At 54.2% G+C, this 281994-nt stretch overlaps 3 protein-coding genes and 2 long non-coding RNA genes across 14 annotated transcripts; 3 read left to right on the forward strand and 2 right to left on the reverse strand.

Annotated features, from left to right (window-relative positions):
• The first annotated feature begins 5031 nt into the window (after nucleotides 1-5031).
• Nucleotides 5032-11697, forward strand: ADI1 (acireductone dioxygenase 1). Of its 3 annotated transcripts, none has more exons than XM_025282371.3 (4): nucleotides 5032-5262; nucleotides 7079-7198; nucleotides 9884-10133; nucleotides 11059-11697. In XM_025282371.3, the coding sequence occupies exons 1-4, from the start codon at nucleotides 5143-5145 to the stop codon at nucleotides 11307-11309; spliced, it is 741 nt and encodes a 246-aa protein (XP_025138156.2). In that variant the 5' UTR covers nucleotides 5032-5142; the 3' UTR covers nucleotides 11310-11697. The 3 variants fall into 3 exon arrangements, with proteins under 3 accessions (XP_025138156.2, XP_025138158.1, XP_025138157.2); XM_025282373.3 differs by having other exon boundaries at nucleotides 5040-5262; nucleotides 9884-10063; XM_025282372.3 differs by lacking the exon at nucleotides 5032-5262 and adding an exon at nucleotides 6039-6979.
• A 9093-nt stretch (nucleotides 11698-20790) lies between these two features.
• Nucleotides 20791-57507, reverse strand: TRAPPC12 (trafficking protein particle complex subunit 12). Of its 2 annotated transcripts, XM_044940552.2 has the most exons (13): nucleotides 57378-57481; nucleotides 56552-56694; nucleotides 49381-50595; nucleotides 43536-43652; nucleotides 39431-39544; nucleotides 38025-38163; nucleotides 30256-30368; nucleotides 27073-27145; nucleotides 26312-26385; nucleotides 24612-24710; nucleotides 23221-23321; nucleotides 22529-22616; nucleotides 20791-22418 (listed from the first exon to the last, which is right to left on the reverse strand). In XM_044940552.2, the coding sequence occupies exons 3-13, from the start codon at nucleotides 50587-50589 to the stop codon at nucleotides 22176-22178; spliced, it is 2370 nt and encodes a 789-aa protein (XP_044796487.2). In that variant the 5' UTR covers nucleotides 50590-50595; nucleotides 56552-56694; nucleotides 57378-57481; the 3' UTR covers nucleotides 20791-22175. The 2 variants fall into 2 exon arrangements, with proteins under 2 accessions (XP_044796487.2, XP_006054223.4); XM_006054161.4 differs by lacking the exon at nucleotides 56552-56694 and having other exon boundaries at nucleotides 57378-57507.
• A 3801-nt stretch (nucleotides 57508-61308) lies between these two features.
• EIPR1 (EARP complex and GARP complex interacting protein 1) lies at nucleotides 61309-129708 on the forward strand. Of its 7 annotated transcripts, none has more exons than XM_006054162.4 (9): nucleotides 61309-61486; nucleotides 68766-68849; nucleotides 76078-76210; nucleotides 105597-105753; nucleotides 115267-115366; nucleotides 122304-122440; nucleotides 124839-125006; nucleotides 126398-126565; nucleotides 129263-129708. In XM_006054162.4, the coding sequence occupies exons 1-9, from the start codon at nucleotides 61445-61447 to the stop codon at nucleotides 129435-129437; spliced, it is 1164 nt and encodes a 387-aa protein (XP_006054224.1). In that variant the 5' UTR covers nucleotides 61309-61444; the 3' UTR covers nucleotides 129438-129708. The 7 variants fall into 7 exon arrangements, with proteins under 7 accessions (XP_006054224.1, XP_025138159.1, XP_044796489.1 ...); XM_044940554.2 differs by lacking the exon at nucleotides 61309-61486 and adding an exon at nucleotides 71636-71711 and having other exon boundaries at nucleotides 68824-68849; XM_025282374.3 differs by lacking the exons at nucleotides 61309-61486; nucleotides 76078-76210.
• Nucleotides 129709-131011: 1303 nt separating this feature from the next.
• Nucleotides 131012-133015, reverse strand: LOC123332975. Its single transcript, XR_006550203.2, has 3 exons — nucleotides 132871-133015; nucleotides 132492-132650; nucleotides 131012-131258 (listed from the first exon to the last, which is right to left on the reverse strand). It is a non-coding gene; the product is annotated as an uncharacterized LOC123332975 (long non-coding RNA).
• Nucleotides 133016-138919: 5904 nt separating this feature from the next.
• On the forward strand, nucleotides 138920-156008 carry LOC123332976. The gene is made up of 2 exons (XR_006550204.2): nucleotides 138920-143173; nucleotides 154905-156008. It is a non-coding gene; the product is annotated as an uncharacterized LOC123332976 (long non-coding RNA).
• Nucleotides 156009-281994: the final 125986 nt, after the last annotated feature.

A 281994-nucleotide genomic window follows, 5' to 3' on the forward strand; every position in this document is an offset into this window, starting at 1 on the left:
AGTCCAAGGGACTCTCAAGAGTCTTCTCCAACACCACAGTTAAAAAGCATCAATTCTTTGGCACTCAGCTTTCTTCACAGTCCAACGCTCACATCCATACATGACCACTGGAAAAACCATAGCCTTGACTAGACGGACCTTTGTTGGCAAAGTAATGTCTCTGCTTTTGAATATGCTGTCTAGGTTGGTCATAACTTTCCTTCCAAGGAGTAAGCGTCTTTTAATTTCATGGCTGCAATCACCATCTGCAGTGATTTTGGAGCCCCCCAAAATAAAGTCTGACACTGTTTCCACTCTTTCCCCATCTATTTGCCACGAAGTGATGGGACCAGATGCCATGATCTTAGTTTTCTGAATGTTGAGCTTTAAGCCAACTTTTCCCACTCTCCTCTTTCACTTTCATCAAGAGGCTTTTTAGTTCCTCTTCACTGTCTGCCATAAGGGTGGTGTCATCTGCATATCTGAGGTTATTGATATTTCTCCCGGCAACCTTGATTCCAGCTTGTGCTTCTTCCAGCCCAGAGTTTCTCATGATGTACTCTGCATATAAGTTAAATAAGCAGGGTGACAATATACAGCCTTAACGTCCTCCTTTTTCTATTTGGAATCAGTCTGTTGTTCCATGTCCAGTTCTAACTGTTGCTTCCTGACCTGCATATAGGTTTCTCAAGAGGCAGGTCAGGTGGTCTGGTATTCCCATCTCTTGAAGAATTTGCCACAGCTTATTGTGATCCACACAAAGGCTTTGGCATAGTCAATAAAGCAGAAATAGATGTTTTTCTGGAACTCTCTTGCTTTCTCAACGATCCAGCGGATGTTTGTTAGATAGGTCACAAATAAACATTAATATCAGGTATTTAATACTGAATATTTCCCAGTTCATATGAACCTGGAACTTATTGTTTAATTTAGAATTATTTGATTTGTAAGCACTTACTTTTCTTTAAGCTAATTAAATAGAGCTCATTTACAAATTAACCTCAAAAATATTACCCAGAGACAAAGACATACCAAGACATATATAGACATACACAACGCAAGATCTAGCTTCATTTTCTAAGCTTAGTCATGAATTAGATATTACAATATAAAATTTACTAGTTTATAAAAAACAGTTCTAATAAATAAAACTTTTAAAGGCTTTCCCCCATTTTTCCTCAGTCTCAGGAGTAAGAGATGGTCTAGATAAGTGTTCCTGAGAGCCCTAGTCTCAAGGCACAGGGAAAGAAAAGCAAGTTCTAGCAGAATGGTGGCAGGTCTAAACCAAATGGTGGCCAGACAAAGCAAAATGGCCATCAAAAATCATAACACAGAATGCAGAGTTAAAACACACACACACACAGACCCGGCAGTCCTCATCATACAGTCCCTTAAATACAAGAATACAGTCTCTCAGAAAATCTTCTATTAAAAACAGAGAACTTCAGATCCAAGTACTAACAGAGTAAATGAAAATACCTCAGGTCTTCAAAGATTTCAAAGGGAGGAAAGGAGCCAGCTTGAAAGAAGAAGGGGAAGGAGGAGGGAGAGGTGGGGCGAAAGGGGTGGCCTTACAGACATCTCCTGACACCTGCAGATACCCAGGTGTTATGGGACTTTACCCTGGGCCTCCAGAGAAGGGAGGACTGAACTCGGCCCTACCAGAAACCAAGCCAGAACCGAACCAGAATTCGAGTTCTCTGCAAAGAGGAGGTGATCAGTCTCTAATCCTCATCTCAGGCTGAGGCCCTTCCACCAGATTCCTGCGTCCAGGACCAGGGGACTAGAAAAAAGGGGAAGGATAGGAAGGGTTAAGGAGAGAAAAGAGAGCAGGAAGGGGATAGAGATCAATAAAGTCTCTTGTTTCTTTCCGGTCAGGGCACTCTGGCCAGTTGTCTGCATCAGGAGGAGACCAGGGACTAAAGGGTCCCAGTTGTGGCCACTGGGTCTGGTCCATTGGCAGGCAAGCTGGCCACTGAGTACCCCGAGTGGTCAGGATGTCACGGGCAGCAAAGAAAATTCCCTGCCAGAATCACCATTTGTTGCAGGAAGGGGGACCCCTTCCAGGGCCCGAAACTGGGCTCTTCTCTAACACTCAGAAATGAATTGTCCGAGGAGACACATGTGCTGACGAAGCAAGAGATTTTATTGGGAAATGGCACCCGGGTGGAGAGAGGTAGGGTCAGGGAACCCAGGAGGACCACTCTGCCACGTGGCTCACAGTCTCAGGTTTATGGTGAAGGGATTAGTTTCCAGCTTGTCTTTAGCCAATCATTCTGACTCAGAGTCCCTCCTGATGGTGCACGCCTTGTTCAGCCAAGATGGATGCCAGTGAGAAGGATTCTGGGAGGTGGTCAGACATGTGGTGTCTCCTTCTGACCTTTTCTGAACTCTTCCGGTTGGTGGTGGCTTATTAGTTCCGTGTCCCTTACCATGACCTCCTGCTGTAAAACAGCTCGTGCAAATGGTTACTACGGTGCCTGGCTGGGGGGGCAGATTCAGTCAGTGTGCGTCCCCGAACACGTGCAGAGAGAAGGAGGGCTTCTAAGCTCCCAGAAGGCTTGAATATAGGGGACCTCCAACCATTTACCATCCCATTTGAGTAAGTTAGTGAGATCTGATAAAATATTGAAATCAGAAGTCCTGAACTCAGGCCAGCGGTTTTAGTTATCCAATTTGTATTGAGGCCAAATTTGAGTACAAAGTGACTCGAGTTTATGAACCTTGAGATCGGTCAAGAGTAGAGGTTTGAGGTTTTGTTTTACACAGGCCAAGGGACAGTCCCATGGGATGGATTGGCTTGCTGCTGCTAAGTTGCTTCAGTCATGTCCGACTCTGTGCGACCCCACAGATGGCAGCCCACCAGGGTTGCCCATCCCTGGGATTCTCCAGGCAAGAACACTGGAGTGGGTTGCCATTTCCTTCTCCAATGCATGAAAGTGAAAAGTGAAAGTGGAGTCGCTCAGTCGTGTCTGACTCTTAGCGACCCCATGGACTGCAGCCTACCAGGCTCCTCCGTCCATGGGATTTTCCAGGCAAGAGTACTGGAGTGGGGTGCCAGTGCCTTCTCTGGATTGGCTTGACCCCATAGCAAATGGCTAACGACTGTCTGGTCGAGAGAAAAGGTCGCCACCTAATCTTTTGACCGGGCAAATGGAGAGAGAGAGAGAGACTTTTAAGGAGGGAGGGGCGTGGATTGGCTTGACCCCATAGCAAATGGCTAACGACTGTCTGGTCGAGAGAAAAGGTCGCCACCTAATCTTTTGACCGGGCAAATGGAGAGAGAGAGAGAGACTTTTAAGGAGGGAGGGGCGTCCCCCAAGTACCCTCCCAGAGGGCCTTTGGGCTGGAGGGTTCCCTGGGAATGCAGAAAGGATGATAGTCTATGGCGCCCTAGAATACTGTCCAAGCTTCCCTGGGCTACTGGGTCAGGTGAGAATTCGTGGTGGGTGGAGGGAGGTAGAATGGCAAAAGGCCTCTGTCCTGGAGTTGGTTGGTCTTGCTAAAAAGAGAGTATAGAGAAAAGAGGAAGAGAGAGAGAGGCCAATATTCCTTGGGGTTCGTGGAAACCAATAAAGACCTTACCCAGGGCTTGTACTGCTCATGAAGGCACAGGGCGTCCTCCCGAGGAGGTATTGAAAGCCTGGGCGGGAAAGTGAGCACGGCAGGTTTCTTCGCTCCAAAGAGCTGGCCATGGAGAATGAGTCTGAGAAGGAACCTCAACCTCCTGGGTTTTGGCACCAAAAAATGTAGGGTAAGGGAGTTAGAGAAGCTGAGGTTCAGAGAAAGAAGGAGACTGGCACTTTACAGGAACAGACCACCTTTAATGAGGCGAGAAGGGGCAGCAGTCAGATCAGTGGGCTGCTGTGCCAAGAAGAGAGTAGGTATATACAGAAAACATATATTGCGGAGATACATTGTTTTGAGGGGGTCTGTTTTTCCTCAAGATTATTTTTTATTAGTTAGCTTTCAACAATTGGGGCAAGGAATTCCTGAGACCTGCTGGAGACTGGGATCGGCTGGGAGCTGAACGTAATCAATCTTAATGTCCATTGCTTTCTTTAGGGGAGAAGGTTCTTGAAAGCTGAGTGCTGAAGAATTGATGCCTCTGAACTGTGGTGTTGGAGAATACTCTTGACAGTCCCTTGGATTGCAAGGAGATCCAACCAGGCCATCCTAAAGGAGATCAGTCCTGGGTGTTCATTGGAAGGACTGATGCTGAAGCTGAAACTCCAATACTTTGGCCACCTGATGCAAAGAGCTGACTCATTTGAAAAGACCCTGATGCTAGGAAAGACTGAGGGCAGGAGAAGGGGACTACAGAGGACGAGATGACCGACTCAGTGGACATGAGTTTGAGCAAGCTCTGGAGGTTGGTGAAGGACAGGGAGGCCTGGTGTGCTGCGGTCCGTGAAGATACAGAGTCAGACATGACTGAGCCACTGAACTGAACAAACTGAACGAATGGTGGGGAGTTTTAACCGGGTAGCCTTTCCCTTTTCCGGGGGATCTTCTCAACCCAGGGATCGAACTCAGGTCTCCTGCATTACAGGTGGATTCTTTGCCAGATGAACCACAAGGGAAGCCCAACTGGAGTTTCAGCTGGAGGCTATTTTGAGCCCTGTAGCTTTCCTTCATGTAACCCGAAGCAATGGCACCCCACTCGTACTCTTGCCTGGAAAATCCCACGGACAGAGGAGCCTGGTGGGCTGCAGTCCATGGGGTCGCGAAGAGTTGGACACGACTGAGCGACTTCACTTTCACTTTTCACTTTCACACATTGGAGAAGGAAATGACAACCCACTCCAGTGTTCTTGCCTGGAGAATCCCAGGGACGGGGGAGCCTGGTGGGCTGCCTTCTCCGGGGTCGCACAGAGTCGGACACGACTGACGCGACTTAGCAGCAGCAGCTGCAGCTTTCTTTCAGGGACACCGCCTCGGGCCAGGAGCCCGCCCGCCGGCGGGAAGGAGGCGCTCCGCCCCGGGCTTCCAGGCGCGCCCGCCCGCCCTCCCGGGGAGGGGAAAGGAGGGAGGAGGAAAGGAGGAGGCCCGGGTGAGGGGAGGAGGAGGGAGGGGAGGAGGAGGGGCGCCCGCGTGCGTCCAGGCTCAGGCCAGGCTCACTCCTGCCTACCCCGGCCCAGGCCCCGCACTCAGTCCCCGGCCATGGTGGAGGCCTGGTACATGGACGAGGCGGCCGACGACCCGCGGCTGCCGCACCGCGCCGAGCCCGCGCGCCCTGTCGGCCTGGAGCAGCTGCGCCGGCTCGGGGTCCTTTACTGGAAGGTACGCGGAGCCCGCGCGGCGGCACAAGCGCCCCTCCGGCCCCGCGCGCCCTGCCTTCCGGCCAGTGGGCCTGCGGAGCCCGGGCCCGTGCTCAGTGCGCACGCTCGGCGCGGCCGGGCCGGCCCCCGGGCCTCCACCGCGGGGCGCGCCGCGTGCTCGGTGCCGGGATCGGGGATCGGGGATCCGGGATGGGGGGCGCGGGGGAGGGCAGAGGGGTCGGAGTGAGAGCGGGGCCCCGGGCCCGCGGGTCCCCGCCGCCCTAGTGGGAGGCCGGGGCCCTGTAGGCGCGGGCCTGTCCCCAGGGGCCCTGGCGGGGCGGCGGGAGGGCGGTTGGGGTCCCTTAAGTGTCCCGTGTGCGTCTCCCTGGTGTGGGGGACGGGTCGACAGGAGGCGCCGCCTGTTCAGACTCCTGCCCTTTGGTCTCGCTGTCCACGGGACAGTTTTGGAGCAAGAGTGGACACTGGCCAAGCTCTGAAAGTGTCCGGGGATAAAGTAAGGCTGTGTTTTCAGCTCCTTTGCCAGGTCGAGTCGGGCTCCTCCTGGCTCCTGGTTCTCCTGTGGATGGGAAGACCCAGAACTGTCAGAATTAAAGTTGTTGAGTTGCTCAGTCGTGCCCGACCCTGCGACCCCATGGACTGCAGCACGCCAGTCCTCCCTGTCCATCACCAACTCCCGGAGTTTACCCAGACTTATGGCCATCCAGTCGGTGAGGCCATCCAACCATCTCATCCTCTGTCGTCCCCTTCTCCTCCCGCCTTCAGTCTTCCCCAGCATCAGGGTCTTTTCCAGGGAGTCGCCCGTAGACTTGTTTACTCTGCTTCCAGTGCCCTGGGCCTTTTTGTACTTTATAATGACCTGATCTGGAGCAGGACGATAGCTGGGCATGTTCACCTGTTGTGTCTCAGTGACGCCGTAGGGAGTGGGAAGCTCTCACCCGGATGTGAAGGTGCACTGTGGGGGTCTGCTCACTTGGGGAGTGGTCATTTAGAAATTCATGTCTCTGGCTTCCTTGGTGGCTCAGTGGTAGAGGCTGCCTGCTGACACAGGAGACACAGGCTGGCTGGGAAGCGCTCACGTGTCTGGGGCAAGGATGCCACAACTGTCGAGCCGGAGCTCTGTAGTCGGGGAGCTGCAGCTACTGAGCCCATGTGCCGGCCGCTGCAGCTCCACGAAGCCTGCACACAGCAGTGAAGACCGAGCACAGCCAGAAATGCATAAATAAAATTTTAAAGAAAGAAAAGGCAGCTGAGGCCAGAAGGTAGAAAGCCTCTTGTCTGCCTGAGGAACTTGGGTTTTATTTGTGGGCTCAGAGGGCCTCAGGTGTTTTGGCTCGGGGAAACAAAGTAAGCATAGAGTTGCCATAGAGACAAAGGTCAGGCAGACTTGCAGAGTGGACAGGAGGCAGAGGAACAGGACGCAGCGGTGGCGGGGAGGCGCCCGTTAGAGGCGTGAGGCGATCGGAGCTTCCCCGACTCCTGGTGGTGGGACTGGAAGCGTGAAGTTTCAGTAGAATCTCCCTGGAAGTGCTGTTGGAGAGAAGGGAGGCGGAAATTCAACACAACTGCACTGCTTTTAGCCTTTAGGGAAAGCATGCCAAGAAATAGGGAAAGGAGGGGAAGAAAGGTGACTTTAGGATTGACAAAGGACCAAATGATATTAATGCAGTATATGTGGAATATAATTATACTGGAGATCCAGAATGCGGACACAGAACTAGGTAATAAATTCAGAGTATAATCATATTGGAGATCCAGAAAGAGACTGTTTCGGTGTGTTCACGTGACCTCCTGTTTGTTGCTTGTTTAAACTCTTTTAGCTGGATGCAGACAAATACGAGAACGATCCAGAATTAGAGAAGATCCGAAAAGAGAGAAACTACTCCTGGATGGACATCATAACCATATGCAAAGACAAACTACCGAATTATGAGGAAAAGGTAAGGGAACTCTATATTATTTGAAAAGGGGAATTATTAAAATTATTCACTATTAATAAATGCAGGAGAAGACAATGGCACCCCATTCCAGCACTCTTGCCTGGAAATTCCATGGATGGAGGCACCTGGTGGGCTACAGTCCACGGGGTTGCAAAGAGTCGGATATGACTGAGCGACTTCACTTCCTTTCTTTCTATAGTTCCTTTCGGAGAAGGAAATGGCAACCCATTCCAGTGTTCTTGCCTGGAGAATCCCATGGACGGAGGGCCTGATGGGCTGCAGTCTATGGGGTTGCAAAGAGTTGGACATGACTTAGCAACTAACACACACACACACATTAATAAATGCAAGCCTTTCCTTCTTTTTAAATGTCTTTCATTTTGGTTTATATGAGAGGCATGCTGGCCTTAGAATAAGCTGAAAAGTATTCCGTCCTTTTCCGTTTTTTGGAAGAGTATGTCTAGAATGGTTTTACTTTTTTCTTAAGTGTTTGGCAGATTAACCAATGAAGCCATGTGGTTTGTTTGTTTGTTTGTTTAGTCGCTAAGTCATGTGTCCGACTCTTGTGACCCTATGGACTGTAGCCCACCAGGCTCCTCTGTCCATGGGACTTCCCAGACAAGAAGACTGGAGTGGATTACCATTTCCTTCTCCAGGGTATCTTCCCGACTCAGGGATCAAACCCTTGTCTCCGTGTCATTACCACCTTCTCGAACGGCTTTTCTCCTGAAATAAAACCCTGTCCCTAATACCAGCTTATCTTTTGTTCTCGTAAAACATACTTCTTTACTATCTGATTATCTCACGGTTGTCTTAGGTTAACACGTTTTGGGCAGGAATCCTGCGGAAGGGGTGCTGCGTCTGCTCAGGGCACCCTGCCCGGAGGCCTGTGCCCGGGGTGGGGTGGGGGTCCCAGTGCCCATGATGCAAAACTTGGCTGAACTGGTGCCCATCAGGGTTCTGTGTTGGGACCGGATACCTCTTCCCGCTCTAAGGAAGGGGTCTGTGGAGAGTGACTTTCTGCCTGTGACTTTCTGCTTGGTGTCAAACTTGGACTTGGTGTGAGTGAATCTTGCTGACCCCGGCCTGAGTCAGTTACCCTGTCCCTGTGGCCATCATCTTCCTGTACTGATTTGGCCTGCTTCTCTCCCATTGATGCCCATCAGTACATGCGTGCAGATTCTTGGTTTCCTCATGGGCCCGTGTCCATTCTTGCCGCGATCCACCTTGATGTTCAGATTGGTCCAGACTCGGCGGGGGGCGGGGGGGCGGGCCCTCTCTGTGGTCCTGCCACGTCCCCACCGTGCTCCCAGCACCTCCGTGCTCCCTGGCTCAGGGTGTTCGTGCCCCTCGGGGCTCCCTCGGCCTATCCTTGGGTCTCTCTCCTCCCGCACATACCACAGTGCCCAGTGGTGGCTGCATCCACCCAGTTAGGGTCAGCAGGCCTGTCCGTGGAGTTCCAGGTGAGTTGTGGTCCTGTCTTACTGAGGGTGTAGTCAGAGAACTATGTTCAAAAGCACTTAGGTGAGTTTTCTCTTCCTCCTGTGGTTGTGAGCATATGGCTTGATTCCAGATTTAAGGTCCCCCCTCCCCCGGCCCCCAAGCTTGTTTTATTTTTATTTATGACTCTGTAATATGTAAAGTGAAAAAAGTGAAAGTGAGTCGCACAGTCGTGTCCGGCTCTCTGCAAGCCCATGGACTGTAGCCCGCCAGGCTCCTCTGTCCTTGGAATTCCCCAGGCAGGAGTCCTGGAGTGGGCTGCCATAGCCAGGTTTAGACTCTACCAGAAGGCCCCTCGGCTCCCCTTGGCCCGCGCCTCGCCGTGCTGTCGGAGCCCGAGGGCCTGTTGACTCGACCAGCCTGCTCTGCTCCCGCCTTCCGGGCGTCTCCCGTGTTCCTCAGTGACAAACAGCACGGCAGGGCGCGGCGCGCGCAGCACGGCAGGGCGCGGCGCGCGCAGCACGGCAGGGCGCGGCGCGCGCAGCACGGCAGGGCGCGGCGCGCGCAGCACGGCAGGGCGCGGCGCGCGCAGCACGGCAGGGCGCGGCGCGCGCAGCACGGCAGGGCGCGGCGCGCGCAGCACGGCAGGGCGCGGCGCGCGCAGCACGGCAGGGCGCGGCGCGCGCGCATGTCTTTCCGTGCTGTTGGAGGTGTATCTTCAGGGTAGATTCCTACACAGGCGGCGGGTCAGTGCGTGTCCAGCTGCAGGGCAGGGACCTGTCCCCATGGCCTCGCCCGCCCGAGAGGCTGCTGTTCTCACTGGAAGCGGGGATTTTCCAAACGTCTGTGGATTGTCCAGAAGGGTGGAAGCATGATGTGAGGAGAGCTTTGAAACCCTCTGGGACAGCAGGCAAGAGGTGGGGAATCTTAAGAAGGTCAGTTAAAGAGAAAGGTGAAGGTTCGTGGGTGTTTACTGGAGAATGCTTCCAACGTTTGTGCACATTCAAGCATTTTTATTGTGAAACGTTAGAGAATGGAGCCCTGAAAGACACAGGCCAGGTTGGGATGAGGGGGAGGTGTTTACTGAGCGCCTTCCTTAGATGCACAGGCGGCTCCTGCTCTGCCGAGGTGACCACGTGCCTTCGCATCTCGTGGGGGCGGGCCAGGTGGTCCGCGCTGGGCAGGGGTGGTTCCGGCCACCTCACCCCGGGGGGCCCCCAGCTCACAGAGCCTCCCCACCCCCAGATCAAGATGTTCTTTGAGGAGCACTTACACCTGGACGAGGAGATCCGCTACATCCTGGACGGCAGTGGGTACTTTGACGTGCGGGACCAGGAGGACCGATGGATCCGGATCTCCATGGAGAAGGGGGACATGATCACCCTGCCCGCCGGCATCTACCACCGCTTCACGCTGGACGAGAAGGTGGGCTCACGGCTGCTCTGCCGCAGTGTGGTCTGCGCGCCTGTCGGACGCTCAGCCCCGGCAGTGCCAGGCAAGGACGCTGCCCCAGTGAGCGGCCGGGGGTTCGCGGGGGCTGGGGGTCTGCAGGGGCGCACGGGAGCCCATACCCCCAAGGCACATGCCCAGGCCAACGGGAGGCGCCCCTCCAGGGGTCCCTGCTCCTTCGTCATTCGAGGGCATGTCCGTTGGGCCTCAGCCGTTGGGTGCTGGAGCCATGGACATGGTCACAGAAGCAGGAGAAGGGTGGTCTGGGGCTCCCTCTGTGGGCCTGGGACTGACCTGAGACTCACGGGCGTGCTCAGCTTAAAGCTCAGGACTCGGAGAGGATATGCGAGGGAAGGTCGCCCCACTCCTGGCCCCAGCGTCTCTCCCTGAAGGTGGCCATGATCAGGTCCTCAAAAGTCTTCTTGGAGAGACGGCTCGCTTGGTAGGCGAATGTGAGTCGTGCACAGGAGCCAGCCGACTCTGTCTGGGGGTGGCGCCCCTCTTTTCTGCTCGCTGAGCTCTGGGACTGTTTCCTGTTGGCATATAGAGAACCCCGGCCTGTGCTCAGCTGCCTGCTCGCCACTGGGACACACTCTGGTTTACTGCGTTGAGTGGTGACCCCAAGAGACGGGTCCGCCAGCTCTCTCCAGTTCTCTGCTGTCGTAAACAGCTCCGGGAGAAAGAACCTCACGCGTTTGCCATCGTGGCCTGCTGAGAGTTCCCCTGTAGGACACACCCCCGGACGTGCACCCTGGCTGGACAGGGGTGTGGGTTTCAAACCGTGCTGCGGGAGGGGCCCGCGTGCAAGGCAGTGTGTCTGTCGAGAGCATGGGCCCGACGCTGCCCTGCGGCTGCCTGAGCACGGGCCCTCCTGCCTTTCAGAGGAATGTGCATGAGAACGGGGGTGAGCAGCACGGAGCGTGACCTCATGGCTGCGTACCCAGCGCCGCTCTGTCTCTGTGTCTCCCCAGAACTACGTGAAGGCCATGCGGCTGTTCGTGGGATACCCCGTGTGGACGCCATACAACCGGCCGTCGGACCACCTCGAGGCCCGGTTGCAATACCTGGAGTTCCTGGCGCAGTCGGCCTAGCGGCCCCTCATGAGGCAGCACGGAGTCGGTCCCTTTCTCCGGCTTCCATGCTGCAGGCGCAAGGCTGGGGAGCCTCCTCTGCAAGCTTGTCAGATCAGAACACTGTATTTTTTGATCAGAACACGTTTTAATGGACGGAGCCATGGAGCTGGTTGTACGTGCAATCAGCTGGAAATTTGGGCAGGTGATTCACTTCTCTGATTCGGGGTCAGGGGTCAGTGGCCCCGCACTAGCTCGCGCCTTCAGCTCTGACCAGTGAGTTTCATCTCCCCAGATCCAGCCACTTACTGCCTGATTCTCGGGCTTTAAACAGGCTCCAGGCGATTCCATGCCTGCCCTGTGCAGACGTGTGACAGTGGGTGACAGGGCGGTGGAGAGGTCACCCACTTTTCTCCCAAAACACAGGGGTGCTGAGGGGGAAGCTGGCATGTTGGGGGACACGCACTCGCTTACGCCACTTTCTTGCTCAAAATAAAAGTAGCTGCCTGGATGCTCTGCTGGCAGCTTGGAGTTGCCTTATATCCTGGTACTTGTGGCTCCTTCAGGTCGCCCCCTCTGCCTCCGTTGTCTGACGTGTGTACATGTGCGCCCCCTCTGCCTCCGTTGTCTGACGTGTGTACATGTGCCCAGTTATGTCTGTGTTTCCGGGTCAGCGCTGTTCCACGTGCGATTTCTAGGTTAAACTCGTACAGTAAACGTCTTCTACAATCAAGCCTTTGAATTTTAACAAGAATTGGTACATCGTTTGTATTTTTAATCAACAGTTTTGAGATACAATTATGTCTCATTTGTTACAATCATAGAAAAACCCTGAATTAGCCTCAGATGTGAAGGGCAGTTTGCTTTGGGTATTCTTTTAAACTGGATTAAAAATCTTTATGTGAAACGGATATGTCATCGCTTCCATGTTGGTTTTGGCACATGTCCACGCACGGAGGGACCCCAGGCCTCGCCGTGTGGGTGAACGCTGGACTTAGGGTCAAGCTGTGTGCCGGCCACACGGGGGTAACACCGTCAGCCCCCAGGGTCGGGCGCTGCCCCTCCTCCTTCTTGCCGAGACAGGGCTCAGGAGATGAGAGGGAACCTCGGAGCAGGGGTGGCTCCTCCTGTGGGCACCGTCAGTCATACAGAGGGTGGTGGTTTACAGATTTGCAGTTGTCAGGGGCTCCCAGGAGCACACGTCTGGGAGCTGAGCTGTCTGTGTGGACCTAGGAGCACTGCTTGTTGAGTAAGACACGTCTCAACATGTTACTTGACAGACGTGTCCTCCCTTTAAAGGTGTGCAGCACTTGGGGGGTGGCACGTGGCTCACGAAACTAGACAGCATATTAAAGCCAGAGAAATCACTTGGCCTGCAAAGGTCCGTATTGTCAAGGCTATGGTTTCTCCAGTGGTCATGTATGGATGTGGGAGTTGGACCATAAAGAAAGCTGAGTGCCGAAGAATTGATGCTTTTGAACTGTGGTGGTGGAGAAGACTCTTGAGAGTCCCTTGGACTGCAAGAAGATCAAACCAGTAAATCCTAAAGGAAATCAGTCCTAAATATTCATTGGAAGGACTGATGCTAAAGCTGAAACTCCAATACTTTGGCCACCTGATGTGAAGAGCTGATTCATTTGAAAAGACCCTGATGCTGGGAAAGATTGAGGACAGAAGGAGAAGGGGATGACAGGATGGTTAGATGGCATCACCAACTCAATGGTCATGAGTTTGAGTAAACTCCAGGAGTTGGTGATGGACAGGGAGGCCTGGTGTGCTGCAGTCCATGGGGTCGCAGAGTGGGACACGACTGAGCGACTAAGCACAGCACAGTAAGGAGGTGAAGTTAACAGCAGAAACGCAAGCCAAAGGCAGTGGGGGTGCCCCACCAGCAATGTTATTTGCTCTTTTGCAGGAAATCGGGAGCAGAGCCCGACCTCACAGACCTCAGACACACCTGGGGCCGTGAGCATCACTGTTCCTCCAGGCCCAGCTCCTTGAGGGGGTGGGGTTGGGGGGGTTGGATGCTGAGGGGAGCTGCTGTGCCATGCTTAGTTGCTCAGTCGTGTCTGACTCTTTGCGACCCCGTGGACTGTAACCCGCCAGGCTCCTCTGTCCATAGGATTCTCCAGTCAAGAATACTGGAGTGGGTTGCCGTGCCCTCTTCCAGACGATCTTCCCAATCCAGGGATCGAACCCCAGTCTCCCACATTGCAGGCGGATTCTTTACCATGTAAGCCACCAGGGAAGTCCAAGAAGACTGGAGTGGGTAGCCTATCCCTTCTCCGGGGAATCTTCCTGACCCAAGAATCGAACTGGGGGCTCCTTCATTTTCAGGTGGGTTCTTCACCAGCTGAGCCACCAGGGAAACTCTGCTGGGGTGGAGGGGAGGGGGGGGTGGGGGTGGGGCACATCTCAGGAGGCTGAGCACAGGGGGTCTGCCTCCTCCCCCGGACACCCTGATGTTGCTTCTCCCAGGAGCTCAGGCCAAACAGGCTGGCAGGAGGGCATCTAGGTGACCCTGGAGCCCTAACCCTCTGGCCTCATTCTCTGGTCCTTATGGAGGGGACTTGGTGTAGCCGGGTTTGGGGGCTTGTTCCTCACACCGCTCCCTGCCCAGCTCTGGTCTCCCAAAGCTGGGGGCTTTCGTGTCTGCCAAGGGGGCCGAGGACACACAGCCTCGGAAGAGGGGCGCTGGGTGTCTACCTGCTGGAGGGCCAGCGTGCAGGATGTGACCCCCCTCCCCCCGCAAGGTTCTAGACTCCGGCTTCCTTCCAGGGCGAGAGGCCGGCCCATTGCTTTGCTCGGGGAACCTGTCTCCCTGGCTCTGAGATGTCCGCGGCAGCCTTGGGGTCGGCGGGCCGGTTCTGGGAAGGCCCCTCCTGGCTGCGTCCTCACTCAGCGCGGGGCGGGAGCGGCAGCCCCGCTGGGTCCTCCTGAGACCACCACCCGGGGTGGTGGAGGGGGGGCCGTGAGCCGGGCCCCGCAGACAGGAAGCTGACTCCGCAGGTGGACAAGGCGGCCGGGACTGCTGGGCTGGGCGATCGGCGCTCCTGATTAGAGACCACAGGCAGCGCCGCCCGGGCATCATCACCAGCGCCAGTGCTGTGGGTGCAGGTGTGGGGGGAGTGTGTGTGTGTGCATGCACGTGTGTGTGTGAGGGGGAAGTGTGTGTGTGCGCACGTGCAGTGTGTGCGCACGTGCAGTGTGTGCATACGTGTGTGTGCGGGGGAAGTGTGTGTGCGCGTGCACATGTGCAGTGTGTGTGTGCATGCATGTACAGTGTGTGTGTACGTGTGTGCGGGGGAAGTGTGTGCATGCGTGTGCATGCATGTGCAGTGTGTGTGGGGGAAGTTTGTGTGTGTGCGCATGTGCAGTGTGCGCGTGCATGTGCGCACATGTACAGTGTGTGTGTACGTGTGTGTGCGGGGGAAGTGTGTGCATGCATGTGCACGCATGTGCAGTGTGTGCGGGGGAAGTTTGTGTGTGTGCGCATGTGCAGTGTGTGCACGTGTGTGCATGGGGGATGTGTGTGTGTGTGCCGGGGTCCAGCCCCGGCTGATCCAGGGTAGTCGAAGGAGAGACAGCGTAGGCGAGGATCAGGAAACAACTGCTTAATTAAACATTAATTAAGGATATAAAGAGTAATAGAATGAGGATAGCTCAGTAGGAAAATTCAGTGGAGAAAAGAGGCTGAGTAGCTTGGTTTACGCGGGAGACCAATAAAACTTCAAGACAAGAAGTTTGCACCACTTATGTAGGCCGCAGGCGTCCTTCCGTTCTCCCGAAGGAGAGGAGACACTGAGGCCTCCCCGGTCGGATCTTAGAAGCCCAGGCATAATTAGCAAGCATGGCGGGTTCCGCGCTCCAGATGGAGACTCAGCCAGAATTTGAGAGAGACAGCGACATGGGGAGACCAAGTTTCGGTGAACAAGGCCCGCACTTTATTTTCCAAAGTAGTTTTTATACCTTAAATTGTGCATAGAGGATAATGGGGGAAGGGGTGGAGTCATGCAAGGACAGCAGTTCCTGGTTCTAATCGAAGCCAGGCTTTCAAACTTATCATATGCAAAAGTTCAGGGGATTGACATCATCTTCTGGCCAGGAGGCCTGTTAACATTTTAAGAAACTTATTTTTCTCTAAAGGTGATTATTCCAAAGTCAGGCACCAGCCTCCAAAAAAGCACTGGACAAAGCTGCATTCCTATAGGGCAAAGGTGAGGTGGGCTCAATCAAGAAAAGAATTAACTCAAGGGTCCAAGGTTACAAACATTGAGGTTACTACTTACATTTCTATACACCCATTATATCAATCAATACACTGCCAAGGACACAGTTGGTAAGGAGTATGGAGACTTAGCAGCAAACATTGGCCCAACAAGTGGAAAACCCTTCACCAATACAATTTCTAATCAATCTTTTAACTATTCAAAGGAATCTGTGTTTAGGCAGTTTAGAACATCTCCTGTCTCTCACAGTTGGGAGGCTCTGAACCATCACATGTGGCCGTAAAAACCTATTCAGGCAGGCTAGAGGACTTCCAAAGGAGTTTGTAGGTTGAAACACTGTCACACCCAGGAATTGTTAACTGGAGCTGTAAGCTAACTCTTTTTTCAGAGAGAGGTAGTGGGGGACAGCCCCCATAAAGTCAGAGGTGTAGGTGAGAGCACAAAGCAGAAAGTAGGCAGACTCTGGTTTGGGGGGTAGATGCTCGAGAATTTCCAGGGGGACTCCTGAGGCTCGATCCCGCCTTTGCGTATGCCGAGCCTCCTTCCTCATGACCTTTGCCACGGGCGGACTTCCTCACGCTGGCTCCTGGCAGTGATAGAATTCCAGTTGAGCTATTCCAGATCCTGAAAGATGATGCTGTGGAAAGTGCTGCACTCAATATGCGATATGCCCCCAATATGCAATCTGCTGGCTTCCGGCATGTGTGTGTGTGTGTGTGTGTGTGTGCGTGCACGCGCGTGTGTGTGTGCGTGTGCGCGCGCCCACGCTGCTGATGCAGATGCACAGGAAGTGCGCTGTCACCCCGCTTTTCCAGGTGTTCTCCAGGCTCCGCCTTAGGAGGCCATTTTCCCAAACATGCTCTTAGATGTCCAGGTGGTTGCCGAGTCGGCGGCAACTGAGCCACTGAACTGAACTGAGCTCTTAGATGCGGTGGCGACCGGGAGGAGGAGGACACCCAGGTCGCCCAGGGCCTCTGTGCCCCGCGGCCCCTTCTGGAATGGGGCCTGCCTTTCTAAGGAAGGAGGCCCCCTACTCGGCCCCCATCCTTTGGTTTCCCCTCCTGATTTTTAATGAATGCCTTTTATTTTTCGGGCTTCAAATGCTTGTGTTTGATTTGAGCAGACAGTTCCAAGAAATCCCGGGGCCAGACAGAGTCTCATCTGAAGGATGCAGGAGCCCAGCAGAGGCGCATCAGCGCCGTCCGGGCAGCCTGCTGTCACGCCCGTCTTGGGGCCCGTGCCACCGTTAACTAATCCTGATGGCTGGCTGGTGAGGCGGGTCACTGAGGGGGGCCCACAGGGACACACGGGCAGAGGCACACCCTGGGGGTCCGCGGAGAGCAGAGGCCCCAGGGGGCGTCCGGGAGGACCCTGGAGCGGAGCAAGCCTGTCTCCACCCTCCCGAGTGCTGCCAGCAGCTGTCGGGGGCTGAGTGCCCAACACTGAAGCCTCCCGTCGTTGGCGCCTGGGAACCTGACCTTACTTGGGAATGGGGTCCTTGCAGGTGTGACTGCATACGGCCCTCAGGGAGGTCCTCCTGGGTGGGGGCGGCCCTGAACCCGGGCCCGGGGTCCTTACCGAAGAGGAGGCGGGGGGCAGAGGCCACGTGGGCACCCTGAGGGCCGGGCAGGGCTGTGACCAGAGCCCCCCAAGCCAGCATCACAGAGCCTGGGAGTGCACTGCCGGCCTAGACTGAGGCGCAGACTCGGGGCGTGTCCAGCCGCCTGTCTGTGGGTGTCTGCTGTGGCAGCGTCAGCAGGCTGAGCCCAGCCTGTCCCCCATTTCTCAGGCGAGACCCGAGGCTCCGACTGCTCAGCTCTGCACCCGAGCTCCTGCAGGTCCCCTGGTCCCCGGACGCCCCCACGCAGGTGACCCCAGTCACGTCCTTCCTCGAGAACCCCAAGTGGGAGGCTCCCGACATGGCGAGCCCAACCTGCTCACCAGCCACACGAGGCCGCCCGGCATGTCAGTCATCCAGGGGCGCCTGTGCGGTCTCCTGGCCAGATCTGCTGTCCCCGGACAGGGCTGGGGGAGCCGTCCCCACGTCTTCTTGAAGTGAGTCCTCCCCGCTCCCTCACCCTCCTTGCCCAGCACCCACCAAGTACCCTGCTCTCTGGAATAACTGGGGGTGGGTATGGGGGGAGTTCAACGTGGGGACGGTGCTGAAACCGCAGCAGGTCCTGGGTGAGGGACCCTGAGGTCCGAGATGCTCTGTGATCAGTAACTGGAAAGGTTGGATCCATTTTCTAGGAGGGGGTCATGGACGGGGGGAGGCTGGCATGTACTTTATCTGCTTTATTTATGCGTCTGTTGTGGGTAACAGACTTGTCTGAGGTTCAAGTAGGGCCACATTTGCACATAATTCCCAGCGCCTGAATTGGCCATCTCCTCTCACACGTGAGACCAGCTGAGAAGGCTTGGTCACCAGTAAGCTGGGCTGGATGCAGGCACGGGCTGGGGGTCCTTCCCGCCTGGCCCAGGCCTAGCCCTGGGGGCGGCCTGGGTCTGCCTGCTGGTGAGGAGGTGTGGGGGGGTGGGCGCCGCCCTGACATGTGCTGGGGATGGAGGGGGACGTGAGGAGCCCCCTGCCCTTACCTCCTCTGGAAGGACAGAGGCCCCCTACCCGGGGAGGGGAGGGGATGGCCTGCTCCACCCTTGCTGGGCATGAAGCCCTGCCTGTGAGCAGGCACCCCCGGCCTCCCCCCCGACCGCAGCCTCTTTGCTTGATGCTCTCAGGACCGCTGGCCTCGCTGTCCATGCCAGGCCAGGGTGGCAGAGGGCACCCCTGTCCTTAGACAGCCCCTGGTGCCTGTGCCGCCGGGACAGTCACTCTGAGCCACGAGGCTCCTGCATGTGTTTTTCTCCAGTTGTGCAAATGTGTATCTACCTACAGACGACTTCCCTGGTGGTCCAGTGGTTAAGAATCTGCCCGCCAATGCAGGCAATGAGGCTTCAGTCTCTGCTCAGGGAAGATTCCACACGCAGCAAGGCAGCTAAGCACGCGTGCCACAACTGAAACCTGTGAGCCTAGAGCCCATGCTGGGCAAAAAAAGAGGCGGCCACCACGAGAAGCCCCTGCAACTGCAACTAGAGTAAGAGCACGCGGCAAGGAAGGCCCAGCACGGCCAGGAAACAAATTAAAAACAACAAAAAAAACCCACGAAGAAAATCACGTGTATCTACAGTGTATTTGTTGCTGTTCAGTTGCTCAGTCCTGTCTGACTCTACGACCCCATGGACAGCAGCACGCCAGGCCTCCCTGTCCATCACCAACTCCCGAAGCTTGCTCAAACTCCTGTCCATTGAGTTGGTGATGCCATCCAGCCATCTCATCCTCTGTCGTCCCCTTCTCCTGCCCTCAATCTTTCCCAGCATCAGGGTCTTTTCCAATGACTCAGTTCTTCACATCAGGTGGCCTAAGTATTGGAGCTTCAGCTTCAGCATCAGTCCTTCCAATGAATATTCAGGATTGAATTCCTTTAGGATGGACTGGTTGGATCTCCTTGCAGTCCAAGGGACTCTCAAGAGTCTCCTCCAACACAACAGTTCAAAAGCATAAATTCTTTGATATCAGCTTTCCCTATAGTCCAACTCTCACATTCATATATGACTACTGGAAAAACCATAGCTTTGACTATGGGATATTTTATTGGCAAAGTAATGTCTCTGCTTTTTAACATGCTGTCTAGGTTGGTCATAGCTTTTCTTCTGAGGAGCAAGTGTCTTTTAATTTCATGGCTGTAGTCACCAACTGCAGGGATATTGGAGCCCCCCAAAATAAAATCTGTCACTGTTTCCACTGTTTCCCATCTGTTTGCCATGAAGTGATGGGACCAGATGCCATGATCTTAGTTTTCTGAATGTTGAGTTTTAAGCCAGCTTTTTCACTCTCCTTTCATCAACAGGCTCTTTAGGTCCTCTTCACTTTCTGCCATAAGGGTGGTGTCATCTGCATATCTGAGTTTATTGATATTTCTCCCAGCAATTTTGATTCCAGCTTGTGCTTCATCCACCCTGGCATTTTACATGATGTACTCTGCATATAAGTTAAATAAGCAGGGTGACAATATACAGCCTTGATGTACTCCTTTCCTAATTTGGAACCAGTCTGTTGTTCCATGTCCGGTTCTGACTATTGCTTCTTGATCTGCATAGAGATTTCTCAGGAGGCAGGTCAGGTGGTCTGGTATCCCTATCTCTTGAAGAATCTCCCACAGTTTGTTGTGATCCACACAAAGGCTTTAGTGTAGTCAATGAAGCAGATTTTTTTTGGAACTCTCTCGCTTTTTTGATGATCCAACAGATATTGGCAAATTGATCTCTGGTTCTTCTGCCTTTTCTAAATCCAGCTTGAACATCTGGGAGTTCTGGGTTTGCATACTGTTGAAGCCTGGCTTGGAGAATTTTGAGCATTACTTTGCTAGTGTATGAGATGAGTGCAATTGTGCAGTAGTTTGAGCATTCTTTAGCATTGCCTTTCTTTGGGATTGGAATGAAAACTGACCTTTTCCAGTCCTGTGGCCACTGCTGAGTTTTCCAAATTTGCTGGCATGTTGAGTGCAGCACTTTCACAGCATCATCTTTCAGGATTTGAAATAGCTCAACTGGAATTCCATCACCTCCACTAGCTTTGTTCGTAGTGATGCTTTCTAAGGCCCACTTGACTTCACATTCCAGGATGTCTGGCTCTAGGTGAGTGATCACACCATCGTGATTATCTGGGTCGTGAAGATCTTTTTTATATAGTTCTTCTGTGTATTCTTGCCACCTCTTCTTAATATCTTCTGCTTCTGTTAGGTCCATACCATTTCTGTCCTTTATTGAGCCCATCTTTGCATGAAATGTTCCCTTGGTATCTCTAAGTTTCTTGAAGAGATTGCTAATCTTTCCCATTAGACTAGCAATCAGCAATGCATCTATTTCGTTTTAAACGTGAATGGTGTTTCAGGGCACACGCATCCTAACCTTGACACCTGGAGGCGTGGGCATGCCCACGCCCACACATGCTTGGGTCTCCCCGGTAACCGCTGTGTGCCGCTCCTCAGCTATGGAGCATGGCACACTTTCACCACCTTCTTTAAAGCACTGCCTATTTTTTAAAGGCAAAACATTTACCAGTTTTGGTGACTTTTCCCACTGCTTATAAAAATCACACACACACACACATTATGTAGAAACATAAGCTCAGTCGTAAAAGGGAAAATAAAACTGCGTTTCAGCCCTCCTTCCTGTGACTGTAGTTGGACACCAAGTATCAGTTTTCAGCCTTTTCTATTAACATACGCGTCGTGTAAGCACACCTTTCAGGACTTTTCCAGGTCATTAACTTTTTAAATGATATAGTCTTTCATGAATGCTTCTCAGGAATATGTGGTGATGAATGAAAACACTCTATTATAAAAACTTCTGAGTCAGTTGCCAGTTTATTTTCCAGAAATGCTGCATCATTTTTCTGCTCACACACGTGTGAGCGTTTGTTCCCACGAGGCTCCCTGACAGCTGCGGGGGGTGCGGTGGGGGGTGGGGAGTGCGGCCCCCAGGGGTGTGGCTGTCTCAGCTCGAGTGACAAGCCCCGCAGACAACAGCTTCAGCAACAGACGCTGACCTGTCATGGCTTGGGGGCTGGAGGCCTGGGGCCGGGGCTGCAGGGTGGTCCCTGGGCCTCGCTCCTCGCTGGGTCCTCTCCTGTGCGCCCCTGGGCGCCCACCCTCGGGACTCCATCCCACCTGAACACCTCCTCGGAGGCCCATCTCTGCAGACGGCCATGCTGGGGTTTGGGGAGATTCCGGGAGAGCAGCTTTTGGGGTGCTTCCTGGGTGTGTGATGTGCAGTTGAGGCCTGGATCTGGGATCCGGGGGGCACAGGGTGTGGGTCTCCCTTGGGCTGGGACCCTCCCCCCTGTCCCGGGAGGCAGGCCAACACTACTTGATGCATTTGATTTAGAAACTTAAAGGAAAACAGAGTATAAAGCAGGTAGATCCCAAGTGTTAGTCCAGAGGCTGCAGATGCTTTGGGTGGGGGTGGGGGTGGGGTTCTCCTCCCTGCCTGAGCCGGAGGCGCCCCTCATTCTCTCTGGAGGTATAGGCCCGGTTGTTCTGGCAGCCTCTCCTGTCTCTCCTATTTCACAGGGTAACTAATTTGTTTCGACGACTGCGTTGAGACCGTCTGCCCAGGAGATGCTGCATTTGTGTGTTTACCACAGAAATGACTAGAAATAGAGCTCGGCTCTGCTTTATGCAATACATGTTTATATCAGAATCTTAAGTGAACTCTGTTTTAAGATGTATTAGCAGAGCTGGGAAACTTCAAAAGCCCCTGCCAGAGTTCTTTAATCCAGGTGCGTTAGACACTTTAAAGGCAGGCGTGACCATGTGAACACGAGAGCAGACACTGACCCCAGGGCTGAGAACAGTGACCCCTGTCCTGGCCCCACTGCACACGCAGGCCCGCGTGCTGGAAACGTGCAGGACGAAGAACGGATTTGCTCCCCTGGCACCAGACTCCTCCGAGGGGCTCAGCAGAGGCTGGAAAAGGCCCCGGGGAAGCCGAGTGCAGCTGCAGCTCTGGGGCGGGGGGAGCGGGCCCTCTCCTCCCCATCTATGAATCCCTAGAACGCTCCGGCTCAGGGCGAGAACCGTGTGTTACGGGTCGGCTCTCCCCCGAGGCTGCTGGGAGTGGCCCCGGGACGCCCCCGGCCCCGTGCGTGCGCGCCCCGCATCTGCAGCCCGCCTGATGGAGGCGGCGGCGGGCAGACGCCGGGCGGGAGGCCCGGGGGCGCGCGCGGGGGCGCTAGGCCAGCTTGAGGCACTGCGTGTTGAAGCAGTCGCCCTCCGTGCTGGCCACGGCCTCCAGCAGGGCCTGCTTCTTCTGCAGGCTGCGGGACGACTCCAGCTCATACATGGTGGTCAGGTTGAAGAGCACGCTCTCGTGCAGGTGCTGCCGCGGCTCCCGCTGGGCCATGGCCTCCAGCTGCCGCAGCGAGTCCTTGAGGCGGCCCAGGTACAGCAGGCACACGGCCGCGTTGTTGTTGGCCTGGGGGGCGGGGGCAGGGCTGGGTGGGCGTGTGCAGGCGGCCCAGGCCCCCCAGCCCTGGAGGGTGCCCGACGCCAGCGGACGCACCACCTCTGCCCAGGGCGTCTTACCACTGCATTCGAGGGGTCCACCCTCAGGATCTCTGTGAAGAACCTGTGCGCTTCCGCGAAGTTATTCTGACCGAGGTGAAGGAAAGCTCTGCAAATAAGCGACACGGGAGGGGTGATTCGGAAGTCGGGATGCAGGCGGGTGTGCGGAGGGGACACTGAGGGGACAGCTCCAGGAAGCGGAACCTCGCGGGAGGGCGCAGGGAATGCAGTCCGTAATAACGCCCTATCTTTGTGGGCGGACAGACCATACTAGACTAGCCGTGCTGCAGTTCGTGAGAGAGAGAAACATCAGGTCACTATGCTGTGTAACAGGAACGAATGGTGTTTCAGGTCAAGGACACTCCAAACTAACTCACAGAGAAAGATTCAATTTGTGGTCACCGGGGAAGGAGGGCAGGAATTGGATGAAGGTGGTCCACAGGTACAAACCTCCGTATGAACAGGTACCCGGGGCGCAGCGTACAGCACCGGGAACATCAACACCGCTGTACGTTAGGTGTGAACGCTGAGAGAGTGCGCCCTGTCTTTAATTTTGTATCTGTATGGGATGATGAGTGTTCACTATTTTGTGGGCATCACTTCCCAATGTCCCAATGTATGGAAGTCAAGTCGTTATTGTTCACACCTTAAACCTGCACTCTGCTGCAGGTACAGCTCAGCAAAGCTGGAGAACACAGAAAAGAAATACACACCTGTTCATCAAAACCATGGTTTTGCCCTGCAGTCCATCCAATTTCTGGGTTACTTTCTCTACGTCTTGAAAGTACTTTTCAGCTGTTTTTATGTCTCCAATCTGCTTTGACAAAATGAAGCAGTCAATTCATGTGACGATGTTAGACCTACATCCACACATACAGTTCCCCAATGTCAGGTGGGGACACTGAAGACATACTTACGTGTCAGGCAGGGTGAAACTTTGGTGACCACTTACTAACTGTCATTTTTCATTAAAAAACAAAAGGCAAAAGCCATTCAGGACAGAGCAGGATGTCAACATCTGTCCACGTGTCAGAAAGTGAGTGATTAAGTTATATATAAAAAGGCAATTAAAAAGGCAATATAATAAAAAGTACTGTGATATATCTAGTAAGCAAATAAACAAACCCAAACTAGTTATCTGAAGAAAAAACATGAGATAATAAATGGAAGAACTAGTCAAGGAAAAGAAAGTGTAAGTGAAACAGAATTATAGATGAGAGAGGAGAAACGCCCTCAGGTAAAAAGAAACTGAAGTGATTATGAAAGAGGACGACTTTGCAGAACTCCAAGCAAATACACGTGAACACACGGAGCAGACATGTGATCTGTATTTTGGCACTCTAAACTGCCAAAATTGATCCCAGAAACAGAGAAGAAACCTCTCCCACACATGGAACACTAAAGCTGTTAATAAATTGTCCCACAAGCCCCAGGAGTGTGGCTCAGGCCTCTTTGAGTCAATTATTCATATCTTCCAGCAACAGATAATTCTAGAATTATCTGAGAACAGAGAGAGAAAAAGCAAGCCACTTCTATGAAGACAGAAAACAGATACCAAGTGCTCCTGAGAATAGTGGGCACACACGCACACGCACGCGCACACACACACACACACACACACGTGTACGCATGCACACGCACACACAAACCCAGACCAGCCTCAGCTGCAAAGAGCTGGGGCCCTCCCCTGGAGCGCAGGGTTTTGGAGGCTGCGCCCTGAGTGTTTCGGTGGTGGAAATTGAAGACGCTCCCACACCTGCTTCTCCCCTCCTTCCAGGGAGGAGGGCGCGAGGGGCCCTGGGGGGTCTGGGGCGGGAGAGGAGCCCACGGTGGCCGGCTCCTCGCATCAGCACGTTTCTACAGCAACAGGGCGATGCCTCAGGCACCTGCCTGTGCGCTGCCTGATGGAAATCCACGTACATTCACGTGCAGCAGCTGGCCTCCCCATCACATCGAAGCTGGAGGCTTGATACTCAGTAGTCAAACCAGGACCAAAAAAGAACCCGCCTTCTGACAGCAACAGACATCTGACTTGACACCCTTCCTCGCTTTCTCAGACCCATAGGACGCGCTGAGGTGCAGCCCCCGCGCCCGCCCCTCGCACCTGCAGGAAGATGCGGCCGATGCAGCTCAACACCTGGGGCTCCTGCTCTGGGTGGAACTGGACGACCGCACGGTACGTGTCCACGGCCAGCACGTAGTCCTGCGGGAACACTCAAGAGTCAGGAGATCCTGCTCTGTGTGCACGGCACGCACAGACCTCGTGAGCAGGGGACACGGCACCCGCCAGGAGCGGGGCAGATGGCCCAGCGGGCCCGGCTCTGGGGTCTGGGCGTGGCCGCGGTCCCCAGAGCCCTCCTCTCCCGGGGGTCTGGCTGTGCACTTGGCCTGGGGGTCTTGCTCCCTCCATCTGCTGAGTAGCAACTAGCATTTCACCCGGACCAACTTTTTCCTGCTTATCAGCCCCCGGGGCCTGAGCTTGGACGGCAGGTGGCCTGTCCAGTCTGCGGACACTGTTTGGGGCTCGTGATAACAGCTCGCTATCTCTTGAGCAGTTTTCTCCCGAGCCTCCGTCAGACCCCTCAAGGTACTTCTCTTTCTTTATTCGCCTCCATCTTCACGCAGACCAGGACTGGAGTCACTAGTTTGCTAACTGGGGTGTTAGGTGACCGGGGACGTTCCACAGGAAAACCAGGCGCAGACGCGCCAGCCTAGCACCTTTGAGTGAAGCTCATCCAAGTGAACTGGGCCCCCGGTGCCTGCGGGGAGCCGGCCACACCCGCTGCCCGTGCCCCACGCATGTAAGTGCCCGTGTCCATGAGAGTGTGCAGTGGGCGAGGGCCCTCTCCTCAGGGTGCAGTGGCCCCGGGCCCCTCAGACCTGGACGGGGGCCCCGGGGCGGCTGCAGCACTGGGCTCAGGCGTGCTCCCAGGAGCCCGGCTGCCCGTGACCCGGAGCCCGGCCCAGAGCTGCTCTTGGCCGGAGGCTGTTCCCGGAGACGGTCCTCTGCTGGGTGAGGACTCGCCGCCCTTTCAGGGACTTCAGCTGCACTGAGCTCTCCAGGGAGCGCGCCATCTACTCTGGTCGGGCAGCCGCGGCCTGATGGTGCCGTGAGTGGCCAGGGCGCAGGGCTGGGCAGGGCAGGTGACCCGTCGAGGGGCTGGGGGACATCCAAGCTGTGACTCAGGCCACTCTGCCTGAGAGCATTCCAGGCGGACTTTCAGGGCTGAGGCATACGGACAGACAGCTCATCATTGAAAAGGTAAGCGACCGTCAGGTCACCTGGCAGAACTGATGCCAGAGCCCACTGCCCCCCACCCGCGAGGCTAGCTCGGCACCACGGCCTCACGCTGCTGTCCAAATGGGCTTGCCCAAGGGGGCAGCTGGACACACAAGTGTGCCGAGGCTATGACAGCAAGATGCTTCACTCCTTTTAACTCAAGAATACTCAAGAATTATCTAAAATTTCACATGAACCCTCATTTGTAGTACAGGCACTCCTGAAGCACTGTGTCGGTTCTGTGCTGGGTTCTGAGAGCGCGGATGGCAGGCAGAGTCAGGGCGAGGGGACCCCCTTGGTGAGCACGGGGCCGGGACCCCGAGGAGCATGGAGCGCGAGGACTTCAGGAGCCCCGTTCAGACCCGCTGCAGCACCGAGCGTCAGCGCTGCACTCTGCGGACATTCCACTTAGTAGAAACTGAAGCACGTGGACCCCAGGCATGCCCCTGGCCCCTCTGCTTGCAGGCCGCACAGGGGCCCTTCCCCCCTGAGCGCCCAGGGCCCCCGCCTCCGGGAAACGGTACCTTCATGAGCAGCAGGCAGTTGGCCATGGAGCAGGTCACGCGGCCCAAGCGGGACCGCCACAGCTGCACGGAGGCTGCAAAAGAGGAGGGGTGAATGCCCGGGGACGTGGCCAGCAGCCCAGCCACAGCTGCATGGAGGCTGCAAGAGAGGAGGGGTGAGTGCCCGGGGACGTGGCCAGCAGCCCAGCCACAGACGGATGGAGCCCCCACGTCTGTGGCCCTGCCCAGGCCATGGCTTCCTGTGCAGCTTGGCGCATTCCTTGGGCTGTGCTCTCAACGGCTGCCCAGCCTCAGGGGGACAGAGCCTGACTGGACCAGGAGATGAGCCCGTCGTGTAGCAGGGCCACCCCGGCGGGTTGTGGACGGGCGGGGCTCCCCGCTGTAGGGCTGTGGACAGTCACACAGGGGCGTCAGCACCGCAGCCCTGGTGACAGCAGCCTGCCTGCCCGAGGCCTGGGTGTCCCACCTGCTTATGTGGAAGCATCGGTTCCTAACCCAGCTGCCTCGCCAGGCTCCGAGGGCTGGCTGGGGAGGAGATGTGGGGTGGGAGGGTGGAGAGGCCGGGGCAGAACAGGCCCCAGGAGGACCCTCCTCCTGCTGCCAGGACCAAGGGGCAACCCTGAGGTAAGAACCTCCTAGAAAGGATGCTCGTTCTGGGAGGAAAGCAGTGAGGAGATGCGCGTGGGAGAGGTGAGCGAGACGGACAGAGGCTGAGACCCAGAGCAGGCCTGTGCCGGCCTGTGGACACGTGCGGCACTGACCTTGCCTGTTCTCCTGCGCGATGCTGCTTGTGGTCCCGTCCTCTGCCAGGCCCTGCTCCAGGTTGGCCAGGATCTGCGGGACACGCAAGGACAACAGGAGTGAGTCTGCTTTTGGACGCTCTGCTGAGACGCTCCAGGAGCAGCTGGTTTCTCTGCTGAGGAGGGTCTCCCGGGGACATGAATTGAGCGTCGCCGCTCGGGATGCACGGGGCGGACGGCAGACAGAGTGGTGACCCTCTGGCTTGAGGGTTAGGGTTGACGACTCCCGCAGAGCGCCCAGGGAGCCCGGACGTGTGGAGCGCGCGCCCGCTCTGTCTGGGAAGCTTCGGGTATGGGACACAAGAGGACGATCATTCACTTCTGTGAAAACATCAGTCTCGCTCCTCCAGGACCCCTGAGGCGTGCGGCCTTTACTGATCTATCACTTAAGCTCTGAGCATCTGTCACTTTACACCGGTTTAACTGTTTGGCTAATGTCCTTGAATCGCTTCTTTTGTGACTGTTTCCCTGAAAGAAAGGAAGTTGCTGCCCTGGTGATCTGGGCAAAGGACGGATTCTCATGGAGGGCAGAATGAGGAGAACAAAACTGTTAACAGTGAACACTGTCTGCTGGAGAGAAAAATAAAGACGTGTCAACAGGCGTCTGGGGGAGAGCTCCCGGTTCTGTGATGACGGGCTTCAGGCACGTGCTTTGCGGAGACACCCTCGCTCCGTGGCTCACCCTGCCGTCAGCAACGCCCTCCGCGGCTCACCCCAGAGAGGAAGCTCACCGCCAGCAAAGCAGCTGCTCCAGGCTCTCCCTGGCCTTGTCCGTGTACCCGGGAAGGGCCACTGGACCTCCTCGCCCTCAAGGGTCTGCGCTTCACACCAGGAGGAGGACGACCTGCCATGAACACAAAGGCCTGTCCTACCGTGACTGCTCAGGACACACCTGCGTTTTACAAGTGTAACGGCTGCAAAGATGAGCTAGTTGGTCCAAGCAAGGCCACGTTTTCCAGCTACTCATCAGCCGTCTCCTGACCAGGAACAGAAGTCTTGATGGGCCACTGATCGGGGACAGTGACAAAGCGAGGGCTGGAGGCGCCGAGGAAGGGGAGCGGGGGCCTGGCTCTCCCAGCCCAAGGGCCGTGCAGGCTCCCGCGGGCCCTCCAGGAGCACCAATGGTACGTACGGGTCGGAGGCCGTGAGCCTCTGCCTCCCAGAACCACCCAGGTGGGCTGCACCCAGCTGCGCAGCCTGGGAGGTGCTCGGGGGCAGGTCAGCCCCACCCCGGCTCCAGGCCAGAGCACACAGTTCCCGAAGCAGCTGCAGTACTGAAGTAACAGTGGCTGTGAAAAGTGAGGATGCTGCCTCGAGGTGAGGCGGGAGGACTCAGGACAAAGTGTGGGTCTGGGAGACGGTCCTCCACCCTGCGGGTGGGGCTGGCGTGACCAGAGCTGAGAGGCTGTGCGGAACTGACCACCTTGCCCCCGCCCAGGGTACAGCTTGTCCTGGGTGGGGCAGGCGCCCTCAGCACCATGGACAGCAGCGGAGGGAGGCCCAGGGTCCCGGGAGGCAGGCGCTTGGAGGTTCTGTCCAGGAGAAAACTGTCAGCCTCTCCCGGGCTGCAGGCGGGGACGGGTGGGGACGGTCTAAGGACGGGGTTTATGTACGAAGTGTCCAGTCCTCAGACCCCTGGGCGCAGCCCTGATGACTCAGTAGTGATCCACTGAGTCCACAGAGGGGCTTAGATTCCCCTGGAGCATCCTGGGACCCCCCCAGCCCCACCAGTCTCTTCTAGACTTCTGGAAAAGAGGCTTTTCAAAGTGAGCAGAGGCTTCTTGGAGCTTCCCCAGGCCACTGAAGGAGCATTAAGCACTCCCAGGAGCCAAGCGCCGGTCCGCATCCATCATCTGACCCCATGGCAGCCTGGAGGAGGCCGGGGACATTCCTCCTCCTGACACAAGCCGCTCAAGGCTTCCAAGGGCTAGTCATCCTGCTAGGAAGAGTCTGCTTGGCTCCGAAGTCCCTCCAACCACAGCCTGTGGACACACCCAGTGTCCGTTATACTTTGAAACAATACTCTTCCCAGTCAGCTCAGAGTGAGAAACTTCAGTGACAAGGTAAACCAGCCCTCACTTCCTGCTGGGAACCCAGAGGACCACCCAAAAGCTCCAGAAGCATCCACCAAGAGCAACTGGGGACTGGAGGAGTTCAGCAGGTACAAATAACCCCATTTGCCAATCTGTCAAACGTTGCTGCTCCTAACTGCTCACAGTCACAGCTCTGAAAGCCCCTACCTTCCAAGAGCACTGCGCCTGGGCGAACTGGCAGGGGGCGGGAAAGGGGCCAGAGCCGGGGAGACCCCAAGCCAGACATCTCCGCCCCAGCGCTCAGTGGAGCAGTCTGATCCGCTGACGCCACTCTACGCCTGCCACATAACTGTTGCTTTACAACCAAGAACAAGCCGGGACGCCTGCGGAGCCTCCGCTGCCTGCGGAGCCCCGGCTGCCCGGGACGCCTGCGGAGCCAGGACTACGAATGGCAGCTGTCGTCATGACGCAGTCGTCATGAGTGTAACTTGCTTTCATTCTGCAACATTTCCAGCCATTATCTCCTTAAATCCGGCTCCAGCACCTGTGAGACATGGAACAGGCGCTCGGGGCCTCCGCAGGATGTGAGAGCGGTCGGGAGCCCGGGCACACATTCACAGGTGTGATTTTATATGAGAGGAAACGCTTCCGCTTTTCATTTACTGACTGCACCAGGAAGAAGGGTAGGCCTCGAGCTTTGCCAAAACCCTCCCAGCGCCCCCAGAACAGCTTCAGCAAGAAGAGCAAGTAGCGTGGCCACAGGCAGCTAGGCCACCTGCCTTCCCAGAGGGGCACGCGGAGCTGGGGGTGGGGACAGGGCGCTGTGAGGGCGGGCAGCGGGTGAGCGCTCCACCAGGCGGGCAGGGGGTGAGGGCGGGCAGCGGGTGAGCGCTCCACCAGGCGGGCAGGGGGTGAGGGCGGGCAGCGGGTGCGCGCTCCACCAGGCGGGCAGAGGGTGAGGGCGGGCAGCGGGTGCGCGCTCCACCAGGCGGGCAGGGGGTGAGGGCGGGCAGCGGGTGCGCGCTCCACCAGGCGGGCAGGGGGTAAGGGCGGGCAGCGGGTGAGCGCTCCACCAGGCGGGCAGGGGCGGCCTGGCCGTAGCGGGGCTTACCTTGCTGCAGACGGCCTTCACCCTGTGGAGCCGGTCCAGGGACTCCTGGGGGTTCCCCAGGTACTGCTGAAGCTCCGCGTGCAGGATCCGCATGGAAAAGGGGACCATGGAGCCTGGAAGCAGAGCCAAGGTGGAGTCAGTCTGTCCGCCGCCGCCAAGCACAGCTGGGAACCCGCGGGTATTCCCGAAGCAGGGAGGACGGCGCTTCATTTCCTGGCGAAGTGCACGGTGATGCCAGTTCTCAGACAGGTCCCAGCTCTCGGTGAAGCGCGTGTCCCAGACGATGACCACAGGAGGCTGGCCGCCACCCCCTGCCCACAGCTATGCCCCGAACGTGTGGAGGCTCTCACAGAGTGAGAAAAATGGTAGAGGCCACCACCTGCTCCAGAACAGGATGCTCGTGGACCCTCTGTGAATAGGCCAGTATCTATTTAAGAAATTAAATCAATAAGTAATAACTTTCCAAAACAGAAGGCACCAGGCGCAGACGGTGGCACTGGTGAGTTCTACAGAGCACTGAGGGAGAAGACGCACCAATTCTCTACAGTTTCTTCCGGAAAATAGAAGTGGAGGGGATGCTTCCTAACTTACTCTATGAGGCCAGCATTACCCGCGTATCAAAACCAGATACCATCACAAGAAACGAAAACTACACATCAACACGGCTGATGAACACAGACACAAAAGTCCTCGGCAAAATTAGCAAGTCAAATCCAACTAAATCTAATCTACCAAAAAATTAGTAAGTCAAATCTAACAGTGTATAAGAGAAATTATCCACCATGACCAGGTGGGACTCATTCCAGGTGTGCAAGGCTGGTTCAACATTCAAATATCCATGTAACCCATCATGCCAAACAAGCTAAACGAGAAAAATCACACGATAAACCCAAAGGAACAGAAAAAGCATTTGACCCGTCAATGGGGTCGCAGAGTCGGACACGACTGAAGCGACTTAGCAGCAGCAGCAGCAGCAATATCCATTTATGATGAAAACTCTCAGCAAATGAAGAGTGGAGGAAAATGTTCCCAGTTGGATAAAGAATGTCTAGGAAAACCTACAGCTAATGAACTGTGAGAAACTACACGCTTTTCCTCTACGCGCCCGAGTAACGCAGGGATGTCCCCTTTTCACTGCTCGTACTGAACGTGGCACCGGAGGTCCTCACTAACGCAGACAGAACAGGGAAGCCAAGAGATCGTGCCTGCACGCTGTCTGCCCTGGGCCCTCACGCCGTCGTCTCTCCATGCAGTGTCTTCCGTGGACTCGAGCCCCCACCAGAGCACCTGCCCCAGACTCCCGCAGCCCGGGAGGTGGACAGCGGTGACCCTCCATGTGCCCCCGTGACTTACGTCTGGAGTTGGGACTCTACTCAGACAAGAGTAGAAAAGGTGGGCAAGGGAGAGCCAGCGCTGGCATCCCATAAACACGTCACCCTTTGCCTGTGACTTTCCTGGGGGCCCCGAGACAGCCGGGCTCAGGTGAGAGGCGGCTTCCCCCTTCCTGGGGGACCCGAGACAGCGGGCTCAGGTGGGAGGCGGCTTCCCCCTTCCTGGGGGCCCGAGACAGCTGGGCTCAGGTGGGAGGCAGCTTCCCCCTTCCTGGGGGCCCCGAGATAGTGGGCTCAGGTGGGAGGCGGCTTCCCCCTTCCTGGGGGCCCCGAGATAGTGGGCTCAGGTGGGAGGCGGCTTCCCCCTTCCTGGGGGCCCCGAGATAGTGGGCTCAGGTGGGAGGCGGCTTCCCCCTTCCTGGGGGCCCCGAGACAGCGGGCTCAGGTGGGAGGCGGCTTCCCCCTTCCTGGGGGCCCGAGACAGCCAGGCTCAGGTGGGAGGCGGCTTCCCCCTTCTCTCTTGGCACCTCTGGGCTGGTGCAGCTTCCACATCTCAAAGGACAGAAGCCACAAGGGAAGCACACACAACGTCACGACACACAGGGAAAGTGCCCCTCCCTAGAGAAACACGGCTCGGAGTCGGGACAAGAAAAGGGGCGGCAGGAGAAGCGCCACCGGCTGCGTCCAGCCTGAACAGCGCAGTGGGAGAGCCACCCCTCGGCAGGCTTTGGTGCCAAGCACAAGTGCAGGCGCTGGACGCGCAGACGACGGGACGCGGCCGCCGGCCCCAAGCGAACCCTGCAGGCCCTTCGGTAAAACAGCAGACGCTGCTGTGACATAAGTCAGGCCTTTCCTACTTTAAAGAAATACAAACAAAAGTACCTTTAAACTGGCTCTCTCGGTCCGGCAAACCCGGCCTCGCTGCGTGTGAAGAGTCACCGGGAATCGGTGAAACCCTTCAGGCCAGCGGAGTCCAGCAACACCACCCGTGTGGCGCCGTGCCAGTCAGGGGCCCGTCTCCCCGGCAGGGAGCACGCGCCTTGAAACAGGGCATGTGTCAGAATCTGGAAGGAGACCGACTTGCCGGAAGGTCCCGTGTGTGGTCATGACCCGCCGACTTCTAGCTCGTCGTAAACCCTGTAGAAGCGCTTCCAGGAATCATGTAGGAAGCACTAAGAGCAACCGTTCCTACACCGCTCACGCTCTGGAGTCCCCGCAGGACTGCAGGCCCGCTCGGCCGCCAGCACCACAGCAGGTGCCCGAGGAATCACAGCCTGCCGGGCAGCGGGCCTGGAAGGCAAGAGCAGGGATGCCGGCCTGACCCCAGTGGCCTGCCTCCCTCAGCAGGCGCAAGACTTCCCGGCGTGGATGGGCTGGGCCTCCGGCCACCCACTGGCCCCATGTGCTGGGCAGGCGGCGCCTTCCCTCCAGCGCTCCGGCTACCGGCACGGGACAGGGAGCTGGACACAGCCAGGCGGCTGTGAGGCCCGAGGGGCAGATGCGACAGCATGGTGCCTGACGGACGCCCAGCAGAGCACAGACTCCACGATCAGCAGGCCCAGCTCACCCTCGCAAAGCTGGGCAGGGCCTCTCGCTGTCCAGGCGGCAGGGCCTGCTGCCTGACCGCTGCTCTGGGCTCGCTTCCCTGGACCCTCCCTGGTCTCCCTGACCCCTGGCACCCCAGCTTTCTATGCTCCGACGTGGGGACACAGGTCGGGGACGTCTGTGCCAGGCTGATGGCATAGTATGTCTCACCCGTGCAGATGCTGGAAACAAAGAGGCAGCCCGAGCAAGTCCTAGATAACTCATTACTAAGGGGTCATTCGGTGCTGCCCCCAAGCCCCACGGCAGACGGGGAGTTCCGGACGGCCAGGCGCCCAGCAGCGTCTCGAGCGCTGTATCTGATGCAGGCCGTGGGCACGCACGCGTCTCCCTGTTTCCTGCGTCTGGAGGAGGGCAGAGGCGGCTTCGCCCCGCTGTCCTGATGGAGATGGAGGCCGACCGAAGAGGCCGTGTCTCTGACCGCCTGTTCCAGGAAAAGACTGCAGACGCCTGAGTTCGCAGAAAGGGTGAGCCATGTGAAAGGCAGCAGGACCCAGGACCAGCCTCTTCGGACTGAGGAAGACCCGCCTGAGTTGCCCAACTCAGAAGAGTGCTGGCAGAGGGAGGTGAGCCGGAAACCCGACCGGCACAGAGGACGTTCACTCCGGGGGTGGTTCAGTCGCCTCACGGGAAACAAACGGGGACACCTGGAACGTGCCGAGGGGTTAATTCTCGGCCATCGTGTGAGCTCCCCTGCTCACAAGTGTCTGCATCCAGCCTGGGAACTAGACATGTGCGTTGTGTGATTCTGGAGGGAGAGCAGGCAGGGCCTAGAGAGCAGCGGCGGTTCACCCTTGCGGACGCGGGCGGGAGGGGCTGACAGGGGCCTCGGGGCCGTCAGAGCCGGGTGTGGGGTCACGCGGGCCCAGGGGAGGCGCGAGCTGTCTGCTCATGGCCCCCAGCCAGGGTTTGTACACGCCGCAGCCGAGCACTGCGCAGACGTGAGCAGCCTCTGACCCAACCTGTAGGCCCTGAGGTACAGGGCTGCACCCGCAGTGAGGAGGAGCGGCGATCCAGGGGAGAGGGCCGCAGGAAGGGCTCCCTGGGCCCCGGCCCAGCCTGCTCAGGCCTGGGTCTGTTCAGTGACCGGCATCACTGTTTCATGAGAACAAGGAGAGACTCCGAACAACCAACTAAAAGGCAGCCTGAGTGTGTGGAAACCACAATCCCCTGCAAGGAACTCCATGAAATTGCTACAAGTATCAGAGACATACAGAAGACCACAAAAGTCTTCCTTTCTTGGATGAAAATGAAAAAGGGAAATTTCATGATATTAGCTAGTGATTCATTATGACTTGTTTTGAATACTCTGAATGGGTAAAAACTATGCCCAATATTTAAATAAAACATATTAAAGCTCATTCATAAAAGTTATTTGTTTATATCGTTACAGCTTCTTTTTTACAGCACAGTTTAATGACCTGCTTTGCTTACGTATTGCAAGCTAAAATGAAACGAATGAATCAAAACATCACATTTACGCTTGTTATACCACAAAATGGAAAGAAAAATTGGTAAACATTGAACATACCATTATGGAGGAATGTTAGCACGCTTTAGCTAAAATATACGTATGATTTATGTCTATTTCATAACTTAAATTAGCTGCTTAATGCTGCAGGGCGACCAGCTCCTCTTTATCCTAAGACAACACGCTGCAATTCCAGCCGGGATGGGAAGCCTGCTCAGTCTGCGTACTGATGTCCCGAGAGCTGGGGGTGGGTGGGCAACGCACCGTCCCATGCCTGGGCCCGAGGGCCTGGGTTCTCACTTCACGGGAAGCTGGGTGTCATCTCCGCGAACCTCTGTCCCCGAGGAGAGGGAGCAGTGCCCAAATGGACCTGGTCCAGCACCCTGCCTGGCATCATCAACCAGGACCCCGGGGCTGCTGAGCACTCGGCGTGGTCAGGGCTGGACGTGTTCACTGGCCGCCCTGGAAATACCTCCTTCTCCGTCTCCTATCGTTCTTTTTTTAGGAAAACATGTTTATTTAGCTGTGCCAAGTCTTAGCTGCGGCACATGGGATCCAGCTCCCTAAGCAGGGACTGAACCCATGTCCCCTGTCCTGGGAGCTTGGAGTCTTAGACACTGGGCCATACGGGAAGTCCCAGCTCGTCTCATTCTTAGCCTGCAGTAAATTAAAAGTAGCTGATGTATGAACAGTTGTTTGAACTTACAATTTACGTGGGTCTCAGCAGGAAAAGAAAATCAGCATTTTTACGCAGCTGTGAGTCTTACGGCGCCTGCCTGTGTGCTTGGAGGTCTGACTCTGTTAGTAGCAGACAGACCGGCCGTCAGCATTGGCTGCCCACCCCTGGGCCCAGCACGGGGTCCCGCTCACGGCATGGCTGGGGGCACCCAGGGGCAGTGAGGCTGGCGGGGGCACGCACGCAGGCCAGGCGGGGGCTGACCTGGCCAGAGCTGGGACATGGTGCCAAGAAACTGTTTTTCTTTTTCCTAGGCTGGAGGAAAACAGGGCTGCTCCTTGTCAGAAGCACGGGAGAGTCGTCTCCCGATCATCAAAGCTTTCAGGTGGAATCTTTTGAAGAGAAACGTCCCAAACCTCCCCTGTAGGTGCCTGCTGCGTCTCCACAGAACGCCTCTCCCTGCAAGCAGAGGCCACAGAGCCTGGCGCTCGGGGGGCAGGAGGCTGCCCGCTGTCTTTTCTGGGAGGGACAGACCGCGAAGGCTTGGAAATGTGAACAAGGAAGTTCTGGCACTCACTCCCCAGTGGGGACGCGGCCCCCGACAGCCAGGGGACGCTGGGCCCCTGTGACGCGCACAGAGCTGAGTGCATGGACGTGCCTTATGGAGCAGAGGGGCAGTGGCCTGCTCCCTGGGCTGAGGGGCGTCCCAGTGAGTGTGCGGGGGTCACAGAGAGACCAGGTGGGGGGTCCTGGGGAGAATGTGGGGGGGGGTCACAGAGGGATGAGGTGGGGGCTCTGGGGTGAGTGTGTGGGGGACACTGAGAGATGAGGTGGGGGCTCCCTGGAGGAGTGTGGGGGGGTCATTGGGAGAGGAGGTGGGGGCTCTGGGTGAGTGTAGGGGGTCACTGGGAGAGGAGGTGGGGGCTCTGGGGTGAGTGTGTGGGGGACACTGAGAGATGAGGTGGGGGCTCCCTGGGAGAGTGTAGGGGGGACTCTGAGAGGAGGTAGGGGCTCGCTGGGAGTGTGGGGGGGTCACTGGGAGAGGAGGTGGGGGCTCTGGGGTGAGTGTGTGGGGGACACTGAGAGATGAGGTGGGGGCTCCCTGGGGGAGTGTGGGGGGGACTCTGAGAGATGAGGTGGGGGTCCTGGGATGAGTGTGGGGGGGACTCTGAGAGACGAGGTGGGGGCTCGCTGGGGGAGTGTGGGGGGGACTCTGAGAGGAGGTGGGGGCTCCCTGGGGGAGTGTGGGGGGGACTCTCAGAGAGGAGGTGGGGGTCCCTGGGGTGAGTGTGGGGAGGACTCTGAGAGACAAGGTGGGGGTCCTGGGATGAGTGTGGGGGGGACTCTGAGAGGAGGTGGGGGTCCCTGGGGTGAGTGTGGGGGGGACTCTCAGAGAGGAGGTGGGGATCCCTGGGGTGAGTGTGGGGGGGACTCTGAGAGGAGGTGGGGGCTCCCTGGGGGAGTGTGGGGGGGACTCTCAGAGAGGAGGTGGGGGTCCCTGGGGTGAGTGTGGGGGGGACTCTCAGAGAGGAGGTGGGGGCTCGCTGGGAGAGTGTGGGGGGGACTCTGAGAGAGGAGGTGGGGGTCCCTGGGTGAGTGTGGGGGGGACTCAGAGAGGAGGTGGGGGTCCCTGGGGGAGTGTGGGGGGGACTCAGAGAGGAGGTGGGGGCTCCCTGGGGGAGTGTGGGGGGGACTCTGAGAGAGGAGGTGGGGCTCCCTGGGGGAGTGTGGGGGGGACTCTGAGAGGAGGTGGGGCTCCCTGGGGGAGTGTGGGGGGGACTCAGAGAGGAGGTGGGGCTCCCTGGGGGAGTGTGGGGGGGACTCTGAGAGGAGGTGGGGGTCCCTGGGGGAGTGTGGGGGGGACTCTGAGAGGAGGTGGGGGTCCCTGGGGGAGTGTGGGGGGGACTCTGAGAGGAGGTGGGGGCTCGCTGGGGGAGTGTGGGGGGGACTCTGAGAGGAGGTGGGGGTCCCTGGGGGAGTGTGGGGGGGACTCTGAGAGGAGGTGGGGCCCTGCCCACCCCGTGCAGACACTGTCAGACCTGCCACAGGAGTCACACCGGGTGAGACAAAGCCGGGTGGGCACAGCTCCCACCTACCCCTTAATGACCAGGACCATCCCCTCTGCCTGGGGCCGCACCCCTGAATGTTGCTCACGGGGCTCCTGGCTTTGGTCCCTTCCCCCTTGGTCTTCTGGAGACCTTCTGGACCTGGGGGGCCACTGGGGGGCCGGATGTTTCACTAACGTGGGATGGGGTCTGCTGCCCCTCCTGCATCCACGCTGCCCGGCCGGCGGCCTCATCAGCACCGTGAGCCAGCTTCATCAGGGCGACCGCCGGACGCCTGCCCTGTTCCGGGCTTGAAAGCCTGCCTCCCCTCCTCCTCCACAAGGGTGAAGTTCCCACAGTCAGAAGAGGAGACAGAACTTTAATGCCAGGGGTCTCAAAGTCCCCCACGCTGCAAATCCTCCTCCAAGTCTGGGGAAACTCGGGGCAACACAGACCAGCTCCCATCAGCCCATTACGTGAGTGAGATGGTGACAGAGGAGGAAGCGCCAGGAACTAAGACAGTGCAGCCCCAGTCTCCCCTGCATCCCCACAGAGATGGGGCTGAGCTTCAAGGAGACACAGCGCAGAGAAGCAGCTGAGCCACGAGCCGAGGGGAGCCCACGCCGCCCGCCGCCGCCCCTTACCCCTGCGCCCCGGGTACACGTGCGGGTAGTACTCGTAGTAGAGGTCCGGCTGGTCCAGGTCGCCGAAGGGCTCGAACTCCATGTCGGCATTCTGGAACAGGCCCAGCTTCACCAGCAGCGCCAGCCTCACAAACCAGAGCTGAAAGCACAGAACACGAGGCACACAAACCAGAGCTGAAAGCACAGAACACGAGGCACGCGACGGTTACCCAGAGGCTCCTACACCCCACTGAGTGCTTTAAACGCAGGCACCTCTTTAAATGCAGTTTACTGTCATTTAGGCTGTGCTGAACGGCCTGTAGGACCACCGACCGGCAAAGTCCCCGAGGCTGTTAATGTGATGTCAGAGCTTGATTTCAAACAGATTTAAACAAGGGCTAAACTAACACTTCCTGGGGGCTCATGAGGGAGACTGGGTTCGATCCCTGGGTGGGGAAGATCCCCTGGGGAAGGGAAAGGCCACCCACTCCAGGATTCTGGCCCGGAGAATTCCATGGACTGTGCAGTCCATGGGGTCACAAAGAGTCGGACATGACTGAGTGACTTTCACTCACTTCCCAAATTAACGCTCTTTCTTGGAAATTTGCATAACTACAAGTTTATAAAAATGGGTATAAAAAGAGACGCTCCCTGCCTGAAGGAAAGCATAGTCCAGCTGGGGAGGTGGCGGAGGCGGGGCAGCTGGACCGAGCGGGGGCGGTAGGCGAGGGCACTGGTGCGGGACCTGGACTCTCCACGAGAAGTGGGGAGACCCGGGGCACCTGATGGAGCAGGAAGGGGTGCACAGCCGGCTCCAAGCGGCTGGAACGCAGGGTCCCTTCCGGAAAACGATGGCCGCCAAGTGAGAGGGCAGGACTGGAGACCCTGGCAACTGCAGGGGCCGCGGGGGTGAACCCGAGTCAGCCTTGTCCCACTGATGAGAGAAGTGAGGTTCAAAGAGACCTGGGGCAGGGGGCAGGGGGCTGCCTGGGGCAAGGGAAGGGGGCTGCCTGGGGCAGGCGGTGGGGGACTGCCTGACAGCGGGGCCAGGGGCAGGACTCAGTGGTGCTTTTGGAGCAGCAGTGGAGAGAGCTGCTGGCAGCTGAAGCCACGTCCGCTGAGGACTGCCCTGGTGGCGGGCACGGTCGGGGAGTGCGGCACAGCTGCTGTGCCTGGGGCCTTGGAGTCCCTCCCCTCCCCGGCTGTTGAGGGACCCGGAGAGCCTGGGGGATGGTCTGGCTGGGGAGGGGGCTCCCAGGGACGCCAGCATGAGAGACCGCGGCCGGGGCGGCGGGCTCGAGGACTTGGGCAGCTGCCCCCTCTCCTCGGAGGGCTTTCCTGCTGTTCAGAACCCGCTCTCCACACGTGAACCACTGCAGCCTTCGCTGTCCCCAGGTGACAGTGGCCTGGGGAGGACGCAGCCGTACCTGCAGGGAGTCTGCCGTGTGGCTGGTCGGCAGCCCGCTCTTGCCGTAGCCTTGGCCGTGGGCCGTGAGCAGCCGCCCGCACAGGTCCACCGCCGCCCGCCAGTTCTTGCAGCTCTGTAAGACACGGACGGTCACCATGGGGTCACCATGGGGACGGTTACCATGGGGGCCGCCCTGGGGATGGTCACCCTGGGGTCACAGGGATGGTCACCACAGGGGCCGCCCCAGGGATAGCCACCACGGGGCCGGCCACCCCGGGGATGGTCACCCCGGGGATGGTCACCTAGGGGTCATGGGGACGGCCCCCCTGGGGATGATCACCCCGGGGTCACAGAGATGGTCACCATGGGGACGGCCACCCAGGGGTCATGGGGACGGCCACCCTGGAGATGGTCACCCTGGGGGCAGTCACCCCGGGGACGACCACCATGGGCTTGGTGCTCAGACGCGCAGGCCACACAGGCACCAACCGCAGACGCCCTTCAAGACGAGCCAAAGATAAACCCTTAAAACGTAACCACGGATAGAACCCCAGGAGCAAAACTCTTGTTGGAAAGCCCCGCTCTGCCCCCAAACCCATCAGGCTGTTTCCTGTTTAGCAAGGTAACTCCATCTTGTGAGTTTTCTTAAATTAAACCGCAGTCAATATTTCATTTTAACCTGCCCTGGAAGCGTTTATTTGTGCCTAAGGTCTGCATGTGACTGTCAGTGGTTTAAAACGCTTAACAGGGTTCTGCACTGTCAACACCAAAGACGACCAGCGAGCCGCGCTGACGCATCACGACCTGGGCCGCGTGTCCGCACGCAGCTCCCTGTCGGGACGGGACCCACAGGAGCCCCGCCGAGGCGCTGCAGGGGCGCAGGGACTCGGTCTCAGCTGCTCATCGCTGCCTGAGGGATGCAGGAAGGAGGGCCACCAGGCCGACGGGAGGAGGAACGTCATCAGAGGGACCGTCCGATCCCTGAAGAGGCTGCAGGAGGACGCTTGGTGTGCGGTCCCCAAGGACAGGCACTGCCTGCTGCCCTCAGCGCACAGGCCGGGCCTCGGGGCCGCCCGCGTGCCGGAGCGGGTGAACACTCACCCTGGGCCCTGTTAACCTCAGGTCCAGAGAGGGAGCCGGAAGTTAGCCCGCTGGGTTCTTTTTAAAGGATGCTCTGGGCATTCTGTGCTTACAAAGTGCTTCTAGAACAAGAAGCTGAGGGCGCCTGGAGAGCGGGCCGGGCCTCCGCTGCCGTCAGCAGGAGCTCACGCTTCCTCCTCTGGTGCAGCCAGCACCAGCTCCGTGAGGAGGAGGCCCCTTTCCTCGTCTTCCTGTGTGTGTGTGTGTCTGTGTATCAGTGTGTGTCTCTGTCTCTGCGTGTGTGTATGTCTTTCGTGTCTGTGTCTCTGTGAGTGTGTCAGGGTGTGTTTCTGTGTGTGCATGCACACAAACCCAGCATACCGAGTGCAGCTGGATCAGGAAGCATGCTGGTGTGCCTTACTCCCAGCTCCGGGGTTATGGGCCATATGCCCTAATGCACCCCACCTGACCCCCCGGCCCCAGGCTCCTCAGGGCTCCTCTTGACTCAACAATCAAGGCTTGTCAGTGCTGAATGACGGGCCACCGTCATGGGAGTCATCGCCACCCATTCATCTGCTGAAAGGCAGCTTGCGTGCCTGACTGCTAGGTCGCTTCCGTCGTGTCTGACCCTGCGACCCCATGGACTGTAGCCCAGCAGGCTCCTCTGTCCGTGGGATTCTCCAGGCAACAAGACTAGAGTGGGGTGCCATTCCCTTCTCCAGGGGGTCTTCCCACCCAGAGGCCGACCCTGCGTTTCTTACGGCTCCTGCCCTGGCACGTGGTTCTTCAGCACTACTGCCACCGAAGGCAGCCTGACTGCTTCCCACTTTCGGCCACGGCGACTCGGGTGCTGTGAGATGCGTGTGGAGCCTGTGAGTGTAGGGCCGAGGTGGGGGCGGCGGCTGAGTCAGGCGTCGGGAAGAAGAAACTAACAGGAATATTAACACGTTTGCTTGTTATCTTCAGTCAGGGAAGAAGCCACTTTTTAAAACACTTACGTTAACTAAAAAAGCGAATACTAGGGTAGCAGGTTTCTGCTTCATTTTTAATAATGGTCTGGTTCGAATGACAGAAAACACATCTCAGTACAAAATTTATAGCAAGAGCATAAGGCTTTTCACGTGGTGCATTTTACTATTTTTAATCATTTATTCAGCTCAGTCGCTCAGTCGTGTCTGACTCTTTGCAACCCCATGGACTGCAACACCTCGGGCCTCCCTGTCCGTCACCAGCTCCCGGAGCTTGCTTAAACTCCATGGACTGCAACACCTCGGGCCTCCCTGTCCGTCACCAGCTCCCGGAGCTCAAACCCACGCCCACTGAGTCGGCGATACCATCCAGCCATCTCGTCCTCTGCCGTCCCCTTCTCCTCCTGCCTTCAAGCTTTCCTAGCATCAGGGTCTTTTCCATGTTTGGTGAAAAAATTGTTTTTTAAAGCTAGAATTTAAATATACCGTTCTAATCTTCAAGCACTGTGGAGAAGATCTTATGAAAATCTCTTCATTACTGTATATGACATGCAGAACTCTGATATTAAAGGTAGTTATATATGAGAAAAAAGATCTACATTTCAAAATATTGTTTTAAAACTAGGAAATAAGATAGAGACTCTGTTTGAGAAACTGAACATAACTGAACATTCCAGAACTTCCAGAAGAGGAGAAAAACAGTCCAATAAAAATCATTCAAGTAACCAACAGTATGCACCTAACTTTTCCCGCCTGAGACTCAAAGGCAATCATCAGCGTCACGTGTGACACCAAGGACGAGATTAAAATGTCCCTCTCCACGGGCCGCGACGTTCATTCCCCCAAAAATGGCAATCTTGGAACACTCTGACGTTACTTAGGAAAATGTGTTGAGAAACTTTCCTAGTCTTAAAGACGAATGCGATTGTTTTAGGATGTAGTTAAAATACCAGGGCAAGGTAACGGTCTTTCCTCGAATACACTTCCCGCCTTAAACAGGTCTCCTTGCTAGCACTGTTAATATAATTTCTACCGGCCTCAAGTATTTGCAAAGTGTGAGAAAAATCAAACCAAACTGCATATACTTGACACCAAGAATAACGAAGAGACGTAAAAAGATCGCCTGAGGATTAACGACAACGCCTGTGTGAGGCTTCGTGTGTCCCGTCCGAGCTCACAGTTACAGGTCACGCTTCAAATACAGCCACCTGCTCGTGGCGCTGCCGCACAGCAGGTGCTCAAGGCCACGGAAAGGGAGTGAGAGCGGCCGCCCCCAAGGCAGAAGGGCCATTCCACCAGACGCACACGGCCGTGCACACCGTCACTCCCACACCTGCGGCTCCATGAACAGGGGCCAGTGCACACTTACAGATGAGCTCTCCTCTCTCCCTTTAAAAACTGAGTATCTCCTCATCTTCCCTTCCCACAGCTTCTCATTCATGGGAAGAATTCTAGAATCACTTCAATGAAAGAAACTCAATGAAACATATGATTTACATTTACTAAAAAAAAACCAAAAACCTAAACTTTAATGTGAAAATGTCAGCAAACCACCTGAGCAAGTGTTCACTTGCACTTTTGTAACATCATGAAAGATGCTGTGGGGCAGATGGTTTCCAGCGGCCCACAGGCCCCCGGAAGCACCGCCCGCCAGGGTCAGGGTGCCTGCGATCAGAGTCCCCCCTTCTGCTCCATGACTGTGGCTCAGCCAGGGCGCCTACACTCAGTCTTGTTAATGAATAAAGAAAGGCTTTTGTGTGCGCTTCTGGGGAGTCTGCTAATTTAGTAATAAACCTTCTACACCAAGTGTAGAAAACAGAGTTCTTTCAGAAAATCAATGTATGATTACTTCACTCTAGTTATTTTGATGAAGTATATTTAATAAAAGTATATACTGCCTCAAAGAATTCACATATTGTATGATGCTCTCTGTTGCTCAGGACTGGTTATCTGATCCAACAGAACCCCATCTCTGTGCAAGGGCCAAGGATGAGACACTGAGAGTGACTGGCCTTCGGAAAAACATCACGAAGGGAGGAAGAACTTACACGGAAAATCAAATACACTGTTACTTACAATGAGCTGCTTCAATCCAACAAAAGATTGTTCCACCGAGCTGGCGGTTAGGACTTGTCTCTTTGCTGCAGCTTTTTCACCCAGGAAGCGAAGCATTAAGTCTTTAACTGCATCTCCCTGGAAAGAATATAAGAGAAATATGTCAGGACAATAGAATGCTAATTAAACTCAGCTAAGTGAAACTCACAGCTAACCAAAATTTCTTTTATCTTCCCACTGGTGTATCGAGGCTAAAATGCAGTTATGAGCTGCAACTAACCAGACGCTATAGCGCCCCGATTGCTGGTAAGACTTGTTGTTTAGAGTTGCTTTCTCCTGGAGAGGAGGTGGTAAGTCAGCAGTGGCCGTGGTGTGCTGGAGGGGGCCGGGGCTCGTGGTGTGAGAGGGGACGCTGCCCCTGGGAGGAGCCCAGGCTGGGCGGGCAGGCCTGAGCCTTCTGCCCACAGCCCACACCACAGCCCCCTGGCCTGGGCCTCCGGGGGTCCCCGGGGCTCAGCCAGAGCAGTGAGTGGTGGCCCGGGGCATCGCCATCCCCTAGGGCCGCGTCCCCCCAGCCCAAGCAGGGCCGTCTGTTGGGGGGCAGCTGCACAGGACTCTGCACAGGGGCCCCCGGCCCAGCCTCGGGTTAGCCCCGCCTGCGCCCGGGCTGAGTGACTGTAGAGGGAGCACGGACAGGAGTGACCATCTGTGGCCCAGTGCCCAGGGAGAGACCGGGGAGGGGCAGGGGCGGACCGCTGACACAGACGGTGACAGAGGAGAGCCTGCAGCTCGGGGCGGCCTGCGCCCGCCATGCTGAGGAAACAAGTCAAAGCAGCTCCGCTCAGAGGCAAGGCTCCTCTCCCGCAATCGCCCGCACGGCTGGTGTGTGCCGGGCATGCAGGAAGGCTGCGGCAGGCTCAGCTGCCTCCTGCTGCTGGAGGAGGGGAGGGCACAGCCTGGCAGTGGGGGTCCCGGGCCCTGAGCCTGGATCTCAGAGGCCAAGCTGCACCTCTTCCTCATGCGGGGCAGAGGCCTGGAAGCAGCAGGGTTACGGCTTCTGCCTCCAGAGAATAAGGTGAAATAGTTCAAATGCCCTGGCAGGAGCTGACTGATCCAGGAGGGTAATCAGAGGGCGGAGCAAGGAGGCAGGCGCACGGCTGCACAGAGCTCTGCACACAGGCGCCTCCGAGCAGACAAAGAGCTGCATCCGGGCAGAGGGTCTGCGAACCATGGAAGGGCAGACTCACCCTAAAGCCGCGGAGCCTGGAGGAGCAGTCTGAGTCCTTCGACCTTGCAGCACCCTTGGTAGCCAGCCCACACTGCAGACGCTGCCCGCCCTTTCGGTTCTGCCAGTTAGTTAGCACAGGATGCTCGAGACAGGGGCACCGTGGGGCTGACCAGCACTCACCCTGAAAGCCCACAGACGACAAAACGTCCTGACTTGACGGGCTCCCACCGCTTGGCCGGGGCGGTTCTGATACGGGGGTCCTGGCGCCTTGGCTGCAGACACTCCACGGTCACTGGAGTGAGGCGAGCGGCCCCCTCCTGTGATGTTTGGAGAGCTATCTCCCTGCACCTGGGGGGGACCCACCTAGAACCCCACGGACCCCTTCCGCTCAGCACTCCCTCGGGTGTGCCCAGGGCGGGGCGGTGGCAGACCGCGCGAACGGGAGTCTGTGGCTGGCCCTCTGCGTGCAGAGGATGGGCCGCTTCCCTCCTGCTGCGTGCGGACGGCTTCATTGGCACCTTCGAGGTTTTAGTGGACGATGTCCACGTGGAACATAAAGCGGCTGACTCACGGGGCATGGCCTGTAAGCTCTACCGTCAGGGACGCCCGGTCACGGGCAGCGGTGCTGGAAGGACAGCATCCGGCCACGAGCGGGAAAGCGGTGACGGGGTCTGCCTGCTTCCCGGGTGGGACTCCCGTCACATCCACAGTGTGGGGGCCGGGGGCAGGATCCGGGAGCAGAATCAGACCCGGGCGGAGGAGAGGCTCAGCCTCAGGTGCAGATGTCGGGTTCGCAGAGCCCCCTGCGAGGCCAGAGCACCCCGAGGCCCCTGCTGTCCCCGTCACCCCCTCACAGTTGGCACCGACTTGCTGCCAACTCTGGTCTGTGGAACTGCCCCCCCTCACTGAACGACCTTCATAGAAATACTCTCCAACTTCCATTCTTTCCTGGTTCTAAACGTTTCTGAACGGTCATCTCCCCACCAACTTTGCATCCAGTTCTTCAAGAATGCAGGCTAGCAAGACTCTGAATAGTTAGAAATGCCGACACTCCTCTTTTGAAGCTTCTGCGGTTGGATGCAGAGTTACATGCTCACCTGCGTGGCCTCTACCTTAACTCAGACTGCTCTACGAGGTCACTTCACAAAGAAACAAGGTAACACTTCCCCTCGGCCCATATTTCATTTCTTAAGAAGTGAAAGTGACAGTGAGGTCGCTCAGTCGGGTCCAACTCTTTGTGACCTTGTGGACTGTAGCCCGCCAGGCTCCTCCATCCATGGGATTTTCCAGGCAAGAGTCCTGGAGTGGGGTGCCATTTCCTTCTCCAGGGGATCTTCCTGACCCAGGGATTGAGCATTGCAGGCAGACGCTTTGCTGTCTGAGCCACCAGGGAAGGAATCTTTCATTTGGCACCAACAGGGGAGCAATCTGGAAAAGCCGCCAAGTGTCTCAGAAAAGCTGGTGCAGCGTCGCAACAGCAACAGTGGCGAGGGCAGGAGCGCGCAAACAGGCGAACCCAACACACCCTTGGTTGGCATCTTAAAAGCCTGGTGTGCACAGCGAGTTACCACGCGTGCTGGACCGACCTAACTCCTCTGGAAAATGAACACAGCATTTCTGGCGTAAACCACACACTTTTTCTTTTCTATGAAAAGTTCTTTGAAGAGTAATACACGACTGAAGAGACACAGGTGAAGAACCAACCCGCACACTGGTTCCACGGGAAAGTCAAAGGCCTTTCAGGAACTACTCTGAATTCATATTTCAATCCACCATGAGGTTTCCAAAACAATCACTGTGGACCACAAGAGGGAGGAAGACACCGCTCAAGGACTTAAAGGGAACAGAAAGGACACGCAGCGTCTCCCGGCTGGCCGCAGGGTGCGTTCTATCCCGGCAGCGGGCGCCTGGCCCTGGCTGACCGCCGAATGCCCTGCTTACTCCACGATCAGCCCCATGGAAGCGTCCGAGCTCTGAGGGGCTGTCACAACCCACGCGTCCCACTGGCGGGAACGGCCTCCGAGCTCGAGTCGCCTGGGCTCACCCAGCAGCAAGCATCAGCACGTTGTTTCTTAGCTCAGGAGTGACTGACCTGCTTCCCTGAAGGGCGTCACGGGGCGTTCAGCGCCTCTGGCCCATGAGAGTGCCGCACTCAGCCCAGCCCTTCAGGCGGCCCGAGTGAAGCAGCTCTGCGTGGCCCCAAACAGACCTGAGGAGCCCTGGGCCCGGGACCGCCCCGCGGACCACGGGGTCAAGGCATCAATGCTGACCCACAAACGCCCCTGACATCTGAGCCTGTAACTGGGATTCACTGAGGAGGCCCGGGAAGGCAAATTCACGCCCAATACGTTCTGCTGGAGAGGGCGGGGACGGTGCCTGGCGAGCCCCCAGGGAAGACGCGTCTCGCCAGCAAGTACCCGAAGAGAGCACGCAAGGACGTCCACATCTGCAGGCTCTCGCATCAGCTCCCCACAGAGACCTGGATTGGGAAGATCTGCTGGCGAAGGGATAGGCTACCCACTCCAATATTCTTGGGCTTCCCTTGCAGCTCAGCTGGTAAAGAATCCGCCCTCAATGTAGGAGACCCTGGTTCGATTCCTGGGATGGGAAAATCCCTGGAGAAGGGAAAGGTTACCCACTCCAGTAGTCTGGCCTGGAGAATTCTATGGAGTGTATAGTCCATGGGGTCGCAAAGAGACTCAGAGACTTTCACTCACACTCCCCAGAGAGACAGCTGGGGAGTTTCCAGCAAGGGAGCTGCATGACAGCTCTCTGGAGAAGTTGTAAACTGTGTGATCAGTTTATTATAGCAGCTGAGCTCCCGTAGATGATAAATCCCCTTTCCTCTCCTTTTAGATATGGAAAAATGTGTTTGTGTTACATGCGAATCTGCTTTATATAGAAAGAGTTCTTACCGATTTGGTTAAAAAAAAAATACAGATGGTCTCTCAATAAATTACAAGATATATAAATATGTAATCATAAAACAAATAAATACTATATATTGTAAACAACAACATTAAAAAGCTCAATCTTATCAGTCATCAAAGATGATGACGACTTCTTCTTTGGCTCACCTCTCCAGCAGCCGCGTTGCTTCTCCACAGGATTGGCCTCGCAGGGTCGGGGCCCCAACCCGCGTGGCTTTCTGACCAGGCCGTGGTGGGGGAAGGGGAACGCCTGGCCCGGGAGGAGCCCCTTCAGTTCCCGGAGCGGACAGCGCGGGACACAAGGCACAGACCCTGCAGATCCCACCCAATACGCAGCCGAGCTCACCTCAGGGGGACGTGCGCACACCCATGAAAACGTTACCATGTAAGGCATGCTATGTGCCTTCCTGTACCTGGGCTTTCAAACTTAACAAATTATGAATCTCACTAAGTATTTTATCATAACATTATCTTCATTTTTTCATAATAAATAAAAATACTTATTTGAATATAACATTATTTTTGTGCGTGCATGTGTGCTAAGTCGCTTTAGTCGTGTCCGACTCTTTGTGACCCCATGGATCATAGCCCACCAGGCTCCTCTGTCCATGGGATTTCCCAGGCAAGAATACTGGAGCAGGCTGCCATGCCCTCCTCCGGGGGATCTTCCCAACTCAGGGATTGAACCTTACCTCTGTGTCTCCTGCATTGGCAGGCGGATTCTTTACCACTGGTACCACCGACGAGACCATAACATCATTTTTTCAGTTAAATATGTAAACATTCCACTGAAGAGACGAGATGTGGCGAATGTATTCAACTAGCCTCCTGACAATGGACTCTGAGATGCTTTCAGATTCTTTCCAATTTTAAACCTCACTCTGATGGGCATCCTGAAAGCTGGCTATTCATACATCAGTGAGATTGTTTCCTCATAAGTAACTACTCAGGGTGGGATTTCTGGTCAAAGCACATGCACGTTTGGACACACACTTTAACATTTGAGAAAGTTTGTGCCGAATTATCAGTCCCCTCAGGGCTGCCGAAGCTGGCTGCTTCCTCACATTCTAACAGACACAGAATAATTATAAATACTCAGACAACAGAAAGTGAAAATAACTTCATCTACTTCGATGACTGCTAAGATTGAACTTTTTAATGTTGTTATTTACAATATATAGTATTTATTTATTTTACGATTACATATTTATAATCTTGTGATTTATTGAGAGACCATCTGTATCTTTTTTTAACCAAATCGGTAAGAACTCTTCCAATATAGAGCACATTGTGTGTAACGCAAACACATTTTTCCATATCTAAAAGGAGAGGAAAGGGGATTTATCATCTACGCGAGCTCAGCTGTTATAATAAACCAATCACACAGTTCACAGCTTCTCCAGAGAGCTGTCATGCGGCTCCCTTGCTGGAAACTATTTCTAAGACTCTTTAAGCACCTTAAAGACCTTTGATCAGAGAAATCAACAGGGTTTCAAATTACCTGGTGACATCACAGCAAACACTCTCAAGATGAGAACCTTGGGAACTGCTGAAAACAATCAGTGTTTTTCAAAGCTCGACAGGCCTTTTCCATATGAACATACACGAAACAGAGTCAGATGAGAAGCAAGGACATTGGCCGGGACTTTCCCAGCTCACCGAGCGTGCCCACCGGCCCAACTACGCGCTGAAGGCCCTCTGCCCTCACCTGGATGTTGTCGAACTTGAGGCCAGGCATGGTGAGGTCCTCCTTGTCCACGAACACCGTGCCGTACTGCTGTGTGGCGACCGAGGTCAGCACACTCCTGGTTGCATCCCCGGGGATCCAGGCGTCGCTTCTCCGGTCCATCTCGCTCATGCTCAGGGCAGTGGCAAAGGGGTCCTCGCTGCCAGCGAACACCGCCTGGATCTGTGAGAACGGCTTCGGGGACTGCGAGATCTCCAGAGGAACCGTGGAGACACTCGACCCTGACCTCTGCACCCCTGGGGAGGAGGCAGCTTCCACGGAGCCCGGCGAGCTTCCTCCCACAGGGGTAGCGGCCAGCGAAGACAGGCTTTCCGGAATGGAAGGGCTGGCGTTGGGGTTACTGACGGAGATGAAGGTGGAGGTTGTGAAGGAATCAAAGAAGTCCGAGGCCAAGGAGCTGCTGCCGGTCGGATCGCCAAAGAACTTGCTCAGGCTGGGGCTTGGCTGGACCACCTGGGGTGGGGTCCTGGGGGCAGCCTCGCTGGCGCTGCTGAAGCTGGGGGATTTCACCATCTGGGACTCAAAGCCGTCACGCAGGGCTGGGGGCTGGGCGCCGGGGGGTGGCTGGCTAAAGATGGTGCACACGGGCACCGGCTCGTCCTTGGGGGCTGGCTGCCGGGGTGGCGTGCCGGATGGTGGCCCTGCCGTGGGCACCTGCGCAGCCCCCGGGCCTGGGTCCTCTCCGCCCCTATGTTCAAAAGCAGGCGGGTCTTCCACATTGCTCCGCTCGGGGTCCTCTTTCAACGATGCTCTGCCGTTAGGGGTCATGTCCGAGACGTCCTGAGGCATGTCCCCGCCATCACTCTCACCGCCATCACTGAGAGAGCCCAGCACACCCTCTTCTGCGCCGGGCCCCAGTCTGTGATCGCCGCTGCCCTCGGCGGGGTCCCCCACGTCCTGCAGACACCCCAGGTCACCCGCGTCGTCCTCGCTGTTGTTTGGGGAGTCGGAGATGAGCACGCTCTCCATCAGGGGCTCATCGAGCTTATCCGCGAAATTATTCGAGTCCTCGGACTCGAACTCGTCTCCGCCGAGATCGATGGTTTCCTCGTGGTAAAGAAGCTGCCCCTGGTCTCCCTGAGGCCCCTGCGGAGCGATGCTCTGCGCTGGCCCCTGGGCAGGCGCACTCTGCTCGGGCACGTGCTGGCTGGCACCTTCGGTATTCTCCATGGCCACCTGATACAGACAAAGACACGTCAACCTCAACAGCTTACATCTCGGTTACTATTAGAATGCTTTTGTCTTACTGGAATCATAGATGGCCTTGAACTACATTCCACAGGGCAACGGCAGTAAGAGGAGACTCGTCACTAACCCATTGTTATGTAGACTGGATCCTTACGACAAGAAGCAACGACTTCAGCAACAATTAAAGAACCCCAGGTTAAAGCTATGATAGACTGGATCCTTACGACAAGAAGCAACGACTTCAGCAACAATTAAAGAACCCCAGGTTAAAGCTATGATTTTTCAAAACCTGACTTGTGAAGTAGGCCAAGATTTTTAGAATTGACAGTTTTGGGGAATTTATGGGACATTTACTTATTGATAAGGGAATGCAACCTTTCTCAAACACCCTCTTTCAACAACACAAGAGAAGAATCTACACATGGACATCACCAGATGGTCAATACCGAAATCAGACTGATTACATTCCTTGAAGCCAGAGGTGGAGAAGCTCTATACAGTCAGCAAGAACAAGACCTGGAGCTGACTGTGGCTCAGATCATGAACTCCCTATTGCCAAATTCAGACTTAAATTGAAGAAAGTAGGGAAAACCACTAGACCATTCAGGTATGACCTGAATCAAATCCCTTACTATTATACAGTGGAAGTGAGAAATAGATTCAAGGGACTTGATCTGATAAGAGTGCCTGAAGAACTATGGACAGAGGTTTGTGACACTGTATAGGAGGCAGTGATCAAGACCATCCTCAAGAAAAAGAAATGCAAAAAGGCAAAATGCTTGTCTGAGGAGGCCTTACAAATAGCTGAAAAGAGAAGAGAAGCTAAAGGCAAAGGAGAAAAGCAAAGATATACCCATTTGAATGCAGAGTTCCAAAGAATAGCGAGAGATTAAGAAAGTCTTCCTCAGTGATCAATGCAAAGAAATAGAGGAAAACAATAAAACAGGAAAGACTAGAGATCTCTTCAAGAAAATTAGAGATACCAAGGGCACAATAAAGGACAGAAATGGTAGGGACCTAACAGAGGCAGAAGATATTAAGAAGAGCTGGCAAGAATGCACAGAAGAACTATACAAAATAGATCTTCACGATCCAGATAATCACGATGGTGTGATCACTCACCTTGAGCCAGACATCCTGGAATGTGAAGTTAAGTGGGCCATAGGAAGCATCACTATGAACAAGGCTAGTGGAGGTGATGGAATTCCAGTTGAGCTATTTCAAATCCTAAAAGATGATGTTGTCACAGTGCTACACTCAATACACCAGCAAATTTGGAAAACTCAGCAGTGGCCACAGGAGTGGAAAAGGTCAGTTTTCATTCCAATCCCAAAGAAAGGAAATGCCAAAGAATGCTCAAACTACCGCACGATTGCACTCATCTCACAAGCTAGTAAAGTAATGCTCAAAATTCTCCAAGCCAGGCTTCAGCAGTATGTGAACCACGAACTTCTAGATGTTCAAGATGGATTTAGAAATGGTAGAGAAACCAGAGATCAAATTGCCAACATCCACTGGATCATCAAAAAAGCAAGAACGTTCTAGCAAAACATCTACTTCTTCTTTACTGACTATGCCAAAGCCTTTGACTGTGTGGATCACAACAAACTATGGAAAATTCTTCAAGAGATGGGAAGACCAGACCACCTGACCTGCCTCCTGAGAAATCTCTATGTAGGTCAAGAAGCAACAGAACTGGACATGGAACAACAGACTGGTTCCAAATAGGGAAAGGAGTACATCAAAGCTGTATATTGTCACCCTGCTTATTTAACTTATATGCAGAGTACATCATGCAAAACTCTGGGCTGGAAGAAGCACAAGCTGGAATCAAGATTGCCGGGAGAAATATCAATAACCTCAGATATGCAGATGACACCACCCTTATGGCAGAAAGTGAAGAGGAACTCAAAAGCCTCTTGATGAAAGTGAAAGAGGAGAGTGAAACAGTTGGCTTAAAACTCAACATTCAGAAAATGAAGATCATGGCATCTGATCCCATCACTTCATGGAAAATTGGTAGGGAAACAATGGAAACAGTGAAAGAGTTTATTTTCTTGGACTCCAAAATCACTGCAGATGGCGACTGCAGTCATGAAATTAAAAGATGCATGCTCCTTGGAAGAAAAGCTATGACCAACCTAGAGAGCATATTAAAAGGCAGAGATGTTACTTTGCCAACAAACGTAAGTCTAGTCAAAGCTATGGTTTTTCCAGTAGTCATGTATGGATATGAGAGTTGAACTATAATGAAAGCTGAGCACTGATGAATTGATGCTTTTGAACTGTGGTGTTGGATAAGACTCTTGAGAGTCCCTTGGATGCAAGGAGATCCAACCAGTCCATCCTAAAGCAGATCCTGAGTATTCATTGGAAGGACTGATGCAGAAGCTGAAACTCCAATACTTTGGCCACCTGATGTGAAAAGCTGACTCAACTGAAAAGACCCTGATGCTGGGAAAGAGTGAAGGCGGGAGGAGAAGGGGAGAGAGGATGAGATGGTTGGATGGCATCACCAACTCGATGGACATGAGTCTGAGCAAGCTCCGGGAGTTGGTGATGGACAGGGACACCTGGCGTACTGCAGTCCGGGGGTTCACAAAGAGATGGACACGACTGAGTGACTGAACTGAACTGAGCCTTTCTGAATAGCTCGGCAAAGAATAAAGCTCTCTGACAAGCAATTCCATGTTTACCAACTCACTTAAAATATTTTTTTAAAGAAATGTTTTAAAGAAAACACCATCTGAAAGGAAGCAAGCCAAGTAAAAAGGAACACTCAGTCTGTAACAATACTTTGATTCTCTCCAGTATCTTTGTTTCTATTCCAATCTGACTTTGAAAAGTCAAGTCCACCTCTTTCCTAGTGACACCGTCTACACAGATGATGCCCAACCCAGGGTAAAAATTAAATTGTTTACTGTAATCTCTAAATAAAAGCTACACCTTTGTTAGAAACCATTACCAGAGGTTGAAGAGTTGGGCCGAAAAGTCTTGCAAGTCAGTAATCATTGTCATCTGAGTGCCCCCGTGTCTGAGTCATTACCCTGCACTCCACGCAACGAGAGAGAAAACGAAGTTAACTGCGACACACGTGCCACGGCCTCTGGCCCCGCCGCGAAAGAAAGAGGGATCCAGGTGGAAGCGGGCAGTGGCGAAAGCCCCGCCTCAGTCTTCTGACGTCTTTCCCTAGAAAACCTGAGAAGGTTCTTGTCACTCTCTCTGACTCTTCTGAAGGCAAATTTTCTATAAACCATTTTTATCAAACACTGAGTGCTACAATATTTATAACCTGTAGCTGATATAATACGTCCTAACTCCCTTTTCAGACCTAATATTCTGAGATCTGTACTACTCTTGTTCTTCTTCCATTTTCCAAGTGTATTTCCTCAAACAATATGTTCGATTTTTGCTTTTTACTTCAATTTCTCCTCCACTTTTAACCTTGAGACTCATTCCTGTAAGCAGCATGAAGCTGTGATTCCTGTTTTGATGATGATGCTCTGCTGTGTGATGGTTCCACAACCTAGTATCCATTACTTTTTTTTTTTGGCCCCATCATGCGGCGTGTGGAATCTTAGTTCCCTGACCAGGGAGCGAACCTGTGCCCCATGTATTGGGAGCACAGGGTTTTAACCACTGGACCGCCAGAGGAAGTCCTGATATATCTATTCTTCTTGAGGTGTTACGTTTTTGAATACAAACAGTGCTGCTATGAATATTCCTGTACATGCCTCCTGCTGTATGTGTGAAAGCTCATGGGCGCTTTGTGGAGAGTACAGTTCTTCATCAGGTAACACCAAACTGTTTAACTAAGTGCATGTACCAGTTTACACACCTGGTGGTGGTGTGTGTAAGTAATCTTCCTGTTCAACACAGTCACCTACGCTTGATATTGTTACACTTCTTAATATCAAGGTGTAAAAATTCCTACAAATCAACAGGATTATAAGTGATCCAACAAAAAAGTATCCTGAACAAGGTGAAAGGGATACACATTCACAAGCATGTGTCCTGTGACTTAAACAGCCGTACAATTTGACTTTATTAGGATGATTCCATATTGTACCAATGGTTACAGTAAAATTCAGCACCTTTTTTCAATCTCAAGAGTCCTGGCTGAGCCAAATATGGTCCCATTACTTATGTGTCATGGAGGAAGTCCTGCGCACGGGAAGTCCAAACAAAATACCGCCCTTTTTCCCAAGATTTAAACCCTGGAAACAACTGCCTGTAGATGCCATAACAAAGAAACAGTAGTATACTCAAACTGCGGTGAAAATGAACGAGCTATCCTACAGCGAACGCTTCAATGTCTGCACCTCACAAATCTAATTCTACACACCGAATGGGTAGGAAAATAAACAGTATGATGACTTTCTACCTGAAGTTCAAACAAGAAACTCAAACAATATATTATTTTAGGAATACAAACAGAAAAACAAGGTGATAATAATGCACAGTTGGACTGGGGAGCGGGCTGGAAGAGGCCTCGAGGAAAGGATCGATGGGGGCGGCGCATGGGTCTAAGCCATCGGCAACGCCGGCGCCAGAAGCCAAGTCTGCACTTGACTTTGTGTTTTCCATGTCCGTTACATGCAGCCTTTGCATTTCATACTTTAAAAACTGAAAAACACATGTATCTGTCCTTGATCTGCATGAGATATAAATCTTCGCTTCTCCTGCTACTGATTTAATAAACGCTCACAGGGCACTCGTGGCAAAGTCCACACCTGCCAGTGCAGGGGGCACGAGACACCGGCGTGACCGCTGGGCTGGGGAGACCGCCTGGGGAAGAGTGTGGCAACCCACCTCAGGGTTGTTGCCTGGAGAATCCCACGGACAGAGGAGCCCGGTGGGCTACAGTCCACAGTCGCAGAGTCAGACACGATGGACCAACTAACACACAGCACACATGGAGCCACAGACGTGGTTTTAAGCGGACATCCGGCATCAGGATGCTGGCAAAGAGGTCAGACTTTCTCTTTGTCTGGTTGAGTTCTTTGCACATAAGCTTAATTAATGCCTTAAAATATTTTTAAGTGATTTAAATGCACTAAGAACAATGAAAACTATGCTCTTTAGGCTCCCTTTCTGGACACAAGACTGCAATTACAAATCTTTTACCAGATTGCAATAATGGAAACCATATTTCCATGAAAGAACTGTGCCATGAGGTAGGAATCTAATTAGTATACAATTGGAAAGGCCCCCATGGAGAGAACACTCACCACAGATCAAGCATTTTACATGTATTATCATATTTAAGCCTTAGGACCAACTTACAAGGCATAAGCTCCATCACACAGCAGAGGTCAACTGATTTGCCTGATGCTGTCAACTGATGGAGATGAGATTCCTACACAGGTTTTTCTGCCTCTGCTGTCCTTGTATGGCTGCTGAGACAGGTCAAGACTGAAAGCAGAGGGTAAGGCAGGGAGAGCTTGGAATGACTGCTTGAGGCTTGGGCTCACTACCAAGTGACCTCTGAAAATGACTTAATCCTTTAGTCTCTGCTTCCTCATCTGAAGATTGCGGTCATGAAGATTAAACAGCAAGAGGTGCACATGAACTGGTAACTATCATTTTAATGATAAAGGAGAGTGGTAACAGGCTGTCCTGGAACAGTGAAGATCCTGTTAGGGGTCACAGAACGTGAGGACTGGTGACTGTATTATTCTATTTGCAGCCGTCCTTCCCCCCAGCCCATTACACAGAGAGCTGCACTCACTGCCGTACAGTACAGCCTCCTGAATTTGCAAAAAGAAACAGGTATTTAAATATGATGTTTCCCAGTAGCCATAAGAAGGTGTAAACTGCAAGTCCAAGGAAATTCTTCATTGGGGTTAAACTCTTGTGGACTAGGTGAGAAAAACAGGCACATCTAGAGCACTTCTTTGAACCTTACGCTCTACATGTTTTCAATTCTTCTCAGTATACATACTCCACCAGTCAGCTTTGTCCTGCAAGATGCTCTGGAAAGCGTCAGCCAGCTTTTACATACAGACTGATAGGCCTTTACACAGACCGTCGCGTTCTGTCCTCACGACCCTGAGTCCGCTTGGGCAGGTTACTGTAAACGTCCATCTACAGAAGAGGCCAGGAGGAACGAGTCACTGAGTACTACAGCTGGGCCCCGGGGCGCAGACCCTCCTGAGCTTTCAGCGCCCGGTGTGGGGGCCGCTCCAGGGATGTGGAGCCAACGGCCGCCCCTGCAAAGGGCAGGCACCCAAAGCTCACGCTCCGGACCCTCAGGGTCATGCTGGGCCCGGAGGGAGGCGGGACAGAGACGAGTCCCCGGGCAGGAGAGACCCCCGGGCAGGAGAGACCAAGGAGCAGCGGAGACCTGGGGGGAAGAGACCCCCGGGAGGAGAGACCAAGGAGCAGCGGAGACCTGGCGGGAGAGACCCCTGGGAGGAGAGACCCCCGCGGAGGAGAGACCCCCGCGGAGGAGAGACCCCCGCGGAGGAGAGACCCCCGCGGAGGAGAGACCTCCGCGGAGGAGAGACCTCCGCGGAGGAGAGACCCAGGAGTAGGGGAGACCTGGGTGGAGAGACCCCCTGGGAAGAGAGACCCTCTGGATGCGAGACCTGGGAGGAGAGACTCCAGGGGAGGAGAGACATGGGGGTAGAGACCTCCTGGGAGGAGAGACCCGGGAGCAGACCCTCCCACCCCAGGGGCTGAAGCTGGAGACGGCACTACCCCCTCTCCACAGCCCGGGCCCTGTCCTCATCAGCCCCCTCGCCCCCCGGGGTTGGGGGAAGGGTCACCTGCGGCTGTGACCCGGGTCCGGGAGAAGCCGGAGGAAGCCGGGACGGGACTCGGCGCTTCCGCGGCGTCTGCGCCTGCGCGCGCCTGCTCCCGCGCATGCCCGGTGCAGGAGCCGAAGGCCGGCGCGGTTCCGGTTCCGGCCGTGGTGGGTGGGGCCTGGGGGGGGGGGCGGGAGCGAGGGGGCGGGGCGGAGCGCGTCCCTGCGAACCAGAGGGACGTCGCTAAACCTGTGGCAGAGGGCAGCTGGGAGGGAAACGGCTAAGCGTTTTTTAAGTTCGTGGCCAGTGCATGCTTGAAATACTTACTTTCAGGGCTGTGTCTCTGCGCCTATATGTGTTTTCAACTTTTCTTGTTGAGAGTACATCCGTCTGTGCTACTTGTGCAATCACATTAAGGGTGAAAATGGTAATAATACCACTGATAGCTGGGTGGAATTAACCCAGCAGTATGAAGATCCTGAATGCCTTAGCGCCACAGCGCAATCTCAGGCAAGCGGAGCGGCCGAGGAGGATGCCGCGTCTGTGCTTCTGCATTCTTGACTTCCGATGTCACCCTGGAGATACCCCGGTTCATCACCCAGCCTAAGTGTCAGGCTCGGCGCCCGGAGCTGGAGCACAGCTGAACCAGGCCACGCCCAGCCATCTCCTTCTTATTCTTTAATGATTTAAAATAGTTTTATTTTGACAAATAAAAATCGTTTGTATTTAAGGTGAACAACGTGACGTCCTAATGTATCTAAACACTGTGAGATGGCCACAATGGAGCTAATGCCCTTGTCCATCGCCCCGCTCATTTTTTGTGTTTGTGGTGAGAAGATTTAAAATCTATTCTCTGAAAATCACAAGTATAGGATACATTATTATTAACTATGTCTCCAGAACTTATTAATCTTTTCATTGAAAGTTTGTATTATTTGTTCAATAGCTTCCCTTTCTCCCAACCCTCAGCCTCTGGTAACCACCATTCTACTCTCCTTTACAATGATTTCAACTTTCTTTTTTAGATTCCACCTGTAAATGGAATCATGCTGTATTTGTTTGTCTGTATCTGGCTTATTTCACTTAGCACAATGCCTTCTAGGTTCATTTATGTCATATATAAAAGTTAAAAAATTTCTTCCTTTTAACAGGCTGAATAATATTCCACATATATGAAAAAGCATGTAAAAAAATATTGGCCAGTTTAAAATAGTTTTCCTCCTTAAATAGAATAATTGATTAACCAAATCTTGAGTTACTTTACAGACAGCACTACGCAGGTACAAAAGGGGAGCCCATGTCTCCACAATGACCTTCACGTGAAGAACCTTCAGAAAACTAACACAACTGCCACTGGAGCCCTTCACGAGGCAAGAAGTCCTTCAATAAGGAGAACCTGGCTTCCAGCAGACTGCCTTGAGACTAGACAATCAGTTCCCAAGTTTGAAATTCCCCTAACCCCTTAAATTTCACCCTGAATGTTGGATGGGGGAGACAGATCTGAGACCTGTCTCCCATTTCCTCGCTGGTCAACCTCACAATAAACCTCATTCTTTCCTCAAAAGCCGATGTCACAGTATTGGCCTCTATGATCACTGGGTAGCGATCCCTTGGTTGGTAATGCAGGTGTGCGCGTGTGTACACACACACACACACACATTTTCCATCCAGCTGTGGATGGACACTTTGGTTGTTTCCATATCTTGGCTACTGCAACTAATTCTGCAGTGAGCATGGAGTGCAGGTATCACTTCAAGATAGTGAGTTCATTTAGGCTGGATCACAGAAGTGGGATTTCAGGATGATATGGCAATCTATTTTCAATTTTTCAAGGACCTCCCATACTGTTTTCCACAGTTGATATATCAACTTACATTCTCACCGACAGGGTACAAGGATTCCCTTTTCTCCAATCCTGCCAGTGCTGCTTATCCTTTAACTTTCTGATGACGGCCACTTTATCGTGTGGGGTGGTGGTTCACTGTGGTTGATCTGCACTTCCCTGGTGATTAGTGAGCCTGAGCATCTTTTCATATACCTATCCTGCCGGGGTCCAGCCCCGGAGGATCCAGGGAATTCAAAGCGGGGACTGCGTCGGCGAGGATCAGGAAACAATTGCTTAATTAAACGTTAATTAGGGATATAAAGAGTGGTTAAATAAGGATAGTTCAGTGAAAAAATTTAGTGGAGAAAAGAGGCTGAATAATTCAGCCAGAAAGTGAGAGAAAGAACGACATGGGGAGACCAAGTTTCGGTGAACAAGGCCCGCACTTTATTTTCCAAAGTAGTTTTTATACCTTAAGTTATGCATAGAGGATAATGGGGGAAGGGGTAGAGTCATGCAGTAAGCCAGGCTTTCTTCCTGCAAACTTATCATATGCAAAAGTTTAGGTGATTTGCATCATCTTCTGGCCCGGAGGCCTGTTAACATTTTAAGACCCTTTCTTCAGAAAACTTATTTTTCTCTAAAGGTGATTAGTCAGGGGCCACCCTCCAAAAGCATTAGATAAAGCTGCATTCCTACAGGGCAAAGGTGTGGTGGGCTATAACAAGAAAAAGAATTAACTCAAGAGTCCAAGGTTACAAACATTAAAGCTACTACTTACACCAATTATATTAATCAATACACTGCCAGGGACACAGCAGGTAAGGGATACGGAGACTTAGCAGCAAACATTGGCCCAACAAGTGAAAAACCCTTCACCAATACAATTTCTAATCAATCTTTTAACTGCTCAAAGGAATCTGTATTTAGACAGTTTAGAACATCTCATGCCTTTCACCGTTGGGAGGCTCTGAACAATCACATGTGGCCGGAAAAACCTATTGAGGCAGGCTAGAGGACCTCCAAAGGAGTTTGTAAGTTGAAACACTATCACACCCAGGAACTTTATTAACTGGAGCTGTAAGTTAACTCTTTTTTCTGAGAGGTAGTGGGGGACAGCGCCCCCGTAAAGTCAGAGGTGTAGGTGAGAGCACAAAGCAGAAAGTAGGCAGACTCTGGTTTTGGGGGTAGATGCTCGAGAATGTCCAGGGGGACGCCTGAGGTCGATCCTGCCTTTGCGTATGCCGAGCCTCCTTCCTCATGACTTTTGCCACGAGCGGAGCTCCTGCTCCCGGCACTATCCCAGACCTCCTTACCTGAAACAAAGATTCAGGGGCGATGAGAGGAAAGTGAAATTATCACACTGGTGGAGAACCTGTGCATGGCCCTGGAACCTACGGAACCCAGGGTAGTGAAGAATGTGCACACGGCATTCTGGGGCTACATGCAATGCCACTCCTGTCTGCAAGGGCACTGCCAAACGTCAAGGCGTGCGCTCTGGCCGACTCCTGGACGGAGGCAAACCTCTGCAGCGCTGACAGTTCTTGAAGACTCAAAGACGCCAGAGTCTGTCCACCGGACTCCCTTCAGAGGCAAATAAATGTCAGGCGTCACTTACCACCCCAGCACCGGCAGTGCGACTCCTTGGCCACGCCACGCACAAGGCCGGTCGCCTGCAGACACGAACAAGCCCGGCCTCTGACTCCAAGGCTCCTGGGCTCAGCCCACCCGAGGTTGCCAGCCCAAGCGCATCCCCGAGCCCTCCACTGAACACCTCTGTGCCCCTCAATGTCCCCAAAACGATCAGCGGTCGTCTGTAAAGCCTGAGGTTCCGCCTTGGCTGCTGGGCCGGAGAGGACTTGACAGCGCCTGCAGAGCGCTTCCCGGCGCCCAGCCGTCCCACGACCGCGTCAGAACCCTAGGGGAACCGTAGGAAGGCGGAGCTGGGGAGGTTCCGAACTGCAGCCCGCCCAGCAGGCGCCTCCGGCAGGCCCTCCGCTTCTGGTCCTACCGGGCGCAGAAAGCCCGGAGGTAGCCAAGTGCGCATGCGCAGGAGCTCGGCGCTGCGTCATCGGCGGCGGCCGCCGGCGCCCGGGAGCGCGTTAATGACGCGCCCGGAAAACAGGAAGTGAACCCTACGGGAGCCGCGGTGGCTCAGAAACGGTCGCCGCGCGGCGCCGCCGGGGCTGGGGCGCATGAATGGGAGCGGAGCTGGGGCGCGTCGGCCCAGGGGACCCGCCTTCAGCGAGGGCGCTGCCGCAGCATGGAGGACGACGCGCCCGTGATCTACGGCCTGGAGTTCCAGGTGGGTCCTGGAACGGCCCCGCGGCGCCCGGTGCCGCCGAGGTCACTGCGGGGAGGCCTCGGGGGGCCAAAGGCCGCGGTCATCCAGGGGCCGAGGGCCCGCTAGACGCCCGCGGGGTGCGGCGGTCCGGCCCGCGACCCCTGGCCGTGGGAGCCCCCGCCGCCTGCCTGCCGCCCCCGGCGTTCCTTGTGGCCTGACTCTCACGGCTTGCTTTGCTGTAATTGCTTGTGAACATTTCCGAAAGCCTTGCTGTTCTTGGAGGCAGACGCTGTATCTGTATTACTATTACTGTTGTAACTTGGACACAGTGTTTAAATTTACATTAAAATTTGCCAAGATGCAGGGGGAGTTCTTATGTCCCCTTCACCGAGTTTCCCCTAATGTTGGCGTCTTCCTGTGGTCCGGGCACAGTGACCAAAGTTTCGAAATTAGCTCAGAAATCATCCTGTTACGCTTCCCTGGTGGCTCAGATGGTAAAAGAATCTGCCTGCAATGTGGGAGACCTAGGGTTCGATCCCTGGGATCAGGAAATTCCCCTGGAGAAGGGCATGGCAACCCGCTCCAGTATCTTGCCTGGAAAATCCCATGGACAGAGGAGCTGGCGGGCTCCAGTCCATAGGGTTGCAAAGAGTTGGACACTACTGAGTGACTTTCACTTCAGTTCAGTTCACTTGCTCAGTCGTGTCCGACTCTGCGACCCCATGAACTGCAGCACACCAGGCCTCCCTATCCATCACAAACTCCTAGAGTCCACCCAAAGCCATGTCCATTGAGTCGGTGATACCATCCAACCATCTCATCCTCTGTCGTCCCCTTCTCCTCTTGCCCTCAATCTTACCCAGCATCAGGGTCTTTTCAAGTGACTCAGCTCTTCGCGTCAGGTGGGCCAAAGTATTGGAGTTTCAGCTTCAACATCAGTCCTTCCAGTGAACATCCAGGACTGATCTCCTTTAGGATGGACTGGTTAAATCTCCTTGCAGTCCAAGGGACTCTCAAGAGTCTTCTCCAACACCACAGTTCAAAAGCATCAATTCTTCGACACTCAGCTTTCTTTATAGTCAAACTCTCACATCCATACATGACCACTGGAAAAACCATAGCCTCGACTAAACGGACCTTTGTTGACTAAGTAATGTCTTTGCTTTTTATATGCTGTCTCAGTTGGTCAAAACTTTCCTTCCAAGGAGCAAGCGTTTTTTAATTTCATGGCTGCAGTCACCATCTGCAGTGATTTTGGAGCCCCCAAAATCAAGTCTGACACTGTTTCCAGTGTTTCCCCATCTATTTCGAAGTGATGGGACCAGATGCCATGATGATAGTTTTCTGAATGCTGAGTTTTAAGCCAACTTTTTCATTCTCCTCTTTCACTTTCATCAAGAGGCTCTTTAGTTCCTCTTCACTTTCTGCCATAAGGGTGGTGTCATCTGCATATCTGAGGTTATTGATATTTCTCCCAGCAATTTTGATTCCAGCTTGTGCTTCCTCCAGCCCAGCGTTTCTCATGATGTACTCTGCATATAAGCTAAATAAGCAGGGTGACAATATACAGCCTTGACACATTCCTTTCCTTATTTGGAACCAGTTTGTTTTTCCTTGTCTGGTTTGAACTGTTGCTTCTTGACCTTCATACAGATTCCTCAGGAGGTGGGTAAGGTGGTCTGGTATTCCCATCTCTTGAAGAATTTTCCACAGTTTTGTGATTCACACAGTCAGAGGCTTTGCCAAAGTCAATAAAGCAGAAGTTTTTCTGTAGTTCTCTTGCTTTCTCTGATCCAACAGATGTTGGCAGTTTGATCTCTGGTTCCTCTGCCTTTTCTAAATCCAGCTTGAACATCTGGAAGTTCTCCGTTCACATAGTGCTGAAGCCTGGCTTGGAGAATTTTGAGCGTCACTTTGGTAGCGTGTGAGACGAGTGCGCCTGTGCAGTATTTTGCACATTCTTTGGCATTGCCCTTCTTTGGGATTGGAATGAAGACTGACCTTTTCCAGTCTGGTGAATTTAGCATTCAGTAAATGTTATTCTGATTATTATAATGAAACAGAATTCTTACAGGTGAATTCTGAACAAGTATCTCAGTGCCCTGTGAGTCAGGAACTGTTGGGCTTGACAGCTGGCTCTATCACACAGGGCTTCCCTTGTGGCTCAGCTGGTAAAGAATCCACCTGCAATGTGGGACACCTGGGTTCGATCCCTGGGTTGGGAAGATCCCCTGGAGAAGGGAAAGGCTACCCATTCCAGTATTCTGGCCTGGAGAATTCCATGGACTGTATAGTCTATGGGGTCACAAAGAGTTGGACACGACTGAGCGACTTTCACACACGTGCTCTATCACTCAAGACTGGTGCCTTAGCGGCCAGTTGAGAACAGAGCTGTGTCTTGGGCACTCTGCTTAACATTGCACATGTATTTTGTTTAATTGTGACATCGGTCATATTGTTAGATGTTATTTTTCCTGTGGGTGGAGTCCTCTTAACTAGTAAGGGATGGGGATTCTGGCCTACGTGGGCTTTACGGAGGTGCGCACGTGGGTGCGTGCAGAGGGCGCCTGTGGAAGAGAGGCGCTTCCCTGACCTTGCGCTCCCCAAGTGTGCATCTTCTTCCAACACCTCTTAATAACTTTTCAATCTCTTTAATCCCCCAAATAGCCCAGAGGTTTTGATCTTCAGTATTGGATCTTCGAGGTAACTAAAATGTTGTTTCCTGGGATTTTGGACAAATCAGTGGAGTGGATTCTTGCCTTGGGCCTCAAGTATTTTATCTGAATATCTTTTCTTATCTTAAAAGAAGGAGCTGATTGTTGCACTTCTGTACACAGCTGTTTGGGCCCCAGCTTTCTTGAATCTGAAGAGCAATTACTGCATGTGGGGAAAGAGCAAGTTAGCCAAGATGGTGGTGCTCAGGCTCTCTCGCCCCACGTTTTGTAGCTACGTGGTTCTGTAACAGTAGAGATAACTTATAGCTCTGTGCATCTCAATGTCCCCACCTGGCCACTGCCCTGTCTGTTCTGTAAGCGTGTATAAGCTCCACCTGAAAAGCCCTTGAGGCTGCCTGACGACTGTCCGCTGGTCAGCCCCAAGGGAACACGGCATTTCTGCTGCTGTGGCTTCTGCACCAGTCAGGAGAGAATCAGCATGTCGGCAGTTCTTAGGGCTCCTCGAGTTTTCCTGCAGGCTCCCCCCTGGCACCGTGCCTGCCCTGGGTTCGACTAACAGTGTGCACAGCCAGGAGCAGTGGGACAGCTGATGTAGTCAGCAGGATGAACAGCCAGACGCACGACCCGCCCCAGTGGAGAAAAAGAGAAAGTGCAGCCACAGTGGAGAGTTTAGAGCTGGATCAAGCCTGCCAAACCCATGCCTGCGGAGCCCCGAGGGGCCCCTGGGCCTGCAGACAGCCAGAGGGGACGCTCAGGAGGGCAGGTGAAGTGCAGACAGTACAAGGAGGGCCTGGGCGATGATGGGGAGAGCAGCGCCCTCAGTTTCTGCTCTGGCCCGGGAGGTGCAGGAGCCTCTGGAAGAGGGCGGGCATCTTGCAGCGGCACGCGGGAGGCCTTTCTGAATAGCGCCCCATCCACCTCTTCCGGCTCTTTAACTGCTCCCTGCACGGCGGCAGGCTTGGGAACGTCTAGGGATGGCAGCAGGCAAAGGGGGTGCATGTCTGGGCTGCTGTGCTGGCAGCGGGAGTTGACAGATGAAACTGAAACAGGGCCGCTGCTTTGCTCCTGGAGCAGCAGAGGCAGCTGATGCCAGGGCAGCAGACACTCGGCTTGGGAAGGGCCACAGCAAAAGATGCGGGCAGGCCAGGCAGAAGATTACATGGCGTCCGTGGACCCTCCTTCTCATGCCTTTTACAGGCTGGTCCTTAAATTGGATGGCTCCTGTGCTGAAGAATATGGTAAAGGCTGTGTCCTTACCTTTGGAAACTGGATCCCTCCCTGTGTGGAGGCAACTGTACAGGCTGTGTGCTGTGATGTGCTACTAACCTCTGAATTCTCTCGCAGATTTAGGACAGTGTGAAAGCATTTGGAATCATGTGTGTAGGCTGTGAATGCCACAAGATTCCCTCTTTCAGGGGGAGGGCCCAGCGCCTGTGGGGAGTTAGAAGGTCCTTAATAAAACCTGTCGGAGAAGGCAATGGCACCCCACTCCAGTATTCTTGCCTGGAAACTCCCATGGACGGAGGAGCCTGGTGGGCTGCAGTCCATGGGGTCGCTAAGAGTCGGACATGACTGAGCGACTTCACTTTCACTTTTCACTTTCATGCATTGGAGGAGGAAATGGCAACCCACTCCAGTGTTCTTGCCTGGAGAATCCCAGGGACGGGGGAGCCTGGTGGGCTGCCGTCTATGGGGTTGCACAGAGTCGGACACGACTGAAGCAACTTAGCAGTAGTAGCCCAGCAATAAAACCTGTGGAGGCTTTCCTGCCATCTCACAAGGACAGCCGGTGGACTGGACTTGGCCATGCAGATAAAGTCACTCCACGTGTGCTGGGTGGCCCTTCTAGCCCCATGAGGGCAAGGACTGCAACACAAATTCAGGTGGCAGCTGACATTGAGTTTGCCATGTACTGGGGGCATAACTGTTTGCTGTAGCGTCTACTGCTGTTGCAGAATGTTCTTTCAAGGGTCAGCGTTACTCACCAAGGAAATATCACGAAAATGGACTGTGTGCAGATTTTGAGGCGAGAGACCCTGAGTGGGTAGAATGTGGGGAAGGAGCACATTGGCCAAGAGGGTGGTGGCCAGACGCTGTTGGCCCACGGCCTCTCGCTCTCGCCCCACGATCTGTCAGTGTGGTCCTGTCACAGCTGGGATCACTCACAGCGCTGTGCGTGTGCAGCGCCGTGTACCCCTTCGGCCACGGCCACGTCTGTCTGTAAGCGTGTATAAGCTCCACTGAAAAGGCCTGAAGCTGCGCTCTGTCTGTGTGCGCCGGGTCAGCCCCGAGGGGAGGGGACGCAGCGCGTCCGCTGCTACAGCTGCAGCCCCGGTGCCTGCAGCTCCCAGGCTCCTCGCAGGTTCTCCCAGCTTCCCCGCTCGCTCCTGCCTGCCCTGTTCAGCAAGCAGTGTGGACAGAGAGACAACTGGTGTAATCGGCAGGATGATGCAGCGAGACGTTGACCACTGGCTGAAGGTCATGAGGTCTGGAGGGTAAAATGAGGCACCGCTGTGCCGATGAGAGGCAGAAGCACCGAGTGGAGCGGCCGTTGAAACGAGACAGTGCTGAGCACATCCGCCTTTCTGCAGCACTTTGACTTGTGTTCACGGTTTTCGTTCTTTTTTGTGTGTTTAAAAAATTTTAAACAAGCAGTGCTTTCGAGTCATTTAAGTCAGTTACTGAAAGTCTGGTTAAAATCAGCAGACCCTAAACTTGCCCTTTCCATCTTATCTGGTGAGGATAACCTCTCTCAGCCTTTCCGAAGGCGTTTCTTCTAGTTGACCTGCCCGCTCTTAGCTCCCGGACGTAACCTGTGACTGGACGCCGTGGCGTCTGAGGATTTTCAGCTTTTCCCCTGCTCTCCTGTCTCCAGTCAGACTCCCAGCAGTTAATCACAATCTTTCGCCAAGTCTTTACTCAGGTTTCTCCTGTTTCTAATTGCAGAATGTTTTGTTGACTGCTGATTCAGGTGGGGTTCTCTGCCATGTTTAGCCAGCATTTCAGGATTTTTGCTTGGGAACAGTGTGAGTTTTAGGTTCAGTACCTTATTGTGTGTGTCTTGGCTTCTCCGGTTAACGCCTTGCCCACCAGCGGTGCTCATGCGCCAGGTTTCTCTCCCCGGAGTTTCCACTCCCGTGTCCTGTGTGCTTTTGAGCCGCTGCCTAAGTTCTTGTGTTTCTGTCACCACAGTGAAGAGCAACTGCCCAAGACGGCCGTGGTCAGGCGCCCTCGCCCCCGTTTTTAGGGCTGATACTTTAGGACATAACAGTAATCGTTGTCAGTCCGTCAGTGGATCTGCTGCTTCCAAACCAACACACAGGGACGCTGCCTTTTAACCTGATGAACTGAAGCTCAGGGCCAGCCATCTTACAGTCCATTTCATAGACCTGCTGCATCTTCAGAGGTTGCGTGAGTTCCTAATTCGCGGTTTCTGTCCTTGCACGGCACGGGGTCTGGTTCGTGGTCCCCCCCGCCATGCCGGCTCGGGTTCAGTTGTCTGGGTGGCCTTGCCAAGCCTCTCCAGTCTGTTCTAATCCCTCTCGTTTGAGGAGGTGATTGCTCTCCAGTTTTGTGAGTGTCCCTGTGTCTGATCGTGGGTTCTGGCCCTGCTGTGGCCCTCAGCTTGGCGTCTGCACCTCCTGAAGCCTTTTCCCTTGTCTCCCTCCAGTCCTCCTTGCGGAGCTCCAGTGCTGAGCCCTCCCGCTGTGGGCTCTGCAGGTGGAGGCAGCCCGGCCTGGCCCAGGCCGACAAGTGCTCGCGGCTCCGGGTTTTGCAGCTCTCGTTTACCCCAGGGCAGCCCCCTGCTCTGCCCCACGGAGCTCTGGCCACCTCCTGAGATGCTAGTAGGTCCCCACCCTGCTCTAGTTGGCGCCCTGGTGTGTGGGGGACCCCTGTTCTGGCTGCCCCCTCCGGAGGTTCCCAGCACGGCCCCCTCTTTGCTTGGGGCGTGGCCGCCAGCGTCTTCCTCAGCATCTTCTCTCAGCGCCGACCTTCCCCACCTCGGAGGCTGTGTTCCCTGGGCGCTTTAGGATTGTAGACATCTCCACGTCTCCACGTCTGCTCTTCACGCCCCTTCCTGCCCTTACAGGGCTTCCGGAAGTCTGAGGAGGGAGGGGCGAAGCCCAGGATAGGGTTAGGGTTAGGGAGGACGTGGGCAGGCGGTCAGCCCCTCCCCCAGCTTCCTCCTCTGCCGGACCTTGCAGTTCACGCCTGTGGCAGCTTCCTGAAGCCTTGAAACAAGCTCGGGGTTTTGGATTGAGTTTTTCCAGTTGGCTCTGCAGGAGACTTGGCTCAAACCCCCTGCTTTGCCCTCAGTGGGAGCCATCTTCTGCTCTGTTATTGAAGAATAGTTTGTTCAACCAGTCGATGACTTAAATAATTTTGTTAAAAACGGTTTATATCTTTACTGTTTAATTTTTGTGTCCAATTACAGTTGTTTCCAGATTCGGAAGTGCAGTTTGGTCACAGATCGTACAAGAGACGAGGGCTTCTCCTGCACGTTTCTAAGCTGCCTGGCGGACCCTCTGCCCCAGGGGCTCCCCCAGCAGTGGTGGAGGCGTCGGCTGCCCGCTTGGTCTGTCCGTCCGCCTCCATCCACATGTGCCCTCTCCTTCCCCCTGCAGGCGCGGGCCCTCACGCCTCAGACCGCGGAGACAGACGCCATTCGGTTTTTGGTTGGGACGCAGTCTCTCAAGTATGATAATCAGGTAAGTATTTCTGACAAATGGATACATGTTAATTACCAAGCCTGTTCTTAGTTTTATAGCCATTTTGTTCTTGATTTTTCAAGCAGAACATGAGAATTAATGCCACGCAAACAAAACAGAGCTTTCATTGGGATTTACATAGCCAGCTGCATGTAACAACTGGAGGCGAGGATTTAAACTTACTTTGTGTATCGTTGCAGCCCTTGGGTAGTGTTTTGTGGGTGCATCGGGGTCACCATGCAAGGGGTCGAGGGCACCAGGGTACGTGGTCGGTGTCACCCCTTTGACCCCGGCCAGTGGAGGACTGGTTTGATGGCTCACAGCACTCTCTAGATGAGGCTGGACGAGGCCATAATCCCGTCTCAACATGGAGTCTAGGCCGTCACCGCTGGTCGATCCAGGGAGAGACACAGGGTGTGGCCCGTGTCTCTAGGTTAGGAAGAATGTTGGGTTCTCATGAGGTTGGGTTTTCGGCTTGGCCTCGGCCAGACCTCAGATGTCTGGCCTTGAACAAATGGACCAACCTCGCCGGACTTCATCTTCCTCGTCCTCCAGTGGTGACGAAGCCGTGGACGCAGGTGCAGGGATGTTGCGGAGACTCACCCGCCTCAACCCTGGGGGAGCACACGCGAGGCTGTGCCACGTGGCTCAGCCAGCCTTCGTAACCCTGCCCCCGGGGGGGTGGCGTCAGTAACCCCGCCCCCGGGGGGGGGCATCAGTCACCTTGCGGGACTGTCTGGTGCGGATGGGCGTGGTGAGCCCGCTCCCGTGCAGACGCACGGCTTCGTGTTGGCACGGTCACTGGGAGGTCATTTGGTGATACCTGTCTAGAGCTTCACGTGTAAATGTTCACAGTATTTAACGTGTATTCCATACACTGAAAACGTCAAAAAAGGTTTACACGCAAGGAGCATTATTGGGACGGTACAGAGGATGGGGAGAACCGGGAGGCAGTCACACTGTGCACAGGTTAGGTTGCAAAGTAGGACCTTCCAGTTGTGACGGCAGAGCCACGTGGGTGCCCTGGCTGGGTCTCCTTCCTTTCAGAATGGTGTCACTCACCGCATGCATGGAAGCAGGCTTACGAAAGCTGAGTCTCCTCAGAGCCATCACAGCTGAAAAATCAAGTGATTCTTAGATGTTAAGATCGTATGTAGTGTGTGATCACTAGTGTGTAAAAAAAAAAAAATTGTAATATATACAAATATCAAATCACTCCATTGTATGCCTGAAGCTAATAGAATGTTCTGTCAACTATACCTTTATATAAAAAATGTATATAAAATACAAAATTGCATCTCTGCATAGAATAAAGACTAGAAATAGGTCAAAAGGGCCCACGCCCTGAGCCATGGTTATCTTTGGAATGTGAGTGTGATGTAAGTTGTTTCCTTACAATTTCTGGTTCTCTGAGTGTGTGTTTGTGTTTGTGTTGCTTTTCTCCTGGAAGATGTCAGATGGGACTGATTTACTTATAAAAAGAGTTAGCCGTGGCTGTCCCAGAGGCAAGAGGAGAGTGGCCCCGTGCAGCCTGGGGTGCTGCTGGGGGATGGGGGAGGAAGGCGCCCAGTGCCAGCGGGGACGCACGTGCCTCCTCTGGAAGGAGCAGCGCAGCGTGTGGTGGGGGCGCTGGGGCCCGGGCCCAGAGCCAGTGCACGACCGGCTGTCTTCTCCCCAGCTACTTGCGCTTTAGTTCCACTCAGTTCCGGGCCTGTACCATTCACCTTTTCAGTAGAACATCAGTTTTTATTTTTTTCTGGCCGCATGTGAGTTCGCCAGCCAGGGGTTGAACCACGTGTGTTTTAGATGATGAGCCCTCCTCCCCGAGTGTCCCTGTCCCCTGCCCCGTCCTGCCCTGCTTCCCGCAGCGAGGGCGTCCGGGGGCCTCCCTGTCCCCTGCCCCGTCCTGCTCTGCTTCCTGCAGCGAGGGCGTCCGGGGTCCCGCTCTGTGTCCTCCCCACCCAGCGAGTCGCGAGTGTCTCCGTGTGAGTGCTGTGTGCATCCCCCTCCTGGGAGCGCTCGCAGCTGCCTGCAGCCTCAAGCTGATGAGAGAGAAACGCGGTGACACCTGGTCCTGGCCGGGGACGCTGGGGAAACGGGGGCTGGACAGGTCCCTGGGGGGGTTTGCGGTGGGCAGGTGCCCTGGCCCCATCTTCAAACAGAAGACTTGGCCCTGAGCAGCCGCGTGGTTCCTCCCAGGGGCCCAGCTGGACTGTGGCGAGGTGGCCACTGAGCACCCCCTGTCCACCCCCCCCGTGCGTGCCGTGACTGTGATGCTCGGGCTGCTGAGGTTTGCTGTCCGGGCAGCCCCAGGGCCAAGCCCCCCTGCCCTGCAGCTCTGGCAGTGACAGTGACGTCGCGTGACCCCCCAGCCCACCTGGAAGCCCCCCGCCCCTGCCCAGGCTGGGCCCTTGCTGGGAAGGAGGGCTGCTGGAGGGTCTCTGGCCCCAGGCTTCGCCTTAGGCCATCAGCGCCTCCCCGCAGCTGGCGATTCCCGGGGAAGTGCCCGGTGCTGGACTTCATGCTCTTAATTCAGCTCAGCTCTTTTTCCTGAAAATTTCAGGAGCCGTCACAGTTGCTGGCTTCTCTGTGTCTGATGAGCTGCTTTATTTTCTGTCCCTTTTCTGTTGCCTGGGGCCCTGCCTGTGGTCAGAGCCGGTCAGGCCATCCTGGAGCCTCCTCTGTCGTGGGCTCCCCTTCTCCCGGGGGGAGGTGTTCCTTTGGTTGGGAGCTGGGCTTTTGCAGCGTGGGGGTTTATTTGCTTCTGCACTGGGCTTTCCCTGCAGAGGCCGCCTGCACATTGCTCGTCCCATTGAGGAGCGCCAGGCTGACCACCATGGGGTCTCCATGAAGCCCTTTCAGGTCTGTGCCTCGAACCCACCCCACCCCATCCTCCCATCTCACTCCCAGGAATCGCTCCCCTCTTTGTGGTCTGAGGGCTCTGGTCTCGCCATATTGATCATGTCCTGTGTGTCCTTCTTGAAGCAGTTCTGCTGCGTGTGTTTCTAGCTTATAGGTGTACGTGTGGTCACGAGGAGTGAGCCGGCCGATTGTCCCACTGACCCGCTCGCGCCCCAGCTTTTCCCTGGCCCCTGACCACATGTGCCCTCACTGTGGGCTGAATGCTGTGTCCCCCCCCAAACCCGCACATGGGAGCCACCCGCAACGTGACAGCGGCAGAGGGGGCCCTCTGGAAGGCACTGGGGCCGTGAGGATGGAGCCTCCTAAGGGTAATCTCCTGGCTGGTGGAAGGGTTGAGATGTTATGAGAATCCCCAGAAAGTGACAGAGATATGAAGTGAGCAGGCGCTGCTGCAGAAGGGCCCCCAGTGGCCCTGCTGGGGCGGGGTGGCCCCAGACCTTCAGCTGGGAGCCACGAGGAGCCGTGGGCGCAGCGCCTGGAATCACCGCAGCACGAGCCTGCATGGCTGAGGTGTCACCTTCCCAAGCTGCAGGCTGCACGGCCGGCTTTGGATCTGGATGAGAGGTAGGGTGCGCCGGTGGGGAGGCTGTGGCGTCTGCTGGGGGTGGCTGAGCTGAAGCTTCTCGCCCGGCAGCCTCGCGGAGGGCTGTGGTCAGTGCCAGGAGGACTTCCCATGGGAAGATGCCGATGCTTTACTTTTCCTAGGGGAGAACTTTCGCTTTTTAGTTTCCAGTTTTGCCACTTTTTTTTTTTTTTTTTTTGCCTCTGAATTTTTGAGTTTATGAGTTCAGTGAGAGATGAAACGGACAGGGTGCGTCGGCCTGGGGTCACATGCTCGCTCTCAGGACAGGGGCCGCTTTCTCTGAGCCCTGATTCTGTGAGAACACGAGCGGCCTTGATTAAGAGCACCTTCACAGGCTTCCTAGTAAGTTTGATAGCCCTGGCTCCTAAACCCTTACAGAGTGTTATCTACGCCCTTAGCCCTGCACTGCCAAGTCCAACGTTAAAATTTTAATAATGGTAACTCAAAATATGAGTTTGAGCTTCATTGAAAGTAAAAGTCGCTCAGTCATGTCCGACTCTTTGCAACCTCATGGACTATACAGTCCATGGAATTCTCCAGGCCAGAATACTGGAGTGCATAGCTGTTCCCTTCTCCAGCAGATCTTCCCAACCCAAGGATTGAACCCAGGACTCCCACATTGCAGGTGGATTCTTCACCAGCTGAGCCACCAGGGAAGCCCTTGAGCTCCATTCTGAGCTGTTAACAGCATTTTAAAAGCTCAGCAGGGCCTTGAAGACCGCAAGTAACACTTGCACCCCAGCCGAGCACATGCGTTCCCCCCTCGGAGCCAACAGGAATTGCTCTGTCTTCCTCATCCCTGTCGTCTTTTGCTCTCACCCTAACCACAGTGTTTTCTCCATGATGTAGCTTGTTTTTGTAACCGGCCCGCAACTGCATGTGTCAATGTGTGCTCACTGGACGTGAGCGGCGTAAATGGTGGTGCCCTGGGCATAGGCAGTTGGGTGACAGCCTCTCTCCTGAGATGCGGAGCTGCCTGGTCCTCTGCTGACCTGCTGTGGTGCAGAGCCCAGCGTTCTGGCAGGTGGGCACCCCCTGTGCCCCTACCATGGGGGGTCCACGGCGCATATTCTGGAAGGAGCCTCACTGCTCCAACTTTGTCAGCCCCGGTTTCTTCTCCTGTAACTGTGGCTAGTAATGATAGATTATCTTGTCACCATTGAGCTCTTTTTAGGATTAAAGGAACCAGCATGGTACACATAGCTCAGGTGCCTGCAGCATATCAGTCCCCATTCCTTTGACCCCTGCTTGTCTGCGGTGCTGACGTCCCCTGTCTTGCCCGAGAGTACCTGAGGACAGCGTCTCCGGAGGACGTGTCCCGTGGCCCAGTCCGTGAGCCTGCTGTGGGCGAGGACGTGTGGAAAGAGCCTAGACTCTGAAGTTTAAAGGGCACATTACTAGAGTGTCAGATTAGGAGAGGTGGGCCTGGGGGTGGTGGACTCCTCCACACCCCGCCGTGGAGGGTGGAGGCTGACGTTTCCCTGCTGAGCGCCTAGGAGACCCGCGGAGGGTAGACGCCCTGCCTGCTGGTCCTCACAAGAAAGAGGAGCCTGCCCCAGGCGGGCGCGGGGACTCTGCGGCAGCTGAAGTGCGGCAAGAGGTCAGGCTGGAAGGACGGCTCCCCAGCCAGGAGCCGCCCGTGTGCAGGGGAGGGTGTGCGCGCCCCTGGGTCCACAGCCCCAAAGGAGGACCCGGAAACCGGCGCTCCCGTGCTCCCCACGTGGCGTTCCTGACGGTGCTCCCGGCCGTCAGGACATCAGCTCAGCGCATCCTTTTCTCAGCGCTCACGGATTTTCTGATAAGGAGGAAACGTGTCAGATACTTAGAAAGAAGCTTCTTGCTCACTCTTACAGAAATTGTTCCTGGTTTTGTGTGTTGCCATTTAGTCTGTGTTCCCATGCGACTGTTATAAACTTTATATAGAAGCTGTCCACCCAGAGTATTCCCAAACCCACCGTGAAAGCTACATTGGGCTATGAGTGCTGGAGAAACTGACTGAAAATAGTTTCCAAGATTAAAAACAGTGTTGCTGGTGTTTAATCTCCTCACTGTCCCCGGAGAAGGGTGGCGTCAGCTGGGCCGCGTAGTCCCAGCAATCCCGGGACCTTCGTCCCCGCATGGTCATCGCACTCGGGGACACCGCGGCTCGGGTCGCACAGGCTGTAGGGGGCAGTGGTGGGCTTTGAGTTCTGCCCAGGCCGGCCCTCGAGGGACAGGGGAGCGATTGCATGTGAGAACGTGATACGAGGGAAGCAGCCAAGGACACAGCCAGAGGCCCTGGGCCAGCAAGGGGAGGTGCTTCAGGTGCCATGGAAACGTTTTTTAAAATAGCATTTTAGTGTTTGTTCTGACTGCAAAACAGTGCTTGAAAAAAGTTTAAAAATAAAGCCAAACCACAAAGAGGTAAAGGAAAAGCCTCTATAATTTCATCACCCAAAGGTAACCAGTCACGTTCTGATTCTCTCATTGGGACGTGCTTACTTTTTAGCAAAAAGCGTGTGGAGCATTTGTGCGGCTCTTTTACTGCTTCTTTTTTCCTTTTGTCCCCTGGAGAAGGGATAGGCTGCCCTTTCCAGTATTCTTGGGCTTCCCTGGTGGCTCAGCTGGTAAAGAATCCACCTGCAGTGCAGGAGACCTGGGTTCAATCCCTGGGTTGGGAAGATCCCCTGGAGAAGGGAAAGGCTTCTCTCCGGTATTCTTGCCTGGAGAATCCCATGGACTGTATAGTCCGTGGGGTCGCAAAGAGTCGGACACAACTGAGAGACTTTCCCTTTCCCTTTCCCTCTTGTGTATGTTATGGACCCTTTTCCTGGCACTGAATGGTGTTCAGAGAAGAGTAGCTGGCTTCACAGTGTTGTATTACAGTCGGCTCACCTGAACAGTTCCCCGTTGCTGGGCACATAGGTGGCTTGTGTGTTTCATTATGACAGTCAGTGCCATGGCGAACATTCCTGATTGGATATAGGTCTTTGTGCAGATCCATGATTATCAGTATAAATTGATTTCAAAAACTGTAAATTGTATTTTCCCCAGTGACTTGACTGTTGCTGAGAGAGTGAATGTGAGCATCATTTTCATCCTCCAGAAATTATCCGGAAGAGTGCGGCACCAGCACGTTCAGCTTTTCCTTCAGTGGCTGAAACACGATGCTGTCGTCTCCGCTACATGACCAGAGGTGTCGACGGCTGTCGGCCTTGTTTTTAGGAAGCGTTTTAAGCGGTGCTGACCTGACCTGCAGCACTCTCTCACCCCTTCCGTCCTCCGTTGCTTCCAACATGAGCTGTGTCCACTGCGGAGGGGCCCGGTCGGGGCTAAGCCTGGTCCTCGGCAGGCAGCAGCGCCCTGCTCCGATCAGCCGAGCCGCAGGCCTGGGACGGTCGCGGCGGGCGTCCCCCTCCTGGGGGCTCTGGCCGTGACACCGGCTGTGGCCTGCCTGCGCCACGTGCGGGGCGGGGGTCGGAGCCGTCCCCGTCTCCCCTCTGGAGGGCTGGGCGTGGCGGGGATGGGGTTCTGGGTTCGCAGGCTTAATACTTGGCAGGGATTTCACACTTGTCTTCTGAGAGGCATAGAGTCAGAGGCGCGTGTAGAATGAACGCTGTTAGCGCAGTACGGAACTGGTAAAGGTGTCCAAGGTGCGTTTGGTTCTCCTGTTGGTCTCTGTGGTCTGTGAAGGCGAGTGGGAAGTGTGTGAGCTTCTGACCGGCTCTTTCCTTGTGTCTGTAGATCCACGTCATAGACTTTGACGACGAGAACAACATTATCAATAAAAATGTGCTCCTGCATCAGGCGGGGGAGATCTGGCACATTAGTGCCAGCCCCGCAGACAAAGGCGTGCTGGCCACCTGCTACAACAAGAGTGAGTATCTCTGGGGGTCTGGGTGCCCGCGGACTACTTGTTACAAGAGTGAGTGTCCCTTGGGGTCTGGGTGCCCGCGGACCGCCTGCTTCAGTGAGAGTGCGTCTCCCGGGGGTCTGATTGTCTGGAGGGGTGGGCGTGTGGTCCCTAAGCTGTGCACTCAGGGCAGTGCTGCTTCACAGAGAAGCTCTGACACTGGGTGGATGGAGACTGTCATAAGCGGCTATTACAGTCCAGAGCCCAAGAAAGGAAGCTGGACCCACAGTTGTGCCCTGAGCATTGACCCCGAGGCAGGGGAGGGACGAACCTGAGGGTCTCCACTGGGGGGCAGCCACACTCACCCTCACTCTCCCGCACCCTCAGAGGGCGGTGGGCTTGCGTCTTTCTCACCATCTCTGTGCGTGTGAAACAGCCAGAGGGTGACGGGTCAGGGTCTGGGAGCCACGCCTCTCATTGCGCACGCGGACTGTGGGCTGCGTGCTACGTGCTGCCGTGCCTCCATGGGCTTCCGCCCGACCCGCCGATCACCCTCCAGTCTCTGGGACCCTTTACCGTGTGTACAGCCTACGTCACTACAACCTGCAGGTAGACAGCATCTTGCAGAGTTCTGTTCTGTCTTGGAAAATGATAGCGAATTTGCTGTAGGTTGAAGTAACCTTGACGTTCAGACACTTTCTCCGAGCAAGCCGCCCTCCCACCCATCCAGCGCCCATTGGTGTCACGGGAGGACTGGAGACAGATGCAACGTGTGCCCCCCATGCTATCGATAGGGAACTGATTCTAACTTTAGCTGTCACCTGTGAGTTGGGGAACTATTTCTCAGTGCCCGGGTGCTGGAGGGGGAGCCGTGTTAGTAGTAATTTCTTGGGACCGTCTTCCGTGTGGAGCTTGCTTGGGGCTCCTGGATTCAGGGCACAAAACTGCCAGGGCCAGGCACGGGGTGCTGGGAGTCACAGCATCAACCACGTTCGCTCCTCAGTAATCAAAGTGTCACGTGTCGTGTCCAGTGAGCGTCGTGCTTCCGAAGGGGAAGCAAAGCGCTTGCATCTGCTGACCCCCGGATTCACGGGGTCCTTCAGACAGGTCTCCATGTCTGGCAGGCAGACGCAGGCCGGTCTGTAGGACGGCTCTCTACCTGGCTCGGGCGGCCTGGCGTGGCCTAGGCGGGGCCTCTGTTTAGGGGACGGAGGCTTCTTGTGTCGCCGAAAGTGCTTCACGATCACCCGCCCTTCCCTCCCCGGCCCCCCTCCCTGCAGGTGGCCTCCAGGTCCGGCCACTGTCTCCTGCCAACGGGTTGGCGGGTGTCCCTCCAGAGACGGCCTCCTCTTCCCTCGGCCTGCAGTCGAGCATCCCCCCTGTCCACACTGGACCTGTGGTGGTGATCCGGGCCGCAGCAGCGCCCCAGGCCCGAGCCGGCTCCTCTGAGGGGTGAAGGTGACCCAGGGGGTCCCAGTGCCCTGGCTGGTGCAGCGAGCCACTTCTTAGGCCTGAAACCTTTCGCTTCTCCCCAGTGACCTGCTATGTGGAATGGGTGCGATCATGGGCAGGAAGTGTGGCCTTTTATCACTCCGAGAGGGTGTGTGTGGGCTTCAGGGGCTGGAGTTCCTCCTCCTCCTTGTAAGCACCGACAGGAACCGAACCGCGGTATAACTTAGCTCACCTGCCAATTTCTAGGTCCCCAGCAGGAGCAGAGGCTGTGCCGGCTTTATGGTCTTGTTACTTTTAAAATTGTTTATTGAATTATAGTTGCTTTTCAACGTGTTGGTTTCTGGTGTGCAGCAATGTGATTCAGTTATACATATGTATGTATGTATTCTTTTTCATAATCTTTTCCATTAGGTTTATTACAACAGATACTGAATATATAGTTCCCTGTGCTGCACAGTAGGACCTTGTGTATTTTACACATAGTAGTTTGTGTCTGCTAATTCCAGATTCCTGATTTATCCCTTCCCACCTTTTCCCCTTTGATAGCTATATGTATTTTTTTCTGTGTCTGTGAGTCTATTTCTGTTTTGTAAATAAAAAAATTTGTATCATATTTCAGGTTCCACATATAAGTGATATCATATGATATTTGTCTCTGACTTCCTTCACTTAGTATGATAATCTTCAGGTCCATCCATGTTGCTGCAAATGCCATTATTTCATTCTTTTTTATGGCTGAGTAGTATTCCCTTCAACCCACTCCAGTACTCTTGCCTGGAAAATCCCATGGATGGAGGAGCCTGGTAGGCTGCAGTCCATGGGGTTGTGAACGACTGAGCGACTTCACTTTCACTTTTCACTTTCATGCCTTGGAGAAGGAAATGGCAACCCACTCCAGTGTTCTTGCCTGGAGAATCCCAGGGACAGGGGAGCCTGGTGGGCTGCCGTCTCTGGGGTCGCACAGAGTCAGACACGACTGAAGTGACTTAGCAGCAGCAGTAGCAGCAGTATTTCTTTATGTATACATACCACATCTTCTTTATCCATTTATCTGTCAATGGACATCTGGATTGCTTTCATGTCTTAGCTATTGTAAATAGTGCTGTGATGAACATTGAAGTGCATATATCTTTTCGAATTAAGAGGTTTTTTTTCCCCCCAGATATCTGCTCAGGAGTGGGATTGCTGGATCATATGATAATTCTAGTTTTAGTTTTTTGGGGGACTTCCTCCTTACTGTTCTCCATACTTCTGCACCAATTTACATTCCCACCAACAGTGTAGGAGGGTTCCCTTTTTTCCAGCCCCAGCTGATCCAGGGTATTCGAAGCGGGGACGGCGTCAGCGACCTATTTATTTATTTATTCATCAAAGATATAAAGAATAATAGAATGAGGATAGCTCAGTAGGAAAATTCAGTGGAGAAAAGAGGCTGAGTAGCTTGGTTTACGCGGGAGACCAATAAAACTTCAAGACAAGAAGCTTGCACCACTTACGGAGGCCGCAGGCGTCCCTCCGTTCTCCCGAAGGAGAGGAGACACTGAGGCCTCCCCGGTCGGATCTTAGAAGCCCAGGCATAATTAGTAAGCATGGCGGGTTCCGCGCTCCAGATGGAGACTCAGCCAGAGTGAGAGAGAGAGCGACATGGGGAGACCAGTATTTCGAGAAACTGATCCCAATTCTTTATTTTCCAGAGTTTGTTTTTATACACTGAGATGTTATACAAAAGTCACGTGGGGACAGCAGTCCTGACTTTTATTAAAGTCAGGTGCTTCATACAAATGTATACAGAGGTCTTAGGGGTGTTACATCATCTTCTGGCCAGGGGACCTGCTGACAAATTTAGGACCCTCTCCTTGTGACGGCGGTCAGTCAACACTTATTTCTCCAGGGGTGATTATTCTTAAAACAGACGCCACCCAAATAAAGTTACATTCCTATAGGGTGAGGGTGTAGTGGGTTTTAGTTAAGGAAAGAATTTATTTGGCCTACGGTCTAACGTGATTTATATCAAAGGTTAATACTTATTCTATATATTCATTAATGTGTATAAGGGCAGGGGATGTGGAGACTTAGCAGTAAACATTGGCTCAACAAATGAAAAACCCTTCACCAATACAATTTCTAATCAGCCCACTATACTTACACTAATAGTTTTCTAACTTCTCTAAGGAACCTGTTTTTAGAAGGTTTAAAGCATCTCGTGCCTCTCATGGTTGGGAAGCTGTGAGCAATCACATGTGGCCGGACAAACCTGTCAGGCAGGCTAGAGAACCTTCAGAGGAGTTTGTAGGTTGAAACACTCCTATCACGCCCAGGAATTATTATTAACTGGAGCTCTAAGTTAACTCCTTCTCCGAAAGAGGTGGTGGGGGACAGCCCCCCGTAAAGTCAGAGGTGTAGGGGAGAGCACAAAGTAGTAAAGTAGGCAGGCTCTGGTTATGGGGGTAGATGCTCGAGAATTTCCAGGGGGACTCCTGAGGCTCGATCCTGCCTTTGCGTATGCCGAGCCTCCTTCCTCATGACCTTTGCCATGGGCGGAGTGCCTCATGCCGGCCCCCAACACTCACCCTCTCCAGCATTTATTATATGTAAACTTTTTGACGATGGCCATTCTGACTGGTGTGAGGTGGTACCTCGTAACTTTAATCTGCATTTCTCCAATAATTAGTGATGTTGAGCATCTTTTCATGTGCCTATTGGCCATCTGTCGGAGAAGGCGATGGCACCCCACTCAAGTACTCTTGTCTGGAAAATCCCATGGACAGAGGCTGCATGCAGTCCATGGGGTTGCTAAGAGTCGGACACGACTGAGCGACTTCACTTTCACTTTTCACTTTCATGCATTGGAGAAGGAAATGGCATCCCACTCCAGTGTTCTTGCCTGGAGAATCCCAGGGATGGGGGAGCCTGGTGGACTGCCATCTATGGGATCGCACAGAGTCGGACACGACTGAAGTGACTTAGCAGCAGCAGCAGCACTAGCCATCTGTATGTCTTCTTTGTATAGGCTTCCCAGGTGGTGCTAGTGGTAAAGAACCTGCCCACCAATGCAGGAGACATAAGAGATGTAGGTTCGATCCCTGGGTCTGAGTCAGGAAGATCCCCTGGAGAAGGAAATGGCAACCCACTCCAGTGTTCTTGCCTGGAGAATCCCATGGACAGAGCAACCTGGTGGCCTATAGTCCATGGCGTTGAAAAGAGTTGGACACAACTGAGTGACTGAGCACAGCACACAGCACATGTTTTCTTTGCAGAAATTTCTGTTTAGACCCTCTGCCCATTTCTTGATTGGGTTATTTTCTTGATGTTGAGCTGTATGAGCTGTTTGTATGTTTTGGAGCCAGGCCCTCGTCAGTCGCATATTTGTGAGTATTTCTCTCCACTGTTAGGCTGTGTTTCTGTTTCGTTCATGGTCTCCTTTGTTGTGCAAAAGCTTATAAATTTGATTAGGTCCCATTTATTTATTTTGGCTTCTGTTTCTGCTGCCTTGGGAGACTGTAATGTTCTTGGTTTTAATGGATTTTGCCACGTTTGGTTTATAGACCTGGTTTGGTGAGTGATAACTTGCATGTAAGCTCGTGACAGTCATTAGAGCAGAACCATCCCTGCTTTGTCAGCAGCCACGGGAGTGGCAGCAGCTGGCATGAAGGTTGGTGGCCCTGGACATCAGACGCTGTTTCAACATTTCAAGGAGCGGCTGCTCGTCACGCTCCCATTTTACTGATGAAACCGAGGCATAGGAAGGCTGAACGACTGTCCAGGTTGCGTGTCTGGTGGGGACAGGGTTGGGATTTGGCCCTGGATCCTGTTCCGGGTGGTGCCCTTGACAGCTGACAGTGTCTGTTCGGTCAGAGTCCCACCTGGGGAGGAGGGGGCCTGTTTAGAGCCGGCTGATCCATCTGGGGGCCCCACACTGGCGCAGCACGAGTCTCCGGCTCCAGACACGCACGCTACTCCCATGTTTAAACTCACCATTCTTCTGAGTTTTTCATGTACTTTAGCATGGGATGTGGAAAGAGGGAACGCCTTTCATTCAGGCGGTGGGTGCTCAGCTAGCAGGCGAGAGGTGAGTCTTCTCCCCAGATCCATGTGCCGAGGATGAGCATGTTGAAAAGAAGTCAGAAAGTTCTCTGGGGAGAGCAGTCTCTGGGGAGCCCCCGGGAGCTCTGTGCTGACCCCAGCCCTGCAGATGTGGGGGTCCCCACAGGGCCAGCCCCAGGTGTCCTCTCCACCCCAGACTGAGTACAGCAGGGCAGGAAATGGAAATGGTCTGCACCCCGTTTTAACATGTACAGGTTTTCTGGGCTCTCTTGCTCTGTGGCTAACAGATCCGACGGGCTTCTCACTGGGAGGGCTGTGCGCTGACCAGCGTCACCCAAAGATGACGTTGCCTGGGGCAGGATCCTGGGTGAGGGCCTGCGGTTCCGTGGGTGCCGTGCATGGGGGGTGAGTGTGCTGCGTGATCACTAGGTGTATGTTTCGTCAGCTCCTCTTCCATCTGGGGTTCACGTGGAGGTCCTTCACTGGGGTCACCGTGTCTGGTGAGAAATGGGAAACCAGCCACGTGGAATATTATTTTGGGATCAAGTTACTGTTTTGATCCAATGCTGTTTCTTTCAGGTTGTAGATATGATTAACTCTTACTTGCCAAAAAAACTGTGTTTCTTTGTTGCCTGTTCCCCTGAATGGCTCATCTGTCATTGAGGAGTATAAGGTGGCCCTGGCAAAGAGAACACACCCCTGCTCATCTCCGGCTCACCCGCCACTTGCCTGCCTGCGCAGAGGAAGCAGAGCTTCTGCACGGCCTGGACTGAGGGGTGCCAGGCTGAGGGGTGGCCCATTAGAGGGCCTGGCTGGAGGCCGGCGCCGGGCACATGGGGCATGGTACTCGCCTGGAAGATTCAGGCCGGAGCCCCACCCCACAGCTCATGGTGGGTGCCGGGCAGGTCACACACTGCTGCTGGCTCTTACCAACGCACCATCCCGTTCTGCACGTGAGGAAATGTGGTGACATGACAGCCACCTCTGAATGCTAAGGTGCCAGGCGCGGGCAGTTGATTTACTAGAGGTTCTTCCGGTTTACTGAGATGAATTGGCATGTGACCCTGTGTTCGTTTCCGGTGTACACCGTAACGGTTTGAGTCACACACAGTGAAGCTCTCTCAGCAACCTTCAGATACGCAGTTCAGATGAGATCAGGCGCGTTCATCAAATACACAGTACAGTATTGTCAATTGTGGGCTTTCCAGGTGCCGCAGTGGTAAAGAATCTGCCTACCAGTGTAGGAGATGCAAGAGACACGGGTTTGATTCCTGGGTTGGGAAGATCCCCTGGGTCTTGGGAACAGCTACCCACTCCAGTATTCTTGCCTGGAGAATCCCATGGACAGAGGAGCCTGGTGGGCTGCAGTCCATGGGGTTGCAGAGGAGTCAGACACTCTGATCACCAAGAACAGACACGGTTGAGCGCACAGCACGCGCTGGCACCTGGAGGCGCTGTGCTGTGTATCACATCCCAGGACCCGTTTATCTCATGACTGAAAGTTTGGACTTTCTGACCCCTTTCCCCCAATTCTCCACGCCCCCCAAACCACCTCTGGTGACCACTGCTCCGTTCTCTGTAGCTGTGAGCTCTTTTGTTTTTTTTCTTCTAGGTCTCACATAGACGTGAGTTCATACAGGGTTCGTCTTCATATGGTGCCTCTTAGTGTGGTGCCCTCCAGGCTCACCTGTGTCGTTGCTAATGAAGGTTGCCTCCTTTTTGCACTGAGTAATGGTCCGCTCTGTGTCCACACCATGCCTCCTGTGTCCACTCACCTGGTGATGGGCACTTGGGTGGCTTCCACATCTTGGTGTGGTGATGACCCTGCTGGGAGCATGGGGTGCCCGGTGCCTCGTTTAACCCTGAATTACCGCACTTCCAGCAGGACCTTGCTACGGTGATTCGTCGGTGATTCCAGAGCCCCTGACCCACATCCTTTCAGGCTTCGAGGACATTGTTTCTGGGGCAAGGATTTTGTAAACACTTCTTGTTATAAAGATATTTTCTTCTTGTTGGTTTTTGTCACCAAGAACAGAGACATAACGGTCCCTACTTTTGAGTGATGTTTGTGATAATGCTCAAATCTTGGCGTTTAGAGGCCGATGAGATCAATGATCTTAACACAGGGCCTTGTTCTCTCTTTAGAAATCGATCATATTTTACAGACCCAGTATTTCGTTGCTTGTTCCAAATATCCCACACCCGCTGGGGTTATTCCTCTCGGCACCGAGTTGTGTGAACTGCACCATGTTACCAGAGCCTCTGTTGGCCTTAGTTTTAACTGGAGGATAACTGCTTTACAATATTGTGTTGACTTCTGCCATACAGCATCGTGAGTCAGCCGTAAGTACACATCGTCCCCTCCCTCTTGAACGTCCCCACCCATCCCAGCCCTCTGGGGGTCACAGAGCATCCTGTGTTATACAGCAGCTTCCCATCAGCCATCAGGCCTCTGACTTTTGGCCTCACGCAGGTGAGGAGGGTTCTGCTGCCGGGTTCATCTGCGCCAGGCTCACTGCTTCTGGTTTCCGGTTTTGGGTATGGAGGCCTGGACAGTGCGTTCAGACAGCAAGGCCGCCTGCATCGTGCTTGTGCAGCCGTCTGACGGGAGTTAGATGGGGTTCCACAACATGGGGGAAGTTTTTAATTAGCTTCTTTTCTTGGAGACGGAATCCTGGATTGCTTCTTACACTCCTGACTAACCTCTTTGGATCCCATCTGCCTCGTTTCTCTGTCCTCACTGACTTCCTGTAGCACCTCCAAATTTAGCATCATCTGGAAATTTAATTAATGTGCTGTTTACCGCTCCTTCCAGATTGCAAATGAAGATGTTAACTGAGATGTGGTCCCCCGGGCTGGCCGCTGGACACCTCCTCACGGCTTCATGCTCCCGTCATTTATCAGTGCACCTTGTTTATGGTCCTTTCTCCAGGTTTCAGGCCACGAGGGGGTGCTTAGACAAAGCCCAATTTGAATTAATTTTTCCAGTAAGACTGTAAAAAACCCTGTGCCCGATTCCTCCCTCAACCCCAGCCGTGTCGTTGGCCTTGTTCTTCCCTGCCCCGCTCCCCTCCCCCTGCCCCCCTCTTCCCGGAGATGCAGGCGGGGCCGCCAGCTGCCCTGGCTTTGTGAGGCTGGACCTTCTCAAGGTTGCTCCTTCCACAGTGCTCTGCCCTGCCCACAGTCTCCATCTGCTCCGGTCTGCACGACAGAACCCACAGACGTGCATGAGCAATTGCAGCCTGAGGTCCAGGGGTCCCCCGAGGGCCCTCCCCTCGGCTTCTGCTCCCATGGTCGTCCCTCTGGGCCTGGCTGTGTCCCAAAGCCCTTTTCTCATGTGGATGCGGTCCTTTCGAGTCTGGGCTCCACCCTAATGACCTCATCTGAATCGCCTCTTCAAAGGCCTTGTCCGCCTGTACAGTCACATTCTGAGGTGCTGGGGTGAGGACTTCAGCACGTGAGTTGTGGGTCGGGGGGAAATAGTTCAGTCCTTGAGAGCGGTGGATTTGTGACTCGTTTGTTTATGTGAGAGGTTTGGAAAGAGGTTTGGGGAGGGCTTCTATCCTGGTTAGGTTCTCAGACCCAAAGGTAGTAACCAGCCTCCATCACTCGGTGTGTCCCTGGGTTCCAGAAGTCAGCCCACCCATCCGGTGCGCCTCAAGCCTCCCTGCATGCACTTTGCTGTTGTGTTTTGACTAGAGGTGAGACCTTGAAGGCCTGCCTTCTATTTTGATGACACTGTTTGGGATGTGGGAGGGGGCATGGCCAAGCAGGGCGTGGCCTTGAGCGCTGCCGTGGGGAGGCGTGGCTAGAAGGGAAGGGGGCGTGGCTGGTAAGGGGGGTGACCTTGAGAGCCCGGTGGGGGCGTGGCTGGGGTGGACGTGGCCTTGGAGGGCTGCCGTGGGGAGGCGTGGCTAGGAGGAAAGCCTGGCGGGGGGCATGGCTAGAAGGGGCGGGGCCTTAAGAGTCCAGTGGTGGCGTGGTTGGGTGGGCGTGGCTTGGGCCCGCCCCTTGGCCTGCCTGGGAGGGGCCGGGCGGCGAGCTGGTGGCCTCCGGGAGAAACGCTGTGCTTGAGGGGGTGGGGGGGGCAGGCGCTGTGCATGCATCTGTAGACAGCTGGGCCTGGGCGGTGACTACCATGTGGTCTGGGCCCCCGGCAAGAGCAGGACTTTCCGGGAGGAGGCTGGGGGTTAGGAGCAGCCACTGGAAGGGCAGGCCAGAGTGATGCACCCCAGCCCCCCCGCCCCCAGCCAGGCGGTTTCGGGGTCAGATCTGCAATTTTACGAAATCTCAGAGGGACGAGAGGGGGCGGAGGAGGGGGCCCTGACCCTGAGGACGGTGGGAGACCCCGCTCCTGCTTCAGTCAGTGTATTCGTGTCACTCTGGTCCTGCGACTTGCTAGACTTAAAACCCTGTGAAGATGGTCTTTAAAGAAAGGTGCAAGTATCTGAACATGAGAAAAATCTCTGTGTGCTGGTGAAATTTCAGGAAGACTAACAGGCGCTGCATTTAAAAAAAAAAAGGTGAACTCAAGATGGAGAACACAGGTAAAGCGTGCACACAGGGGCGATGAATTGGGGCTTTTAGAAGCGCCGGGCTCCGCGCCTCCCGCAACCCGGGAAGGCTGGCTGAGTGGCAGCTGGTATTACCAGCAGTGGAATCAATCTCGCGCCCCCGCGCGCGGGGGAGAGCAGCCCACATCAGGACCAGATGAATTTTTCAGCAGCGGAAGGTGAAATGTCAGGAAGACTGTAGATCACGCCGGCACAGGGTCCTCGGGAAATTAGAGCAGTGAAGGGCTGACAGAGCGGCGGCGGTGAAATACTGCTGCCGCGCCTGCCTGCTCCCGCTACAGTGAGCTGAGGACGACGGCCCGGCAGACCAAGGGCCGCTGCATGGTCCTGGGTCCAGCGTCTCTCGGGCCCATGGTCAGGCGCGCAGTTTGGGGGTGGCCCAAGGTCTTGCTGGGACTGGGGAGGGGTGGGAGTGAGAGGAAGCCTGAGGGAGGCTTGGGCCCGCTGATGAAGACCCCAGGGTGAGGGGTGAGGGTCAGATGCACGTGCTTAACTCTTGCTGGCCTCGCCCCCCACTCCTCCTGCCACCTCCCATCTCCTCTCCTGCCCAGGCCCCAGCTTGGGCCTTCAGGTCTCACCTTGACCACTGTAATTTGACTCCTACAACAGATTTTTTTTAAAGCACAGACGCAGGCTCTCATTTGGCTTCACCACCAGCCCAGAGCATCTGGGAGCCTGTCCTGGCCCCCTGTCTTCCCCTGACCTGGAGCACTTAGGGGCCCTCCTGGGCCTGTCTGTGTCTGTGAAGCAGGAAGTGTAACTGTGGGCTTCGGGTACCTGGTAAGGGGCTGTCCCACCTGCCCCGAGTTCTCTGTGGGCTGGCCCCACGCTGCCCTTCTGCTCCCCTGGTTGCTGCACTCTGCCAGTTCTCTGGCTGATTTTCATGCTAATCCCTCCTCCTTAAGCATTCTTCCAGTTGCCTGCCTGTCACAGTCTGCCTGTCCTGAGCCAGCCTGTTCCCTCCACCACCGAGCACCGGGCTGTGTGTGTCGGGAAAGGTGGGGGTGGGAGATGGGGGCTCTGCTAAAGATGGAATGTTCTAGAGTTTCCCTGACCTCCCGGTGCCGTCCAGGTCAGGGGAGCGGACTTCTCTGGAGGTGTGTCTGTACTGATGCTTTCTGTCTTCCCTGATCCTCTCCTGGGTTGCCTCTACTACTGCTGTTCTGTTAAAGACAGCGTGGGTGTCATTAGATGAGAAGGGGGTGTGGGCCCCCTGAAGGCGTCTGTCCTGGACCTGGGCGGGTGGCGGCCGCAGGGGAGCCCCTCCCTCCGCTCTTACCCAGGATGCCCTGCGCTTTTGGAGGCGAGTGTCTTGTTAACGCCTGTTTGCGAGCTGTTTATTGTTGGAGCGTGTGTATGTGTTTAATTCATCCTGCTGCTCTCTCTTAACTGGTGTATCTAGACTATTTATGTTTTAAGTTCAGGGTCTGTTAAGGCTTTCCCGGTGACTCAGTCAGTAAAGAGTCTGCCCGCAGTGGGGGTGACCTGGGTTTGATCCCTGGGTTGGGGGGATCCCCTGGATAAGGAAATGGCAACCAACTCCAGAATTCTTGCCTGGAGAATTCCATGGAGAGAGGAGCCTGGTGGGCTACAGCCTGTGGGGTCACAAAGAGTCGGACGCGACTGAGCGGCTGACTTTCACTTTGAGACTTTGTGTTTAAGTTTTGCATGTGTTGGGCTGCAGCGGCCGTTTTGTTGTCTGTTTTTTGTGTCTTCCCTTCGTTTCTCGTCACTGTCCCTTCCTTACCTTCCTGTGGTTACTTCCACAGTTTGTGAAATCTCATTTATTTATGATGTTTCTGAATATGCTGTTTTGTATCATTTTCTTGGTGTTTGCTCTACATACATGACTTTTCAAGTCTACTTCTAGAGAAGTACAGAAACCTTCTATGTAGGTCTCTCTGCCCTCCTCAGTGAAAAAATATAATTATCTCAAGATTTTCTTAATAGATGTTGACATCAGGTGTGTCGTTTTCAATATACGTATATACTTTTGTTTGTATTGTTTTCGTCTTTTATTTTGCCTTTGGTTAAAAAATAGGAATTTAGTTTCCTAAGTGGTCCTCCCTCTGCACTGTGTTACCAGATGTGCCCCCCGCCCTCTCCCTGCCACGGCCTTGGGCCACTTCAGCCATTCCAGTCAATGTCCTTACCTCTGTGCTTGGAGACGGTACTCATTCCTTACCGAGTTATTGTTAGAAAAACAGGGAAAGCGTGGCAATTCAGAAAGTCTCCATCTTAAACCATAAAACTGTTTCTGCAGGTTGGTTTTGAGTAATGGGGTTTTATGATGATTATTCTTCATTAGTCGGTCTGATGTAATTATATAAGGTTTAAAAACCTTCCATTTGAAATCATGCAGGAGCTGTTTGCCCAGGTCTCACGCTTGTTGGTCGCCTCTTTCAGTTTCTGTGTCAGGTGGTGTGACGGGCGGAGCTCTTCCAGGATTCCCTGGTTTCCCTCACTGGTCTGGAAGTTTCCCTCAAGCCCAGGGCATATCACTCAGAAATCAAGTCAGGGACTTATTTGTGGTGCCTCATCATGTTTTGAATTTTCTTCATGTATTTGGGGGAAATTCCTAGGTTATTAGTCCCGTTTCCCCTCATGGAATTAAATCAAGTTTCCAGTTTCCCTTGCGGCTGGGACACAGCACGTGACCTAGGCTCCTCGGGTCAGATGTGGCCATGCAAGAGGGCGGTGGGGTCGCCAGTGTGGGGCTGCAGAGCTGCCGGCTTTGGGGGTGGGGGGCCGGGGGGCCGCAGTGCCGTGGCCTCCAGGTGGGAGCGGGTCCCCGGCACTGCGGTGGGCCTGCCTGTCAGTGCTGCTCCCGGGCTAGTCCCTGGTGTGTTTCCAGCACTGCCCTCGACGGCCAGACGGGGCCCAGTTCTCGTCACAACTGATGCGCCCTCTCATTCTTCTGTGTCCTAACGTCATCTCCACTTTGAATCGATGGAGGCAGCTTTGTGGATGCAGCTGAGGCTGGAGGGCTGTGCGCTGTGCCAGGAGCTGGGTCACCTCCAGTTACCACCCTGGGTCTGCAGGGGTGACGTGGAGGCCCAGCCTGTTCCCATTCTCACTGGGCTGCCCAGGGTCCCACGTGCCGGCCGCCTGCATGCCGTGTGCCCCTTGCCCTGTTGGGAGGAGACCCCACCCTGCCGGGAGCTCGCGGTTGGGCGGGGAGGACAGGCGCTACCCAGTACCCCCGCAGCGGTGGTGCCTAGGGCAGGGGCTGGTGGGGGTGGTCAGAGATGGGCTGCGGGCCCAGCGCCATCTCTCCTGGTGGTGACCACTCGGCCGAGGCACAGGCCTGCCCCTCCTGGACGTGCCCTCCTCCCTCTTCCTCCATACAGTGCCTGTTGCTGCGCTCGCTCCCTGCGGCCCATCAGTGTGCTGAGAGGCCGCACAGACAAAGCAGGGGACAGAGAGGAGAGCCCGGGGCAGGGAGGAGGGTGGGGTGGCCTGGCGGAGCCGAGGGCCTGGATTCAGAGGAGGGGACCCTCTGAGGGGCGCCTGGGAGACGACGGTTCTCCATTTACCACACACACTGCACTGGCTCCTTCCTGTGAGAGACTTGGAACCAAGCACATCTTCCGGCGCGTTGGTGTCTGTTTCTCCCTGCTGAAGATCAGCTCTCCCTGTCACCTGAGAGGGCAGGGCCGCCCTGCTCCCTGAGCACGGACCGGGCATCAGGCAGGGGCTCCCTCCTCCAGACACCCCACGAGCACCCGTGTCGGATCCGGGGCTGGTCGGGTTCAGGGGAATTGGTTTCTTTGCTGCGGACCCAGAAGTTTCCGAACGCCTAGCTCCAGTGTCCCCCTCCCTTGCCACGCAGATATTCTCTGCAGGGGTTCTTCTCCCCCCTTCCGCTCTGGAGGTTTTGTGCAGCTGTGTGGACTCTGGAGCCCCATGAGAAAGTCCCCTGGGACTCTTCTCTAGCGCACCTAGACATGAACTCTCAAACCAATATAACGTGACCAGAAATACTTTCCGGAGCGTTGGTTTTTAAGCCAACGTGGTTCAGCTGTGTTCGCTTGAGGGCCAGCACGTGCATCGTGAGCCCCCGGGTGAAACAGGCTGCCCCAGCTGGAAGGGGCGAATGCGCCCTCTGACCAGCGGCCTGCTTAGGAGAGTCCCTTGGCCAGCCGTGGATGCAGGCCTGTTCTCCTTGGGGTCTGAGGGCCCCCCTCTGCCTGTGGAGGGTGCGGGCCTGTGGAGGGAGAAGATGTGTTCTCCTCGGGATCTGAGGGCCCACCTCTGCCTGTGGAGGGAGACCACCTCTCTCCATCGAGTCCCCCGTGTGTTGCTAGGAGCCAGGTTGATCCCAGAAGGTGAGCTTAAGAAGGAGGTGATTTATCATCTTCGAGTGGAACCCAGCCGGTGAGGACTGGCTCGTCATCCCCTGACAGTGCTCTCGGGGTGAAGGGGCACGCCCTTGGGGTGAAGGGGCACATGGGCTCTTTCAGGAGCACCAGCCCCGTCACGCGGCTCCACTCACGACCCAACATCTCCCAGAGGGCCCCCTCCTGACACTGTTGCACTGGGGGCTGGGATTTCAGCGCAGGAACTTGGCGGGGGTGCAGACTTTGAGACTGGTAATCTGTTATGACGAAATAGGCATTGCTTCCATCTCTCCCCACTAGAGTCGTCGTCTTGGCAGAAGCTGCCCAAGTGCAGCTGGTGATTTTTAAACCTATTGTCTTAACGGAAGTTACATTGTAAATACTTGGGTAAAACTTTTAAAAATATACCTTTTTTATAGTATTATTTTGACCTATATCATAATGCATTTAGCAAGCAGCTATCTTTCCTAGCTCCCCTTTGAAAGCAGAAAGGTTATAAATGATAAATATTCAGGGCCCAGCAGACTCAGATACAGAGAAGGCATTCAGGTATGTAATGAACTGCGCACTGTTCACATAAGATGCCATCCCATTCTGCCTCTGTGTGAATCCTAATTACAAAAAAATTGAATTCTTGACCTCCAAGTGTCTGTGTGGTGATGCTGGGTATGACCGTGAGCTCTCCCTGAGCTGCGCCCCCCGCCCCAGCCATCCCTGCCGCTGTGGGCACTGGTGCTCATACCCGGCGGGCGCTCAGTCCTCGACGTGGAGACTGGGTTCAGGGCCACCAAGCACCCTCATCGAAGCCGGGGAGTCTCGGGAGCTCAAGAGAAGCTGAAGGTCAGGTCTCTTTTCCGTCCTGACCGGAAAGCGGAGGGCTGGCTCCCCGAGGGTGGAGAGGTTCCCCAGGCCTGGGTGTTTCCCTGTGGAGCCCCTGCTCCTGGCCTGGCCTGTAGCATGAGGGGATGAGACGGGCTTCCTCTGTGTCCCTCTTGTGGCAGGAACAGACACATGTGGTCCGGTGGCCTTTAGCCTGGCTGGTCACAGAAGGACGGGAGACATGGGTGTCCTGCCCCTGTGTCTTGTCCCCTGTCTGTCCCCGCCTTCCCTGGGCCTGCTTCCCCTCACCCCCCATCACCTTCCTCCTGGGCAAACCCTTGGGCCAGATTCAGCACGGACAGCCAAGTGGCAGCCCATGTCTCGAAGCCCAAGTCAGAATTAACACCCTTTAGGAAACACTCCCAGAAGCGTCAGCCGGAGTGGATTGCTGTTACCCTGGCTTAGGGGCAGTTCTCTCTTGATTGTGTTCCGGGTCCCCGGGAACGTCTGACTTTCCAATCGCAGTCTGACCAGCTCCCCCAGTCCCCAATACGTGTTAGTGACAAAAAGCACCTTCACTGTAAGGGCCGTTGCTTTGTATCCTTCTGCGTTTAAAGACGGGTTTTGCGTTTCTGATGTGACGTGATGATGACCACTTGGCTCTGTCCTGGGCCGTTTCTGCCCACCGGCCTGAGTCTAGACCTTGGGGTGGGCACTGGCTCACATGGGCGCGTAAACACAGTCCCTGTGGAGGAGAGTGTCGGGAGGCGCAGCAAGAGAGGCCTGGGCCCTGCGAGGCTGGGCGTGGCCGCGGGGCAGGCTGCTCCATGGCGAGGGGCAGTTTGAGTGCCTGCAGGAGAGGGGACAGTGCGTGTGTGCGCGTGTCAAACGTGTGCACAGATCTGGGAGACTCCCGCTCCAGGGCCTGCTGAGGGCCTGAGCTGGGCAGCGTGCAAGAGTCCAGGGTGTGGGAAGCGGCCGGGCTGCTGTGTGGGCGGGAGGCTGGTGGCCTGGGTTCTGGAGGGCCCAGCAGGCTCGGCTCTCAGGACGGTGGGACACGTGGCAGGCGAGGGAGGCGCACGCATCCGTCCATCCCATGGGTGTTTGTCCAGCTGCTGTTTGCTCTGCATGTCCAGAGCTTGAGGAGAACAGGCCCTCGCAGCCTCCCCTTGTCCGCACCCAGCTGTGGGGCAGAGGCCAGACATGCCAGCCGGGGCCTCTGGTGTGTGTGATGCCCCGTGTCAGGAGCGCCCTGGCCTTGGCCCTGATTGTGGGGGTGGGACGCTGGGGAGCCTGGACGAGGAGCGGTTCGGGTTCAGCGTTGGACAGTGTCCTGCATCCAGCCAGCGGGGGGTGGGACGCTGGAGAGCCTGGACGAGGAGCGGTTCGGGTTCAGCGTTGGACAGTGTCCTGCATCCGGCCAGTGGGGGGTGGGACACTGGGGAGCCTGGACGAGGAGCGGTTCAGGTTCAGCGTTGGACAGTGTCCTGCATCCGGCCAGCGGGGGGTGGGACACTGGGGAGCCTGGACGAGGAGTTGTTCGGGTTCAGCGTTGGACAGTGTCCTGCATCTGGCCAGCGGGGGGTGGGACGCTGGGGAGCCTGGACGAGGAGCGGTTCGGGTTCAGCGTTGGACGGGGAAGCGTGTCCTGCATCCGGCCAGCGGGGGGTGGGACACTGGGGAGCCTGAACGAGGAGCAGTTCGGGTTCAGCGTTGGACAGTGTCCTGCATCCGGCCAGCGGGCTACAGGGAGGTGGGTGCGCTGCTGCTGAAAAGGAGGTGCCGTGGGCATCTCTGCGGGTTGAAAGCCGAGGTGCTGGCCCCGGGTTGGGACCAGCCCTGGGCCTGCGGTGCCTGCCTGCGGTGAGGGCGGAGGGCTGGTTCCATGCCGCGCTGTTACGAGTCCACGCTCGCTCTGCTTGCTGCACGACAGGCTGATAATGGAGAGACGAGCTGGTGGGGCAGAGAATAGCGGCTTTACACAGAAAGCCAGCAGACAGAAGATGGTAGGCTTGTGCCCCCCAAGGAGCCATCTTGCTAGAGTCAGAATTCCTGCTGCTTTGATACTAAAAGGGGATGGAATAAAGTCAGATGCTTCCTCCTTCCCTTTGGGCCCCCAGAGGAATGTGTGAATTTCTTCCTCCTGGAGCTGTTCAGAGGTGGTCAAGAGAATTCCTGTGAGCTAAACCAAGCTCACTTCATGCTCATTACCTGAGAGCAGCGTTCCCGGAGATGGGCCATTACGGATAACTGAAGCCTGGAGGCAGCATCTCTTTAGTGATGAACATGTGATGGAACGCAGAGGTTCTTCCTTATGACCCTTGGTATCCCGGCTAGGGCGTCAGCACGCAGGGCTCTCTCAGCCCTCGCCCGCCTCCTAGGCCTCCGTATCCACCCCAGGTTCCTGCTGTTGGTTGTGGAGGTGTACCCGGGCATCTGGGTCGTGTCAACTCTCCTTCCCCCGGTCCACACAGAAGGAAGGGACATTCTGAGGCTGGCGTCCTTTGTTTAAAGCCAGATAGAAGGCGGGAGTGGCCTCAGGGTGGCTGAGAAGGGAGGCAGAAAGTGGGGGCCCAGAGGCCAGGGAGGACAGTGGCAGGGGCCTGGCTCCAGCCTCCCTCGCCAGCTGGTGGGGAGATGGAATAGACAGTTCTGTCCTGGGAAGAGCCCCGCGGGCAGTGAGCGCTGCAGAGAATGAGCCTGGGTGGGAATCCTGGGCGTGGAAGACAGCGTTTGATCCAGGAGACAGTGGGGGGCGGGGGGAGCACTCTGGCCGTGGCAGGGTGGCTGCTGCCCATCCACATCCAGGCCTGGGGACACGGTGGCCTCGAGGGACATCCAGGCTGCGTTCTGTGAGTGCCCCCACAGCCACTCGCTTCCTGCGAGAGGAGGGCTGGTGGAAGGCCCTGGGCCCTCCTTTGAGAAGCCCCCCTCCCAATAGACCTTCCGCAAGCGCAGGGCCCGCTGTTGTGTGTTTGGAGTAAGACGAGTCTGTTTTTAGAGGTCAGGTTCTGAGGTGGGGTGTGTCTCCGCCGTCCTGCAGTGTCTGACCCAGTTTTCAGCGGAGGCTTTTCTCCGAGATGGTGAGGATTGCCCCTGGGATCTTCACGTTTGGACTCAAGTGTCTGCCACCTGGACGTGGCTGAGGGTCCAGGAGTGACACTTGAGGAGCCCGAGGGAGGGTCGGGGAGGAGCACGGAGGCGGGCCCTGTTGCTTAGCGACATTTCCAGCCAGCATCTCTTCTTCCAAGAACCTGGCCATGGCCTGGCTTTGTAGTGGGAGCACTTTGGTTTTTCACAGAAGCGTCCCTGCATCACTGATGGCTGTCATCTGCTTGACGCTGCCAGTCAGAGGGGCAGAAGGGCTTCCCAAACACCCTAGCAGACTTTCCCAGCCGTAACGTTTGCTGTTTCACCATCGTCTATTTTCAGAGGAGTTGGTAACTTAAATGAAGATTTCTGAAACTGCTGAAGGGTCCCCAGGTCTGCTCCCGATTCAGTGTCTGAGCTCCCTTTCTGTTTGGGGGTGAGGTCGTGGTCTGTGTTTTATGGGACCTCTGTGTCTCTCAGCAGAGGTCCAAGAGCAGTTGGAGAAGGCCTGCTTTTCCAGTGAGGAATCCGAGTCACATGGGGCCCTCTCTGCCTGCGGCTCCTTCAGCTCCTCGCTGACTAACTCACCTTCGAGATTTCTCTACTCGCGTCGGAGGTGATGGGGGGACAAAGCCCTGGGTTGGGAGGACACTGGCAGGCCCCCTGGGAGCCGGCGGGGTCCTGTGGTTCCACCCCAGAGGCCACGTGTCCGGGGTTTCAGAGGAACCGCTGCGGGGGAGGGACAAGAACGGTCTCTGGAGTGGCCGTGGGGTGCAGGTGACATGCAGCGTGGAGGCCGGCGGCCTGGGCGGGGCCGGGGGAGGGGACAGAGTGGAGCTCGTCCCCCTGAGAAGGCCTTCCTGGTCGTCCTCTGCTCTCGGGAAGACAGGCGGCGCTTTTACTCAGCTCTCGTGGTGGCTCCCCGCGCCGAGAGGGAGGCTCAAGGAAGGACCCACACTCCTGAGAGCAGCGCTGGGGAGATGCTGCGCGCGGTGGGGGTTGTGGGGAGGAGCCTGGAGGCCGCGGAGGGGGCGGGGCGAAGGGGCGGGGCGGGGCGGGGGAGGAGCCTGGAGGGGGCGGGGCGAAGGGGCGGCCTGGATGACACACGTGCGCGCAGGTGAGCAGAGGGGGCGGGCAGGCCTGTCTCCCGCGCGCGACCACGTCTGCGGACTCGGATTCTCGGATCTGTCCACCCAGCCCTTCCCCACCGTGTCACTTCTCGCAGGGGAGGAGGGTCAGGTCAGTCAGCGGGGAGTGTTACCTGGGTCCACCACGCAGACACTCCCCCGCACCCGCCCGCTTCTCAACCCTCCCTGTCAGGAGCTTTTCAGCATGAAAATCGCACAGTGTGACTAACTTCAGCTGCCTTTGGACTTTGCAAAGATCTGAGCACTTGAAGCTTGTCCAGAAGAAAGTACTGTAAATATGTAAAATGTTATCAAACCTTCCAAGTAACGGGTGTGTGTGTATGTTTCATGGAAAGATCCAGAATTTCCGAACAGTGACCCTGTTCATTTACAAAAGACTGATGATCACACAGATGTGGTTTAAGTTGGTCTCTTACTTCTGTGTTTTGGAATCCCCCCTTCACGTCCTGCGCTTTGAGCCGTTCTCAGTAAAATAAAGAGAAGAAGGAAGGAGGGGCATTTCCATTGTTGGTCGTTCCAGGGCTGTGCGCTCATTTCTAGTTGGCAGGGGTTGTTTCATGAGTGCATGGCCCAGAGATGGCTCCTCTCTGCTCTGTGCTTTGCTGGACCGGTGAGGGACGCTGTGTCTGCTTGTCAGGCTCCAAGATGAGCCTGCGTGTCCGCGGGCAGAGTCAGGCTTCTGAACTGGCGCCAGCCCCATCACCCCGAGAGCAGTAATGGGCACCAGTGGGGTTCCCCGCGCCTGTGAAGGGCACACGCTTCAGTGGCCGTTCCCTGGGCAACAGCGACCCGAGCCAGCTGGCTCCATCCCCGCCCGGCAGCGCGCGCACCCGCCAGGACCCAGTGCCGCAGCCATGACCGTCTGTGGGCTCCGATGGTGCACGTTTGCAGTCAGGTGTCGGGGCCCAACACGAGGAGGAGCCCCTGGGCGGCAGGCCTCGGGGCACTGGGCCAGACATGCGGCCGCAGCTGTGGGGCGTGGGTGCCTGAAGGGAGCTGCGTCTGCAGGAAATCAGGTCAGAGAAGGGCAGAGCTCTCTGGGGTCTGCAGTGCGCCTGCTGGAGGGCGAGGCCTCGGAGCAGCCCTGCCCCGCAGAGCTGCAGGGTTGGCGGTCAGGAGGGGGCCCTGGCTGGCCCTGACCTGCTCTCTGCCGGGTGTTAGCATTAGGGCTACGGGGCGAAAGGCAGGTGGCCTGGGTGTATCCCTGTGGTTGCTCAGCACACGCTGCCAGACAGACCTGGGGAGTCAGGACAGTGCTGGAGCTGCATGGAGTCCAGCTACGGCTGTGAACATCCCTGGGGGTCTCAGGAGTAAGGATGAGGGTGGTCTCAGCAGAGCTGGGCACGCAGGGCTGGGCTGGAGCTCTGGGGTGAGTGAGATCATGGGTGTGCACCTGTGCCTTTGGAGTCACTTGGTTCCACCTGACTGGGTGTTGGGATGATACAGGGCTGAGGAAGGGCCAGCAGGCCGGCTGGGGTGGGCAGCCGGGGCTCTGGGCTGGGAGGCCACGGAAAGGTCGCTGCCAGCTGGAGGCAGCGGGGTCCCATAGGGATGAGGGTTCTGGCCCACTTGGGGGTCAAGCTCCCAAGACACCTGGCACCACACCACTCATGGGACCCCTTGCAGAGCCTGTTCCCCTGCAGCACCCAGACCCCTCCACTGGGAAGGCCTGGGAGGTGCCCGGGCAGCTGCGTGGTCGTGACGGAGCAGGCTGCGGCTGGCACCTCCGGAGCTGAGACAGGAGCGCGCGGAAGGCGGCATCCCAGCTTTGTGGGTGCGCGGGCCCTTCTCAGGCCCTTCCTGTCGCCTCTGCGTCTCCTTTAAAAGCAGCCCCATCCTCTGGTGGGCCCCCGAGACAGGCAGCCCCCCGCCTGGGTCGGTGGCTGTGGCAGGGGCACCAGGACGATGCACTGGGGGTCAGGAGCCGCCCGCCCTGTGGCGATGGGCCGGCTGCTGGTAGTCCTCTCAGAGGTCTCTGTGTGCCCGTGCTGCCTCGTGTCAGGGACAGCAGCACGCTGCACAGCGGCCTCACCGGCTCGGGGAGCCGCCGCCTCCTGGAACCTTCTGCTGCCTTGCAGGTTCCCTGTGGGTTTAGCGTGGGCGTGAAGGAGCTCCGCACACAGGGGCCCCCAGACGTGCTCTGTTCCCCTGCCCCACAGTGTTCCGAGGGGAAGGGGATGCCCCGCTTCTTGCCCCACTGGCTCTGCTGTCCCTGGAAGGGTGGGGACCCCGCTCCCTTCCTGTTGTACCGTCTGGAGTCTGCACGCAGTGCCTGCCGGCCCTCTGAGAGGGGGCCCAGGCCTCCGTGTGTGGGTCTGACGGTGAGATAGGGTGCGATGTGCTGGGCAGGGACCGCGTCAGCTCTCACAGGGCCCTTTCCTCCTGCCGCCACTGCCCTGGGAGTGGTTGGCTTTCTGGGGGAAAGCCTACAGGATGTTCTTGGGGTGCTGCTATGGGGTTGTTCCTCAGTGGAACCCAGGTTTCCTGGAAGGCAGGGCCCTGGCCTGTGAACTGTCTCAGGAGCCGAGTGAGGGGCAGTGACTCCACCGTGGAGGCTCAGGGCAGGTCCCACCTGGTTGGTCCCGAGTCTGCGGTCACACCCACCAGGTGCTGGAGGGCCTAGCCCACCTCCTGTCTCCTCTGCACAGCCGGAGCCCAGGGCTGGCACGCTTCCTCCCTGTGCCTGCTGGCGCTCGTGGCCAGTCCCTCTACCCTGCTCCTGCCAAGGCACCGCTTGCCCGCCCTCAGGCATCTCGGGGTGCAGGGCTCCCACCACTGGGGCAGATGCCGAGGCATCACCCGGCCCACCCTCAGGCATCTCGGGGTGCAGGGCTCCCACTGCTGGGGAGACACCTGGCTGCCCTTTGTTCCTCACTGCAGGCTCCTGTGGCACCTGAAGGCCAGGGCTGGTGGGGAGGCGTGGCGGGCACCTCCCTGGGCTGGCGGGCCAGCCGGGTTACACCAGCTCAGCTGGATCCCACCTCATCCATCTTGCTCAGTCTGTGTCAGCCGGCAGAAGTCTCTGAAAATAGCCTGAGATTCCGAGTCACCATGCCCCACGGAAGCCTCCTCCCCCGCGGCTGCGAATCAGACTGTATCCCCAGCCGGGCTTTGCTCAGGCTTACAGAGGCACTAATCTCCTCTGAGTCCGCGAAGCCTGGACTGCTGCTCCCCACCGTGGTCCGCGCCTGGCGTGGGTGCACTTGGCACCCTCGAGGGCGCTCTCGCATCCATTTGCCCAATTGCCTTTTTATCTAAGTGCCTTCAGATCGAGTGTTACACGTAACAGTCAGGCTGGCGTCAGATGGGCCTTCGAGACACAGCTCACAGCGCACATTTTCCCTTTCAGAGTGCCGGGCTGTTCCCAAGCCAGGAGGCTTCAGCTGGCTTTGGACTGGTGTGAATGAGCCCCATGAGCTGGGGGTGGACAGTTGGGTCCCTGGGCCTCGGTCTCCTCATCTGAGAATGCGGGGCATGGTGGGGAGTTGCCTGCACTGAATCGTCTGTGGGTCTGAACCTGCGGTGAAGACTGGGCTCATAGGTGGTGGCCCTGTCCACGGGGTGTGGGGTGGGGGGCTCCCGGTCACCGGAGTGGAGCAGTAACTCTGGCAGTTACACTGCGGGGCCTGACTTCAGGGTAGCTTTGAAAACAGAGATAAAAGAAGAATGCCTCGGTGGTCATTACAGCATCTTCCTTCTAAAGATCGGGTTTTCCTTCTTAAAAGCACCTTGGGTTCTTTGATAGCTGGTGGATGTGTGTTGAATGCTCAGTTGAGATCCATACAGATATGGAAACCCTCAGAGTTTCAGAGCCAATTTGCATGTCTCGATGGGTATACCTCCAGCATTTCTCATTTAGCACTGTTTACCTTCCATTTCATCTTCTTTGATGACTTGGAGAGTTTCGATAATGCCTACCATATTCCTTGGACCAAGAGCGCACCCTGACAGTACTCTGCAGCCCTGCACATCTCTCGGGCGGGTGATGTCAGCAGGCGCCTCCCCGTGGCTTTCTGGTCTTCCTCAGGATGGTTCTGGTGTTTGTCTTTCAGTAAGGGGCTTCGGACTTGCCTCGTGTTGATGGAATTCTTCCTGCCAGATGCGGTCCGGTTTCAGAATCGCCGGCCTCCATCCCTGGTCTGGAGCAGGCCCTCCACCCGCCCGACTGGTCCCCCGGGCCCTTCCTGGTCTGGTCCTCGGAGGCTCCAGCCCTCATTTCTCTTGGCATTAGTTCACCTCGTTGTATCCCACGTGGGAGTGTTGGCCATGCTCCACGCCCCGAGGTCCCCGGGCCTGCGATCCTGCGCAGAGTGCCTCTGTGTCCACTTCCACGTGCCCACACCTTCCTGGGGGCACAGGTCAGGTTGCTTCTGTTCCCAGCGGCTTCCTTTGACTCCCCCGCAGGGAGGGTGTCTCCTCCCTTCAGCACCTCGCCTGGATTTGCAAAGAGCTGGACCTCGTGTTATGCAACTGTTTGATCATGTTTTGCGTCCTTGGGGACCGCGTCTGGTCTGACTGGGCTCCGTGTCTCAGTCTCCCAGTCTTCTCCTCTGGGCTTCTGGCTAGACCGTTGGCCTCCAGCCTCAAGTGCACATGGCGAGGAGGGGCAGGGTGCACCTGTCCTCTTCCTAGTCCCCCGAGTGCAGCTGCTCTGTGGCTATTGTCCATAAGACCCCGGCCCTACATGCCTTTAACCGTTAAAGTAGGCCCATGTCTCCACTGCCTCTGACAGGGAGAGGGACACTTTCTGAGGTTTCCACCCGCTGACCCCAAAGGCCACGGGGAGGTGGGCTTTTTACCCCCTGCTGTACGTCCGCCCCGTGGAAACGGCCTCTCTGGGTGGGTCTGCAGGGCTGGCGCATCTGCTGTGGCCTGGCTTTGTCCATTTATTGCCTAGCCCCCCAGTGCCCCAGTCTGATGGGGACGTGGGACGCTTTGGGTTCAGTGAACCTTGAGCTGCCAGGGTGTCGCGCTCTGCCCAGCATGTGAGCAGCAGCAGGAGGTCCCTGGAGGCCGATGGGGGTGGGGGTGCCTTGTTACACACCTGCCTGGTGCTGCGGGGTCCTGATTGCGGGGCCTCCGGCCATGTTCCCATCAGTGGGTCCTGTGTCTGAAACCGGCCCAGCCCAGGCCTGTGTAAAGGATTATGCCTTCAGTGGAGTGACTCCCCTCAGCCTCCTGCTCATTCACTCCTGTTTCCCTTGGCATTTGTGTGAACGCGCGCACGCGTGTGTGTGTGTGTGTGTGTGTTGGCGGGGGCAGGGGCAGTGATACAGGGGTGGAGGGCCATCTGTTCCGTTCCTTGGGGGACGTCTCCCATTGTCTGTCGGCCAGTTGGCCTTCCTTTGCTGGTACCTTGGCCTGGTTGGTCGTTAGGATAATTGCTGCCCCCTGGCTTCTGGCAGTCACCTACCACCAGCAGGCCGCTCTCGCTTTGGGGACAGGTTTAACTGCTGGGGTCAGAGAGTGGTCACAAAGCCTGTTACCAACAAGCCACGCTTCCCGACAGCGTCTCCTGAGAGTAGGGTTGCTGGGTCCCCTGGTACATGGATGTTCAACTGCCAAAACGTTTTCCAGAATGTTTGAGTTATTTTACACTCTTTCCAGTAACACTTGAGGGTACAGTTGCCTTTACATTGAATTTTAGCCATCTGTCAGTTATGTAGTATATCTTGCTTTGGTTTTATTGTGCAATTACTGTTGATGTTGAGCATTTTTTTGGTGCTTATTGACCATTCAAATGTTTTCTTTTGTGAAATGTCTGATTCAGTCTTCTGCCTGCTTTTGAAAATTGGGTTACTTGTCTGATTATTAAGTTGTAGAAATTCTTTATATGTATTAGATACAAGCCCTTTATCAGGATACAGATATATGTATCCTGAATATTGTCTGCAAGTTCTGCTTTATTTTTAAAGCTGAGTCTTTCCAAGAGCGGCAGTTTTAAATTTTGATAAAGTCCAATGACTTTTGGTGAATGAAGTTCTTAATTATAAAGTAGCCTGTTATCAGTCTTTTTCTTTGTCATTTGTGGTTTTTCTGCCTCATTAAGAAGTCTTTGCTAATTCCACAGTTAGGATATTCCACTGTGTGTTCTAGAAAGATTCGTATGGCTCTGTCTCACTCATTTCAGTTCCCAGTCTACCTGGAGTTAGTTTCTGGATGTGTTGTGAAGTAGACGCAGCTCATTTTTTTTTTTTTCCACATGGATACATAACTGATCGGCATCTTTTACTGAAAAGACCACCCTTTGTCCACTCCAGTAAGTATCATTCTGTCATTTTGTTTTAAATCAGGTGACCATCTCTGTGAAATCTATTTCTGGGTTCCATTGTCTTTCTCTGGGCTATTTATCTAACTGGGTATCAGCAGTAAATTAATACCAGGTTGTAAACCATCCAGTGTTGGGGGCCGGCATGAGGCACTCCGCCCATGGCAAAGGTCATGAGGAAGGAGGCTCGACATACGCAAAGGCGGGATCGAGCCTCAGGAGTCCCCCTGGAAATCCTCGAGCATCTACCCCCATAACCAGAGCCTGCCTACTTTACTACTTTGTGCTCTCACCTACACCTCTGACTTTACGGGGGGCTGTCCCCCACCACCTCTTTCGGAGAAGGAGTTAACTTAAAGCTCCAGTTGATAAAAACCCCTGGGCGTGACAAGAGTGTTTTAACCTACAAACTCCTCTGAAGGTTCTCTAGCCTGCCTGACAGGCTTGTCCGGCCACATGTGATTGCTCACAGCCTCCCAACCATGAGAGGCACAAGATGCTTTAAACCTTCTAAAAACAGGTTCCTTAGAAAAGTTAGAAAATTATTAGTATAAGTATAATGGGCTGATTAGAAATCATATTGGTGAAGGGTTTTTCATTTGTTGAGCCAATGTTTACTGCTAAGTCTCCACATCCCCTGCCCTTATACACATTAATGAATATATAGAAGAAATAAGTATTAACCTTTGATATTAATCACGTTAGACCTTAGGCTAAGTAAATTCTTTCCTTAACTAAAACCCACTACACCCTCACCCTATAGGAATGTAACTTTATTTGGGTGGCGTCTGTTTTAAGAATAATCACCCCTGGAGAAATAAGTGTCCTGGTTGACTGACCGCTGTCACAAGGAGAGGGTCGTAAATTGTCAGCAGGCCCCCTGGCCAGAAGATGATGTAACACCCCTAAGACCTCTGTATACATTTGTATGAAGCACCTGACTTTGATAAAAGTCAGGACTGCTGTCCCCACGTGACTTTTGCATAACATCTCAGTGTATAAAAGTAGACCATGGAAAATAAAGAATTGGGATCAGTTCCTCGAAAGACTGGTCTCCCCATGTCTCTCTCTCTCTCTCACTCTGGTTGAGTCTCCATCTGGAGCGCGGAACCCACCATGCTTACTAATTATGCCTGGGCTTCTAAGATCCGACCGGGGAGGCCTCAGTGTCTCCTCTCCTTCGGGAGAACGGAAGGACGCCTGCGGCCTACGTAAGTGGTGCAAGCTTCTTGTCTTGAAGTTTTATTGGTCCCCCGCGTAAACCAAGCTACTCAGCCTCTTTTCTCCACTGAATTTTCCTACTGAGCTATCCTTATTCTATTCCTTAATTAACGTTTAATTAAGCAGTTGTTCCCTGACCCTCGCCTAGCCGTCTCTCCTTCGAATACCCTGGATCAGCTGGGGCTGGTCCCCGGCAATCCAGTTTGTTCTTCTGCATGACTGTCTTGGCCATCTGGGTACTTCACATTTCCGTGTAAGTTTTAGCATTTCTTCCAAAAAAAAAAAAAAAAAAAGCCAACTAGGACTTTGAGGGTTCAGGGCTCTTTACAGTGAGAGGTTTCCCATCCATGAACATGGTGCCCCTCCCACTAGTGAGGCCTTTGCTCTGTTAGCAGCGTTTTGCATTTCGTACCTCTTTCGTTTGAGATATTATTGGATATTTCATTTTTTAATTAGATCATTAATAGTTTTTCAAATTTCGTTTTTAAAAATCTTTGTTTCTCTATAGATACCAGTTGAATTTTATACATCATCTTTGTGTCTAGCAGTTTTGCTGATTTCCCTTTGTATTTTTACCGTCTGTGTGTGTAGATTCTAAGTTTGTTACACATATAATCGTTAGCAAGTAATAGTTCTGTTAGTCTTTTCTTGTTCTTGCAGTTTTTTTTCTTGTCATGTTGACGTAGTTAGGACCGCGGGTGTGGCGTTAGCTAGAGGTGGTGGCACAGAGTATCCTTGTCTCCTTCCTCTTCTCACGGGGGAAGCGTATCATGCCTCACCCCCAGCACTCACGTTTGCCGGGTGAGCAGGCAGCTGTGGGAAGAGCTACCTTCCCGACTCTGGAGCAGAGCCCCCAGAGGGAGCTGTCCGCCGGGAGCCCAGCACTGGCCGGTCCCCCGCGCACCAGCTGTTGCTGCCGTGTCGCCTGCCGTCACATGCGGCACACTGCTCGTGCGCACAGCCAGCGTTTCGTTCTCAGGTCACTAGTCCCATCACTTTTCAGGGTAGAACTTTCTTTTTCTGTCATTTAGGAAGATTAAAATAATCTGTGCCTCTGCTGGGTGGATGTTTTGGGCATTTGCTGCTGCCTTCCAACTCAGAGTTACCAACTGTATCTTCAGTTAGTTTTTCTCTTTTCAGGAGTTCCATTGCCAACCCCAGGGGCTCTGCAATGAGACTGTGGAACTTAAAATCTCAGCAGAAAAAATCCATTTCGCTCATAGACAGAAACTGTCATGTTCTACTTTGCATGGTTAAAAGTGGATGTGTTTACATAGAATTTGTATGTAACATCCATGATTCTTTAAGCTGCAATTCCCTGATCTGTCAGACCCAGTCAGGTGCATGAACAGAGTGCTGAGACTGGGATCAGAGAGATGTGGGTGAAGTCCTGATCCTCCTGCTGACTGTTTGATCATGGGTAATAATGGTGTTGTGATAACAGCACCCTCGGGGGGCCAGGCATTTCCCATGTGGTTACTGCTGTGGGGTTCTTGGTTGATTAGTTTGGTGTTTAGATTGAAGGACCGTTGCATGTATTAAGAAGTGGGACATTTTCTAATGTATGGTAAGGTCCTTCCCCCCAACCCCCCGCCTTAATTTTTGTGTAGGAATTACTACTCATGGGGCATTGTTTTCTACAATTATTTCATATTTTTCACTTGATACCAATTACTGTTTAATGTTGAAGCCTATTCATTGTTTTATTACCATTTATTAAAGACCGTTTTTAAAGGGGAAGGTGTTTAGCACATGTGCTGTTCAGAACCAAGCAGCAAGTTTTGGAAGTTTATATATAGGAGTTTGTGGTTCCGCTTTTAATCATATAATGTTAAATCTGTTTCTTTCATCTCATTTGTGTCTTTTCATCTTATTTTGTGTCTTCACTGCAAAAATCTGTTCACAAAAGAGGACTTGTTTAGAGGGCAGAAACCTGGAGCCGGCGTGCTCCTTGCAGAGGGGACCGTCCTCTCTGTCCACACAGGGGTCTTGCGTCAAGGTCGGGCCCCACGCTGCTCTCTGCCAGGGCTTGGCCTGTGGCCCCCGGCCTGCACTTCACGGCTTCAGTGGGCGGGAGTCTGCACCCCCACTGACACCATTTAACACATATGTGTGAGCGCTGCACACGTGCTCCCCCACCCTCGAGTCTGGCGCCTCGCGGGGCTTCCGGGAAAAACGTGTTTGATGCGGCCGTCTGCACTCGCAGTGATTATAGCTTTAGCTGTAGCACCACCCCCCACCGCCCTGCCCCGTCTCCCTCCCTTGTTTGAAGAACTATTGAAGAAGAACAGGAGGAGATCGATTTTGAGGAAATTAAATTTTCTTCGGCAGAAGGATGATGTGGGATCAGGGGATCAGGGGCTTGAGCTGCGCAGCTGGTCCGGTTTCTCGGGGCAGGGGTGCAGGCTGGGGGGCAGCATGCTTTGCTGACGTCTCCCTTGTCCTGTCCCGCAGCCGCAGACAGCAAAGTGGTGACCTTCGCCGCCGTGTGGAGGATGCCCGCGGAGCTGGAGCCCGGCGGCCAGGAGTCCCCCGAGGATGCTGCAAGCCCCGCACACGCTCTGGAGCTGCTCTGTCACCTGGAGCCTGCGGCCCGCGGCAGCACCGCCTGGTAGGCCCCGCCCCGCGCGCCCCTGGGGGCAGGTCCCCCTGCAGAGGCCACTCTGTGTGCAGAGGGGACGCCAGCAGCTTGCCTTCGCTCTGTTTAGTGCCAGTTGTTCTCCAGATGACGCGTCTCCGAGGGCCCTGCTGTACACACTCTGAGCGGAGCTGTGTCCCGGCCTTTCCTGCTAACGTCAGTCCTGCTGGTACCTGCCGGGAGGACGGTCAGGTGCCGGCCAGCCCTGAAGCACTGCAGTGCTTTCTGCCTCACAAGTGCATGTCTACTCGGCCATCCTGTGCATGAGCTGACCTGTCGCCTTGGGCTGAAGACTTCTGGTGTCACCTTCTGTGTACCCCGTGGATGCCCCTGTGCGGCTCATGCTGTGTCCCAAGTCCTTGGAGGCTTTGTCCCGAATTTATTTCCCCAAACGTCCCACGCAGTGTCAGGACAGAGAGACGCCACCACCCCCCTCAGGCTCCCTGGTGTGTGGCTGCCCGTGTCCGTGGTGACGGGGTGGCCGTGCCGCTGGGGCGACACACAGACCGACCTCAGACACCCCCGGCTCACCCTCAAGAAGCCGCGCTTCCTGCGCGACTGAGGGCACGTGCCCTCGTGATGAGCGTGCACGTTACAGCAGGAGTTGTCGTCCTTGGTACAGTAGCACTCCCGAGGTGCGTGTGCACGCACAGTCCCTTCTCGGCCACCCCCGCCAATTAAACGCATCTAGTCCAGCAGGTGACTATTAGGCACCTGCTGCACACCCCGCCATGCTCCAGGGTGATGGGGCCGGGCACCTGGCCTCCAGGAGTCAGGCTGTCTCGGGGGGGACGTGGTGTCAACATCTACCCGGGATCCAGGCGGGCAGGCGGGGGGCAGGCTGGAGTCATGAGCCCTGTGCATGGGCCTCAAGGGAAGAGACACTCATGAATTGGCGAGGGGGTCTCTGAGGAGGTGACGTCTGGAGCTGGGGCTGATCCTGGTTTCCACCGTCTCCCCATCTGGGTGTGGGAGGCCTGTCAGCCTGGGGGCGGGGGAGGGGTGTCAGCGTGTACTAGGCCACGCAGGTCTCTCCTGCCCAGGGGATGAGCTGACTGTGCAGCAGAGGTGTGAGGGCCTGTCCTGTCCTCCAAGGCAGAGCCGCCCTGCACCCCACACGGAGCTGTTTGGAGGCGCGTCTCAGATGGCAGCCCTGTCAACAGCCCCATCTCCCCAGGAAGTGTTTGCACATGTGTGTGTGGTCCTGCTCGAGGAGGACCCAGGGGGATGGACAGCCTGTGGACACGTCCTCGTGGAAGTGCCTCTGGGTCTGCAGCCTCGGGCTGCTGTGAGCTGACTCTGAACAGTCTGTGAGCACCCGCGTCTCCACTCCCCTGCCCAGCGCCCAGGGGCAGCTGCTGGCCAGGCAGCGCTGCATCAGCATTGTGGAGGCAGGGGCTGCGCCTGGGGTGTGTGCGGGCCCCGTCTCGGCGCCCTCGCTGGCACATGGGGCCGCTGCACCTTCTCTGGAGTGTCTTCAGTCCAGTCAGTTCCCTCCTAACATACAAACTTGAGTCTGGAGAGCTTTGGGGGTGAGGGATGCTGCTGGTGGTCACGTGCGGCAGGCGGTGGTTCCGTTCCCTTGTTTTCTCTTCTGACTTGTTATCTGTGCTGAGAGCAGATCTCGGAGTGGGGCTCCCAGCCGTCCTGACCCAGCCACTGCTGCCCGTGGGGGCGTCCAGGAGCACTGCACAGTCCCAGGGCCTCAGAGCGTGGCTCTGTCCACCGGCCGAGGCGCAGGCTCCTGTCCTCAGGGCCACTGAGCTTGTTCTGTCCCAAGCAGCCGAGACTCTGGGCGGACGGCCCTCATGTCTCCACCACAACAGTCATGGTTGGGCAGTGCCTGGCGGCTGATGCTCGTGTCCTGAGGCCCCTCCAGGGACTGGCCAGAGCTGAGGGGGGACATTCTAGAGGGCCTGTGACTCTGTGTGCTTGGTGGGCATATGCTGCTACATGGGGGACAGAATGCTGACGTGTCCCATGTGGGCCTGGTCTCTTGTGCTCACCTGTCCCAGGTGGTGGTAGGGTAACTGGAAAGTCACCAGTTTCTCTAGAGCAGGTCTCCATTCCTGCAAAGGAGGTGACGTTTCTGGTTGTGGTGGGGCCCTTGGATTTGTGGTATTGTCTGTAAGTGAGGAAGTGAAGGGGCTGGTGTAACGTGCCCCCCAGACCCTTTGGGGCCTGACTCCTGCCCGTGGGGACACAGGTCCTGACGTCGCTTGGAGGGACTGCCTGGGGACCTGCAGCCCTAGTCTCCCGTGGGCTCACTGTTGCCTCCTCAGAGAGGCTCTTCCTAATGGTTCTCTCCAGATGACCCCTGCTCACCCCCACTCAGGCCTTTCTGTCGTTTTGCACGATTTCATCTTTTGTCGCAGCCGTCGCTGCTCCCTGGCGCTCCACTGCACTCATACTTGCGTGGCTTTCTGTGTAGGCTGAGTTGCTTTCACGGAGGGGACCTCAGCACCAAGGACAGCGCCTGGCGCGAGGCTGCTCGGGTGCTGCGGGAGAGGGGCGAATTCAGCACCAAGGACAGCGCCTGGTGCTGCAGGAGAAAGGGGGAGAATTCAGCACCAAGGACAGCGCCTGATGCTGCGGGAGGAAAGGGGGAGAATTCAGCACCAAGGACAGTGCCTGGTGCTGTGGGAGAGAGGGAGCGAATTGGGGCCACAGTGACAACGCTGAGTCCTGATCTGGCCCTGGGGGCGGGGTTTACGCGCATCGCCTCGTGAGTTTCTCACAGCGACCCCATAAGCGGGAACCACCACAGACCCACCGAGTTCCCCTGGCTCCTGCAGCCCACCTGTTCTCTGTTCACCCCAGTGTCTCTTGCAGCCCCGTGAGGGGGAGGTGTTTGGGAACACGACAGGCAAGAGCAGGAAGGGGTGGCGGTCTCCTTCGCCGGCTCCCATGAGGTCTCGGCAGTATCACGGTCGCCATTGGCTGGAGCGCTAAGTAGCCTCCACGGGTGACTCGGCCCTGCGTCTCCTCCCAATGCTGGAGAGGCTCTCGGGCTGCTGAGGGGGTGCACTTCGGCTGCGGGCCAGTCCCCCCGCCGACCCGGGGAGCAGAGTCCAGGTGGTGGGAGCAGGGCTGCTTCCCAAGTGATGTACAGGGGGCACACACACAGACCGTGGGATCTCGTGGGTGGTGAGCATCTGCTTAAAGGAGGCGTCACTGAGATCAGAGCCCAGCAGCTTTGGGGATGGAACACGGTTATGAAAGTTGGCTGCAGCCCCCTTCCCATGTGCCCTGCTTCTCCTTTGAGTGGACGGGCCGAGACGGCTGGGAAGTCTCACCCCAGGGTCACGCTGGGTCTCCCTCAGGTCCTTCCAGATGCTCTTGGCCCTCGATGGGGGACCACTGGCCTTTCTGTGCCAGCTTTTAGGGGAAGTTCCCTCTTCAGTGTAGGCGGAGGTAAATGTCACACTGACATGCCAGCCCGGCTGAGGGGTCGGGGATCCCGGAAGGTGGTGTCCACATTACTGGCCTCATAGGAGGAGGAGAAAGGCGGGTGTTGGGGTTGAGTGTGGAGGCAAACACAAGAAGAGAAGCTTGGGCGTGTCCCCGAGCACTTGCGGTGGCTTGGCCAGAAGAAGGGACGGGGCCTCATCTCTGGTTTTGTGGCTCTCCATTTCAGTCCACATAATGGAGGGGTTTGCTTTGGTTCAGGTGAATGTTACACACAGTGAATTCTAAGCCATCCTTAATATTTTTTAAAGCTGTCTTAGAGGATAAGTAGAGAAGATGTTTGAAGTTTTCAGAGAGCTGACGGTGTGACTCTGCTGTCAGTGAGGGTGGAAAGGTCTCCGTGGTTACGACAGCATCATCATGGGAGACTTAGTGGGTTTTTATAAGATGCGCGTGTGTGCGTCCTCTCTCACCCAACCTGGAGTCCTTAGGTGTAAAGCTTATGAACTGGAGCTGAGAAGTCGCTCTCCTGCTGGAGTGGTCTCTGAGCTTTGAGAGAAGTCTGGAAAGATGCCTGTGTGTGTGTATTAAGTCACTTCAGTCGTGTCCGACTCTGTGGCCCCATGGACTGTAGCCCACCAGGCTCCTCTGTGCATGGGATTCTCCAGGCAGGAATACTCACATGGGTTGCCATGCCGTCCTCCAGGGGATTTTCCTGACTGAGGGATTGAACCTGTGTCCCTGTGTCTCCTGCATTGGCAGGTAGGTTCTTCACCACTAGTGCCCCCTGGGAAGCCTCACAGCCTTACTTTGTACAGGGAAAGAACAGTGGGTGATCCCACGGGACAGCGTAAAGACGCCCTCCCCTTTCCCTGTGGCCGACGTCTCCATGTCAAACGGGACGGTTGTCAGAGCCACCCTGTGGAAGGAGGACAGGACAGGAGCCCCAGGGGGTGGTGTCCATCGGCTCCATGTCCACCCTGCGTTGTGATGGGGCCTCAGACGAGCCCACCCAGGGGGCTTCTGGGGAGGGCAGATCTTCCCACCCACACACCGTCCATGGCTGGACTCTCAGTGTGAGGGTGTCTTTCTGTTGAGCCCTGCACGTGGGTGATGGACCAGTCAGTCTGTGCAGGCAAGCGGCGTTAGAATAAACACAGACCTTCAATAAGTAGCTCACTGGTGCCCAGAGCCACACCGCACACCCCTCTGTTCTCAGGAGGGGCCCCTGGCTGGGCGTAAGTCTTCATGTCACTACAAGTGTCCGCATGTCACAGCACAGGAAACCTCGCATCCATAGATTTGATCAAAGGGGGCTTCCTGACTTAGTGGTGTAATTCTTAAAGTGGTCTTTTTTGAAAAAAATCTTTATAGCATTTACGAAAAGCTAACTTACATTCTGCTGTGAATTTTTGAGCAGGAAGAATTAATCAGGTTGCCAAATCTGTGTATTTTAGAGAGAGATATATAAATTGGGGAAATAACGTATTACGTTCTTCTTGTAAAAGGTTTTCAAAACTTGGCTGGTAACCGCTGATACAGTCACCAGTGACTTAATAGATGTGTTTCTTATTGAAGGTTTCCCCGTTTTCAGTAAAGTAACAAACGGGAGGGTTTCGGAGCACCACTGGAGCGTGGTCCTCGCCTAGCTCTCGCGCGCTGTCTCAGCTCCGTGGCATGTGGTAACCGCCGTCTCACGGGTCTCGCATTTGGTGGTCTCTATCCGTCTAGCAGCTGTGCTGGCCCGACAGCCGCCCTGCCTGCCAGAGGGGCTTCAGGGGGTAGGTGGAGAGGTAGATGAGGTGGATTAAAAGTAATCGTAGCTCAGTTGGTAATGAATCTGCCTGCAGTGCAGGAGACCCGTGTTCAATCCTTGGGTCAGAAAGATCCCCTGGAGAAGGAAAGGGCAACCCACTGCAGTATTCTTGCCTGGAGAACCCCACAGACAGAGGAGCCTGGCGGGCTTCAGTCCGTGGGGTCGCAAGAGTTAGACACGACTTAGCGACTGAACCGCCACCAAAGTCATCTTCCACTGAGGTCATTTTAAGAGTTTCTCAGTGTCCGCAGAGTGTCCTTAGCCCAGGCGTCGAAACCTAGCGTGTGAGTCACTCATTTTGGAACCACTTGTCTGAGGAAGAGAAGTGTGTTTTGTTTGATCACGTGCGGCCTGTGAGATCAGGACCCTCGCTCCTGCTATCCTGGCCTTGTTAACTGCACAGAGAGCTTTCGTTTCTCTCGCCTGGGTTTATTTGCAGAGACGGGCCTTTCCTTGTGTTTCTCTCTCAGTGATAATGAGGGGGTGCAGTGTACATACATTAGGTGGTGCTCTCTGGCTCCTGACTTGTTAATACAGTTTTACGTCGCTCACATCTATGGAGAGAGAGTGAAAAAGCAGGAATGTGGATGACTTTTATGAACAAAGAAATAAATGCCCTAGTTTGGAGCAGCAAGTGTGGCAGAAACTCTGTGTCATTTTCCTATGTTTATAGCGCTGGTTCCCTGGTGATGATGCGTGATGCAGTAGAATTTCCTTTTTTATTGCACTTCGCATGCCCTGCTTATTCCTGCCTTTCTCGATCACAGGGCTTGCTCCCTGTAAACCCACCGCACATACTGTCAGATGCGTCACCCCTGGGTGGACAGTAAACAGCAGCTCTGCTCAGTGGCTGGGCCCGAGTGAGAGGGGGCATCTCCTCTAGGGACAGTCCTGTCTGTGTGCACCTCAGGCCCGCTCTTTTTTAGCAAGGACCCCGATCGCCTGGCCGTGCTGACTGTCTGGAGATGGACACACACACACCCTGGGTTTGTTGCTTCCGTGGGGGCAGAAGTTGTAGGACAAAAGGGAGACACCTGGGAGGAGTGCAGTGGGAAGGTGGGAGCCGGGAGCTGGGTGAGGCTGGCAGGAGGAGCACAGTGGGAAGGTGGGGGCCCGGAGCCAGGTGAGGCTGGCAGGCAGGAGGCGAGGGTGCGGGGCGTGTTTCCTCAGTTGTGACCGTGCGGGACGGTGCACACGTCAGGACCGCGGTTGCCCTGCTCAGTGGCTTGAAAAGTGCACTCGTTTTACCTTCTGATCCTCAGTCCTGGTTTTCCTTGATGCGCCTTTGAGTCGCCCCCTCTGTGTGTGCTCCTGTGGGGTTTGGTTTCTTTTTATAGTTTTCAATAGTGAGCTGTCCCGAGTCACCCATCGTGTCAGGTTTGGCAGACGCAGGTCCCGACCACAGCCTCCCCCAAACATGCCAGGTGCCGGCCCCTCTCCCATCCGGGGCCTCTCTCCAGGCCCTGTGTGGGAGCTGGGGCTGTGGCAGCAGTGAGAACATGTCCCAGACCTGGACCGGCGTGTCTACCTGTCCTTCCGTGCCCTCCCCGAGGCCTCACACCTGGGTTAGACAGAGCTTAGGTTTCCAGCGCATGGGGTCTCTCCCCCTCCCACGACAGTTGGTGGCTTTCTCCTTAGTCTCGTCTCTTTCACAGGAAGTTAACAAACTGTTATTGACGTGATTCGTGTTGGTTTTCTGAGGTACCTGTGTTTTCCTTCTGCTTTTCTACTTTGGCCATCTCTGGTCATGCAGGTGGGCTGCCCAGGGGCACAGTGGTAAAGAATCCGCCTGCAATGTGGGAGACTCTGGTTCAACCCCTGGGTGGGGAAGGTCCCCTGGAGAAAAGAATGGCTACTCACTCCAGTCTTCTTACCTGGAGAGTCCCATGGACAGAGGAGCCTGGCGGGCTGCAGTTCATGGGGTCACACAGATTTGGACCTGACTGAGTGACTGAGCAGCAGGCAGTGTTGTGATAAAAGTCATAACAGCTCGTTGACAGTCTTGAGGGGTCATACGAGGGAGGTGCCCCCGGTCGGTCAGCATCGTGTTCTGTGTGGAAGAGAAGCCATGAGGGTCTCCATCAGTGTCTGCAGTGGTCACATGTGGGAGGATGTGAAATGAAGCTCTCTTCATAAGCTCGAAAGAATTTCATTAGGGAAGACAGAAATCCCAGTGGTCACACTGAAATATTCTCAGCCTCTTCATGGTTTTATCGCATGGGCGATATGATTTTTATCTTGTTGGTTGTTCACATATCCATTGCGTCAGTTAAGACGGCTTTGGCTGCAGGTGACAGGAAACCGTGGCTCACGTGGGCTGAGACAGAAGGACGTGGTCTGCCGTCTCGGGCCTGGCGGGTGACCAGGGCTCTCAGCTTTGCCCTCCCAGGAGGGGGCAGTGGAAGATGTGGGCACCACCCACCTGGGCCCCTTCAGACCCAGCCCCCAGCAGGCCGCTCAGCATCTCAGCAGCCAGGGTCTGTCAGCTGTCTGTGCCTCAGGTCCTGGGAGAAGGCATCAGCAGTGCCTCAGCTCAGGTGCCCTGATGAAACCTACGGCTGGACTGCTCACAGCTCCCGGGGCTAGAGAGCTGGGGTCAGGGTGTGGGCAGGTCAGGGGCTGAGCGCGCTCTTTTCCCAACTGGCAGGTGGCCGCTGTTCACCAGACAGTAAGAGAGAGATGGAGACGCAGAGAGAGACGGAGACGCAGAGACGCAGATGCGGAGAGAGATGGAGACACGGAGAGAGACGGGGACGCAGAGAGAGACAGAGACGCAGACATGGAGAGAGACGGAGACGGAGAGAGAGATGGAAACGGAGAGACAGAGACGGAGAGAGAGATGGAGACAGAGAGACGCAGACGCGGAGAGAGACGGAGACGGAGACGGAGACGCAGAGAGAGATGGAGATAGAGACAGAGACGCAGAGAGACACGGAGACGGAGAGGCGGAGAGAGACGCAGATGTGGAGAGAGACAGAGATATAGAGACCGAGACACAGAGAGAGACGGAGACAGGGAGAGAGACGGAGACGGGGACGCAGAGAGAGATGGAGAGAGAGACGGAGACACAGGGAGAGACGGAGACGCAGAGACAGAGACGGAGACGCAGAGAGAGACAGAGATATAGAGATGGAGACGCAGACGTGGAGAGAGGTGGAGACGCGGAGAGAGGCGGAGACGCGGAGAGAGACACGGAGACGGAGAGAGACGGAGAGGCGGAGAGAGACGCACATGTGGAGAGAGACAGAGATACAGAGACTGAGACGCAGAGAGAGACGGAGACACAGAGAGAGACGGAGACAGGGAGAGAGATGGAGACGGGGACGCAGAGAGAGACGGAGAGAGAGATGGAGACACAGGGAGAGACGGAGACGCAGAGACAGAGATGGAGACGCAGAGAGAGATGGAGATATAGAGATGGAGACGCAGACGTGTAGAGAGGCGGAGACGCGGAGAGAGGGGGAGAGAGATGGAGACGCAGAGACGCAGACGTGGAGAGAGGCTCAGACGCGGAGAGGGGCAGGGACGCGGCGAGAGCCGGGGATACGGAGAGAGACAGAGACGGAGAGAGAGATGGAGACGTGGAGAGAGAAGGAGACGTGGAGAGAGACGGAGACGCAGAGAGAGACGGAGACGCAGAGAGAGATGGGGACGGAGAGACGCAGACGCGGAAAGAGATGCGGAGACGGAGAGAGACGGAGATACAGAGACGTAGACGCAGAGAGAGACGGAGACACAGAGAGAGAGAGAGACGGGGAGAGGGAGACGAGGACGCAGAGAGAGACGGAGACAGAGATGGAGAGAGAGACGGGGACACAGGGAGAGACGGAGATGCAGAGAAAGACGGAGATATAGAGATGGAGACGCAGAGAGAGATGCAGACGTGGAGAGAGGCGGAGACAGAGAGAGAGATGGAGATGGAGAGAGAGATGGAGATATAGAGACGGAGATGAATAGGAAGAGAGAGAAGTAGAGAGACAGAGACATATGTACACAGAGACAGGGAGCCTGGGAACTGGTGTCAGTCCACACCAGGGCACTTACCCCATCACAGGGGCCCATCCTCTCGACCTCAGTGAACCCTGGGGAGGATGTGGGCACTCAGGCCTCAGGAGCATGGTAGCTGCGCCGAGTCACTGCCCCAGGTCACGCTGCCTCCCCCTGCTGACGGGGGCTGGGCCGGGCCTAGCTGAGGGCCATGTGTCCAAGCTCCGGGCCTCGGGGTGGGCACCTTGTAACTCTGGGCTCCCTCCTTCCCTCAGCGTCGCCTGGGAGCCCGCGGGAGACGGGAAGAGGGTCATCTCACTGGCCGACAACCACATCCTGCTGTGGGACTTGCAGGAAAGCTCCAGCCAGGCCATGGTGAGTAACTCAAACCACGAGGTTTCTGTCCTCTGTCTTCCTGATTAGACCCTTCAGGCGAGTTCAGAATACACTCCTCGGTTCATACATGTTTAGAATCTTGACACTGATTTTGAAATCACTAAGAAACGGACTGGATCATTGTCAGTCAGATGACTGACTGACTGTCTCTTTCGGGCAAAAAGATTCCAATTCTGGTCTCAGGGCCTGGTGCAAATATGACAAGGAACCTGGATGTTGACAAAACTCTCCCCTTTGGCTGTAATTTGCCCTGAATCGTAGTCTTCTGTTTCAGGTGTGAATCTTTTTAACGAAGGGTTTCCAACATGTATTTGGTTAAATACATGCTCCTCCTTTCAGAGGAGCATTCATGACACAAAGGTTTCCTGGTCGTGAAAATAACTGTTGACCGTGACCCCGCTGGCCCGTCAGCGTCTCAGGGTGTGGCTGTCGGGCGCATCCGCCTTTCCGTCTGGGTGGCTGTGGCCGTCGTCTTGCCCTGTCAGGTGCCCATGTGTCCCCTGAGGTCTTGCCCCGCGGCTCGGGGGCAGCTCTGCTACAGGGTCCCGACCAGGAGGCGGCGTCTCCCCCGACAGCCCGTTCACCCCCAGACCTGCTCAGTACTATGTGCCAGGCTTCTTGGGAACCAGTCTGGCTTTCACATCCTCCTCACCTCAAAGAGTGTGTCTTTTAGAGACTAAATATTCTACCCATTGGTAGGTATTTTTTCATATATGATTCCTTAAAATGTCCTCTTATCAAATGTCTTGTTTTACATGGATTCATAATTTCAGTGCATTTGTTTGTCGGAGCTGCAACTCTGGAGAGAAGGTGAAGCACTTTGACACAACAATGCCTCTAATGCCCCCCACGCCTGGGGTCCTGCTGCCGCCCGCCGGGGCGTGAGAGGCACGCCTCCGGGAGACCCGTTCAGGGGCCATGTTCGCCTTCTGTCCGCTCGTGCCTGGGACGTGTGCTCAGCTCTCTTGCCCCATGTCTTCACCTTCTGGGTTGAGATTGCATGTGTAGTGATGGGTCGTTATCAACACATGACCTAGAAGTCAGACTCGTCCCAGTGTGGAGTGACCTGTCCACATACAGAAACCGCCGACTGGAAGGACCTCTCACAGGCTTCAGTGGAAGGTTAGGAGTCAGCTGGTTCCCCAGCACAGTCATAATCCTTCAGGAAAGAAATCACTGTCTTTATTAAAATTAAGAAAAAAATAAGACATCTCTCTATCCTGGAGCAGAAAGCAGATTTCACCCAAACTGAGGCCCAAGCGGGAACCTGAAGGAAGCTGGCTCCTGACGTTGCCCCGTGGGCCCCTGAGTCCGGGTCGACGCCTCCACAGTCCCCCCATACCTCCGCCTTCCAGGGTACTCGGCAGGGCATCCAGACCAGAGTCCAGGGTGCCTCCTCCTGCTCCCTGACCCCGCCTGCGCTCAGGGGGCTGGCTGTTCGCCGAGACCACCCTTGAGCCCAGAAAGGGACATGGCTGTCCTGTGAGGGTGCCGGGCCTCATGGCAGCGCTGGGCAGGACGCCAGCCCTGGTCCGGGGATGCGCGGAGTGACCGAGTGGCCACTGCCACCCGGCAGGCGATGCCGGGGGGGGCGTTAGGAGTCCACTGCTCTGGGGTCCCAACTTTGTGGGCCTGTGCAGTCATCAAAGTGTGAACAGCTCTTCAGACCCTCCGTCGTCTCAAAATGCTTTTACGGTAGGGTGATTAATCTGTAACTGATTTTCTGCAGGGACCAATTTCGTTTCTCTCCCCTTTTTTTATCTGCTGTCAGCAGTTCTGTCGATACCACTTTGCGACCCTGGGGCCAGAGTATTTAATACCGAAACCTTCCTATCGATTCCAGCCATCTTCACACCCAGCTCCTCAATTTTTGTCCTTATTGTTTGAGGATATTGCCTTCTGTGGTGAATCTAATCTTATGCTCACTGCATCATTACCTTTTGCAATTAAATCGGAGGCTCTCTGCCATTTGTAATCATTAGTGGAGCCCCAGGGAGGCCTGGAGGGGGTGCTCCCTGGGTACCAGGACCCCAAGGTGGTGCCCGCCAATTTGGGTCTGCGTGTGCTCACGCCCGGGTTCTAGGGCTTTCCCCGGCTGTGGGAAGAACTAGCTTCCGCAGGGCGGAAGGGCGGCTGGCGTCACCCGCATACAGGCCTGAGGGCCGGTGCCCAGGGGAGCACTTCCTGGGAGGAAGAGAACAGGCTTCAAGGACATGGTGTGCTTCCAGAAACCTCTAGTGCAGGTTTAAAACATGCTGTAGGAGGCTGCAGCCCATGCCGGTGGGGAGGCGCTCCCAGCAGCCCTGCCCCCTGTGCCCACACCCAGGACCAGCTCACTGCCCAGGGACAGAGGCTCAGGGTGCAGCCCAGGCTTCCCGCCTCCTTGCCCACGACCCCCCTTCCCTCAGCTTCCGGGGCTCTGCGTGTGGCCAGCGGGGAGGAGGGCCGGCTCCCAGAGCCCCCAGGTTAAAAGTGGAAGGCGCAGAAAGCCCGTCTCTCCAGCACCTTGCTCGTGGCTCCTCACTGGGACAGGAACACCCATTACCTTCTCGCCCATCTCGGCCAAAGACCTTAAATCCGCCCTCACAGCCTTCCCTGTTTGGAGTCTGTTTGGAGATCACACCGTGTCGGTGGGTGTCAGACACAGTTTCTGTCCATGAGGAGGGGTTGGCTTTTGGTGCCACAGAGGGATGCCCTTCTCGCTCTTCTTCCTGCAGTATCAGTCCTGCTTGAAATGAACTGCAGACACATCGAAAATGACCTCGGGGTCCTCACCTTTGTTGGCACCTGCTGCTGTGCGTGCATTTCCTAAACACGGGGACTCTGGTTTCCAGGAGGCCGCTCTCAAAACCTGTGGAGCCAGAGCACTCCTGGGGTGCAGAGTCCTTCACGGGTGTGGGAGCCACCAGCCCTGCTGGGTCTCCGGCCTTCGTGGGCCAGGGCGTGGCACACAGGGGGTAGCCCTCCTGCCCTGTGACCCTGGGGCAGGGGTGGGGGTGGTGGGACCCTTTCTTTCCCCTTCTGAAGGCAGCGATGGGCCCGGGGTGTCCTGCCGAGTTGCGTTCCCAAGACAGTCCTGAGGCCCCTCCCTGGGCCCAGAAGACAGCACTCCCTGTCCCTCCCCCTGGGTCCCTGAAAGCAGAGCAGAGCTGCGGGTAGGGGTGGTGCTTTTTAGGGGTTCGTCTTGGTGAATCCTCATAGCCTTGGGGGCAGATTCTTTGATATCTGTCTTACAAATGAGACACAGGAGAGAAAGCCAGGCCTTAGAGAGATGCAGTAACTCGTGGTCACTCACTGGGAAAGTGGGGACCCACTCGGCTGTCTGGCTCAAAGTGGGGCTGCCCTTCCCTGAAGGCACCCCTGATGGCGTCGGCTCAGAGGGGCATCCTGGGTGTGTCGGTGAGAACGCAGTTGGCTGCAGGACATAAGAAGTGACTTAGATAGGAGGTTTTATTGTCTGCTGAAACAGGTGGGGGAATAAAGCTCCCCGGGGTCAGCTAATGCAGGGTCTTCATCAAATCGAGGGCCCAGCGACTCTGCATGGCCTCTGCCATGTCCGCCTGTCACTGCTTTCCGCATCATGACTGAAAGGTGGCTGCGAGGTTCCAGCCATCACATCCAGACTCCACAGCACCCTTGGTTTGTAAGGAAAGCCTTTCCTGAAGTCCCTTTGTCACCTTTTCATGCGTGACTGTGTGTCCAGGCCTAACCCCGTCTTGGAGAGGGGAGCAAGCCCACCAGGCCTGGCTCAGGGCCGTCTTAGCCCCTGGGGGCTGTGCAGGGTGTTCCAGGGAGAGGGGCTCCCACAGTGGGGGCTGCTGTGTGACCGGCAGCCGGGGCCAGGCTCACGGTGGACTTGCCTGCATGGACGCAGCGTCTCTTGTGCTGGAAAGGCCACAGCCCTGCAGTTGCTTCACATTGGTGGGGTGAGGAGGTAGGATGGTGGCGCTTGCTGACCTCTCTGGTCCTGAGGGGCATGTGCTGGGCCCCAGAATCTTGAGTCCTGCCCCCTCTCCATGCTGAGTCCTGCCCCAGCTCCACGCTGAGTCCTGCCCCCTCTCTATGCTGAGTCCTGCCCCTGCTCCACGCTGAGTCCTCCCTGTCTCCACGCTGAGTCCTCCCCATCTCCATGCTGAGTCCTGCCCCCACTCCACGCTGAGTCCTCCCCGTCTCCATGCTGAGTCCTCCCCGTCTCCACACTGAGTCCTGCCCCTGCTCCACGCTGAGTCCTGCCCCCTCTCTATGCTGAGTCCTGCCCCCACTCCACGCTGAGTCCTCCCCATCTCCACGCTGAGTCCTCCCCGTCTCCACGCTGAGTCCTGCCCCCCTCTATGCTGAGTCCTCCCTGTCTCCACGCTGAGTCCTCCCCGCTCCACGCTGAGTCCTCCCCGCTCCACGCTGAGTCCTGCCCCCTCTCTATGCTGAGTCCTGCCCCCTCTCTATGCTGAGTCCTGCCCCCACTCCACGCTGAGTCCTCCCCGTCTCCACGCTGAGTCCTCCCTGTCTCCACGCTGAGTCCTGCCCCCTCTCTATGCTGAGTCCTCCCCATCTCCACGCTGAGTCCTCCCCGCTCCACGCTGAGTCCTCCCAGCTCCACGCTGAGTCCTGCCCCCTCTCCATGCTGAGTCCTGCCCCCTCTCTACACTGAGTCCTGCTCCTGGCCCAGGTCTGCCCAGTCCTGCCCCCGCTCCATACTGTGGGGCTTGGTGATGGGGGTGCTGCTTGGGTCTCTGGAAACCTCACGCTGAGACTCTCCTTGAACTGCCCCCGCTGGCTTGAGTCCCAGCGTTTTGTTCGTCGGCGGTGCCTTCTTTGTTCTTGTCCTGCACCAGTCGCTCTTCTGAGAGGGTTTGGGGGAGCCTTTCATCACTCCTCCTGGACCAGGAAGCACTGAATATTTCTCTTTAATGCTGGAAGCAGATTACCATGTGCACTGCACCCTCTGGAGTTCTTGCTGAGTTCTGTCTCCATGTCACCAGGAAACCAGAAAAAGTGATTGATTAACCTTACAACTTGCACCATGCTGGCTGCCCCAAGAAGCCCCTTAAAAAATTGATGGTGAGCTGTCTTTCAGGTTTTCATTAAAATCTGCCTCGCAGACTTCTCGGCACCCGTGGGCACGGCGCTCTGTGGCCCTGGTGGTTCCTGTGTTAGAGTGAGGGGTGGAGCGGGAGCCGGATGCATTCTGCAGGGCGGCTGTGACCTTGGGCGGGGCCCCTGCCCTCTCTGTGGGGGTCTCCACTGCTGAGTTCACATGGGGTCTTGTCAGTTACCCATGCTCCCTGACAGGTGCCCCCGAGTTAGCGCTTTCCACTGGCCATCATGCAGTTTCTGTGGGGACCGTCAAAAGTCTGGAACCTCAAGGCTGGCGAGGCTGCGGGCTAGGGGTCTCATCAGAGAGCTCTTGGATATGCTTGGACAGAGGGCCTGGGTTCCTCGTGGACTGTTGGCCAGAGGCCACTCAGTGTGGGTGTTGGAGGCAGGGTGTTGGTCAGTTTTGCGGCCTTTCCTTCCCTTGGAGGCTGACAGAGTCCGCGTAGAGGCAGCGTGGGGAGCTTGACTGGCGGTGACGTTTGTTAAGGGTTTGACCTGGTGCTTGCTCCTGGTCATGGAGTGGGGGCCAGGGCGGGCACCCAGGAGGACTCCCTGTGAACCCGGATGGGTGGCTGTCTGTGAGTTTCCTTAGAGACGAGACGCTGTCCTAACCCTGCGGGCCTCTGTCCGGCACTCGGGGCACGGACTCCAGGTGTTCTGTCCCTGGGAGAGGAGCGCATGTGCCCACGAGGACTAGCGCCGAGACGGGCTGGCACGAGGCCTGTCGTCCACATGGTTTGCAGAGTCGGTGAGGTGGGAAAGTGGGTTTTGGGGAGAAAGGTTTTCTGGGACAGGTTGAGACTGTCCAAGGAAGAGGTGAGGTGCCTCCAGCTGGTCAGTGCCTCCTGGGCGGTGACCCCTGATGCTGCGGTCACACCGTAAGTGGGGCCCTGGCTCAGAGTCATTCTTAAAGACGTCTCTGCTGTCAGACTTCTTAACCGGGCCAGGCTCCCGGGAGAGGAAGCGGGTGGTTTTCCCCAGGTTCTGGTCGAATCCCCTTGCACTGACCATCTGCCTTCTGGGCCACGCCTGGTGGGGCTGAGTCTGGGCCTAATAAATTCCTGGGGCCTCCATCCAGCACTGCGGTGGCCACCCCGGGCCCCTCTCAGAGGTTCTGCAGGGCAAGGCTGGTGTTCAAGGTTAAGTGAAGTGGGTCACGGAGGAGCGAGTGTCTGAGGGCCACAGACAAGCCCAGAGCCCCCTGTGTCCGTCCCCACCAAGTGACAGGCCTTTGTGCGGAAGATCGAGGGCGGGTGGGCAGTGGGATGGGGCGCCTGTCTCCCAGGCTCCCCCAGGGCTGGTGGTCTCCAGGGTCTCCACTGTTACCTACTGGGGTTAATTAACCCCCAAGTAACAGAGCCAGAGACCCTCGAGGCCGGGCGGGGGCTGTCTGAGCATGTGTGTGTCCAGGTCATGGCCGTTGGTCCCTCGGCACCAGGGGCTTGCGGACCCCTGCCGCCTCAGCCTTGTCTTTGGAGGAGGCTGATGCTCGGGCTGTTCCGTATGATTGCCTCAGATTTGAGCAGATCCTCTAATCACACATCGGCAAATCCTGTCTGGGAGAGGCTCTATTAATACCCTTGCTATTTTTTTTGCTGTGCTCCATTTTATAAATGTATATATATATATATATATATATATATATATACGTTTTTTGCAAATATGGTTCAAACATTCTTGTCTTTTAAGGGGAGAAAACAAAGACAGAGCTTCCTAATTATTTTCAATGATATCCTGTACAAGATACCCTCTTAAACATTCTGAATAGAGTTCGAATTACTTATCTTTCCTTCTTCCTTTGAAAATATCCCCAAACCCACAGCTGGCCAGCTCAGCGTCCCTGGAAGGGAAAGGACAGCTGAAGTTCACGACGGGCCGCTGGAGCCCGCATCACAACTGCTCCCAGGTGGCCACGGCGAATGACACGGCCATCCGAGGGTGGGATACGCGGACCATGAGGTCAGTGCCAGCGGACCGGACTCGCGTCCGGAGCCCCGCCCCGCCCCGCCCCGCCCGCCCCACCCCTGTCCTCCTGGCTCGGGTCGGGTCAGATCTGTTGGGGGCCACACGGCCGGTCTGTGTCCGTCTTGGTGTCGAAGGGAGTTGCACAGCCGCCTTCCTCCTCTGACCCCGCCTTCAGGACACCAGGGGCTGTGGGTCCAAGCCCCTCACTGGTGGTCTGGCTCCTCTGGGTGCCCTTCGGCGGCCATGGTCGCCGTTGGAGATCCGGGTCAGGCTTTCGCAGCAGCTCAGGCTCCAGACGGTGGCCGCAGGCTCCCGGGTCCTGTGATGGGCAACTCCAAGGTGAGGGCTGCTGTGTCTCCGGGGCGCATGCCAGAGGGTGATCACACTTTGTCACCTAAGTCATTACACAGACAGCCCGCGCTGCTAACGGAGCAGAGAGAGCAGCTTCTCTGCTCCAGGTGTGGTGTTGACGGGCAGAGGAGTGACGGGGTGCGCTCTGTTGTCATGGCAACGGGAGCACGGCAGTCTTTTCTAAGATACAGTTTATCCCCTCAGCACACCGTAATTTATCACTAAGCTGCAGAGACGGAGGTCGGGAAATAACTCCTGTTGCCTTCAAGGGCGGGGGCACCACCTTAAATCTCAGTCCGGGGCCCCCTGAAAGTGCAGGGGGTAATCCATAATCGACGTGTGTGTCTGTGCCGGGCTGTGCGGGGTTTGCTGTGAGGTGCTGAAAGCTGTGGGCTCAGACTGTGGGGACTCAGGACAGAATGCACGCCTCCAGGGCCTGTGGCCGTCTTTCCCTGTTCTCAGCGTTCCTGAAGGATGCTTTTGGAGGTCTATATGAAAACCTCGAAAGCTAAACTCACAGACCCCAAATCCAGGGCCTAGGGGGTGGCGCCCTGCAGCCCCCTTGCCCACCGTCCCTGGAGGGCGTCCCTGGGGTGCTGGGCAGCGGGTGAGCCGGGCTTTTCTCGACACAGTCTCTCTCCTGCCCACAGCCTGTGCACCTCCTCAGCTGGCTGCTTCCGGCGCTGCTTGGGGGGTTCACGGGGCTTTTGTGTTCAGGCCGCCGCGCCTAGAGCCGGCAGGAAAGCCTGGGTCAGCACTCCGCAGGCCCTGGGACCTCAGCAGGCTTGGTTTTATCCATTTCCCTGCTTCCCTCTCAAGATCTTGAGGCTTGGGCTTCTTGTTTTAGGAAGAAATTACTAGGCTATTGGAAAGGCACAGGATTAGAAACCAGTTCCCGATTTAAGTGGCTTTGGGCCGGAAAACCCAGCCTGGGAACAAAGATGGAAAAGACTAAGTCGTTGCTGTGAGTGGGAGCATGGAGGCCTGGGGTGCTGCTCCCTGGGGGCTGCAGGGAGCACGTGACCCAGCGCCTGAAGGAGGGGATGCTCCCTCCGAGTAGCACGCGGAGAGGGCGGAATGATGGGCATGTCCTGGGGCCGGGCTAGGCCTCGTCCATCCTGCTGGACGCAGGCCTCTTGTCCAAAGCCGCTGTCCCGCCTCAGGATGACCGCTCCTCTGGTTTGGGTGTGTGACGTGAGAGGGGGTCGCGGTAGAGACGGAACAGTGTAATTCCACACTGTGTGAGAGGCGGCTTGGAGCTGGGTGGTGGGGCATCAGTCAGGTCTGTGTGTGTGTGTGTGTGTGCGCACCTGTGTGTGTGTGCCTGCTCTTCTGTGCACATGTGTGTGGGCATGTACACCCGTATGTGTGGGCACATGTACGCATACGGGCACACACGTGTGTGCGCTATGTGCATTCCGTACATATGTGCACACCTGCACGTATGTTGTTCTCCTCTGCACATGTGTGTGGGCATGTACACCTGTATGTGTGGACACATGTACCTGTGTGGGCACACCCGTGCATGTGTGCTGTGTGCATTGTGTACACGCGTGTGTGCATGCACACACATGTGCACGTGTGCACTCTAAACAGCTGTGGCCGACTCAGCCCCTCCCACCGCTGTGTCGGCTGTGTGTGTAGGTGAGGGACGGGCCTGGCCGTGACAGGCAGTCTCCCTCAGTGTTTCTATAGCTTCTCCTGCTTCTCCTTCCTTTTCTGTCTCTGCGTCTCCCGACACCGTCAGCACCGTATCCTGCTTTCCACCCCCTTTCTGTGTCTCTGGTCTTTCTGGACGTGGGCTGTCCAGTCTGTCTCTGCTCCTCCGTGACAGTCCCCTCCCTCTGGCTCCCTCTCATCAAGATGCCAGGTCACCCCCTTGAGAGCTGCCAGGCAGCCCCCATCTGCAGGGTCACAGGTGTGGACCGCGAGCAGGAGCCCCCAGCCTGGACCCCACGCTGGCCAGGGTCTGGGAGGGGATGTGGGGGGCAGTGCTTCCCATGTCCCCCCTCTTACCTGTGTGTCCACTGCCCGCTCCCAGCCAGATCTACTGCATCGAGAGCGCTCACGGCCAGCTGGTGCGGGACCTGGATTTCAATCCCAACAAGCAGTACTACCTGGCCAGCTGCGGGGACGACTGCAAGGTGAAGTTCTGGGACACCCGCAACGTCGCCGAACCCGTCAAGACCCTGGAGGAGCACTCCCACTGGTGCGTGCCTGGCGGGGGGGGGGGCGGTAATTAGGTGATTTATCTTGCTGATTACGTCACCATTTGGAAAGGCAGATACCAGCCTAGTTTGTGCTGCTGTGACTCATTCAATCAACCAGTTTTATTTTTGCTGAAGAAATACTAATTCCAAATCTGAATGTGATTCATAAATGTAGGAAAAGAAAAACATTAGATTCTGTCTTCTCTTGAAATAGTGCTGGTTCATGTATGCAAAAATGAACGTGCACAGATGTTCCTGGGGCATTGTGCGCCACGCAGGGGTGCAGACCCCCAGTGCCCAGTGGCAGGAGGTCAGATAGGTCAGTCCAGCAGCATCCATGTGGGGGATGGTGAGGGTGTGAGGCAGGGCTGGGCGCGCAGCACGAAGTGCACCCAAGACCCGCCGTTCTCCCTAATGTGTCGTTTCTGTGCGTTCACCACGTGCTGGGGGCTTTTTGCTAAGTGAAAGAGATCAAGTTGGAGAAAATCGTGCATAGTGTGAGCCAGTTTTTATCCAAATAAAGCATGTTGTGTGTGCATATGTGTGTGTACGCTTGTCTGGATGCATATGTGTGCCTGTGTGTGCTTATGTCTGTCTGCATGTCAGTGTGGACTGCTGTGTGCATGTACGTGTGTGTGCTTGTGTCTGTGTACTGCTGTGGGCGTGTACACTTCTGTGTGTGCACATGTGTGTGCTCATGTGTATTTACCATTTGAATGCTGGAGTACAGTTGAGACAGTTCGGTCATTCCTGCAATCCGGGAAGAAGCTCCCGTCCCCTGGACCCGAGTGGGCTGTCTGGCTGTCTGCTGCCCATCCCCCAGCCCCGGGTCTGCAGCAGCTGCTGAGCGGGCGGCTCAGCACAGTGAGCTCGGGTCCTGTGGGTCAGAAGGAAGCTGGGCCTAGTGACCAGACCAGGCGTGAGGGCAGCCCTGGCCGGGGCAGTGTTCCTGGAGGCCACCCGGGGCGGGCTCGTGTCTCGGTCGTCTCTAGTCCACGCTGTGCTTCTCAGGCGGTTACGACCTTGGGCGCCCTGGGAAGCCCGCGTGCACGCTGCGCGGTGAGTCCCGTGGGCCCCCCTGCGGTCCCTGACCTTTGGCGCCCTGGGAAGCCCGCGTGCACGCTGCGTGGTGAGTCCCGTGGGCCCCCCTGCGGTCCCTGACCTTGGGCGCCCTGGGAAGCCCGCGTGCACGCTGCGCGGTGAGTCCCGTGGGCCCCCCTGCGGTCCCTGCTGCCGTCTGGTTGTCTCTCTGTCAGTCGGGATTTACAAGGTTTACGGCTGCGCTGCGAGCCTGCCCCTGCTGACCACCACCCGGTGTTGGCCTCAGCGGGACGAGGCTGCCCCGTCCAGGAGGGCCGGTGGTCCCAGCGCCCTCTCCCTCTGCCCCCAGGGTGTGGAACGTCCGCTACAACCACTCGCACGACCAGCTGGTCCTCACGGGCAGCAGCGACAGCAGAGTCATCCTCTCCAACATGGTGTCCATCTCCTCCGAGCCCTTCGGCCACCTGGTGGACGACGACGACCTGAGTGACCAGGAGGAGCGCCGTCTGGAGGAGAAGTAAGCACGTGCGACGGGCGGCCCAGGATTGCGGGAGCGTCTCCGGGTCCCTGTGGTGGTATCGGGCGTGTGGGTGATGGGGTCGGGTGGCTCAGCAACGCCGTCTGGTGTGGCCTCTGAAACACGTGTCTGTCCACGTTCTTGCCGAGCTTCACAGGTGAGGTTGTGAGGACCACGGCTGGTCTGTGCCCTCGGGAGTGAGCCGTGGCCCCCGCTGGCCCTCAGGATGCCCCATGGGGCAGACTGCACTGGCGTCCCTCCTCGCTGTGCCGTCCTGGGTCAGGTTCTGGCCCATCTGCCCTTGCTGCCAGGTGGCAGGGTGGGACTGCAGGCCCAGATGCGCTCCGTCCCCCACCCCGCTTCCCCTGAGAGACCCCGAGGTGGTACTGGGACCTCTTCATGGAGCCTGCCCTGACAGCCACACCATCTTGTCTTGGTGGTGTCTTTTCCCTGGACCTTCCAACCCTGCTTGCGTCTGCTCAGGGGCCCTCTCTTCACCCTGGGGCCCAGGCCCCAAGACTTGTGGGGCCCTGGGCTTTGGGGCTCACGCAGGGCACCCTGGTCCAGGGCGGCGACACCCAGGAAGGCCGGTGCCCTGTGTCAGCAGCCTGCGTATTGAAGGAGACGCCCCTTGCTCTGGGGAGGAAGTGTCTCTGTGTGTGGTGGCTGGCTTCTGGTGTGCGGGAGCATGATTCAGGCCTCCCTGGAGTCGGATCCGGGGCTGGGGGTCTGGAGTAGAGCCCATTGAGTCAGGCAGCCTGAGCCCTGGAGCGCAAGAGGGCTTGTCTTCCTGTCCTGACCTTCCTCACTCTCTGCTGTCGTCTGATTGCTTCCACTGCCCCATGACCGCCCAAGTGAAAGTGAAAGCTGCTCAGTCGTGTCTGACTCTTTGGTGTACCGCATAGATACACAGGCCATGGGACTCTTCAGGCCAGAGTACCGGAGTGGGTAGCCTTTGCCTTCTCCAGGGGATCTTCCCAACCCAGGTATTGAACCCAGGTCTCCTGCATCGCGGTCTGATTCTTTACCAGCTGAGCCACCAGGGAAGCCCAAGAATACTGGAGTGGGTAGCCTATCCCTTCTCCAGTGGATTTTCACAACCCAGGGATCTAACCCGGGTCTCCTGCACTGCAGGAGGATTCTTTACCAACTGAGTTACAGGGAAAAATCCCCATGTGAGAGGCTGACTTGGCAGTGACCTGTCGATCATCTCCCTTGACGCCGTCATTTTTCGTTCAGATGCTGGGAAACACAGCATTTAGACACAACTGCGGTGGCTTCAGTCCAGCGGCCTGCCACGTGCAGGGCTTGGGGGTTCTCTGCTGTCCTGTCTGCTCTCGGCCAGGCAGAAGTCTGTGTCCTGTCTGTACCGGAAACAGAGCCAGCAGCCGCCTCGTTGGCCCTGAGTGGTCCAGGGGTCCCACCTGCCTGTGGCAGCTTCAGACAAGCTCACCAGGAGGGGAGGCAGGCATGCGGCTGGCAGGCGTGCCCGGTGATGGCATCATTGTGAGCTGGCTCAGTTTCCTGCCAGCCTGCTCCTGGGTTTGATCCACACGTCTTAGTGATTCGGGGGAACGGAATCCCCTTAAGGACTTGTAGGAAGGGTTTGTACCAGGCTGCCTGCTGGCCACTGCAGGCCGGCTTCCTGGGAGGACAGGGCTGGGGGACTAGTGGGATCCTGAGCCCAAGACCAGGGGGCACGCGTGGCAGGGTCTCCTGAGAAGGGTCCCGGAGCCCAGGACCAGGGGGCACGTGGGGCGGGGTCTCCCGAGAAGGGCCTCGGAGCCCGAGACCAGGGGGCAGGCAGGGCAGGGTTTCCTGAGAAGAGTCCTGGAGCCCCGGATCAGGGGGCAGGCGGGGCAGGGTCTCCCGAGAAGGGTCCCGGAGACCAGGACCAGGGGGCACGCAGGGCGGGGTCTCCCGAGAAGGGTCCTGGAGCCGGGGAGGAGGGGCTCGCGGGGTGGGGTCTCCCGAGAAGTGTCCTGGAGTGCAGGGACTTGGGGTACACGGGGCGGGGTCTCCCGAGAAGGGTCCCACGTGCTGAGAGTGCGGATGAGATGGGAGGCAGCGCCCAAGGCCCTCCGGCAAAACAGCTGCAGGCCTGTGCTCTCTGCAGCTGGGTGGGCGGCGCAGCTCCGCAGGCCCCCAGGGGTCTGCGTGTGTGAGTGCCGTCCGCCCGGCGTCCCAGGGAAGGGACACATGAGCCCCGTTTGTAGGCGTTGATGGGAAGTCAAAACCCCAGCTAGGACCTGCTGGCCCTTCCCGCCGGTTCCGGCCAGCCCCGCACCTGGTCCAGGCTGGGGCTCCCTCTGCCCACCCCTGGACTGTGCTGTTTGGTCCCCAGGTCCCTCTGTCAGACACCACCAGACCATCAGCCGTTCTCCACTCAGCCACCGTCCGCTGAGCACAAGCACGTCCTGCTCCAGGGCTAATGGAGGAGGTGTCGGGCAGTGGATGGCACCCCACCTTGCCCGTAGGGCCCTCTAGGGGTGGCCCTGGGCTCCTGCCCCCAGGAGGAGGTGTCGGGCAGTAGATGGCCACCCACTGCCCTGAGACCCCTCTGGGGTGGCCCTGGGCTCTGCCTCCAACAGGAGGTGTTTGGCAGTAGACGCCCCCCTGCCCCTCCCCCGGGCTCCTGGGACCAGGCCTGCGGCTGGGGCAGGGCACCCGCCCCTCACATGTGTCTGTGCCTTGCAGGAGCCAGGAGCCCCCGCAGGACAGTGTCATCGCCACCTACGAGGAACACGAGGACAGTGTGTACGCCGTGGACTGGTCCTCAGCTGACCCCTGGCTGTTCGCCTCCCTGAGCTATGACGGGAGGCTCGTCATCAACCGCGTGCCCCGGGCGCTGAAGTACCACATCCTGCTGTAAGCGCCGGGCTGCTGCGGGACTGCAGCCGCGGCGTGTGGGGCCCAGGCTTTCCAGGCAGAGCCCCGTCAGACGCAGGTGCCCATGAACAGTGACAGGGCTTCTGCCCGCTGGCCTCTGTGCCTGCCATCTCTGCCCCGGAGACCAACACAGGTGCCCAGGCCGAGCGGGGCGCACGCGCTCCTCCTGCTCTGAGGGCTGTTGGGCGTTTCCCTGTGATTTGTTTCCCTGACGTCGACTTCATCTTCTCGCGAGAGTAAATGGAATAACAGCAGCCGTGCCCGCTGGCGTCCTCCCTGGGGCTCCGCTCGGTCTTCCTTGTCTCAGCCCGGAGGACGGGCCGGTGGGCCTGCCCCACCCGGGGGTCGCTGACGCTGCCGGTGCCCCGAGTCTGCCCCGGCCGAGGCCCCGTCCCTGGCCGCCACGCTCCCTGGGTCCCGCGCTGTGAGGCTGATGGCCTCCTTGTCACCGCGCGGTCACGGCCTGCCTCGGTCACCCGGACGCCTTCCCACTAAGCCCTAGGTTGTCGGTGAACCCCTCTCCTGGGTGCCCTCCGTGGGGCCAGCGCGTTCAGCTTGGAGAGGCTGGCCCTGCACGCTCTCCCCCGACGACGCTGGAGGACCAGCAGCGTCACCTCATTCACACTCGGCACCGACTGAACGCGTGTGGACTCTGGTGCTGGGATGCAGGCCTGGGCTGGCCCTCTGGCTCTCGGCAGTGGGTCCCTCCAGTCTGCGGGCCAGGTGGGAACCCAGAGTCAAGGCAGAGGGAAGGTGGGCTACAGACCCTCGGTCCTCAAAACTCAAAAAATTGAAGCTTGCTCCCCGGTGGCTCCAGCCAGAGGTGGACCTGAGCCCTGCCTGGGACCGTCCACGTGGCCACAGCAGGGCAACACCCAGGCCCACGCGCCCAGGAGGGTGGCCCCGAGTCCAGCTGCCCTGACGCGGACATGCGGTGACCTGGGGTTTCCAGCGTCACCGTCACCCAGTCTTGGCGGCTGCCCTGCCCCACCTGTCCCGCCCACCTCCCCTCCCCGTTGTCCCTGGCCCGTCCCGCCCACCTCCCCTCCCCTCCCCTGAGACCTAGTCCAGCTGTCACTTCTCCTCTGAGGCGCCTCCCAGGACTCCAGCCCCTTGGTCAGCCTCGCGTCTTCCTGCCTGAGTAGTGTGCAGAGGTTCCTCAGCCAGCGCACCCTGAGCCTGCCGGGGTCCGGCAGGACCGCACGAGGCATGCCCCTTCTGCAGGGCTGGGCAGACAGTGAGGGCTCCCTGCACAGGGTTCTGGGGCGCAGGCCCGGCCCAGCGCCGGTCATTGGGTGTCCCCAGGGACACCTCGGTTACCTCTGGTGAGAACTGGATGCCTTCACAGCTCTATGTGGGAGTAAATTAATTTATCACTTAGGACCCTAAGTGTGTATGGCCATTAATGGTCATCTTAGTAGGAACACATGCAGGTCAGTCCATTTTAAAATATTCTAAAATTGCAAAAGATCAGAAATCATATGTGTTGGGAAAGGTAAAATCTCTCTCCCCTTTCTAGTTTCTTCTGTCTGATTTAAGAATTAACAGGAGACAGACGACAGGAGAAAATCAGATTTAATTCCATAGGTGCAGAGTCCCTGTGAGCAAACCGGGACCCAGGACGGGCTGGGCACGAGGCTCCTGAGCATCTGGCGGCGGGGAGGGTCTCACGGGGAGGAAACGGTTTGCTGGGCCACGCGGAGAGGCAGGACGTGGCAGGACTTTGGTCTCTGTGAGTCCCCCCTCCCGGCCGTGTACTGTGCGGACATCTCTGGTGATTCTGCACTCTGTGGGCTGGACTCCCCTAGGTAGGAATAAAAGTCAGACTTCCGGCCCGCATGTGGGCTGCCTGGGCCCTGGCTGGGCAAGAGGAGACGCTGTCACACCGCGAGCAGGGCGGCGCCAGGCTGCTCAGCAGGGCTGCAGGCTCCCTCCACGCTTACACATCCGGCTGTGAATGTGGTGAAATGCCGTGAGAACAGCGCGTATTCCCTGGGTCTGGCTGCACTCGGGATATGTTTCTCCCTGAGCTGGTGTGTCCAGAGCTCGGTGTGATTCCCCCTCCGACTCCCACCCCTGGGTCAGCAGGAGAGGGGCCAGCGGAGAACGGCAGGTCCCCAGCACCCGGCCGGCGTGCGGCTGTAAACTGAGTCGCTTCCGCCAGGTGTCAGTGTTGGCAACGTCGGACCTTACTGGTCCCTTTGCTTTGTCCTCTGGCGGTGCCCCAGTGAGCTGGGCGACCCTTCTGTCTCCTGAGACCCACATCACCCCTGAGTGCAGGGCTGGGGCAGGGAAGGCCCCCGGGAAAAAGCCCAGCTCGGGCGGAGCAGACCCAGGCCAGAGGCTGGGCAGAGGTTGTCAGATGTGTGCAGAGCCCTGCCGGCCAGCATGGTTGCTGACCTTGGGCCTTGCATGCCTCCAGGGGCAACAGATCTGATCTTGGGACACCCCCATAAAGTCTCCAGGTTACCAAGCCTGGGGGTACATTGGATGGGCAGGAGCGGGGCGGGGACGTGCGTCAGAACAGGACCAGGCTCTCCCATCTGAGGTAGGGGTGTCCAGAGGGGCTGCAGCTGTGGGGGGGGGGGGGGGGGGGGGGGGGTGGGGGGAAGGGGACGGGTGGGGGGGGGGTCTTGGGGGTGGAGCCCTGGCCCCTTTGCCCTGGGGTCCACGTGCTGGACTGAGTAGGGGTGACTTGGACTTCTTTTCCAGCATCGCTGCATTCTCTGCCCAGCTGATGAGCCCCCAGCCAGGCCCGAGAGCTGCCCCTGCCCTCTGCCGGCCCAGAGCTGCTGCTGCCCTCCCAGGACCGGCCTGTGGGGGGAGGGCCGTGGGTGGGGGCCTCATGGGGCCCCAGAATCCTGCCCTGCCTGTCAGGTGTCTTCACGGGGTCGGCAGGGATCCCTGCTGTGGTTGATCACTAACCTCGGTTAGGAGGAGCGGGGGTGCTGTGTACACACCCACATTAGAGAGACGGGCCCGGGATCGACCCGCGTCCCATGCACACCCTAGGAAGCCCCTCATCGCCACGGCTCACCTGGCTCAGGTGCACAGGGAAGTGTCCTCGTCTGCGGCCCCGAATGTCTCTGGAGGGAGGCGCTTGCCCTGGAGGCGGGCGGTGAGCAGCAGTTCACAGGGGCCAAGGCAGGAGGACATCAGCCTGCGTCCTGTCACCGCAGGCCACGAGCCGCTCAGGCTAAGGGAGGGGAGAACTGCTCAGCAGCCTGGCCCGGAGGGGCCAGTGTGGCGTGGGTGAGCCTTGGGCCTGCGGCTGAGGGAAGTCAGCGACTGCCTGACTACCCGAGGTGGCACCCTGCCACCACCCCTCCCCCCGACGGGCAGCTGCCGGGTGTGCAGCGGGTCAGCGGTGCGGATCTGTGCTTTCCCTGCCTCCCAGCTGTGCGGCCGCCTCTGACCTGCTAGGAGTCAGAGCCGTCAGGAGGCCAGGGCGCTTGGCGGGCTCTGAGTCCTGGGTGTCCGCGGAGCTCCCCACACGTGGTGGGGCGTGAGGGAGTCCCCGAGGGCCCCCGGAGGCTGGTGCCTGGCCCGAGGAAGGGCTCGTCTGCGCTGCAGAGGCCCCGCCCACCTGGCACCCCTGCCCCCGGCGCCCCTCCCACAGGGCCTTGTACAGCAGCTTCTTTCCCCAGCCTTGTTTTTTAAGTGCGATAAGAAACAGGCTATTTATCATGCTCTCCAGTAACAGAATCCAGACCCGGAGAGAGGAGCTCGTGAGCGCTGTTCCCGCCCAGCAGCTGCCTTATTTTCAGCCGTCCGAAGCTGATGGCCCATCCACTTTTTGATGTAGCCATGATCGGTTTAGGAGATTTAGACAGGATTTTTTTTCTATAGCGTGCAAAAAGAAAAATAGGACTGAATATATGAGAATGATGAATCCTCCCGACTTCTGTGTCTAAAATTGCTTCGAGGCAGGAGTTCTTGCACAATAATTCATGCCCTGTTGTGTCTTATGCTTAATAAGCGTGTGGAAAACGGTTATGTCGGAATTGCCTTTCCCTTGTCATTTGGTGCCGTCTCAATGGTGCTTGTGTGGTGGCTGCGGTGGGGGGGCTGGGTGCCCCCCACAGGAGCTGCTCGGGTCTGGGCACCTGCGGCCGGCGGGGGGACAGCTTGACCTGTGGCGGGACACTCCCCGTCCCGCCCCGGGGTGCTGCTGAGGGCATGGCCAGCTGGCGCTCGGCTGTCTCCAGACCGCAGGGCGGCCTTCAGCTCTGACCGTGACCGGGGACGTCGCGTTCTCCCTGGGAGGCACGGCCATCCTGCGGGACTGTCCTGGAGCCAGGCCTTGGCATAGATACTCATGTTTATATAGGGAACCAGGTCTGCTGCTGGCCCTGGGGGAGGTTCATTGTGTCAGATGGAGACGGCTGCAGGGCTCCACGGCGCCTTCGAGGGCAGAGGATGGCGGTGCTGTGGGCAGGTCCCTGACGCCACCCGGACTGCTGTGCTGCTTGCCTGGGTGAAGCCAGGCTCTGCGCTGATCCCAGGGCCGTTCACACCCAAGACCGCCCTGCTGACCCTGCACCTCTCACACCAACCTCACAGCAGCATTTCAAGCAGAAACGGGCAACATGGGTTTGCAGCCGGAGGGCCTGGGTTAGGCTCACAGCCCCTTTGCTGATGGGCACCCGGGGGAATCTCCATGTCCCAGGCCATGTTTCCTCATTTGTAGAAAGAGAAGGCCCTCGTCCTGAAGGCACAGCTTAGACTGATGAACACAAGGTCCAGGTGTTCAGTGAACTTACTCCAGATGTGATGATGGGAGGGTTTTGGTGACTGGTTCAATTTCCTTACTCATGGTTGGTCTGTGTAGGTTTTCCGTTTCCTCTTGGTAGGCTGCATGTTTCTAGGAATGTTCCCTTACCTTCTGGGTTACCCCGTCTGTTGGCATTTAATTGTTGATAGTGATCTCTTATCCTTTGTGTTTTTGTGGTATCAGTGATAACGCCTCCTCTTTCATTTCTGATTTTTTTTTTTAATTTGCATCCTCTCTTTTTTTCTTGGGGAATCTGGCTGAAGGTTTGCCAAGTCTGTTTAACTTTTCAAAGAAATGGCTGGTTGTGTCGGCCTTTATTGTTTTTCTCACCTTTATTATTTTCTTCCCCCTGCTAACTCTGAGCTTAGTTCTTTCTCTAATTCCCGAAGCTGAAAAGTTGCTTATGTGAGACTTTTCTTTATTCTTAATGGGAATATTTTATGCTTATCCTCAAATCATCTGTACCTAGCACGGTGCTAAGCGAACACTGGGCGTTTGGGCAAACTCTGGGAAATGGTGAGGGAGATGGTGAGGGACAGGGGGCCTGGCCTGCTGCAGCCGTGGGGCTGCAAAGAGCTGGACCCAGCTTAGTGACTGAACACCACTGTGGCTTAGCTGGCAAAGAATCCGCCTGCCATGGAGGAGACCTGGGTTTAATCCCTGGTTGGAAAGAGCCCCTGGAGAAGGGACAGGCTACCCACTCCAGTATTATGGCCTGGAGAATTGCATGGACTGTACAGTCATGGGGTCACAAGGACTTGGACACGAGTGAGCGGCCTTCACTCACTCACGAACAGCAACAACAGTCATACCAACGTGCAGCTGGGCCCTAAACCTCGAGAGACGGTTGTTACTCAGCGAACAGAGTTCACACCAAAAACAATCTGCACCTTAAACAAAACTGAAACACTTTAAGGGAATGTGTTAAATGGTGGCGTGACGACAGCTCGATGTCTTGCAGGTGGTCAGGGCAGAGCGCCAGAGGGCGGCCACACAGGTAGCAACCGAGCTCTTCCCTTCAGCAAACACGGGCTTCCCACGTGGTCAGTGGGTGAAGAATCTGTCTCCCAATGCGGGAGAGGCAGGTTTGATCTCTAGGTTGGGAAGATCCCCTGGTGGAGGAAATGGCAGCCCACTCCAGTGTTCTTGCCTGGAGAATCCCATGGACACAGGAGCCTGGCGGGCTGCAGTCCATGGGGTTGCACAGAGTCGGTCACAACTGAGCGTCTGAGCACAGCACTTGAGCAAATGTGTAATGGGCTCAGGCACTGGAGATGTGAAATTCTAGGGATAGAAGCAGGTAAAATTTTGTCCTGGTCAGAAGAGCTCACAGTTTAGTATCATTCAAAGCAACAGAGGATGTCAGCTGGGGCACCCATGTTGGGGACACTGAGTCTGAGCCCGGGGACCCCATGCCCTAGCGGCGATGGTCCCCACGGGGTGCTGGTAGGCGAAGCAGGGACGGGAGCCCTGGGCCCTGCGCCTCCTGTAGCTGCCGTGCGCCTGCCTGCCTGCCTCCTCAGGGAGGTTCCAGGGCTGATGCTCAGTGCTCCCCTGCCTGGGTGATTAAGACACGAGTAACTGGTTCACAAAATGCTGATGGGATCAGGACCCCACGGACGTCTGTGCCCCCGCAGCCAGTGCAGACCCCAGCTCACGGGGACTGCGCGGACTCCCCGGGGACACAGCCCCTCGGGCGCGCACACCGCGGGCACTCTGTCTTCACGACAGTCAGGCCGCATCCATCATCCTGCTGCGGGGATAAATCCATGTGACCTCACACATCCTTGTCTAAAAACTGCTAATGTGTGCTCCTTTTGAAATATTCAAGATGTTGGGTGTGATTAAACGGGAGACAGGTTAAGGTGAGTTACGGCTTTATTTAAACTTCAGCACGTTGGGGTCGACCTATTATGTGAAGGGACTGAAAGCGCTTAATAATCCAAGAGGGCAGGCACGGTGGATCAAGATGTGATGCATCGCCGTGCGGGTTAGAATCCATCCCAGGTGCCTTCAGGCAGGCGTTCTACCGAGACCTGGACGGGAGCCTGGCTGTTGCGTGCCCCCCGGAGGACTTGGCCTCATTCCCCATGCTCCTGGAGGCCCAGGATGGGTGGTGGGTGGGCGTGTGCCTGGGGCTCAAGGCTCCAGGGCAGCGTCCTGGAGCCCCCCCAGCCTCATGTTCTTGGAGCCCCTCCTCCCCAGCTGGTGGCCAGCATGCCGGACAGACCAGCCTCTGAAGAGCAGAGGGTCCACCTGCAGCCATCTGAGTTTCGTGAAGTCCTCACTGTCAATCTCCCTGCCTCATGCGTCGAAAATGTCCCCTGCCCCCGGGACCCCCTCCAGGGGAGGAGGAGCTGGATGAGGACTGAGCAGTCACTGTCGGCGTCTTCACTGCGCGCACGCTTCTTCACCCAGGGGGAGGGGAGGATTCGCTCAGCCTGCCTGTGGGGTTGCCGGAGGTCTGGACAGGCTCTGCGTGTGCAGGGGCCTTGCGGAGCTGGACTCCGGCCTGAGCCTTTTGCAGGCGGGTGACCCACCTCCTGTGTGCCTCTGTCTCCCCATCCGTCAAGTGGGGACAGTGGTACCTACATGCGTAGCTGTGTCCTCGGGGTTCATGGTGTAACGTGTGGGAAGGACAGCACCTGGCTCGGTGCAGAACCTCAGCAGGTGGCAGCTTCTTACAGGTGGTCCCCACGACGGCACGGTCCCCCAGACCCTCGCTGCTGCTGTGCACCTCAGAGCCTGAGCCCAGGACCCTGGTTCCTGGGGACAGTCCCCTCCTGACGGGCCGTGTTTCCCAGGTTGGGTTGCTGTCTGTAACCGCACACACGGCCCCCACAGGGTCTTACCTTGTGCATCCGGAAAACTCCCCCATTGGATTCCTCTGAAGGGTGTGTGTTATGCTGCCCCCCGACCCCGTCACCGAGTAGAGTTAATTTCCTGGTGGGAGCGACCAGGGCGTCTCCCCCAATTTCTCCTATGACGAGTCAGCTCTGATTGGCACTTTGTAGTTACACACACTGGCATGGAAATGACAGGGACAGAGTGAAGGGACAAAGTAGGTGATGAGATAGTGAATCCCACTGGGTGATTGTAAATAGAAAAATACAGGAGACCCCTATAAGTTAATGATCACTCAAGAAAGCAGGTTTGTTTACCCACAAAACCACACAGGCTTGCTTAGCAACAAAACCATGCAGCAGAGGCTTGAGTGAGTGAAAGGTGCTCAGTCGTGTCCGACTCTTTGCGATCTCATGGACTATAGAGTCCATGGAATTCTCCAGGCCAGAATACTGGAGTGGGTAGCCTTTCCTTTCTCCAGGGGATCGTCCCAACCCAGGGATTGAACCCAGGTCTCCCGCATCCATAAGGGAAGCCCAAGAATACTGGAAGCCTGAGACGTGTCCCCAGACAATGGAACAGTGGTGGCGTGAGCCCCACATCCTGCCCATTGAGCTCAGCAAGTTCATGATCCCTATGTGTGGTAGTCGCTCAGTCTGTCTGACTCTTTTGCGACCTCATGGACTGTAGCCTGCCAGGCTCCTCTGTCCATGGGGTTCTCCAGGCCAGAATACTGGAGTGGGTGGCCTTTCCCTCCTCCAGGGGATCTTCTTGATCCAGGGATCGAACCCACGTCTCCTGCACTGCAGGCAGATGCTTTACCGTCTGAGCCACCAGGGAAGACCCTAGGACGCATGGAAAACAATAATGTGTGGACCTAGTTTGACCATGCAGGACAAGAAGACTCCGCTGCCCAATTTGGAGGAGGAGATGATGATGGAAGCATGATGTCTACTCAAGAAAGAAGGTCTTTTCCCCACCCCCACTTTGTCACGTTGATCACTGATGTTGGCGATTGCGGCCAAGATGGAGGACACACGTGAATCGGTCTCACTCAAACGTGAGTGTTGCACACGCCCACCTGCTGGTTTACTGAAGTGAGGAGTCTGGAAGGCCGCTGATTTACACTCTTACGAGGCCCCAGTGGGCCGGCTCCCTCCCCGGCCTCCCGGTCTCCAGGCGTGGTAGACTGTCTCCCATGCTGCAGTTCATGCAGCATGAACCGTTCCATGTGCAAGTCCGCACCTCTCTCCTCCTCTCCCCATCCACGGGGGAGACAGACAACTCTCATTTACGTCTCCTGCCTGCTGTGTGTAAACTGTTTCTTCCTGTTATGAAAGAAAGAGGAATCTGACTTACTGCCTCGGAACCACCCAAAGACCAGAAGCTGCAAGTTGGGATTCGGCCTCGGGGGATGAGGTGGGGAGGTGCTGTCGACCCCACACCGTGGGACCCCTGTGAGTGTGCACGTGGCCTGAGCTCTGGTAGGGGGCACCTTCGGGACGCACTGGGGGGACCCAGGGGTCTGTCAGGGAGGGCCGCTCAGCCCCTCGCACCTGCTGCCATCCAGTGGGGAACGGCACCCACGGGTGACCCTCATCTTCCTCTGGCTTCCGGCCAGGGCGGGGGGTACGGGTGATGCGGTGAAGGGCGCTGCCCTTTGAGAAATAACATGAAAACGTTCCAGAGTGAGACCTCTGCTCTCACCAGGGCCTTCAGTTCGGTCGCTCAGTCGTGTCCGACTCTTTGCGACCCCATGGACGGCAGCACGCCAGGCCTCCCTGTCCATCACCAACTCCCGGAGCTCACCCAGACTCACGTCCATCGAGTCCGTGATGCCATCCAGCCATCTCATCCTCTGTCAGCCCCTTCTCCTCCTGCCTTCAGCCTTTCCCAGCATCAGGATCTTTTCAAATAAGTCAGCTCTTTGCATCAGATGGCCAAAGAGTTGGAGTTTCAGTTTCAGCATCCGTCCTTGCCTTGGCTCCTCTCAAAGCCTTGCTGCACTTTCCCACGCACGTCCCCTGCCTGCACAGCTGCAAGTCAACCCCCTACCGAGGCAGTGCTTCTTTGGGGGCCTCTCCCTGCAGAGTTCCCCAGTGTTCCCCAAACCCCAGTTCTTTGGCTGGAAAGTCCTGGTTCAGCTGAGTCTTAGATCCAGCCCTCTCCCTCCCAAGTTGCTCAGGACTGGGTGGATTTCAAGGTGTATGGCAAGAGAAAAAAAGAAGAAAAATAAGCAAGGTCCTCCCCTTCCCCCCCGCAAATCCTCTGGGATGCAGGAGCCAATGTCCCAGTTACCCAGAGAGAGGTGGTTTTTTTCTGGGCATTTTAGGCGCTTCCCCCGTGGCTGAGACTAGCTTCGCAGTTGGAGCCCCTGTGGGGCAGGTCCAGGAGACAGAAGGGGAAAGAGACCCCGGGTACTGGACCCTCTGCCTCTCGGAGCCCCTTCCGTGCCTCCTGGCTCCCTGGGATTCTGAGCCCGGCTCATGGGGCGGAGCCGAGGTGGAGGAGGGAGGAGGTGCAGCCGCATCCAGGGCCAGCTGCTCCCTTCTTGCCCCCTCTTTCTGGCAGCGCTGCTTCATGGGGTCCTGCACGGCTGTCTGGGTCCCATCCGGGCGTCCAGCTCTGATCAGGGCAGGACAGCTCAGGGGGACCCGCTCCCTCTCAGCTGGCCCCAGAGGCGACTCCTCATCTTTGTTAAGAAGGAGAAAGGGAAGGAGTGAATCTGGGGGGTAGGTAGGCTCTCTGTAGAGATGAGTGGACCCCGCTTTCTTCTCTTGCGAGACTGAAGTTCCGTGTGGGTTGGCACGAGGTATTTTCGTGTTTTCTCTTCCTCTGATGTGCTTCCTGAAGAAGGGGATGGGTCCGGTAGCAGAGATGTGGGGGCGAGGCAGCGGACGCGCTGCTCCGGGTTCAGAGGCTCACCTGCGTCACGGGGGCCTCGCAACTGAGGCCCAGGCCTGTGCGGTGCCCGGTTCCGCGTCCCACAGGCCTCGTCCTTCCTGCTGCCGGGAAGTTCTCACTGCCGGCTGAACACGGAGGGTCAGCAAGGCCTCCGTGGCCTGTCTGGTCCAGCCACACGTCGGAGGAACCCTGGGTCCCTGGGGCCTCGTCAGCCCGTGGCGTGAGCGGCAGCGGGTGTGGCCCTGGGCTGAGACCTGCAGACGTCTGCGGTGCACCAGGATGTCTACCCTGACGGACCCCGCCTTACTGGGCCATCGCAACCCCTCCCTGCGTTGACCCCTGGGGAAAACAGCGGACTCCGATGCACTGCTTTCCATCTCATCTCAGTTTAGCCCCAGCTGATCGGGCACATGAGTTTGACCCCTTAGTCTTGCGTTTTTTTCCTTGGCACAGCAGCATGGTGAGATAAGCTGCAGGAATCTCTGGAAGGTTTTGAACTCCTCGGAGCAAAGACTCCCTAAGACAAGGTCTTATTATTCTCGTAATTTTGAGGCAAGTACCAATCTGCCAAGTACACAGAGAAAAATTATTCATCATCCCTTAACTTGGACAGGACGTAAGTACCGCCTTTGCCATTGGGATCTGCGGATCATTAAAAAGCATGGAGCTCTGCCTGCCAATCCCCACCCACCCCCCCATCACCGCCGCGCCCTTGAGTCCCACCCTTCAGGGGCATCGAGCCCGCCACAGCCGTCGGGAGCCCAAGACATGGATCTGCTTGGGGCGAGCCTGGCACGTGTGGGCCGTCCCTGCTACTGGTGAGACACAGGTTCATTAGGCCAGGCAGGCCTGGCAGGGAAGACCACGCCACCCGCGATTTGATGAGTGAGGTGCTTACCGTGTTTGGAAGCTCCTTAAAGAAGCCAGGTGCTGAAAGTGATCAGAGAACCGCTCACCAGCCTGGTCACGTGAGATGCAGCCACATGCGCTCAGCTCGATGCCAGGCGTCCCGGGGCACGGCCGCCCCCGCCTCCTGTGAGATGTGCTCAGCTCGATGCCAGGCGTCGTGGGGCATGGCCGCCCCCACCTCCTGTGAGAGGGTCCAGGCTGCGGGCCGTCATTGCCCTGGGGTGGCCCTCGGTCCCGATGACTGCAAGTCCCTGGGTAGTTCATTCTGTGTCCCTCCCTCTTCAGACCCAGCCAGACCCACAGCGTCAGGACCTTGGGGTGGGGGGTAGGAGAAGAAATCCGAGTCCCCCCCTTTATTTTGGGTTAGTGTCTTAGTTTGGTGTAGCTGAGGATGCTCACTGATCGTAAGAGATAACGCAGAGAGCCGCCTCCTCCATACTCTCTGCCCGGTTTCCCTCAGGCCTGGCAGGCCTACAGTCAGTCTCGCACCTGGATGGGGACGTGGATGCCGCCCCGTGGTCTCCTTCCCACGTCCCTGGTCTCCTCTGGGCTCGTCTGTAGCACCTCACACAGGTCAGAATGGCCGTCATCAAAACACACCTACACAGAGTAAGTGCTGGAGAGGGTGTGGGAAGAGGGAGCCCTCCTGCACAGTGGAGGGAATGTGAGCTGAGGCAGCCCCTGTGGAGACCCTAGGAATAAACCCCCCTGTGACCTGCGGCCTAGATGTCCATCGCGTTCTCAGTGGTCTCACCCCGTGTATCTGCCCCTGCCTCCTGGCTGGGAGACGTCTCCACCCCTGTCTGCAGTACCCAGAGCACCCTGAGGATGGGGGACGGACCCCATGAGGCTTTGCTGAGCGAACCATCTGGCGCCCGTGGGTGAGGGCTGAATCAGAGTGATCAGGATGCACTTGGCAAAATATGAGAGACCCTGCAGATATCTCATCCGGCCACACGGTGTGAGACAGTGTGCGGTGAGCCTCTTCTGACTGGAGGCGTGGGTCTGTCTTGACGTCCATCTGCGTGTGTGACGTGAGACAGATGCAGGTGGGTCTGCGTGAAATCATTAAAATTTAAGGCCATTCAAAGCGTCTCCAGGTACCCACTGCCGGGACTGACACCGGGCTACTTTTGTTGAGTTCCACTGAAGTCGGGGACCGTCGGCGGACGTGTCCCTCTGCAGATGCTCTGGGCACGCTGGGATCTGGTCTCTCTTTACCACTCCCCAGGGAAGGGAACCCCTGGGACCCGTATGGGAGGCTTAATCAGTCACCCGGCTTCATGAGGGTTTGGACCAAAACAGCTCGAACTCAGGTCCTGTAGGAACAGGGCATGGAGCGCAGACCTCTGTGTCCTATCCACGTCCAGCAGCGTTTTCCCAGCGAGGGGCCCCTTGCCTCCTGCAACTGATCCGGCGGCAGTTGTTGATAGTAACTTGGTGGTCGTGTGGTGTCTGGAGACGGCTCAGATGTGCTTCCAGGAGCCCTGCCTTTGGAGCCGAGCAGACACAGGTTCAAATCCTGGTCACACTGTCCTCAAACCCCAAACTCTGTGCATCAGTTTCCTTTTTGTGCATTTTCAGCAAGGATGCTCTTTCTTTCCTGGGGAGCGTGAAATGAGAGCGCTTATGAAAAGGCCAGCGCCGTGCTTGGTCTATAGTTGAAAGAGGTCTCCAGGTTTCCCACCCTCAACTGGTAGGAACCAGAAATCACGGCCCAATAATTTCTGGAGCATTTAGTACGAGGCAGAGCCAGAGGCAGCGTGGGTCAGCTCAGGGGCAGCCCGGCCCACACGGGTGCTGGCACCACCCAGGACTCATGAGACCTTCCAGTGGTCGGAAGGATAGAGAAGCTGGGTCATCCTCTGTCGTGAGGAAGAGGAGCTCACAGTTTCAGGGGAAAACCTCCCTAACAAGCGTGCACCCGGCGTGGTCTGCAGAAACCAGGGCCGGTCTCGACCACCGGCCGTGTAAGGAGGGACCGCCCCTGGAGTTAGCCCTGGGACCCTCTCTTCTGACGGAGGACGTCTGACCCGGAGGCCGCCCGGTGCACGGTGTCAGGACTCACGCCCCAGATGCCGGCCTGTGGGCGGGGCAGGTGGGGTGGACACGTCTTCCCTCCGGCGTCCGTGTGGGCGGGTCCCGAGGGCAGGCGCGTCCGCGTGCATGACGTCATGCTGCGTCATGCCGCGCCCCACGCCGCCCCGACTCCCGCTCTGCGGAGGCGGACCCCGGTAGGTGGGTGCCCCTTCTGAGGGACCCCGCGAGCGCCCTGCTCCTTGCCCGAGGTGAGGACACAGCGGGAGACGCCCTCGGTGAACCAGGGTGAGGGTCCTCACCGCGCTCGCGTCTGCCGGCTCCATCTTCAGGCCTCAGAGCCGGCGCTTCCGCCCCTGCGAGGGGCGTCCCATACCCGCCACCGAGCAGGAGAGGGTGGGGAGGCTTTCATAATATCGAGACGTGGATCCCTAGTTTATAAAAGCTCATATTTGAGGTTTGAAGTTCCTTTTGCAATTACTTTTTTGTTCAAGAGCCGTTGCTGTGTAGTCGCCCTTACGCATTAAGGCAGGCGTTCTTTCTGGGGGAGGCAGCACGTGCCCCCAGCCCGCTGCCGGGAGGGGCCCAGGCCCCGGGTGCACCCCCGCTCCCCGCCCCCGCCCCCAGAGACGGGCGTTTCTCCGCACATGTCCCAGGGCTATGCGAGCAGCAGCGTCCCCCCAACCTCGTCCTGCTCCTCTCCTCCCGGTGCTCCCCCACCCCGTCCTGCTCCTCCCCTCCCGGTGCTCCCCCACCCCCACCCCGTCCTGCTCCTCCCCTCCCGGTGCTCCCCTGACCCCGTCCTGCTCCTCGCCTCTCGGTGCTCCCCCACCCCGTCCTGCTCCTCCCCTCCCGGTGTTCCCCCACTCCCACCCCGTCCTGTTTCGTCCCCTCCCAGTGCTCCCCCCACCCCATCCTGCTTCTCCCCTCCGGGTGTTCTCCCACCCCACCCGATGCTCCCCTCACCCCACCCCATGCTCCCCTCACCCCCACCCCCTCCTTCTCCTCCCCTCCAGGCTGTGGGGTCCCATCCTGCTGCCTGGCCTGGTCCTGTTCACCCTTTCCCACCAGCTGAAGCCACCACCCCGTGGGGTGACGTGGTGGGTGATCACATGAGGGGTGATCCCTTCAGAGTCCTGTGGGTCTTTCACGAGGGTTGGAGGTGTATGGCCAGCCTAGCAACCTGCCTGAGCAGGTGAAGGTTGTGTCAGTGGACGTAGACCCTGACCTCTGGGGCCCGCGTGCTGGGGGTCACTGCCTCTAGGACTGGAGGGGCCTGGGAAGCCGTGGCCCTGCTCAGGCCTCCAGGACTGAACACAGGGAAGTCTCTAGAGACAGGGTGGCACCCGGGGATGTCACCTGAGGACAAGCTGGCATCCCCAGGGGAGCAGACCCAAGGCTGGAGGGTCAGGCGGGACCCCCCAGATGCGGTGCTCACCTCTGTGGGCCATGGCGGGGGTCCACACGTCTGGGAGCTGGGAGGGGCCCTGGGTGCTGAGGCAGATGAGGTCTGAGGAAGAAATGGAGTTTTCCAGAAAGCCTCTTCCTGTTGTCTGAGAAAGTCTCTGAGTCCTGGTGCTTTCTGTGGAGGAAACGTGGGCGTCTGCAGGGCGCCTGGCTGCGTCCCCGCGGTGGAGTGGAAAATCGCAGCTGGGTGCAGATGCATATTTAATAAAGCCTTTATCTCCCCTCCAGCCATCAGCCTGTGGCCTCTCTGAACTCAGAGAAGTGCACGCAGGGGGCATTTGAAGGTTACTTGGCTGCTGTTCTAATGGAACGGAAGAGCATGAATTCAGTTGTTAAAAATGTAAGAGGCAGAATGGGGCTCCCGAGAGATCAGGGCATCGGAGGCCAGGCCGTGGTGGGGCCAGCGTGGTGGGTGAGGCTCCTGCCAAAGCTGCCGTCTCAGCCTGGGTGCCTGGCATGGTCTGCAGATTCTGACTGTCCCCGTGTCCCTGCGGTGGGGAAGAGACCCTCAGTCCCTCCAACAGGGACCCCTTCCGGGCCCTTGCTTGACCTCCTTGTGAGCCCATGGCCCCAGTGGAAGCCCAGCATTCACGCTGATTCCAAGCCCACCCTCTCCTCCCTGGAGGACGCGCCGGCTCGGACAGAGACCTTGGCTGCTACTCGAGTTGGCAACCCCCGCCGGTGCCACCGGTGCCTGCAGGGCTCAGGCCAGACCCCGAGGTGGGTGCTGGCAGACAGGGTGAGGTGTGCAGAACATTGCAGACACAGGGGAGCCCTGGTCTGTCAGTTCAGTTCAGTCGCTCAGTTGTGTCTGACTCTGCGATCCCGTGGACTGGTGGTCTATGGAGCCGCCTTGAAGTTCTCTTCAAGGAGCTGCTCACGGTTCTCTTCTCTGCTCCTCACAGCAGCTGCATGAGCTCCAGCCATCATGTCTGTATCACATACAGGGGTCGAGGTAGGATCTGGGCATCAGTGTCCCTGCTGCCCTGGTCCTGGCATGTGGTAGTGAAAGTGAAAAGTGAAGTCACCCAGTCATGTCCGACTCTTAGCGACCCCATGGACTGCAGCCTACCAGGCTCCTCCATCCATGGGATTTTCCAGGCAAGAGTACTGGAGTGGGTTGCCATTGCCTTGGTAGATCCCCAAAGTCCCGACTCCTCTCAGGATGAGGTTCTGCCTCGGTGAGACCCGCAGGGCCAGCACCGGGGGAGGAACATGTGGAGGACTGGCCCATGGTTTGCGATGACTTCTACAGGAAAACAGAAATGCAGTCCTGCTTTTCCAGCTGCCTTAAAATGCCCACCAGCTACCTGTCCACCTGTCTGTCCGTCCAAGGGCTGGGCCTCCCGCCGAGCGCCAGGGGTGCACAGACCTGCACCCAGGCTCTCGGGGTCTGTGGGCAGGGAGACAGGGAGCCCTTACCCTGGATGAGGCCGGGCACTGCCCCCAGCCTGGTGACAGGCACTTCCAGGGCCCAGGCTCCCGGGCTTATTGCAGTGCGTCTGGCAGGGACAGGTGGCCAGGACAGCTCACCAGGATGGGGCGGCCTGCTTCCCAGAGCCTTCCTCTCTGCTGGGACGAGGAGGCATGTTCTTGCCCACTGTCCACCGTGGGGAGGACATCACCAGGGCCGCTGATGCTTCCCAGCTGGAGCCATGAGGCTGGGCAGCCGGTACGTGAGTGGTGGGGGCAGCGCTGACCGTGACTGTCTTCTCCGAGAGTGGGGGTTGGGGGCCAGGAGTCAGGGGGAGCGGGGCTAAGGGGCCGCGATCGATGCGGGGTCCTGCACGTCGAGGTTTATCGAGTGTCTTCATTTATTTACACTGGTTCATCTCACCGAGGCCTCAGCCTGCTGATGGAAAACAGTGTCAAGCACCGTGCCGTCAGTAGTGATGAGGCTCGGGTCGGGGGTCATGATGAGGCTCGGGTCTGGGGGGTCATGATGAGGCTCGGGTCAGGGGTCAGGATGAGGCTCGGGTCGGGGGGTCAGGATGAGGCTCGGGTCTGGGGGGTCATGATGAGGCTCAGGTCGGGGGGTCAGGATGAGGCTCGGGTCGGGGGTCATGATGAGGCTCGGGTCTGGGGGGTCAGGGAGGGGAGGTCGGAGCAGGAAGGTGGGAGAAGCACTTTCACCCTTGCTGCCGCCTGCGCTGGGGACAGGCATCCGTGTGTCCATCGGGGGCCCCGCTTGCTCAGGCCCTGTGCACCTGTCCCATCTGCAGGCCGGCCCTGAGGGGGCTGATGCTGCTCCCGCCGCCCTGGACGTGCGGGGAGGTTGGACCCTCGCCTCGCCAGGTCACACGTGGGCCTGACTCGGTCCAGGCTGCTGTCCCGGGTGAGCTCCCGCCCCCACCCCCGTCCCGCCATGTGACTCGCCCAGGAGGAGCCCACGCAGCTGGGAAAGGACGGCTGAGTCTCAGTCCCCTGGGGCCAGGCAGTGAAACTGGAGGGACACCATTACGTCTGTGCTGGGACAGCGCGGCCATCACTGGCTCCCGCCCGGGGGGACAGCTGTCCGCGGCTTTCCTGATGGCCCTGTAAACCGTGTGCGGGCAGACCCTGTCTACCGCCGGGTCCCTGAGGGCCTGACTGACCTGCTCCAGGTCACGTGAGCAGTGCGTGCAGAGCTGGGAGTGCAGCGTGCCCTGCCCCAGATCCAGTCCCTGGGGCGTCCCCCTCCCGGGGCTCAGGTGTCGATAGGGGGCCCGTCCTGGCTCCAGACAAGTGTCCAAGGAGGTGAGGACCGTGGGGACACTCAAAGGCCATGCAGAGGCTGGCCGGCTTGTGTGGCCTGGGGCCCTTTCCCAACCGCTGGGCCAGCCTCCCCTCCCGGGTGGGGCCATGTCTTCTGCCCATGGCCCGCCTCTGATGCTCGGAAGGCTGGGTGTGCTGGCGTGACCCCTTGCAAGCCTGGTCGTGGGTAGGGGGGATGCCTAGCAGTCCTGCTTTTCCTCTGGGACCCTGGCTCCACCCTGTCCCCCTGGAGAAGGACACCATGTGGACAGAGAGACACCACCAGAGAACAGCATGCTCCAGGGACAAACCTGGCAAGACCCTGCAGGTGGGAGGAAGCCTCCGGCCCACTAAGCCAGTGGCAGACACCTGTCCAGTGAGCCTGGCTGAGTCGCTGACCCTCGGTGTTGCTAGTGATAATCAGTTGTGAGGGAAGCAGGAGGTTGTGGAGTGGTTTTTAAGAGATAAACCATGTGTGTTGTTAACTCATGGAGGACGGCAGGCAGATGGGGGTGGGGCGGGGGCTGAGGCCGTGGGTGCTCCCCGACCGAGCTGGACACACACCCAGGGGCCGTGTCTGAATGCCAGGTGTCCGGGGCAGGAGGCGGGGTGGGCTTCCGACTGGTGACCATTCGTGGAGGATAGAATCAGACTCAGATGGGAGAGGCAAGCTTAGCACGTGGGCCTTGGAGGAGCTCTCGGGGGTCTCCACCCGGCCGCCTCTACCCCAGACCAGAAGGTAAGGGAGGGCTTCCGGGGATCAGAGGGGGACAGGCCGTCACTGACTGAGCCAGGGGCCAGGCGTGGAGGGGGCAGTGAGCGCCTCGCCTGGCTTGGCATCGAGGAGGCCTTGCCCCCTGGACGTTTTCTCGGCAGGAAGGCTGTGTCCCAGGACAGAGACAGGACGCTCTCCATGGGGTTTCACTCCCGCTGATGCCCTGCGGAGCTTATTCAAGCCTCTCGTGTTCACGAGAGGCTAAGGGTGGGTCCGCCAACGAGCAGATTTGGAGACGGGTCAGCTGCTGCTGGAGACGCTGAGAGGCTGCAGGAGGACCTTGAGTGCCTGGGACGCAGGCGGCTTTGTCCTCCCTGCAGACCCGGGGTGAGGGGTGGGGGACGAGGGCTTGGGTGTTCTTAGTGCTCCTTATTGGGGAGGACAGTTCTGAAGGTCAGACTGAACGTGAAGCTCAGAGTTCTTGCAACAACAGCAAACGGGTTAAGAAATTCTAGCTTAGGTCTTCCTGCAGCTTCAGTTTCATTTCTCCTTGAGAATCTGGCTCATTCCCATCTGAAGAGTGTCCTACTCTGCCTGCCGGCACCGCAGGCTGTGTTTGGTGCTGGCTCTCTCCTAGGAATTCAGCGCTTTTCCCCCTTGTGAGGCTGAAATCCCTTGACAACCTCTCAGCAGCTCATCATCTCCCAGGAAGCCAGGCTCTCAGCATCGGATCTGAACTTGAATGCAGCCTAATCAGGGCTTCCCAGGTGGCTCACTGGTAAAGAATCCGCCTGCCAATGCAAGGGACGTAATAGACGTGGGTTCAGTTGTGGGTTGGGAAGATCCCCTGGAGGAGGGCATGGCAGCCCGCTCCAGTGTTCTTGCCTGGAGAGTCCCATGGACAGAGGAGCCTGGTGGGCTAGTCCATGGGGTCGCAAAGAGTTAGACACGATTCAAACGACTGAGCATGTACGCAGACCAACCACCTTGAGGATACAATTAATTACCTTGTTTCCTCATCTGTAAAACGGGGTTATGATGACCGCAACACAGGCTATCCTGAGATTTAAATGAAATTAAGCCACCAGTAAGCCCTCAGCACTATCCCTGACTCGTGATAAATGCTCAGGAAGGCTCCATCTTTCTCGCTGCTCTTGCTGTAATGATCAGCCTGCTTTTGCCACCGTGATGCTGCTCACAGCATCTCAGATCACAGAGGAGCTGTGCGTCTACACCCGCAGTGCTGACCTCTCCTGGGAGTCACGTCTACACCCGCAGTGCTGACCTCGCCCAGGGAAGTCACGTGGAGATGAAGAAGGCTGAAGCCATCTGCTGGTCCCATGTCCCCTGGAGTCTCTGTGGATCCGCGACTGCCCTCCTTTCAACCAATGCTGTGATTTTGGCTGTAATCTCTGTCTCTTCTCTCATGAAAGATGCATTTTGCGTGACAGCTGAAAAGAAAGAAGGAAACTTAGCAGTGAGGAAGAGCCGTAGGAGCCTGAGGGTCCTGCCGGGCTCGGCACCCTCTGACGAGCCCCTAGAGCTCCTCTGAAGCACGTGGGTTTCACGATTGAGGTTTTCTGTCTTTCCTGCTGTAGCGCTGATCCTCACCTGACAGAAGGGGCGTGACGGTCAGAGGAAGGGCCCTGGTTTGCTGTTACAAACAGCTTTATGGAGCTGAGATTTGCATACACTAGAAAGCTCACCTGCTCCTAGCGTACAATTCAGTGGGGGTTAGTATGTTTGCAGAGCTGTACAGCCAACCCCAGTGTAATTTCAGGACTCTGCTGGCTCCCTGAGAAGTAATGTCAGGCTGCTTATACTCACTCCCTGGCAACATCGGCCCTGGCTTAAAACTCAGCATTCAAAACCTGAAAACCGTGGCATCCTGCCCCCTCACTTCATGGCAAATAGACGGGGAAAAGTGGAAACAGTGACATTTTATTTTCTTGGGCTCCAAAATCACAGTGGATGGTGACTGCAGCTACGAAATTAAGAGACACTTGCTCCTTGGAAGAAAAGCTATGACAACCCTAGAGAGTGTGTTAAAAAGCAGAGACATCATTTTGCTGACAAAGGTCTGTTTAGCCAAAGCTGTGGTTTTCCCAGTAGTCATGTATGGATGTGAAAGTTGGACCATTAAGAAGGCTGAAAACCGAAGAATTGATGCTTTTGAACTTTGCTGTTGGAGAAGACTCTTGGGAGTCTTCAGTCATGTCCGACTCTGTGTGACTCTATGGACTATATAGCCCGCCAGGCTCCTCTGTCATGGGGATTCTCCAGGCAGGAATGCTGGAGTGGGTTGCCGTGCCCTCCTCCAGGGGGTCTTCCTGACCCAGGGACCACACCGGTGTCTCTTCCATCCCTGTGCTGGTGAGCGGGATCTTCACCGCTGGCACTGTCCGTGCTTCACTCGGGGCCTCATGGAAGTGAAGCTACATGTGCCTGTCTGCTTGTGTCTGGCTTGTTCCTCTGAGTACAATGTCTTCAAGCTTCATCTGTGCTGCAGCGTGGGTCAGAATTTCCTTCCTTTTGAAGCGTGAGTAGTATTCCACTGCGTGGATGGACCACATTGTGTTCGTCCACTTATTTATCTATAGACACGGGATTGCCTCCACATCGGGCTGTTGCAGGAATGCTGCTGTGAGCTCAGTGTACAGATGTGAGCCCTGTCCTGAGCTCTTTGGGGTGTACTCAGGAGTGAAGTGCTGGATCACTTGGCAGTTCTGTTTTTGGGTTTTTGAAGAACACCCACTGTTTTCCCCTGCCATGGCGGAGTTCCTCACGCTGGCTCCTGGCATTCCCCAGTGTTGCTTTCCCTTTGGCCATGCCCAAGGGGTCCAGACCTGGTTCTCTCTTTAGGGCTGGGAGTAAAGGGTGGACGCAGGTGTCCTGGACCCTCCAGGGGTCCACGGCCTGAGCTTCCAGCTCCAGGGAAGATGGTGACTGCTCAGAGCTGGGGGGCCTGCCTCCTGCTCAGCAGGCTCCTAGGTCTGGGGCAGTGGCGTGGAGGGAGCAGGCAGTGTCCTGCTTGTGGTGGATGTGCCGCGTGGAAGGTGGGTTGGCAGGGCTGAAGCTGGAATCACGGGTCTCCCTGATCCTGGAGACCAGGCTGAGGGGCCACATCCCAGGGTGGGCAAGCAGACGCCACTGCCGGGGCAGGACCCCACAGGGCCCCTGGTACATGGTGTCTGAACCATGGAGCCCTTGCATGTGGAAGGAAAGGGGGTTAAAACCTCGTGTCTGCTGAGACGCGAGTCTGACCATGATGGTCTCCCAGCCTCAGCTTAGTGAGAAAGACAGACGGCAGTCAGTGGTGCTCAGGGAGGCAGCACCGGCCTCCAATCCCGACGCCTCGCACAGACCGCTGGCCGAGTCCCGCCAGACACCTGCCACCAGCCGAAAGGCCTTGTGTCACAGCTGGGGATCGTGGGTTTTGTTTTTTTCTCTAAATGAAGTGGGCATTGAGGGGCTGGATGGCCGACACCTCTGTGGAAACTGGAGTCATTCCAGCCGTCAGCTTGGTGTGCACATGTTTATATGTGTACACATGTATGCACACATGTGAAAACCATGCATGTACACGTTTAGGCATGTGTGCATGCACATACGTATGCACTACAGGTGACTACATGTACACGTATGCACACGTGTATACGCACGTGCACACACGTGTATGCACACGCACACGTGCATGTATGTGTGTGCACACGTGCACGTGTGTATGCACACATGACCACGTGTACACAGGTGTGTGCATGTGCGTACACAGGTGTGTACATGTGTGTACATGCGTACATATACACACACGTGTGCATGTGCATGCACATATGCGTGTGTGTACATGTGTGTATATGTGTGCGTGGGTATGTGCGTGTGTGCATGAACCTTGTACTGTGCTTGGACGCACAGGACTCAAAGAGGCAGGTCTGTGTTTTCTCCTGACTGTTTCCTCTCCATTTTCCATTTTATCATTTTAACGAATCCCAGGGCTCCTCGGCTCCAGCCTGGCCGGTGTCTGGACCCTGCCTGTGGAGCGTCTGGCGACACTGAAAGGCAGACGTGGCCTCAGGTGCCCCTTCTCAGGGCCCGGGGCTGCAGCCCTGCTCTGTCCTCAGGCATGTGCTGACTCTCTGAGGTGGAGTGCCCTACTTTGTGGGAAGCAGGAAAATGTAAATGCAGGGCAGAGAGGTGAGGGGGGCTCGCCCTCACGGCTTCCAAGCTAATGGGCTTTTCACTGCCTTCTTCCGTCGGGCAGCGTGTCTGTGAGGAGGCCAGCCTGTGAGCGCATCCTCTGAGGCCACAGTCCCTGCAGCTTGAACTGACCTTGTGCAGAGCTTCTCCTCTCGTCCAGCTATTGATTCTTTAATGGTGTCTAATGATGTAAGGAAGCTGCTGGCTGGGAGTTTCACTGCCATTGATCGGGCCTTAAAGGGTCATGTGGGACCCACTGGCCCACATCCTGGGGTCTGAGCCCCCATGGACCCAGCCTCACCCCAGGGCCCCCATCCTCCCAGCTCCCCCTACCCCAGGGCCCCCCATCCTTCCAGTTCTCCCCTCACCCCAGGTCCCCCATCCTCCCAGCTACCCCCACCCCAGGGCCCCCATCCTCCCAGTTCCCCCCACCCCAGGGCCCCCCATCCTTCCAGTTCTCCCCTCACCCCAGGTCCCCCATCCTCCCAGTTCCCCCCCACCCCAGGTTCCCCCGTCCTCCCAGCTCCCCCCACCCCAGGGCCCCCCATCCTTCCAGTTCTCCCCCCACCCCATGGCCCCCCATCCTCCCAGTCCCCCCCACACCAGGGCCCACCGTCCTCCCAGCTCCCCTCACCCCAGGGCACCCTGTCTGTCTCTGGTGGAGGGCTCCAGGCTCCCGGCTGTGCCCCTGCTCCCGATGTACCCAGGGCCCCCGTCCTCCCAGCACCCCCCACCCCAGGGCCCCTATCCTCCCAGCTCCTCCCACCCCAGGGCCCCCATCCTTCCAGTTCTCCCCTCACCCCAGGTCCCCCACCCTCCCAGCTCCCCCCCACCCCAGGTCCCCCATCCTCCCAGCTCTCCCCACCCCAGGGCCCCCCATCCTTCCAGTTCTCCCCTTACCCCAGGTCCCCCATCCTCCCAGCTCCCCTCACCCCAGGGCACCCTGTCTGTCTCTGGTGGAGGGCTCCAGGCTCCCAGCTGTGCCCCTGCTCCCGATGTACCCAGGGCCCCCATCCTCCCAGCACCCCCCACCCCAGGGCCCCCGTCCTCCCAGCTGCCCCCATCCCAGGGCCCCCTGTCTGTCTCTGGTAGAGGGCTCCAGGCTCCTGGCCGTGCCCCTGCTCCTGATGTACCCAGGGCCCCCATCCTCCCAGCTCCCCCCACCCCAGGGCCCCTGTCCTCCCAGCTGCCCCCACCCCAGGGCCCCCATCCTCCCAGCTTCTCCCATCCCAGGGTCCCCCATCCTTCCAGTTCTCCCCTCACCCCAGGTCCCCCACCCTCCCAGCTCCCCCCCACCCCAGGTTCCCCCATCCTCCCAGCTCCCCCCACCCCAGGGCCCCCCATCCTTCCAGTTCTCCCCTTACCCCAGGTCCCCCATCCTCCCAGCTCCCCCCACCCCAGGGCCCCCCATCCTTCCAGTTCTCCCCTTACCCCAGGTCCCCCATCCTCCCAGCTCCCCTCACCCCAGGGCACCCTGTCTGTCTCTGGTAGAGGGCTCCAGGCTCCTGGCCGTGCCCCTGCTCCTGATGTACCCAGGGCCCCCATCCTCCCAGCTCCCCCCCACCCCAGGGCCCCTGTCCTCCCAGCTCCCCCCACCCCAGGGCCCCCGTCCTCCCAGCTCCTCCCACCCCAGGGTCCCCCATCCTTCCAGTTCTCCCCTCACCCCAGGTCCCCCACCCTCCCAGCTCCCCCCCACCCCAGGTTCCCCCATCCTCCCAGCTCCCCCCACCCCAGGGCCCCCATCCTCCCAGCTCCCCCCCACCCCAGGGCCCCCATCCTCCCAGCTCCTCCCACCCCAGGGTCCCCCATCCTTCCAGTTCTCCCCTCACCCCAGGTCCCCCACCCTCCCAGCTCCCCCCCACCCCAGGTTCCCCCATCCTCCCAGCTCCCCCCACCCCAGGGCCCCCATCCTCCCAGCTCCCCCCCACCCCAGGGCCCCCATCCTCCCAGCTGCCCCCACCCCAGGGCCCCCCGTCTGTCTCTGGTGTAGGGCTCCAGGCTCCCAGCCGTGTCCCTGCTCCCAATGTCCCCAGGCACATCCCTCTTCATCTGTCTCAGTCCTACCTGTACCCTCTAGACACATCTCAAATATCATTTCAAATGTCAACTAACAGAGTGATCTTTAGAAAATATAAATCAGATCATGTCATTCTTGCGCTTAAAGCCTTTAATGCGCTGGTTGCTCTTTCCGCCTGGCCTGAGGCTGCCCTGCGTCCAGGCCCTGCCCTGGCTCCCACCTGCTGCGCCCCCTGGGTGTGGTCCAGCCCCCAGGGGTGGTCCAGGCTCCCCGATGCTCACCTGCCCTGGGCTCTTGCTTCCCCTGTGTCCTCAGGGGGGTGGTTCCCCCAGTTCTCTGCGTGGCCAGCTCTGTCTCCTACAGTCATGTCTGCATTTAAACCCCGACCGCCTGCTGGAGGGGAGCCCCTCAGAGCGGGGCCCCCATTTTGGCTCAGCAGCGCAGCCACGATGTCCAGGGGCTGCTGTGAGCTCCCTTTCGGGGGGGCTGTGAGCTCCCTTTCGGGGGAGGGAGGAAGGTCCAGACTCTGGAAGACTTGGTTAGCCTGCGGCCTGGGCGGATGGACGCCCGCTGCGCTTCAACACCTCATCTCGGTCTCCTCTGCCTAGCGCTGCCTCTGACCAGCCAGCCTCCTTGGGTACCGCTGGCCGGGCTGGTGGAGGTGACCTTCAGGGGTGGAGGGGGCTGGTGACCTCAGCTCCGGGCAGTGCGGAGCGCCCCCTGCAAGCGCCCATGCGTTCCCCCAACAGCAGCTCTGTCCGGGTTCCTCCGGCTCTGCGAGGTTGGCGGGGAGTAATCTCAGGGACGGGGCGCTGTGTGGTGGTGGGATGGTCTCCAGGGGTTTATTTATTTACAGGAGCAGATGGTCCAGGCTTAGGAGAGGAGCCAGGTGGCCGCTCCTCCTGGAGACCCGCTTCCTGTCCAGCCAGCGCCAGCACACCAAAGACCAATCCTGCGGAGGAGGCCATTCGCCTTCCTGAAGAGGAAACTGCGGAAGCAAGGACACAGACCAAGACAGCTGTTCTGAGCAGTGTGTTCGCGTGTGCGCTCTGTCCCCGCAGGAGCCACAGGAGAAGTGGGCGCCGTGGGCTCCTGGAGGACGCCGGGCCCAGGGTCCGTGTGCGGCCACGTCCATCAGAAGCTCCAGCGAGGGCACCGGCCGCCGCTGCACCCTGGGCGGGCGTCTCCCCGATCCCATGGGAAGGCACCCGGACGCGGCTTTCTGACTTAGACATGAGACTGTCGGCCCCGGTCAGGCGGGGATGGGTGCTCTGCCCACCCTGGTGTTCGGTTCCTGGGGTGGCTGACCATCTGGGAAGAGGCCATGTGCCCTCAGCTGTCCCCAAGCCGCCGAGCACCTGCGCCTCCCGCCGCCCAGCTCACCCCAGCCCGGCTCCAGGGCCACTGTCCGGCACCCTTCATCAAGGAGTCAACCTCTGTTTGCAATCAATCAAGTCCAAGACAGCGACCTGTGGACGGGGCCTTATTTCCTTTCCTTGACTGATGACAATAGACAATTGATTTCCTGTCTAAAGCTGGGTACTTCAACGAAATTAAAAGAGTCATATCTCTACGGAGAATAATATTCTAATCTCGCTCACCCCATCGCCAGCAGGAGGCCCGCGTTTCATGTCTCTGGAAGCAGCCTTTCATTTCCTGTCGGCTCAAACCCCGCTGCTCCTGGGACTGAGGCTGTGATGCTCACCGCTGCTGTGTGTGACTCACATGACCTCCTCCCTGACCCACTCAACCCCTCTCCGACCTCCCACAGCCACTGTCTGACCCGCGTGACCTCTGCCCCTGACCCCTCAGCCACTGTCTGACCCGCGCGACCTCCATCCCTGACCCCACACAACCTCTCAATCTGCACAACCTCCTTATTGAAAAGAGTCAGCCTAGTGAGGCAGTGGGCACTGGCCCATTTTACAGATGACGGGTTTCAATAAATTCAAAGAATCTTCCCAGGGTCAGGATCTTCAGACAGTGGGCAGAAGGGGCAGGAGGGAACCTTGGTCCTTTTGTGCAAATCCTTTGACGGAGGGACCACACCTGTCCCCCTCCCTCCTTCCTGCATGCCCACCTGGGGCCTCCTCCACCCTGGGGTCAGTCCTTGGCCTGGCCCAGCTGGGGCTGTGTGCGGTTCTGGTGGACGGCATGGCATGGCAGACCAAACCCACCATCCATCCTCACGGTCTGACGGTCATGGGACTCCCGCCAGATGACAAGAGGGTCCTGACGAAGAGGGCATGGATGGTGGGGGCCACCCGGTCAGAGCAGGGGCGTGCGTGGGGAGCGGATGGGAGAGGCGGCCTTTCCTGCCATCACCTGGAACCCGGGCTCTGAGCACCTCCCTGGAGCTACCCACCCCTGGGCCCTCGAGCAGGTAGACCTGGGCCCCTCCTGCGAGTCACGCGCTGGCAGAGCTTTGCTTCCTTATCTGAAAGGTGGGTGCATGGCTCCTCTGGGGGATGGTGTGATTTGCTAATGTGCGTCTTCAGTCACAGAGCAGGTCACTCTGGGGGCCAGACAAGCTGCTGCCCCGGCTGGGGGTGGCTGGGGAGACAGGCGGTAGGGAGGTGTTGGGAGGCTACACCTGAAGCAGATGACCCCTCCCCGATGTTTGCCTGGGGGTGGCTGTCATGTCAGTTGCGGCTGTTTGTTGATTTTTAAAATCCCTCACGTCCTTGCTGAGGGCACGGCGTCTCCAGGGGCCTGGAGTCGGCTTGACTTTGGGGTTGGCAGCCCCCGGGGATGCATCTGAGCGCCTCCAGATCAGCTGTCAGATCAGGCAGCTCCTCTGGAGGCTGGACTCACGCTATGCTGTTTCCTCCTCTTATACCGCTCTTCCTGAGGAATGCGGTGTCAGACTTCAGTGCCTCATATTTCCTGCAAATGGGAGCCTCGTATTTCCTGCAAATGGGAGCCATGAGCTCCCAGTGCAGGGGCGGAGGCAGGGAGGCCTTGCTCGTGCACGAACGTCACAGCCTGGGGTGGGGTGTGGGCTGGAGCTCCCCTGAACACAGCACTCGTGCTCTGGGATCTAGGTGGACTCTGTGGTGCTAAAGAGGAGATGTGCTTCCTTAGAAAATATATTTTTTAATGCAGAAAAAGGATGATATTTATTGCATATAGTTTAGTTTTTCCATTATTGTTTTCTGGAGCTTCCCGTAGGCTAAAGGCTGGGGACAGAGGAATTCCTAGCCTTAGGATGGAGATTATTTCTGCCCCAATGAGTTGATCTTCGCTTTGGGTTTGTGGAGGGTCTGGATCCCGTTGCGTTGACCCCAGATGGAAACTGAGCACTCTCAGTGTTTCGAGGGCTGCTGATTCTGAAAGCTGCTGCCTCTCCCCGTCTCCCGTCTTGCATCTCGGCCCCTCCCTGCCCATCTCCCTCCCCCGCTGGAGGCGTCACCCTGAGCCCCATCTGTCCCCACAGTGGGGGTGCTGGGTGGGCACAGTGGGTGTTCCGTGTCCCCCACTTAACGCGCTTCCTCTCACCGCTCGTCTGCTTCACGTCACGCGTGCTGCATAGACCCCTCTCCGCGCCAGGGGCCCTGTGGAGGCTTTCACTGTGGACGCTGCGCCCCCAGCTTCAGGGATGAGGGAAGGAGTCACACAGGTGGCTCGGGGCCACCTCAACAGACATGGAGGCAGGTCCCGCCTGGCTGTCCAGGCGGCAGTCCAGGCTCCCGACTGACCACCGTGGTGCCTGGGGCGTCACACCTGATGCCGGCCCCCAGCGTGTCGACTACTGACAGCCGCTCTGAGCCCTGGGGCCCCAAGGAGCGGGGTCCCGGTGCCTCCAAGTGACTGTCCTCCATTCCCTTGCTTCTCCTCCCTGTCCTCATTCTCGCAGCCTTCATGGCCAGCTCTACAGAAACAGTTCCATTACAGTTTTCATTGAGTTGCACCCAAGTCACGAGTTAGCCTGGTAAGCGTGTACGTATTAACACCACACGAGTTAGCCTGGTAAGCGTGTACGTGTTAACACCACACGAGTTAGCCTGGTAAGCGTGTACGTATTAACACCACACGAGTTAGCCTGGTAAGCGTGTACGTATTAACACCACACGAGTTAGCCTGGTAAGCGTGTACGTATTAAGCGTGTACGTATTAACACCACACGAGTTAGCCTGGTAAGCGTGTACATGTTAACTAACACCACACGAGTTAGCCTGGTAAGCGTGTATGTATTAACACCAGTCTTCTGATGTGGAAAGTGTGTAACAGTCGCTCAGTCGTGTCTGACTCTGTGCGACCCCATGGACTGTAACCCACCAGGCTCCTCTGCCCATGGGATTCTCCAGGCACGAATACTGGAGTGGGTTGCCTTTCCCTTCTCCAGGGGATCTTCTCGACCCAGGAATCAAAGCTGGGTCTCCTCACTGTGGGCAGATTCTCTGTCATCTGAGCCGCGGGGCGTCCTCTGATGTGGGATACACTGTATTTATCCGCTGGTCCAAACCTTCCCCATGTTCCTCTGCTCCACACGCATGTGGCTTTAATCCTCTGAACCCGACGTACATTTTGTGAGGTTTGTTTCCAGATATTCAACTTTACTACTGCAAATAGGATTCTTTTACCATTTGCCCAAACTATTCGGGCTGGCCGGTAGGAAAACTATTGCTTTTTTATGTTTGTATTTGTGGAATTTAAAAAGTTAGTGCATCTTTGGAGTTTTTTTTGGCTAGACAAACACAGCATGTTTAAGAGATGACGGTGTTGCCTCTCCCTTACCAATTAAAAAAAGGGAAAATCATCTCTCTGTAGCTTTTCATTCTTTTACAGTCTGTTTTCCCATTCCTCATTCTGTCGTGGGGCCGCAGGGCGCTGGCCACAGTCGGCAGAAAGGTCTTCCTTGTGGGTTGATGTTGAGTGTTGGATGTTGGCTTTGCGGTTCAAGCATGTATTTTTAAGCTTGTCAGGAAAGTGTTACTCTTCCTTAGCCTATTTAGACATTTTTTAAAAAGGTAGACTTATCTGTCTTTGGCTGTGCTGGGTCTTGCGTGCCTCTCCAGGCTTTCTCTAGCTGTACAGAGTGGGGTTACTCTCCGGGTGTGATGCATGGCTTCTCTGTGGGGCAGCTTCTCTTGCTGTGGGCCACGGGCCCGAGGCGTATGGGCTTCAGTCGCTGCTGCATGTGGCTCAGTAGTGGTTTGCAGGCTCCAGAGGGCTTCCTCAGTATGTGACGCACCAGCTTAGTTGCTCCAAAGCCTGTGAGGTCTTCCTGGACCAAGGATCAAACTGGTGTTCCCTGCATCACAAGGCAGACTCTAACCACCGACCACTGGGAAAAGTGTAAGTGTTAGTCGTTCAGTCCTGTCCGACTCTTTGTGACCCATGGACTGCAGCCTGCCAGGTTCGTCTGTCCATGGTGATTCTCCAGGCAAGAATACTGGCGTGGGCAGCCATGCCTTCCTCCAGAGGAGCCCCTGTTGAAACGTCTTGACAGATGTATCCCCTGGCTATTGATGCGCTGGTGGTGCTCCTCTCCTTTCCTTTGTATTTGGGGTGAGTCATCAGCCAGTATGCAAGGCCCGTGCTCCGATCCGCCCTCACTCTGTTTCACGTTCCTAGCAGACGCTCTTGTTCATGCACTGCTGTCCTGCTTCCTGCCTAGTTTTTGCATCTGTCTTCGTGAAGGACACCTGCCTTCGGTCTCCTTTTCAGCCTGTCCTCGCTCATGTCTCTGGGATATGCTGGCTTTGGGAAATGAACCTCTGGGAAGCTCGCCATCTCTCCATGTTCTCTGGAAGCGTTTATCCAGCATGGAAATGATCCGCTCCACAGCACTTGGAAAACCTTGCCCGTGAAATGTCTGGGGCTGGTGCCTCGTGAGAGATAATTCTTGAACAACACTTTCAATTTCACACACAGTATTTTGCTATTGCTTATTGATTCAATTATGGTGACTCATTTTCCTAGAAAAGAGAAAAGCATATATTGTCTAAATATCAACATTAAGAATGAAGCTTGTTTATCGATCTTGGCTGTCTAAATTGGGCTTCTCTGGTGGCGCAGATGGTAAAGAGTCTACCTGCAGTACAGGAGGCCTGGGTTCAATTCCTGGGTCATGAAGATCCCCTGGACAAGGAAATGGCAACTCATTCTGGTATCAGCGATCTTGCTTGTATGAATCGAGGGAGCTGGTGCGTTTATTTTCGACCTCTCCCTCGAGCTCCGTGTGTTTCCCCATTGCACTGTTGCCAGGCTGTCAGCTTTTTACATCAAATGTTTTCACTTTCAAGAAAAACACATAACAAGTGCACCTAATGTATAACAATGATGCAGAGCTGTTTGATGACGTGGCTTTAATGCCCTTTGCTGATATTTGCTGGCCTGGGTGTCAATTCTGAAACCTTAGCTGGGTATAGAATTTAAGAGTCGCCAGCTTTCCTTTTCACTGTTCAGTGAAGGCTTCACTTTTTTCCTAGAATTCACTGTTGTGGAAGGGAAATTGAGGCCAGGCTGATACTTTAAAGAAGAAACCTGTTTTTTAAAAATTGGATTGCTAAAGGAAGCTTTATCCATGGAAGCCAAAATTTTCTCCAGGTTTTGATGTGGGTCTCAGAATCTAGTGTAACTGGCAGGTGGAGCGTCTGTTAAGTGTCCAGATGTGTTTGTTTGTTTTGAGGACTTTTCCTCCCTAACATGGCTGCCTTGGTGAAGAGGGAGGGTCAAGTGAAAGGGGCCCCACAGCCCAGGTGAATGTGGAGTCCTGGTGTGTGTGTGTGTGTGAGCTCCTGGACACGCCTGCTCCCTGCCCCCGCTGGCCTCTTGCCTGTCTGACACTGTGGAACAGCCCCTGCCCTGTTCCTCACAGGTGCTGCACCCCAGTAGGAGGCACGTGTCTGCTTGTGGGTTTCTGTCCTGGGACTCAGTGACTGTGCATAGACACGCCTCTGATGAACTGCCCGGATTGAAGCCCAGTCGCCCTGTGTTGGCCACGCCGGCCGCCCCGCTGCCCTGGTGGGATGAAGGCTTCTGCCTCCGGTGTCCTTTCTCCCTGGGTGGGGGTGAAGCCGTTGTGTCACCTGCTCCAGCTTGTTCACTTCTGTGATCCCATGTCCCAGGTGTGGCCCTCCCTTCCCGTGTTTTAGCTCTAGTGTGGATTCAGGCACTTCAGTGAGTTCTTACTTTCATGCAAGTGCATTTTGGGAGTGGACAAGGAAAATGCACGTGCCAGTTGGACTGTTTTGAAAGAAGAATTCAATGGGACAAGGGTTATTGGGAAAGATGGAGAAAGAGGTGTTTGGAGAGCAGGGAGCGGCTTGGGCTGGGATGGTGGGTGTGATAGCCACGTGGCAGAGCGCTCCATGTGCTGGGGGCGGAGGTCAGAGGGCCCTGCAGGGAGGGAAGGGTCAGCTCCTGTCCTGGACCCAGCTGGGTTGGCCGGCTTCCTTATTTCTCTCATACCCCTTCCCCCACTTCACATTTGGAAGGTTTTTGTCCTCTGCTTAGCGGAGGAAAGTGGGTCCCGCTACCATGGGCCCTCACATCTTCCTTGAAAACTACGGTGGGTAAATTATTTAATGATTGTTTTCCCATTGATGTGCCGCTCAGGCTTCTGATTTATGATTTAATTGTGCTGCTGGAGGTAGCTTCCAGTTTTTCACTGGATCCATTTGAATAAGCTTTGTGTTGTATCTCAGTATTAGCCAAAGGAAGATTAAAAAGTAAGCTGTAGAGTTTAGTAGCTTTGTAACAATGGCACGAAATGTGGAATAATGAACTGTAAATGCGTCTAATGACATAAATAATGCATTTGTGTAATTGTCAAGTAAGGGGGTGTGCTAATGAATCAATTATTTTTAATTGTAGGATGCTTGATTGTTTCAGAAATATAATTGATTGTAATCAAGAATCAATTAAATGTTGATAGTAATTATGTTTATCAAGCTTAAATACATGACATCATTACACTATAACTGCTTCAGGAAGAGAAAACTAGGGTGAGGTTATTATAAGTGAAGGAGGAGCAGCTCATGTTTATGCCAGCAGCTCGGCAGTGGTGAGTGCACCGTAATGAGGTAGAAAGAGACGCTCTTCAAGGCCTATCAGTCAAGGCTGATGGAGGCGAACTGCTCCAGCTGTGAGCTCATCACAGCCCGGAGCCGAGCGAGCAGCTTTCTGCCCGGGGGCAGCCCTTGGAGGTGAGGATCACAGGTGCGCCGCGGGCTCGGCCCTCACCCCGTGCGGTCCCTGGCGAACCCTGGGATCCCAGGAGGATCTGGGCTCTGGGAAGTGGGTGGCATCTGTCTCAGGTGCCCTGTTGGACTCATGACGCTCAGCACTGGCAAGGTCACTGCCAGGGGATCAGGCAGCAGGGGACGCACGTAGCCATGTGAGGGGTGTTGAAACACACGTGTGTGTGTGTCCCCGGTACCTGGGCACAGCAGGGAATGTACAGGAGCGGTCATGAGTCATCGGGTGGTCAGGGTGTTGCTGGGGGCGGCTGCCTTTGTCCTCAGTCTGACGCTTGACTTCCCCACGCACCTCCCCTCCTTCATTCATTATTTCCTGAGCACCTGCTCTGTGCCCGGAGCTGTGCCAGAGTTTAGCATCTACTGTTTCACAAGCTAGCATGTCCTCTCCCTCGTGAGTTCACAGTACAGAGAGGGAAGTGGGTAAGGAACGACTCACTGCAGTGACTTGCAGCGACCTAGTCCACCAGGGACTCGCAGGAGCCGGCTCATCCCGCTTGCACAGATGCTGGGCGCCGGAGCAGGCGGGTGGCACCTGAGCCGGTCTCCTCGCCACTGTGCCATGTGGTGTCCTCTCTTTAGCCTGATGTTGGAACCCTTCATGGGGCTCTGCGTGCAGCTGGCACTTTTGCCTGCTGGGCTGGGCTGAATTAGTGCTGTGCCCCCTGGGAATACACATCCTTCAGTGTTGGGAAATTTTCTTGCATTAATTCTTTGATAATTTCCTTCTCTGCTCTTCTCTCTTTCCTGGGCTGCTACTTTTTTTTCTCCTGATAGTGAACCTCCTCATCCGTTACTGTACTTTTCTTCTGTTTTAATTCTGATTTTCCACCTTTTTTGTTTTGTTCTACTTTGTACTCTAAACTTATTCTTGTATTTTCAATGTCTGCTATTCTGCTTTTTAATTTCCAAGAGTTTTTTTCCTTCTCTCTGATTTTTTTTGGTAGCATTTGTTGTTGTTCAGTCGCTAAATCGTGTCTGACTCCCTTTGACGCCATGAACTGAAGAATACCAGGCCTCCCTGTCCCTCACTATCTCCTAGAGTTTGCCCAAGCTCAAGTCCATTGAATTGGTGATGCTTTCCAACCATCCTTCCATATAGTGGTCTCATTTTGCAAATTATTTTTCTGTTCTTTTCTTTATGAGCAAAGTAATGATAATTTCTTTTAAAATTCTTCTTATATTCCTATCTCTAATTTTTTGCCACTCCCCACCCCCGTTTTATTGAGATATAGTTGGCATACAGCACTGTATATATTTAGGTTGAATTATATGATTTGAACTACTGCACCATTGCACTCATCTCACACGCTAGTAAAGTAATGCTCAAAATTCTCCAAGCCAGGCTTCAGCAATATGTGAACCATGAACTTCCAGATGTTCAAGATGGTTTTAGAAAAGGCAGAGGAACCAGAGATCAAATTGTCAACATCCGCTGGATCATCAAAAAAGCAAGAAAGTTCCAAAAAAACATCAATTTCTGCTTTATTGACTCTGCCAAAGCCTTTGACTGTGTGGATCACAATAAACTGTGGAAAATTCTGAAAGAGATGGGAATACCTGACCTGCCTCTTGAGAAACCTATATGCAGGTCAGAAAGCAACAGTTAGAACTGGACATGGAACAACAGACTGGTTCCAAATAGGAAAAGGAGTATGTCAAGGCTGTATATTGTCACCCTGCTTATTTAACTTATATGCAGAGTACATCATGAGAAACACTGGGCTGGAAGAAGCACAAGCTGGAATCAAGATCGCCTGGAGAAATATCAATAACCTCAGATATGCAGATGGCACCACCCTTATGGCAGAAAATGAAGAGGAACTAAAAAGCCTCCTGATGAAAGTAAAAGAGGAGAGTGAAAAAGTTGGCTTAAAGCTCAACATTCAGAAAACAAAGATCATGGTATCTGGTCCCATTACTTCATGGGAAATAGATGGGGAAACAGTGGAAACAGTGTCAGACTTTATTTTTTTGGGCTCCAAAGTCACTGCAGATGGTGATTGTAGCCATGAAACTAAAAGATGCTTACTCCTTGGAAGAAAAGTTATGACCAACCTAGATAGCATATTGAAAAGCAGAGACATTGCTTTGCCAACAAAGGTCCATCTAGTAAAGGCTATGGTTTTTCCTGTGGTCATGTATGGATGTGAGAGTTGGACTGTGAAGAAAACTGAGTGCCAAAGAATTGATGCTTTTGAACTGTGGTGTTGGAGAAGACTCTTGAGAGTCCCTTGGACTGCAAGGAGATCCAACCAGTCCATTCTGAAGGAGATCAGCCCTGGGATTTCTTTGGAAGGAATGATGCTAAAGCTGAAACTCCAGTACTTTGGCCACCTCATGCGAAGAATTGACTCATTGGAAAAGACTCTGATGCTGGGAGGGATTGGGGGCAGGAGGAGAAGGGGACGACAGAGGATGAGATGGCTGGATGGCATCACCGACTTGATGGACGTGAGTCTGAGTGAACTCCGGGAGTTGGTGATGGACAGGGAGGCCTGGCGTGCTGTGATTCATGGGGTTGCAAAGAGTTGGACATGACTGAGTGACTGAACTGAACTGATATGATTTGATTTAAATAATGTAATGATTATCACAAGGTTTAGTGGACATCCACCATCTGTCTCATCACCTTACATGGATATCATCTCACATAGACACTACACATACATATCATCTCACATGGATTCTGTATATATGTCACATCATGTAGATAATATATACTTTTATTATCTCACATGGATAATATGTCCATGTTTCACCTTACATAGATACTATACATATGTATCACCTCACATGGATTCTGTATATATATCATATCACACAGATAACATGCATGCACGTTATCTCACATGTATACATATGTCACCTTACATAATGTCCTGCATACACATATGTGATCTCACGTAGACGTATACATCCTTCTGATGATGATTTAGGATGTACGCTTCTTTCTCTCTGAGCTTTCTGTTTGCGTGCGCAGGTTTTGCCTGCTTTCGGTTTTGTTCTTCTGTGTTAGGCGTTGCCCTCTGATGCCTGGTGGTCACAGCGCTCTCGTGGTTACGAGAGGCTCCCTGAGCCCTGACGGGCTGTGTGTGCCTGGCGGCTCCTGCTGGGTGCGGGGCTTCGCTCCAGGTGTCGGGTCTGTGGGAGGCGGTGACTTGGGTCGCGGAGCCCCAGCTGACAGACTCTGCAGGCCGTTTCCCTCAGGCTAGGGTTTCCTCAGAGGCAGGTTTCCAGGGCCTCTGCTGGTGGGAGCCTTGCTGTTAGCGCCGGGAGAGCCGCGTGGGCAGGGGCCACCGTCCAGCTGGCCCAGCCGTGCCTCCCGCCCCCCTCCCTCCGCTCCCTTCTTGAGAAATACTGTCCTGCAGACTCCAGGTGGGGCGTGCCCGCAGGGGCCCAGAGCCCCCCGGGAGCTCCCGACGGCTCTCTTGAAGACAGTGAGAGCTTTCATTCTCAGAGACCGTGGTTCCATACTGAGATGAGAAGAGCCCCTGATTTTATGTCAAGAAAGTGAGCTGGGAGCGAATCCCTGAAGCTCCCACTGGAGTCTGGCAAAGCTCACTTGTCATTTCCCCTCCCTGCCGAATGGGCTGCATGTTTCTGGGAATCCATAAATCATGAATAATGCATGAAAACCCACTTTTACAGGAGTAGGGAAAAAAATTAAATGTATCCTGTGAGGCTCCCTGGAGAAGACAAACGGGTATAAATAAAATGTATGTGAGCAATAGGAGAGCGCTGCCCTGAAGCCACGGCCGAGGAGGTGGGTGTGGGGGTGGGGGGCAGGGGCTGACCCCAGGGAGGGTGCAGACCCCCGGAGCAGGGAGCGGCCGGGAGGAGGCGGGGAGTCCCCAGCACCGTGGCGTCCTCCCTCGAGACACCTGGCAGGCTGGCGGGGCATGGCGCTGGGTGTCCCGGGCGGAGGTGGGCACTGTCCGGGGCAGGGTCGGGCCTCCTCCAGGTGGACAGGCCAGGCTGTGCTGACCGTGGACCTGCCCCTCCCTGCCCCGTCACGTCCTCCCTGCCCTTCCTTACCTTGCCCACCCCTTTCCACCTTCTCTCCATGGTCTGCTCTTTTGATTTCCCTTCTGTCTTGCCTTGAAACCAGGCTCCAGTTTAAGCCAGTGGAGGACTTGCTCCGAGGCTCCCTCCCCAGCTCCAGCGTGCGGGCCTCAGTCCTTGTTTCAGGATCTCCGCTGCTGGACCCTGGGGGTGGTGGTGGCTGAGGGTGGGCTGCCCGACCCCTGGGGGGTTTGGTGGCTGAGGGTGGGTCTCCCGGCCCCTGCAGGGTTGGGGGGGGGCGGGTGGCTGAGGGTCTCGCCCTGGCCCTCCGGGGGCTCAGAGTGGCACAGCCATGAGGTGGGGGGCGGCCAGAGGTGCGGTCACCTGCTCCCAGACCTGTGCCTCCTGATGTTCGAGACAGTGAGGCCCTTTATCTTCTCAAAAACTTTCAGTGCCCCTGCCCAGTGCTTTTGTTTAAACACTCGCTGATTGAGAAGAAAAAAAAAGCTAAATAAAAACTATAAAAAAAACCCAAGTAAATAAAACTACCATGCATTTAATTTATACTTTAAAAGCAGAACTGTATTTCATAAAGTGCAGCAGCGTCTAAACTCATCTGAAAACAATCTGCTATTTAGTTCGTGGCCATTTCCCGAACTCACAAAGCTTAGTGGAGCTTCACAGAGACTCTGAGGGTGTGATGCCTCTGAAATCTGCAGGTTGGAGTCTGTTGCTTTGGGTGCTTTGAATGCCCCCCTTAGACGGAACCAGACCAGTGAGGCCTGCGTGTGGTCTGTGTTTTATCAGCCCTCCGTTCCCTCCAGAAGGGTTCCTCTGCTGAACTGCGCTCTGTGGCGATGCTGTTGGCCTGAGGACACCGCGGGGGATGGTTCCATGGAAACCGTCTGCAGTGAGAAGATGTCAGACGCTGTTACGCGGCTTAGACAGGGTTCCTGTGCCGGTGACCCTGCTGAGCCGGGAGCAGAGTGCTGACTCCAGGACACAGAGGACTCGGCTTCCGGCCGCGGCAGAGAAGCTGGTCCTGGACTGACTCCATGCTCCCCAACAGGAAACAGCCAGGAATCTCCACAACCCCAACAAGAAACAGCCAGGAATCTCCATGCTCCCCAACAAGAAACAGGAATCTCCACGCACCCCAACAAGAAACAGCCAGGAAACTCCACGCACCCCAAAAAGAAACAGCCAGGAATCTCCATGCACCCCAACAAGAAACAGGAATCTCCACAACCCCAAAAAGAAACAGGAATCTCCACACACCCCAAGAAGAAACAGGAATCTCCACACACCCCAACAAGAAACAGTCAGGAATCTTGACGTTCCCCAACAAGAAACAGCCAGGAATCTCCACGCACCCCAACAAGAAGCAGCCAGGAATCTCCATGCAAAACAGCCAGGAATTTCCACACACCAAAACAAGAAACAGCCAGGAATCTCCACACACCCCTACAAGAAACAGCCAGAAATCTTCATGCTCCCCAACAAGAAACAGCCAGGAATCTCCATGAACAAGAGCCAGGAATTTCCACACACCCAAACAAGAAACAGCCAGTAATCTTCACACTCCCCAACAAGAGACAGCCAGGAATCTCCATGCACCCCAACAAGAAACAGCCAGGAAACTCCACACACCCCAGCAAGAAACAGGAATCTAAATGCACCCCATCAAGAAACAGTCAGGAATCTTAACGTACCCCAATAAGAAACAGGAATCTCCATGCACCCCAAGAAACAGCCAGGAATCTCCATGCACCCCAACAAGAAACAGCCAGGAATCTCCACACACACCCAAAAAGAAACAGCCAGAAATCTCCATGTGCCCCAACAAGAAACAGGAATCTTCACACACCCCAACAAGAAACAGCCAGGAAACTCCATGTACCCCAACAAGAAACAGGAATCTAAACGCACCCCATCAAGAAACAGTCAGGAATCTCCACGCACCCCAACAAGAAACAGGAATCTCCATGCACCCCAAGAAGAAACAGCCAGGAATCTCCATGTGCCCCAACAAGAAACAGGAATCTTCACACACCCCAACAAGAAACAGCCAGGAAACTCCATGTACCCCAACAAGAAACAGGAATCTAAACGCACCCCATCAAGAAACAGCCAGGAATCTCCACGCACCCCAACAAGAAACAGGAATCTTCATGCACCCCAACAAGAAACAGCCAGGAATCTTCACACACCCCAACAAGAAACAGCCAGGAATCTCCACGCACCCCAACAAGAAACATGAATCTCCACAACCCCAACAAGAAACAGGAATCTAAACGCACCCCATCAAGAAACAGCCAGGAATCTCCACGCACCCCAACAAGAAACAGGAATCTTCATGCACCCCAACAAGAAACAGCCAGGAATCTTCACACACCCCAACAAGAAACAGCCAGGAATCTCCACGCACCCCAACAAGAAACATGAATCTCCACAACCCCAACAAGAAACAGGAATCTCCATGTACCCCAAAAAGAAACAGGAATCTCCACACACCCCAAGAAGAAACAGGAATCTCCACGCACTCTAACAAGAAACTGCCAGGAATCTCCACGCACCCCAACAAGAAACAGCCAGGAAACTCCACACACCCCTACAAGAAACACCCAGGAATCTCCATGCTCCCCAACAGGAAACAGCCAGGAAACTCCACACCTCAACAAGAAACAGCCAGGAATTTTCATGCTCCCCAACAGGAAACAGCCAGGAAACTCCATGCACCCCAACAAGAAACAGCCAGGATTCTCCACGTATTCCAACAAGAAACAGGAATCTCCACACACCCCAACAAGAAACAGGATCTCCATGCACCCCAAAGAAACAGTCAGGAATCTTCACACACCCCAACAAGAAACAGCCAGGAAACTCCACACACCCCAACAAGAAACAGCCAGGAAACTCCACGCACCCCAACAAGAAACAGGAATCTCCACACATTCCAACAAGAAACAGGAATCTCCACACACCCCGACAAGAAACAGGATCTCCATGCACCCTGACAAGAAACAGGAATCTCCACGCACCCCGACAGGAAACAGGAATCTCCACACACCCCAACAAGAAACTGGAATCTCCACGCACCCCGACAAGAAACAGGAATCTCCACGCACCCCGACAAGAAACAGGAATCTCCACACATGCCAACAAAAAACCCGTTCTCCACGCACCCCAACTAGAAACAGCCAGGAATCTTCATGCTCCCCAACAAGAAACACCCAGGAATCTTCATGCTCCCCAACAAGAAACAGCCAGGAATCTCCATGCACCTCAACAAGAAACAGGAATCTCCACGCACCCCAACAAGAAACAGGAATCTCCACGCACCCCAACAAGAAACAGGAATCTCCACGCACCCCAACAAGAAACAGGAACCTCCATGCACCCCACAAGAAACAGGAATCTGCACATACCCCAACAAGAAACAGGAATCTCCATGCACCCCAACAAGAAACAGGAAACTCCACGCACCCCAACAAGAAACAGCCAGGAATCTCAATGCACCCCAACAAGAAACAGCCAGGAAACTCCACACACCCCAACAAGAAACAGCCAGGAATCTCCACATGCCCCAACAAGAAACAAGATCTTCACACACCCCAACAGGAAACAACCAGGAAACTCCACGCACCCCAACAAGAAACAGGAATCTCCACACACCCCAAGAAGAAACAGGAATCTTCACGCACCCCAGCAAGAAACAGCCAGGAATCTTCACACTCCCCAACAAGAAACAACCAAGAATCTTCACAATCCCCAACAAGAAACAGCCAGGAATCTCCACACACCCCAACAAGAAACAGCCAGGAAACTCCATGCACCCCAACAAGAAACAGCCAGGAATCTTCACGCTCCCCAAAAAGAAACAGCCAAGAATCTTCACAATCCCCAACAAGAAACAGCCAGGAAACTCCACGCACCCCAACAAGAAACAGTCAGGAATCTTCACACTCCCCAACAAGAAACACCCAGGAATCTCCAAGCATCCTAACAAGAAACAGCCAGGAATCTCCACGCACCCCAAGAAGAAACAGCCAGGAAATGCCACACACCCCAACAGGAAAGAAACAGCAAGGAATCTCCACATACCCCAACAAGAAACAAGAATCTTCAGCACCCCAACAAGAAGCAGCCAGGAAACTCCATGCACCCCAACAAGAAAAAGCCAGGAAATGCAACACACCCCAACAAGAAACAGCCAAGAATCTCCACGTATCCCAACAAGAAACAGGAATCTCCATGAACCCCAACAAAAAACAGGAATCTCCATGAACCCCAACAAGAAACAGCCAGGAATCTCCATGCACCCCAACAAGAAACAGCCAGGAAACTCCACACTCCCCAACAAGAAACAGCCAGGAATCTCCACGCACCCCAACAAGAAACAGCCAGGAATCTTCACGCTCCCCAACAAGAAACAGCCAGGAATCTCCATGCACCCCAACAAGAAACAGCCAGGAAACTCCACACACCCCAACAAGAAACAGCCAGGAATGTCCACCTGCCCCAACAAGAAACAAGAATCTTCACACACCCCAACAAGAAACAGCCAGGAATCTCCACACACCCCAACAAGAAACAGCCAGGAATCTCCACGCACCCCAACAAGAAACAGCCAGGAAACTCCACACACTCCAACAAGAAACAGCCAGGAATCTCCATGCACCCCAACAAGAAACAGCCAGGAATCTCCACGTGCCCCAACAAGAAACAGGAATCTCCACGCACCCCAACAAGAAACAGCCAGGAAACTCCATGCACCCCAACAAGAAACAGGAATCTCCACGCACCCCAACAAGAAACAGCCAGGAATCTCAATGCACCCCAACAAGAAAAGGAATCTCCACACATCCCAACAAGAAAGAGGAATCTCCATGCACCCCAGCAAGAAACAGCCAGGAATCTTCACGCTCCCCAATAAGAAACAGCCTGGAATCTCCATGCACCCCAACAAGAAACAGCCAGGAATCTTCACGCTCCCCAACAAGAAACAGCCTGCAATCTCCACGTACCCAAACAAGAAACAGCCAGGAATCTCCACGCACCCCAACAAGAAACAGCCAGGAATCTCCATGCACCCCAACAAGAAACAGCCAGGAATCTCCATGCACCCCAACAAGACACAGCCAGGAAACTCCACACACCCCAACAAGAAACAGCCAGGAATCTCCACGTGCCCCAACAAGAAACCATAATCTTCACGCACCCCAGCAAGAAACAGCCAGGAAACTCCACTCATCCCAACAAGAAACAGGAATCTCCATGCACCCCAACAAGAAACAGCCAGGAATCTCCACGCACCCCAACAAGAAACAGCCAGGAATCTCCACGCACCCCAACAAGAAACAGCCAGGAATCTCCACACACCCCAACAAGAAACAGGAATCTCCACGCACCCCAACAAGAAACAGCCAGGAATCTCCACGCACCCCAACAAGAAACAGCCAGGAATCTTCACGCTCCCCAACAAGAAACAGCCAGGAATCTCCACAAAGCCCAACTAGAAACAGGAATCTCCACGCACCCCAACAAGAAACAGGGATCTCGACGCACCCCAACAACAAACAGGATTCTCCACGCATCCCAACAAGAAACAGGAATCTCCACGCACCCCAACAAGAAACAGCCAGGAATCTCCACGTACCCCATCAAGAAACAGCCAGGAATCTCCACGCACCCCAACAAGAAACAGCCAGGAATCTCCACGCACCCCAACAAGAAACAGCCCAGAACCTCCATGCACCCCAACGAGAAACAGCCAGGGACTGGGCAGCATTTATGGAAAGTGTGTTCAGCCATGGACGACGGGCGGTGAGAGGCTCTGACCCCCCAGGTCAGGGGCAAAGGGCAAGGTGTGCCCCGTGGCTGCCCTGGATCTTGGCCTGGCTGAAGCTCCCCTTCTGGCACCGGAAACTGGAGTCCAGTGGGGCAAGCTGGTCCCACTGGGCTGAGAAGGCAAAGGTTGGAAGTGGGGGAAGCTGAGCGCTTGGGATCAGCAGGGCAGGGGGCAAGGAGGGGGCCGTGCAGAGGGGGCTCGGGGTCCAGTGTGGACTCTCCCTGTGATCCTGGTCGGGGCCTGGCTGCATGTGCCCATGCAGGACACGTGGGGCCTGCCGGGGGGCAGCTCCCGTGGGCAGGGGATGGGACAGAGGTTCCAGAGGTCAGGAGTGCCAGGGGACATCTGGGCCCGGTGCAGACCGACGCCGTTAGTCTCTCACGAACATGGTGAATGTGTGTTAACAGAGCACACCGCACAGAAGGGTCTCTCCCAGGCGGAGAGAGACCCTTGTTTCATCTGCCCTTCCCTTCACCTGGGCCAGGCGGTCACAGAGGGTCAGCCCCCAGAGGGGCTGTGATGGGGCTCGTAATGGGGAGGGGCAGGGAGACGGGTGGGTGAGGGGACAACCCTCGAGGGGGCTGAGGTGCAGAGTGCCTCGCCCTCCCCCAGAGGCTGCGGTTATCTCCTCAGGTGCCCAGCAAGTTACCTCCTGGCAAGGCTCTCAATTTGTATAGAACTTAGATTCCTTACGGTGAAAAATGATGTTTATTCACCATGAAGGTTAAGAAAAACAGCCCTTGAAAGGGAATGAGCTTTTTTTGGAGGGAATTTTTTTTTTTTTTAATGAGCAGGATTATGTTTCTACAATAGTGCCTTTTGCATGCACATTTTTCCTAAAAGAATGAGGACTTTTCAGAGTAAAATGAAATCCTTTAATTAGCAGGCATTTGAAAATGCAGAACAGGAAATAATACCACGCTCCAGCCCTGCCTGTGTCTCCTTGGAGGCCTGACAACATGTGCCAGATTGTGGGCTTTTCTGCAGAAAATAACCTTGTCGTCCGGGAGCTGTGGCTTGGAAAGAGCAAGGCCGTCGGGATGGTCTGGATGGGATGGAGCCTCAGACGTGTGCGCCCAGCTGTACGAGCATGGTCCCCAGGCCGCACTCGGAGGAGATGCTGGCAGGGCGGTCAGGAGGCTCCCACGGCTTGGAGAGGAGGGTGACTGTTGAGGGGTGGTGGAGTCCTGACTGATGGAGGGGGGTGGGTCTGGGGGCCGCTCTCGACTCCCTGGACCCATGGGAAAGTGGAGACCCCACGGGGCCATCATTCACCAGATCGGTGGTTCTCAGCAAGAGGTGGATTGCCGGTTGGCGACGCCTGCAGACATTTCGATCCTTGTGGCTGCAAAAGGCGTTATCAGCATCTGTTGGGTGGAGGCCCAGCAAACTGCTAGACATCCTCCAGGTCTGGAAAGACAGTGGAGAGTGTTAGCTGATCAGTCGTGTCCAATTCTTTGCGATCCCGTAGACTGTAGCCCTCTAGGCTCCTCTGTCCATGGGATTTCCCAGGCAAGAATACCGGAGTGAGTAGACATTTCCTTTTCAAGGGGATCTTCCAGATCCAGGGATCAAACCTGGGTCTCCTGCATTCTTTATCATCTGGGTCACTGAGGAAGCCACCAGGGCGGGGATGATCCCACAGAGAATCATTGTGGCTGAAGTGTCGCCAAGGCCACTGCTGAGAAAATCAGTCTAAAGCCCAGAAACCCTGACTTGCAGTGCTGTGTCTTTGCTAGAAGGTTCTGGGTGGCTGAGAAAGCAGGCGCACACCTGCCCGGGACTCACCTGGGAAAACCTGAGGGCTGAATACTGCGCTTCCAGGTGCAGTGCTGGCCTTGCAGACCACGTGAGAGCCATGTGGACAGAGAAGGGGACTCGATTTTAGGGATCCCACCTTCTGGCCGCCGCACACGGCCCCTCTCAGGCTACCAGACGTTCAAAGCGCCAGCTCACAGCCAGCGCCGAGCTGATGCAGCAGCTGGATGCACAGGCACCGGGGTCCCCACCCATGCCAGCCCAGAGGTGAATTGGGGTCACTGGGAAGGCAGCCACACCTCCCTCACTGGTGAGCCAGCCCTTGGCACTTACTCACCTCCCAGACTTCGTTCTTGTTTTAAAGACGGTAAATATGAAAATACCCCAGGCAATGGTCAAGTGGAGACTCCTGTTACCCTTTTAGCTTCTCCCATGAATGAGCCTGTTGGTTCCAGGCCATACTGATCATTGGCTTAAACCAAGAGGATCTCTGTTCTGATCGCTGGCCGAAGGTCCTGAAGACTGGACAGAAGGTTTCTGCTGAGTGAGGGGGAGGCTTGGCTGGCAGAAGAGTGTGGGGAGGGTCTCACAAGTCCCAGCAGGGCGGGACCCAAACTGGACTCTGGGGAGGGGCTGACCATGGGCCAAGAGGCCCTACTGCTTGGGCTTGTTCTGGGGGCCTGGGCGGAGCTGTGAACCAAGCAGGAGCTTCCCGGAGGCTGGGTTGAGTGTCGCTCATGGTCCCTGCTAGGGACTGGGATGCCCCCTGCCGCAGGAGGCCTCCATCACAGTGAACCCGGGCCAGTGTGGGGGGAGACACCAGTGTGGCCTGGGGCTGAACCAGAAACCCCCTGGGATCCGTTTTCCTTGGGAAGCCAGTCTTTCCAGCAAACCGAGGATTCCGGGGGGTTGTTGAAGACCGGTGACTCTGTAGAGCGGCCGGTCACACTGGCCTTCAGAGTGTTCTCCAAATCAAACCTCCATGGGGCTCCTGTCCTCCGAGCAGCCACCGCCTCCCGCCTGGGCGTGGCTGTGGCCCCAGGCGGCCCCGGGGGCCCCTCCCCCGGCCGCTCTGCGGGGACTGCCTCGTGGACCACGCCTCTGACCGGGTGGCTCCATCACCGGGCCTTCAGCAGCGCCGTCAGTCGCCGCTGCGTCTGTCTGCTCCCTCCTCTGCCCCTTTCTTGGCAATGCTGAGCCTGTTGGTCCCAGATCTTTGCTCTCACTGCGGCCTCTGTCAGGAGCTTCTCTCCCATCTGCGTGGCCCGTTCCTTCCGTTCACTTGAGCCTCCACTGGGTGTCATCCCTTTAGAGAGGTGTTCATCTCACACCTCGGCGTTTCTCTTCTCTCTTACCCTTTTGTTTTATCAGCACTGGAAACTGCATTATTTGCTTATCTGACTGCCTTTTGTGATCTAGCTCCCCACTAAATCTTCCACCACATGTTGGAGAGAACTTTGCCTTTTTCATCCATAGTCCTGGTCACTAGGGCAGTGATTGGCACTTGTTAACACTAAGCCGACATCTGTTAAATCTATGGCTGAATCATCAGCAGAAGGAGATGGGATAGAGATACTTAAATAAATTAACTTAAAAATAAAATTTAATTAATAAATGCAATGAAACAATAAAACTTTGTCAATAAGTGTAGGGTTACACCCTCAGGGAAACTCTTACACATATGAGGAGACATGCATAAAATTGTGTATTGCAGAATTGCTTATAATCACACAAAGTCAAAGCAATCTAAGTGACCACTGATAGATAAATAAGTTATGATATATTGAGAGATTAGTTTTATGGTCATTAAAATAAGTGAGCCTAAATTATCTTTCTCTCCATACACATGTTTGTGTGTGTATTGATGCTTTTGAACTGTGGCGTTGGAGAAGACTCTTGAGAGTCCCTTGGACTGCAAGGAGATCCAACCAGTCCATTCTGAAGGAGATCAGCCCTGGGATTTCTTTGGAAGGAATGGTGCTAAAGCTGAAACTCAAGTACTTTGGCCACCTCATGCGAAGAGTTGACTCATTGGAAAAGACCCTGATGCTGGGAGGGCTTGGGGGCAGGAGGAGAAGGGGACGACAGAGGATGAGATGGCTGGATGGCATCACCGACTCGATGGACGTGAGTTTGAGTGAACTCTGGGAGTTGGTGATGGACAGGGAGGCCTGGCGTGCTGCGATTCATGGGGTCGCACAGAGTTGGACACGACTGAGCGACTGAACTGAACTGAACTGAATGTAGGTAAGCTTCAATAATCTAATGGTGAACAAAGAAAGCTAATTATAGAACAGTCCCTACAGCCTGGCCTATGCATGTGCAGAACTGGTTTAACTACACGTTTGGAGGGATAAATGCCGAGTTCAGGAGAGTGGTTCATTCTGAGGAAGTGAGGCTTATGGACACTTAGAGGTGGAAATGAAGGTTCAATTTTTATCACTGATGTTTAAATATTTTTTTCTTTTAATATAAATCATATAAGGCAAAATGTCACTGTGGTAGAGCTGTGCGGAGGACACGTGGGTGTTTTTTAACTTCATTCTTTGTATGTTTGCGTGTGTTTAATTTTTCATAATGTGACTGATTCCTAAATGGGCTGAAATAAATGGGCATGCAGAGGAAATAGTATTATTTCTCTCCATAGGTTATTTTTTTAAAAAAAGATATTTACTTTCAGCTATGCTGGATTTTTGCTGCTGAGCAGGCTCCCTCTGGCCGTGGGGAACAGGGCCACCCTCTAGCTGAGGGGTGCAGGCTCTGCTTATGCCGGCTCTCCTCTGGCTGTGGGGAGCGGGGCCGCCCTCTGGCTGAGGGGTGCAGGCTCTGCTTGTGCCGGCTCTCCTCGTGTGGGGCGCAGGCTCCAGGGCTCCTGGGCTTCAGTAGTTGCAGCGTGCAGGCCCGGGCTCTAGAGCACAGGCTCAGTAGCCTGCACGTGGGCTTACTTGCTCCGCAGCATGTGGGATCTTCCCAGACCAGGGATCGAACTCATGTCTCCTGCACTGGCAGCGGATTCTTTATCACTGAGACACTAGGGAAGCCCTCCATAGATTCTTTTAACCGTGATTCTCTTTCCTTGCACTCCAGGCTGCTCTCACAGCTTTTGAGTTGCTTTTTTTTTTTTTTAATAAATACTTATTTACTCTTTGATTTGGCTGCACCTGGTCTCAGCTGCAAACTGGGAATCTTTAGTTGTGGTGTGTGAGCTCTTACATGCAGCATGTGGGATCTAGTTCCCTGCCCAGGGACCAAACCTGGGCCCTCTGGTTTGGGAGCACGGAGTCTTAGCCACTAGTCCACCAGGGAGGTCCCTTGAGTTGCTTTTGACTCTGCAGCTGAGTCCCGTCCTGATGAACACCACTCAATTTCAAGCCTTTAAAGGCCCATGGAAACACTGGTCCCACGTCCAGGGTCCTGTACCCACGTGCGTCCCCCACGCATGGCGCTGCTCCCCCGGGCTGCTCTGCGGCTGCCTCTGCAGCAGAAAGGCCCCTTTCTCTCTCAGTGCCTCCTGTGCTCCCTCTTCTTGCTCCTCTGGGTGACGGGGGATCAAAGAGCAAACGGCGAGACGTTGTTCTACACAGCTGGGCCTGCCGTGTGGTCTTTTGGCTGAAGCCTTGAGGCTGCAGGAGTCGGGGAGGGGTCAGGGGTGCTCCAGTCCCCTTGCACAGTCAGGATTTCCAGGACAGGAGCAGACGTCCGGTCTTTGTCTTACATGTCCCTGCCCTGAGGGGACACAGCCAGTGTTGGGTAGACCCTCTCCTCCATGCTGTGCCAGCGGCCGGGCTGGGTTCAGCTGACATCCAGCAGGGAGTGAGGGGCAGCTGCCCCTCCTGAGGGTACCCCAGCTCCTCCAGGAGCCCTCCTTGCTCGCCTTGCAGGAAATGGGGAACCCACCACTTTGCAGAAAGAGGAGGGGAAAGCCTTGGAGTCCTTCCAAAGGACCCTCTGCCCTCCTGGGCTCTTCCTGAGGCTCCACCAGTACTCCCGCTGCTCAGGGTTCCTTTCGAGTTTCTCTTTTCTCTCTGTGTGGTTTGGTTCAGATAATGGAGTGACAGCAGCTGGACCCGTTCTGCCTTTCAGTAAATCCAAACTTCAAGACACAAGCAGTTTCTGTTCAACATCCTGTGACAAGGAGAAAAAATAGAGTTGATTAAAGCCTGACTACGTGAAATGGCGGAGAGTGTTACGGCAGGAGCCGTGGCAATGAAAATAACCAGGAAAGCCCTGAGGTTTAAAAGATTAATATGTGATCATACATGTTGTAATTAGTAATTAGAAGGCCCAATTAACCCCAAGGAAATAATTGTACTTTCAACCCTTGGACATAGGATATTTGATTATGTTCAATTTTTCTTTCTAATTATGTGAGGTTTTCAAAATAAAGAAATATTTAGATTTTTGAAGTGCATAAGTAAAGAAATTATGTGTTATAATTTTGTGATTTTAGGTAAATATGGTGGAAGTAACTTGAAGATGGTGACTGCAGCCATGAAATTAAAAGACGCTTAATCCTTGGAAGGAAAGTTATGACTAACCTAGATAGCATATTCAAAAGCAGAGACATTACTTTGCCAACAAAGGTCTGTCTAGTCAAGGCTATGGTTTTTCCTGTGGTCATGTATGGATGTGAGAGTTGGACTGTGAAGAAAGCTGAGCGCCAAAGAATTGATGCTTTTGAACTATGGTGTTGGAGAAGACTCTTGAGAGTCCCTTGGACTGCAAGGAGATCCAACCAGTCCATTCTGAAGGAGATCAGCCCTGGGATTTCTTTGGAAGGAATGATGCTAAAGCTGAAACTCTAGTACTTTGGCCACCTCATGGGAAGAGTTGACTCATTGGAAAAGACTCTGATGCTGGGAGGGATTGGGGGCAGGAGGAGAAGGGGGCGACAGAGGATGAGATGGCTGGATGGCATCACTGACTCGATGGACGTGAGTCTGAGTGAACTCCAGGAGTTGGTGATGGACAGGGAGGCCTGGCGTGCTGTGATTCATGGGGTCACAAAGAGTCAGACATGACTGAGCGACTAAACTGAACTGAACTGAACTGAACTTGAAGATGCAATATTAAAGATTCACAGTGATGCATGTGATGGTATTTACTAAAGTGTAAATATGACTTTTTGGACACATGCTTGCTTCTCTACATAGAGAGACACCCAATCCTTTGACTCAAGCTGGAAACAGTGATTCCTTGAGATTTTCTCTGTGGACAATCATGTCATTGGTATTATTTCTTCCTTTCCAGTCTGTATGCCTTTTATTTCTTTTTCTTGCCATAATCATTTGAAAACTGGCCACTTAATACATTATAGCATGGCAACTGTGGAAATTACCCACGTCCCCCAACCAAGATTTTCTTGTTCTTGTTTGGATTTTTTTTAAGTGACTTTTCCTAAATATCTTTTGTGAAGACTGTGTTCTTTGTCATGTATGGTCACTGCCATCTCTGCTCCCTGATTTTGGTGGTCTGAGTGATTTGGCAGAGATTTTCTTAAATGCCTGGAGCCAAAAACAAAGAAGCCAACCAACCAAACCTCTCTGGCTCTGTGTGGGCTCACTCCTTCAGTGCTTAGCCAGGCTGTTCACACCCTGCCATAATCACTTCCTCTTCTCAGGGAGCCTGAGCCTCAGGCAGAGGTGGAGCTGATGGTCCCCTCAGGTGTCCAGCTCTGCCTGTGTCTGTGGACTTCGAGGTTCCCTGGGGTGTGAAGGCGCTTCTCAAAGCCCTTACTCTCCTGAGTATCTCCTCCCTACCCCTCTTCCTTCCTGGCATTCCAGTGTGTCTATTGCTCTCCAGCTCCAGGTGGCTTCAGATACCACATGTGGCCTTAGATACTTTGGGCTAATATCTCCTGGGAGCTGGGTCATCCCTGGGAGGGGTCCCAGGCAGTGGAACAAAGGCTGGCCCTGAGTCAGTCCTTCGGGGGCCACCGGGGAGGGAAACCCAGGCACTGCTTCTTCAGCCTGAGGGTCATGCTGCTCCCTGGGGGGTCCTCACTGAGCTGGGGGGAGTGGGAGATGGAAGCAGGTCAATTAAAATATCAAAACACTTTTCCTGAAATTCAGCAACTTCCTTCTTCATTAAGAAAGAAGCTTCCCCTGGGTGCTGTACATTCTTCATTAGATTCCCAGAGTTTCCAAAAGTCAACCTGTTTTTGCCAGTTTAATCATTGCTTTCATGGAGAGAGAATGTTTGGTATTTCTCTCCTCTGCCATTTTTGGTGGCGACAGATTTTTGACAAAGGTACAGAAGCAGTTTAATGCAGAAAGCAATGCTATTTTAGCAAACGGTACTCGAGCAATTGAACATCTATATGTTTTAAAAAAGAAATCTGATCAAAACCTCATGCATTAGAAAATTTAACTCAAAATGGATCACTGACTTAAATGTAAATGCACAGCTATAGAATTCTTAGAGAGAACCAGAAAATTCAGGACCCAACTCTAGCTTTTAAACTTGACACCAAAAGCATGACCCATAAAGAAAAAAATGGATAAATTGGACTTCATCAAAATTTAAGATTTTCCTGTTAGGAGAAGAAAAATGGCAGACTGGGAGAGATATTTGCAAACCATGTGATTGAAAAGGACTTGCATCCGGAGTGCATAAGCGTCGGTTTGAAGAACCACCATCACCACCAACCCACCTAGACAATGGGCAGAAGACAGGAACAGTCATTTCACCAAAGAGGCTAATCAGGTGGCAAACAAGGTCGTAAGGAACATACAAGGTCGCTAGGCGTTGAGGAAAGCGGATCACACCGCGCGTGGTGAGATTTCGTGGCACACCTATCACAACGGGCAAGACCAAAGGCTGACACCACCCACTGCTGGCCAGGAGGTGGAGGAGCTCGGTCCCCGACCCTCGTGGGGTGTAAATAGCTCAGAGTCTCTGGGAAACTGTGTAGTTATTAATAAAAAGCTGAACATGCAGCTACCTTTTGATGCAGCAACTGCACTCCTGAGCATGAAACAAAACCTGACATTCACGCACAAATCTGTACGTGAATGTTCATAGCAACCTCATTTGTGATAATGGGAGAATAGAAAAGCCTAGCTGTGGGTGAATGGCTATCCACACAGCCCTCCATGCTGTGGATGCTCCTCAGCAGTGGAAAGGGACAGACAGCTTTCTTGCAAGAGCCTGGATGGATCTCAGGGGAGCTACGCCAAGTGAAAAAAGACACCACACTCCCCCGACTGGTGAAGCTGGAGAGCTCTGTGGAGCTCCTGGCGACGGCTCCCCGCTGGTGACCCCACACTGTCACTGTGCAGTGTCAGGATCAGAAACCTATTGTTCCCAGGATCTGCCTCATGTCGCAGCCCGCTCCCCCCAGTGCTCCTCCTTCCGCCCGTCTTTCTAAATCACTCTTGTTCCTCAACCTCGCTCAGCCCAGATCCCCCTTTCCGTGAAGCCTTCACGCCCAGTTGCTGGAATGTGTTTCATTTTCAAACTTCCTTTTTTAGTTTAAGTTGATAATTGTGGATTTTTCTAAACATTTGTTTTTTTATCTTTAAAAAAATTATTTGCCTGTTTTTATTTTAAATATTGACGATGTGAAAGAGGAGAACAGAAATCTGTCTCCACTGAGACATTCAAAAATTAAAATATCTTTGTTTCCCAGCTCTCTCCAGGTGAGTGGGTTTCTCTCCTTCTGTTTCTGCTCTATTTTGAGAGCTTCCCCTGGGGCATTGGGAGAATAGCGGAGATTGTGTGACCGAGCCCTTGGGGGGACCTGCCGTCTTGACCAGAAATCCCATGCTGACCGCACCGCGTCCAACCAGGGACGTTGGTGGGTACGTCTGAGTTACAGAACGTGTCCGTTTTCCTCCCAGCACACAGGTACAAGGGGAGAAAATTCTCCTAGTTCAGGAAACACAGAATAAAAAACAAAATCCTTCCCTCCCTGCTCCATCTCACCAAGGCACCTACTGAATTTCTATGATTCTTTCCCAGAGAGAACTGTTACTTATTCTAAAAATGTTTAAGTGAAAAAACATAAGGTACGCAGTCAGCCCTTACTTGCCTTTTTTCCTGCTTAAACCCTCCTGGGACCTTCCCGCACTGACCCCACCCCCCGTGGCTTCTCACAGCTGCAGACGTCAGCCTCTGCCCTCCTCTGCCCTCTGTTCATGGACACCTCGGTGGTTTTAGCATTTTGCTATTTCAAAGAATGTTGCAGTGAATGTCTTTCTTTTTTCATGTGTATTTTGGCAAATATTTCGGAGCATGTGCAGCAACAACTAGCAATGGACAGTTAAATTACTTTAATTTTCCTTTTTTTGCAAAGAAAAGGTAAGTCATGCTCAAAACTAAACCATCAATTGCATAGTCATAGAGTAAAAAATAAATCCTCTTCCTGTATACACTCTGGGCCCTTCTCTCCCCTCAAAGGGAATAATCTTTATTTCTTTAAAAATAAAAGAAATTCTTTATTTCTTTAAAAAAAACCCACATCTTTAAAATGTGCCTGCATGCTTAACCATTGCACTTGATAAATCTCAGTTGTTCAGAGATGTAGACTTTATGATTGAGAAAAAAATGCAGAAGAAAAACACCCCCATGGAGTGTTTACATCTCCAAACCTGAGGAAACAGGGATTCCCAGGGGCACATGAGGAAAGGGAGGAGAAATAACCACGCCTGCTTGCAGGCCCCGAACTGAGACCTGAGATCCAAACGAGTCATGAATTGAATCCTTCCTGTTCAGTGTCATGGGCCAGAGCTTCAGGGGCCGGCCTGATCCCATGGATGCTCTGGACCCTAGTGGCTGTCAGGAGCCCAGAAGCGCTGAGCGGGTGTGGGTTTGATGCCAGAGGGTCCTTGCCCTCTGTTGAGGAAGGGCTTCTGACAGCCTGACGGGGAGGGAGTTGGGGCACTATCAAAGCACATGGACTCGAGACCTCCTGGCTCAGGACAGAGCCGTGTGCTCAGCACCCCCATCCCCGGGTGTGGGTTGGGGGGTCTCTGGTAGACGCCCCGCCGTGTACTCAGTGCCCCCGTCCCCGGGTGTGGGTTGGGGGGTCTCTGATAGAAGCCCCGCCGTGTGCTCAGCAACCCCCATCCTGGGTGTGTGTTGGGGGTCTCTGATAGATGCCCAGCTGTGTGCTCAGCCCCCCTGTCCCCGGGTGTGTGTTGGGGGGTCTCTGATAGATGCCCCGCTGTGTTCTCAGCCCCCCCATCCCCGGGGTGTGTTGGGGGGGTCTCTGATAGATGCCCCGCAGTGTGCTCAGCACCCCCATTCCCGGGTGTGAGTTGGGGGGGTCTCTGAGAGATGCCCCGCTGTGTGCTCAACCCCCCAGTCCCCAGGGTGTGTGTTGGGGGGGTCTCTGGTAGACGCCCCGCTGTGTTCTCAGCCCCCATCCCTGGGTGTGAGTTGGGGGGGTCTCTGACAGATGCCCCGCTATGTTCTCAGCACCCCTGTCCCTGGGGTGTGTTGGAGGGTCTCTGATAGATGCCCCGCTGTGTTCTCAGACCCCCGTCCCTGGTGTGTGTTGTGGGGTCTCTGGTAGACGCCCCACCATGTGCTCAGCGCCCCCATCCCCGGGGTGTGTGTTGGGGGCTCTCTGATAGACACCCCGCTGTGTTCTCAGCACCCCCCCATCCCCGGGTGTGTGTTGGAGGGTCTTTGATAGAAACCCAGCCGTGTGCTCAGTCCCCCCGTCCCTGGGTGTGTGTTGAGGGGTCTCTGATAGACACCCCACTGTGTGCTCAGCTCCCCATCCCGGGTGTGTGTTGGGGGGGTCTCTGATAGATGCCCCGCTGTGTTCTCAGCCCCCCTGTCCCCGGATGTGTGTTGGGGGGTCTCTGATAGATGCCCCGCTGTGTGCTCAGCCCCCCGTCCCCGGATGTGTGTTGGGGGGTCTCTGATAGATGCCCCGCTGTGTTCTCAGCCCCCCTGTCCCCGGGTGTGTGTTGGGGGATCTCTGATAGAAGCCCAGCCATGTGCTCAGCCCCCCCATCCCTGGGTGTGTGTTGGGGGGTCTCTGATAGATGCCCCGCCATGTTCTCAGACCCCTGTCCTGGGGTGTGTGTTGGGGGATCTCTGATAGATGCCCTGCCATGTGCTCAGCCCCTCCATCCCGGGTGTGTGTTGCAGGGTCTCTGATAGATGCCCTGCCATTTTCTCAGCCCCCCCATCCCCGGGTGTGTGTTGGGGGGTCTCTGGGGGGTCAGGAGCAGCAGGCGGGAGAAAGAGCGATGAGTCCTTGGCTGCCGGTGCCTCACCTCCTCATCCCTTTTGGGCTCTAGCCGGAAGCACCTCGCTGCGGGTGGGCGTCAGCTCCGTGTTCACAGATGAGAGGAGGGAGGCCCCGGGGGCAGAGAGGCAGGTCAGCCTTGGGGCACAGAGGGCACCTGAGCACTCTGCTTCAGGAAGTCAGGGCGGGCCCCCAGAAGGAAGTGGTTCCAGAAAAGCCTCTGACACGGGTTTGGGTCCCCTGAGGGTGCATCTCCCACACCCCCAAGTGGTCACCGTGGAGGTCACGGTCTCCTTGGCGCTGAGCCTCGCGCCGTCAGCTTCCCCTGGGGGCCAGGCTTTCCCGGAACAAGCTCGGGGCTACATCCTGATGCCCTTGGAAGGCGGGGCTTCTTATTGTTTGGGGGTCCTTTGGGGGAGGTGCTGAGAGCACAGAGAGGTCAGGCGGTTAACCCCGTGCATGGGGGTCTCGGGATGAGTGGTCCCGGGAGTCAGTCCTGCCTGGGGAGGGCAGCTTGTGCCCTGAGCTGAGACAGTTTCTTATTTAGAAATGGCACATGGTGCTTTCAGAACGGGCTTCCCAGGTGGCGCTAGTGGTAAAGAACATGCCTGCCTGTGCAGGAGACAAAAGAGACGTGGGTTCCATCCCTGGGTCGGGAAGGTCCCCTGGAGGAGAGGGTATGGCAAGCCACTCCAGTGTTCTTGCCTGGAGAATCCCATGGACAGAGGAGCCTGGAGGGCTGCAGTCCGTTGTGTCACAAAGAGTCGGACACGACTGAGCAACCGAGCTTTTAGGAAAATGGAAAGAGAAAAAGCTCCTGGCTTGGGGTGGTGTGAGGTTGTTGGCCCCAGGGGCTGTAAGTCCCCCTGGGGAGGTGGTTCCGCTGCTTTTGTTCCCCCCATCCCACGTCTGGCTCTGGCTGGTGAGGGGCTCCAACCTGGGAGGCCCCTGGAGTCCGCCTCCACCCAGTCTAAAGGGACCGGAGCCGGGGACAGTGGGAGGGCGGTGGCAGATAGCGGGGGGAGCTGCCCACCTCGGTTAGCAAGCTCGCCGGCTCCCCACAAGCCCCTGTCCTCTGAAGCACCCAGGCGTCTCCTGTGCGGCTCCGGGAAACAGCCTTTGTTCCCCGCGGGCCTGGAGAAGTGGCCTCGCTCCAACGCCCGGCCTGCCGCTCGCCCAGGTTTATCCTTCGGTGCTTGTCCTCGCGGCCGGCATCCTGGGCTCGCGTTCCGGGCCTGTCACAGAGGCCATCTGGCTCCCCGTCCCCGGCGGGCGATGACATTGAGGCCCCGTGTCCTCGGCAGCCCGTGTGAGCTGTGATGCTGACTGGCGCCGCGTTCCCAGCGCAGTTAGGAGGAGCCGTGAAGGGCTCAGGGTTTAGGAGCCGCTGCCCGGAGGAAACAGCGCTCCCGGGGTGGGGTGGGGGGTGTTCATGGTCCTGCGACTCCTTCCCTTCTGGCCGTGAAGTGGCCCAGGCGTGCAGTCACACCTGTGCGTTGTCTGGCCCAGGACACACCTGGCCGGCCTCCTATGCTCCAGATCATTGTCTTTGCTGGCGGGTTTGCCAAGGTTGTGTGAGACCCGCCCTGTGGCCAGGGCGCTGAAGTGGCTGGAGGAGGGGTGGGGCGTGGGGCCAGATTTGGGGGGCTCGCCTTCTCCCCTCCAGCAGCTCCTTTGTCTGTGAGGATGGTGCAGCTGCTGCGAAGCACGTCTGCTACGCTTCCCGTCTCGCTTCTCCACCCAGAGACTCAGCCTCATCGCCTCCCCTCACTTCCGATCCGCTGCACCCCCCCTCCCTCCGCAGTCTTTTCCCCTCTATTGGCGTTTATTTCAGGCAGGAGACAGGAAAGGAAATGACTCCGTTTCATCGGGAGGAGGCATTGACTGGCAAGTGTGCTTCGCCACCCCAAAATGGTCTGTCTATTTAGAGCAATGAGGAGAATTTCGCTGGTCTTTGTGTCTCTGCTCAGCACGAGGCTTTTGCTGTTTTGCATGAAAAATAAAATTTCAATGAACTGCAGCTTAGCTGTGACTCTGGTCTTAATTGCTGGGCATTAGCAGTGATTTGCATAGTGCGTGATTTGTCAATTATCTGTGGCTTTGGGGTGATCTGAAGTGTCAGGACCACCAGCGATCTCGTGATGGAAAAGCCCCCAGACAACGAGACTGCACCAGGCATGCTTCACCCTCCTGACTGAGGATGAATGTGCTGCTCACGCTAGAAATTTGCTTCCCAGAGGGAGCCGGCCTCATGGAGACTTGATCCAGGAGGTCCTGGAAGCGCCTGAGGCTCCTCCCAGCAGCCCCAGGTCAGCCATAAGCATGACCGGCCCTGCTCTGTGGTCGAGTTTGCACACAGGCCACGGTGTGGACGGCGTCCCCGGGTTGTTGGACCACACCTTACACACACCAAGGTGTGGACGGTGTCCCCTGGGTTACTGGACACACTGGGGCATGCGCACAGACCATGCTGTGGACGGTGTCCCCGGGTTACTGGACCACAGTGGTGTATGTACACACACCAAGGTGTGAATGGTGTCCCCTGGTCACTGGACACACTGGTGCATGCACGCAGACCATGCTGTGGACGGTGTCCCCGGGTTACTGGAGACACTGGTGGCGGCAGCCCCGGGACTGTGAAGTCCACAGAGAAACCACCGATGCTGGGCCTGTCTCTGGGCGCTCCCAGGTGTTTTCACGTGAGTGCGGTCTCTTCTCCTGCATTGCTGGTTCCTCTGTGCTTCTGATGGAAGGTGGCCTTCCCCTCTGTGCCGTGGTGTGGGCTAACCCTGGGATTAACATGAAGAAACGAAAGGCACACAGCCCCTGAGGGTCTGCCCTCAGCCACGGCAGAGTCCCTGCTGTCTGTGTGGTCCGGGCAGGAAGCTCTTCTCTGGTTTGCCTGTCATCCCGGCTGGAAGTGCCCGCCTGCTCTGACCTCTCTGAGGGGTCGCCCCCCGTGGGGTGAGGGCCTGAACCCTGTTCCAAGATGCACAGGAGACAGGTGAGGCTTCAGGCCTCTTTCCATATTGTCATCCATTATTTGCATTGACTAGGCTTTGCTTTTTCCTTTGAGAAAGTGTTCATAGTGATCCAGTTGCTCCTCTGAGTTAAGCAATAGTTAAAAACACAAACTAAAGCCCTCTCCCTGCGGCAGTGTTTCCTCGGCGCCCAGGTTTTGGATCGATTTTGCAGCAGCCTCGCTCTGCTGTGGATGCAGACTGTCTGGAGTTCATCAGAGGGTCCTCAGTCGATTCCCGGCATTCCGGCTCCAAGCCCTGCAGGGCAGTGCACACGGCAGCCTGGGAAGTGAGAGAGGCGTGTGGTTTCTGCCAGCCCCGAAGCCTCCCTGTAGGATTAAAATCCCATTATGCTTGAGCTGTACTTACCATCATCAAATATAGCGCCTTCCATCACCTTTTATGTGTTGGTGTTTCAAAACCTTCAGTTTCAAAAAGGTCATAGAATTCCTTGACAGAGAAAGACCCAAGGACCCATTTGAGTGGCGTCCTCAGTTTACCAGCAATATTTGAAAAGCTTTGAAGAATAAAAATCATGAGGCCTTCATAACACGACTTCCCCTCTCTCTTTCTTTCTAAATACTTTCAGATGATGTCTTACATTCAGTATGGATCTATGATTTCTTTATATTTGCTGAACTCCAAAAGGATGCAGGGTAGCTCACATTAGATCATATGTGAAATAATGACCATAATAATAAGGATCAATAGATAATAATACATAAATTAATAATCACGAGAAGGAGGAATAAGAATACTCTCAGGATTGGAGAAGGTTGCTAACATTGGATGCTAAATTTTGCTCTCAACTTTTCAAAAGCCACATGAGAGGGAGGGAGGGGAGCGTGAAGACAGACAGAGGAGGGGCGACGCGGAGAAGGGCCATGAGGGCAACGGTGGGAGGGAGAAAGGGCTGTCCCTGAGACGCAGAGTGCTCCGTCCCGACTCCTGATTTGTTGTTCAGTCGCTAAGTCGTGTCTAACTCTGCCACCCCGTGGACTGCAGCGCAGCAGGCTCCCCTGTCCTTCACAGTCTCCTGGAGTTTGCTCAAGTTCACGTCCGTTGAGTCAGTGATGCCATCCAACCATCTCATCCTCTGCTGCCCTCTTCTCCCGTTGCCTTCAATCTTTCCCAGAATCAAGGTTTTTTTTTTTTTTTACCAGTGAGTTGGCTCTTCACATCAGGTGGCCAAAGTATTGGAGCTTCAGCTTCTACATCAGTCCTTCCAATGAATATTCACAACTGACCTCCTTTAGGGTGGACTAGCTGGATCTCCTTGCAGTCCAAGGGACTCTAGAGTCTTCTGTGACACCACAGTTCAAAAGCATCAGTTCTTTGGTGCTCAGCTTTCTTTACTGTCCAACTCTCACATCCGTACGTGACTCCTGGGAAAACCATAGTTTGACTATATGGACTTTTGTCGGCAAAGTGATGTGACTATTTTTTAACAAGCTGGCTAGGTTGGTCATAGCTTTTCTTCCAAGGAGCAAGTGTCTTTTAATTTCCTGGTTGCAGTCACCATCTGCAGTGACTTTGGAGCCCAAGAAAATAAAATCTCCCTTCCTTGAAACTAGAAAGCAAATGAATAGGATTAGCTTTTAAAAGATGTGTTGAGTCGCAGAAGCAGTATCATGTGAGTGATCTGTCTGGCGTGGTGGTGGTGAGTGAAGGGGCCTGTCCAGATGGGTGAAGGCCGGGGCTGCGGCAGTGGAGTTTGGGGTGGCTGGGTCCTATAGGGTGGGCCTGGCAGGGGGGATGGGTCCCAGTGGAGGCGTTACAGTGAGAGCCCAGGGGGAGAGCGAGGTAGGACCTCATCCTAGGGACTTGGCAGCTGTAACAGAAACACCGCAGACTGGGGGCTTCCGCAGCAAACGGTGATTTCTCGCAGCTTTGAGGGGGTGGTCAGGGAGGGAGGTGCAGCTGTGGCATCTGGGCAGGAGTTCCCGGCTCACGGACAGAAGCCTCCTGGCCATGTGCTCACACGGGGCGTGGATGGAGCTCCAGGCTCTCTGTGTTCCATCCAGGGCACCAACCCCATCACAGGGCGCTTCCCTCGTGACCCCATCTAACCCTGATCACTTCCTAAGGGGCCCCCAGTGTCACCACACCGGGGGCTGGGGCTTCAGCCTGTGCCCCATCTAACCCTGATCACCTCCCAGAGGACCCCCAGCGCCACCACACCAGGGGCTGGGGCTGCAGTCTGTGCGTGAGGGATGCAGACATGCAGCAGGTGACAGCCCAGCCCAGAGGCCGCCTGGGGTGACTGACCCTGTGGACGTTTCTGCTTCTAACGCTAAGCAGCCCCATGGTCTTTAGCAGTTGGACCAGCTCTCTGTGTCCTGCCCCCAAGTCCATGAAATGGCACAGTAATTTAGGTGGAACTACATATATTCATTTGGCAATAAGGAGTTCATGATCTGAGCCACAGTCAGCTCCCAGTCTTGTTTTTGCTGACTGTATAGAGCTTTTCCATCTTTGGCTGCAAAGAATATAATCAATCTGATTTCGGTGTTGACTATCTGGTGATGTCCATGTGTAGAGTCTTCTCTTGTGTTGTTGGAAGAGGGTGTTAGCTATGACCAGTGTGTTCTCTTGGCAAAAATCTATTAGTCTTTGCCCTGCTTCATTCTGTATTCCAAGGCCAAATTTGCCTGTTACTCCAGGTGTTTCTTGACTTCCTACTTTTGCATTCCAGTCCCCTATAATGAAAAGGACATCTTTTTTGGGTGTTAGTTCTAAAAGGTCTTGTAGGTCTTCATAGAACCATTTGACTTCATCTTCTTCAGCATTACTGGTTGGGGCACAGACTTGGATTACTGTGATATTGAATGGTTTGCCTTGGAAACGAGCAGAGATCATTCTGTCATTTTTGAGATTGCATCCAAGTACTGCATTTCGGACTCTCTTGTTGACCATGATGGCTACTCCATTTCTTCTCTGGGATTCCTGCCCGCAGTAGTAGATATAATGGTCATCTGAGTTAAATTCATCCATTCCTGTCCATTTTAGTTCGCTGATTCCTAGAATGTCGACATTCACTCTTGCCATCTCCTGTTTGACCACTTTCAATTTGCCTTGATTCATGGACTTGACATTCCAGGTTCCTATGCAATATTGCTCTTTACAGCATTGGACCTTGCTTCTATCACCAGTCACATCCACAGCTGGGTATTGTTTTTGCTTTGGCTCCATCCCTTCATTCTTTCTGGAGTTATTTCTCCACTGATCTCCAGTAGCATATTGGGCACCTACGACCTGGGGAGTTCCTCTTTCAGTATTCTATCATTTTGCCTTTTCATACTGTTCATGGGGTTCTCAAGGCAAGAATACTGAAGTGGTTTGCCATTCCCTTCTCCAGTGGACCACATTCTGTCAGACCTCTCCACCACGACCCGCCCGTCTTGGGTGGCCTCACAGGGCATGGCTTAGTTTCATTGAGTTAGACAAGGCTGTGGTCCGTGTGATTAGATTGACTAGTTTTCTGTGAGTATGGTTTCAGTGTGTCTGCCCTCTGATGCCCTCACAACACCTACCGTCTTACTTGGGTTTCTCTTACCTTGGGCGTGGGGTATCTCTTCACGGCTGCTCCAGCAAAGCGTAGCCACTGCATTATTTTGCCAACAAAGGTTCGTCTAGTCAAGGCTGCGGTTTTTCCAGTTGTCATGTATGGATGTGAGAGTTGGACTGTGAAGAAAGCTGAGCACCAAAGAATTGCTGCTTTTGAATTGTGGTGTTGGAGAACACTCTTGAGAGTCCCTTGGACTACAAGGAAATCCAACCAGTCCATTCTAAAGGAGATCAGTCCTGGGTGTTCTTTGGGAGGAATGATGCTAAGGCTGAAACTCCAGTACTTTGGCCACCTCATGCGAAGAGCTGACTCATTGGAAAAGACCCTGATGCTGGGAGGGATTGGGGCCAGGAGGAGAAGGGGATGACAGAGGATGAGTTGGCTGGATGGCATCACTGACTCTATGGATGTGAGTTTGGGTGAACTCCGGGAGTTGGTGATGGACAGGGAGGCCTAGTGTGCTGCGATTCATGGGGTCACAAAGAGTGGACACCACTGAGCAACTGAACTGAACTGACATATATTCATTAGGTTCCCTGGTGGCTCAGCAGTAAAGAATCTGCCTGTAATGTGGGAGATGCAGGAGACACACGGGTTCGATCCTGGAGTGGGTAAGATACCCTGGGGGAGGGCATGGCAACCCACTCCAGTATTCTTGCCTGGAAAATCCCACAGACAGAGGAGCCTGGTGGGCTACGGTCCATGGGGTTGCAAACAGTCGGACATAACTGAAGTGACTGAGTGTGCACATATATTCATTGGGTGGAAAGATTAAATCTGTAATTGAAATTTATTGTGAAATAGATGACTAACCCCACCCCAGGTCTCAGCCGCTGTGCCTGCCTTCCCACCGGGGCCCATGCAGCCAGGCCTGCCCCAGCCCCTGAGATCCGAGGGGCCTCCTGGGCCTGCCTGGGGCCTCTGGGGGACGCTGACCCCTGGGGACTCAGAGTTGATATCCGCACATTTTGCCTGCCTGAGTTCTGGTGGATTCTGCAGGGGTTCGGCTGCCTGGAAGGGGCCGTGCAGGGGGTTTAGGGTGGGGTCTGGTGGGCGGCCGGGGGGTGGGCAGCGAGTGGGATGTTCGCGGGGCTGAGCCCGGAGCTCCCAATGGGCTGACGCGGACTCCTGGGGCGTAGATGCTGTGCTGTGGGCCACACCTGCCTCTCTATTTGCCTGTTCTCTGGACGTGGGGCCACATGGGCCTAACAGAGGGGACACCGCATCCTGAAGAGGGTCTGGGGGGCATCCCTGAGTGAGCTGCGGAAGGTCTGGGTCTGGGCCAGCAGGCGCCCCGTCCGCCACGGAAGCGCTGGACGTGCAGGGCAAGGTGTTGCCCCCAATGATGGTGCCGTCTGAGCCACAGGCATCGGAAGAGCCTGCGGGGATCAGGGCCTCCGCCCCCAAGAGCAAAGCAGAAACGTCTACACACAAGTGGTCGTGATGAGGATTTGCTTAGCACTCTAAGGCATTAGAAAAATAGAGACATAAAACATTAAAAAAAAAGTAATTTCTGACCTGACACACCCCCTTTAGTACTTTATTACTTTTTAAAATTGCTTTCTGTGTCCTGAAGAAAAAGTGTCCCTACAGTGACAAAAGGCTTGCTTGTCTTGGGATCCAACTGTGCCCATATTAGCTGGTAGAAGCGTTGGGTTAATATCAGAAGGCCTTGGAACAGCGTGCTTTTTTCTGAACCTGCGTGGCATTGCCAGGCACTGCCACGGGTGCCACGGCCTCCTCTGTCCTGTCTTCATCCCCTTCCTGCTCTGGGATGTGAATCTCGCTGGACCCTTTGCCCACGTGGAGAAGACGCACCCCCAGGAAGCCGGCGGAAGCAGGGGCATGGGGACCTCACCACCCGGAGGCTCTTTAGGGAAAGACGGAAGCCGCCTGGGATCATTTCCGCCCTCTCTGCACCGCCTTGACCCTCCACTGGTTTGTCCTCCCTGGGGGTGGCCACGTGGTCTCACAAACACGGGACCCCTGTCGCCTTCATCCCCTACCTCCCACTGTCCTGGGCAGCGTTTATGCCTGATTTTCTTCCCTGAAAGGAAAAGCAAGAAGAACATCCCCTGAGAGCGGTGATTAGGAGAATGCGGGACACAGAAGCCCATGGTCCGACCAGGCCCTGTAACCACCAGCTCTCCTTTCAACCCATTTACATGTTTTAGCAAATAAGTGTCCAGTGCAGCTCCCTGGAGAGGGGCCTGTGGATGTTTGAAGAAAATAATCAAATGACCTGATATTCCTGTTTCCCTCTATGATAACTTCCCCACCCTGAAAACCCCCCACTGTAAACAGACGGGGCTTCGGAGCCCCCAGCTCAGCGGGGACCTAGTCCTCAGCAGCTGTGGTCGCCGGCGAGAGGAATTTGGGGTGAAACCTGGACGAGGCCCCTGTGCTCTGTTCAGCAGACCCCCTGGTCATCCGGTATCCGTTTCAGGGAGGACATTAACTCTTGGGTTCCCCCTTCACAGAAAAGAACTAAAATCACCACCTGGGGGGTCTGCTCTGGGAGCTGCAGGGCTGTCACCGAGTCGCGTGCTTGCCCACGCGTCCCTAGCCTTGGTCCGTGTGGGCTGTGTTTATGCATGGGCACTCAGGTCACAGCTTTCAAAGGGAGTGCTTGCCGTTAACCTGGCAACACCCCCTCTGCACACTCGTACACATGGGAGGAACGCCCTGACCACTCCCCTCCCAGAGGCGAGGAAGTTACAGAGCCCCCCGGAGCGGCCAGGCTGGTCTGGGGGCCGTGGACTGGGCCCCGTGGTCTGCACGCTCCGTCCAGTGGGGCAAAGACTGGACGGGGGGCCGGGCTGGCCTGGGTGTCACAGGTGTCCCCTCCCCTCATCCCCTTGAGGCTGAGATACCACCTCCATCAGTGTGTGCCTCCACCACTCAACCTCGAATGGGCCAGGAGCAGAGGCTCAAAACGTCCTGAGATCCAGAATTCATTCACGGGTAGAGGGTTCCTCTCCACGCTGCCCTGTGTGCCCCTCACGCTGCCCTGCGTGGGGGCGGCCTGGGAGCTCTGTGCCCCGGCCCTGTCCTTGACTCGTGATGAGGTGCCCAGCAGGGGAGAGGCTGGGGGAGGGCACAGGGTCCGCCCGGCAGCGTCTCCCTGGCAACAGCCTTCCCCTCGTTCCCAGGCCAGGGACCACTGTCAGCAGCCCGGGCGCTTCCTCCTTCTGTCCTGTTCCCTTTAAACCTGCCCACACTGATACAGCGGTGCCTTTGATAATCTTAATTAGCGCCCTTTGGGCTGTGCTGGTCACCTCTTGCTGGGATCCCCCTGGACAAGGAACGGCTCTGGGTCTGGTTTGCTGTTTTCAGAAGATGCCTCTGTTTACTCCTTTGAGAAATAAATGTAGGAGGTTAGTGAGGAAACAGAGTTCTCTCCTGGCAATGTAGCCGCTCCCTTCTGAGCTTGAAGCACAGACCTTCTGGTCCTGGGGCCACCTGGTGTCCTGCTGACAAGGTGTTGGGATGGCTGGTGATGTAAGTCAGGGGGCATCACTGCCCTGGAGGGGCTGACAGAGTCTAGCTGCAAGTGCTTCCATGGACCATCAGCCCACAGGGGCCGCCTGCTCTGATGCAGACCCCACCTGTCCTCTCTGGCCAGGGCCTCCAGCGGGGGTGGGGGGTGGGTGTTATTCCATCTCCCTCCAACCACTACCGGGGACCTGGCTCCTGGATTCCCAGCCGGGACATTTGCTGAACGGCTGCTGAGTCCAGAAGATGCCGACACCCAGTTCCTCGTGGTCCTGAGCCAGGCAGACGCCCCCGCCCGCCCAGAAGGAGCCGTCCAGGTGCCGCTGCAGCCACGAGGCCCACGTCGTCAGAGACATGAGTTTTAACCGGCAGGGTGTAGCCTGCCCAGTTCAGAAAGCACACCGGGTGATTTTCCTCCCTGAAGACAGTTTTCCAGTATAAACTGCAGTTCACAGAAGTAACAAAGTACAACACCAGTCTTCCTTTAAACCTTACGTAGAACATAAACCATGAACAGTAGAAGGCTGGCAGAAACGTGAAGTTCTTCACGTGTGTCTTTTGTCAAGCTGGGTGTTCGGACACGAACAGGCTGCCTGTTACGGTAAAGGAAAGCAGCTGCATAACACGAGCATAGACGTTCTCCTGTTGTTTGTGGTCGTGGGTAATATGATTTATATTTTCACTTTAGATACTTCAAATCCATATATGATTATAACTAATAATAATTCACCATGTTCAAGGTAAAGAAAAAGCCTGTCATCTCCTATCTTGCAAGCCCCATGTCTTTAATTTGGGATTGCTGGGTGAAGCGCTCTGCAGAATTGATAGTTTTAGCTTTTAATGTCTTTTTCATTGGATGCAATGATGAGCATTTGTGAATCCTTTGCCTGTTAATTAGTGGTATTTCACTCCCATCGAGAAAACACGGTGTGCACATACGTTTTCATTTAGAAAACTCACACCAACATTACAAGAACTGACGTTAGAAGAAAGAGAATTTAGGAAATAGAGGGAAGTGGTAAGGATGTCGGGGAACCACATGATAACATCGTTACTCTCACCATCATGACCCTTATCATCAGCACCACTGTGACCAGCATCACACCATCACACCATCACACCATCACCATCACACCATCACCATCACCACCATCACCATCACACCATCACCATCACACCATCACCATCACACCATCACCACCATCACACCATCACCACCATCACCATCACCATCACACCATCACACCATCACCACCATGACCATCACACCATCACACCATCACCATGACCATCACACCATCACCACCATCACCATCACCATCACACCATCACACCATCACACCATCACCATCACCATCACACCATCACCATCACCACCATGACCATCACACCATCACCACCATCACCATCACCATCACACCATCACACCATCACCACCATCACCATCACACCATCACCATCACCACCATGACCATCACACCATCACCACCATCACCATCACCATCACACCATCACACCATCACACCATCACCATCACCATCACACCATCACCACCATCACCACCACACCATCACCACCATCACCACCATCACCATCACACCATCACCATCACCACCATGACCATCACACCATCACCACCATCACCATCACCATCACACCATCACACCATCACCATCACCACCATCACCATCACCATCACACCATCACACCATCACCATCACCACCATCACCATCACCATCACACCATCACCACCATCACCATCACCATCACACCATCACACCATCACACCATCACACCATCACCATCACCACCATCACCATCACACCATCACCATCACACCATCACCATCACACCATCACCATCACCATCACCACCACACCATCACCATCACACCATCACCATCACACCATCACCATCACCATCACCATCACACCATCACCATCACCATCACACCATCACACCATCAGCATCACACCATCACCACCATCACCATCACACCATCACCATCACCATCACCATCACCATCACACCATCACACCATCACCACCATGACCAGCACCATCACCACCATCATCATTACCATCACAGGCAGTACCCGCAGCCTCATCGTCACGATCACAGTAATGATGGTAGTCAACATTTACTGACCACTTACTCTGCGGTTCACCTCAGTTCAGTTCAGTTCAGTCACTCACTTGTGTCCAACTCTTTGCGACCCCATGAATCACAGACGCGAGGCCTCCCTATCCATCACCAACTCCTGGAGTTCACTCAGACTCACGTCCATCGAGTCAGTGATGCCATCCAGCCATCTCATCCTCTGGTGTCCCCTTCTCCTCTTGCCCCCAGTCCCTCCCATCATCAGAGTCTTTTCCAATGAGTCAACTCTTCGCACGAGGTGGCCAAAGTACTGGAGTTTCAGCTTTAGCATTGGTGCCGTTAAATGTGTTTCATGTAATATTCCTGTTTTGCTGTAACGTTTTCAGGCATGTAGACTCTATTTTGCAGATGAGGGCTGTGAAATATAAAGAGGGAAGATTAACTAAATGGCCTAAGTCTGTCACCTAGCCAGTGGTAGAGCTTGGATTTAAATACAGCTGACTGGACCCAGAGTATGTCCCTTCGTGGTTAAGCTGGGGTCAAATATGTGGTGCAGCTGTGCACAGGCCATCATCTCACAGCATCAGACCTCACACACATCACACCTCACACACATCACACCTCACACAGCATCACCCTTTCTCAGCATCACACGTCACACAGCATCACACCTCACACAGCATCACACCTCACACACATCACACCTCACACACATCACACCTCACACAGCATCACACCTCACACACATCACACCTCACGCAGTGTCACACCTCACACAGCATCACACCTCACACAGCATCACCCTTACAGAGCATCACACCTCACACAGCATCACACCTCACACAGCGTCACACCTCACACACATCACACCTCACACAGCGTCACACCTTACAGAGCATCACACCTCACACAGCGTCACACCTCACACACATCACACCTCACACAGCATCACCCTTTCTCAGCATCACACGTCACACAGCATCACACCTCACACAGCATCACACCTCACACACATCACACCTCACACAGCATCACCCTTTCTCAGCATCACCCTTACGCAGCATCACATCTCACACACATCACACCTCACACACATCACACCTCACACAGCATCACACCTCACACACATCACACCTCACACAGCATCACCCTTTCTCAGCATCACACCTCACACAGCATCACATCTCACACACATCACACCTCACACACATCACACCTCACACAGCATCACACCTCACACACATCACACCTCACGCAGTGTCACACCTCACACAGCATCACACCTCACACAGCATCACCCTTACAGAGCATCACACCTCACACAGCATCACACCTCACACAGCATCACACCTCACACACATCACACCTCACACAGTGTCACACCTCACAGAGCATCGCACCTCACACAGCATCACACCTTACAGAGCATCACACCTCACGCAGCACGCACCTCACACACATCACACCTCACACACATCACACCTCACACAGCGTCACACCTCACACACCATCGCACCTCACACAGCACGCACCTCACACACATCGCACCTCACACACCATCGCACCTCACACACATCACACCTCACGCAGCACGCACCTCACACACCATCGCACCTCACGCAGCACGCACCTCACACACCATCGCACCTCACGCAGCACGCACCTCACGCAGCACGCACCTCACACAGCGTCACACCTCACACACCATCGCACCTCACGCAGCATCGCACCTCACACAGCACGCACCTCACACAGCGTCACACCTCACACACCATCGCACCTCAGCGGCAGGCCAGACGGGAGTGAATAGCCGACTGCCGCAGCAGGCACCGAGACACTCAGGAGCACCTGTGGCTTGTTTTCCGTCTCTGTAACTCCCTTCTCTGAACGGTCTCGTTCCTCTCTGCCGCTGACTTGGCCGCCGTTTCACTTGCCTGGCAGTGGCACAGAGCACCCTGATGTCCTCAGAGGCACAGGTGGAGTGAGTTCCTTCCAGCTTGGCCCTTTCCTCTGGCCCCGCTCTAAGAACATGCCAGGTCAGCTGGCCGGAGGGTGGCGAGGGGCGTGTGGAGGAAGCTGAGTCCTCTGGCTGGGCCGGAGCGCACAGCAGGCATGGGTCTCAGAGCCTGGCTGAGCCCAGCCGAGAGCAGCGGGCTGCCTGGCGCATGTGTGATGGCTGAGCAGTAAAGATGCTCTTCAGAGCCCAGGCTTTGGTGGTCGTTACGCACCACTCTCACTGCTGAAGATAAGCACCTGCACATCCCTGGGCCCGGAATCATACACAGGGAAAGGGGCTGCCTCGCAAAGCAGCAGAGTGCTGGGGTTGCCGGGGCTGAGTGGGCACGCAGGGAGGCCTCTGAGCTGCTGCTGGGCTCTGCGCCGCCCCCTTCCCCACCTCCACTAAATATCTCTGCCTCTCTCCATCAAGCTGCCTCTTCACCCAGGTGCCCTACTTTTATTTTCTGTCCAGACAACTGTTAAGTTCTCAGCAGCAGGCACAGAGAGGTCGAGAAAGGCAGCGTGGTGGAGAGGTGGGCCCAGCGGGAGGACGGGCCGGCTCCTCACTGGCACAGGGGTGCTGTGAGCACCACCAGTGGGCCCTGGGGCGCGGAGGCGTGGGAGTGCAGACGGATGCCTAGGGGAGTGATGTCACCGTAACCCTCCTCTCAGGTGGCTGAAGGGCAGGCAGGCTGCCTTGGGGTTTAGCTGTCTGTGTAGCCCCTGGAGTGGGGTCTCCTCCATCACCTCAACCCCCAAGAGGTCCCTGCTCCCTGGATCCTCTGTGTCCAATCACAGTGCAGTCTCAGCTTTGCGATGCCAGGGGCCCCGTGGAAAGGGGTGCAGAGCTTTCTAAGATGAGAACAAGAGCAGCACTGGGACAACCACCCCTGGTGCAGGCTGACTGCTGTGCGGACGTGGTCCTGGAAGGGTTTCTAGGCCCTCTGCTTCCCTTTGCCCTCCCTGACCCTAGTTCTGTCTATTTCCATTTTCTTAGTTTAAATTCCTAGCACGTGAGACCCCATCAATTACAGAATCGATTACACTGGCTGACAGCAAGGCAAAGCAGGACAGACCCCGCTGGGAGGACCTTCGTGTGAAAACTCGAAGTTTATCTTGAAAAATAAAGGTGACTGAAATCCTCCTGTTGAACTCTATCAAAACCCTACCAAAGGATACCCTCTCTATTTTATTCCCCAGAATCGGTCGCCCTGTTGACGCTGGTTCATGGGGCCTGTGGAAGGATGTTGTTGACATGAGCTGCTGGCTTCCGGGTGTTGGCGTCCTGCAGGACACGCATCTCGCCAGGAATCTCGGGTGTGTGGCTTATTGCAGGGTGGAGCACCAGTTGGCTTTCTCCATCGTGCCAAGCGAGAAAGATGTCAGGGGGACGGGCTTCAGGCACAGCTCTGCTGCCCCCGCATGCCCCCCCCCCAGCTCTGCTGGGCTTCAGCCTGGAATGGGCTTCTCCAGGGGGCACTGAGGTGACTGCATGCATGCCTGTGGTCGCTTTGGTCGTATCTGGGTCTCTGCGACCCCATGGACTGCAGCCCGCCAGGCTCGCCTGTCCATGGGATTCTCCAGGCAAGAACACTGCAGTGGGGTGCCATGCCCTCCTCCAGGGAATCTTCCTGACCCAGGGATCGAACCCACATCTCTTATGTCTCTTGCGTGGGCGGGTGGGTTCTTACCACGAGTGCCACCTGGGAAGCAGCGAGGTACCTTCTGGCTGCCAGACCTCACCCAGCGACGAGAAGCGACTTCTCACGTTTTAGTTCTGCCCAAAGTCAGAAGGAGGCCGTTCTTGGCCTGATTTGGGTCTCATGCCTGGAGAGGAAGCAGACAGCCTCGTGTGGGTGGGGGTGGAGAAGGGGTCCAGGGTGGGCTGCATCTGGATGAAGTGGACAGGGCAGGATTAATTTGGGGGAGGGGGTTCCCCATGGGAAAGAATTCCAGCTAGACAACCACACTTGTTCTTTCAAAAGGACCACGTTTTAAAATAAGGTATTTGGAAAAAGAATTCGGGGAAGTGGCCCCCATACTCAAGTTTTGGGTCTCCATGAGACACTGACGTATTCTGTGAGCAGAAGGGAAGGATGTCATTTAGGGTAAAGGACTCTCATGCTAATGAATCTTCAGAAGGTTTAGTGACAACGATCGACCCATCAGCGGGCACCCATTAAACCCCTGGCCCTGTGTGAGCTGTGAGATCGATCCAAACATGATCTGTTCCCAGCCCTGAGAGCTCTGTAAATGACTCTAACACCATGAGCCAGCTGTGAAGAGTAGGATTCAAGATGTAACTGTTTGCCCAGATCGCTGCTGTGTTCTGCAGCAGCATGGAATTGAGCAGGGAGGGAGGGACATGGACAGGCACCCCCAACATCCTCACAGAAGGAGAGCTCTGGCCCAGATGTCAGAGGGGCAGGGCTGGCAGGGAGAGGTGAGCCCTCGCGCAGGGCGGCCCTTGGCCTCTGCGTCCACTCTCTGCCTGGATGATGGTGTCCTTCCGGCGTGATCTGCGCCTGGCACTGGCTAGGATTTATTTTGCTCTGTTCGCTTTGTCACGGATGTTCTGCATGAGGCTATGTTTGGTGTCACTCAGCCAAGAGGTCCTCATATCACCGCTGCCTTGTCATTCATTGTTCAGTCACTCAGTTGTGTCCGACTCTCTGGGACCCCATCAAAGGCAACAGGCCAGGCTTCCCTGTCCTTCACCATCTCCCAGAGCTTACTCAAACTCATGTCCATCGAGCCAGTGATGCCATCCAACCATTTCATCCTCTGTTGTCCCCTTTTCCTCCTGCCTTCAATCTTTCCCAGCATCAGGGTCTTTTCTAATGAGTCAGCTCTTCCCATCAGGTGGCCAAAGTATTGGAGCTTCATCTTCAACATTAGTCCTTCCAATAAATATTCAGGACTGATTTCCTTTAGGATGGACGGATTAGATCTCCTTGTAGTCCAAGGGACTCTCAAGAGTCTTCTCCAACACCACAGTTCAAAAACATCAGTTCTTCGGTGTTCAGCCTTATTTATGGTCCAACTCTCATATCCACACATGACTACTAGAAAAACCATAGCTTTGACTAGATGGACCTTTGTTGGCAAAGTAACATCTCTGCTTTTTAATACACTGTCTAGGTTTGTCATAGCCGTTCTTCCAAAGAGCAAGTCTCTTTTACTTTCATGGCTGAAGTCACCATTTGCAGTGATTTTGGAGCCCCCTAAAATAAAGTCTGTCACTGTTTCCATTGTTTCCCCATCTATTTGCCATGAAGTGATTGGACTGGTAGTTTGAGCATTCTTTGGCATTGCCTTTCTTTGGGATTGGAATGAAAAACAATTGCACTCATCTCACACACTAGTAAAGTAATGCTCAAAATGCTCCAAGCCAGACTTCAGCAATACGTGAACCATGAACTTCCAGATGTTCAAGCTGGTTTTAGAAAAGGCAGAGGAACCAGAGATCAAATTGCCAACATCCGCTGGATCATGGAAAAAGCAAGAAAGTTCCAGAAAAACATCTATTTGACTAATCCAAAGCCTTTGACTGTGTAGATCACAATAAACTGTGGAAAATTCTGAAAGAGATGGGAATACCAGAGCACCTGACCTGCCTCTTGAGAAACCTATATGCAGGTGAGGAAGCAACAGTTAGAATGGAACATGGAACAATGGACTGGTTCCAAATTGGGAAAGGAGTATGTCAAGGCTGTATATTGTCACCCTGCTTTTTTAACTTATATGCAGAGTACATCATGTGAAATGCCAGGTTGGACAAAGCACAAGCTGGAATCAAGATTGCAGGGAGAAATATCAATAACCTCAGATATGCAGATGACACCACCCTTATGGCAGAAAGTGAAGAGGAACTAAAAAGCCTCTTGATGAAAGTGAAAGTGGAGAGTGAAAAAGTTGGCTTAAAGCTCAACATTCAGAAAATGAAGATCATGGCATCTGGTCCCATCACTTCATGGGAAATAGATGGGGAAACAGTGGAAACAGTGTCAGACTTTATTTTTTGGGGCTCCAAAATCACTGCAGATAGTGACTTCAGCCATGAAATTAAAAGACGCTTACTCCTTGGAAGGAAAGTTATGACCAACCTAGATAGCATATTCAAAAGCAGAGATGTTACTTTGCCAACAAAGGTCCATCTAGTCAAGGCTATGGTTTTTCCAGTGATCATGTATGGATGTGAGAGTTGGACTGTGAAGAGGGCTGAGCACCAAAGAATTGATGCTTTTGAAGTGTGATGTTGGAGAAGACTCTTGAGAGTCCCTTGGACTGCAAGGAGATCCAACGAGTCCATTCTGAAGGAGATCAGCCCTGTGTGTTCTTTGGAAGGAATGATGCTAAAGCTGAAACTCCAGTACTTTGGCCACCTCGTGCGAAGAGTTGACTCATTGGAAAAGACTCTGAGGCTGGGAGGGATTGGGGGCAGGAGGAAAAGGGGATGACAGAGGATGAGATGGTTGGATGGCATCACTGACTCGATGGACGTGAGTCTGAGTGAACTCCGGGAGTTGGTGATGGACAGGGAGGCCTGGTGTGCTGCAATTCATGGGGTTGCAAAGAGTCAGACACGACTGAGCGACTGAACTGAACTGAACTGATGGGACTGGATGCCATGATCTTAGGTTTTTGAATGTTGTGTTTTAAGCCAGGTTTTCACTCCCCTCTTTCACCTTCATCAAGAGGCTCTTTAGTTCCTGTTCGCTTTCTGCCATAAGGATGGTGTCATCTGCATATCTGAGGTTATTGATATTTCTCCCTGCAATCTTGATTCCAGCTTGTGCTTTGTCCAGCCTGGCATTTCACATGATGTACTCTGCATATAAGTTAAAAAAGCAGGGTGACAATATACAGCCTTGACATACTCCTTTCCCAATTTGGAACCAGTCCATTGTTCCATGTTCCATTCTAACTGGTTCCTTCTTGACCTGCATACAGGTTTCGCTGGATGAAGATAAGGTGGTCTGGTATTCCCATTTCTTTAAGAATTTCCCACAGTTTGTTGTGATCTACACAGTCAAAGGCTTTAGTGTAGTCAATGAAGCAGAAGTAGATGTTTTTCTGGAACTTTCTTGCTTTTTCTATGATCCAACAGATGTTGGCAATTTGATCTCTGGTTCCTCTGCCTTTTCTAAATCCAGCTTGAACATCTGGAAGTTCTCAGTTCATGTACTGTTGAAGACTAGCTTGGAGAATTTTGAGTATTACTTTGCTATCATGTGAAATGTGTGCAATTCTTTGGCATTGCCTTTTTTGGGATTGGAATGAAAACTGACCTTTTCCAGTCCTGTGGCCACTTCTGAGTTTTCCAAATTTGCTGGCATATTGAGCATAGTACTTTAACAGCATCATCTTTTAGGATTTGAAAAAGCTCAGCTGGAATTCCATCACCTCCACTAGCTTTGTTCATAGGGATGTTTCCTGAGGCCCTTTTGACTTTGTATTCTAGGATGTCTGGCTCTAGGTGAGTGATCACACCATCGTGGTTATCTGGGTCATGATGCCTTGGCGGCACCTTTTGTCCAGAGATTTCTTGTCTAGTGGGTATAGACAGAAATGTCCCAGAGCTTAGCCTGGGGATATAAGCCCATTGTTTCTAGAACCTTGAGGTGAAGTAGCCTGACTCTTTCCCACTGGTTGTATGAATTTTGTGTTGTTCAGTCGCTCAGTCATGTCTGACTCCTTGCAAACCCATGGACTGCAGCATGCCAGGCTCCCCTGTCCTCCACTATTTTCCAAAGTTTGCTTAAACTCACGTCCATGAGTCAGTGATGCCATTCAACCGTCTCATCCTCTGTTTTCCCCTTCTCCTCCTGCCTTCAATCTTTCCCAACATCAAGGTTTTTTTCTAATGAGTCAGCTCTTTGCATCAGGTGGCCAAAGTATTGGGGCTTCGGCTTCAGAATCAGTAACCTAAGATCCAGGCCTTTAAACCAGAGCTCAGGAAGCTCCTTCTCCCTTCTTGTGCCCTTGACTGCATTAGCGGCCTCAGTGCAGGCAGGGAGAGTGGTCTGTGGTCTGTGGCCTCTGGGTCTGTTACCTAGAAACAGAAGAATCAGGAATCTGTGTTGTTCTCCTGATGAACTCGGATGCGCCCCAGACAGTCACTCTTGCAGAGCCTGTGACATACCAGCCTTCTCTGCGGGGTGAGAGTGCTGAGCCCTGACTCCCGACTCAGGGACCTGCATCCCTGCTGTGTTGGTGCTGACCTGTGCCTTCAGGCAGACCCGGAAACAGCTGCTCCCATCATGCCCTGGGCGCTCCATCCTCTCATGAAGCCTGGTTGAGACAGCGTGCAACGGATGCTTAAGAACTGGGTTTGGAGTGGCTCAATTTGATGACCTTCCATGTAGGCACTGATTCATGAGCAAAAAGCACCACCAGGTCTATCTTGGTTCTGACTGCTGGGTGTCTCAGTCTAAATTTTTTTTTTTAAATGTCTTGGTGAAGTAAGAATAGAGCTAATTCCTTAGTTTTTTTTTTTTAAATCCTCATATTGTTATGACTTAAGAAATATAATCTTCTCTTCTAAAAATCTTTCTTAGTCAAATGAAGTCTTGTCCCTTCTCTGTAGAACCAAATATCCTTTGTTCACAACTCAGACAAGCTTAACCTCTCCGGAGGCTCCTGCAGGCAGACAGGATGTCACGGGGACTCCTCTGCCTCAGCAAGTATGGGGGTCATTCCGGAAAATCCCTTCAGGAGGGCGTCGGGGTCTCGAGAAAAGCGCCTCAGGAGTCAAGCAGGCAGATTACTCATATGTCTTAGATCCATGCTCAGCTTCATAATATGCTTCATTTCTCTGGATTCCATGGGGTTTGGGCTCAGCCACGAGGCCAAGCTCTCATCCCCAAAGCTGAGGACCAGCCCTTCATAGTGCTTGTCTCTGAGGAAGCAGTTTTTGAGAAGGTTCGGATGCCTTGGCTCTTTCGTATTGGCCGAGTCACCCCGCAGTCCTTCTGAGCAGAAGCCTCCCCTCTGGGCGAGCTGTAGCCGTGGAGGAGGGAGGGAGCCGGTTTGCCTTGTGTTCCTGCTGCTCACCGCCTCCATGGTCTTCATGGCCCCTCTGCTAGTTGAGCCTCACTCTCCTGCCCTGTAAAACGTGACTCATTTTCTGCCTCGTGTGGAGGGATGAGGGTCAGGTCTGTCTCGGCCCTGCTTTGGCCCTTGGCTCTGAGCAGCAGCACAATCCCCCAGCCTCGGGCCTCATGGGCAGGAGGGCAGGAGGGACCCAGCAGCCTACCCGCCTTCGCAGGGCCTTTCGCTCCCAGACCCAGTGCTCCAGCCACAGTCTGCCACACGGAGCACCCGGGACATCCAGCTCACTCTCACCTGGGTCCTTGGCCTGTAGAGACGTGCGGGTGCTGGACCCAGAGGTGAGGACGGTAATGGCAGCACACACATGAAGACATGCACGTGCACACGCACGAATACACACACAGGCATGCATGCACACACACACACACATGCAGACATGCACAGGCATACAGCACACGTAAACACACACATACATGAATACACACAGGCATGCACGCACACACACACACACAAAGACACACAGAGGCATACATGCACATGTGAACACACGCACATACATGAACACACAGAGAATACATACAAGGCATGTATGCACACATACACACACAGACACATGAACACATACACACACAAATGCACACACAAATATATGCACACACACAAGTACACACACACGCATACACGCACACATAAATACATGCACACACATGAATGCACACACATAAATACATGTACACACATGAATATATATATGCATGCATACACACAAATAGATGCACACACATAGATACACATGCCTACATGCATACACATGCACACATGTACATATATAAATACACATACATGCACATATACACACAGGCATGCACACATAGACACACACACACCCCCCACAGGACTGCAGCTGGGCAGTCTCTGAGGCAGGATGCTTTCTTGGGTGCTGCCTCATTTCTGATGAGAGGCTGCAGTCACTGGAGGAACTTGTTCAGGGGTTATTTTCTGGCCCAGTAAAGAACTGGCTTTGCTCCGTGTCATTTTCCAGTATGTGTGAAGCACATCTGACAAGTGAGTCTGATGTCCATGGGGAGACCGAGCACTCAGGAAGGGCTCAGAGCTAGAGGCCGTGGGCATCCTGCATGCTCTTGGCTCTTCCACAGGCCTGCAGCTTCAGGAGGAAGCTGTTGGGTCGGCAGGTGGGCGAGGTGCATAATCAGCAGGAACGGACACTGCATCTCATCACAGCTGTTGGTGGACATGGACCCAGAGACCACACGTCCAGACCGGGATGCCCACAAAGAGCTGGATGGAGCTCTTGCAGCTGGGACAGGCAATCACAGCTGGGATTCCTAAAGACAGAGAAACATCTTTGTAAATATTTTTGGAATTCTTTAGTTAATTTGTAATATTGTCAAATAAATTTCCCCATATGTTATCCTAGACCACTGGAGTTTGAAAATTATAAAAAATACAATTAAAATATCCATCTTTATTTTCATGGCAGAAGTAGTATTCCAACACTCTGCCTCTCTCTTCTTAAATTGAATTTTAAATAAAAATAATATGGAATCCTGCTCCTTTGCTTGGCAATCCAGTTCAAACATTGTGAGCGAGACTGAATATTTGATTGCTGCTAGTTAACATTTTTGGAGTTTTTGCATGCATAATTATTTGATATGACTCCTTGAAAGTTTTTGAGGCATTAGCTATTTTTCTGTTAGAAAAACTGTCATCTGACCTTAGTGGGCCTGCTGTGTGTATGGAGATTTTTAATCCTCCAGTTATAAGAATGAGGAGAAAGGAACAGCTTTGTTGTGAGGGTCCCAGCCCCCATCCAGCGCCCCCTTCCCCTCCTTGTCTGGTTCTGCTTGGAGGCTTCTCTGTCTGGCTGCATCTGCACCCTCTCCCCTCCTCTGCTTTTTCTCTTGAGGGATGGCATCTTGGGCCCTGGCTCCTGTCTGCCTGCTTTGTGATCCGTTTCTGTCCTGACTGTCCCTGGAGCAGTGCCCCCCGCCCGGTGTCCGTGGGCATGCAGGAGCCTCGAGCAGGGTCCCCCTCGCTCTTTCTCATCTTGGCCGTTGGCACCGTGGTCCACCAGGTGACCAAGGGCAGAAATCTGGGAACCATCCTTCAGCTGCTCTTTGCTCAGGTCCACGTGCCATCCATCCATGGCTTCACCTCCAGGCCTGCCCCATTTGGGCTGTGCCCACCCTCACTTTCCCCGCTGTGAGCAGGAAACTGCCCCCCCCCCCCACCCCATAGCAGCATCCTAAAGGCCCCTCGGCAGCCACAGTCCATTCTCCACTTGGGAACCATGGTTATCTTTATAAAATGTAAATTACTTTACATCACTGCCCCTCGTAAAGCCCTCTTAACACCCTTCTCTCCCACTTGGAATAAACCCATAATCTCCAGCCTGGACTGTAGGGCTTCACAAGACCTGGCATAGATTTGTCCTTAAAATTTGCAGGGTGACTGTAGCTAAGCCTCTGTCCACTAAATGTCCCCCTTGTTATGATTATTATTTTGGTATAGCTTACATGTCAGTTGTTATCAGTTTAGTTCCGTTGCTCAGTCGTATCTTACTCCTTGCGACCCCATGAACTGCAGCACTCCAGGCTTCCCTGTCCATCACCAGCTCCCGGAGCTTGTTCAAACTCCTGTTCATCGAGTCAGTGAGGCCATCCAACCATCTCATCCTCTGTCGTCCCCATCTCCTGGTCAGTGGTTATGAAAGTGAAAGTGTTAGCAGTTCAGTTGCATCCAATTCTTTGCGATCCCGTGGACTGTAGCCCACTAGGCTCCTCTGTCCATGGAATTCTTTAGGCAAAAATACCCGAGTGGGTTGCCATGCCCTTCTCCAGGGGATCTTCCCAACCCAGGGATCGAACCTGCCCCTCCCACACTGCAAGTGGATCCCTTACCATCTGAGCCACCAGGGGAAGCTCAGTTGCTATTGAGGTGACAAAACGGGTATTTTATCAAGAAATTATATTGGTGGTATGGCTCTTACATATTTGGATTATTCTAACGGATCCTCTTGAAATATCTTTAAAGACACGATTTCCTTGAGGTTTGTAATGGGGACCATGGGCTTACATGAAGTTCTTCTCTGCATTTTCAGTTCAGTTCAGTCGCTCAGTCGTTTCCGACTCTTTGCGACCCCATGGACTGCAGCATGCCAGGGTCTCCCTGTCCATCACCAACTCCCGGAGTTTACCCAAACTCATGTCCATCCAACCATCTCATCCTCTGTTGTCCCCTTCTCCTCCTGCCTTCAATCTTTCCCCGCATCAGGGTCTTTTCCAATGAGTCAGCTCTTCTCATCAGGTGGCCAAAGTATTGGAGTTTCAGCTTCAACATCAGTCCTTCCAATGAACATCCAGGACTGATCTCCTTTAGGATGGACTGGCTGGATCTCCCCATAGTCCAAAGGACTCTCAAGAGTCTTCTCCAGCACCATAGTTCAAAAGCATCAATTCTTCTGTGCTTAGCTTTCTTCACAGTCCAACTCTCACATCCATACATGACCACTGGAAAAACCATAGCCTCGACTAGACGGATCTTTGTTGGCAAAGTAATGTCTCTGCATTTTAGCTGGAAGTATAACCTTGTGTCCTGGACTGGCTGGTCTGGTTGGGGGAAGCTTGTCCTCAGCTCTGTTTGTCTCCGGGTCCCCTGGGCTCTCACCCTCTGCCTTGAGCACCAGGCTCCTTCCTGCCTCATGGCCTCCACCCCTTCCCACCCCTTACCCCAGGCCTGGCCCCCAGCTCTTCGCTGAGAGGCACCTTCCCATCATCCAGGCCCCTGAGGTCAGAGGCCACGTCCGGGCATAGTGCGAGAAGCTATGGCTCCTGGAGAGCCACGCAGCTTCCCCACGGTAGTCTCTCCAGCATTTGGTCATCAGTGGCTGTGACCCTACTGGGCGCGGGGGGTAACCCATGTAAATAACCCGCGGAACAGCTTGATCCTCAATAAACACAGGGCACCTGCTCCTCCTCCTCGACCCCCTGTCTGCTTGCCAAACACTAAACTCTCTTACAGGCTTAGTGTGAATGTCATCTGGTTCCAAAGGCTTCCAAGCCCCTGGCATCATCAGATCATCCCAATCTCAGAAAAGAAGGGTCCCTGCCCCCAGTACTGGGGACAGGCACTGGGATGAGTCCCTGCAGGGCTGGTCTGTCCTGGGGAACTCAGAACCCAAGTGGGAAGATCTTTAATTTCTGTCTTATATTATTGCCAGTTGTCTTCATAATTAACCATGAGATTGTAGGTTGCTTAGTGATGGAGATACAGGAGAATCAGTATTTTAAACAACTTCTCAAATTGAACAATAACACGTGGATCGATTTTTTTTTTAATTTTATTTTATTTTTAAACTTTACAAAATTGTATTAGTTTTGCAATTTTTGTTTTTAATAAACTTTTTATGATGCGATCACTGCAAATCCACATGTAGCGGTGATGAACCATGCCGTGGGACCCTGGGGACCCTTGCGATGGTCTTCCCAGTGGTGACACCCTGCATGACCACATCACAAACCTCACAGCAGGGCGACTGACGGGCGTGCTGTTGAGAGGCAGAGCATCGCAGCCAGGGTCTGCCTGCTGCCTTTCATGGGAACGCCTCTTCCCTCCTTCTCCACTTCCTCCTTCATCTCTGCCAGCCACCAAACTCTCTTCCATGGTTATAATTTTATCACATCACTAATTCATGTAAACAGAATCAGACTTCTTGGGACCGGCTTTTTTCACTGGAAATTCATTCGTTCACATTGCTCTTTGCATCGAGTGCTATGTTCCTTTTTATTACTGAGTGGTATTCCATGGTGTGGACACAGTAGTCTGTTGAACTATTCATTCTCCGAAGGACAGCTGGGTTGTTCTCTACGTCTGGTTATTGTAAACAAAGCTCCTGTGAATGTTCATGGGCAGGTTTTTGTGTGAACACGATCGTGTTCGTTTAGCAGCACAGGGTAACCGCAGCATGCACCGGAGCCTTAGAACAGCAGAGTGCGTCGTCTCACAGCTCTGCAGACCAGAAGTCTGAAATCAGTGTCTCGGTGGGTTTGGTCCTGCTGGAAGTTTTGCTCACAACTGTTCCATGTCTTCTTTCAGCGTCTGAGGTGGCCTGTGGTGCTCGGGGTTCCTGCTTTGAGGACGTGTCACTCCAATTCCTGCCTCTGTGTCACTGGTGTTCTCGCGGCGTGTCTGTCTCTTTTCTTCTTATGAGGCCAGAGGTCGTATAGGAATTAGAGCCCACCCTGATAACTCAGCTGGTAAGGAATCCACCTGAAATGCAGGAGACCCCAGTTCGAATCCTGGGTCGGGAAGATCCCCTGGAGAAGGGATAGGCTACCCACTCCAGTATTCTGGCCTGGAGAATTCCATGGGCTGTATAGTCCTTGGGGTCGCAAAGAGTCGGACATGACTGAGCGACTTTCACTTTCATCCAGAATGACCGACCCCGTCATAACTTGACTGCATCTTCAAAGTCTCTATTCCAATCCTCCCTGGTCTAGTCTGACTTCCTTGTAACCAAGTACATTTGTAAAGTTGCATTCTCAGGTACTGGGGGGAGACCTTCAACATAGCTTTTGAGGGGCACAATTCGCCCCACAAACACGGAGAGTGGACGCATGAAGCTGGGGCCTCTCCCACATGGGCAACATCACTCTTGGGGCAAAAATGTGGAGAGGCTTTTGCGGGGAGGGTCCTGGCCACAGGAACGGGACTTCAGACACTATCAAAATGGTCTCAGAAGAAACTGAACTTCTGAACCAGCGACTGGGGCTTGAGATCGACACTTTTCTGTCCGGAATTCAAGGCCCCTTTGCAGGCCACCCTCCACCGCTGGGGCCAGGTGTCTGAGCTCTACACGCCCGCGTTTCCCGCCTGCCTCCCTGTTCAGCTGGGGGCCGAGCTTACCTGTGATCCAAGATGGAGACAGAGCAGCTGTGCCTCAGAGCTGGTGGGAGGCGAGTTTGTTTATGCAGATTCTGTTTTATTTTAGTCTTTCCGAATGAATGCCTTGGGGCTTTCGTTCTCTGCCAAGGGCAGGAGAGCGAAGGCTTTACTGCTTAGACGCAGGCGTTTGGGATAAGACGTGAACAAACATCGCTGCGTAACACGTGAGCCGGTCCTGGGCCCTCCCCTTCCCAGCTGGGCTGTGTGTCTGTTCTCAACATGAGTCAAGCTCGAGTTTCCTCTTTAATTCCACAACTTCATTTAGCTTTTGAAATACTCTTTTCAAATGCATCGTGTGATTCCAGTACACATTCCCTTCCTTTGTGATTTTTCTGAGCCCAGGCTACAGCAAAGAAGAAACCACCGCCATGATGGGTCCACAGGCGCTGACGTTCTTATAAATCTGCTCTAAACACAAGTCCCCATCTTTCCAAACCGCACACGGGGAGTAGACAGCAGGAAAAGGACACGGTCATCTGTCAAATCAACCTGCTTAATTAAATGCATGAATGTGGCTAAGCGTGAAAAGCATGTCTAAGGTGAGTGAAACGTGCTGATGGAAGCACGTATTCCTTCTCTCATGGAGCTTCTGGAGGCAGGGCGCCAAGACGCAGGGTGAAGTTGGAGGGCCTGGCAGGAGCCATGTGGAGGGACCTAGCCTGTGTGGACCCCCGACAACCCTGGTGCCCTGGGACCCCATGACCCCATGTGCATCTAATCCACATTCCCCCCAAACCTTCCCAGATCCCCCAGCCCCAGAGGAGGTCCCCCCTGGGGAAGAGAGACCTCTTTCCATACAAGGCCACGTTCACAGCCCTGGGATCAGGACCTGCTGCTCTGGGGCCAGGCTCAGCCCGTCGCGCCCTCTCTCAGTCTGACCCAGCCCCACCAGCGCTGGGGTGTTGAGGGATCGGAAGGGCTAAGAACAGTCTTTCTGGAGTGTGTGGATGGGATGCGGTCCTGCTTTGGAATCTTCAGGCTTTGGCGGATCCTCAGTGTGTGGTTTTTTATTTTTCTAAGCATTCTGCACCCCTGTGCGTCACGAGGACAGGTAATCACCTTCTAAGTTCTGTGTCATGCAATTCCTGCCTATCCTTTCAAGGGTTCAGTTTAGTTCAGTTCATTCACTGAGCCGTGTCCAATTCTTTGCAACCCCATGGACTGCCGTATGCCAGGCCTCCCTGCCCATCACCAACTCTTGGAGTTTACCCAACTTATGTCCATTGAGTCCGTGATGCCATCCAACAATCTCATCCTCTGTCGTCCCCTTCTCCACCTGCCCTCAATCTTTCCCAGCAACAGGGTCTTTTCTAATGAGTCGGTTCTTCACATCAAGTGGCCAAAGTATTGGAGTTTCACCTTTAGCATCAGTCCTTCCAATGAACACCCAGGACTGATCTCCTTTAGGATGGACTGGTTGGATCTCCTTGCAGTCCAAGGGACTCTCAAGAGTCTTCTCCAACACCATAGGTCAAAAGCATCAATTCTTCGGCGCTCAGCTTTCTTCACAGTCCAACTCTCACATCCATACATGACCACTGGAAAAATGATAGCCTTGATTAGATGGATCTTTGCTGGCAGAGTAATGTCTTTGCTTTTTAATATGCTGTCTAGGTTGGTCATAACTTTCCTTCCAAGGAGTAAGCATCTTTTAATTTCATGGCTGCAGTCACCATCTGCAGTGATTTGGAGGGTAACAGGTTCTAAACTTTTAGTTTAGTTTTGTAGAATTTGATCCACGAATGAAATGAATAATTCTGAACGAGTCTCTCATGGAGAGACTCTCATTGCGTTTTTCCACCGAGCATTTGGTTGCTGAGATTTGCGAAGGCTGACCATGCTGGACTTCTCTGGGTGTCCAGTTGTTACTATAGGACCCCACTTCTGTGAGTTCCCTGGGGGCTGGGAGCTGTAAAGGAGGGTCTGGGGACTGGGGAGCGGGTGTGTCGGGGCGCAGGTGAAGCGGGGAAGTGGTCCTTGAGAAGCCCACCTGGGCTTGCCATGCAGCGTTCAGGGAAATGGGCCCCTGCCCTCCCACAGAGGCCGGACGTGGGGCTTGTCAGCGTCAGCTGGCGCACAGGCAGCTCCTCTGGCTCCTCGAGTTTCCTCAGGCCCTTTAAGGGGTCCAGGCTCATCCTGGGGTTGGCCTTGAGGTGTTAGAAACTAGGCGAGTGTTTGTTCAGGTCATTACAGGTGCAGTTGAGGGCTAGTTGAGAAGTCAGAGGGGTGGCTGGAGTTTAGCCAAGAGAGTCTTTGCCGGTGCATACATGTATTTATGTTTATATTGACCTTTGTGGGTTTTGGTGAGGTTGCATAATTTACTCTATATAGCTTTGAAATTTTTGTTGCATTTCTTCCATTTGCTATTTAAATAGCATCATTTCATTTCCTACTTTTTGAAAAATTAAAACCTACAGTGGAGTTACTAAAATAGTGCTGCGAGCACTCACATGCCTTCTCCAGGTCCGGAGCTGGCAGCATCTCGTCATGCCCACTCCTTGTCTCTCTCCCCTTCTCTCTCCCTCCCCCACATAAACATATGTGTACATTTTGCCAGCCTCACGCCACTTCACGCTAGCTTACATTAGCTAAGAACAAAAACATAGACACAATGCAATGGTCGCTCGTGGGAAAGTTAACATTAATGCTTTATTATCCAGTACATAATCCACATTTAGGAGTTGCCGATGGCCCAGTCGCAATATTCATCATGTTTTCTCCCTCTGATCTGATTTAGGAGCTGACCAAGAACTGCTCTCTGCTCTGACCCATTCCTGAGAGTCAAGCCGCCGGCCCAACAGCAGACGAGGGGAGTGTACAGGTGAGCTGTGCCCCGCCCATCAGAGGGAGGCACCTGGCGTCACTTTGTCTAGTTCCTGGGGTGGGGGGCTTGCCCGCTTGGCTAAGGTGGTGTGTGCCAGATTTCTTCATGATAAAGGCATGCTTTACTGTTGTAACTAGTAGCTAATTTGGGGAGCGGCTCTTTGAGACTCTGTGAAATCCCGATGCCCGCCTCTTGCACTTGGTGCTTTTAGCGCCGTTGCTAAGTCCCTGCTGGAGGCAGAGTGGTGGCTTTCTGTCCCCTGTTTCTTCTCAGTTATCAGCATTCTCTGGAAGACTCACTCCCCACTCCTCCATAATTTTAGCATCAGAATAGATTAATGAATTCTTTTAATTCATTTCAAGAATTACCACCCATCATGTCGTCGTTCATTTTGTTGTTCAAGTTATTCCAAATTCAGCCAGGGGCACTCTCTTCAGGGCGGCCGCTGGGTCCTTGTTTGTGTCCCAGTCAGCGTTTGAGAAATGAGAGGTGTCTTTTAAAAATTGCATTATCTTTTTTTAAATTTATATTTTATTTTTAATTGTAGAATAGTTACTTTATAGTATTGTGGTGGTTTGGGCCATACATCAGCACGAATCAGCCACAGGCATGCATCTGTCTTCTCCCTCTGGTGGCCCTCCCCTCCCCCTCCCTGCCTCTCCTGCTCTCCAGGTTGTCACAGAGCACCGGCTTTGGGTTCCCTGCATCAAACAACAAACTCCCGCTGGCTCTCTATCTTACCTATGGTAACATGTATATTTCATTGCCGTTTTTGCAAATCATCCCACCCTCTCCTTCCCTCACTGTGTCCAAAAATCCGTTCTTCATGTCTGCATCTCCTTTGCTGCTCTGCACATAGGATCGTCGGTACTTGTCTTTCTAGATTCTGTATATGCACGTTAATATGCGATATTTCTCTTTCTCTTTCTTACTTCCTTCACTCTGTATAATAGACTGCAGGTTCACCCACCCCATTAGAATCGACTCAGGTGCGTTCCTTTTTGTGGCCGATTAGTATTCCATCGTGTATGTCCACAACCTCCTGACCCCTTCACCCGTCGATGGGCATCCAGGTTGCTGCTTGTGTAACTGACTGCTACACCAATCTTGCATCCAGCAACCTTGCTGGACTCTTCAACTAGTTCTAAAACGGTGTCTGGAAACGATTTTGATTTATGCATTGATAGAGAAAGAAATGGCAACCTACTCCAGTATTTTTGCCTGGAGAATCCCATGGACAGAGGAGCCTGGCGGGCTACAGTCCATAGGACTGCAAAGAGCTGAACGTGACTGAAGCAATTTAGCACCACACACATAACCACATCTCTGTGCATAAAGACAGTTTAATTTCCTTCTTTACAATTATATTTTTATTTCTTTGTTATTGATCTGGCCAGACTCTCCTCTACAAGGATAGTTCCGTGTAAGAAAAACACTTGCAAACACCAAAGTCCTCTTTCTGACTTTGAAGTTTCGGCCTAAACTGTGATGTTTGCTCTGGGTTATTAGTTGCTACGCTTTTCCCCCACTAAGGAAGCTCTCTTTTTTTCATAACTGTATTTTTAAAAATCTCGAATGGGTTTGTAATTTTACCAAACAATTTGTTGTGCATTTGCTAAAATGGTTATACTTTTTGTCTCCTTTAATATATCAATGTGGTCAATTACAATAACATTTTTGAACAAGAACCACCCCTGCATTATTGGCCTAAACCTTATTTGATATTTTCAATATATCCTACACTTAGTTCAGCAATATTTTGGTGAGCCTTTGGGCGTTTCTTCAGGAGACAACTTATCTTTCCTCTGCCACGTTTCTCTCTTTCTCGTGACCTTGTTGTCAGAACCACGTGTATTTCAGCAGTGTGTGCGTGTGTGGGCCATGGGCGGGTGGAGAAGTGAGTGTGTGCATGTGTGTGTGTGTGGGCCATGGGCAGGTGGAGAAGTGTGTGTATGCGTGTGTGTGTGTGTGTGTGCGGGCCATGGGCGGGTGGAGAAGTGAGTGTGTGTGCGTGTGTGTGTTTGTGTGTGTGTGTGCGGGCCATGGGCAGGTGGAGAAGTGTGTGTGCAGTGTGTGTTTGTGCGTGAGTGCGTGTGCAGGTGGAGAAGTGAGTGTGTGCGTGTATGTGTGTGTGTATGTGTGTGTGAGCCATGGGTGGGTGGAGAAGTGTGTGTTCACGTGTGTGTGTGCGGGCCATGGGTGGGTGGAGAAGTGTGTACACATGTGTGTGTGTGGGGGCCGTGGGCGGGCAGTGGGCAGGTGGAGAAGTGAGTGTGTGCAGTGTGTTTGTGTGTCCGGGCCGTGGGCAGGTGAAGTGAGTGTGTGCAGGGTGTGTGCGTGTGGGGCCGTGGGTGGGTGAAGTGAGTGTGTGCGTATGTGTGTGTGTGTGTGTGGGCCGTGGGCGGGTGAAGTGAGTGTGTGTGTGTGTGTGTGCAGGCTGTGGGCATGGTGGAGAAGTGAGTGTATGTGTGTGTGTGTGTGCGGGCCGTGGGCAGGTGAAGTGAGTGTGTGCAGTGTGTGTGTGTGTGTGTGTGTGTGTGCAGGCCGTGGGCATGGAGAAGTGAGTGTATGTGTGTGTGTGTGTGCGGGCCGTGGGCAAGTGAAGTGAGTGTGTGCAGTGTGTGTGTGTGTGTGTGCGGGCTGTGGGTGGGTGAAGTGAATATGTGCGTGTGTGTGTGTGTGCGGCCCGTGGGTGGGTGAAGTGAGTATGTGCGTGTGTGCGTGTGTGTGTGTGTGTGGGCTGTGGGCGGGTGGAGAGGTGAGTGTGTGCGTGTGTGTGTGTGTGTGTGGGCTGTGGGTGGGTGGAGAGGTGAGTGTGTGTGTGTGTGTGCGCGCGGGCTGTGGGTGGGTGTAGTGAGTATGTGCGTGTGTGTGTGTGTGTGGGCTGTGGGCGGGTGAAGTGAGTGTGTGCGTGTGTGTGTGTGTGTGTGGGCTGTGGGCGGGTGGAGAGGTGAGTGTGTGCATGTGTATGTGTGTGTGGGCTGTGGGTGGGTGAAGTGAGTGTGTGCGTGTGTGTGTGTGTGGGCTGTGGGCGGGTGAAGTGAGTGTGTGTGTGTGTGTGTGTGGGCTGTGGGCGGGTGAAGTGAGTGTGTGCGTGTGTGTGTGTGGGCTGTGGGCAGGTGGAGAGGTGACTGTGTGCGTGTGTGTGTGTGTGTGTGCGGGCCTTGGGTGGGTGAAGTGAGTATGTGCGTGTGTGTGTGTGTGCGTGTGTGTGTGTGTGGGGGGGGGCTGTGGGCGGGTGGAGAGGTGAGTGTGTACGTGTGTGTGTGTGCGGGCCGTGGGTGGGTGAAGTGAGTATGTGCGTATGTGTGTGTGTGTGTGTGCGTGTGTGTGTGGGGGCCATGGGCAGGTGGAGAGGTGAGTGTGTGCATGTGTGTGTGTGTGTGTGGGCTGTGGGCGGATGGAGAGGTGAGTGTGTGCATGTGTGTGTGTGTGTGGGCCATGGGCAGGTGGAGAGGTGAGTGTGTGCATGTGTGTGTGTGTGCGGGCCGTGGGCGGGTGAAGTGAGTGTGTGTGGAACCTGGGCCCGTTGCTCGCCCGGGCGGTGGGGAGCATCTGAGACGCGTGTGCTGTCCCCTCGGAGGTGCCTCTCCAGGCAGGCGTCCAGGACGCAGTGAGATCGGCCCCTGGGACCCCGAGGGCCCGTCCAGGCACAGACCAGGGGGAACCAGCCTAGGGGTGGGGGGGAAGCTCGGGAAGTGGGCTGCCCTCAGGGTCCCCCAAGCAGGAGCCCCGCAGTGCCAGCCCCAAAGGGCTCAGTCGCGCCTGTGTGCCCTCGTGTGCCTGCCAGTCAGGGCCCTGCTCCAGCGCCAGGGCCTCGGGACCTGGATTTGGCCGTGAGGCGGGAGGTGGCCGGGTGGGCCAGGGAGGAAGGCTGGGGTGCAGGGCGTTTCAGGCTCCTGTCCCCTTCCCTCAGGGCTGCACAAAGGCAGGCCCCCTGGCATGGAGGGTTCGCCGCCCTCTGAGACCCCCTTAGGGCCTGAGGTCTCCATCTCCAGCTTCTCTGCGGCTCCTGGTTCTACCCCGAGGCTGCGTCTGCTCTCACCCAGAACTGTGGGACTTGGCTCTCAGGGGCTACCAGGGGCTGCCAGCCTCCTGGCTCCGGATGGGGGTCTCCCCCATGCAGGAGGGTGCGTGTGCGTGAGTGTGAGCATGAGTGCAGACGTGTGAGAGCACGCATGTGTGAATGTGTGTGTGTGAAGGCAGGTGAGTGCACTGTGTGTACATTTGTGCATGTGTGCATGTATGTGTGCACGTGTGTGTGTGTGTGTGTGTGAGGGGGGTGGTGGCAGGCCCCACCTTGCACATCCCCCCCCCCCCAGCATCCCCTCTGTGGTCCAGCATCCCCCGCAGTGCCCCCTCTGCGGTCCAGTGTACCCCCACCCAGCACCCCCTCTGCAGTCCAGCTGTTGCTGACCCAGGACCCGCCCAGCGCCCCCTCTGCGGTCCAGCATCCCCCTGCCCAGCGCCCCATCTGCGGTCCAGCTGTTGCTGACCCGGGGCCCACCCTTTGCCCCACGCCCCGGGCTTTCTGGCTGATGTCTGTGTCTGCAGCCTCTCCTCCCTCTGCTGTTCTCAGAGCTGAGATCCTCCTTCATCTTCAAGATGCAGATGAAACGCCTGTTCTCCCTGATAGACCCCAGCCGGGGATAAACATTTCTTCCTCTTCTAAGACTTAGCCCGTCTGCCTTGAATTATACATGTGCGCTGGGGAGGACCCCTTCAGGATGAGGATTCTGACTTATTTATCTTCACATTTCCCCCGTCACCCCCTCCGCCCCAGCCCCTAAGGCAGCATCTGGTGTGTGGAAGGTGCTCAGGATTATTTATTAAAGCTGAGAGGAACTGCTCCTTCTGGTTTCTGTGCTCAGTGAAACCGTTCAATTCAGGGAGAAGTGATGGAGCCTTTGGAGAGAGAGGGGAGCCTTCTGCTTTCCACCCTGAGGCTAGAGTGGTCTCAGGTCTGTCGCCCCCTCTCCTCCCCACCTTGCTCCAGCGTCTCCCCACTCCCACCGCCGTCTCCCCACTCCCACCGCCGTCTCCCCACTCCCACTGCCGTCTCCCCACCCCCACTGCCTGTTCCTGCCCGGTCCCGGCCCCCGTGGGCTCCCAGCACACACGGGATCTGGCCCAGATGTGAGGGGTTTCCATGAAGCCTCGGAACAGCGCTCCCAGGCCAGGCCGGGAAATGCCGCTATCTGCATTCTCATGCCTGTCACACCTTCCCGCAGAATTAGCCGAGGCGCTTGAGAAATGATTCCTCCACCCTGCCATGCCTCGAACCATCCCAAGGGGTGCTGGAGGTTTTCAAAACAAAGCTAATTGCAATTCCTGATGATCACACGCATATTTAATGCCACACCACGCCGAGCCTAAGAGGCCTGCACAGAAATTGAAGTGTTGGAACTCCAGGAAGATGCGGGTTCAGAGCAAAAGAATCAGTCTCCTCTGAAGAAAGAACAAAGCCCCTGAAATGGTCTGACTGGACACTCCCAAGAGCCCGACAAGCGCGCGTGTGGTCAAGAGGAAGCCGGGGGCCAGGAGACCCTTAGGGCCCAGGGGACGCCTGCTGGAGCCCTTCTGAGCCACGGTCCTCCCAGAGCAGGTTGGCTGGGATTTCAGATGTGCATTTGATGAGTACTGTATTCAGTCATATTTGCATTTATTTGGCACCTACGGTATGCACTGATTCCGGAAATGCTGATCACTGGGCCCTTATATGGCATTTAAACATGTACGAGCAGCTTCTGCTGGCCCACAGCTCCTTCTCGGCCACAGCCCCTTTCTTGCCCGCCTGCCCCCACCTCCAGGCACCTGCAGCTCGCCTGCCCTGTGAGCCTCTCTCTAGGGTGACCGTCGCTGTTTCCCCTCTAGGCACTTCGCGGTCTTCACTTCCTCAGGACCACCATCCGAGACACCCCTGTCCCGTGTGGTCGATGAGGGAGAGGTGTTCAGCGGGGCCACAGGGCTCACCCACATCCCCCGCGGGTTTGGGGGCCCGCTGTGTGCTCAGCCCCTCACTGACTGAGGACGCCCTGCCCCCCCATCGCTCCAGGCCACCCTTCACTTGTGTGACATCACGGCACCCAGACCCGGGGCCCCCGGCTCCAGGGGAGCTTCCGCTGCACCCGGCCCCGGTCTCTGCGGGGTGACACCCTCCCCGCCCTGCCGGCCCTCAGTCCCCGCCTGACCGCTTCCTGGGCGTGTCCCCTGCCTGCACCCCCAGCTCCAGCTCTCCCTTTCACACTTTGCCATCCCCGGTCCTCTGCCTCCGGCTCTAGATGCGGAATCTTTGCTCAAGGTGACCCTCTACGTGGCTGTCGAGTTGGGACTCCTTGGGAAAGAAACGGGAGCACTACTGTGACTCCTGCAGGGCGCCCTGGTCCCGCCAGCCGTGCTGTGGGGCCGCCCTGTTTAAGGGGACGGCCAGGTCCGTCCTCTGTCTTCCCATAGCGCTGAGAACACCTCTTCCGTATCGGAGATGATGAGCCCCTTATAAGTGTGTTTGCCAAATGAGTCGCAGATAGGGCACGCTTCCAGACCGGAGGCGATGGTCTTACTGTGAGCTCGCACCGTGAACTGTCCCGTCAGCAGCCGCAAGGACGATGGTGCTGCAGCAGCTCTTACTGTGACCCTTAGAGAAACACGAGACAGGCGGGACCACAGGCGGCGGCATTTTCTGTAGCGAGAGGACCGATGGGCCACGGGACTAGAATGTGCTGACCTCTTGATGTCCACTGGGCAAATCAGCAGATGGTGAGAGTCTGGGCACCCGGCACGGGGGACCTCGTTTTCTGATGAGGAAACTGCCGCCCAGACAGAGAATGGAACGCACAGACCTCCCGGATGCCGAGCAGGCACACTTCCTGCTGAAACTGTCTAATGAAAGCGAAACACGGCTGTGGTCTGATGCAACGGGCTGTGTTGATGGGGTATAACACACACTTATGGCAGTGCCCTTAGTTTGGGCAAATAACTTGAAGAGATATTGATTTGTTGTTTCACTCAGTCACGTCAGACTCGTTGTGACCCCATGGACTGCAGCATGCCAGGCTCCCCTGTCCTTCACCATCTCCCAGAGTTTGCTCAGATTCATGTCCATTGAGTCGGTGATGCCATCCAACCAGCTCATCCTCTGCCGCCCCCTTTTCCTTTGTCCTTCAATCTTTTCCAGCGTCAAGGTCTTTTCCAATGAGTAGGCTCTTTGCATCAGGTGGCCAAAGTGTAACTTTACCTTCAGCATCAGTCCTTTCAATGAATATTCTAGGTTGATTTCCTTTAAGATTGACTGGTTTGATCTCCTTGCTGTTCAAGGGACTCTCAAGAGTGAGTCTTCTCTGCACAATTCAAAAGCATCAGTTCTTTGGTGCTCAGACTTCTTTATGGTCCAACTCTCACATTGTACATGACTACTGGAAAAAACCATAGCTTTGACTAGATGCAGCTTTGTCAGCAAAGTGGTGTCTTTGCTTTTTAATACACTGTCTAGGTTTTTCATAGCTTTCCTTCCAAGGAGCAAGCGTACTTTAATTTCATGGCTGCAGTCACCATCTGCAGTAATTTTGGAGCCCAAGAAAATAAAATCTGTCACTGCTTCCACTTTTCCTCCTCTTTTTGCCATGAAGGGATGAGATCAGACCATGACTTTAAACAGAAACTATCTATGACTCCTCCAAAGCTATAGATTTGGAAATCAAACTTACATTTGTGAAAAAGTCATGGTAGTCATGATATGATCTCATTTACATAAAGTTACATGTGTGAGTGCATGTGTGTGCCCAAGGACACAGGAAGGATAACTGTCAACAGTGGCAGATGGTCATTTCAGAGTGCTGAAATTTAGTTTCTTAACAAACTTTCTTCATTTTTAAAAATTTAGTCATTGTGCCCATAGCATATGGTCTATTTATAGAATCTTTATTCTGAAAGTAATTCTGTTTGTTTTAAAGATAAAGTTGAGATACAAAATGTTTTGTTTCAGACAACAATGGATGTGCCATGCAGCAGAATGGCTAAGGGATGTTCAGAGCCTTAAATATACACACTGAAGCACAATTGCTTAATAAACCAGTGTTCAGTCGAAGAAAGTAGAAAATGAATAGCTGAATAATTTCCAAATAAGGGAGAAACACTGATAAATATAAAGGTGAAATGAAAATAAAAAATTAAGGATCACTAGAGCTGACTTAAAAATCAGCTCTTCCAAAAATCAAAATGAAAATATCAAAGAGAAAAAAGTACATACAAACCCACGCTGGAAACACACAAACGCATCAAGGCCTGTGTGCTGGATGTCTGTGTGTGGGTCAGCAAGGACGTGCAAGCAAGCAGTGCTCAGGAACCTCAAAGGTACGGTGGACAGTGACTCTTTCGCCCTCTTGTCTGAACCACCAGCATCTTAAATGCATACCTGGGCTCCTGTAAGCCTCTTGTGACGTTTATGAGGGTGTGTGTGCTAAGTTGCTTCAGTTGTATCCGACTCTTTGTGACCCCATGGACTGTAGCCCACCAGGCTCCTCTGTCCATGGGATTCTCCAGGTGAGAGTGCTGGAGTGGGTTGCCATGCCCTCCTCCAGGGGATCTTCCCTACCCAGGACTGAGCCTGCCTCTCTGGCGTCGGCAGGCGGGCTCTTCACCACTAATGAAGAAGCGTTGGTTCACGCTGGCATTGCCCGAGCTTGTGTTTGGCTCTGAATACTTGATCGGAGCTGAGCTCAGGTGGGCTCACAGCCGCCTCGTCTCCCAACCTAGCTCGCTGTCTTCCGAGCAGGAACGGGTGAGCAGAGCTGCCGTGAGAAGGAAGAAGAATCTGGATGCTGAAGCAGTCTTGTCTGTGAGTAGGCTGGCAGGAGGTCTGGGCTCTTCTCGTGGATGCTGGTCCCAAGAGTAACCAGCACATGAATATTTCAAAGATCTAGTTCTACTATTGATTTGTGGCCTGTCAGTATCCAACCGGTTAATTTCATTCGACACAAAAGCCCAAGGAATTGGGAGCTAACCCAGTGTCTGAGCGGGGAGTCAGGCAGAGTGTGTTCACGATTGGAGAGAAAGCCGCACCAGCCGCTGGTGGGGAGAGAAGCGAAGGGCAGTGAGGCTCTTCCGTCCAGTTCTCTGGAGGGCGCGCCCCTCTAAGGCTTCCAGAGAGGAGGACTTATTTTCCTTTGCCTAAAATGATGGAGTGAGTTCTTTATAGGCAAAAATATCTGAATTACAAAAACCAACTGACCACACCGAGGCTAATGTGAATGACCAATTTTTAACAGTGTGTTTTCAAAATAAAACTCTTTTTTCTTTTAAATAGGCTTGTACCATACTGCCTTCCTCCCCGGTCCCCCAAGAGGCTCTGTGCCTGAGCAGAGGGTGAATACTTTGTGCTCTGGAGAGCTGAAACCCCAAAGGAAATTTGCAAATTTACACAACAGGGAGGTGATTTTACAGTTTCTTTGATTCGTCTTTGATCTCGGCTGTTTATTCTTCAGTTACTTTCTAGATTATTTTTTTAAGTTTGACAGCATCAAGAGTAACAAAAATTCTGTTTGTCTGAAAGTGGTACCGTTCCAAACATCCCCCTCCTCTCTAGTTTCCAACAGGGGTCGCCTTGCAGGACATCAACCCCCAGGGACAGGGAGAGTTTTAGCAAACAATCTACATCCTTTTGAAGGAAAGGACTCTCTCTTGACAAAATGGAACCAAATTCTCATTTAGAGAAACAAAAACATGTGTGTGTGAGTAACATCTCTTAGAGCCGACAGAAGCATTGCTTATAAACATAAAAGCCTGAAGCTCTGACCTGGGACTTGAGAGAGGTAACTGGTTAAATATGTGTTTTTTTCTGATAAACATGGGAAAGTCTAGTTCTGGGAGGTAAGCTACCAACTAGGAAGACTTTTTCTAAGGCAAATCGATGAGTGTCTCAGGTGGACAGAATTCTAAGCTGGCCCCGAGATCCCCGCCACACACAAGTGAACAGACCTATGCAGCGTCCACTCTGTGAGTGTGGAGCTCCTGGGACTGTGGGAGTCACTTCCTGGGTGGGGTCAGGTCATGAGACACAGGCGACACCTTTGCACCAAGTAGGGCTCCAGCATCAGAGTCTCCTGCTGGCCCGATCTGCCCACCCAGAGGCCGCGAACCAGGACCCAGGAGTGACCTCTAAGCTGAGAGTGGTCTCCAGTTAACAGCCGAGAGAACGGGGGATCTCATCGGACAGCCACAAGGGCTGAATTCTGTCACCGGTGACCTGGAGGTGGTACTTCTCTAGCTGAGCTTTCAGATGAAGACGCAGCCAGTGGGCATCTTGATTTCAGCCTTGTCAGACCCTGAGCAGAGGACCCATGGGAATGGGCTGGACTCCTGGCCCAGGGACGCTGTGAGATGGCAAATAGACATTGGTGAGGGTTGCTGTGCTCCTAATATGTGTTACACAGCAGTAGGAAACAGATAAGGGGTCTACTGGACTTAAAAAAAAATTGCCTTTAGTGTACTGTTTTTGATGTGGTTTCGTTGCTAAGCTGTGTCTGACTCTTTGCGACCCCGTGGACTGTAGCCCACTAGGCTCGTCTGTCTACGGGATTCTCCAGGCAAGAGTACTGGAGTGGGTTGCCATTTCCTTCTCCAGGGGATCTTCCCGACCCAGGGATCAGACCTGCATCTCCTGCACTGGCAGGCATGTTTCTTCCCACTGCGCCACCTGGGAAGCCCTATACTGTAGTGACCCTGTTTTATTAAGGCTCAGATTAGACAAGTCCTGGGTGTGTTCACGTGTGCCCCACAGCGGAGAGAACCTAGTGCCTAATATCTGCGTCCCCTACTTATCTTATTTTTTGAAATTTTTTATTGAACTATAGTTGATGCACAATGTTGGGTTAGTTTCAGGTGTACAGCAAAGTGATTCGGTTATATACACATATATTCCTTTTCAGGTTCTTTTTCATTATAGGCTATTACGAATTTGGCCACCTGGTGCAAAGAACTGACTCCTTGGAAAAGACTCTGATGCTGGGAAAGATGGAAGGCAGGAGGAGAAGGAGATGACAGAGGATGAGATGGCTGGATGGCATCACTGACTCGATGGACATGGGTTTGAGTAAGCTCTGGGAGTTGGCGATGGACAGGGAGGCCTGGTGTGCTGCAGTTCATGGGATTGCAAAGAGTCAGACACGACTGAGCGAACTGAACTGATCTGACTGATTACGAGGTATCCAGTATAGGTCCTTGGGCCGCCATCCTGTGCTTACAGGAACCCGAGGGAGGAGGCATCATGTCCTGCCTCCTTTCCTCAGGATGGATTCAGGCTCAGCTTTAGCCGTTCCTCTGCGTGTTCATCCACCCGGGGTGCACGGGAGGCCTCAGAGCCCCAGTCTTTCCCTATCCCTGCAGCTCTGGCCTGTCCTGGGGCCCCAGAGCTTCCTTCTCTGCCTTCCTGTCTCTCCCGAGTTGCCTCAGCATCTTGGGTCCTTTCAGAAAGGCACTGACCTTGGCCATCTGGTTTCTTCTGTCGATGGTCCAGCCCTCGTATGGACACACCTGTGAGGTGAGCCTGCTCTGAGAAACTCCACCAGGAAGTCCGGAAGAACAGGATGGACGGGGCCGGGGAGGGCCCGACCGTCCAGCCTTGGCCTGGCCTCTGATTATGGGGAGCCTCTGCTGGGAAAAGAGTGTCTCTGGTCTCCGTCGGATGAGATGGGAGCAGCGATCATTGTCCACCGAAGGGGGAGCGGTGACCAGTCGGCACGTGTTGCATTAAATTGTCAGAACAATTTTGTGCCTTCCATCAAGAATTGCGGTGCTCTCTAGGAAGGCAGGGCCACCTGGAGGCCAGGGCTGCAGGCCAGAGGGGGGGCTTTCTGGCAGCGCTTCCTCTCCTGCCCCCCGCTCACCCGGGAGGGACATGCCGTCCGGGTTTGGCAGGTCCCCTTGGCTGTGGGATCTGTCCCCGGCCGCTCTCACGGTGACGTCGGGGGAGAGGGCTGGTGTCCCCCGCCCGGTGACCTCTTGTCCCGCTGAGGGTTCTCAGGCTCCATCTAACCGAGCGCCCCAGCTTCTGCAGTGTGAGCTCCTCAGTGGACACCACCCCATCCAGCCCTCCCCCAGAGATGCCCTTCCCGAGCCCATCCTTGTCTTCCAGATCCTGAGACAGGTTCTCAGACAGGACCCCTCGTCTGAAAACAAGCTTCATGACTGCCGCGCGCCCTCGAAACGCCCTGATCTCCGTGGTGGAAAGTGCTTTTTGCTGGGCTGGGCGTGTGACACTCACCTTCTTCCTTTAAGGGCTGGAATCCGAGCCCTCTGTGCTTGGTGAACAGATACGTGGAGCGCTCTGGCTATCTCTGATTTTGAGGAAAAAAACAGAAAACTACTTCCTCGGGGCTTCTCTGCTCCCCGACTTTACTGAGGCTCTGGAGGATTGTTCACCCTCAAGTGGGAATCCTCAGATCAAATTAAAAATGACACAGTGCAGGACAAATTCTAACACTGATAAGCCCTGTTATTAATTGCGGTTGCTGACACACCTGGGAAAGCAGCCACCAGTTCCTTGCTGGGGAGGTGGGTGGGGGTGCGGGGGTGGTTTGCGAGCCCCAGGAAGGGCCCCCCCTCCCCGGCCTGTTTCCTTTTATCTGATGTCAGAGTAAGGCCTGGGGACAGAGTGTGGGTCCTCGCTGCTGCTTAAGAGGAATCTCACTGTTTTCCCCTTCATTCATTTGTAGAAGTGAAAAGCAGTTTAAAATCGAGCAATCCGCATCTCTGATCCTGGCGCGGGCTGCTAAGCAGGGCGGCAGGGGGTGAAGCGCTTTTGCCCTCTCTGCACTCCCCACCTGCCACGCAGGCCCTGCACGTCGGCACCCGGGACCCCCAGGAGCTGTGGGCACCCGCGGGGCCACCGAATCCCGCCGGCCGGCGATCACAGCTGGAGAAGCGGTTAGCTCCACCGCCATTTCTACTGTTAAAATCTGCTGGGAAAAGGGAAGAAAAAGACTAATATACCGAGATCACGTGTGAGTAGGCAGTTTCACCCCCTGCTGTACCGTCTTAGAAGGAGTGACGGACAGACCTCGGGGTGCACACGAGGAAAACGTGGAGGTGGCCGGCCGGGAGGCCGTGAAGGCCCGTGCAGCTGAGAGCGGAGGAAGCAGGCCCCTCGGAGAGTTGCCGGCAGGAGCTCGCCCGGCGGCGGGAGCGAGGGTCCCGCGCGGGCGCAAGGCCCTGTCCCGAGACGCTGGTCCCCGCGGAGTTTCTGCCTTCTCCTCCACACCGTGTGCCGGCTGACTTGGAAGTTCGCTAGGTACTTCACTTTATCATTATTTTATTTACATGTTTTATTTATTTGGCTGCCTCCGGTCTTCGTTGTCCTGTGGGATCTTCTGTTGCAGCGCGCGGACTCTCTTGCCGTGGTGCGTGGGCTCAGTTGCCCCGAGGCACGTGGGATCTTAGTCCCCCAGTCAGCGATCGAACCCTTGTCCCCCGCGTTTCAGAGTGGATTCTTGACCACTGGGCCACTAGGGATGTCCCATTTTATTATTATTTTTTAATGGAAGTTCTAATGTGCTGTATCCCTGAAACTAACACAACATTGTACATCAACTGTACTTCCATTAAAAAAATAAATAAATAAAATGGGACATATATATATATATATTTCAGATTCTTTTCCCTTATAGGTTATTACAAAATATTGACTATAGCTCCTTGTGCTATAGAGTAGGTCCTTATTTTATATATATTAGCCTGGAGAATCCCAGGGATGCGGGAGCCTGGTTGGCTTCCATCTATGGGATCGCACAGAGTCGGGCACGACTGAAGTGACTTAGCAGCAGCAGCAGCAGCACATATCTTTTAATCCCAAACTCATATAATTTATCCCATCCCCTCCTCTTTCCCCTTTGGTAAACTGTAAATTTGTTTTCCACGCTCAGTACTTTATTTCCAACGTGTTATATTAAATTGTAGTGGAATAAATATGTCGATTGATTCTAATCTTCTGTATTTGGAACGTGTGGCTGTCGCCCTCAATTTGCAGATTCGGGAGGAAAGTGAAGGTCAGTGCTTCAGGAGAGTGTCTCATTCCATGTATGCAGGGCTGACAGGTGGCCTGGCGAGCGTGAGGGTTACACGGCTGTGCTGGCGGCCCCAGCGCGGGGCAGTAACAAGTGTTGCTAGTGGCTCAGTCGTGTCTGACTCGTTGTAACCCCGTGGACTGTAGCCCACCAGGCTCCTCTGTCCATGGGATTCTCCAGGCAAGACTACTGGTGTGGGGTGGCCATTCCCTTCTCCAGGGGATTTTCCTGACCCAGGGCTCGAACCTCGGTCTTCTGCACTGCAGGCGGATTCTTTACCACCTGAGTCCCCAGGGAAGCCGGGGAGCGAGAAACTCAGTTCTAACCCTGGCTACACCTCTTTGTCGTTTTATGAAATTGAAAGTTACTTAATCTCCCTCTCTGAGTTTCTTTCTCTGTAAACTGTGCCGTTTTATAGATGATAATAACAACTCACACTCTGTGGATTTATTGGGGAAGAACGAATGAGTTAAGACTTGCAAAGTGTTTAGGATGATGGTTGCTATGCCCCCTGTAACAGCAGAAAACGGGGCACTGAGGCTGGGACGTGCGCACCCCGGGCCCCTCTTGTGAAGTCTGCCTTGGTCAGACCACGGCCGGGTGCAGGGCTCACCGTGGGGCTCTGCTTTATCTTAAAGAGCGCCGTGGCATTTTGCCCCCATCTGTGACCTGCTTTCCTTTCAGTATGAACTGAGAGAGGAAAAGCAAAGTAGAACGAAGGTGAACGGCTGTCCTTCGTTACACACCCAGCACAGGAGCAGTCAGCGGTTGGGCCCCGGGGGCGTCCCCAGCCTGAATGGGGGTATTGGTCTCAGCTTCTGTGTTTTTCTCGAGAGCTGCCCTAAGGAGGAGCCACAAACTGCGTGCCTTCAATGACAAGCGTGCTCCCCCCGGTTCTGGAGCTGGAAGTCCAGACCCGGTGTCTCAGGCTCCTGGTCCAGGCCTTTCCCCCAGCTCCTGGGTGCCCCTCGGCCTGGGGCAGCCTCACTCCTGACGTCAAAGGGTGTCTCCCCGTGTATGTCTGTCTCTGTGTCCACATCCCTCCCTTTTAGGATATGGAGTTTATTGAAAATCACGCTAACCTGTGACATGGGCATTTGGAATGAAAGACTGGAAAACGAGCTGAGTGCATCTGAGAAAGCATTGGAACTGGCGTCACTTTAGACGCGAGGCAGCCAAGCCCCCGAGGGAAGGTCCTGGCTGGGTCAGACAGTGTCAGCGGCAAGTCTGTGTGAGAATTCGGATTCCCTTCTTCCCACCCTGGGGCTCCTCCTCATGACAAATGCGAGGCCGACTTGGTCTAGAACCCTCGACCCCTCTCCTCCAGCCTCTAGGAGACGGCGAGATGTGGGAGGAAGGAAGGGGAGCCGCCGTGCCTGGGTCCGTGACACCCGAATCCAGCATTCTCTTTCCCTTTCCACCCCATGCCCTGGTGCCAACCCAGTGCCTGCCCAGAGATTCCGGCAGGAACTTCCAAGCTGGTCTCCATGTTCCCCCTTTAATAAGGACAGAAATCATGCTGGATTGGGGTCACCCTACTGCTATGAAACCTCATTTTAATAGTTGCATCTCAAAGGCCCTGTTTCCACATGAGGTCACTTTCTGATAAGCTGGGGGTCAGGGCTGTCTTGTACGAGTTTTGGGGTCCGGTGGAGGGCATGCAGTCGCTGAATGAAGGTGGCAGGAGCTGCAGTCTGCCCTACCCCGTCCCCACCGCCTGCGAAGGGTGCCTCCGAGCTCCCTCCTTAGGGGCACTAGTCCATCCTCTCCAGCCTGGGGTGCAGTCGGATCGCTGGGGCGCTGGGGCTGTGCTGTTTCTGACCTGCTTGCTTTCAGCTGGCTCGCGAAGAGGACTGTGCATAATAACTCTGACCCCTGAAGTTCCAGGTCCCGTGTTTTGGCCTCTGGCCATTGTTTAAGGGGGCGGGATTGTCATCACTCCAATCTCCCCTTGTTGCCATGGAAACCTGAGGAGGAAAACAGGTTTGCCAGGCATCGGGGTTCAGTGATGGAACCTCTGAGTTGCCCAGTCCTGCCCCCAGCACCTGCCACCTCTCATTCTGGGAGACAGCGTGTTTCTACCTTTGAGTTGTTTTGGGCCCCTTGAGCGTGAGAGCCTGAAACACGTTAATGAATAGACTGTAGGTATAGTACTCACTCAGCACTCAGGGCGTTTTTAGGTTTTAATTTTTACTTTTTTCTCATAGGCAACTTCACCGCTGGTATTGCACACACCTCTGTGTATCTACTGGAGAAGGCAGTGGCACCCCACTCCAGCACTCTTGCCTGGAAAAGCCCATGGACGGAGGAGCCTGGTGGGCTGCAGTCCATGGGGTCGCTAAGGGTCGGACAAGACTCAGCGACTTCACTTTCACTTTTCTCTTTCATGCATTGGAGAAGGAAATGGCAACCCACTCCAGTGTTCTTGCCTGGAGAATCCCAGGGACGGGGGAGCCTGGTGGGCTGCCGTCTATGGGGTCACACAGAGTCGGACATGACTGAAGCGACTTAGCAGCAGAATCTGTGTATCTATGTGTCTAAATACAGGTGTACACGCACTCATTGTGTCTGTGTACAGGCGTCGTGTCCTGCTGGGGTTTCACTGGACGAAATGGCGGATCACAGGGCGGCCGCCATGCTAAGCGTGATGGATGCTTCAGGACGACGTCCCAAGACCAAAGTCTAATCAGCAAGTCTGACTGTGTTCATTGCCTGCATCCTTACCAGGACTGGAATTATTCAGGTTTTAAAAGAAATTGGTTCATCTGCTGATAAGCGTGTATGTCTCTCCTTTCTTTTCTCCCAGGAAAGTGAGGTCATGGGATCACATGGGGTCATCCCGTTTCTTCTTTCCTGAATCACCTATTGAGGTCCTTGCCCAGTTTTCTCTGGTTAGATTCCACTCTTAATCCTTGTTTTCCCATTTTCCCCACTGTCATAGCTACCTCTTAGAATACCTGTTTATGTAAAAGAGAAAGATTCCCATTCAAGTAGAAATTACCCTCGAGTAAAAGTTTGGAATTTTCTTGTCGTGTAAATTGAATTCATCTACCTCTAACCCACTTCGGATTTGAGCCAAGTTGCTATTTAATGAAATCAAAATTAAAATATTGATGGGCTCATTTGACTTTATTTCTTTAGTAACTATGTAGATATTGGAAAGATATGAGAGGTACTGGAAAATTGAAGGATATTTTTAAGGTAATTTGTTAGAAGCAATCTGTTCAGTTCAGTCGCTCAGCTGTGTCCGACTCTTTGCGACCCCATGGACTGCAACACACCAGGCTTCCCAGTCCATCACCAACTCCTGGAGCTTGCTCAAACTCATATCTATTGAGCCAGTGATGCCATCCAACCATCTCACTCTCTGTTGTCCCCTTCTCCTCCTGCCCTCAATCTTTCCCAGCATCAGAGTCTTTTCCAATTAGTCAGTTCTTCACATCAGGTGGCAAAAGTATTGGAGTTTCAGCTTTAGTATCAGTCCTTCCAATGAACACTCAGGACTGATGTCCTTTAGTATGGACTGGTTGAATCTCCTTGCAGTCCAAATACTGCAGGTCAAAAGCGTCAATTGTTCGGTGCTCAGCTTTCTTTATGGTCCAAGTTTCACATCCATACATGACTAGTGGAGAAACCATAGCTTTGACTAGACGGACCTTTGTCGGCAAAGTAATGTCTCTGGTTTTTAATATGCTGTCAAGGTTTGTCATAGCTTTTCTTCCAAGGAGCAAACATCTTTTAATTTCATGGCTGCAGTGATTTTGGAGCCCCAGAAAATGAAGTCTGACACCGTTTCCCCATCTATTTGGCATGAAGTGATGGGACCAGATGCCATGATCTTCATTTTTTGAATGTTGAGCTTTGAGCCAGCTTTTTCATTCTCCTTTTCCACTTTCATCAAGAGGCTCTTCAGTTCCTCTTCTCTTTCTGCCATAAGGGTGGTGTCATCTGTATATCTGAGGTTATTGATATTTCTCCCAGCAATCTTGATTTCAGCTTGTGCTTCATCCAGCCCAGCGTTTCTCATGATGTACTCTGCATAGAAGTTAAATAGGCAGGGTGACAATATACAGCCTTGGTGTACTCCTTTCCCGATTTGGAGCCAGTCTGTTGTTCCGTGTCCGGTTCTAACTGTTGCTTCTTGACCTGCATACAGGTTTCTCAGGAGGCAGGTAAGGTGGTCTGGTATTCCCATCTCTTTAAGAATGTTCCACAGTTTGTTGTTTGAAGTAATAGTATTTTTAATTATAGACACAACTGCAGGTTTTCTTTGCTATGAACCGTTTTATGGAGTGAAAACTTCATTTTGGTTTTCTGGTATGACGTAGTGGTCATGCCTTTAATTAGATTTCTGATACTCCTTCCTGAGCCTTGGTGCTTTTAAAGGAAATACCTGCTCAAAGACATTTGAGCAACAATTGTGAAATGGTTCAATTTAATCTACTGTGGCCAGTTGAAAGGAACCGTCGACTCTGTGGCTGGCGCTTGTTTGTCTAACAAACCTGCTGGCCGCCTGGCCGGTGGGCCTGATCACTCGGAGGGGAGAGCCGTCTGCTGTGCTGGGTCCTTGGCTGGCTTCTCGTATTTTGGAGGAAAATACAGCGGAGTGCTCTTCTTGGCAGGTGATGATTTCCCCACATTTCCTTCTCAATATGCAGAAAGAAAAGGATTGTTAAGTTGAATCCCTGGGGAACTGAGCTCCTTTGTCACTCTTTTCTTCAAGAGCACACCTTGTCCTCTGACAGCGAATTGCTCATTAATCCCCACAAAATGGCCAATTTTCCAGTGCAGCCACTCAAGTGCACTGGAGCCATAAAAATCTCCTGAAGACCCTGGCTGCCACTAATTGCTTGCTGTGGCTTTTATGAGGCCCCGTCTCTCCACCGGGGACACTGGGTCCCTGCCGATCCCCAACCCCTGGCTGCTTTCTTGCCACACCGGGAATAATGCCTTCAAAGCCCCATGTGGCTGAGGGCAGATTTTCTGGGCACAAAATGCCCATGACCTGGTCACTCAGGGCGGGGCTGAAGGGTTGGGTTGGCACAGGTGGGGGAGGTGGTGAAAATGCAGGCAGTTTGGGGAACAGTGTGTGTATTAGCTGTGCTAACCTTTTGACTATCAGAGAGGCAAGTGGAGCCTGAGAAAGGGAGGTGGAGGCACAAACCTACGAAGGGGAATGGAATTCACTGGAGAATCAGAAAGAAAAGGGCTCGGCTGATCCAAGGGACAAGGTCACCTGGGGTGGACTAGGACGTCTGGGGACCCTCCTCTCTCCTGTTGGCTGTGATTTGAAGGTGGTTTTCTCAGGAAAGTGGGTACCTCTGGAGGGAAAAGGATGAAGTGCCCTATTTCTGGGATCTGGATTAAGGCCCAGTGGGCACTATGGCAACCTTGACAATCACGAGGCAGGAAATTCTCTTAGCACCTGCTTTTTAAAAAATAAATAAAATCAATTTATTCCAATGTGTGCTATGCTGTGCTAAGTTGCTTTAGTTGTGTCTGACTCTCTGTGACCCTATGGACCATAGTCCACCGGGTTCCTCTGTCCACGGGATTCTCCAGGAAAGAATACTGGAGTGGGTTGCCATGCCCTCCTCCAGGGGATCTTCCCAACCCAGGGATCGAAGCCACCTCTCTTACATGTCTTGCATTGGCAGGTGGGTTCTTCACCACTAGCGCCACCTGGGAAGCTCATTCAAACGTATATCCATATTTGAAATTATATTTATTTTCTGTTATCACAAATTTAGCAGCTTGCAAGAACACACTTTCTAGACATTTTGTGTTATAGCTGATTTGCCATGCTGGGCTGGTTTCAGGTGTGCGGCACAGCGATCCCGTCACACATACACACGCATCCATTCGTTTTCAGGTTCTTCCCTACGTGGGTTACTACAGAGCTGCGAGCAGAGTTCTCTGCTGAACAGGAGGTCTGTGCTGGTTGTCTGTTTTATGTGCAGCAGTGCGTGTATGTCAATCCCAAGCTCCTAGTTTACCCCTCGCCCGGCACCTGCGTTTTGGAACGGCGGGTGTCCTCAACCCTCTCTGTGCCATAGCTGGGGGACCTCAGGGTCCAGCCCGGGAAGCGACTCTGCTCCAGGCTCTGGACTCATGACCCCCTGTTCTGGACGGGTTCCTCTTCTGCAAATAAGAAAGTTATAGCCACCTGGCAGGATTGTTGTGAATCTAAACAACGTACCACGGAGGAAAGCGTTTTATAAACTGAAAGGGCATAAAGGAGCGTAAGGAACTCACGTGGCCGGCCCCGACCATGACCCTAGAGTGCGAGGATTCCCACCTGCCCTGCCTCTTCTTGGATGGACTGTTTAGTGACGACAGCGCGCGCATGCGCACACGCACGCACGCCCACGCATGCGCACATGGTCTGAAAAAGCAAAGCGCAGCAGGAGAGCAAGGATGCCGGTCTCCAACCTCCTTCAGCTCTGTTCCCTGCAGCAGACGACTCCCAGCGTGCGGGGCCTTCCTGCTTTTCCTGAACCAAGTGCTTGTGTTGCTGTAGTTGGTTCATCAGTTTTCCACCTTGTTTGTTCACCTCTTTCTCTTCAGTGTCAAGACTTCGCTCAGGTTTACCTCCGCTTCCCAGCTTTCTCACTTCCAACATTATTATGTCACTTCAGGGCAGTTCAGTTCAGTCGCTCAGTCGTGTCGGACTCTTTGCGACCCCATGAAGCGCAGCACGCCAGGCCTCCCTGTCCAACACCAACTCCCGGAGTTCACCCAGACTCAAATCCATCGAGTCAGTGATGCCATCCAGCCATCTCATCCTCTGTCGTCCCCTTCTCCTCCTGCCTCCAATCCCTCCCAGCACCCGAGTCTTTTCCAATCAGTCAACACTTCGCATGAGGTGGCCAAGTACTGGAGTTTCAGCTTTAGCATCAGTCCTTCCAAAGAACACCCAGGGCTGATCTCCTTCAGAATGGACTGGTTGGATCTCCTTGCAGTCCAAGGGACTCTCAAGAGTCTTCTCCAACACCACCGTTCAAAAGCATCAATTCTTCGGCGCTCAGCTTTTCTTCACAGTCCAACTCTCACATCCATACAGGACCACTGGAAAAACCATAGCCTTGACTAGACGGACCTTCGTTGGCAAAGTAACGTCTCTGCTTTTGAATATGCTATCTAGGTTGGTCATAACTTTCCTTCCAAGGAGTAAGCGTCTTTTAATTTCATGGCTGCAGTCACCATCTGCAGTGATTTTGGAGCCCAGAAAAATAAAGTCTGACACTGTTTCCCCATCTATTTCCCATGAAGTGATGGGACCAGATGCCATGATCTTTGTTTTCTGAATGTTGAGCTTTAAGCCAACTTTTTCACTCTCCTCTTTCACTTTCATCAAGAGGCTTTTTAGTTCCTCTTCACTTTATGCCATAAGGGTGGTGTCATCTGCATATCTGAGGTTATTGATATTTCTCCCAGCAATCTTGATTCCAGCTTGTGCTTCATCCAGCCCAGCATTTCTCATGATGTACTCTGCACAGAAGTTAAATAAGCAGGGTAACAATATATAGCCTTGACACACTCCTTTTCCTATTTGGAACCAGTCTGTTGTTCCATGTCCAGTTCTAACTGTTGCTTCCTGACCTGCATACAGATTTCTCAAGAGGCAGGTCAGGTGGTCTGGTATTCCCATCTCTTTCAGAATTTTCCACAGTTTATTGTGATCCATATTTTTAGTTAAATCAGTAATCAGTATTTATATCATTAAACCATGTAAATATTGCTCTTTGTAGAACCAAGACTGGCACTACGATTATACTGTTTTTTTCCCCCAAATCTTGATTTAATGCGTCATTTTTCTACTTGTAATCTTTCAAATGAATATCCTTACTTTTCCAGATGGTTTATCCTATAATTTACTGTATTATTTGACTGTATAAGCGTTGTTCTCTGCAGAGCCACATAGTGTACCATGATTGTATTCTGTCTTAGATTTTCCCCTTGATTTAACAGTTGCATCGTGTCCCCCTTGCTTAGTTTCCCAAGTAAACACCCGTCTTCTCTCCAGACGAGCCAGTGTCGGCTTCCCCCGGCCTTGGCCGTCCCCCGATCTTGTCCTGGAGCTGCTGTCTGTGACGCCACTTCCTGCTGCCCCAGGACTTCTGTCCCTGCCCTTCGGGACTGGCTCTGTCTCCCTGAGCACTTCCTCGGTTTACTCCCTTGTCTTGTAGCATACCATCGAGCGGCCTCCGGAGAAATGGTCCTTTGAAGGTCAACCTTCTCCCTTCTTCTCATCTCCAGATACTCTGACTAGTGTGTACCTTGGGTTGGTAGCTTGGGTAGGTAGAGAATTTCTTTAGGATTTTTAATTGAGAGCTTGCCTTTAACAAGTATGGAATCTTTTTGAGTTTTTAACCCAGAATTGTTAACCTCATTCTGATTCTTACTCTTTTGGATGTGATAAAAATGAGATGAGAAATAGGGTCTCCTGTTTTCTCTGAAATTCCTAAGGTTTTTATTCTTTAATTCTGATGTTCTGATAATTATCAACGAAGTAAGTTCACTACAGACTTTCCAGTCCTTGTGCTGGACACTCAGCTGGAGCATTCTATCTCAGGATTTATACTTTTTCAATATGTGAAATTTTCTTGAATTAATTTTTCCAGGATAGCTTCCGCTTGGTGTCTCATCACCTTTTTGAGATACCTCTTGGTTCTGTATTAGATCTCTTCAACACACTGCTTACATCTCTAGTACATGCTCACACAATTCCATCATTTTGTCTTACTTCCTGAGAGATTTCCATTTTATCTTTCAATCATTTACTAAAGCTTCAAATTTTGCTATCGTTTTTTGATTTCTAAAATTTATTGCTATTCTCAAGTGTTCATTGCCTTGTTTCCTTATGAAATGTTGAATTATAACACTGCCTACACTAAGCTGTTTTTGAGGTTTTCTTCTGTCTTTTGTGTTAGAGGCTTTTCTTAACGTCTGGTGGGCTGTGCGTTTGTCTGTCTTTCTCTGCTATGTCTCCCTGCAGGCGGGGCTGGGCCCTGGCCGGGGTCTCTGCAGACACTTCCTTGCGTGTCTTCTCCCCCGCTGCCCTTCCTCACGCTGCCTGCCTGTCAAACGTCAGCTGAAATTGCTTGTCTGCTAACATTCCCCTTCCCATTTCCCTCTGAGGATTTATACCTCTTTATTCCTTTAGCTTTTTGGAGGTGAGGTCACAGGAGGGGGAAGATAAAATTTATATTCTCAGCCCTTTGCATTTAACAGAAGCCCAAGAGCCATCTTCCTGCAGAGAGGCTGTTGAAGACGTGCTTCCTGGGAGAGAGCATTGAGGAGAGGACACCCCCCGGCGTGGGGCTGGGGGCCTTAAGCTTGTACCCCCAACATAAAAGTCAATTTCATCCTTAATCAGATACAAATGCATTACTGCTGGCCCGCAGATCGAGGCAAGGGGAAGCCAGCTCACTCCCACGGAAATAAAATCTGTATTAGAAGCCGAATGATTTCTCAGGGGTCGAGGTGAGCCCCATGACGAAGGCTGATGGTCCAGGCCGTTCTCCTCTGGGTGTGGCTGGTGACGGGGTATGAATGGCACTCGGGAGTCATGCCGGGCTTGGATGTCAAACGCTGGGTTTCTGGAGGACAAAGTGGAGTGAGTGCAGCTGCAGAGTGAGCTGGGCCATAGTGGTGGGCTTCTGGTCAGACTGGATGGGTGGGTGGCCACCAGGCAGCAGGCGGGGCTCAGGCGCTTTGTCTTTTAAAGTTAAATAAATTGGTTTTATTTTCATTACCAGTCCTAGGACCACAATACAGGCAGAGATAAGATAGACAAGACCAGTAAACCCTCCCCTTATGCGGCTTGCCCTCACCCTGTGACCATCTCCCTGCAGTCGCCTGGATGGCCTGCAGCCCCTGTGAGCCCCATGGCCAGCCGGCACTCTGGCGGGGGTGGGGGGGTGCCCTGTCCCGCTCTGCCCTGCCCCCCACCCCCAGGACCGCCTGGGCAGGGGAGATGCCCGCGGAGCCACTTTCTTATTCTCCCACATAAGGTAGGTGGGGAGAATAAGGTCTGCCTCCTTTGGTTTCTGTGAAAGGGGTGCCTTTGGAGTCACGTGGGAGGGACGTTGCGACCCATCTGGTTTAGGGGAGGAGGCTGCAGTGGGGGTCAAGATTGTCCCAGTGAGCTCTGAGCAGACTAGCCTGGGTGTGGGTGGTGGGCCGGCTCAGACTGCTGTCACTCTTACGGGACTTCTTGTTCAGCCGCTCGGTCTTGGCTCTTGGAGATATTCTGACAGGCAGGATATTCCAGTCTGGCTGTACGTTCAGTCTGCCCTGACGCCCAGGCACCCTCTGATGTCAGTGGCTGTTGTCCCAGCGGTGAGCTCTGGAAGGCTGTCCTTCAGGGCCGGGCCTTGGGGCTAATAGCCTTCGGGACAGGTCAGTGCGGCCCCACCTTGCCTCCGGGGAGCATGCGCACCTTTGGGATGAGAGCAGCCTGCCCGCTCAGGGTGGTGCTGCGGTTCAGCCTCTGTGTTGAGTGCTTGGTCCGCAGAGCTCAGCCAGGGGCTCTGCGTGGAGACAGAGCTGAGGATGGGGCAGTTGAGAAGGAACGAGACAGGTGAGACGGTTTCTCAGCATGACCAGGACGCTAGGACACGGGCATTTGGATGCCCACCCTCGTCCTGCCTGATGATCCAGCCCTGGAGGGACGGACAGACCCCTCCCCCACCACCGCCCGAGTTGGCTGTTTCCTCCTCCTGTCTGCTCTCCACTCTCCACTAGTCCAAAGGAGGAGAAGGGATGACAGAGGACGAGATGGTTGGATGACATCACCAACTCAATGGACATGAGTTTGAGTAGGCTCTGGGAGTTGGTGATGGTCAGGGAGGCCTGGCATGCTGCAGTCCATGGGGTCACAGAGTCGGACATGACTGAGCAGCTGAACTGAGTCCATAGTCAGGTGTGGCCAATGCCGGACACATACGCTTGGTGACACCTGCCTCTTTTTCTTCCTGAACTGTTGTTCCAAATACTAATGAAGTTCAATGCGCTTCTTAGGAAAGGGCCTGGTTAGGAGACCAAGTAAGGAGCTTGGCAGACTCCCTGCCTGCAAAGCAATGATCATGTGCTGAAAATGATCAAAACCAACTTAAGTCTCTGGAGTTGCCCCAAGGGCCTGGAACCCATGGAGAAGCACTCATTCCAGGGAAGCTGGTGAATCTCACTGAGAACTGTGAGGGTCCGGGGCATCTGAGCCTGGTCTCAGGCCCCCATACCCCCAGCCCAGCACCTCCCAGGCGGGCAGGGAGGGCCCACCGCTCCAGCTCCAGGTCCGTCTGGGAGGAGCAAACTTCGTCCTCACCCCCTTCCCTACCAGCTCTGTGTCCAGCCTGGCTTAAGCACGGTGTCCTTTTTCTTTGGATTGTAAAGACGACGACTGTCCCCAAGCACGGTTTCATAGGATACAAATGAGTTGACCCCATTTCGGATGAACGCTGAGCTCCTCGCAGGGTGTCACAGAGGAGGTGGGGAGTCACCGGCAGGGGTTTTTGGTGAAAAGAACCAGAAAGGCCGGTGTATCTGTCGAGGCGGCTGACAGCCTGTATTTACCCACTGGATGCGTGCGCACACCCTCCTAAGCACCCATTTAGCTGACAGTCTGGGAAATGTCAGCGTTCTAATTAACTCCAGCCGGCGAGGCCGCGCTGCGATTCGCAATCCCTTTGATTGATGCCGCTGCAATTAGGGCCTGGCGCCCTCCCTGCAGAGTGACGGGAGCAGGAGGTGGCGGGCTGGGCCTCCGCAGAGCGCTCGGGGCTTTGTCGGATGCTGGCAAAGAAGCTGTGTGTCTGGGGTCTTTTCCCATCCTCCCCCACACCCGGACCAGGGGGTGTGTCCCTTTTGTTGGAATGAGAAGGAATTGCACAGAATCCTCTGTTTCTGTAGATGCTGCTTTATTCAGGGGTTCTGAGGATTTGAAGGCTATTAACGCTGAATCCAATCGATTTTTCCCTCATCCTTATGAAATGCATTGACAGGAGTGTCCTTATTTATATTTACCTTACAGATAAACTGGTAAATGCTATGTCTAAAATCTCCTGATTAAAAGGATAGGAGGGACTTCCCTGGTGATCCAGGGGTTAAGACTTGGCCTTCCATTGTGTGTGGGTTTGATAAACAGCAACAAAAACATAAAAACAGAAGCAATATTGTAGCAAATTCAGTGAAGACTAAATATAATCCACATCAAAAAAAGAAGTCTTTAACAACAACAGGATTAAGGCTACAACCCAGATATCTAGAGATGCCATGTAGATGCTGATACACTAGACGAGAGTCTTCCCGCGAGAATTGAATTCAGCAGATCAGAGCTCTGTGGTGACCTGGTCTGAACCACAGCAATGCTGGGGAGCTGCCCAGACAAATACGTCATTGCCCCGGAATTTCAGGGTCATGGAGACGCGCAGGTAGAGACAGCATTGTCCCCAAGGCCTGAGGACATCTGGGTGAGAGCTTTGATAGTGTTGGAAGGGGGCCCGTTCTGACTGGCAAGCAGAGATTCCAAGAGGAGGGACCACTGGGTCAGCCTCTGATGCATGGAAAGAATTTCTGTAAGGGAAGAGCCAAGGGGCGGAGCTTCCAGCAAAGTCACGGCTGAAAGAGCCTGCAAGCTGTGTTTGGGTGATGGCCTTGGGGTCCCCGTGCTGAAGGTGGGCCTGAGAGAGGGCGTGGTGGGGAGCAGGCTGCAGAGGTGGGAGGTCATGTTGCATGGAGCCTGGGATGCCGCGGCTTCGGAACTTGGTTTAGTTTTGGTGGGTGGTGGTGGGGGCCATTGTAGGGCTTCGGTAGGACTGGTTTGTGTGACATGAACTAGTCTACAGACAAGCTCGTCCCCGCCATACAGCAGGAAGGCTGGGGGCCGGAGAGCCAGCTAAGAGAGAATGCGGCTTCCTCTCGAGCAGTTAGGAGGGGCCGTACTGGGTCAGTATCCATGTTTCTCCAGGTCAAGGTGAGTGTGGCTCCCGGGACTGACCGGCTGGGCTGAGACAAAGATGAGAGATGACACTCGGATAATCCCGTCTCAGTATGGAGACTGGTGCCTCTGCTAAACTCCGAAACTGAACCTAGGATAAAGACATAGCCCTGGTCCTTAGAAAGCAGAGTTCCAGTTGATACGAGGGAAAGACCCCGCTGATGAGGAAGACAATGGGAGTGTCTAGCTCTGAAGGCAGGTGAGAAGCTTGGCACCTCCTGCAGAGCTTGGAGGTTCCTCGTCATGGTCCTCTCGGGGTTTGGACTGGGTCTTCTTGTAACTTGCTACAATGCAGATCTGAGAGGGATGCTTTTGACGTATGAAGGTTAGCCTTGAGTCCACCCGACTGGGCCATGGGGTGCAGAGACCATGAGTCAAGCAGCGTCTGGGTGTGCCTGCAGGGGGGGTTTATGGAAGAGACCGACTCCGAGCAGGGACAGAACAGAGCCGATGGCCCTCGCCAGGGTGGTGCCTGGTCCAGGCCACCGAGAGCCGGGAAAGAATGAACGGAGGAGGAGGAAGACTTTGTCCTCCCTGCCGGGCTATGCCAACTGCACAGAGGTCCTTTCCTTTCTCTGGGTTCAGGCTTAGAACAGAGCTTATGCCGCTGGCTTTCCTGGTTCTCAGGCCTTTGGTCTGCACTGAGAGTGTTCCATTGGGCCTCTTGGGTCAGCAGCAGAACGCAGACTCCTCACTCTCTGTGATCACTCAGACAGTTCCTTACAGTCTCTTGATATATTTACATTTCCTATTGGTTCTGTTTCTCCGGAGAACCCAGATTAATTCAGAAGTGTTAATTTCCTGTTTAAAATTTTTTAGTGACTTTACTATTTTTATATAAATAATAATACACATTATAAAAACAATCAAGTAACATAAATGAGAACAGAAATGAGAGCCAAAAACACTGCTTAATATCCTAAAATATTATTCTAGGACTAAGAAAAATATTTTGAAACATTCAATAGGAGCATGGAATTATCATATTTTTAACTCTGTGTTTTAATTTTAGATATTATCAACTTGTGGCTGTGAGAGAGGAGAGAGCTAGCACTTTTACAAGTCTTGCCAAATTCCCTCCTCTCCCCTCTGATTGTTGTATTTATAATGTTATTGTTTTAACATTGTTAAGGTTTCTAACATTTGCAGAATTTATATTAATAGATGTGATAAGATCAACAGTGTAAATAAATAGCCTTTTATGGGCTTTCTAAAAACTGTGAAAAAGGAATTTCATTTTCATTGTCAGGGCAATTGTTTTTTGTTTATATTTGCTTTTAATTTGAAAGAATTTACTCCTTATGATTGTGTTGCAGGGGCAAGATACGCTTACGAGCTAATAAGCTTCATCTCACATTTGATTTATGACTATGTTGTTGTTCTGTTGCTAAGCTGTGTCCTACTCTTTTCGACTCCGAGCACACAGGGGAGCACGCCAGGCTCCCCTGTCCTTCACTGTCTCCAGGATTTTGCTCAAATTCATGTCCATTGAGTCGGTGATGCCATCCAACCATCTCATTCTCTGTGCCCCTTCTCTTTTTGCCTTCAATCTTTCCCAGCATCAGGGTCTTTTCCAATGAGCTGTCTCTTCTGCTTGCTGCTAAGTCACTTCAGTCGTGTCCGACTCTGTGTGACCCCATAGACGGCAGCCCACCAGGCTCCCCCGTCCCTGGGATTCTCCAGACAAGAACACTGGAGTGGGTTGCCATTTCCTTCTCCAATGCTTGAAAGTGAAAAGTGAAAGTGAAGTCGCTCAGTCGTGCCCGACTCCTAGTGACCCCATGGACTGCAGCCCACCAGGCTCCTCTGCCCCTGGTGTTTTCCAGGCAAGAGTACTGGAGTGGGGTGCCATTGCCTTCTCAGTCTCTTCTGCTTATTATAATATATATTTATAGGTATATATACATATATATATTTCCTTCGAAGTTCTTTTCTATTTGTTACACATGATTTCCTCAGATAATTTTGTAAGATCGCTAATTTTTCCATTTTGCTCATTTCCTGGGCTGCAGGTTGCCCTGGAATGCAGTTAGAACTGGACATGGAACAACAGACTGGTTCCAAATAGGGAAAGGAGTATGTCAAGGCTGTATATTATCACCCTGCTTATTTAACTTATGTGCAGAGTACATCATGAGAAACGCTGGGCTGTATGAAGCACAAGCTGGAGTGAAGATTGCCAGGAGAAATATCAATAACCTCAGATGTGCAGATGACACCACCCTGATGGCAGAAAGTGAAGAAGAACTAAAGAGCCTCTTGATGAAAGTGAAAGACGAGAGTGAGAAAGTTGGCTTAAAACTCAACATTCAGAAAACTGGTTCGTGGCAAATAGATGGGGAAACAGTGGAAACAGTGACAAACTTTATTTTTGGGGGCTCCAAAGTCATGGCAGATTGTGACTGCAGCCATGAAATTAAAAGATGCTTGCTCCTTGGAAGAAAAGTTATGACCAACCTAGAGAGCATATTAAAAAACAGAGACATTATTTTGCCAACAAAAGTCTGTCTAGTCAAAGCTATGGTTTTTCCAGTGGTCATGTATGGATGTGAGACTTGGACTATAAAGAAAGCTGAGCACTGAAGAACTGATGCTTTTGAACTGTGGTGTTGGAGAAGATTCTTGAGAGTCCCTTGGACTGCAAGGAGATCCAACCAGTCCATCCTAAAGGAAATCAGTTTTGAATATTCATTGGAAGGACTGATGCTGAAGCTGAAACTCCAATACTTTGGCCACCTGATGGGAAGAGCTGACTCATTAGAAAAGACCCTGATGCTGGGAAAGATTGAAGGCAGGAGGAGAAGGGAATGAAAGAGGATGAGGTGGTTGGATGGCCTCACCGACTCAATGGACATGAGTTTGAGTAAACTCTGGGAGTTGGTGATGGACAGGGAGGCCTGGCGTGCTGTAGTCAATGGGCTTGCAAACAGTTGGACACAATTGAGCAACTGAACTGAACTGAGGTTGCCCATACTAAGTATTAATACATCCACTGAAATTTTGAAGACTTTGTAGCTATTGGGGGAGAAATGACATAAGCAAATGCTGACTTTGGCGATAACTGACTAGTAATGAAAGCGGCATTTTTACTGGAATCATCAAAGGTCACAAACAGAATCTTACTTATATTTTAACACAAGCGCTAAAGTCTATGATAAGATATTTGTTGAGGAGCTGCCGGTGGGCTGCAGACCAGGGAATGCTGAAGGAGGGCATGCTGACTGCAGGGCAGGGCAGGACCCGGGCCCCAGCTCGAGAACCCAGACAGAGAACCCGGCCTTCCCCGGCTCCGCCCTCAGCAGGTGGCACGTCACCTCCACACTGCAGAGCGCGGAGCTCCACTCAGTCTTCAGAATCAAACACTAGTGTTTTCCACACGCATCCTCACAGGACACCTCAAAATCATGTTAAACCAGACATCTGGGCTCTCTGCGGCCCAGTCAGGTTGGCAAAAAATAAAATATAAATAAATCATCTCACGTGGATTGGGCCTCTGGTTACATCACTGCTGGGTTATTTTCAACCCTGATTGGTTAATCACCACTCACATTATAGCACATTTTTACTCAAATTTCCTATTAAGAAATAGATGTAAATAATCTATAAAAGTCCACTAAAATTACTCTATTGAAAAAAATTTTTTTTGGCCATGCTATGTGGCATGTGGGATTTTAGTTCCCTGACCCAGACCCTTTGAATTGGAAGCACAGAGTCTTAACCACTGGACCACCAGGGAAGTCCCAGAAAATTCCATTATTTTTGAACATTTCCAGCACATAGTTTCTCAGAACAATAATTTTCTGCTGTAAATAACATCTACACAAGAAACACATAAGTTAGCAAGATGACAAGAAATGCAAAAGCTAGTGTGGGGTGGCGGGGGCCAGGCAGGTGTGGTTCTCTGGAGGAGGCGCTGGCGGTCCATGTGGGAGGCTCAGCTCCAGCCTATCGGCCCCAGAAGGAAAGGACACTGCCAGGGGCTCTAATTTCTCAAGACACAAGGAGCATCTTCTTTCTGTTGGATATTTTTAAAAATGTTGGGTCCCTTAAAAATGCCGTGTGGTTTTACAGTGATAAGAGAATAGACTTTGTATGATTTCAATACCTCTGAGTGAGTGAGTGAGTGATAGTCACTCATTCGAGTCTGACTCCTTGAGACCCCATGGACTGTAGCCCACCAGGCCCCTTTGTCCTTGGAATTCTCCAGGCAGGAACACTGGAGTGGCTTGCCATGCCCTTGTCCTTCTCAATACCTTTAGACCATGACATTTTTTGCACCTGGTCTTATGTCCTTGGATATTTTCCAGCATCTCCTAGTTTATAGTCTATGCGAACTTAAATAGAATTTGTATCCTACTGTTGTGTGAAAAATGTAAAAGTCTTAATTATGTTGAAATGATTCACAGTGCTTTTCAGATTTACTATATCCTTCTACTTCTCTGTATGTTCGTTCTATTAATTTTTGAGAGTTTGACATTGAAATTTCAACTAAAAATCTTGATTTATCTATTAAAAGTAATTGTAATATGTAGTGGAATTATATGTAACTTCATTTTATATTTTCTAAGTCTCCTGTAAATGTGTTCTCACATTCTCGTAATTTAAAGAATAAAAAAGAGAAAAAAAACCAAACAGAACGCATGTGGTTTTAGAAGCCGTGTCTGTGCCTGGGACGCAGCTGGAGGGCTCTGGCTGGACATTCTGTTCTAGGGAGGAAGAACGGGTAGAATCCCGGTCCCTAATTCTGAAGTGTGGGTCTTCACTATTTCATGCTTATTTTTGTGCCTTAGGCAAGTGATTCCACCTCTGTGATTTTTGGTTTTCTCCAGTATAAGATGAAGTTGCTTACTGCATTAGACGGAAGATCTTCACTGCTTCACCTGGCTCTGAGGCATCTACAAGTCAGCATGTCCCGATGTGAACCCATCACTTCTCTCAAACCCACACGCCTTTCTGGTTCCTCCTTGAAAGTCGCGGCCACTCAGACGCCAGGCCGTCCTCAACACCAGCATCATCCTGAGTGCAGAATATTATCTTCCTTTGCTTCCAAAATCCAACCCCAAGTCTTGTTAATTCCAGATTCTCACTATCTCTCGAGCCTGCTCTTTTCTCTTTAAATCCACTGACTTTCCTTCAATTAAGAGCTTGGTTGTTGATTTCACAGGTTATTGATACTGTCTTTCAATTGGAATCCTTGCCCCTGACTTCCAGCTCATCCATCATCCTGTTGGCAGAGTGGTCTTTCCAATTTATACCTTGGACCAAACCGTCTCAAAATTCTGATCACAGAATTCTTCTCGAGCCAAACTTGTATTCTCAGCACTGAACATAGCTCTTCATGATGTTCAAGGACATATGATGGATGAGTGAATAAAGGAATAAAATAATTCTTTGCTAAATCTCATATTTTATATACAAAAATTGTACTCTACCTCTGGACATTGATTCAATTGCTGGCTTAAGACACTGATGGCATTTAGGGTTGGATCAAAAAATATTTTGAATTTATTATTAAGTCTTTTTTTAAGCTAAGCATTCAGGCCTAATTTATGTGGCTAAATGTTCAACTTTTGAAAAATAAAAGTTTTATCACTGGGCTTCCCTGGTGGCTCAGATGGTAAAGAATCTGCCTGCACAATTAAAAGAATATATGTGTGTGTGTGTGTGTGTTCATGATGTAATGCTTATTTTGAACACATGCTTGTCTCATGAAAATCTAGGTTGCATCCTCCATACAAAATCTGAATTTCTTAATAGATGGATACAAATCAGTGGTTTTTCTTCTTTATAACTTTGGAAATAAGACAATTGTTCCTGGACTATTTTTGTAGTGAAATTCCTTGTCACAGGAACAGTGTGTTCTTAATTTCTCTATTTGGGGAAAAGCGATGGACCGGGTTTCTTGAAAGAGGCATGCAGGCTGTGTATTCCCCAAAGTCCAGATGCTCTCACATTGCGGAGGGACCTGCAGTACTGCCCTGCCACAGAAAGTCTGTCCTATTCTTCTTGGGCCAAATTGTATGTAAAATGGGGACTGAAGCGTTTCATTGCTAATTCCAGCCTTCACTCACTGCGGAGGGCACTGGCTCGTAATGGCCAGCTTAGTGCTTCAAAATGTCACTGAGAGAGTGCAGTGAAGCCCTGGGAATTAACCACTCACACTAATTATAGGTTCCACTGATGGATTCATTTACCTTTGACCTGGGGAGGAAAGCCATAAATTCAGATCCACGACTGCGGAGGGAAGTCGAGGGCTACGCAGTGTGAGTCCTTTATTTGTGTGTTTAGCAGCGCTTTCCGGTTCTGCAAACACAGTCTTGTCAGGATTATTCTCAGGTTATTTGTCTAGAATCCACAGGAAGGTGACTTTGTGTATTTGGGGGATTTACATGCCATTCTACAAAATAATCTCTCTTTAAAAATGGATAAAGTAGATTGCATTAAACCAGAAAGGAAATATTAGTTTTGATTCTCTTCATAAGCCAAGTTGATTAAGGAAAGCGTTGCAGGAAAAGGGCCGGACTCCGTTCTGAAAGGAGAGCTCTGGGAGTCGTGGTTCTCTGTGTCCCAGGCGTGGACACACCGCAGAGCTGGGCGGAACCCCGTCCAGTGGAGGGACCCACTGAGGAGGGGGAGTCTAGGGTGGAGGGGGCCATGTGTGAGTCCCAGGATTTAGGTCCTGCCCCGCTCAGCCAGATATCAGTCTGGTGACCCTGGGTGAGTGAGTTAACCTTTGGGCGTCTTGGTTTCTCAGCTGTGAATCGGGGATAATGATCCGCAAGTTTCTTAGGAGATAATGGAAGGATATGGAGTGGATTTGAAACCTGAAGGTGTTGCCCAAATGTCAGGAACAACTATTGCTTTTCTGACTGCTGGGCTTTTAAAGCTAAACGCACATCTGTGACCACATCTGCATGTTCTCCCCCTCCTGAGCCTGGTCTGCCTGGTCTGGTCACCAGGAGCACCTCGTGACTCTGGGCAAGTCTCGAGGGCTCTGGGGACATGGACGCTGTTTATACTGACGTCGGAAGTAAGGGCGAGCCCACGGGTGATTCTCTACCAGCAGCCACTGAGCTGTGTTTTTCCTTCTTTCAAGTTGTATCTTTGGAAGTTTTATGATACAGTCTGTCTCTGGTGGCTCAGATGGTAAAGCGTCTGCCCACAATACGGGAGACCTGGGTTCGATCCCCAGGTGGGGAAGATCCCCTGGAGAAGGAAATGGCAACCCACTCCAATACTCTTGCCTAGAAAATTCCATGGATGGAGGAGCCTGGTGGGCTACAGTCCACAGGGTCGCAAAGAGTTGGACACGATTTCACTTTCACTTTCTGTCAGCTTGGATGCACAGGCTTCCATCGTGTTCGAGGCAGCAGGAAGCAGAGATGTCAACTGCTCGTTCCGTTACAGCCAGGGAACCTGAGGCCAGGTGACTGAGCAGAGGGTGCAGGTGAGGCAGCAGCAGGCAATGGGTGGACTCCCGAACCGAGGCTTCTTCAGGCGTCTGCTACACAGAGCTGCCTAGTTCCGAGGAATGAAAACCAATTTTGCATGACTTAAAGGGGAAATTCAGAGAAGGTGATGGCACCCAACTCCAGCACTCTTGCCTGGAAAATCCCATGGACGGAGGAGCCTGGTAGGCTGCAGTCCATGAGGTCGCTAAGAGTCGGACACGACTGAGCGACTTCACTTTCACTTTTCACTTTCATGCATTGGAGAAGGAAATGGCAACCCACTCCAGTGTTCTTGCCTGGAGAATCCCAGGGACAGCAGAGCCTGGTGGGCTGCCATCTATGGGGTCGCACAGAGTCAGACACGACTGAAGCGACTTAGCAGCAGCAGCAGCAGCAGCAAAGGGGAAATTCGCTGAGATGACAAAGGGACCCGCAAAACCACCAGGAGAGTTGTGAGCAGGCTCCGAGGGCATCTGCAGATCTTGTGGCTGAACCAATCAGACTGGGGCGCTGTGTGCTGCCCTGAATACATCCCAAGCATCCTTCTCTCCAGGCTTGTAGGCTCAGGAAGGAATATCCCATCTATGAGCCAAAGTCACTGGTTGAAACCTGGCTGCAAGGGCTGAGGGTGCTGGGCCTCCCCCTCAGCCCTGCAGGTGGGCATCTCTATGTGGACTAATGCCCAGTTCTATTTTTACACAATTATTATGCAATTCCATAATGGTGCATGTTCTACACAACTATATAATCAATGTACATTAATCGGGCATTAGTAATATTTTCAACTCAGGAAAAAACTGCAACGTTAACCACAAGCAGCACATCGCACACAAAATAAAAGCAAAAATACTGTGCACAGCTGTGGCCTTGTGAGTCACGATAAATCCACACCCTCCAAGTCTTTGAATTCCTTTAATATTATTATTATTTTAAAATGTATTTATTTTTAGTTGAAGGATAATTGCTTTACAGTTGAGTTTCTTATTCTTACGTATTCTCCTTACTCTAAGACATTTCTGGGACTGCAGCTTTCTGATGGGGACCATCCCTAAGCTCGTGTTTTGTGTAACTGCTGACCGAGGGGTTAGAACCACTGGACCCCTCGAGCACGTTCCCTGGACCCAGAGTCTCTGCCAGTCACGCCCAGAACTGCGTGTTCAGTGAGACACGCCGTGTGTGCTCCCCACCTTCCTGAGCATCGTCCGCCTGCAAGGGCACAGCCACTGCTGAGCTTTTACTGATGTAAGTCGACGAGTTTTATTTACACTTAGGCTTTAATTTATTTAAAGATTTTTTTGGATGCAGACCATTTTTAAGTCTTTATTGAATTTGTTGCAGTATTGCTTCTGTTTTATGCTTTGGTTTTTTGGCCTTCTTTTTTTTCCTGACCAGGGTGGAACCCATACCCCCCTGCATTGGAAGGCAAGGTCTTAACCCCTGGACTGCCAGGGCGTTCCACTGTAAAGCCTCTCCTGGGTGTGGGCCTGCGTTGGCTCTCCGGGGAGCAGTGGGAATACAGCCTTGTTCCAGGTCTGAGGTCAGGGACACGTATGTGCATGAGTCACGTGTGTGCAGGGCATGTGGGGGGGGGGTCTCTGAAGGCCCCCAAATCCTGCTGCTGAGATGTTCTGTAGCCACTTGGTTTTGTTAGTCTGTGCTACGTGCTCAGGGACACTCGAAACCGTCTCAGAGTCAGAATGTTGCTTGTGTTGAGGGCAGAGCATGAAATGCTATTTCCCTGGTAAAGACAGAGTGACAGGCTGTCATTGAAATCAGCTTTCCCAGGGGGACTTGTCGAAGACTGAACCCATTGTCAAGGAGGTTGGAGAAGAATCTGAAGAATTGTCCCCTTGCAGTGCCCTGGTGAGGGTCTCCCGTCACAGTGCCTGGTGAGGGTCCCCCTCAGTGCCCTGGTGAGGGTCTCCCATCACAGTGCCCTGGTGAGGGTCCCCCTCAGTGCCCTGGTGAGGGTCTCCCATCACAGTGCCCTGGTGAGGGTCTCCCATCACAGTGCCCTGGTGAGGGTCTCCCATCACAGTGCCCTGGTGAGTGTCCCCCCCTCAGTGCCCTGGTGAGGGTTCCCCCTTGCAGTGCCCTGGTGAGGGGCCCCGCCCTGAACTGGTGTGTGTGAGTCCGTCCCTCTCGATGCACTGTGAGCCTCTTGGAGCAGCAGGCCACGAGCTCTGGAAGCTTCTGTCACCCACCCTGCAGGGCACAGTGAATGGCTGCTGTGTCAATGACTGTCTGGAAAACTAGCTCAGAAGGTACGCGCTCTCGCAGCACTTTCTAAGTCAAGGTGTCAGTCTATGCAATCAACAAAATGTCTCCCTAGAACAGGAGGGCGTATTTTTAAGAAAGCACCCGTAACAAATCACATTTCCGCTTCTGGCACTCGGGTCCCGTTTTGTGTTGAAAGGCGGGAGGCGGTCATGGGCTGCATCTCGTTACCTTGCGCCCGAAGGTGGGCCACCTCCTGCCACCTCTTCCGGTCTGGAGGCAAAACAGAACAGAGAAGCCAGTTATTCAGAAACAAGGTCCTTGCTTCGGACTCTCTGCAGGGGCCTGGCAGCAGTGTGCGTGTGTGTGCGCGCGTGCACGTGTGTGCGTGCGTGTGCTCCGTTGTTCAGTTGTGTCCCACTCTTTGCAACTCCATGAACTTCCGCCCACCAGGCTCCTCCGTCCATGGGATTCTCCAGGCAAGAATCCTGGAGCAGGTTGCCATGCCCTCCTCCAGGGTATCTTCCCCACCCAGGGATTGCACCCACGTCTCCTGCATTGGCAGGCGGGTTCTTCACTGCTGGGCTCTCTGGGAAGCCCCTGGCTGCAGCGTGAGGTCCCGGTAATGACCAGGAGGGACAGCGTCTGTCCGGGGCAATCCCCTGGGGCAGATGGAGCCCTCAGGGACCGACAGCGCCTTCAGCCGAGAAGAGTGAAAGCGGCCCTCTGCCAGCAGGACTGATTCCTGCCCCAAAGCAGCTCAGGAAAGTCACCTTTCCTGGGGATGAAGGGGCCTCACGGAGGAGGCCGGGGAGGGCGGGGAGCCTCCCTGCGGGGTCACCCTGTGTCCACACGCCCGCCCCCCTGCCCGCAGGAGACTGCACGCACGGTGCAGAGGCGGGCGGCGGCCGCGTGGCCCCGTCTGGCTACTGGTGAACATCTTTCACGGTTCAGCTTTGGGCTGCTCCTCCGGGGCCTAAAGCAGTGATGATGCTCCCCTGAGCTCGATGAAGGAGCAGACACGGCTGTTTCCTCCTTCACCGTCCGGGCGTCGGAAAAGCACGGGCAGGCGTGGGGTCCACAGAGCCCACCACGGTTCCGCCCCTGGCAGGGGTCCCTCAAGGCCCTGGGGAGCAGCCTGGAGCCCTGGGGCACTGTGCTGATGGCCTGAAGTGCCGGCTGGACTGAGTCACTCTGCTTCTGAGTCTTTCTTGCCGTCAGGTCTAGCCATCCCTGCTGAGCCGTCAGCTGTGAGAGGACAGGGCCCTACGTTCCCAGAAGTGCCCTCCAGATGGGCTGAGTCTGGGCTGGGAGAGCTCACCTGGCTCCCTAGGAGCACTGGTTTCCGCAGGCTTTTTGTCTTTATCTTCCTCCGTGAGGTTTCAACAGAAGCTGTTAAAGGTTGATGTCTACAGATCCTTGTTCCTCGAGACCTTTTAAATATTAGGTAGCGAGATTTTTTCATTTTTACTTTTAAAATCATTGAAGCACTTAAAAAACAAAACTTTTGTTATGAAAAAATTTGACCATGCACAAAAGTAGAAAGATTAACAAATCAATAACCCTTATTCCCGAACTCAGCCTCCACCACTGTCCACCTGTGCTGACCAGGGTTCATCCATCAGCAGAAGGGGGAGGTTTTGAAGGAGGCATCTGTTCTTCCCCAGAGAAAACTAGGTTTCCCTCTTCTAAAATATTAGCATGTTAAAGATTAAAAAATAAAATGTCCATCCTTATCTCCTGCACCAGCGCTATGTTGGATTAACTATTGTACCTTTAGCTTAAGTCTCAAAACCGAGACTGTAAACTCTCCAACTTGATCCTGCTTCAAGTTTATGTTTGATATTCTTTGCCATTTGCATGTCTACATGGAGTACATTTGTCAATTTGCCTACACACAGAAAATTCCAGTGAGACAGTTGATGGGGATAACGTTGAATATGTAGATGATTTGGGGAGCAGCAGTCACTTGATTCTTTTCTCTATGTTGTGCTTTGCAGCAGCGACTTCCACCATTCTGTCCTCCAGGCCACGTATCCGTTCTTCTGCCTCAGCTATTCTGCTATTGATTCCTTCTACTGTTCATCAGTGTGTTTGTTCTTCAGTTCTTCTAGGTCTTTGGTAAACATTTCTTGTATCTTCTCCATTCCATTTCTGAGATCCTGGATCATCTTCACTATCATTGAGAATGAGTCACTTTAAAATCCTGTCTTCAATCCAAAAACCTAATATACATTTTTAATTTATGTAGGTACTATTTTTTGAGGCCAACTTCATTTATTGTAAAATTTGCCGTCCTAAGCTCTTTGCAGTTTATAGTTTGATGTTTTTCGCGTATTTACAATGCTGTGTGGTCAGTATCACTATCTAATTCCAGAACATGTCATCCCCGAAAAGAAACCTCGTACCCGCCAAGCAAGAGCTCTGCCCCCACAAGGACATACCCTTCTGTCGAGGAGGAGTGTCCTGTTGTGGGCGTCTTGCATCAGTGGAATCACGTGGGCCGTGGCCTTTGTGTCCATCTGCTTTCACTTGGAATGTTTTCAAAGTTCACCCATTTCAGAGCATATATCAGTCCTTCATCTCTTTCCGTGTCTGAGTAAGATCCCGTTGTCTGTATTCACTATGATTTGTTTATCCACTTATCAATTGATGGACAATTGGGCCGTTCCCACTGTTTCGGCTGTTGGGCTGTGCTGGTAGGATCGTTCGTGTATGCCTTTTTGTATGGGCCCATTTTCATTTCTCTTGCGTAAATACTGAGGGGTGGAATTAGTGGTTACCTTTTTGGGAAAATGCCAAGCTGCCTTCTGCAGGGGCTGCTCCATTACACACTCACGCGAGCAGTGTATTGTACCTACGTGTCCTTGCTAACCGCTGTTATCTGGGTTTTCGGTTGTAGCCATCCTAGTGAGTGTGAAGGGATCTGTCATCGTGCTTTCAATGTTGTACTGACTAAGGATATTGAGCATCTTTTCACGCGCTTTCTGCATACGCTTTAGAGAAACGCTTTTTCAAATCCTTTGCCCATTTTTCATTTAGGTTGACTCGTCTGAGACGAGTCCTGTATACACTCTGAACACGAGAACCTTGGCAGGCGCATGACTTGCAAATATGTTCTCACATTCTGTGGCTTGTCTTTTCACTTTCTGATGGTGTCCTTTGATGTCCCAAAGTTTTTAATTTTGGTCAAGTCCAAACTATCAACTTTTTCTTTTGTTGTTTGTGGTATCACGTTTAAGAAATTGCTGCTTAACCCGAGGTCATGAAGACGACTTCACCTGTGTGACGTCTGAATTTTCACTCCTCATGGGATGGTGCGTGTCTGATCTTTTTTCACTACGAGTATTAGTCTTACTAGGGATTCTTCAGTCTTACTTGCGTTTTTAAACAATTAACTTTTGACTTTTTGGTTCTTTCTAATACTTTTTTCTATTCATTATTGATTTTCTTTTTCTACTACTTTTGATATAGTTTATAGTTTTTTAAAAAACAGCTTCATGCAGTGGATAGCTAACCCTTTATTTTCAACAATACTTCTTTTCTAACATGTGCATTTATACCTAAATGGTTTCTCCAGGCATTCTGTCAGTTGTGGTTTGTTATATTGTATCTTCATCACTATTTAGTTAGAAATATATTTTAATTTCCTTTGAACTTTTCTTATGATTTATTGAGAAATATATTACTTAATTTGTAAAAATTTGACAATTTTTTAGTTATGCTTTTGTCATTAATTTCTTGCTTGATCTTCTTGGGTTCAAGACTGTATTAAATCACTTAAAATGCATTTGGACTCATAATACAAACAATTTTTGCAACTATTCCACCCAAATTTGAAAAGTTAGGTCCATTTTTTAAATTGTGTTTTCCCGTTTTTTATATTACTATTGATTTTTTGCTTGTTCATCTTCTTAACTTTTATAAAGAGAATGGTTTTAAGATTTATCTATGTGATTTTCTTCTTAATCAAATGTCAATTTTGCTTGAAATTGTGTTATTGGGTGCACATAAATTTAGGATGTAATCTTCCTATTAAATTTTCTTTTTTATTTAACTTTTGAAATGTCTCTATCTAAAAATACACATGGCCTTAAAATCGACTTTATCTGATACGGGTTGTGCTCTGTCAGGCAGTTTTCGGTTAGTGTTTTCAATGTGTATATTTTTCAATTCTTTTACTTCACATTTTCTGTATTTTTATATTTAGAACAGGTTTCTTATAAGCAGCATATACTTGGATTTTAAAATACAGGTTAGAAAACTTTTGTATTTTATTTATATTGTTTATATTTCATGTAGCAAAATTAATTACATTCTTGTGTATCATCTTGCTATTTTTCCTATTTGCACATCTGTGCTTTGATTTTATCCTTCCTAGCTTTGTTTTTAATTAACGATATGTATTTTTAGTTTTACAGTTACTGTGTATTAAGTCATTAGTTATGCAATGTTTTATTATTCTTTTAGTGATTACAGTAAAGATTGTAAGATGCGTCCTTGATTAATTAGTGCGTTAGTGAAAGCATCACTTTTATTTCATCAGGACGTAACAAGCACATTGCAGTAGTTCGACTGCTTTGTTGTGCCAGTGTTTTCATATGCTTCAGTTTTCCATGTAATTTAAATCTTACAAAATTTAAATCTTTGTATTACTGATATTCCATATTCAGTTAGAGTTAACAACGTATTTACCTTTCTAGCATTTCTCATGCTTTCCTGCATTTATGTGCTTCTTTCTGGGGTCATTTTCCTTCTGTTGAAAACTCTTTTTAGTTTATTTATTTATTTATTTTGTATTGTTCTATTCACGCTGAATTTTCAATTGTTGTTTGTCTAAAAATGCATTCATTTTACTTAATATTTAAAGGCTATTTTTGGCATGTATTCAGTTCCAGTTTGGAGATTTTTTTCCCCAGCATTTTAAAACTGTCATTTCATTGTCTTCTATCTTCTCTTGTTTATGTTGTAGAGACACCTGTCAGTCTAACTGCTGCTCCTTTGAAGGACAGGCTTCTTTTTTGATTGCTGTGCTGTGTCGTGTCTGACTCTTTGCAACTCCATGGACTGCAGCCCACCGGGCTCCTCTGTCCATGGGGATTCTCCAGGCAAGAATACTGAAGTGGGCTGCCATTTCCTCCTCCAGGGGATCTTCCTGACCCAAGGATTGAATTCAGGTCTTCTGCATTGCAGATGGGTGGATTCTTTACCATTTGAGCCACGAGGGAAGCCCAAGAATACCGGAGTGGGTAGCCTATCCCTTCTCCAGGGGATCTTACCAACTCAGGCATTCCTGTTTCTTTGTCTTAGCGGTTTTACTTCGCTGTGAATAGTTGCTGTGGTGGGCGGGTGGTTCTCATCCCGCTACCATCCCCTCTGCTCCGTGCAGGTGGCGAGAAAGCACTTCTGGGATTGTGGCATGAGGGGCTCTGCAGGCGTAATCAGGGCCCCACATCAGTTCACCCCGAGTTACTCAGCAGGGAGACTGTCCTGCTTGGGTCTGCCCTAATCAGGTGATCTCTTTAAAAGTCAAGTTTCAACAATGGTGAGATACTTTTCTTTTGGTCTAATAAATTAGAAAAAAAAAATAAATAAAAGTCAAGTTTCCCCAGCTGACTTTGCAGGGAGAACACACGGCCTGCTGTGGATTGTTTACAGATACATGTGCCTGTAGCTGAGAGGGGTCTCCAACCAACAGCTACAGAGAAAATGAGACCTCCATCATATAACTGCAGGGGACTGAATTCCTACACGTCCGGATCATGACCCCATGTTCCAGATGAGACCACAGCCTTGGCGGGCCCATTGTGAGAGCTGAACGGAGAACCCAGCAGAGCCAGCCCTGGCGCTGCGTCCCACGGAGCTCTGGGGTGATAAGTGGCTTGGATTCTATGCCTCTGCTGTTGTGCAGTTGCTAAGTTGTGTCCGACTCTTTGTAAGCCCACAGACTGCAGCACACCAGGCTTCCCTGTCCTCCACTATCTCCCAGAGTTTGCTCAAATTCATGTCCATTGAGTCGATGATGCCGTCCAATCATCTCATTCTCTGTAGCCCCCTTTTTCTCCTGCCTTCAATCTTCCCCAGTGTTAGGGTCTTTGCTTCTAAGTTTGTGCTAATTTGTTATGCAGCAGTGGAAAGCTATTATTTTTATTTTATTCATTGGTTTTTAATTTAATGTAGTTGACTCACAACATTATGTTAGTTTCAGGGGTCCTACAGAGTGAGGTGTGTTCACACACATCAAGAGATGACCACCAGAGTCTAGTAAGCATCTAGTCGTCGGTCCCTGCAGGGTCATCACCGCATTATTTGCCCGTATTCCTTACGCTATGTATTACCTGCCCATGGCTGATTCATTACGTGACTGGAGATGTGATCCTCTTTGTTGTTCTTATTGTTGTCCAGTTGCTGGGTCGTGTCCATCTCTTTGTGACCCTGTGGACTGCAGGTATGTTGAGGTATGTTTCCTTTATGCCCACTTTGTTGGGAGGTGTTTTTTTTTTAATCAAAAATATTGAATTTTGTCAAAAAAGCCTTTCCTGCATCTATTGAGATGATCATATGGCTTTCATTCTTTAATTTGTTGATGTGGTGTGTCACACTGGTTTATTTGCCCATACCGAAATTTCTTGCATCCCTGGGATAAATCCCATTTGATCATGGTATGTGATCCTTTTAATATATTGTTGAATTTGGTTTGCTGATATTTTGTTGAGGATTTTTGCATCTATGTTATTAGTGATATTGGCCCCAAATTTTCTTTTTTGTGATATTTTTTCTGGTTTTGGTATCAGGGCAATGCTGACTTTGTAGAAAGGGTTCAAAAGGGCTCCTTCCTCTTCAATTTTTTTGGAAAAGCTTGAGAAGAATAGACATTAACTCTTCTTTAAATGTTTTACAGAATTGGCCTGTTTGCATGTTTTTTAATCTTTCAGAGAGTTCTTACATCCTTTTGAACCCATAGATCTGTATCTTTCATCTATTCTGGAAAATTTTTTCACCAGTACCTCTTCAAATATTGCCTCCACTCTGTTTTTCCTCTGTCTGTCTGGGTGTCCAAGACCCACGCATAGTTATCTTCACAATGCCTCATGGATTTTATTTCAAGAGCAGATTTTTTTGTGTCTTGATTGAAAGCTTGGAACATCCATCAGGTCCTGCCTCCACCTGTGTGGGGTCTATACTCTAAATTTTTTCTCCTTAGCTCAGTGTGTTTTCTGAAATCGCTGCATAACTTTTTAGCATCTTAGCAGATGCTTTCTGCTTTGCTTCTTGGCTAGTTAATTCATGCTCAGTTTAAGGGTCAGTGAACCACTTCAAGGGGAAATTGCACTCACTTCCCCACATTTCCCTTATTTCTTTGGTCTCCCAGTTCGGGTTGGTAGTCCTGAACTCCAGATTTTATTTCTCCAACTCAGGAAACCTTCCATCAGTTCCAGGATATTGTTTTCTCTTTAGCCTCCATGTCTCCAAGTGCACATTCGGAAATGACTGTGGAGGAGACCTCTGAACTGAAAGTTCGGATCACCTTACTTTGCTTTTCTTCTCTCTGGAGCCGTGGCCCTTTACATTCTGGTTGCCTTTATTGATCTCTGGCTCTTCCAATGCTTTTAAAGATAATTGCACAGCTTTTGAAGTTGTGCTCCATGGGAGGAGTCTCCTAACACAGCTGCTAGATCTCAGCTGGTAGTGAGACGAGTCGGACAACCCAGACAGTGTAAATAGACAATCTCTAAGAGAATTTCCATGGTCAAATACTTCTTGAGAATTTCTGAGAATTAACTAAAGAGACCAGGTACAACCCAAAGAAACAGGCTCGTGGTTAACAGGAAGCACGTGCATGACAGGGTTGAAACATGTTTGTAGTTCAGTAAGTTTGCAAGTAGGTCGGAGATGTAAATACTTCAAAATAAATATAAAAAGATGCTGTTTAAGGTCAGTATCAGGAAAAACAGTGAAGAAAGAGTAGCTTCAGTTCAGAGATTGAGCCCTAAACCACTTAACCTTGGGTAAGTCGTATGATGCATGACCTCATGCATAACCTTCCTGCATTTTTGGTGGCTTTGAGGCACACCCATGCCTTTGGGAAGTTAATCAGCTTTGCCTCGATGACCCCTGTCCATTTGCCCTTGGGACCAAGTCCAGCTTTGGCGAGGAGAAGCTCACAGAAGAGGTGTGGTGAAGGCACGTGGGCTTTGGAGGCAGGGTCTTGTGAAATGAGGTTGGATTGGCACTTTATCCACCCACATTGTTTTTTTCTTAACTATTTTATAGTGAAAGTGAAAGTCACTCGGTTGCGTCCGACTCTTTGCAACCCCATCGACTACACAGTCCATGGAATTCTCCAGGCCAGAACAGTGGAGTGGGTAGCCTTTCCCTTTTCCAGGGGATCTTTCCAACCCAGGTATTGAAGCCAGGTCTTCTGTGTTGCAGGTGGATTCTTTACCAGCTGAGCCACAAGGGAAGGGATTTCATATTGAAGGATAACCAATCAACAACACTGTGATAGTTTCAGGTGGACAGCAGAGGGACTCAGCCGTACACGTACACGTATCCCTTCTCCCCCAGACTCCCTTCCCATCTAGGCTCGCATAACATTGAGCAGAGTTCTCTGTGCTCTACAGTAGGTCCCGTTGGCTATCCATTTTAAATACAGCAGTATCCACCCGCATTCTGCATTGACCATTTGCTCACGTCCTGCCTTGGTTCACCGATTTGTGAAATGAAGGTTGTTCCAATGGTGGAGGCAGAGCCTCCCTCCGTCTGCAGCCCGGCCTGCGGTGAGCAGTTAGCAAGGCATGAGCGACTTCACTTTCACTTTTCACTTTCATGCATTGGAGAAGGAAATGGCAACCCACTCCCGTGTTCTTGCCTGGAGAATCCCAGGGACGGGGGAGCCTGGTGGCTGCCGTCTATGGGGTCGCGAAGAGTCGGGCACGACTGAAGCGACTTAGCAGCAGCAGCGCTTTGTTTCCGCTTCCTTTAGGCGTTGTTCTCCCATGTCCCGCGTTCTTACAGATGGACACCCCTCTGGTCTTCATTTCTTACATTGATTTGTCTTCAGTAGCTTTTTCTCAGGCTCGAGGTGTGAGCTTCTGGGGAAAACTGGCTTAGACAGAGAAGGGCAGTGGGAATTTCGATTCTGATGACGTTTCCTGGCCGTGTCTCTTCCAAGCACAGCCTGAGCACCCACCAGCGGCCGCCAGGGTCAGCCTGGGCCTGGGGGAGTGGGAGGCGGCCGTTTCCAGCTCAGCAGGGGTGGTGGCAGAGTGGCCGCCTGCCTGTGGGGACCCTGTGATGACGCGATGGGCCCAGTGCAGGCGGGTTTCAGCGGGACACGGGGCAGGGCTGCAGAGGCCGCGTCGTGGTGGGTGATCACAACTAATGGATGCAGGGCAGAGTCCGAGGCTCGGCCAGGCAAATGGCTGGGTGAGGGACCAAGGAAACGGGAAATTCCTCACTGGTGTCTTGATGCGGCACGAACACCTGTGGAGTAGGCGGTGGGGTCCCCAGGGCATGGGGGTCCTCAGTGTGCGGGGGTCCCCACTGTGTGGGGGGACCTAGGCTGGGGGGAGCAGCAGACTGGCAGTGAAGGGGGAGACGTGCCGATTAAGACAGTTTCCTCCGGGTCAGCTTGCCCCGAGCAGGAGGCGGGAAGGACTTCAGACCTTCCCTGAACCTGAAGCCAGTGTGCTTGGAAAGCCTCCAAACCTTCAGGTTTCTGTGATGTGTGAGCGCTCACTCTTCTAGAACGGGGACTTGTGCTTCCTTTTTTAAAGTAGGAGGTCATGGCACTGGCTGTTACCGAAAAGCAGCGTGACCCCAGCCTCTATGCTGCTGCCGGATTTAATCACAGAGCATTAGAGATGTGTGAGGAACCCACTGTGCCGGGGCTTACCCAGGAATGGGTGGAGGACACCCTGGACCTGGGTCAGAGGTCCGGCCCCTTTCTTAGGAGCACTGAAGATGGGTACTGGGGGGCTCTGGAGATGGGTGGGTGGGGGGCTCAGGAGGCGGGTGGGTGGGGGGCTCGGGAGATGGGTGGGTGGGGGGCTCAGGAGGTGCCATGCATGAGACTCTGAGCTGCCCGATGCTGTGTGCATTTTTACCCAGAAAGTTGGTGGAGTCTGGAGTGTGTCCACGTGGACTTCACACAGGCAGAGAGGCCAGCAGCCGCGGGGAGGACGGTGGACGGAAGGGCAGACATCTGGCCGCTGTGACCACACGGAGCTGCGTCTGTCGCTGTTTCTGCTCCATCTGTGCACCAGGTTCAGTGCATCCCTGGTGTGTCCCGCCCGAGGGACAGGCATCGGAGGGCGGGGGACATGGCCTTGCTTCTCGGGAAAGGAGGTCGGCCCACAATTTCCTGCCTTAGCAGCCTCCCGTGACAGAGCTGTAATCTCCCTTCTCTCAGAGCCAAAAGCAGCAGGATCAGAGATTCCAGAGGTGAGAAATCTCCCCTCCTCCAGTCAGCGGGGGTGAGGGAGGTGGGGGGAGCCTGACGCCGGAGGGCAGGGTCAACGCAGGGCTCCTGTGCCCACGTGCTTGGCTCCAGGGCTGAGCGCCACCCTCTCTGTTCCATTGCAGACCTGACCAGGCCCTGGCCCTGGGGATGGAGACCAGGTCTCATGGGCAGGTACAAAGGGGTGGTTGGTAGGCATCTTCAGTAAGTGGATGGATCAAAGCAACCCATCTCTTCTGGAAAAGCAGGAGCCTCGTGTGGGGAAATCCTGTTGGCCTGGGAACCAGGCGGCCTTACTACCAGCCATGCGGCTTGAGACAGCCTCCTTGGCCATCCGGGGCCTCTGTTTCCTGCTCCGTGCAATAAGGGGATGCTAGGTAGCTGGTAGGATTGGAGTGCAGGTTAAAGCGAACTGTGAAAACACACAGTGTGTTTCCGAGGGCCCTGGACCCCTGGGTGTCCCCAGCTCTGACCTGGTGCCTGACTGTGGCTGAGGCTTGGGGGTGCTTGTTGGGCGGAACCATGCTGGGAGGGGCATTCATGCTCTGGTGGCCTGCACTGTCTTTGGAGGAGGAGGCGGTGAGAGCCTGAGCAGAGCTGTGCGCCGTGCCCTGGAGGTCTCGGAGGTGTGGGTGTCCCCCTGGGGGATGGAGTGGCGTGACCTGGCACACAAGCCCACTGGAAGGTCATGGCACCTGGTGGCCGATGGGAAGACGTGAGTCCTCCAAGGTGCTCGTGGCTGGAAGAGCTGACGCGGCTGGCCGTGACCCAGGGCCCTGACCGCCGCGCCCTCCGCAGGGTCAGCTGCGGCCAGATCCCACGGCTGGCAGGTCGCCGCACAGAGCGGCGATGCTCAGGAATCCAATTTTGCTGGGGGACATGTCTGATTTGCTTCAGAGACAAAAGCTGTCTTTGACGCTCGGATAGAGGATGAAAATGATTTGGGTCTGGATTTCACACTCTCTCCCGTCTAGGTGGGAAGACTGTTTCAAAAGTCACCCGTGGTGAGCGGTTCAGACACTCCAGATACGGGGAAGGGAGACGGCAGGGGCCACGGCAAACAGAGGCCCCCGCACGTCTGGAGAGCTCCTCTGTGGGCAGGAGCTTCCCGCTCACTGTCCACTGGATTGTTTTTCCAACAGCACCACACGTTGGCTGGTGTCCATTTTACAGATGAGGACACTGAGGAAGTTTCTCACGACTTCACATCACTCTGCTGGGACATGGGGCTGACGGTGAAGGGTCTCTGAGCCATGTTAGAACAGCGATGTCATCCCGTGCACTCTTTGTCATCAGTTGGGCAGACACACTCGCAGGACGGTTTGCAGGTACGTGGGGCCTGGGGTGTCCGTGGGCCGGGTGCAACCTGGCCATCCCCACTTCTCATTCATGGGTCGCACTCAGCCCCTGTCTCCAATCAGCTTAGTGAGAATAGATCTTCTGCCTCAGAGAGAGAAGGAAGCCGCCATGAAAGACAGAGGTCAATTGCACATTGCTTTCTTCGTTTGCCTGCTGATGATAAAAGAAGGTGTAGCCCCCTGATTTAAAAAGATACTAATTTGGGCTTCACAAAAGAATAGCTGATGAGAGCAAGCTTCTCAAACACACAGCTCTGGCCTTCCGGCCAGAATAATTTATCTCAAGGTAAGTGATTAATGACTGCATTATCTTTCTCCTAATATCTCTTGAATCCACCCGTTTTTCTCCACCGCACAGCCATCGCCCCATCTGGGGCCCCCACCCTCTCCTCCCCGGATGACCGAGACTGGTCTCTGATCCGCGCTCCCCCCGAAGTGGGAGTGAGCGTTAAAAAGCGCACGTTTTACCGCACTTCAGTGCTGTTGGACCTGCCGATAGCCGCATTGCCTGCAGGGGGACGTCACCCCCGGCCTAGCACTCCAGGCTCCTTGTGCACGAGCTCAGCCCACCTCCCCAGCCCCGTGGAGCTGCTGACAGCTGTTTCCAAGGCCCTGTGGCCCCCAGCCTCCTCCCCACATGGGCTCCCTCCGGGTCCAGAAGAACTCAGCCCACCCACGTCTCCTTGATCTCCTGCCCCCCCAAGCTGTGCACGCGTGGTGTCACCCCTCGTTCTGCCGCCCCGGCCCCCACTGCTCACGCTGTGCTAAAAGTACCTGTTTTACCTGACGGTCTGGATGGGAGTTGCAGCTTCTCTGCTTTTAACATTCATGTATCTACGTATTTACTTTTGAAGGTGCCGGGCTTTCGTCGCTGCCTGCAGGCTTTCTCCAGTTGCGGCGAGTGGGGGCTACTCTCTCCTGCGGTCACAGGCGTGTCGCTGTGGGGCGTCTCTTGGTGTGGAGAATGGGCTTCAGCAGTTGCGGTGCCTAGGCTCAGCTGCCCCAAGACGCACAGGATCTTCCCCGACCAGCGATTGAACCCGTGTCCCCTGCACTGGCAGGTGGATGCTCAGCCACGGGGCCACCAGGGAAGTCCTGCTGCGTCTTAACTCCCCTGCTCAGTATACTGTTTGGTGCAAAGTAGCTTCATTGTCAGTTTGTGGATCAAGCAGCCTGTTAAGCTGTTTGTTGGGCCTGTTTCATGCCATCTCTTGCCGTTCTTCATCAAACGCTCACGGGGCAGCTACGGCGTGTCAGGCAGCAGGTTGCTGACGTTGCAGTGCCAGGTTACAACCACGGTGTGGATGAGACTGTGGGGGCTCCTGGTAGACAAGAGGGGAGCACCCCCCACCCCAGCTTCATTCTTAAGATCTCTAACTCAGGTGCCTCTAAGGTGTGCAGAGTGGGGTGCCCAGAACTGGCCAAGTAGTGAACCGTTAACCTCGCAGCCTTGTAAGGGTCTTAGGACTGTCCGGTCCATACTTTTAATTATTTTTTTAGCAGTAGTGTCCCCATGAGCAGTAGCTCATGGAACTTAGAGCTAAAATACTGAGCTAATCAGGTCGGTGTTGCCCTGGGGTCTTGCCGTCTCCCATCTCCAGGTGCCCTGGCAGATGCTGTGGAAAATGCAAACCCGACCTGGCTCAGACGGTAGAGAATCTGCCTGCAATGCAGGACAGCCAGCTTCGATCCCTGGGTTGGGGAGATCCCCTGGAGAAGAGCATTGGGAACCCACTCCAATGTTCTCGCCTGGAGATCCCATGGACAGAGGAGCCTGGCGGGCTGCAGTCCATGGGGTTGCAGAGTCTGACACGACTGAGCAACCATCACCTCACTCCACCTCTTAGATGCAGGGAGGAAGCCCAGCCTCTGGGAGGGAGATGACTCGTCTGAGCCCACGTGGCGGGTGGGGCCAGGGCAGCCCCAGGATGTGAGGGTTTCTCCATGTCCATCTGTTTGGTTCTGCATCTCACAGATCCTGACCTGTTTATCTGTCTGTCCCCTGGTGGGGATGGGAAAGACCCTGGAGGCTGCATGAATCCTTCTTGGCTGCGGCTCCCCGGGTTCCACACCCAGACTGGCCCATGCCTGTCCTGCAGCAGTTTGTTCAAAATTCAGCTGGATTCTTCTTAACGACTTTTGTGGCGTCTGCCTTAAAAAAAAAAAGAGGTGTCCTTGAAGGCTGTCTCCTCAGGGTCTGGGCTGGCCCCGCTCTGACCTCAGGTTCAATCCCTGGGTCGGGAAGATCCCCTGGAGAAGGAAATGGCCACCCACTCCAGTATTCCTGCCTGGAGAATCCCACGGACCTAGGAGACTGGCAGGCTGCAGTCCAGGGGGTCAAAAGAGTCAGGTGGGGTCTACATCCATGCACAATGCAGTCTCTTCTGCAGGTTCCTCCTGCCTACATGGCTCCTGTTTCCTGCAGATTGCTTTGCTCCTGCCTGATGGTTCTGGTCGCTGGCTTCCTCGTTAGAAGCACTCCTCAGCCGTCTGGTACTCCTTGACCGTCTGCTCGTGTTGGAGGCTGGCAGGCTGATGGTTGCTGGGCAGCTGGGCGCGTGGGCAGAGCTGGTTGAGCGTGGGCCTCCCTGGAGAATGGGGGTGTTGGCAGACCCCCGGCTGTCAGTTTCTGGTCTTCCCAGTTTCGTGATTGGGTTCTCCAGCCAAGATTCTCCCGCCGCCCGCGTGGACAAAAGAGGTCTGGTGCGTCTTGGCCACTGAGTGTCCCTGTTCCAGAGTGCTCTGTGCAAACACACGGGGACATTATGACTGCCTTTCTGGAATCCTCATCCTCTTTCCTTATTACTCCCTTCCCAGTGCTGCAGGTCTCAGTGCTTGTCTCAGATGCCTCTGCAGACGTAGAAGGGTAACAACACTCCGCCCTGTGGCCTGGCCCTTCTGTCCCCATCGCCTCCAGGAGCAGACACGAGACTCTGGTGCTCAGGGTATGGCTCTGTGCTGCTCCGTGGGGACCGTGGGTGGTGGCAAGCCTGCCCGACTCCATCTGATTGAGGAGCCACAGTGAAGGGGCCACCTCGCCTGCCCTGAGCGGGGAGGACCCTGCTTCGCCTTGCATGGGCCCAGGCTCTCCTGTGCAGGGGGGGGCTTCCATCCGGGGGGCCCAGGGGCCTCATGCACCCACATAGCCAACTGCTCGTGGTCGAGGGGCCAGGCCCCAGTGCTGGGGAGATGCAGGCCGCGGCCTCGTGGAGTGTCCCCACATCCACCGTCCGCACTGGGGTCACATCCTGCCCAGCCCTTGCCCCCATGTCTCTGGAATCCTCTCGGTCTTGTGGGGATCTTGATGCCCACAGTGGACGGGTGAGTACTTGGAGGCCCGAGGGTTGAAGGGCCGTGCTGGGCAGCTGGGCTGCCGTGTGACCTGGCCTCTCCTGAGTCAACCCCTGGGAGTCAGGGCTCCGAGGGCTTGGTTGGGACGAAGCTGAGTGACCGGAATGCAGTCCCCCTAGCCTGCAGGCGTGAACTTGGGGCGGCTGAGCACTGTTAGCAGACGTTGCCCTTCCACCTGCTTTCGATGTGGACAGGGGCCTGCCGGGCGCCTGCTGCTCCCCTGGAAGCCCCTGACCCTGCAGCGCCTGCGGGCAGCGGGCGCCGTGGCCTCCGAGGTGCCCGGTCTCCTGCTAGCTCGTCTGCACTGCAGGTGAACTTGCTCTCGCACTCCAGTGGACGTAAACGCTGGCCCAGCGACGTGGATGACTGGATGGGGTTGTGAATGTGCTGAGGGGCTTGACCGCAGCATGTAAGGGCTGCGGGCGCCTCTGATGGGACCTCCCAGGCTGTCCTCTTGGGGTGGGGTGTGGGGAGCTGGGACCGTGGGCTCCGGGAGCCTCTGGGCCTCCAGGCCCGTGCCACACTCATGGTCTGTGCAGACGCGTCCCGGCTCTGCCCTGCCTCTTCCATACCGCCTGCTTTTTAGTGAAGCCGCGCATTTCTCTCCAGGCCACACAAACTACAGCTTTGACTGCCACGATTAGACTGTTCACCAGAGCCTCTTAGCAGCATCTGGACGGAGCTCTTAGCATTCCGCAGGGCCATCCACGCTAATGTGTCAGAGGATGTGGGTGCCGCTCGTGTGCAGAGAGCTTGAAAAATGGCCAGACAGAGGCAAGCTCGCGGGCCGTGCTGTCAGCGGCGCCAGCAGGATAATAAATCAACCTGCCTCCTGGCAGGGGTCAGTCGGGCTGACGTGGAGCACGTCTGGGCCAATCTAATCAGGCCGCCTAGCCGTCTGTCTGGAGCCGCCAGCGCCCCCCTCCAGGACTGGGTGGTGCTGGGCTCCCCCAGAACCTGGGCCCCTGACCTGGGGGCTGGAGGGGCTGAGAACAGTGGTCTGGAGTCCAGAGTGGGGCCCTCCTGCTGGGCCCATGTGCACAGCCATCGAGGGGAGGGGGTGCTGTTAGCTGAGGGTGGGGCGGTAGCGCTAAAGGGCTCGCTGTGGTGGTGCTCCTGGGGCGGGGAGCCTGGGGCTGGCCTCAGTTTGCAGGTTTCTGTGCAAAATGAAATTGTGGCCATCATTCCAAAAGCTGGACAGAGTGCACTGAGGTTAGTAAGATGCAGATCTTCTCTTTTCTTCCATGGTTTCTCCCCTGACTTGCCATGTTGCCTTTATGGATACTTAATGCAGTAACTAGCTCACTCCTTGTTAGTATAGTGGTAAGTATCCCTACCTGTCATGCAGGAGACGGGGGTTTGATTCCCCAATGGGGACAAGTGCAAAACCTGTTGGACTTCCCTGGTGGCTCAGATGGTAAAGCATCTGCCTACCATGTGGGAGAGCCAGGTTTGATTCCTGGGTTGGGAAGATCTCCCGGAGAAGGAAATGGCAACCCACTCCAGTATTCTTGTCTGGAAAATCCCATGGATGGAGGAGCCTGGTGGGCTGCCGTCCATGGGGTCACAGAGTCAGACGCGACTGAGCGACTTCACTTTCTTTTCTTTCTTTCTTTCTTTTAATGCAGTTTTAAGTACAGAAAAAAACAAAATTTTGAATTATTAGCATGCCTTTTACCTTTCATTTCTGTGCTGTGCTATGCCATTCATCAGTGAAAATAAAGGGACGTGAACTCAGGTGTAGAATCATGCTGTCCCTTGATTCATGTTTGTGGCTTGCCCCAGGTGGGTGCTGCCAGCCAGCCGGATGAGACCCGAGCAGAGGGACTCAGGACGGTTGAAAGAGGACGACGGTTCCCTGGGAACGGAGCTGGTGAGGGCACTGCCCCAGGCCCGGGGGTGTTTTCAGGCCTCAACAGGTGCCCAGGGTCCACCCTGACTCCTAGACCTAGGTGGGCCAGTACCTGGGGATGTTTGGCCAGGTGTTTCCCCTTCCATGCCTACCTCTCCAAACCACTGCAGACAGGGCACCCCAAGAATCATTAGACTTGGGGTGAGGAATGCTCTGGACATTGCTGTGTGGGGACAGACTGGGCACCCTCAGCAGAGGTGGGGGTGGCACTGTACACCCGGGGGTGAGGCTGTGCCCCGCACCGTGCAGGCCCTGCAAGAGGTGGGGCAGCGGTGGTCACCAGCGTGCTGGGATCAGGGGCAGCGAGGCCCAGGATGCCTGGCCGGGGAGCCAGGAGCTGTCTAGGGAGGCTGGCGGACAGTGCCAGGCGGGTCCGAGCCTCCTGGTCTTCTCGTCTCTCTGATTTCACTCAAAAGACACAAGTTCGGAAGCAAGGTCAAGCATGTAAGTCTGTGACTGCAGAGCAGCCTTCTGAGCAGGCGATGGGGTGAGGCCAGCTCTGCTCAGCAGCGTCTGACCCCTAGGGAGCTGCCATCCAGAGCAACCGTGGCTTCATGTGTGTGTCAGGAGGATGGAAGGTCGCTCTGTGTAGTCAGGTCTGAAGATTCACCCATGAGTCCAGGGAAACCGCATCGCCAATTCAAATCCACACGCGTGAATTTGAGAAGACCTCTCCCCAAGTTCAGCGAGCCTGTGCTGGGAGGTCAGCCCAGGTGGCACGTGGGCTCCTTGCCCTGGGGCAGTGATCCCAGCACCCCCACCTGGAGGCAGGGAAGATGCCTGGCCTGCGGCAGCCCCGGGCCAGTGCCGAGTCATCCATACGTCGTGCAGTGGCGTGGGGGGTCCTTCCTAATGCCGAATGCAGCTCTTGGTCCTCCCTTCACTCCCAGATGGATTGGGGGGCGTTCTGCAGGATCCCAAGGGGGTCGCAAGAGGACAGAGAAGGGGGAGGCACAGGTGAAGAGTTCAGCAGAGACAAGGAGAAGAGAGAAGCACTCCTGGAAGGGATGGAGGTCAGAACCCCAAGTGCAGCCCGCTTCCTGTTGGAGGGGTTGTTCAGGCCCTGGGAGTCAGTTCTCCAAGCAGCCGGCCACCGACAAGGACACTGGCCAGCTGGAAGCCTCTTAGGTGCGGATGCAGAGTCCAGGTGGAAAGAGAGAGTCTGGGGGGCGGTCTGCCTGCTGCCCTCCTGTGAGATCCAGTGGGGACAGGTGGTGAGGGAAGGAGCTGACGGGACCCCCATTCTGGACACTTGCCGATGCCCCCAGGAGGCTTCAGCGTCTGTGCGCCCAGGACTGGGGCTCAGCATGCGGTCAGTGGGACAGAACCATGTTCTCGGCCTGTTTGCCTCTTCAGGCACGAGGAAAGGAAACTCACTGCTGAAGGCGAGGCTGCTGGGAGGCCAGGGAGGGTGGGTCTCAGGCCCAGGTGCCACTTGGGGTGGTGAGCTGCAGATTGCAAGGCAGTGCCCTCCTTCAGGTAGAATCGCAGTCCGGCTGGAGGCCCCAGAGGAGAGCTCGGAGTCTCCTCCAGGTGTCATCCACCCCTGCTGCTCTGGAGGGATGCAGCCAGGGGGAGGTCCCCTGGAAAGGGACTCAGCAGAGGCCGAGGACTGGTGCTTCCGGGCCCTGAGGGCTGGGTACATGCAGATCGGACCACACGTCCAATGTTGGAAATTTTGCTTTGTGAGTCAGATGGTGGTTTAATGTCAGGCTCTATTATACACGATTTTTGTGTTGTTTTAGTCGATGGTTTCCTTTCTTGAAAGTTCTTGTTTCCAGTGGGCAAGAGTTCAGAAATGAACTTTTAGGTTGAAGAAAATGTTTCAAAGGGTAATATTTCATATGCTCATCATAGTAGAGTGATGTCATCATTTTTGCAGAAGAAGGCAGGTCTGACGAAGCACAGGGCTTAGGGCCAGAGCCAAGGCCAGCTCCGCGGCGGTGGGGGTGTGGTGGCCTTGGGGCCGGGGATCAGGTGCTGCTTCCGCGCGGGTGTGCGGGTGCTGGCCTTCCGGGAGGCTGGCCTGCTGGGAGGCTGCCCCGTCCGACGCTGCGCAGGTGTTTTCCGCGTCCTGACCATGTGACTGCTAGAGCTGCCGTAGGGATGAGTCAGAGACGCGCGGACACATGGACACGCACCCCTGAGATCGCCCCTGTGTGAGTGTGTGGAACGCCGGTGCTTTGATTAGGCTACTTCTGATGTGAGTTTGTGTAGAGCCCTCCATGACTGGGTTTGGGAAGGTGACCTGGAGCATGTGGACGCGGGGAAGACAGTGATCCTGTTGGGGTGATGTGGGGAGGGACTTCTCTATGGCAAATGGAGCCCCCAGGGCACCAGCCCCGGCTTCGCCAGGACAGACATGAGAACCAGGCCACACACCTTCCTCCACGTCCCCTGCAGCAGCCACCTGCCTCTCGTTGGCACGTTGATGCCGTCCGACAACATCCACTGATTTTCTGGGGATTGTGGTCAACTGGGGGGGCTCCTGGATCACTAGGGTGCACTTGGCGCATCACTCCAGCCTGGCAGCCCCGTGCTGAGGGCCCGGCTGTGCAGCGCGCCCTGGGAGCGGGGATGCTCCTCCTGGGCTGTCGACCGGCAGCCAAGGCTGAGAGCAATCGGGGCCCCTGTCCCTGGAGCCGGGAGCGGATTCTCTGCGCTCCTGGCCCGATCGCGCGTTGCTGATTTCTCTTTCAGGTTGTGCGATGTGAGTCAGGGGAGGGTTCGTATCCGTGGAAAGGCCGGCAGCGACAGTATCACCCGGATCCTGCCTCACGTGTGTGCACGTCACTGTCACGGCGCTTCCGCACTTGCCCTGCGCTCCCAGAGCAGCTCATCTCGGCCCCGACTTAAAGGTCTCCATAGAAACCTCGTGGCAACTTGGAGGCCACCATCTCATCACATCGGGCTTTCCTTCCAAGACAGCGGTCAGCTCTGCTTGCTCTCTTCTCGCATGGCCCCTCCAGGTCCCTTGAAATGGAATCATAGGTGGGAGCTTGGCTTCCCGGGACCTGGGACCTGCGTGAGATGCTCACTTATCAGTGCTCAGGCGGCAGGGCCTCCCCAACCAGGATACGGGGCTCCCCCAGTGCTGGGCCACGCCCTCCTGACACTTGTGGGGACAGAAACGCAGTGAGGGGAGCCCTAAGGGCTTCCCTGGTGGCTCAGCCATAAAGAATCTGCCTGCAATGCAGGAGAGGCAGGGGACAAAGGTTCGATCCCTGGGTCAGGAAGACCCCCCCTGGACAAGGAAATGGCACCCCACTCCAGTATTCTTGCCTGAAAAATCCCATGGACAGGAGTCTGGCAGGCTACAATCCATGGGGTCACAAGAGTCAGACACAACTTAGCAACGGAGGACTTGTTATCCCAGGAGAGCGTCACACCTCAGGGAGATGCAGCTTCATGTTCTTTTAAAACAAAAATTGTCCAAACTGTATTATGTGGCGTCATGGGTACAAAGATGGATAGATTAACACTATATTTGAAAATGTTTTCTCCAGTCTAAAGTGAATTTTTATCTTCTGATTTGAAAAGTGCTGTGGCCCTGTGTCTGTCATTTTATTTAGTACTGGAGTATAGTTACTAACAATGTTGGGTTAGTCTCAGGAATACAGCAGAGCGATTCAGGAACACATGTAGCTGTATCTGTTCTGCCCCACATCCTCTGTCACCTCTGTCTAGGAATGAGGCTCTGGCCAGCCAGGCCCCTGGGAAGACGTGGCCACTGAGAAAATGGGCAACGAGCAAATGACTTTTAATAACGTGTGCATTTCCCATAATGTCAGGAGAGGAGTTCTGACACACTAAGAAGTACATTGCTCTGTCTGCCAATAGGATTGATGGTGTCTTTGCCAAGAAAATTTCCCCATGTTTAAAATAGAAATGGTTGGAGATGAGTTATATGGTGCCATCTGGGTATTTAACAACACAGAATGACTTCTCTTCTTTCCTGACCCAAAAAAATGCATCACAGTGGGAGAAACAGACTGCCCAATTATCTACTGGGTTCCCAAACTGGGTCATGTTGGAGGAAAAAAGTGAGAGGCTGAGGCCCACCTGGCATTCTAAGTAGTGCGTTTCCTTGGATGGAGCCCAGAGTGAGCCAGATTCCTCTTGCCCAGTGTTAGCGTGAGTCATGTGACAGTTTGTGCAGTGGGATTTTGGGCCCCAGAATCCTGACCTCTAGCCCCCTCGTTGCTGCTCAGTGACCTTGGGCAAACCTTCACCCTCAAGCCTCAGCTTCTTAGGAACCTGGAGGGTTACGACAGTCCCGGTTCCTGTGCTGCAGTGCTGTGATGCTCACGCGCGATAAGGCACGAGCAATCCATTCGTGAGGAACAGAGTCTGTTGTTGTTCAGTCACTCAGTCACGTCTGACTCTTTGTGACCCCATGGACTACAGCATGCCAGGTTTACCTGGCCTCCAATGTCTCCTGGAACTTGCTCAAACTCCTGTCCATCGCGTCAGTGATGCCATCCAACCACCTCATCCTCTGTCATCCCCTTCTCGTTCAATCTTCCCCAGCTTCAGGGTCTTTTCCAATGAGTCAGTTCTTCACATCAGGTGGCCAAAGTATTGGAGCTTCAGCTTCAGCATCAGTCCTTCCAATGAATAGTCAGGACTGATCTCCTTTAGGATGGACTGGTTGGATCTCCTTGCAGTCCGAGGGACTCTCAAGAGTCTTCTCCAACACCACAGTTCAAAAGTATCCATTCTTCGGTGCTCAGCCTTCTTTATGGTCCAACTCTCACATCCATACATGACTACTGGAAAAACCATAGCTTTGACTAGATGGACCTTTGTTGGCAAAGTAATGTCTCTGCTTTTTAATAAGCTGTCTAGGTTGGTCATAGCTTTTCTCCCAAGGAGCAAGCGTCCTTTAATTTCCTCACTGCAGCCACCATCTGCAGTGATTTTGGAGCCCAAGAAAATAAAGTCTGTCACTGTTTCCATTGTTTCCCCGTCTATTTGCCATGAAGTGATGGCACTGGATGCCATGATCTTAGTTTTTTGAATGCTTGAGTTTTGAGTGGGCATGTATGGAATATGTTCAGACCTTATTATGGGATTTCCATTTAGTAGCAACCTGATAGGTAGCTTCTCTGGACCTTGGCTACACCACGCAGGTTCACTAGAGATACAGGGATGGAAGGCTGAGGACTGGGTTTGGGTTCCCCCACCCAATTTCATGATGTAACTTTTGTTGTGTAGAATGGAATTCTCCAGGCCAGAATACTGGAGTGGGTAGCTGTTCCCTTCTCCAGGGGATCTTCCCAACCCAGGGATCGAACCCAGGTCTCCTGCATTGCAGGCAGATTCTTTACCAACTGAGCTATCAGGGAAGCCCCCTGGTGGCTCTATTCTTGGCCTTCCCTGGTGGTTCAGCTGGTAAAGAATCCGCCTGCAAGTCAGGAGACCTGGGCTCAATCCCTGGGTTGGGAAGATCCCCCGGAGAAGGGAAAGGCTGCTCAGTCCAGTATTCTGGCCTGGAGACTTCCATGGACTGTAGAGTCCATGGGGTCACAAAGAGTCGGACACGACTGAGCGTCATTCACGTTCACCCAGTTTCATACACTGAAGCCTAAACCCAGGCGACGGTGTTGGGAAGTGTGGCCTTTTGTGTGGTTGGGTCATGAGGGTGGAGCCCTCATGGGTGGGATTAGGGCCCTTATAACAGAGGCTAGAGTGCTGTGCCCCCCATAACCCCAGAGTGGGGCTGTCAGTAAACCCCATTTGGTGGCAGGCTGGTGTTCCTGCTGATCAGTTTCCCTGGCTCCTCTTGGAAACACACGGCTTCCAAACAATGATTAGAATTTCACCAGACATCCCTTCAAAAGTTGTGCAAATGAAAGAGTGGAGTGAAATACTTAAGGAGCTAAAAAAAAAAAAAAGCCCTCATCAACCTGGAGTTATGGTCCAATAAATTAATTATTCAAGAATAAAAGAATTTCTCAAATAAACAAAAATTGAGGGAATTTGTCTCCAATAGATCAGTCTTATAAGAAAAAAATTTTTTTAAAGTGCTTCGGAGAAAAGGAAAATAGGTCATAAACCTGCATCTACAAAAATTACAAATGCAATCCCCCAAATTATCAGCAAATTGGACTCAACAGTGTTTAAAAGGAATTACATACCATGATCAACTTGGATTTATTCCAGGTATGCAGGGCTAGTTGAACATTCAGAAATCAACTAATGTAATTCATCACACTGATAAATTAAGGTAGAAAAATCACATGATCATATCAATAGATGTGAAAAAGCATTTTGACAAAAAATGCTTTTGACAAAAAGCAGAAAAATCGTTTGACAAAATTCAACACCTGCTTGTGATAAAAACTGTTAGCAAACTAGGACCAGGTCAGCATAACACAGTGTCTCAAACTGGAGGACTGGACGACAGAACGTCTCAGAATTCCGGAGGCTGCACGTCTGGGAGCAGAGAGTTGGCAGGCCTTGTTTCTCCCCGAAACTCTCCCTGGCTGATAGGTGTCCACCCTTCCCTGCATCCTCCATGGTCTTTTCTCTGCATGTGTCTACATCCACATAACCTCTTCTTGCAAGGACACCAGCCATGTCAGACTAGGGCGCATCCTAATGACCTCATTTTAACTTAATCCCCTCTTTAAAGAGTCTGTCTTCAGACACAGTCACAGCCTAAGATAGGAGGGTTAGGGCCTCAATGCATATTTCAGGGAGACACCGTTGGTCAGTAACCGAGGGAACCTCCTCAGCTTGATCAAGAGCATCTACAAAAACCTGACCACTAGCATCATACTTCACAGTGAGAAGCTGGACGCTGTCTCCCTAAAACTGCGAACAAGGCAGGAGCACCCTTCTTCACCATTCCTATTAGACGCTGTACTCGAATTCCCAGCTGATGCTGTAAGACAAGAAAGAATGAACGCGTTCAGATTAGGAAGGAAGAAATCAAATCGTCTGTTATTTTTAGATCACATGACTGTCTTTATAGAAAATCCCAAAGAATCGGCAACAAAAAGCCCTAGAATTAGTAAGCGATTGCAACAAGGTTGTGGGATGCAAAGTTAATACACATATGTTTATTGCTTTCAAATATATTCTCAGTGAATAATTAAAATTCAAAATAAAAGACATCATTTGCATTCATACCAAAAAAGAAAGAAATTCTTATGTATAAATATGTACAATGTCTAGATGAGAAAAACTATAAAACGCTGATGAAATAAATCAAAGAGCTTTTAATACATAAATGGAGAGAAAATCCATGGTGTTGTGTAGGAAGATGCAACATTATTGTGATGCCATTTCTTGATTTGCAAGTTCAGTGGAGAAGTCTTGTCTCTGTGGCAGATAAGGCGTGCGGCCATGGGTGGAGGGGTTGGGGGACCCAGGGAGGTCAGATGGGGGCAGGAGTGGATAAAAGATGTGGGGGCTCCAGATGAGGTGGGGAGGGACCAGCCCTGAATCCATGGGATGTGGAATCACTAGATTTGGAGATTAATCAGGGGCTGGATTTTTCCAGTTGCTAAACAAATCTGTCTTCATTCACATTGTTCACTTCATGTGAGGCAGGGGCTGGAGATGAAGCAGTGAGCAGAGCAGAGCTTGTTTCTTTTCATTTGCTGAGTGCCTGCTATGCACTTTCATGCCTTGTAATCCGCCTTGTTCACAGGAAGTTATATGCCAGACGTAAATCTTAATATTTTTACAGAATGACTTTCAAGTGTTCACAGCGGCTTCCTTTGGAGTCTGCTCTTTTCCTTGGCGCTCCTGGAAGATATTTTTGCTTGCTTTCTTCAAATCAGCCCCGATGCTGTTGGGGCAGGGTGACCTCTATTCCAGTGAGCCCACTTTGCTGAAGTCTTTAAAAATGATGAATTGATGATGACCTCTGAGTTAATATTTCTTGATTCTAACGTGCATATTTTCACCTGTGTTTCTGAAATTTGAATGTGGCCGATAATTGATAATTGTTTTTATTATGAGAGCCTCTTTGTTTCCTGAAAAGCTGTTCATGAGTAGATGGTGCATTTTATAACTGTTGACATCTTAGTACCCAGGAAATGTAATTCTCTGCCAGTGGTGTTTGTTATAGAATGGAGTGGTTCCGTCCTGACCAGCACCAGGAATTCCATCCCTCAGAGAGTTTGGCCCAGGAAAGCTGCAACAGGAAACCTCACCAAATGCTATACAACTTCCTTGTTTCACCCCTGTGTTTGGTGGTTTGAGATTACTTTCTGGTTTCTATTAAAAAGGCGTTTTCTCCTCCCATTCAGTTACAGAACTGGAGGCATGTGGCCAAGGTCCCGATTCATGGCTCCTATTGAGAGTAGATGAGTGGCACCAGCTGCACCCCGTCACCCTTCAACACACCCCAACCTACCTTCTTAGTTGGGGGCTTCTACACGAGAAAGTTTAGGCCCCAAGCCTGCTACTGGACTATCCTCGGGGAAGGCGTCTGTTTTACCCACAACTTAAAAGCCAACGCTTAAAATATGACGACATTTCACCTGGCAAGAAACACTCTCCTTGCAGATAATGGAAAGATAATTCATTGAGCTTGTTATTTATGAAAGAAATAAAAAGGACAATGCTTTCAAAGGGGGAAGGGGAAAGTTTTTAGATATCTTTTCCCCCCTGAAATGGATGGCTCTTTTCTTCCTTAATGGACAGGTTGGCGATTATTAAAAAGCCACAGCAGATTTGGAGCCATAGGTCAGTATTGCCCTAGTCTGGCTGTCCCGACCCTCAGCCCTGTTGTGACAGGGACGGGGGTGGCCGGCAGGCGCTGCCCTGGGCAGTGGTGGGGGCTGGGGATGCTGCGGGGTCGGGTAGATGCTGCCCTGGGCAGTGGTGGGGGCTGGGGATGCTGCGGGGTCGGGTAGATGCTGCCCTGGGCAGTGGTGGGGGCTGGGGATGCTGGGCAGTGGTGGGGGCTGGGGATGCTGCGGGGTCGGGTAGATGCTGCCCTGGGCAGTGGTGGGGGCTGGGGATGCTGCGGGGTCGGGTAGACTCTGCCCTGGGCAGTGGTGGGGGCTGGGGATGCTGCGGGGTCGGGTAGACGCTGCCCTGGGTAGTGGTGGGGGCTGGGGATGCTGCGGGGTCGGGTAGACGCTGCCCTGGGCAGTGCTGGGGGCTGGGGATGCTGCGGGGTCGGGTAGACGCTGCCCTGGGCAGTGGTGGGGGCTGGGGATGCTGCGGGGTCGGGTAGATGCTGCCCTGGGCAGTGGTGGGGGCTGGGGATGCTGCGGGGTCGGGTAGACTCTGCCCTGGGCTGCAGGGAGGTGGGGGGGAGGCTGGGTCAGGGTGGGGGCTGGGGGGGAGCGGGAGGCAGGGGGCAGGCAAACGCTGCCCTGGGCTGTAGCCACTCCTTCTGGTTCAGGGGATGCTCAGGCCGTGCTGCAGGCGCTGAGCGCGGGGACTGGGGCTTGTGAAAAATAGATGCTTAGGGAGCCCATCTGGAAACAGAAGGCTGCCAAGAGGAAGAAGGGAGGCTGTGCTTCTCTCCTCCTTGCTCTCTTCCCCCCCATCGTGGCCGGTTCTGTGGGTTTCTTATATTTTTAGAGCACTTGAAAGCAGGATTTCTTGTGCTTTAAGGACAGAAATCATGCCGTGTCAAATCCAGCGCCGTCAGAGGACACTGAGCGCAGGAACACAGGCGATACGTCTGTGAGGGCCCCCCGCCCGCTCGCCCAGGAGGAGGGGCGGCCTCAGCGCCTGGCAGCCGGATGCAAGTGACACACTCGGGCGTGTGCATCCAGCAGCAGCAGCCTGGAGCCTGTCCACCTTGCTCTCGTCTTCCCTCTTCCGTACCGAACCCCTCCTCGGGTTCCGCTGGGGTCTCCGCACCGGCGCCAGCCCCGCCGGCCCCGCCCAGATGAGCTGCTGTTACCAGGTGCCCGCGAGGCTCTGCTCAGAACTCTCCCCAGAGCCCCGCGGTTCCTGCTGCCCTCCTCCGGGGCATCCCAGACCCTCCGCCACAGGCCCCCACGGAAACCGAGGCCCCTCTATCACACCCCGTGTCCACCTCCTCTCGGGTCCTCGGTGCCCACCGCTGTCTGATCATGAACTGTTGTTTGTTGAGAGAAAAGAGGCTTCGGAAACAGGCGAGTGGGCGCCTCGTTCACTGGGGCGTTGCCCCGCCGGCCATCTGTACCACCTCTCCTCACAGTCCCGAGACCTCGGCTCCCTCGTGTCTGCGGCCCGGCTTCCCGCGCCCGTCTGGCGGGCTCAGTAAAGGGTGCTTGCTGTTTCCGGACCGTCTGCTCTCCTTCCCTCCTCCTCCTCCCGCAGGGGCCACCTGAGCTGTAAGAGCCTGATTCTCCTTATAATACGCTCTTTATAATAACGCATCAGTGGGTGATGAGCGGGATATTTCTTGACTTCGCTTTTCCTGCGTCTCCGTTGGCATCTGTTCCAAGACACCGATTCAGGACTCGCGCCATACCAGCACAGCGAAAGCCATGCGGGCAGCCAGGGTGGCCCACCTCCCTCAGCTCATGGAAAGTGCTAGAAATAGCCATAGACACGTCCAGAAGGTTGCCTTAATTCACAAGTGAGAGAATGGGATCCTTGGAGGGGAAGCTATTTGTCCAAAGTTCCCGCAGCCCAGGGCCGTGGACGCCCAGTCCTGTGTCTGCCCTTAGAAAGGAGGGTAGTTTGTGCGTGGTGGTTTCTGATACCGCCCAGTAAGAGACGGTGCCCTTAAGCTTTCGGTATTTTCATTATTCCCTGTAACCACGGAGTATGAAGAAAGACTGACGCAAGAACCAGGTTCCAGAACATCGAGGGAGAGTTCTGCCATCCAGTTACCCATCAGTGTGCTCTTGACTGAGTAATCTAATCCTCGTGGGACAGATGACATACAGTATTTTAGAGTATGCCTGCTTTCTACGACAAAGAAGAAAGCATTGCCTTTTATTTAAGAGTCATGTAGGTCATTAAGGTGAAGAAGCAAACCCTCGTCTGTAAATGTCAATGAGCATGCTCCAAAGGTGCAGAAGGAAGACGTGGGAGACGATGCATCTCTGCTCAGCACCCCACGGGCAGATAAAGCACCAGCCTCACGCACAGCTGTGCGTTGGGGTCTCAGATGGGGGTGCCCCCAGCCCTTCCCTGCTTTGCTGTGATCTGCAGCTGTGGGTGGCAATGGAAAGTGCAAAGAAAAAAAAGATTAATATTTCTAGGCCAGACTTGGAGCAAAAACATAAGTAAATCTCTGGAGGAAAGGGTCCGGCAGCAGAATGTGAGGAGGCAGGCAGTGGGGGCTGACTTGGGGTCCCCAGGGTCCCCAGAGGCCTGAACAGGACACCCTGAGCAGAATCTGCCGTGAGCTGAGTAGAGCTTCTGACCACAAAAATGAGCGAATGGGCGTCTCTGTGTTTTTCATTTTTGTTTCCTCTTCTGGTTTCTCCTTTGTGATAACAGAACCGTCACAATAAAAATACCAGCTCGGTTGATCTCAGGGATAAAGAAGACGGATGTTTATGTGACAAAGGAGGCTTGTTCCTGGCGAGGTGGGGACAAAGTTTTCTCGGGTGTCACCTGCCGAGAGGCCCATGTGGGCTGCTCTTTGCCCTGGTCCCCGAGCTCCAGCCCCCAGTCCATGGGGAGGGAGACCCCTCGTGCCCAGGGGTCGTGTCTGCTGAGTGTGACTTGGGCGGAGGCACTCCAGGTGAGCAACAGTATGGACGCCATCCAGTTGCCTCACTGAGTCATCAGATAAAATCCATGAGCGTCTATCAAGTAGCTTTCACGTGTAAATCACCACGTCAGGACCTATGAACTAAGACACACACATGTTCCCTGACCTCAAGAAGCTAAACTTTAGTAGGGGAGGTAAAATTAAACATGGGTAAAGATTACACGAAGTTGGAACATGGCTGCATGTGACTTATCACATTAGTTACACAGACCCTCTCCATGACACACAGTCTTATCAATAATTGTTTATTGCCTTGTGTCCTCCCTATCGGGTTTCCCTGGTGGCTCAGTGGTAAAGAATCCTCCTGTTAACGCAGGAGACATGGGCTCAGTCCCTGCAGGGGGAGGATCCCCTGGAGTAGAACATGGCAACCCACCCCAGTATTCTTGCCTGGAGAATCCCATGGACAGAGGAGCCTGGTGGGCTGTAACCCATGGGGTCTCAAAGAGCTGGACATGACTGAGCGACTAAACAACAACCTTCCTTTCACTACAACGTAAGCTCAGAGAGCAGAAGAGTGTCTGCTGTTAAGCTCACCTTCCAGGGTCAAAGAGCGGGAAGGGTTTAGGACACATTCTTTGAGAGAGGAAATAAATCAATGAACGGATGCGGCCATTGGCTCGGGGCAGGATGGTGCGGAAGCACCAACAGCGAAAGGGTTTGCGAGCTGAGTCTTGAAGGCAGAGACACCCCCCAACTCCCGCCAGGGGGCTATCTTGTGGGGCCTCAGCCTGGGGGACCCGCTGACAGTTGGGACCCTGCAGCCTCCCTGGAGCCCAGGTCAGCGGGTGCCGGCGCTTCCCCTGCAGACGCCTCAGGCCAGGCTTCCAGGGTCAGCCCCGAAAGGGAAGTTACAGATGTAATGGGGGTATTACACGGAGAGGTGCCTGGTTAAACTCCAGCTGTCACTGGAGGCTGTGTTTGCAGGGCTTCAGGGGGAAGGGTTACAGGTCGGCTTGGTGCCAGGTGGAAAGCAGGGTCTTTGTCTTGAGCCGCTGGCTGGACGATGCCCCTCTCTGGACGTTCAGAGTGAGGAGGGCTGATCCCTGGGCCCGTGTTAGGATGGTGTCTGGTGTGCTGCCCACAGGAGCCCGGGTCAGCGCTCGTGGTCGCCAGGACACAGGCCTGCACACCGGGGAGTGGCCTGAAGTCTGTCCCGTGACATCATAGGGACCACAGCCCCGCCCCTTTGGGGTCAGAGCGCCAGCTGCCTGGCAGACGGTTGTGCCCAGGGACTTTGTTCAAGCCAGGTGGGCCGAGTGTCAGCCCCTCCCTTCCTGCCATGAGATGTAATTCTCAGAGACTCACTTTCGTCTGTGTGTGCCTGTTGGATAGCTACAAGGGTCAGAACCAGAAGAAGTGTGTTCCCTGGTGGTGCTCCAGGAATGACGGCCTGGCCGCGGCATGTGGCTGGAACTCCCGGATGGACTCCCGTGGCTCACCAGCGTTTATTCTGCACTTAGACGTTCCGGACGCCTGCCCGGGGCTGAGGCCACAAAATCAGCGGAGACGGTGTTTCCAACCTCAAAGTACTTTCTCACGTTGAGTTTAAAAATGTATAGACATGCACCTTCCGGACCTCCAGTGTCTGAATTTGCATCATCTACCACAATACAAGACAGGGGTGTGTTTTCCCAGGGTAGTTTTCCCTTCCATCTAGTTCTTTGGGAAACTGCAATGAAAGCTTAGCAGAGAATCATTTTGCTCAAGTCCTCTGACTTCTGCGTTGATGGCTCACTGGGGGGAGTGTCCTCTGCGGCAGCCACCCTTGGAGGCTCTTCCCCTTCTCTGACCTGTGACATTTGAGCTGTGGCTTTTCTGCCTCCTCCGGGGGGTGGGCAATGCTCGTAGGCAGGTGCCCAGGACCCTGGTGATCAGCTGGTACTCCAAGCTGTGTCCTTAGCCTTGCCCAGGCTCCTGGACTTTACATTTTTGCCCCTGAAATCTCTTCTGAGGCTCCTGATGCTGCTTCAATCCATTCTGAGTCTTGCCATGAGGACGGATCCTCCTAAGTGGTCTTGTTCATTTCGCACTCCTGCCAGGACCTTCAGGAGAGAATGGTGGGCCTGCCTTTCGAACAAACAGGCTCCCACCATTTCCGGACGTGCCACCCACTCACTCGCGCTTCCTTGGGGCCTCAGACACACAGAACCCACCCCAGCCTGCCTGTCTCTGCCTCGTCCGTGGCTTGGGGCTCCACTCACCCCTGCTTTCTGGACTCCTGTCCGGTGGGTGCCCTTCGAACACCTCCTGTTCTCTAAAGCCTGATTTTCCTGATGGGTGGCGTCTTGGTGTGTGTGTGTGTGTGTGTGTGAGTTATTTAGTCGTGTCTGACTCTTTGTGACCCCATGGACTGTAGCACGTCAGGCTCCTCTGTCCGTGGGATTCTCCAGGGAAGCATCCT

Source organism: Bubalus bubalis, chromosome 3 (assembly GCF_019923935.1).
Source record: "Bubalus bubalis isolate 160015118507 breed Murrah chromosome 3, NDDB_SH_1, whole genome shotgun sequence".
NCBI classification, from domain to species: Eukaryota; Metazoa; Chordata; class Mammalia; order Artiodactyla; family Bovidae; genus Bubalus; species Bubalus bubalis.

Bases quoted from the DNA above. Each gene is read 5' to 3' on its own strand.
- ADI1 (XM_025282371.3), top strand. From the start codon at position 5,143: ATGGTGGAGGCCTGGTACATGGACGAGGCGGCCGACGACCCGCGGCTG. The intron at 5,263-7,078 runs GTACGCGGAGCC...AAACTCTTTTAG, and splicing joins TCGGGGTCCTTTACTGGAAG to CTGGATGCAGACAAATACGA. The intron at 10,134-11,058 runs GCAAGGACGCTG...GTGTCTCCCCAG, and splicing joins CTCAGCCCCGGCAGTGCCAG to AACTACGTGAAGGCCATGCG.
- TRAPPC12 (XM_006054161.4), bottom strand. From the start codon at position 57,476: ATGCGCGGGAGCAGGCGCGCGCAGGCGCAGACGCCGCGGAAGCGCCGA. The intron at 26,386-27,072 runs GTCAGTGCCGCA...CCTCTTTTGCAG, and splicing joins CGCGCAGGAGAACAGGCAAG to CCTCCGTGCAGCTGTGGCGG. The intron at 23,322-24,611 runs GTGCGAGGGGCG...TTGTCAAAGCAG, and splicing joins TCGGCCGCATCTTCCTGCAG to ATTGGAGACATAAAAACAGC.
- EIPR1 (XM_006054162.4), top strand. From the start codon at position 61,445: ATGGAGGACGACGCGCCCGTGATCTACGGCCTGGAGTTCCAG. The intron at 105,754-115,266 runs GTAGGCCCCGCC...TCCTTCCCTCAG, and splicing joins GCCCGCGGCAGCACCGCCTG to CGTCGCCTGGGAGCCCGCGG. The intron at 126,566-129,262 runs GTAAGCACGTGC...TGTGCCTTGCAG, and splicing joins GAGCGCCGTCTGGAGGAGAA to GAGCCAGGAGCCCCCGCAGG.